Below are 232,532 nucleotides of genomic sequence, written 5' to 3'. Positions count from 1 at the left end.
TTTGTGAATGTCCATTCATCAATTTCATCATTTCATCACTCATACCCATCTTCGCAAATTAGCCAAGAGGCACAAAACGCGAAGTAAAATAAACTAAATCAAATCAAGTACCAAATATTGTCCGTTTGTTTCCTATAGAAATGGAGAAATAAAATGTTTTCCTACATAATGAAACATACCTTGTGCATAATGATAAAATGCAATTGTGAGTAACAGTTTTGTATGTTTAATTATTTTTTCATAGTTTCATAGGGAAAGACTAAGTATCACAGAATTGTGGAAATGATTGTTACAGTAAATTTCAACCTTAGGCAAAGTAATTACCACTGTTTGGGGTTCAGAAAAGTGCAATTTATTGGTGAAAAAAGATAACAACTACCTTACGCAAGCATCCACGCTTCCTATCGACAAGGCAGTTTTTGTTAAAAAATAAAATAAAAAATGTATCGCAGAATAATTTAAATGATTGTGAAAGTAAATGTAAACCTTTCTGAAAGTAATTAGCTCTGATAATACTTCCAACAACTACACGTGAAAATAAGTTTTAAAAGGCACTTTTCACAAATATCCACATTTTGCATTGGCAAGACATTCTACAGACTATTCCCATAGACACTTCTAAAATAACTATGGAAGCATTTAGCAACATTATTTTAATGTTAAGAGCCCTTAACACGTTGACTGCCACAGTAGGAAAAAAAAGTCCCTGGAGCCACGATGTTTTATCACAAGAATTGTAATAAAAACGTTGAAAGCAATATGTGTCAGCAATAAGAATAAGCGTCAAATTTGCTCCTGCAACGTAATTAGAAGATGTTACAAATCTTAAGAACAGATGAAGACGAGAAAATGCAAGTTTATGATTAGTGGTAATGAATGTACACTTCGCAACATCTTATTTGACCGCCCCGAAAGAATTCTAAGTCCCGAAATCGTAAACTTAGCAACATTGCACTTCGGCTCCAGGTGAGAGTAGCCAACTTTGAGTAGGTCCTTCCACTAGACGAAAAACGCTGCGGTGAGCGGTTTTCAATTTCGCACTTTCCATGAACTTAGAAACTATAAACCGCTATTATAATACACAATCAAACAGAAATAATAAATTTGAAGAAGAACGTTGAGGAATTTTTACGATTCTGCTTGCTCGACTTGAAATTTGGGGGGTTTGAAACACTGAATAGAGTTTTTCTCCACCTGGAGAAAATCGCCATCAAGTTTGTGCAGAAAGAAGCAAATTTGTGAGGATTTTATGCGACATTCTATTTACAATACCTTGCATAATATTGAACAGTTCTCAATAACATATATTTTACGCGACTTGTCGAGAAAATGTGCTTGAAACACAGGAAGGTGGAGTCTTCATAAACGTCAACATGTTTTTAAGTGTATAACGTCATGAAGTTGACGTAGAGCAGTTGGTTAGGCGCTGCTTTCCTTATTTTTCATCATGCGTGAAAGGTCGCGGGTTCAAATCCCACCCTCTCCTCTTTCCTCTCTTCTCTTTTTTTTTGTTTGCTGAACAGATACAGTTCATATTAGAATATTTTAAAAATGAATCCGATGCATACTTGAGGGACGTCCCTTCTGCGCATATTTCCCCTTAGAAGTTGGAGATTTCCAGGACTTAAAGTTAAAACTTTCCTTTTTAGTTATTGTTCATATGTTGTGTTAACACACACACATCATGATTAATTCACAAATCACATATATGTATTCAGGATGTAAAATGTAATGTTATTTAAGTTATGTATTGTTTGTTCTTCACTGACACCTAAAATATTGATTATTTGATTTCGATATACTAAAAAAAGATATACAGTTATGTTAAGTAGTGATGTAGTGCAGTACTGTAACGAAGGAGAGCGTTTAATGAGTTCAAATTGCTAAGATTGGTAATTTTATGTCCGTAACTTCGTAATGGTCCTCCTCCGTAGTCGAGCGGGTTAAGGCGTTCACTCGTCTTGAGATCGTTCGCTGCGGGACGGCGTAGGTTCGAATCCGGCTCTGGTCGGAATTTATTCGGCCTACGTATAGGGCCGGTGGCAACCCACCATCGTGAGGAAATTGCGAAGCTCCGAATGAGTGAGCGTAACCCGGTCAAGAAGACCTACAACAACGGCTGGGGGTTCGTCGGGCTGATCACCCGTCACCCCACTACTGGTCTAAGACCTCCACGCTATAACAGGTGACAGAGGAACAGTGTGGGAGGGAGACCAGCAGTCGGTAGGTAAGCCCTGGCCCTTCATGGGCTGTCGCGCTATGGGTTATTATAACTTCGTAATGACTGTTGTCAATCCCCTCTTCACCATCTTACCATGCGTCTAAAAATAATAGCAAATCGCCAATTAACATAAGTAAATGGTTATTGTGACGGAGGCCGATTCGATAAGAAACTACTAATAAGTATTTATATAGTGAGTGACAAACAAAAAATTCAAAACCTCACAACGATCGTTAATTCCTAACTGTTTGTGTCTAAAATGTTTGTCGTAGTTGAACAGAAAGTACGAGTATCAGATATAACAAACTTTCCGCACTAACTTTGCAATATTCGAAACCACCATTACAGACTTAGCTCTATGTAACTTGATTCTGCGCATTCCAAGTGGCATGTGACTTCCTCCTATCATCGAAATAACTTTCTTTCCTTTCGTGAAATACAGAGATAAATGTTAACTTCTTAGCACGGTGGATAAACTTTACACTCAACGATATACTCCTGAAAAAAATCCTGCCTAGGTGGAGAATCGCACCTACGCCCTACCTCGTAAGAATCAAGCACGCTACCTCTTCTCCAGGTAGCTCATTTTAAAATTTGATACCGGTTTGAAGAAACCAATTCACACATAATGTCATATCTATAATATTCTCATGGCAATTTTCATGAGGAAACGAATTCAGATAAAATCGAGAAACGCTGAAAGGGAAAAATGATGAACATGTCTATCGGCGTTTTGTCATATTTTGTAAATTGTGTAAAAATTCCGTGTTTTGAACAAGCAATCGTTTAGTTACGAAGTATTTTGTAGTTTGTTTAAAGTAGGAACAGGAGAGCGAAAAGGAGTCATTTGAACCAGACCCCGTTTGACAAGAAACTTCAGCTTTTTTCCGAAGACTATGAAAAGAGAGAGGAACGTATAAAATATAAAACATGTGTGAAATTAAAACAATGGAAACCTTGAAAGATAATACTAACGAACTTCAAACTATGAAAAACATATTTTCGTGGTGGAAAACTCCAAGTTATTTTCGAAATATGAACTTGATTTTTTTTTCTTTATTTATGAAGTGGAGATGGGACGATACGATCCCTCAGCAAGAAAATTTTAAGTAAGCTACCTTCAACTAATTAGTTTCCGGAAGTTGATGAAAAATCAACTTTTTTTCTGACCCTTAAAAACAATGCTAAACCTGATATCATGTCCGTTTCCCTTCGGTTAGATCCGAAAAAAACTTTCTTTTTTACATTTTTTTTGCATTTTTCGGCCTTTTTTGGCATTTAGTTTATTTGTCAGTATTTTTAACAGTCGTTGTTGCATTTTTACTTATTTTTGAGGTTTATTTTTCTCCTCTCCTGTTGTTTCGTGCATTTTAAATGCATTTACTAGTAAAACTTACATATTTTAGATTTCTTGACATGGTTCTTAACTGAAATGTTTGACAATGGATTAAAATACTTTGTGTGAAGATCTAATTTGAGGTTCTTTTTCTGGACACTATTATCGCTTTAATCTGTAGTTTTAAAGTAAAATTAGTCACAATATTAAATGCAATTACACTCTGGTATACGCGAAGCAGAACTGTATTTTCGGATTCTGGCCGACTACAGTATCATAGAAGGCCCACTCTGAAAGGAGATGAATTGGTTGATTTGGTGTTTTAAGTCAACTTTATGCATAGTAAGGCTAATCGGGACTGGATCTACAGTTTAAAGTGGGATCCGAACCGAGTGCATAAAATAACGTGAACCGTGTGGTGTAGGGGCATCGTTTGTTTATGGAATGGAAGGTCATGGGTTCAAACCTACTTCTTTGCAAAATCTTTTTCGGGAAGTAAACGGCTTTGGACGAGAATGCTTATCTACGTTTCTTGGATATTTCCGTTGATATTTATGCGATTTATATGCAGCATTTCCGGATGGAGAAATTTGACATGTAAGTTCTTAATATGTGTTAACGTATAACAGCTGAATGAAAGGAAAAGTATTTCCTAAAATGCTGCCAATCACTGAAATATTATAAACATTAGTAGAAGCATTACTTGAGGCATGCACAGTGGCGACGATTATGGAGAGTGGAGGGGCAAATGACCCAGCACTATGCTAAACATTATCTACCAAGGGAAAGAAACTGTCCTTGCCCTCCACCCTCTCCCCACCTTGCCCCATCAGTTTTGAAACAAAATCGCCGCCACTGAGCATGCATCGCATAAATATTTACAGTAATATCATATAATATTATATTACGTTATTAGAACACTTCGTACTCGGTAAATAAAAAGTAAAAAATAATAAGGAAAGGGTGGGATTTGAATAGGGTAACCAGACATACTCTTTTTAAGAGTATTATACTCTTTTAGAGGTTCATATACTCTATACTCTTTTCAATTTGCAAAAATCCCCAAATATACTCTTTTTTTCCTTGCAATTTAATTTCATTCATTATTTTACGCGTAAAAATGCGTTAAAATCCACAGAAAGAAAAGAAACAATGATGGGTAAGTGGAGGTCAGTGTACAAGATTTAGTACAGGCTGGGTCAATTTTAAAAGTGATTGTGTGTTATTAAAACTTAGCCTATTGGCGAGAGAAAAAAATTACACTCCTGGTGTCAACACTCGAACAAGTAATGAAAGTGAAATTCAATGTCGACATGACCTGTGAAGAGTTTGGACTGGCAATAAAGTATGATTTAAACATACTCAAGAAAGCAAAATTATCCTAGAAGAATGAATGATGGTGCCCATTGGTGAGTAAGTATTTATAATTAGCTGATTACATTAGACCCATAAGTAATTTGAATCTGTAGAGTGTAGGCCTATTTTATAGGGGCTATAATAGAAGCAATAACAAATAGCCACCCTTATTTTCGTTTTGTTTTTGTGTTTTGTGCATGCGCACCTTCAACCTATAGACTATACTCTTTTTGGTCAACAAATATCTGGTCACCCAAGATTTGAACCTACGATGTTTCGATCTTGACGAAAACAGTAAAAAAATGAAAGTGCTGTCATCTAACCAACTACTCCAGGTGATTGCTAACATAAATCTCAGTAAAACACGTTAATCTCAGTTCAAGCAACATTGTGCCGGAGTTTCGAACCATTTTTCGCCAAGAACCAAGGAAAAGACACACTTTGCAGAATCGTTTGGTGTTGTGCAAGGTATCATTACTAAACATTTTGCATAAATTAATCATAAATTTATTCTTGCATTCAAATGTGACCGCAATTCTTTCCAGTTGGATGAGAACCTGTTCAGTGTTTCACAATGCACATACATTTTCCTATTTTCAAATTCAGAACGAAGAATCTTGAAATATTTTCAACATTCGTATTTCTACTTAACATTTTTTTGTCTACTCATATATTTTATTATTGCTTTAGGGTATCTTTACTTTATGGAATGTGAACGAATGAAAAAAAATCACAAGAGCGTTTTCATTCAGGAAGAAGAAATGTTGCAAAGTTGGCTACTCTTAGTTGGCTCTGAAGCGCTATGCTGCCAAATTTACGAATTCTGGACTTTGAAATTTTTCAGGGCGGTCAAATAAGATGTTGCGAAGTGTACAAGTAATTTAGAACCTTCTTTTTAGAAAGCATTTAGCGATATTATTTTAATGTTAACAGAAGCTAACGTAACTAGAAGAGCATTTAGGTTTATTATTAGAAGAATGCTGAGGGACCTAATCTTAAAACATTTTTGTGAAAGTAATCGCTAAAACTTCACAGTATGTGTTACAGACGTAATTGCATACATAGCATGATGAAATCACGATAAAACAAAGACCGAGTCTGCTGCCAAGCGCATGTCTCCTTTGAGGTACAGCAGAAAAAGAACGTGGCAGCAGACACTACTTTTTAATTATTTTATGGGCGTGAGTCACATGCAACTGAAACAGCAGTAGAATCATTAGTCCTATTCGGCGGGCCAGACAACTTCAAGTCGGATTGAATATCTTGCACGTTTATCGTTCGGCGGAAGGGTGTGGACGTCACGTCTTAGAGAGTGAAAGCATCCGGTCATTCAGACTGCTTGAGCAAGTTAAGGAGAAGGTGACTTGTTACGTCTTCACAAGATCTTGCAAGATGCCGGCGTCCGTGGAGGTATATAGGCAATTTGGGATAATGTTATTGCGGGGATGGTTATAGTTATACATGGTGATGTCTGACAACATTATTTGTACTCAAGATAAATAAATGATCTTTGAAAATGATGAAATATTGGTTTAAAGTTAGAGAAATTTATTGTTTATATGAAGACCACGTTCACTGAATATCTCGTCTCCTTCAAAGAACGAAGAGCGTGACTTCGACACAAGATTTGAACAATACAATCAATTTATTTTAAGAGGGAACAAGAACAATTCCCCCTAGGTCGTCCTCTCTGAGACAGCTGTTGATCACTGTTGCCAGCTTTGCTCTTTTGGAGCCAGATCTGGTTCCTTCGTGCAGTCGTTTGGCTGTGAACTGTGGCACCCAACTCCTGCCCCTATATGATGCCACCAATGGCTCCGGCCCACAAAGACCAACTTTTGCCATGAGTGTACATTTTGCACGTCACGTGATATTGTTATATTGGCTGGGTCACCCACCCCCTCTTACCTCCCCAGTTTTTATAGTGACGTGGCTAAGGTGAAGAGGGCAATATTTTTATCCGGGAATCCTCTATTTTCGATATCATATGAGCATCAGTGGATTATTGAGATGGTTGATGCCGCCAGACCTAGGCGGAGAAAATTAAGAAATTATAGTTAATCAAAGATTTCGTTCAAAGAAGAAACAATGGTGCATCTCATCTTTCATCTTCTTCATTCGAGGTATGTCTTTGGTATTGATTCTCATCTTGCTCACTTCTCCATCTTGGGTTTCCTCCTCTTCCATATCGTATAAAGTTATTACGACCTCTGTAATTTCTCCATGAACTTCGATATTTTCCATCTGTCCTTCTCCCTTCTGCAGACTTGTGATTCCTCTCATAGTTATTGTCATGTACACACATTTCCTCCTCCCAACAACCAATCAAAACCCACCCCACAAAACCAAACCCCGCCCATTTTATGTCGTCACACCAATCAAAACACTCAAAACTCTTCCCTTGCAGTACCTTAACTACTTATATGGAGTTAGGAATTTCTTTCTTCTTCCTAATTTACACACACGTACATCTATATTTAGGTCTTCCTTCCGAATTTCTTCCTTCCTTTATCTATTCTTCGATCTTCACATTGGATTTAGAAGACTCCCTATCTATACACAGTTCTCCCTTTCACAGACACTCTTTAGCATTCGCATCATCTTCGTTTGACTTCAATTTCTTTGCTTTCTTTTCATTACGTTTCCCTTATCTTCTTCTTCAGCCGTCTCACATTCCTTTCCTTTAACAGTCGACCTTCCCAGTTTCCGGGAAACACGGCTCATATCAAAAAAGAAAAAAGAACAACGCCGACTCCTCAAAGAGACACCAGAACTCATATCTCAATTCCAAGAAAAACAGCTGTTACAAAGGGCCAGAGCAGTGGTAAAAATAAAACAAGTAAACGACTTGATAGATTACCTGATAACTGAAGACATATTGAGTAGAACCCAGAACTCGTGGGACAAAGAAAGGAACGACAGAGAAGGGAGACCTTATGGGAAGAGACAGCATATAGAAGAGGAGGGGTCGAAGTTTCGAAGACAGGAATTTGGTGTGAGACATGTGGAAATAAACAACCCACAACGAGATAGAGAAAGAAGAAACTCAGGAGGAAAGGAACTTACACGTCTTTAATCTTTTATCTCTCTTAAGATGCTCTATTTCTATAGGTTCTGTAACGCTCAACTCAAATTTTATCGGCAGATATCAGTCTTTTCTGTACATTATGTTCTTAATAACTGTATTCCTACGTTTCAATACCACATTTTTCGCTTCTTATGGTCTACTTCGGGGACATTCAAGCGTTCATCATCTTCACCTCATGTATCATTGACATATGCATTATAATTATCTTTCATTTTCACGTAGCATATGAAATGAAGCAATATAGCTAACGAGGAATTACTTTAACGACGAGAGAAGGTTTCCGGTAAGATTGCAGGAAGAAGATCGCCGAATCCCACAAGATAGAATGACAAAGAGATGAAATTATAGTAATATTTTCAAACTGGAAATAGAAGTAATCTATATGTAAATATTTGTAAAGAAGAAACTATAGGTATAGAAGTTAAATACAGGCCAAAAGATTATTCAGATAGCAGACTCACAAGCTCGCTTGAAGAGAGACAAGTATAAGATAAGATAAGATAAGATTTATTTCCATCCACTTGATCATATGAGTACAAATAGCACTATGATATGAGATAGGTCAATTACATGCATAATTTTGAGTACAAAGGAATTAACACATACTTAAGCATATTAAAAAGTATAAAGAGTATAAAATAAAATTACGTGTACGATTTTGAGTACAATGGAATTAACACATACTTATGCATATTAAAAAGTATAAGAGAGTAAGGAATAACATAGAAAATAGAAGAAAAATCAAAGGTTATGACTATTAGTGAACATAAAAATACAAGAAAAGTCAAAGGTTATGTCTATTAATGAAAAATATGATCTAAGTACTCCTCTGTGCTATAAAACAAATATTTCATAAGCAAGCTTTTTACTGTTATTTTAAATTTGGTTGGATTATGATTCTTGAATTCCTCTGGCAGCTTCTTATAGAGTTTTACACCTTGAAATCATAGACCACTATGTGTTTTGGTAGAAAGGTGGAGGGAGTTATGCATACGAGTGCTGTACTTGTGTATGTCCAGATTTTTTTAGAAGATTTTAGAATTTGTATGAATAAAGTACAACGTTTTAAATATGTAAAAACATGGAAGAGGTACTATTTGAAATTCATTGAAAATTTGTTTGGTTGGGTTTGAGAGGAATACATTCTTCATAATTTTTAATATGCGTTTTTGCCAAATAAAAATTTTCTGCATTTTGGGTGAACTGCCCCAGAAAGAGATACCATATGTGAGTACAGGTTGAATCTGTCCAATATATACTGTCCTTAAATCATTCAAAGTTAAAAACATTTCTCAAAATTCTCATCATGTAGCAGAGCCTGCTTAACTTTTGAGTTAAATTAGTAATATGCATGTCCCAAGACAGGTTTGTGTCTATCCATACTCCTAAGAATTTTATTGCATTGCATTCTTTGACAACTTCATTGTTAATAATCACATTTAAGTTTTTTATTTGTTTTGCTGGATTAAAATTTATTAGAAATGTTTTATTAACATTCAGGGAAAGCTTGTTGTTGTTTAGCCAGGTGTTTAGTTGTGTTGTTGTTATAAATGGAATTCTATTGAAGTTGCTCATATTCCAGACTTTTTACTATAATATTTGTATCATCCGCAAAAAGTATTGTTTGAGAGACTAATAAGGTTTCTGGAAGATCATTTATGTAGATTAAAATATAACTGGTCCTAGAATTGAGCCTTGCGGTACACCTGTATTGAGGAACAGTTGGTCTGATTTGATTTTGTTAATAGGATAAGATTAGTCATGGCGTTGGAAAGGAAACGTAATATCATAGGAACTGTTGATGGAAATATGAATCTCCAAGGAATAAGTTTCATTGTCAACTCAACCTTATCAAAAATATGGATGTGTAATGCCAATGGTGGAACAACGTTTTGAGAGAAGTAGGCTGGACATGATCTACGTTAACGAAAGAAGGGCGAGAAGAAGATTAATGCAAATGATTGATTCATTCATTCATTTGGTTACGTCCACTTTATGCACAGTAAGGCTAATCGGGACATAAAGTGGGATCCGAACCACTTGTACGCCCACCGGGCAAGCAAGGGAAGTGTTTTGAGTGTTTTGATTAGTGTGACGTCATAAAATGTGCGTGATTTGGTTTTGTGGGCAGGATTTTGATTGATTGTTGTGGAAGAGGAAATGTGTGTAACGGTTTTTGTGGTGACGGTTGGTTTTTTCGGCGTGACAGTTGTTTTTCTTGGAATTGAGATATGAGTTCCGGTGTCTGTTTGAGGAGTCGGCGTTGTTCTTTTTTCTTTTTTGATAAGAGCAGTGTTTCACGGAAACAGGGAAGATCGACTGTTAATGGAAAGGAACGTGAGACGGCTGAAGAAGGAGATAAGGGAAACGAAATGAAATTCTTGGAATTGCTGAGTGGTATGTTAGAATTCTGAAAACTGTGATATTGAAGTTTTGGCTGAGGTTAATTTGAAGGAACGTGAGACGGTTGATGAAGATAAGGGGAACGTTATGAAATTCTCGGAATTGATGAGATGGCGTAACGACTACTCGTGAACATAGAAAGAAAGTGTGAGGTCTGTGTCTCCTGCGTGGCTTTGTGTCGCTGTGTGGTAGTTAGTACGTGTTGATGAAAAAACAGAAAGAAAAAAAGATGTGGAGAGGAGTGATGTTAAAAAAGGAGAAAAAGAACACGTTTCTCGGAAAAGGTTGAAGTGTACAGTGTCCCAGGACAGGAAGAAGATAGGAGAGGCACGTGGGTGTTGGATGCTCAACGCGGGAACGATGCGTGCCGAATATATTTCGAAAATGCGTTGGGGAGATAGTATATAAAGGATAAAAGGTGTGTAGTACCATCCAGTTTATTAATGGTATCATGGATGCATATGTCTAATTGGACATATCGAAGAACAATGTAAAGCAGAGTGCCCAAACAATGGACATTTCGCCCATCTACAGATTCCAACAAGTTAATGACAGTAAGCATAAGGCGCGAGTTAACATGAATTGACTAATATGGAATGTGCCCAAACTACTACAAACACCAGCTCAAAGTCCAGACTTAAATCCCATTCAGCATTTATGGGCTATTTTGAAAAGGCGAATCCATAAAGCAGGCACCAAGTCCAAACAAGAGTTGAAAAATGTTGTGCAAGCATAGTGGAATAAAATAAGCTCTGAAACATGTCGGAAACTGGTTAATTCTATGAAGAACAGGTGTCAAGCAGTAATTAAAGCCCAAGGATACGCTTCAAAGTATTAGAACTGTCAGTCAATTTGCTCTGAATATACTTTTTTCTTTTACATTATTAAGTGTACGAATAGAAAAGTTGTACGAAAAATGGCATGTTTCTCTTTCAGTTTAATTTAATTTATTATTGTCATTGGTTATACAGAATTTGGGTAAGATTTTATGTTCCTAATGATATTAGTTATTGAATTGTAACGAAACAATTTCGATAGAGTGTATTTACTGTCAGATATTAAAGCATATTCTTTGAAAATCCGGGTGTACGAATAAGAATGTTAAATACTGTATGCTCGTAGAGTGTGGGATACTCGAACAAGGTCAAACTTTTTCAATACTTAAAGATTTTAAACGTCTTCGCATAGCAATACGATTAGCTGGAGACATATGATAGAGCGCTCTTGAGTTGACGTAGCTTATTGCTAGACAGCGCATATTGTTAAAATATCTTCTATTTGCATATTTCTCATGCCGCCATTATGTTATTGATTAATTTCTTTGAAAAAATTGCCAATTACCTTATGACATTTGAGCACAACAGAGAGAGTAATTGGTGATATGGGAGTATGTGAACAGTATCTTCGATTCAGATAGATGTGTCGAATTGATACTAGGATAGTTTGCATTTTTTCGTAATAACAAATTAATTTTAGGTTTAAAAAAAATACTGTACACACACACACACACACACACACACAGCTTTCCAGATCCGAAGGTTCACATATATATAAACCAAGTTTATGTATATTAGAAATTCTTGCACAAAAAAAAGCATTAGTGGTACCGACCCTGCTAGCTGTAGTGTATACTGGAGGGCAAGTGACCTCGTTGGCACCTGACGTATTTCTGACGTTTTGTGAACATGCATACGTATATAAATTACAAGGGCTTTAGCATATTAGCTATTTGTCGATTGAGGTTTTACTGTCCTGCCAGTTGTAGTGTATACCGAAGTGTAAGTGACCTCCTTGGTGCCTCGCGACTTCTGACGCCTCGTGAACATACATATATAAATAGGGGGCTTCAGCGTATTAGCAATTTGTCGCATGACATCTTAATTGACTTGGCGTGCTTTATTTTATTACGCCTTTTGTGCAACTTTTGGCTAATTTACGAAGATGGGTATGATTGATGATATGGATGAATGCACACTCACAAATATCCATGCCCAAGGCAGGATTCGAACCCGGGAACCTGGGCATCGTAGCTCGATGTGCTAACCACTCCGTCACGGGGCCGGCATGACATCTTACTGTAATGCTAGGTGTGTAGTGTATAGGAAGGGCAAGAGGCCTGCTTGGTGCCTGGTGTATTTCTGACGCTCTGTAAACATACATATGTATATTTTTTTAGTATATCAAAATCAAATAATCAATATTTTAGGTGTCAGTAAAGAACAAACAATATATAACTTAAATAACATTAAATTTTGAATCCTGAATACATATATGTGATTTGTAAATTAATCATGATGTGTGTGTTAACACAACATATGAACAATAACTAAAAAGAAAAGTTTTAAATTTAAATCCTGGAAATCTCCAACTTCTAAGGGGAAATATGCGCAGAAGGGACGTCCCTCAAGTCTGCATCGGATTCATTTTTTAAATATTCTAATATCAACGGTATCTGTTCAGCAAAAAAAAAAAAAAAAGAAGAAAGGAGAGGGTGGGATTTGAACCCGCGACCTTTCAGGCTTGATTAAAAATATAGATAGCAGAGCCTAACCAACTGTTCTACGTTAACTTAATGAATTTATACCCTTAAAAACATGTTGAAGTTTATGAAGACTCCCATCTTTCTGTGTTTCAAGCACATTTTCTCGACAAGTCGTGTAAAATATATGTTTTTGAGAACTGTTCGATATTATGCCAGGTATTGTAAATAAAATGTCGCATAAAATCCTCACAAATTTGCTTCTTTCTGCACAAACTTGATGGCAATTTCCTCTAGGTGGAGAAAAACTCTATTCAGTGTTTCAAACCCCCCAAATTTCAAGTCGAGCAAGCAGAATCGTAAATATCCTTCAAGGTTCTTTTTCCAATTTATTATATCTGTTTGATTGTGTATTATAATAGCTGTTTATTGTTTCTAAGTTCATGGAAAGTGTTAAATTGAAAACCTATCACCGCAGCGTTTATCGTCTAGTGAAAGGACCTACTCAAAGTTGGCTACTCTCACCTGGAGCTGAAGTGTAATGTTGCTAAGTTTACGATTTCGCGACTTAGAATTCTTTCGAGGCGGTCAAATAAGATGTTGCGAAGTGTACATACCTAACAAACACTCTAAATATGGTTTGAAAATTGTGATGGCATGTGATACAAACACTAGCTATACGTATGATAAATGGCATACCATATGTTGGCAAGAAGATGCAGACTGGCAGGTCACCAATCTCAGAATATTTTATAAAAGAAGTCACAACATCTATCCATGGAACCAACAGAAATGTAACAACAGACAACTGGTTTACCAGTGTTCAGTTGGCTAAGGACCTTCTGAAGCCTCCATACAAGATGATAATTGTTGGTACAATACGACTGAACAGAAAAGGTGTCCCAAGTCATACACTTGCCAACAAAGAGAAAAGGCCCATAAACAGTACAATATTCTTATTTGACCGAGAAAAGACGTTGGTTTCTTTCAAGCCAAAGAAGAATAAAACTGTTAACATGCTTTCTACGATGCATGACACTGCAGAGCTGAACCCTACCACCCACAAGCCTGTTATCATACATACCTACAATGACACAAAAGGTGCAGTGGACACCCTGGACCAAATGTGTAACAACATGTCGTGTAGTTGAAAGACTCGGCGCTGGCAGTTGTGTATGTTCTATGGCATTATGAACATATGCTTTATAAATTCATATGTCACATACTGCCTGAACAGCTTACAACTCCACACATGCAAACCTGCTTGCAAATACCTTCACTTTCGGCGAAACCTTTGTGTGATGATTTCCGAGAATCTGGGAATACCTGTAAACGCCAGTGCGCGACCGCCTCCAGGGACAAGGAGAATTTGTTTCTATTGTCCATCAGCCAAGAGGAGGATGGCGACAAGCTCGTGCAACCACTGCCACAATGCAATGTGTGCTGAACACAGAGCAATGTCTTGTATTCACTGTGTTCAAAGCTAGACTTTTGAGACTTGTAAAAGTACCATAAGTGCATAATTCAAGTTTTCCAACTTTTAACTAGAAAAGTGTAGCATTTTCAGTGATCTACCTAATTGTTTTTTTTAAGTAGAAATTTACTGTAACAGGTTAGTCTTACTTCATTCTTGTACTTTTAGGTACTATAGTTGTTAAATTATAATAATAACCCATAGCTCTACAGCCCGAGGAGGGCCTTGGCTTACCTACCGACTGCTGGTCTCCCTCCCACACTGTTCCTCCGTCACCTGTTGTAGCGTGGAGATCTTAGACCAGTATTGGAGTGTCGGGGGATCAGCCCGACGAGCCCCCAGCCGTTGCAGGTCTTCTCGATCGGGTTACGCTCACTCACTCGGAGCTCCCCAATTTCCTCACGATGGTGGGTTGCCACCGGCCCTATACGTAGGCCGAATAAATTCCGACCAGAGCCGGATTCGAACCTACGCCGTCCCGCAGCGAGCGATCTCAAGACGAGTGAACGCCTTAACCCGCTCGACTACGACGGGTTGATCACCCGTCACCCAAACACTGGTCTAAGACCTCCACAGGTGACAGCGGAACAGTGTGGGAGGGAGACCAGCAGTCGGTAGGTAAGCCAAGGCCCGCCAAGGTGCTGTAGAGCTGTGGGGTTATATGGTTATATCGTTTTGGTCTGTGTTTTAAGTATGTGTAATATTGGACTGTGCTTAAGTAAGTGTAGTGTTATGTATTTGCTTGTACGTGTGTAAGGGCAAAAATATGTATGTGTGTGTGTGAGTGTGTGTGCCCGTATCTATAGGTTAGATTACCTTTCTTATATGTAATTTTTCTTTGTATTATTTATTTCTCTGTAATTTTTATGTTTTTTTTCTTTCTTTTTTCAATATTTTAATTATTTCATATTCAATATTTTTTTTGTAAGCATGGTCAAGTGGAAAAAAGGCTCCACAGTCTTAACTTCGCCATGTAAAAGAAGACGAAATAAATAAATAAATTATACTCTGGTGTACGCGAAGCAGAACTGTATTTTTGGATGCTGGCCGACTTCAGTATCGTAGAAGGCCCACTCTGAATGGAGATGTATTGGTTGATTTGGTGTTTTAAGTCAACTTTATGCACAGTAAAGCTAATCGGGACTGGACCTACAGTTTAAAGTGGGATCCGAACCACTGTGCAATGAGCCTCCATCTGATATAAGACGCGAACACCTTGATTACAACATGCTGTTTAAGAACATGTATTTATGATATATAAATTCTTAACGTGTGTTAACATAGCTTTTGACAGCTAAATGAAAAGAAAGGTCTTGCCAAACATCCTGCCAATCATAGAAAAATCAAGAAGATGAGTAGAAACATTTCCGAGGTATGCATCGCATAAGTGTTTACAGTACTACATAAATAACAATAAAAAATAGAATCAGGAGTGGGTGAGATTTGAACCTACGATGTTTCGTTCTTGACGAAAAAGCAAAACGAGACGACTGCTTAACCAACTGCTCCAGGGCATTGCTAACGTGAAAGCCTGTAAAACAAGTTTGATCTAAGTTGAAACAACATTTTGCCGGAGTTCCGAACCTTGTTTCGCCACAGATCAGGGAAAAGATGCACTTTGTAGAATCGTCCGGTATTGTGCAATTTATCATTACTGTAATTTTGCCTAAAATCGAGAGAAATTTGCTTCATTGCATTGATATGTGATTTCAATTCTCTCCAGGTGGTGGAGAACGAGTTCAGTGTTTCCAACTGCACATAAATTCTCCTATTTTCTATTTCAGAACGAATAGTCTTTAAAAAAATCAACATTTCTATTTCCAATTTACGATTTTTGTTTAATTGCATAATATATTACTGGTTTAGGGTTTCTAACTTCATGGAATGTGAAAGAATGAAAGAAATTCACGAGCGTTTTCGTTTAGAAAGAAAAACTGTTGCTAAGTTGGATACTATTTGTGGACTCTGAAGCGCTATGTTGCCAAATTTACGAATTCAGGACTTTGAAATTTTTTCAGGGCGGTCAATTAAGATGTTGGGAAGAGTACAACCTCACCTTCAGTTTGCTTCACTAAAGGTTTTCTATTTCTAGCATTGCACCACTCTATACTATTCAATTTTCTCTGTTTGTATCACTGGCATTAAACAGATTTTTCTCCAGATAACACTGATGAACAAATTCAAACTTTTTTTTGCTCCTTTGAACGAAAATAGGCGATTATTTATAATTCGACCCCGCTGAATCCAAATCTGAAAGTAGAAATGCTGTATCACCTATCGTTTTTCCTGGAATTTCATTTTTTGTTTTTAATAAAAAATTTATTCCCTTTGTAATAATACATCGAAATTTGAAATTATTTTTGTTTGTTTGCTCATGAAATAAGATTTAAATATTGAAGTGAATAACTATGAAATATAAAAAAATTAAAATATATGTATAGGACTGATTTTGACTCTTCAGTGAAGAAATTTCATGCAAAAAAACGGAAAAAAACACATTTTCACTCGCATTTTGAAAATTTCTTTCTTGAACTCTGCCGTTTGTAACTGCCACCAGAAACCTCTTCCTTGAGGTTCCAACAGTAGTCTACTAACATGTTCTGTACCGATTTTCCTGCAAATCGTTTCTCCATGACAGAAATATCCTGCTGAAATCTCTCGCCGCATTCGTCACTAACCGTGCCCAAGTTAAGGGGAAATAAGTCCAAATGCGAATGTTAGAAAGTGAATTTTCAAGGACATATTGCACCCCATGCGCTGATAACACTTCAACAAGTTCTTAACAAGTTCCTTGTAGTTGTCAGCTTTCACATTTCCAAGAAAATTACAGCATACTTGTCTGAAAGCTAACCATGCTCATTTCTCTTTTTCTGTTAGCAATTCCACAAAGTTGTCATCATGAATGATCTCACGGATTTGCGGCCCAATAAATATGCCTTCTTTTAACTTACTATCACTGAGTTTAGGAAATTTTTTCTCAAGTACCCAAAACCCTCACAGTGTTTATCCAAAGCCTTAACAAAATTTTTCATCAGCCCTAACTTTATATGCAACGGTTGTAACAAAATCTTGTCTTTCTTAAGTAGAGGGTGATTCCTAAATCTCTTCTCTCCAGGAATTAAGTTTTTTTCGTATGGGCCAATCCACAATGTTGTAATGTTTATCTTCTGCCCAGCTGTCCCATTCGCAAAGAAAGAAACAAAATTTTGTAAACCCAGATTGCATGCCTAACAGTATACCAATCATTTTGAGGTCTTTGCTTATCTGCCAACCATATTTTTCATAATTTATCACTTTTAATATTGTATGTTTCCCTCATGGTGGAAGAATAGGCAAGGGGTACTGATGGGTATATATTCACATTATGCAACAATACTACTTTTAAACTATTCTTAGATGAATCTAAATATAGTCTCCACTCGTTTGGGTTGTGACTCCTTCCAAGTTCTTGCGGAAGGCCTTCTACATCATTGCAGTAAGTTAACTCATTACTAACAGAAAAAAAATGTGTCCGTGATTGTTGGCGTTTCCGATATGACACCTTAACACCATCTTGTAATAAATTCCACCCTCTGAGACGAGAACCTAATAATTCCGCTTGAACTTTAGAAAGGTTGAGGTTTCTGACTAGACCATTTAGTTCGGATTGGGAAATAAAGTGAGGTATATTTGGATCAGGAAAATTTTGATCGGTGTTTGAATATGAGGGTCCAGGTTCGTCATCTGGAGAAGCACTGCTTGGTTCTGTTTCATCCACTGTCCATTCTTTAGGAGGCTTAGGAATTGGTATAAAATCATGACTCATAGGTTTCTTGGCTGAAGGAACATCAGGATAAAATGTAGAATGTTTTGATTTAGAACTATATCCCACTATGTTTGTTAAACAGAAGTAACAATCCGTAGTATGATCTTTCTGTTCTGTCCATATTACAGGGTTTCTGAAGGGCATTGATTTGTGAGTGCCATTAAGCCACCCACGTAAAGTTCGCGAACAATTACAACAAATTTTACCTGGTGCCCAGCTTTCTACCTCCTCTACTTTACTTCCAAAATAAATACAACTCATATGCTTTTTTCACTATAGGAGTGATCGTATTTCTCTGTGACTTCGGAGTAAATTCCCCGCAAACATAACAAAAGAAGTTTGGGTTATTCACACATTTGGGTGACATGGCAAACTCATTAATTGAATTATAATATATTTCTTTAAAAAAGACAATTATGAATGCTCTTATCGTTTTGTTAAAATACAACTTACACTTCACTTCACTATACACAATATTACATTCACAATTTCACGAACATACACAAACATAAAATACAGCTACTCGCGAAGTTATCGGAAAGGAAGTTAATACTAGACTAACCCACAAAAGAACAAATTTTAACAGAGAAACAGGAAATTTCTCTACTGCCAGATGTTTCCTCCACTAAATATTAAGTGCCAGTCATAAACACACAACGTCGCTGAAAAGTTCCTATCCATTTGCTAGGAACCAAACGTTAAGCCGGATGCGGAGCAGGGTGCGGAGAACTGAAACCATAAAACTATAAAATGTGGGTGTTCTGCAAAAAAATTAGGTGATACAGGAAAACGGATGCGATATTCGTTATCAGCACATCTGAATACATAAAGATCACTTAGTTTTATTTAAAGGAGTATTTCATTGTTTATCAGTGTAATTAACATTTACATTGTATCTTCCACGGTAGAGTTAAATCTTATGGTTATCTTGATTTTCTGACCAATTAATACTTATAATCTTAAAATTAAACCTTGCTGTGACATTCCCATCTTCTTACAAACCAAACATGTTATAATTTTAGAAAAAATCCAAGTAACCTTTCTTTAATTGCTTGGCACCGTTTTACTTGGTGTAAAATGTATTCCTTGAACTCAATTTGTTGAACAATGCCATAAGACGTTGTGTACTGTATTCTGAGTGCAATTGGCATTAAAATCATAACATTGCTCCATAATGTTTTCTCTCCCTAAAATGATAGAATATATTTTTAAAAAATCTGAATTCAGAGATCACAGACAGAAAAAAAATGAGTGTGCATCTGGGTCACTGTGCATGGCTTTACAGAATAGAAACTGTGTGCCATAAGCCAGTGGTTCCCAAAGTGTGCACTGCGGCACCATGGGGCACAGGGCGGATTAAGAATAAATTGGGCCTGATGCGCTTACATACTATGATTAACATATATTTTAATGTTTTTCTTGGTTTTTTTATTATTATTTTTGTGATTATGATAATGTACCGTGAAATAATTATGAGAGGTGTGCTAGTGCTGCTTACTTATATTGCTGTTTTTCGAGCCTTAGCAAGCGCAAATTCTTCGATCGTATCAGTGAAGATCAATGCTCATAAGCGCCAGCATGTTTAGCCGTTCCTGCCCCATTGAAGACCGCAGCTCTCCTTTGACTATTCCCAACTTTGAGAAGCTCCGTTCGCCGGAGGCATTGGACACCATCATGCACAGATAGATGCGCAACGCAATCTCGACGTTTGGAAATGTCTGAGAAAGATTCAACGATGACAGAAGCCTGTACATAGTAAGCTCTGCTGATTCATTCACAGTCACCGGTTTCTAAGTGCGCATACCGAGAGAAATCCTAATGTTTTACAAATATCGTCATATGCCTTCATCCGCTTTTCCAGTTCAGCTAACAGACTGTCAATCATGACCAGATACATCTGAGTTTTGAACGTTTCCCTTTGGCTGAGATCTGCTACGTTTGCAGCTCCTTCATCAGGCATTCGCTCTCGCTTACGGCCTCGACGCCACTCATCTTTGCATTCGCCGTGTTGAACCTTTTCGGTCCCCATCTGCTCATACACGTCAAATCTATCCCGTGCAAACTGAACATGGAATGGCTGCGCAGGTCACCTGACCCCCCCTTCTTTGATTTCTATCTGTGGAGCCATCTCAAGCAGATGGTGTATGTTGAGAAACTCCGCGATATAAGGCACCTACAAGAATGCATTGAACACGTGTGTGACCACATTTCACCAGACACTCTCCTGCATGTGCAGTCGGAGTGGATACAGCATCTAATGCTGTGCATAGGATGTTATGGCCAGCACATAGAACACGTGCTGTAGCATGCCGTTGGTAGGTGATTTTCAAACATTTAGTGTTCATAACTTGCAAACGATACAAGATATCAAAGAAACAATTACAATTCTGAATTTCTGAGCTCACGCTAGTGTAATTTGATCAGTGTTTGGAAGTAACTGGGTCATTCCATGCCAAATCAAAAAAAAAAAAGTGTCATTTCTGACCCGATCATCTCGAATTTTCTGAAATCTACTATTTGGTAGTTGTCATGAAGATATGAAATCCTGAGAAATTGTAGCTTCCTGTATGACGTAGTTATGGAGTTTTGGGGGCTTGAAAATACAAAAAATTGTTGATTTTTAGTCTGCGCCAGAGGCTTTTATGGATAATTGCTCTTACCCTAATTGACATAGAGAGCTGGTTGTAGTCTTGTTTGAAAGGACATGAAATAAGCTTTCCAATGGTGTATCACATCATTATATTTAGAATAAAATCTTTTCAAGGTCATCCACTTTGACTTTGAACCTTGAACTTTTGAAGATGCATATCTGGGACTTCCTTGGAACTGAAATATATTGTTAACACAAGGTTACACTATAACATAACCAAATTTGAAGTTGAGACGATTATGGGATAATTAAAGAGAAACAATTTAATTAGTATCGGTGTATTTTTTCAGCCGGTCATTTCTATTTGGAGTTTGCAACACTGCACTATTGCATTGCAGACTTGCTAATGTGCAATACTTCTGCAACTAGAAAGTGCGTGCAGGAGTCTTGTTTGAAACAAGTGTGGTAGAATGTTGAATAGATAGTGTGTTTAGTGTGACAATTTTAATTTGAGAGAACTTTTTCTTTTTAAAATAAGATACCTTGATCACCAGCATCATGGCATATCCAGATTAGAAAGCCTTGATGATTTTGAGATCCGTGGAAACCTTGACAGTCCATATTTTGAAATTAATAAGTATCACCTGGAAATTAACACCAAAGCAGGAACAAACAGTGGATATCCACAGACAGATCAACACTTGAAACATCAATGAAGCCTGCAGAATTCATAGAAATTCTAGTCAAAAAAATGCGCACCTGATCGGAAATTCTTTCATACCAGCAAGCTTAATTTCTCAAGCATTTAAAAGAAACATTTCTTGATAGGCACTACATTGTACAGAGTGATCACCAAGTCCCATTACCCCTATGTATTACATAGATGTTAATGAATTGTTGTTTCTTATTGTTGCAGGATCTACATCTAAATCATGGCTGATGATGATGATCATGATGATCGCCATGGTACATGGTGGAGAATCATACTCTGATATGAAAACGATTGTGTACACACAGACACTCTAGACTAAACCATAACGAATAGTCACACTACCTCCGAGTTGTCCTCTGTCATGATCTCACATTAACACAATGCGACCATCTATGACGATGTGGACGTGCGATATGGGGTAATGGGACTTTGTGATCACTCTGTACTTTGTGATTCTGTAGAAAATTACTCCTGTGCTGCAAGATGCCTCACAAGGTTTTCACTGGAATAATGGTCAAGCAACAACAATACATCCATTCACTATTTATTATTTTTATTATTATTTATTATTATTATGGAAATCCCAATTCTTTGACAGTTATAACTGAAAATTTGGTTACCATATCAGATAGCATGATACAGCATTAGTTCACTTACTCCAGAAAGTACTTATTACATTTTTGAAGGATAAATTTCGTTCTGACAACTGGGCAAAGATATTTTACTTTTCTGATGGAGCAGCAGCACACTACAAAAATCGCAAAAATTTCATCAATGTTGCCTACCATGAGGATGATTTTTCTATGTTGTGTGGCCGATTTCCATTCCAGGAATCCAAAAGGTCCATGCAGTCATAGACGTAGCTACTGGGTGTGCCTAGGCTGCTTTATCAAAGAGAATTAAAGATAGATATTTCAATAAGATAGAAAATAAGCAGCAGTTTGTAAGAAGTTGAAAATGTCATTACTTGGTACAAACGTGTGCATTATCGCTGATGAAACGAGTGTTTGTAGTTTTTCGATTTTTTGATGTCATTGGAGAAGGAAGATATTTACTGCATTCTACTCTGTACTGCAGCTCCTTTCTTCTATACATGTCACAAACTGCATGTGTGAGAGAGAGCTTTCTCCAAGCTTTCCCAGGTTAAAACTAAATTAAGAGCAACTCAGAAGCAGGATAGATTGGAAGCCCTGCTCTTGCTATTTGTGGAACAGGAAGAAGCTTAGTCTATTGATGTAAATGAAGTTATTGATGAGTTTAAGAACATTGTACCTTTTGACAGACGTCTCTTGTTATAGATGACGTGTATTTTGATGTATTTGTTTGTAACATTTATGAACATTTTGTGTGTGTGTAATTTCTATTCAATTTGATTTTTTCTACTACATATATTCAGAAATTTTAAACACTGTCATTTAGTGAATTTATATTCCTTTACAAATACCAGTGCAGTTAAAGAGCCAAGTGATTGTGTTACAAAATATGCTATTAAAAAGGTAAAAGACCTCGTTTTTTTCTTTGTGCACACCCAAATATAAAGTTCTAGCTACGCCTATGCATGCAGTACTTCCTTTTACAAAAGATGTCATACATATGAAACGCTCTTCTGCATGTGATGAATTTATAGAACATAATTTCATTATATGTTCAAATGGCTTAGAATTTACAGATATTACTGGATATTTTACTTGTGAATATAACAACTGGTGGCTAGTGTGTGTTCAGAAATTGTCTGAAGACACCGGTGATTGACAGATTAACTTTCTTCAACCTCATGGACCATCAGGATCATTTTTATGTCCCCATTTGGTCCAACTGGACATTTGTTGGGTCCCAACGTGCAATGTTCTAACAAAAGTGAACCCTTTCACTGCTATAAGAAGAACGTACATTTTAACAACGGACGAAAGCCAGCTTGCCATGCAAGGACTGATTGAATGAATACTGAAGAACAACCTGTGAACTATGGTGCATGTAAGTTATTTCTCAGGAAACAAACATTCTTGTCCATTTTTCACTACTGTAGATAATCATATTATTCTTAAATGCAAATAACAACAGTGTTGCAAACTACCACTAGAAATGACCGGCTGAAAAAAATACACTTACTAATTAAATTGTTTCTCATTAATTATCCCATAATCGTCCCAACTTCAAATTCGGTTGTGTTATAGTGTAACCTTGTGTTAACAATATATTTCAGTTCCAAGGAAATCCCAGATATGCATTTTCATGTCCTTTCAAACAAGACTACAACCAGCTCTCTACAATTTCTCAGGATTTCATATCTTTATGAAGACTACCAAATAGTAGAGTTTCAGAAAATTCTGAGATGGTCGGGTTGTGGACTTTGTTGATTTGGCATGGCATAACCCTAGTTACTTGTTTTGAAGAAATGTAACTGTAACAAGCTACTTTTAAAACCAAGTAGTTAACTGTAACTGTAACAGACTTACTTTTTTTCAATAGAAGTAAAGTTTGAACATTTACTTTTACAGTTACTTCATGACACTTAAGTTGCTATATAAGTGTCGTAAATTATTGGTGATTTAGGACTTAAAGTGAACCAGAACCATCGATAAACTACTAGTTTCTGCTGCGATACAAATGTCCATCCTTTGTTACATTAATTCCTGCAAACAATAGAAAAGGAAAAGAGAAAGTTGTTGAACTACATATTTCTCCTGTCCGTGGCCAGTTGGTAGGCACTGGGTCCCAGGCATTTCAGAGTGACAGGTTTATCACATGCTTCATCTTCCGTTTGGTAGTCTTCAATTCTAAAGCGATATGCATACCTCAGAAGAGGGTGGATTTCCCAGAAGCAGGAAGATGACATTAGGAAGAGGATTCTTTCCTACTGCTGTCAGTTTGCCATTGTCAGTTGTGTGCTGTGAAGTGTGTCTAGTTTCTGTAGTTTGTTCATCTGTGGCCTCATAATTGTTCCCCTTGTGTAAGCAGCACTTTAGTTTTTATTATTTTATTTATCACAATTAGTAATTGATTTGTGTAATTTGTTTGCAAGAAAATTTCCAGTGGAAAGTAACTAACTGTAACTGAGCTACTTTTTAAAATGAGTAACTGTAACTGCAACTCTGTTACTTTTTAAAGCAAGTAACTTAAACTAGTTACCTATTAAAAAGTAACTTTTCGAACACTGAATTTGATATTCTACATGCCCCCTTCCCATTTGAAATTTCAAACCTGTGTTCAACAACCTCTACTACCATCTCCCATTACCAGATTTCACATTTTCCTGTCAGGTTTAAAAATAAAAGGGTGTCCAAAGACTTTTGACTCACCCTGTATTTTAGTAACAGTATTCTGCGATGGAAAGAGTTAAAATCTTGAACAAGATGCAAGCCGAACCTAACTCTCAAAATACTTAATCTTAATCCAACACGATAGGCAGGAAGATAAGAAGTTGTGTCTGTTCGTACAGAGAGGCTTTCTTGATGTTTTGAAAATTTATTTCTTACATAATATTAACAAGCAGGAAGCCTAATGAAAGATGTGAGGCTATTGGATTTCAGGGGTAAATTGATTCTTTGTTTCATTTTGTTATTGACTGTTCAATGTAAAGTTTTGGAGCAGATGAATGTCACTTCGCAGTCATTACATTGATATGCCTGCATATGATCTCTTACGGAACACTCGAAGTGGAGGGTGGGGTGGTATAACAAGTCAACCCCACATGGTCACGCCACTGCAACCTTCTTTTTGTCAAGATCTATAGGTACGGGGCTTTGCAAAGAACCTCACAAATTTGCAAAAACATTTCCAAACCTTTATTTGAGTCCAAAAATTATCAGAAGTTCTTTCAAACACACAGTCCGGGTGCGAAGTAAATAAAATGTTTTGACTGTTTTTGGAAGCTTACATTTCAGATCCGATTGATGCCACTCTCCCAACCTTGAGCAATTTAAGTAATTCAAGATGGTGTCCAATATGGAGGATTTTCCAGTTAATGACCTATATCTCAGTAACCAATGGTAGTAAACAGAAAATCTTTTTTTCAGTCTTGATCCTCATTACATGGACTACGAAAAAGATTCTGTTTTGTTTTTTGCTAATGTCAGCAGTTTTACCGTAATTTAAAAAATAATCCTTAAAATATGTAATTTTTCTAGCACTTTTTGAAATGTTTGCCTTGTAACTTTTGAATAAATTAAATGACAGGAAATTGTTTTGAATAAAAGTGGTAGCCCAATTCATAACCTAAGACTTAATGCATTTGAAGGAAAAATACACTATAAAATATGTCCCAAAATGGAGGATAGTGCCAAAAAAAAGTACATCTTTATCACAGGCCGGCGGCCAAGTACCAAATCATTGACTTTTTGATAAAAGCAAGAGATTTGGTAGGATTAATTGTTCTATCATTAAAGACATTTTCAGTCGAGTAGCCAATCAATATCTGCACCCTGACGGCTGCCATCTTGAATATAATCAGTCATATTATATATTTTTTTGATTTGATATATCTTGGGAATGGTGTTCCCTATCAACGTCTGGTTTTCTCGGAAATGTTCCAAATAGTGTAAACTTTCATAATCAATAAATATATTTTTGAAAAATAAGGAATAGAAGTTTTGCAGAAAAACTAAACATTTTATGAGAATAACTGAGAGTTGAAAGTCTCAATAATTCTCGAGCCAAACAATGATATTTTCTATTTTGTAAGATTACAATGTGTTTGTTAGAAACCTTTAGATGAACTGAACCCCTATTTTTTTTTAGATTTATAAATTTACCTTAAATAATATTTTAAGATAAGTACAATTTGCAAACAAGTCAACATAAATTCTGAAAGAAAAAAAAAGGGAGTCATTGAAATTTATACAGTATTAAATTGTTGTACAAAAAAAAAAAGCACATCTTTATTGTAATTCATGATATAAAACTAGTGAAAATTGTCTACCAAATTATTTTGATATGAATTACTCTTTGGATCTTTTCCTTCTTTTATCAGGTCTTCATATCCTTCATATTTAGATAAAGAGGGTGTCCACATGAGACATCCCTGATTTTAAATTACAATTGTGAGGAAACTCTTTGACATAAGACTCTTTCTGTTTGTGGCATTATGTAAACCAACTCAAAAAGGTGTTGCTTTTTTTTTAATTTAGTGCACTTCTAAATGGACTCCCTTCGTAACCCTCAAAATGTCTAGCGAATACGAGATCTCGACCCATGTGCGCACTAGCATGTCAGGGGTGATGGAGTTGATGGCATTTTTTCTCCTACGAAGGTCACATACAGGCGAAGTGTAGACCGTGTTTTACATACAAGAAGAAATTCAGAGGGAGTTATGTCCAGAGATCGAACTAGTCACCTGATTGGTTCATTGCTGTGGAAACATTCTGTCCAGAAACTCACGAACATCCAAACTCCAGTGCAGTGGTGCACCATCCTGCTGGAAGATCACATTTGGCTGCAGAGGACAAAGCTGGGGTACAGAAAATTGCTCAAGCATGTCTAAAAAACAATTCCCGGTTACTGCTTGCTCAATGAAGAAAAATGGTCAAAACCAATTTCAAATGCCTTGGTCCATCTGGCAACGGTACAATACGGTAAAGCATGGTCCCCCACATGCCTCGCATAAGCCCTTGTGAATTTGCCGTGCATTCCTTCCATGCGCAACCTTAAATTTGATGAGTGTTCTTCACGCATGAACATTGTTCAGGGTGGTTTTATACACACACTTCACTTTAATGTCTTCTAACTACCACACAACATTACTATTCAGCACCAACACCTACACATGATCCCGTAGTACAAGACTAAACAAGACCTGAACATCTTTTGTCCCAGCGACAACTGACAAGCGTATACCAACAGTGTTGCCACCACAAGAAAAATGGCCCTCGTATAATGTAAGCATTATAATTAATCAAAATCATTAAATCTTAATTTGTTAGTCAAGTGCTTACACCCCTTATGCTAAAATTACGCATTTTTGTATTCATAGATCAAGCCACTGCAATAGCAGTAACTGGGGGCCCATTAGAGTAGTCTGCCCCGGTTACACCCCTGTTCTGCAGGCATTTTTACAGAATGTTCTGCTAATTTTGTTGCACCGAGGGCAAATACACTGGATGCCAGAATAAGCTGTTGACATTTTAAATAGTACTGATCGTTCACTTGCATGCACAGTAAAATAAAGTATGCTGATGCACCAAAACATGCATCTATGTTCTGCTGCAACATGCAGGAAAGCCTGAATGCACAGTATTTAATATTTTTACAAAGACCCTTTATAAAGACACCCAAATGTCAACGTCACTTCCACCTAGCACAACCTGGACTGCATTGTTGCAGACTAATGAGGCTCTGACAACTAAGCTTATGCCCAGTATAATCTTCTGTGGGGATAGTGATGTGTGCTGTTCATTTGTGTTTGTGATTGTCATATTATCACCATTCATCCTCATATTTGCGATTAGCCAAGAGTGGCAGAAAAGCGAAGTAAAATAAATCAAATCAATCAATTTTACAAAAAATGCAATTTAAATTCGTAGTGCACATGCTAAATTAAGTCATTACGTGAAAATATATAATATTCATAAAATATTTTCTGTGATTTCATCACCATCAGCAACTGTTACTTATAAATGCAAATACACATGCACTTTCCAAATCTAGTCGTCATTTGTTTCAGTACAAAGCTTTCCAGATTTCACCAAATTTGACATCATTTCTGGTTCACTGGTAAATTCTGGAAAGTACAGAGGGTGTACAGCTTGGTGCTTATCATTTACATTCAATTCTCGGAAGTATTTGAATTGCTTGTATTCCACAAAGTAACACTGTTCTCAGCCATGTTTAGAAAATAATATATTTGTAAATTTAAAGATAAATATTAGCAATGATTCTTATAATGAAGGATATGTCTGAAAGTGAGTTAAACAAGAAAGGACTCCATTGGTAGCCTTGCATCAATGTCTAATAAATTAAAATATTAAATATTGCAGACTTCTGGAGCCTGAATGAAAATTCTTGAAGTCGGAAAAAATCGTTAGTTATTTTCATAGATTTTTGAGGTTCACATTAAGATACAGTCAACTCTCAATACAACAACCTTTTACACAATTCCTGGGAAAAGGGTCGATGTTTCAAAGGGGTCGTTATTGGAATTTGCACCAATTTTCAGCTTAAACGGAGCTCAAATGGACACAAGATTCCTGAGGACGGTAACACCATTTATCCTGGTAGTTAACCTGTTATGGACAGGACTCGTGTGAGAAGGAAAATAGAACATGAAAACGTTTTCACGAAAAAAAATTGATTTGATTTGATATAGTTTATTTTACTTCACGTTTTGTGCCTCTTGGCTAATTTGCGAAGATGGGGATGAGTGATGAAATGATAAAATTGATGAATGAACATTCACAAACGACCAAGCACAAGCGGGATTCGAACCCGGGACCCTTGGCATCGCAGCACGATGTGCTAACCACTCGGCCAGAGTTTTCACAAAAAAAAAAAAGGATTTAAAATAATGTTACTTTCTTTCAATTGTGCACAGTCATTGCTCTTCCAGGAAATTCTTACAATTCTAGTTCATGAGAAACCCGTTTGCACTGAGACCTATGGAAAGGAAAACAATCTCTCGCTTATTGCCAGCGAAACTCGAAGAATCTTGACACCAGTTACACTGGCGCCAGCAAAAATCGGGAGATAATCGGGCAGAATGAATGTTGGATTTTATACGGGTCTACTGGAGCATTGTCTGTTACAAGACTAACTGGTAAGATAAGATCTCTCGGAAGAAACAACACAACCTTTCTAGGCAGGGCTGTAAATTTCGTTCTGGTTTGGCTGTGTAAAATACATCGTAAAAAAATGTCAAGGTTTTTTTGCTTCAACCAACTTCATAGTCACCCCCTATCCATTCAAGGGAGCAGTCTAAACTCCTTCCTCGACTTGCATTGTAATCCAGTGTGAAAAAGGAAACACACAACTTGTGATCTGTTTGCAGTGCTCCCAATGCATATTCTAGGACACATTAAAAAAGTGTCGCAGTTGGTAATCATTCGGGTTTGGAATTGGATTTTACTTTAAACTGTATATTTAGTCCCGATTAGCCCATCAGCATAAAATGAACTCAAAACAAGATGAAGCCTGCTCATTTTCAGATATCAAAATGGAAGATCGTTATTTACTCTGACGTTAATCGACGATGACTTTTTGGCCTCACTCTGGATGAGTCATTTCTATCATCGGAAAGCGACAGCTTTGCAGATGCTAGACAAAACACTGGCGCCAGCTGCAGCATAAAAACAAGGAGATCGGCTGGAAGTTCGAGCAACAGGTGGTCAAAGAGAAAATCCTCAACATTTTAAGATAACGCAACTGTTGAAGGCAGAACGTTTATCAGCAGTGTGAAGAAGAAAGAAATGACCCTTGCTTTATGTTTTACTATGCAACAGACAATAACACGGGCAATATTTCCTATGCAGTAAATAGCATTAAAAAAAAAAATAGGACCTGAATTCTGCAATTATCACATTGCCCCTCTGATATTACCGTGCACACCAGTGGCGGACAATGAGCTGGGAAAGGGGGGTGTATATATATATATATATATATATATATATATATATATATAAACACAGGAATAGGATCAGAAAAGGTGCCAGAAGGGCGGATAAACACTAATGAAGAAGGAGACAGTAAACACTTACCACACGAAGAGAAATTATTCTATATTTCGCGATCTATGTCGCATTTTCAAGTTGAAGAAGAAAGATCGGCGTTACTAAACGAAGAGGCACAGAATACTGACCGTAGCGTCTCTACGGTCAGTGTTGCCAGAAACAGTTGATAGATGACGAGAAGTACTTTCACCAGTGTTTACTGTATGGTGGGTGGGTAATTTTGGGGAGGAGAGGAAAGGGTTACTGGTTGGCTAGGTTGAGTCCGGGGGGTATAGTGGCGTGCGTGCCTGTTATGTAGGCCCTTTCCCAGCGCCTGCGGAAAGATGTGTCAGAGCGGGGGGGTAAAAGATGCATAATAATTCTAGAGCTAATCACAGAGGTAACTTTCGATCGAACTCAAGAGGCCAGTTCAGAAGTAATGGTAACAAGAGGTTTCAACGTCGAGATCAGGCTAATCGCGACGATGCAAATACCTCAGCCTGCAAGTTTTGTGGTCGTTATAATCACGAGAGCGACAACTGCTTTTACAAGCCACAACGAGACAGTGTTTTAAACTAAAATCGTCTTCGACTTGCAGGAACGAAATCGAAGATAATACCAGATTAGATAAAGTTCCTATAATTGAGAGAAATGGCCTATACTTTATTAATAGTAGCATACAAGGAAAACAGGTAGATTTACTTATTGACGTGGGTTCCCAAATCTCAATTTATCCTTCCCATCTTCTCCCTACTGAAAGAAAAACATACAAAGTACAATCCACAATCCAAGGTGTGTCCGGATCGAAACTGAGTGTGTCTGAAATTGTCGTTCTTCCTATCATAATTGGAAAGCGTAAATATTCGCACCCATTTAGAATAGTAGATTCAACTAACGTCCCTCCCCTTTTAGGAAATGACTTTTTACGAACGCAGAGGTGCGAAATGTCGTTGAAAGACAACAATAACTCTTTGTCATTTAGGACGTACTCCTAATTATAGTATTTTAAAATCAAAGTACAAGACTCACCAGCTGTCGCATGACATATTTACCCAAATTGAGAATGCAAATGTGTATGAGGGAAAAGCTACCCTTTCAAACACAGTTCAGTTAAGTCCACGAACAGAAACTTATATCAATTTGAACATTACCACTACGACACCCAACACCCCTAAGCCTGTACTTTTTACCCCATCTGCTTCCCTTATGACCCAGCATGCAGTAGTCCTTCCCAATGATACAGTAAACACTCAGTCACCTGTAATTTCCCAAAGATAACCCTATAGAAAAGACTAATCATGACAAGAAAGATGATGATGATGATGATGATGACTTATTTTTTCATCAAGTATTTCATGCACAAGCAGCAGATTTTGATATTAGTTCAGAACAACGTAAAGACCCCTATTTCAGAGACATTATTGATGTATTAGAAAACAAAGATAAAGCTAGTCACCCTAAACTAGAAAAGCTTTCGTATTCTTATGTACTCAAAAATGGAGTCTTATACAGGACTAATAAAATCAAAACTGGTAATAGGGATAGACTTTGTATTCCTCATGCATTAAGAAATCAAGTTTTCGATCTTATTCATGCACACAAAATGAATGGAAGTCATCAAGGTGCACAAAAGACATATAATTTAATGCTTATGCGCTACTTTCTCCCCAATATGAAGAAATTTGTGTACGATAAGGTTAGACATTGCATCCCTTGTCAGATTTCAAAGAAACCACAAGGTTCTAAGCTGCATACGCTGCAAACATTTCAACCAGCCCAAAATCCTTTCCAACGAATTCATATTGACGTATGTGGTCCTTTAGTCTCTTCAAAAACGCACAAATACAAATATTTCCTATCGATAGTTGATAGTTGTACAAGGTATGTAATTACAGCTCCTTTGGCTAATCACGATGCACAAAACATAGCAACAGCCCTAGTTGAGAAAGTCTTTTAGTCCATGGCATCCCGGAAACGATCTATTTAGATCGTTCCACACCCAATTCAAGTTTACTCTTACGAGAGTTAGCTAATATTACAGGTGTACAACTAAAATATGTAGATACTTGTGCCCATTTCACGAATGGATTAGTTGAAAGTTCATTTAGTTACTTAAAGAAAGTTATGAGAGTCTTTGTGTTAGAAAAGAAAGCTTCATGGTGTGACTATTTAGCTAGCGCAGCGTTCAGCCACAACGTTACAATCCATTCTGGATCCCTCCAGAGCCCGTATTTTACTTTATTTGGCTACAACCCAAGGATCTTAGCTGACGCTGTCCTTCCTTCGAACCCCGACAATGTTTCCCAGACGAACGCACAGAGACTTGAACTCCTGACCTCCATACGTAAGACAGCACATGACAACTTGAACAAGCGTTACGAACAGCAGAAAAAGTACGTAGACCGCACTTCTAGGAAAATGCAGTACTCACCAGGACAACATGTATGGATTCTAGATGCCACTCCAACTCCAGGCGTGTCAAAAGCCTTTGCGTCCTCTTATAAGTATAAAGGAACTATTCTTCGCAAAGTTAACGAGAATTCCTACGAAGTAACTTACATCGCCGGCAGGAATAAACAAAAGACTGACACTATTACTATTTCTAGACTTAAAGCCCGCTACGACTAGTGCCATGATAACCCCACTAACATTCATTAACACGCCACTCCGTTGTCACTCGCTTTAGCCTCCTCGCTCCTCGTTGCGTACATTGCATCCCATGATCCAGCATTCTCTCACGCTCATCCACCCCCCCCCCCTCCTTCCACTTCTCGTGCACGCACTTCATTTCTGCGTTAGAACGAACTCATTTTTATTTTTAATACAACATGGTTATTTTTATTTTTAACAAGATCAGGATTACAGAATGCTATCTCAATCGTCGGAACATTTATAATACATCTCTTGCCTAATAATTAATTTTTTTACAGATATTTTAATGTTATTTTATAATTTGCGTTTAAACGCATAGTAATAGTCAGAACATATCACTTAGCTGATTTGACTAATAAGTACTTAGTGTGTTTATGATCCTAACTAGCAAATATTTTTTTTTCCCCATTTGCTGGTACATATACGCTCAAATGAAGAAAAAAGTACAAAGAAATAAAGAACGAATGAACTAAGATAGAACAAGATCAATGATCTAAAGAACAAATGAACTGCGTAGAACTTGCTTGAACTTTTGGCTTTTTGGCCATAGCAAATTTTTTTTTATTTACGCTCAGGTGTACCGCGAACTGCTTCTTTGAAAGCTGCAATACACTAAATATGTTAATAAAGCATATAATAAAATAGGCAAATGTTCCCACTCTCTCCTTTAATTTTATAGTTCAAATATTGATAGCATACAACATGGTATAGCTCATATCCCATGAAATTACAACCTACTCTATTTTTCAGTGAACTATTACACAAATCTATTACTTACTCTTTTTCACTTCTTTTTCAATTTTTTTTATTAGCAGCGAATCGAAGGCGCTTGAACCTTTGTCCACAATACACGTAAAATTCTTGCAATTGCTTTTAGAAACGACATTTACACATATTACAGAAGGAAATGTCTCGTAATCACTTAGTTCGTTCTATTATCGCTGAATTCTCCTTTCTTTTCTCATTTCATTTCCGGCTAAGCCGACTATTCTAATTCCCCCCCCCGTTGTGCCCCGGCGAACTTTCCTTACAACATGGAATTATTCCACCTATATAACTCTACATCATATAAGTAATAACGCCCCTTCGACGTCATTCAAATTAGATATTACCTCCCCTCCCCCCCCCAAAATAATTCACCAGTTTTAACTGAAAGTCCCTTTTCAATCGATTTTATAACCCGTCATCACTTATTGTAAAATCTGCTCCACTACCTTTTGCTTTTTCCTAATTTTTCCCTTTTTTGCGCTTGTTTCATTATCTCATCGCCACGGATGTTACTGGACCCATGATGACCACCGGCTTGTACCATCGAGCGACAGACCTAGGCTCATCGCAGAGACCAACAACGATCTTGTGGAGTTCCAGCACCAACAAGGACCCGTTCCCGTCTGGACCCATGGCTGATTTTTCGATCTTCCACGCCGCGACCCAGATGTGGAGCGCTTTACCCAGGACGTCTCTTGACCCAAATCGCCATCGCAAATTTGACTTCCAGACTCAACTTCGCTGACGTCACGGCGATCTTCATCGACAGGCCCCGCCCACTCCATGCATCCTGCTCTTGTTTACTGACGACACATGATACTTATTGTTATTTTTCATCGGCTCAAAGTGTTCCGGTGCTCAGCTACTTCAACTACAGTGAGGCACATGCTATTAATACAAACATATGTCATTTACAGTGCCAAAGTTAGTGCCCATGGGTACTACCCATCTTGGATTAGAGATACGTCTCTTTCTTTTGTGTTTTTTTTTATCGTCAGCTGCACAGCACGTCCAGCCTATGGCGGCATGCAGTTTACAGAGTTGCCATAGGTAACATACCTCAAGGCTCCGCCCAGCATTGTGTATGTTCCGCCGAGTGTACTTTGAACTCAGCAAACAGTGAATACCACCGCGTGTGGTTCCCGGCGTTTCCTCACACTGTGCTGACATGTGTGTTTTTTTTTATTGTACTGTCATCATTCAATCAAAACTAGTTCAGTGTCACACTCCATGTAATTATTTTTATCCATGCCTCAGAACTTAGTTATTTTGCTCATACTTTTTGAGTTTATAAGAGGCTATGACCTACAATTTATTTTTTTTATTATTCTACGTGTTTTTATATTTTTTTCTCAACGGTGTTTAGTGCCACGATTTGATATGACTCTTCTGGTGATTTCAATTTTTTTTTACGGTGATGTGATTCTTCTAGTGATTTACTGTATTGGTTCTACGAGTTTGATTTGTTAATAAATCCTAATTTTTAAATATAATCTACTCCGGACGAGGTAGTCGACCATCACAGAGTGGTTCGATTATTTCAACAAGGGGAATGTAGAGATATGGAGACCATTAAACCGAGAAAACCTCGTCATGTTAATATTCACACTTGTTTATTTCCTGAACTTGTCCGACCAGCGAGTGATCCCAAGAATGCGCTAACTTGTAACTTCCGTAAAACCAGGAACTGGAAAGGCAAACGCGTGGATCTAAACAGGATCTACCGCGTTTGAAAGGTTGCCGCGTTTGAAAGGTTTAACAACCTTTCGACGCCTAGAATGATAAAAGCAAGCTCCTACCCGGAGCTAGCTCTCTTTTGATTCTGACACTCATCGACGCTACATGGATAACTAGTCCGATTACTTTACAACACGTTACACTGCTAACTACGACGATGGAACACGGAGTTACCACTGCCTAGCATGCTACAAGGCGCAAGGGATCGCTTGGCTTGGTGAACTGAGGGTCGCTGGATAGAACCTTGGAACTGTCACGATTCGGTCTGCGAGAAGCATTAGGACAAGACAACACACACATCTACCAGGTATGAACAAGCGTGAATAACCTTTTTCACCAACTTTCCATATCTCTACCCTCCTACGGAGCAGGTTCAGCCATCAAACATTATTAAGCTCTACCTAAATGTTTAAATGAAACTTCCCTGTGACCTCAGAGCCCAGGTAAAACGGGCTTACAACAATATATACAAGTTTCTGAATTTTGGGAAGTGGGGAACGGAAGACATATTAAAATATAACGAACTTTAGTGAGTAGCTGCAACAAATTTTTACCTTCAACATTCTCCAGCATTAAAATCTGAACCCAATAAAAAAACATTCTTTTTTAATTAGTTCCTTTAATGAGAAATGTACAACTGTCCACAATGCTTTGAATCTGTACACAATACATGTAAGTCTTACATAATTACAATTTTTAAGATGGAAGTAAGAGATTTTTCTGTTCTATAGGAGGCAAAAAATTGTAATGAATTGAAGAATAGTTCATCATAGCATGCAACATTCCAGCAGAAAGAAGTGTCTTGTCATAATTTAATGTGATATTTGCCCATTGTCAATCACATAAATCAAATATGTGCTGTCTGTAATATTATTGAGCATTTGGGGGGGAAGTGGGTAGATATGCCACAAAGGAAAAAATATCCATCCATCCTACCATATTTGGTATGTTTAAAATATATTTTTCATTACAGACTATTAGTTTATCTGCACTGAAGTTATTCTAAGATGACAATAAAAACCCAATTAAAAATATTACAAGCCTGTGCACTGCAAATATGTACAACAAAACCTGCTCAAAAACCTTACCATAATTACAAAATCACTGCAGAGCATTTCACAGAATTTTCAGCTTACACTTGCAGATGAAAGTATTTTCTCCCTTTTTTACATTGAAAACACCCTTAAATCTAAGATCGATCTCCTCCATGCAGTTCTATTATAAATAAAAAAAGGAAATACAATTTTTCTGACAATTAGGTACAAGTTCATGTGCTTTATTTTTTTTAGTGCTCTGTGACTGTTCGACTGCACTCTATATTATGCAATACAACACGATCCAAGGTAACAAAGAATTTTTGGCATAACCAAGATTAGTTAGTTGACTCAGACCTGCACACAAGCCATAAGCCAGTTATGTAACACAAAAATACATACCATATGAACAAATATTAATAAAATACTACCCTCTTTCTTTTCAGATCATCATATAATGAACACCACCTCGCTGAACTGGTAGCAAAGAAACGTGACACAAGGGAGTGACACTCAGTCTTGAAATGAGCAACAAAAGTAGCGGCTGTCCATTTCCTACCTTTACACCTCCACACTACGGCCACTGTACAAATCACAATACCTGTGCTGGTGAATATGTACAAACTAGATTCATACATAGGAACAAACAAAGTGGATTGGAAAAGGGGACAGGGGGAGGGGCATTTTTGAAAGTCCTTGATGTATTGTGATGTTTGTAGAGGGTCTGCAGATAGTTTGAGTACGCAAGAAACTATGCTTCAGCCCCTACATGTATCACAGTGTGTCAGACTTATCATCTCCACGAGAGTCGTGGACTAACACGTTACTTTTTGTTTTTGTTTTTTTGCTACTACCAGAAAAACATGCTTAACAGTATACCCACCCATTATTATTGTAATGAACATACGTTATTTTCTTTTTAAATATGCAAGACTTGTCAACATAGAATTGAATATGAGCTATAATATTTTGGCTTTTAGATTAAACTTAATTTCACCTTTCCCCCTTTATTTTTGCAACAAAGCCAGGTAACTGATTTTTTTACTGAATCTGCAAATAATGAGCTAAATATACAGGCCCAGCCCACACACTGTATGCATGTTCTCTTGAGTAATACAATGTTAGCCGAAAGTGAATATATATATATGTATCTATTGTTTCTTATCATTTGTAGTCCACAATGAATTTAAGCCATCTCACAATGAGTCACGATGCCAGATCCACTTCTTATTTGTATGATCAAATCTGTGAGCCAACCACTGCTGCTCCAGAAGCTGGTAACGGCCTGGACTTAGATACAGAGGTTTTCCACGCCTGAAAATATTATATACAATATAAGAAGTGCATGAAAACAACAAGATTTGGAAAAAAGAAAATGAAATAGTCGAAAGAATCTAGTTTTGATACCCTTTTATGCAGAATTAACATGAAAAAAGGAAAAAAGTAATATTTATCTGATAGGTACAAGTTCATGTCCTACGTGTATCCAGGATTGTGAATTGCACTAGAATTAAGCAATACATGATCCTTGCTAAGGTATTAAATAAAGCTTGTGAACAGTTAACATTATGCCTTGTGCTTGAAAATAAATTTTATTTACTATTATAAGAAAAAATCACTAGGGCTGATCAGATTCTGATGTCAATGTATCATATTAACAGATATCAGTGATATCAGAAAGTGGATTCTATTTTATTCACCAAAACTGGTCGATACTTTTCCAGCATTTTGGTCTTTTGCAGGTGCCACAAAAATGGCACAACACTTTGGGGGAGTCTAATTATCCTCGAAATTGTGCAAAATTCCAAGTTTCCATTCATTTCTCACCAATATTGTATGAAAAACTTTATTTTGTAATTTCAGAGGAATGGATTTATATGTACCACAAAAGTAATAGATATGTAAATATATATTTAGTTATTTAAATCAAAGTATGGTATTAAATATAGCACTGCAATTGTAAAAAAAATAGCGATTTTCATTGAGCAAGAAGCTCAAGAGGCAAAATAAAAAGCATTAGGCTTAATGACATTCATTAAAATGCAGATTCAAACACAAAATGACCTGTATCTTTTGGTACCAAAACAATGGATTACCAAACTTTCTTTTTAGTGCTGAAACATGACTCTCTCCTCTTGTCCCTAAAGTCAGATTTATAGTAACTAAACCTGCATTCAATATTGCATGAAGTAATGGAAGTATATTTAAAATATGCAATGTATTTCATCAAGATTCAAAATAAGTAGAAAGTACAAAACAAACAGAATACAGACGAATTGAATGCTGTTTCTGCCTCACGCCTCACTCATCTCAAATTACACCAGTGTTGACAACTACCAAATATTACACAATATTTATCATGGGTTTCCTTTCTATACAAAGAAATTCAATAAACTGATGGTTTTTCGATAAAACTTAAGTAAAAAAAACAACGAAACTCTCTTCTGGGACCTGCAAATAGCAAAAACATTAAGTCCTAAATGCTATCAAACTTGAAATATTATTTTTATTAATATGATATATTATTAAAAAAAAAAGAACTGGCGCATTCTATTTCTCTGGTAATGACCTATTATTCCAAAGCCTAATATAATTTTAAACTTCAGGTCAGTTCTTTTGCTCTACTGTGAACAATAATTTTTACGAGGTTGGTATCAGTTTTCTGTTAAGTTTCGGAACATATTCAATTTGTGTGTGAAGAACGCATGGTTGAAGCGAGTGTTCTCTTTGTTTGGTGTGTTGCGAATTTACCAAAACAAACATGGGTAATTCAAATTGTGTGTACAGGAAGCTATAAGTAATAACAAGTATTTTATTATATGATTTTTATATCAATAACGTGACCAAGAATTTTGAATTTTGAAATAAGCATGATGTTGACAGAGGAGTTGTTATTTAAAATGCCCTTTCTTTCCTAGAAAAACTAAGGCAATGGGCTGTATAATTTATTAACCCCCACCCCTTCCCTTTTTGGAGTACTGCATAGCTTGTCCTCTTCTTAAGACTACGCTTTGCCACTGGTCGACATCCATCTGAAATCTCTGTATTCTAGTAAAATCCATAAACATGGCCACCTTTGTATGTTGACATGCTGGAAAAACTAGTTATATATGAAATAGATCACAATGCACAGATGTAGATTCTATCTTGGCTGACAATGTCACCAAAATCAACACGATATCAAAATATTTTCCACATGCAGTGGATATTTTTTTACACGTGCAAAGGATTAACTCTATCTAAAAGGTTTATGCTTAAAAATACAGTGAAATCTCAATTTTACATTTCTTAGGGAAACAAGCTGATAAAACTTAAAATGTGGGAATATGTAAATTCAGGGTACCACTGCATACAACATATTTGCAGTTTCTTTTAACAAACTTAGTTGCATTGAAAAGGTACAGTACAAACAGAAGCTGGACATCCAAAACAGTTGTAATATATTTTTTCTCTCTCTCTCAACTCTGTGGCAAAAAATGTTTTTAGGAGCAGCCTGCTCTCACATAGTAGACATGTAAATATTGCTAATATTCTACATTTTCCCTTACTACATCCAACTTATAAATGATACACTTACTTCAGTTCCCGATCTTCCTCTCCAAAGCTATCTAAGTAAACAGATCCCCATAAACATGCTCGTTTTCCTCGAATTACCACTATATAGGACGATGTTACCACTAAATACATGGCTGTTCCTGCTCCACAATCAATTGAGTGCTGAAGAACAAAAATAACATGAGATAATTAGGTAGGTGTATTATGTCAAAAATGAATAAACAATTTTCTTTGCATGTAAGCAACAAGAGTGGTTCCTTGAAATTCATTCAATAATGAATAATAATGTTCACAAATAACATGTTTTATATTTCATTTAATTAGTTGCTCCTAATGAAGTAAATTGATTGTTGCACTTAAAACTTCAAAATAGTAATATCACACATATTATGTAAACAAGCACTATGTTTCTTATATTGCTAAAATTTTCTGTACATCCTTAGAATAATTTATTCACATGTTTTACTTATTTTGAAAAAAATAATATCAAATTAAAATACTATTTTATGGTGAATCAACAACTTACATTTTGAGATTGCTACCACAAACCTGAAAGTGAAAAAGCCACATACCTGAACTGCTTCACACGTATTCTGTTGTTTGCAGCAGTTTTCCTTGAAACAAACCATAGTACCACACAACAGGCATATGCTTGCCTCCTTAGGCACAGAGTGACACTGTGGACACTGGCGTCGATGGTAATACTGAAAATAAATGTGAATTAAAACAGTTTTTTTTTGCCATGCCTTTCCACAGATTCACATTAATAATTAGCAGAACTGGTGTTCAAAAGTTAAACATAGTTATGCTAAGCGTTGACATGTAGGAAAGTAAATGTTACAATGGCACAAAATGTGGTAAGCACGAGCAGCAAGAGATTGCACATGCAACAACAAACAAAACAAGTAATGAACTAAAAATGGATATTGCAAAAATGATTGAAATCAGAACTGTGGGTACATGAAATGCAAACAACAATGACACATTATGAATATTATGAGGTTTTGTCAGCCCCTAAAGAATTTTTCAGCCTGCCTAAGTGGCGAGCAACAACTATTATTTATATATTTTTAAGATCTGTATATGCAACCTTATGCATTGGAGTGAAATAACATGCTACATGTGTTACTTGCATGTCACTCAGTTTGGGGTTGGGTTTTATTTAGACTGAGCAGTTTTCATAATTTATGATGTGTGCGACTTACACACTTTTATATAGATTAATTCATATGTTCAATAAATTAATCAAAAATACAAAACTTTTGTACTTAAATTTGAATTGTGCAGTTATTCAGGGTTGCTACGATTTTGTTTGTTATGAAATTCCTAACATTTCCAAGTTTGTTCCAGTCCAAAAATGAAATTTATTATCAAACCTTTCAATTACATCTATGAATTAGTATGAATATTCACTTCCACCACTTTTTTTTTTTAAAGCAAATTTCATTCTATGTGCACAAAAAACATGTGATAGTTCAAAGTCTAATGTAAAATTATAATTGGCATCACACGTGTCTGGTGATATAATCACTTATGTCTAGCCTTCAGGCTAAGCTAACAGAGGTACATTATTTCATCATAACACATCTCCACAATCTAAATACAACAGAAGACATTCATAAACAATATAATCTTCATAAGTAATACAAAATTGTTCACTTTCTAGAGGATTTGATATACAATTTCTTTATGCAACAAAAATTTCTCCAGATGCTGTGCACTTATAAATGTAAACAAAAAAAGCAGCATTTTCTATGACACTATATTTGCTTTCTGCACTATTCATGTAGTTACTACTATTATGCAGAATCAACAGATAACAGTCAGGCTAACAATCATTATGTAAAATTCTACTAGTGTTATAATCTTGCTAACAAAATTTATTTTCTTGTTACACCAAATGTAAATGTCAACAAGAGCTTTAAAATAATAGATAATAACCTCCTCTTCACCAAATTATGATCATATTGTCAACCTACTTTTGTTATCAATCAGTATAGCTGGACTACAACTTCTACTTTGATATTCTTTCCAACTATACCTACTATAAAAAGAGAAAATTTAATACATATATTATCTACGAGTCTATGTAGAACCGAAACTGGATGGAACCATAATTTTGTATAACTGAGAATGATAAGATGAGAAGAACATGTCTCTGAACTGAATCTTTTTGGGGAGTGGGATCACAAGAACCGAATCTCAAAAGTTGAAATTTTGCCACTTTTTCTATCGCAGACACCAAAATGCACATAAATTCCAGATGATCTGCAAAATTTCCTGTTTTCCAGATGCACAGCAACCCTGGTTATTGCTTGGAATTCACCTTCAACATGATGTAAAAGGACGGACCATGTTTTGATCATCTAGCACGTGACTGATAGTGTTCAAAAGAGTTGCTGCTTCCATGAACTAGGAATGTAGCATTAGGTCCACTCAATTTTTTAGTGTGCTTTATCCACACTTTAACTTATTACTTGTGAATTTGGTGCCTGCCACTTGTCCCTTCTGTGTAAATGTCTCTAACAGTCATGCACACACCTCATATCAATGTGTCACGTTTGCCATGAGGTTGTTCAAGATGTCTGCAGGTGCTAGGTCCTACACCTAATGAAGTGTGGAGGTCCAGAATTGTCCTTGGTAGAGGCTGATCACTAGATCCCAGATATTGGCCTGAATGTCTAATTTGACATATGCTTTCAGCACAGAACTATATTTCTGGGTAATTCAATCATTACATATAAATTCCATAGTGCCTATAATTGAACACTTTGACTGTTAGTGCCTACTTTGTTATTAGTGCTTGTAAATGACTAAAATGTTTCAAAAGGGGGAGGAAATAATACTTCCAACAGCAAAACGGGTGTTTTTTGCCTTTGTAGTTTAGTTTCCCCACAGGTGAATTCAAGTAGTAAGAAGGTGTCTCCTCCCCTCCTTTTGGTAACTGCAACTAAGCAATAAATATTCAATAAACAAGAGAATAAAAAGCAATTGCCCCCTTAACATAATTTTCAATGTGGCACCTAAAAAGAAGTTAATCCAAGCCCATCTGTCACTATTTTTGCTTCTGGCCCTGTGATTGAGTGCATAGAATGGTCAACAGTCAGTTTCGATACCAAGATTCCAGGTTCGAATCCTGACTGTTCCTTTAAGAAAGCCTCCATCATTATGAATGCAGAGCCACTGTTCTTATACAGTTACTGTTCAATTATTTGAGGATTGAACAGATAATTTTTCTGTTTTGAAAATGATTCAATGCTGTATAGATATTATTTCCATTCAAATTAAAAAAAAAAAATACATAATACTCACCCTACATTAAGAAATTACAGCTGTTAGTATTATGGAAGTTACAGCTGTTAGTATTATGGAAGTCTTACATTTTGGATGAGAATTTTAATTTGAGGCAATTTATTATACTTAATATTTTAAGTGAATGCCTATTATATGCCTTTTTATTTTTAGTGGATATTTTTCCACTTTGGTGCCTTTTTGGGCAAATTTTAGTGCTCTGACATCGGGGCTCTACTGATCATACATGAGTTCTACCAAATTTCCATCTAGAGATATTTTTATCTTCACTTTTGAGAAAACCTTCTATACGGTGTGTGCTGCGAGGATGTACATTATCATCCATGAATATGAACTCTAGGCCTCCTGCACTTCTGAAATGTTTCACATGAGGTTCTAATACCTTGCCCTTTTACCTGGAAAAGTTTAGCTCAATACATCCATTGATGGCTGCTCACACCACCAAACTGGTCACTTGCCATAATGTTCATGGGATGGGTCTATCCCATAACAATGTGCGGGACAAATCTGTTTACAAACTAAATCTGGACTCAGGATCAAGTGGCGATGCTCCTAATTACTGTAAATGGGCCTAACATTTTTTTTTAGGCTTGATCCGGGCATGCAATGATGGGTTTCTGGCACTTTAATGCAAGATACTGGTCTCTTTAAGAGGTGGTATTAAAACCATGGAGATGATGCTTCATGGCACATAGAAAGCCATGGAGACTTTGGCTCGTGTCTGCCCTGCTTTCACTGGTCTCATTATTCTACCTTGCAACAGAAAAACTAAATTGCACATTTGCATCATATGCACACTACTGTCTGCTCACCACCAACAAAGAATAGAGTCTTGCTCATGATGAGAGCAAGATAAGGACTGAGGCACTCAGGTGGTCTGATGCAATGTACTTCTTGCCCTTTGCAACATTTGACTATTTGATGTCCTCTGACTGTGCACAATGAGTAGTTGGAAATGTCTTGTTGCCTTACTAAATATTTATGCTGTATTCTTGCTTGTAAAAATTCCCTTTCTAAGTTTACCTGATTAAATTTAACTTTTGGACACCAGTGTACACATGCACTCTGGATTCTAATTCTAAAAATTCTAAAATTAAACATTTGTACATGCCTAGTCATATCATAAATTATGTTACAAAGTTTAGACAGGGATGGCAACACAGGTTGGCAAGGTAACCCTGCAATGTTGGATCAAACAATAACCAGTATCATTGTGTGTTTGGCTGTGGTAGCAGAAAGGTGAATTTCACTGCGAGTCGAATGGAGGGGGGGTGTATACGAGAACCGTGTGGCAGTAATCACACTGCACAAAGTTGGCAAATCACCATTGGACATTTTCAACACCCTGAAAAAGCTGAATATCAGCAGGATGTTCGTGCATCGGACCATCAACAGATACTGTGACAATTAAGGACCGCCCCAGGAAAGGTAGACCTCGCAGCATGAGGAGCTAGAAGCTTGTGAAAGCAGTGGCGGTGCGGATTCGACGAAATCCTGTCAGGAAACAAGCAGTGATGGCTTGAGAGCTGAACATTTCGAAAATGTCTATGTCACGTGTACTCCAAAGTGACCTAGGACTCCGTACTTATCGGCGAAGTACTGGTCACTTCCTCACTCCACAGCTTAAGGTCCAGAGGGAGCAGAAAACAAAAATACTACTTCAGCGTTACACAAATGGTGGCCACAGGAGGATCCTTTTCAAGGACGAAAAAATCTTCACGATTGAGGAGTCTTAACAATCGTCAAAACGACTGTGTTTATGCCTGACATCCCAGGAAGCTCGTGAAAACACGCCACGGATCCTCAGAGGCCATCATCCCGCCTCAGTGATGGTTTGGTGGGGGTTTCATAGGATGGCACAACTGACCTCCACTTCCGTGAACATGGTGTGAAAACATCTGCAAAAGTGTACCAAGTGACAGTGTTGGAGCCACTTGTGAAAACGTTACCCCGCACCATGTTCAACAATGAGCCGTGGAGCTTCCAGCACGACTCAGCACCGGCCTACAAGGCGAAGACCACACAGGAGTGGCTTCAGAGGAATGTGCCTGATTTCATTGCACTGGCTGATTGGCCCTCCAGCAGGTCCGATCTCAGCCAATTGGACTACAGGTTATGGCCCGTTTTGGAGGGCATGGTCTGTAGGAAGAGGCATCCAAGCCTTGCGAGTCTCAAGCATTCTCTTGTGAAGGCAGTGGCGGACTTTCCCCTCGAACGGTGCATGATGTGATCGATGACTGGCCTCCGAGACTTCGGGCCAGTGTGAAGGCCAGAGGTGGCCATTTTGAACAGTGATTGGTGCTCTGTATTGGCAAGACCTGTACCTTTGTAACATCCAAATATTAATACATTAGCTTGCTCACTGTGCCATGTAGTTCATTATTAACTTTGTAACAGAATTTTTTGATATGACTAGGTACAACCCAATCTACCTGAATTTTCTTTATTAGACATTATAAACATGTCTTTCAATCATAATTCCGCTGCCACAAAATTTTGGTGTTGAATGAATTAAAATTTGCATCATTGCCAGAATATTCAAATTGTATTGGTCAATATTCTGTACATTTCACAGGACACTCCAAAATTAACCAGAAATTCTAATCTGATATTTTCTAATACTAATTCTGATTAATACCTTAGTATTCACTCAATCTCAATGTAAAGACACATTGCATGAAGGCACATAGGGAACACTCAAATTCTGGTACATATGTATGATCAACATTGTAACATATCTATAGTCTAATGCTTATAACTAGTGAAAAGTATTTAAGATTTGCTAAATTAGAAGTTATTGGTATTGGCAGGAAAAGGTAGGTCACTGCAGGTCAGCAACAGAAATGGCTTCCATAACTGTGTCAGAAGGTGGTCGACATGGAATGCTTACATTGAAGCAATGTAACTGGTGTTTCCTCTGCCAATAAAGCCTGGTACGAAGTGTTGCCACTAGTTTTTATCCAGCCCTTGAACATTACAGAGAAACCCCGATTTTACGTTCCTGCATTATACGTTTTTCCCCCTTCATACGTTCATCCAGTCAGGCCCCGGCAAAAGGCCTTGTTAAGTTATACGACGTTCACCCCGATCTTACGTTCGCTCTAACTCCCGTTTCCCATGTTATATGTGGGAAACCTGTTCTGTTGACCATGTGACTTCTCCCTCCTTTTCCTTGCTTTCACAGTTGTTTCATTCACCACGTGACCTTGAACTTCCAGATGTTAGGCTTTCCTACGAGAGGAGGGAGGGAAGAGGCATGGTTCAGTGGAGGGGGGAGGCAAGGCACAACTTGCATTTGTCCCACCTTTCTTGACTGACACAAAGGGGAAACGGCACTTCTTACATTCCCCGTAAAGATACAATGGGTCAATTCTTCTACCTCAGGATCACACAACAAGCATACTGTTCCCAAACCGATTCTTGCTAAATGGTGCTTTCCTTAGAATTTGAAAAAAATGGAAGTTCGCCCTCCCTCTCCGAGTGGAAAATTAACAACAGGACTCTGATCACAATTCGCTTCTTTTCCCCCACAAATTTACGGAATCATTCTAGTTGACGGGAATGAAAAAGAAAAGCGAGAAGGAGGTTTGTTTGTGAAAACTTTTCCTTTCTTCTTGTGTGCAGCATTGGAATGGAAAATAAATAATTGAAGGGTTTGCCAACCTCCGCTTCCGCTATCCGATACTCAATAAGAACTGCACTTCTTCTTTAATAGGAAGTATTTTAGATTTTTAAGGAAATACGATTGGATCTAGTCTATATTTCACTGTGAATTATTTTTAATCCAAAGTTCTTTCACAAATGCCATGCTTTTTGGTTATCAGAATGAAGCTGAAAATGAATAAGCTAAAGTGATTATTTTTTCTATGGGCAGACGAGCGATTTTTTACTCACCGACGGAAAATTATTAATGTCAAATCAATTGTTTTGAGGATGGGGAGGGGTGGGGGGGGGCAACGTTCAGACACATGTATTATTCTGCGTGGGACAGAGAACGGTTTCTTGCATGCAGATTATGTGACTCGCGTGTTGTACAGTGACTGAGTCGGGAAAAATGAGTGGATAAACAAGGGGTGTGGCAATATTCTCTGGGAACAGTAAAATTTAGGGCACATCTGAATACCATTAAAATGCTTATTTGGGTGAAAAGACCTTATATTTATTTACTTTTTCTCATTTGCTGGGGAGCCGTGGTCGCCTAGTCGGTAGGGCATCATCCAACTGCAACAATGGAAACCCAGCTTCGATTCCCGGGGTGGGTGATCTAAGATGCCTCATAAAGCAGCTCTGGAGTTCACCTAGCCTCAAATAAATGGGTACCTTGGGATACAGCGCCTTGAATAACGTAGTGTGGAAAACGGCACAGTTCTGCGTGCTCTGGCTGGTTCCACTCGAAAATGATCTGCTAGAGGCGCTGGTGTTGAACCCGGTGCTTGGTATTCGTCTGCTTATAATGGAAGTAAATGGAGTTTTCGCTGCAACGTCTGATTCTTTTACATGAAGCATTTCTATGAATGTGACAGTGGTCGCGAAGATATTAACGAGCATTCTAGACAGTCAACCACGTCCTGTTATCGTCATACTTTCATTAATAATACGGGAGAAAAAATATGCGTGGAATGCTCTTGGCAACTAAATTTTTGTGTATGAATTAGGTTCATTATTATTATCATCATTTCTTTTAAAGATATACACACTGAAGCATTTGTATTTTGGATATTTACTGTCTCTTTTCTTCCGCTTTAAACTAATCGCGGCGATGATGATAATGATGATTTCATGAAACGACAAGGGGAACCCCACAAAACTTTCTTAGTGCCATCGACATGAGTGTAAGGAAACTTTCAAACCAATGGGACAAGCGACATGGGATGTTCACACTGTCACACTAGTGACACACACTTTCAGACTGTAAAATAGCATTCATTGCACATGAGGGTCCAAACAGCAAACAACATGTTCATGGAAGGGTGCTCAGACCGAAGCGACGTGCTACAGGGGGAGTTCCCAACTAAGTGACAAGCGACATGGTGCCTTCAGTCTATTGGCAAGCGTTCGCTGCTAATTGTGCGAATAACAGATGGGCGACACGAAAAACTGCACATTACAACAGATCTAGGCAACACGATAAGCCACACGTGTCGCTTTGTCGCATGTGCGTCGCTCAAATTGGACCATTTTCTCAATAGCTTGCAACATGTTGCCGTGGTTTGTTGTTCGCGCATGCGCGATGCAACGAGTGTCTTGCTTTAGGGAGATTGCGCACCAAAGCGACAAGGGGCACGCGACACTTATCGCTTGAGGATTTCACCAACCGAACGCTGGCCTGTGTTTCCCGTCATGCCGCTACGATGTGAAATGTTGCTCTTGATTGGCTCCTTTCCAAGCAACATATGTCTCTTCGGTGTGAAAATTGCCTTGGACCGAAGGACATGTGTTGCTTTGGTGTAAAATCTCCTTGAGGAAACGGTGCAGTCAGAGCTTGTGTCCCTACGGTTCGAAAGACTGCATTGGTTACGGACTGCTCGCTTCCAAGCGACACTTGTGGTTTGTCGCCTCGGCATGAAATATCTCTCAGGATACTATTTATATTCTAACAACATAGAAAAATAAAACTCTAGTACACAATCCAACACCTGACGTTCGGAATCACTTTGCAATGTTTCTTCTTGTGTTACGCATGCTATTTATTTATTAATTTTATTTTACTTTTCTTTCCAAATTAATGTCATTTCGTGACTGCAAATCACTCCACAAATATAACTGTTTCCATCAATTCACGTACCGCCTTTCAAGACAAACAAATCTACATAATATATTCCAAAAACTAACAAAGCCGCATTACTTTCATAAGAAAATTAGCACCGACATTGATCGCACTGCCATCTATGTTTGTCATCCGTCTGGGGAACCAGTTTCTTGGGTCGTTTTCAACACTACGTTATTCAAGGTGCTGTACTTGGGACAACCCTGGAGGGTAAGGGCTAGTGTTGGGCGATATATCGTTGAAAAAATATCATGCAGGCGATATCAACTAGACGATATATCATCATGATATTTTGGCGATATATATATATGTCATATCGGCGATATAACGTCACGATATTTCGCAATATATCATCACGATATTTTAGCGATATATATATATATCGTGTCAGCAATATATTGTCACGATATTTTAGCGATATATATATCATGTCAGCAATATATTCACAATATTTTAGTGATATATATTGCGTCAGCAATATATCATCACGATATTTGACGATATATTGCTGATATCAGGATATGGAATAATATCAAATCGTATCATCCTGACAATATTTTCTTGACGATATATCATGATATCAAATTTCCGATATCATCCATCCTTAGTAAAGACTACCCAACCATGGTGCAAATATCAGGAAATATTAGGATAAGGAAAAATATCAAATCGTATCGTCCTGACGATATTTTCTTGACGATATATCATGATATCAAATGTGCAATATCATCCATCCTTAGTAAAGGGTACCCAACCATGGTGTAAATCACATCACCTACAAATTGGCTGATATCGAAGAATAGGGGGATAAAGGCAGCCAGAGCGTGGTGCTGATCACATCATCTCCCCCATGTTCCCACCATGAGCTCATTAAGGCGAAGAGGGACAATTACGCATCAGGCATGCATTTATTGCAATATCGTCGAAATGAGCAATGCTACTAAAAAGATCTCCGCCAGAAATGAAGAGTATGAATTTCTCCCCATGTGGCAAGTGGAAGCGGTTTCCTAAGTTGATTATTAAACCTTATACAATTTTTGAAAATTGATTGATTGATTGATTTAGTTTATTTTACTTCGCGTTTTGTGCCTCTTGGCTAATTTGCGAAGATGGGGATGAGTGATGAAATCGATGAATGGACATTCACAAACAACCAAGCCCGACCGGGATTCGAACCCGGAACCCTTGGCGTCGCAGCACGATGTGCTAACCACTCGGCCACAGGGTCGGGCACAATTTTTGAAAAATATGATGAATTAGTATTTACCGAAACCCATGTATTCCTTATGGGACATCAACTTCAAGTTACGGCTCATCAAATGGGAGTTTCGACTTTTCCTACTACTATGACATGGTTCAACGTGTCCTTTTTCCGTCCATGTACTTTTCTACGTCATCGGATGTTTGATATTCCCGAGAGAACAAATAAAATAATGGTCCCATAAGCCTAGTGCATTTCTCCTTGCCTCCTACGGCCATCCTGGCAGTGTTGCCAAACCTGATGTGCATAATATAGCTAAATTTCACCATTAATATAGCTAAAGAGGACTTTCAAGGAGCTATATTAACGAAGGCTGCATAAAGTGCCTACTAGGGTAATTTTAGTTGTCAGAGGGGTGGGGGTGCTGCTTAGTTTTCAGCACCTAGATTTGGCGGCATCACCCATCTCAATAATCCAATGATGTTAATATAAAATCGAAAATAAAGGGTTCCCGGATAAAATTGTCATCTTCATCTTAGCCACAGCGCTATATATAAAAATACATGGGGAGGAAAGAAGAGGTGGGTGACACAGCCTATAGCTATACGAATATCACGTCACATGCAAAATGTACATTTATGGCAAAAGTTGATATTTATGGGCCGGAGCCAGTGGTGGCATCATAGTGGGGAAAGGGCAGGTGCCACAGTTCACAGTCAAACGAGTGCACGAAAGAGCCAGATCTGGCTCCAAAAGAGCGAAGTTGGCAACAGTGATCAGCAGCTGCCCCAGCAAGAAAGACCTAGGGGAAATTGTCTCTCCTCGCCTTAATCCGCCACTGGTGTGCACAATTCAGTCAGTTTCTCTCTTTTTTTCTTTAATGCCTATATTTGAGTCGGAAATGTTGCTTGTATGTCAGTAGCAGTGATCTTCCCCTTCTTTCTGCAACTTGACCAGGAATGACTGAGCACACTTCTGATATGACTTGTTCAACAACTGCATTTGCCCCGCTGCAGCACCTGTTTGTCTTCACTTCCCCTCCCTCCTGTTATTGCCCATCAGAGTGGTGTCTGCGGGTAGCGAGCAGCTGGCAGCCAGCGCCAGTGTTTTGTCTCGCGACTCCAGAGCAAATACTGACTCATCCATTGTAAATGGAAGAAAAATTGCATTGTTTTCAATCTCGGCTCAGAAGGTTGTTTGCTTTTGAAGATTACGAAACATGAGCACCAGACACAAAGCGAAGAGTTAAAAGACAAGCTAATTTTTTTTCTTGTTTTGCTTTCAGATTTAATCTTGAACATACAGAAGAGTGCAGGAAGGAAATGCACACAATGCTAATAATAATATATTTGATACTTTTCTTGGGAACCATTCACGTGCTGAAAATAAATCGCGAAATATTAAACGTGGAGAGGAAGACAAAAAAAAAGACTGTTATTTACGGGAAAACTACTGGTGGAAGGGGTGTTTGCCCTCTGCAACACTGCTAAATCCAATGTAAATAACAATCAGTGACATGCCAAGGAGAGGGTTCAGTATGGCGACACTAATGTGAAATTCGGTTGAAATAAGCTCATCAGAAAATAAAGGAACGTTCTGAATTTAATGGTACTTTGGATGAAAGAAAAGGTAAGGAAAAAGAAAGTAATAATTAAAATGTATTACTGGCCAAATAATGACATATATGGAGAGTGCAAATGCCTTAATGGAAGAAATCTTGTGCTGCTAACTACTAGTTTGGTGGTCATGAATGTGCTTTGTATAAAAGTTACGTTAGTCACGGAAAAAGCATATTTTGAAGTTTTTTTAGAAAAAGTAAAGAAGGAATTAGCGAAACCACATATAAAAGTTTAAATGCCATTTCCCACAATTTTTAATTTTGTAATGTAATATTCTGCATCACCGAGAAAAGCTGTGCTGTTCTGGCGGAATTCGAGCATGCACCTCCTGTCACACGGGAGTATCAGCGGTATTTTTTGGGCGAGGAATAAAAGACAACAACTTCCTGAGCGCTGCAAATATGTGACATAATTCTGATCTCACTTTCTACTATTACTGAATAAACAAGGTGGTTAAAGAGTAAAAGCTTTGTGATGCTAAACACAGTGAAGGGAGAGGTGGCATGGGTTAGTGACTTATTGTTTACACAAGAGGATATTTTCCTCTTGGTCCACGTAGCAACAGGTGACTCATTGAATAGGTATGATGTAATTTCCTCTTGATCAGTATAGCAACAGCTTTATGACCTACAACTAAGAAAGCCATTTCTTGAACCTGGATTCTACTGTGAATTATATGCGAGATATAATTTATTGTCACTTTTCCCCCTCAAAAACCAAGTTGCACATTATACACGAATAAATACGGTATATATCTGATGCTTTCTTTGGTTTCTAATTTATTAGTACTATTTCTGAGTTCTTGCTTTGAACATCCAAAGTAAGTTAATAGGTCATTTTGTAAAAAATGTCATATCTTTTACAATTTTAAGGTAATGTTTGAGAATGTTAGGTTCATTACTTCCTAGTAATAAAATAGTGCACACAAGTGGCTTTCTGTTATTCCTTACAGCCAATGTTTCTTCCTAGTTTCCAAAGATTCTCTCTCAGAATAAATTGAGACCTTTCATAAAATTTAACATGGAAATGTCTACCTTGTCTTGAGACACTTTTAGGAAACTAAGTAGAACTGTTGACCTGCACAGTGGCCATGCCCTAAGGTGCAAGCTTTGGGCTCTGGCTACGGGATGCATACAGGTTTGAGTCTTCCGGGGAAAGTGTAGCAACTTTTCCAGAGATTTTGGCCTGTGTATGGGACCAGTGGCCACCCACCATCGTGAGGAAATTGGAAGCTACAAAGAAGTAGTATAACCCGGTCACAAAAACTACGACGACGACAATGGAGGTTCATCGTGCTGACCACACGTCACCCCATAACTGGTCATTCTGGTGGGAGCGAAACCGGCAGTCGATGACTAGGCATTGTCCCTAGTGGGCTGTTATGCCATGGGTTATTATAAGCAGAACTCTCAGCAATAAGGACTAAAAAAATACGTAATAACCAGTAAGTATATATGCTTGGGAGACATTTAACTGATACCAATAGAACTTCTGAACAGTTCAATACCTAATGCTGCAACATTTTCAAGTTGCTCCAGCTTCAATTCAATCTGACATTCGTGTTGTGGTGAATCGGGACTTCATCCTGTTTGCCACATCCTTCTCTCACCACCCTGTGTGTGACAAGAATCACGCTGCCTGATTTACATTGTTTTCTTAATAAATTTGTCTGGCTCCCAGAAGCTTGCTCTCGTCTGACTATTGCTGCCACCTACAATTTTTCGGCCCAGACTTTTCCTTATTCTGTGAGTAGTCCCAGTAGTTCTCTGTAGTCCCTGCAGTGCCTTCAATCATGCTACGTTGGGTCATACAACAGGCAACCTTCGAGACGCGTCACCTGCACGAGACATGGGCATGGCACAGATAAGTTCCCCGAACAGCTGGGATAGTAACGGGAAGGATAGCACAACTTCGCAATAAAATCAAGGTGGGCCAGTCAAATCAATACAGTTAAACCCCGAATTAATGTTTTTCAGTGGCCTGTAAATAAAAAACTTAAAATGTGGGAAACTTAAAAAGCAGGAATGCATAAGGGAGGGTTGAAACTCAAGTGTCAGTACGGAAGGACTACACAATCTACTTTTTAGGGGGTATATTGTGTAAAAAATTATTTAACAACGGGAAAAGTATGATAATGAATTTCTAAGGAAAAAAAGCAAGACGTGCTGTGAAAGTTAATGATGGATTAACGGGACCCACTTTCGAGGGTAGGGATGACTGCTTTTAACTGCCGCCTATTAGGTTCAGTTTATGCATCTGATTGTGTGAAATCTCCATGTACTCTGTAAACTGGTAATTAGTTGCTATTTTTAGAAGTCAGGGTAATTGGAGGGGAGGGAGGTGATCATTTATAGCTGGGTGCCAATCATCTTTATATACTGTAATCAAAGTGTCCTCAAGACGTGCAGAATGGTTGAGATTCCACTTTGGGCTGCATATGTATCCAGTCCCGATCAGCCCAACAGCATGAAGTGAACAAAACAAGTTTTGTCAAACTTACGCATGTTTAGACGTTATAATAAATTATTATCAGTGAAGCGTGCAGGATTTTCAAAAGGGGGGGATGGGATTATGTATACTTTTTATAGTAGTCAGTCCTCACTTTGCCATCTTTTCCTGCCTTTGACGTTTTTTTTCTTTTTTTTAGAAATACTGGCCAGAGGCTTATGAGCCCCATCAACTCTCTTTGGGCAAGTCACCGATTGTTATTTGCATTCATGTTAATCGACAATTTACTATTGTATTTAGAAGTCTTGCGGAGGGCAAACACCCCTTCCACCAATAGTTTTCCCATAAATAACGTGTTTTCTTTTTTTATTATTTCTTTTTTTGTCTTCCTGTCAACCTTTAATATTGCATGATCTATTTTCAGCAGGTGACTAGTTCTGATAATAAGCGGCGATATTATTCTTAGCATCATGTGCATTTCCTTCCTGAACTGCTCTGTTTGTTCAAGGTGTTTATCAGATGGAAGAACAAGAAAAAAAAATAGGTTGTCTTTTTCTTTACTCCTCGATTTGTATCTGGTGCTGGTGTCTCCCCTATCGAAGCAAAACAACCTTCCGAGGTAATATTCAAAACAATACAATTTTTCTTTCCTTTAAAGTGGATGAATTATAGCTCTGGTCGAGACAAAACATTGGTGCCTGTTGCCAGCTGTCTGTTGCTTGCAGACACCCCTCCGACCGGTTTGTAATGGGAGAAAGGGGAAGGGGGAGACAAACAGGTGGTGGAGCGGCGCCAATGCAGTTGAACAAGTCTTATCAGAAGTGTGCTCATTCCAGGCAAAGTCGCAGAAAGAAAGAGGGGGGGGGGAGAAGGATCACTGATTAGATGCTCTAGAAGGTAGTTTCCCATGCACTTTGCACCATGCTGCGACACATATTATATATATGTTGAATGTGGGAGATGTTGTGATCAGCACCATGGTCTGGCCGCCTTTACCCCACATATTCTTCGATTTTTGCCAATTTGAAGATGATATGATCAGGACCATGCTTGGGCAGCACCCTTGCTCTTTTGGTCCAAGTATGCATTTTAATGGCATTTAGATGTGCACCAAATTTGGCTGCTCTCAGAAAATATTGCCACACCTCTAATTTATTCACTCATTTTTCCTGGCCCCATCACTTTACAACATACGAGTCACGCAATATGCATAGAGAAAATATTCTCTGCCTCACGTAGAAGAATCATTTATCCCAACTTTGAACCCCCCTCCCACAATTGATTTTACATGAATATTTTTCCATCAGTGAGTAAAATATCACCCTATCTGCCCATAGAACAAATGATTACTTATACTTGTGCATTTTCAGCTTCACCTGATAACCAAATGATATAGCGTCCGTGAAGAAACTTCAGATTAAAAATAATCGAACTAGATCCAATCATATTTCCTTAGGAATCTAAGTTAATTTCCACTGAAGAAAAAGTGGTTATCCGGTATGGTAAATCCTTAATTTTTTCCATTTTCAAAATTGAGAACAACAGGAAAGGAAAAGTTTTTAAAAACAAGTCCCCTTTTTTTTCGTTCCTGTCAACTAGGAAGGATTCCGTAAATGTGTGGGCAAAGAAGCAAATGGTGATCGAGTCCCGTTGTCAATTTTCCACTTGTATTTTTGTGGAGGGGAAGGGCGAACAAAGACACCTCAGTCACACACATTGTGTCCAAACTCTAGGGAAGGCAGCATTTAGAGAGAATCGGTTTGGCAACAGTGTGCTTGCTTGTTGTTTGAACCTGCAGAAGGATTGGTCCATTCCATCTTCACGGACAATGCAAGTGCCATTTTCCCTTCCTGTACCTCAAGGGAGGTATGACAAATGCAACTTGTGCACCTCCTCCCGGGAATCATGCCTCTTTTCTCCCTCTTCTAGCACAAAAACCTAACTTCTGGAAGTTCAAGGTCTGGTTTGTTAAGTAATAAAAAGAAAAAAAGAAAAAAATACCAAAAGGTTTAAAAATCTTAATTTTTGTTGCAAACTAAGTAATTCAAGAAATTGGTTGGCCCTCTTAATTTTTGAGTTTGTGTAGATCCTATGACTATTCTGGATAGATATATAATTATATGAAAATTGGGTTTCTATTCGCAGCATCATTTTTGCATAACTAGTCGGGAGAGGCACTAGACGATGCCAAGAGACACTCCCAACCAGTTATCACAATATGCTACTTGCTGGCTGGATATAAAGGGCTAAGAGTTATATCCTCTGGATTTTTTTTTAGTTCTGTAGAATAGTGATTAGTGGAGGAAGTCCATCCACCCTATTTGCAGCTTCCTGGATATTTCCTTACTGCGAATATTAGAATGCCCGAATAAGAATATTACTCTCCAATAATTCAAATTTCAAGTGTCAAGTTAATATGTCATTCAAGGTGTGGAGATATTTTGGGTTCTTTATTTCTAGTTTTGGAATTATAATTAGGTACTTCCACTAAGAACTACTACTGGAGTGTAGCATCTGAGCCTATATAAACATATACACACACACACAAACACACACACACACACACACAAAAGCACGCATGTGCATAGAGGCAGGCAGGAAGGCAGAATACACAACTAAATTTAATGCATGCAATGATTCTATACCAAATGAGTTTACCTGGAAAATCTTATCGTACAAGTCTGGTAATCGAAGTAGTCTTGGCTGCTGCCACCTGATGTGCTGATCTACGAGATTCCTAGCTGCTACTTGACTCCTATTCACAAACACTACAAATTCTTCACACCAATTTTTCACTATTACATCCGGTTGTTCCATCCAATTCAACGCCACGGCTGCATTGAACTTTTGCCAATCCATTCCTTCGGTCACCAACTCTAGGTAATACACCAAACGCACGAACTCACTTTGTTCGGTCCGTATTTCAGGCAGCTCCTCCTTGTACAAGTGATGCCTCAAAAGAGCTGCTATCCTGAGGAAAGGCAAGCAAAGCTGCTGAATCTCAGTCTCCATGTCACGCTTGTTCTGATGCTGCATTCTCCGTTCTACGTCAAGATCCCCATAGTCCCCATCCTCCAGATACAGTTGACTGTGCTCCAGGAGTTCCACAACTGTTCCTAAAGTGCTCTCGAGCGTAGTGAAGTTTTTCATTTGCTGACTCTGCTCTCTCCAGAAGACCCGCCTCTCTTCAGGCATCTTGCAACTTATCTGCGCAACCACTTGGAAATACAGCAAGTTGTAGAGCACCTTTATGACACATGTGAAGTATGCTAAAATTAAACATGAATGAATATATGTAATTAGTTTGTATTAAAAATCATATTCGAAAAGTAATATGATTATATTAAAATAAGCACTGCATTTACTCTTACAAGAGTGAAGTTTTGATTACACAGAGTTTGGTGTATCGGCGTTGCGAATTTGGATGTTTTCTGCAGAAACACAAAACTCTAAGGAATCATTACTAAAACCACGTTTACTGCATCCATCATGAAGAATGATGTTTATTAAACTTCTATTTGGTAGAGGCAGTACCGTATTTCATGCCTATTTGGTTGGGAATGGGATTATTTGCAGTGGTTTGCATTTAAATGTGCATTGTAATAAACTGGATTGTCTTTTATAGAAATAATAATATAGCGGATACAAAATTGTTTACATTGTTCCAAACTATAGCATAAAACAACATGAGATTTTATGTGTTCCTCATGATTTTAAGGTGCATCTTAGTCTACAAAAGTTTTTACAAAAATGCAAATGATATCTTAAAGAAAAATAAATGTGTAATAATTTAGTTTTAAATCACTACTTTCTTATTTCTTTTATATTAGATATCATTAATTTTATTTTTAATATCAATACTTTTTTTACTGCCAATTATTTCAACTGTATAAGAATGAAGCACAACATAACAGTTCTTGTGTATTATGTATATTTATGTATATTGCATGTCAATGTGATTCATTTGGTGGACAACTTTTGTCAGCAGAAAAAAAATATTTATATTGAAAAACAAATTTTCTTCTGTGCAGATTTCACACACTCAAGACATGCGTCTAAAATTATGTTACAATGTCATTCATAATACAGTGAAATCTCGATTTTACGTTTTTCAGAGGAACAAAAACTTCAAATGCAGGAAAATGTAAAATCGAGGAAAATTTTATAATGTTTTGCTGTGTTGGGACCACGAAGACTGAATGTATAATGCGAGGAAAATGTAAAATAAGGGAACATAAAATCGGGGTTCCACTGTAGTATGTTTCTGACTTCTGTGTATAAAACAGTAAGAAATAAACATTATATACTATTTTCAAAAAATAAATTAGTAATTCAAAAGATAAAATGCATACTTTGCTCCAGAGTGAGAGGCATCAGCAGCACGAACTGTGTGAGGAGCGCAGCCGGATCCCTGAGCAGAAAGGGGACATCTCTCTCGTATGGTGTTAATGCCATGGTGCCTCCTTCTCCTCTGACACCTGCCACCTGCTGCCACACTTGCCACGCTGGCCAATGTGTTAACATTCTAGCATGCATTGCCAGCACATGTAACAAAGGAACTGAAAGAGGGGCAGAAACGTTAATGGAACAAGATTACAATCTACAAAGTAATAATTAATTGCCTGAAAGAATTGTACAATGTCCACTTAGAAGTAATACACTACTTGCTTTAAAGATAATTGTGTTTTCTCTTTTAGGTGCACACCAAATGGCAAAGGTCACCTCCAATAATCATTATAATCAATGTGTATTCTCAAGATAATCTGAAGTCACTCTAAATTGTAATGTGGAAGATACTCAAACTATTGTGCAAGTTTTGAATAATTCCAAGTTTTTCTGATAAACATTACCATTTACATATTATTTTACCTTTTCAGACTCTTTTATACAATCTGTAACAAAAATGTTAATAAAGTAAGATCATAAACAGGATTCCAACACTAAAGATACCAATTTGCATAATGTATGCATAAAATATAACTGAAAAGAATTTCAGAAAGATATTATGCTATGTATATAGTATTAGTAAGGTCATGTATTACTATGTTTTTTGTTCCCTGAAACCTAAATTATAAGAACAGATCTTTTTTAATATTATATTTTTGGCAATTCTGATAAAGTATTATCTGATGATAATAACCTACTGATCCAATATAAAACTGCAAATGTTCCATGTAAATGCTGGTTAATTAACCTTTTGTTATTAATGTATGCAACCAGATGACTACAATAGGTTTTGTCCTGGAAAATTAAACTGCATATTTACAAAACAATCACAGAAAAATTATATCTTTTTAGTTTTACTAACGAGAGTAACGAGAAAGGAAGGAAGATATCACTACCTCACTTTTCATTCAACTTCTGTGTCAATAGTTTCATTTTACCTGTCATCATGTAAATGCTCCTTAGTTTTAAATTTCTTCTTTTTAAAATATAGAATTCTAGAATACCTTGTATTTGACATTCAGTTCTGCTATCAACTTCCATAGTAATAGGTGCACATGTGTAAAACAACAGTGTATATGCAACATATGGAGTTGCAAAAAAGAATTTCCTTTTCTTTTAATAAAAATGGAAATTTTGGCTTTTTCTGCATTTGCAGCTAACCTATTTCACTTGCAGTGTCAGTTGAGAGTTTAGATGTGGTAATCCCATGCTTTGGGAAAACTAGCGAAATAGTTTTACATGGTGTAGCAGCAGCCCACGCTTCTAGTTACTAGTTTGTTTTCCCATACGTACAAATGCGAGTGTGCCTACGCATGTAGTTTAGCTGTCTTGTAATCAAGGGGTAACAGGTTTGATCCTTAGTGGAGACTTATTGCTAATGGTTCGAATTCAATTTTAAACCTGTAGGTGCAGTCCTCATTAGTCTATCTGAGCATTAAATGGACTTAAAACACACCACACTTTTACATGTGTGCCTCTTATGTCAAATTTAAAGGCTGATGTCATAAAATATGAAACAAATGTTAATGTCAAATATGAAATGTTTCCGACAATTAAAAACTACTATTCATAATATGTATGCAGAAGTACACTTATTACATGAATGTGTATACAGGGTGTATCATAAGTAGTAGCGCAAACTGACACAGTTGAACAGTTGAAAGTACACGATAATAGAAGCAAAAAAGTCTCAGTAAACATGGGTCTGCAAACGGGCAGTTTTCGAGATACTGTATTAACATGTGTATAATGCACGTGCGTGTATAATGTGCACCCGGGTTTTTGATGGGGAAAAGTGACAAAAAATGTTATCTCATGTATAATGCGCAGTATAATCCAGGTTCAAGAAATAACATTATATTACAAAGTGAAAAATTGTGGAAAATAGCCTTTAAACTTTTATGCGTGGTTTTGCTCATTTTCTTTTTACTTTTTCTAAAACAAAACTTCAAAATATATACTTCTTCCATGACTGACATAACATTTATAAGAGGCCCATTCAGGACTGTCAAACTAGCAGTTAGCAGAACAAGATTTCTTTCATTAAGGCATTTACACACTACATATGTGTCATATTATTTGGCCAGTAATACATTTTAAATATTATATTCTTTCTCCTTATCTTTTCTTTCATCCAAAGTATTACAAAAATCAGAACGTTCCTTCATTTTGTGATGAGCTTATTTCAACTGCATTCACATTAGTATCGCCACCATGAATGTAATACTGTTGCCATATTCAGAAACTACAGAATTCAAGCTTTACAATGATATATAACATGATAGGGTTCCGTAAACATGAAAAAAAATGTTCCATACATAATACACAAAAAAGTTTTGGGTGCAAAAATTTGGGAAAAAAGTGCACATTATACATGAGTAAATACGGTAATTGCGAATGTGTGGGTGCAAGCTGCCACTGATTTCATTGTTTGTAAATGTCGTCCTAGCTGGTAAAATGCTAATAATACAGTAAGAAAAGTTACTGGAGATCTCATTGTTTCTATTGAACATGCTACTTACTTTAAAAAACGTTAGTATGTTTTCCTTGTATGTACACATTACTTGCATTGTAGAATTATTTTCTTGTAGTTTACAGTTATTACAAGCTTAAGAAAACAGTTTTTCGTTGTGACGTTTCAGGAGAACACACTCTCCCTTCATCGGACATTTATTTATATTTTGACTAAAGATACAGTTATAAAAAAGGTTAGCAATTTTTTAAACAAAAAGAATACATTATATAATGGATGTTGTGAATGTTACATTGTTGTAATATAGCAACCTACTGTGAAAAGAAGCCGTCTGTTTTATTCTCATTTCAGATAAAAAAAAATTGATCACATTATTTCTTATTTAAAATTATGAATCCCAAATATAATCAGGTAATTCAAAGTCATTATTGTTTTCACAAAGTTTCTTGATGTTTTCTGTTACATTAAATTTTAAAGATGGTGTCTTACTCCATTTGTGAAAAAGAAAACTCCATACTGGATATGAGTGTATGTTACCATTTTCATTAATTTATTGCAGTGTTCTTTTGCAATGAACAAAGCTTCCCAGACATTCAAATCTATGTTTCCTGTCAATCTTTTTAAAACTCTTCTGTTTTTAATCAAATGTTTCTCTAGGATGATGTGAGCTGACAAACCTGTTCTTGGGTTTAGATTTATAATGTCTAAATCGTGTTCGTACCATCTTATTGCCATTTTCCTTGCTGTTTGTCCTACATGATCCTTTGAACATGAACAACTTATATTATATATTCCTGTGGTTTCCACATCTGGTAAAGAGTTTCTCATTTTGAATTCATTAAATGTACATTCTAAACTTCTTGGTGATCTAAAAACAATTTTGAAATTAAATCTTCTAAAAATTTTTGCAATTTTATGTGAGAATCCCTTATGGAATGGAATGAACACAAATTTCTTTTCAACATATTTTTCATCTTTGTCTGTATTTCTCTTTTCCTTTAGTTTTCTTGCGTAGTATGTTGCATGTTACAATTACTGTACACTCATACCTGTTAAAGGAGGTGTTCAAAGTGTTGTCCTTGCATCTGGATGCAATACTGTACTCGATTCCGCATTGAGTTTCGAATTGTTTCAAACACTACTGGGTCATTTCGGAATTGGTCACAAGCATGTACAATTCTCTGTACTGATTACAACGCCACCTCTCGGCAATGTTCTGTTTTGTAAACAAAGACCAAACCTCGGGACGTGCAAGGAGTAAAACACACTGTGTTTACAAAATGCAATCACAGGGTGGCTACTCTACGACCATGATAAAATTCAAGTATATTCCCGTTTTCCAAGGCGAAATTTCCAAAAATTCAAGGGTATAATTAGATGTTTTCTCTATTTCAACATTATGTACTATTGCCTCTCACCTCCCACACACACAAATATATTAACAATATAAAGGATCTGTGCGATTCCAATGTATCCAAAAAATCTAATTCAATTCAATTAAACGGTATATATATATTTGAAATATTTAATTTAAGGTGCAGAGTTTGCATTTGTCATTTTACACACAGAGACAACATTCATCTACAAACACAAGTCACAAATGTCAAGGAATATGCAAATCTACTAAAAAAAAATGTTTATCGTATGAGAATTTCAAACTCAAATTTACGTAATCAGCTTCAAAATATCTTATCTTGCAATAATTTTCCATATGTCAGATAGATTGTTCTACAAAGGACACTAACAAATCAAATGAACTGAGATAATTCTGTTTATTCTCCACACAGATTTATTCACTTTCCTCCATAAACATAAAAGCTAAACTGTGAATAACTTGTTTCAGGGTATTTATAAATATGTATAAATTCAATTGAATTTGGATTTATAAAAGTTGCAATTTTTCACATCTACGGGGAGAAAATCACGCAGGATTCACGTATAATTCCTGGAGACAATAATTCACACATAATTTCCAGTGAGTAGCCACCCTGAATCAGTGACAGCTTCTAACCACACATTCACACACATTATTAGCATTTTACCAACTTAGACGACGTTTACAAATAATGAAGTCGGTGGCGGCTTGTAACTACACACACACAACTATCTCGAAAATGGCTCGTTTGCAGACCCTGGTTTACAGAGACTTTTCTGCTTCTATTATCGTGTACTTTCAACTGTGTCAGTTTGCACTATTTCTCATGATACACCCTGTATACCCAGTTTAATACTAAGACCAGTATGATACTACAAGGGAGATAGACTTAATTTAGGCTGTAGAACCCTAAGCTACTTATAATTACGAACATTGTTGGAAAATGGCTGTCTTTTAGTGGATGTTCATATGTCAAATTCAAACAGTGATAATTATATTATCCTGCGATTTTGCACACGGAGTGAATACTTTGCTAAAATTTCTACACATTTCATCTCATGTGTGCTAAATCGCAAGATAATTTACATCTCTACAATGGAAGAAACTAGGCATCATCGATGACAACAGTGCTTCAAAGGCAACAGATCACATTGTGGTAGCACTGACAGACCAAAACAGCAACAGCAAAAAAGCAGGTGAAGCAAGGGTCGACTCGGTAGCTCAGTTGGTAGAGCAATGGCATGGTATGCCAGAGACCAGGTTTGAGTCCTGGTTGAGCCTGTATTTTTTGCCAAAATTTCTATATATTATTAGATTATATTTAGAAAACTACTCTAGTTATGTGAATGTGCACGTACTATGTAGTTATATTTAATAAGTGTACCGAATTGTGAAGATAACACACAGACTGATTTTTTGTAAATACTATTTATGTAGATGAAAGCTGCCAACTAATGTATTTTTACTGATTTGAAACACTTTTGAGGGGAAAAAGGCCAGGTTTTTTCCTTACCACTTCCAACTGTAACAACATATAATAGTTTCCTTACCAATGCATGATCTCTTTGGAGTAAGGGCAGCAGCGCTTTCAGACACTGGCATACAAAGTGAACCTCCACGCTGTACTATCTCAACCTCAAGATTAGTGCGTGCAATTGAACAAACAAACAAGAATAAACTTTGAGGGCTTGGCATAGAGCTCTTCTGTTTGTATTTGAGGTAAGTGATGCTTGTCATATCCTCCATGGATTTGCCCATTGCTTCTGCAAGATTTGACGAGGTCTGGAAAAATAAAGTTATAAAGTCTCACATTTTAACTTTTACGTAACAGATGACAGAAGGATTCAACAATAAGAAATAACCACCTAGCATGCTGCAAGACTTTTGTTTCAAGTTGAGTCTACTATGTACCAATGACTCAATTTCTTCCTACAAAATCCTAGCTTCAAGCTAACAAGCTACCAGTTCATTTCCTATCTATGCATTTACACACTTTTGTGGAATGTAAATATTGTTTTGCAACTAGTGTGACTAGTCTAACCCTATTATAATTAATAGGGCTGAGCTGATTCATACCACTTTAAACCTATATCAATGCTTGAAACAATCTATTTATAATATTTTTTTAAAAAAATATGCAAGAATTAAATTGGAACATTAAAATAGGTATAATTTAATCAAAAACTTCAATTTTTCATGACATAAAGTAAAGTAAAGTAAAGTGTTCCCCTGTGCTTAGCATCACGCCATGAAGGCGTATAGGGGTGTGGGGGTAACACTCCACACTTTCTTGATCTGGTCGTAAGTGGGGGTGATGTGATCCGCACCATGCCCCTGACTGCCTTTACCCCCCAGGTTTCCCGAGGTACCCATGTTATTCGACGCTGGGTGGGCGCCGGGGCCGCTTCCATCGATAGAAAAGTTCCCGGATTTGAACAGGCCGGGGATCGAACCCGGGACCTTTAGCATGGTAGTCAGACGCATTACCGACTGAGCCACTGCGGCCATGAAAATATTGTTGGAAAATAAATAAAAACTTTTAATTTTGCATAATTTTCAGGATTTAACTCAAAATATTACAAGCATTTGTGTGTAGCCCTCCCCTCCCCTTCCCCAAATACCCAAATTTCAGGAAAATATCAACCAGTATCGGTGAATCAGTTCTAACATACATTAGTATCAGCTTAGACCTAAGAAAAAAAAGGACTGATCGCCATTTAAAATTTCAAGTTACAATGCATATTTACCCTAAAAATAACACCGAAATTCAATAATACAATAAAATGAACTTTATACAGGGTTATTAAAAAAGAACTCTACAATATAGTGGAAAAGTAATCAATTAAAATTTCATCCTAACTGTAGTCACTCAGGAAGATCTTATGCTCATGGTTATGTTTATACTTTGGAGTTTTGTAAAGAATAGGTGTTTTCCCCCTGCTCCCTGCAACCTCCGAGGACTTATGAGAATGCATAACTGAGACATCACCAAAGACAATCATGAAAATATAGAGAAAGTATAGGCTAAATTTGACTATTGCCTTAATGTATGCAGGGTTACACCTAGAGTACACTTTGAAAACTTTTGTCATTGTAAGTTCTATGGTCCGTAAGCTTCCATTGGATACCTCTTTCATTTTAATAATTATGAACTTCTATTACAATAAACATGAAGAGTTGTCAACATCACATTATTGAATAACCCTTTATTTACCTAAACACTTACATTTGATGAAGGGTTTTCTTTCAGAAGATTCGTTAATTCAGCAACAATTGTTGCCATACTATTGGGTCTTGATCTTGCTACAACTGCACACTCTCCAAGCTGGGGTGACAGAGGAAGTACAGAGTTGGCTAACTGTCGACACAATGGACACCAATATTCTCCCCTAAAGAAAACATAATTGAAGCCCATTAAAAAGATGTAACAGATATATATAAAAAAATATTGTAGAAAGCACTTGTCTTACATGGTATGTATTCAATTAACTTAGCAAAAATATATGGTCAATGTTTCGAAGGGCAAAAATTACAAAGTAGATTTATCATCATTTAATATGTGGGTCCAGGCAATAGGGAAAAATCATGCTACATTGTCATATTAACATAAATACAAAATTTTCCTCATTTTAACACAGTCTGGCCCCACTATGATTCCAACCTGATACAACTATCACCAAATTAATTTTTAGAAATGATCCACATTCAATATAAAATCTACCTTAGAGAACCATATTTTCAGAGTCAGTTTTGAAATAATAATCATATGAAAAGTTGCATTCAATATTATTCTTAAAATCCTGTTGAAATTTGCCAGTAATGAACATGATAATTTTCTTTTCAACCTTCTTTAATTTATGTACCATATCTCACTATTGCAATTAAGCTTGCAAAATATACATATACATATACTCTATTCATCTATCAAGTTTAGTGACTCGCTGTCATAAAATCACAAACTGTCAAATATAAATACTTTTTTTGTTTTGCAATTAACATGTAATTAACATTTACTTATGTAGGAAGTTAATATTTATAGCATAAACATGGTTAAAGTTAAAGGTATTACTTTAAAAAAAATCTAAATTTTCAAATTAATATTTGACGTAAGCGAGTTACTAAAGATATATCCGCGAAACTTACTTCTAAATGTTCTATTAATTTCGGTGGCCACTGCCACCATCCACTTGGGAACTCGATGCTTCACTGTTAGGTTGACTTCCGGTTCTTGTTGTTGTTTCCTCGACTACCGCTGGTGTAGCCATTTCGTCTGCTGCACGCGATGGGTTTGAGCTGTTGAGCGGACGCAAAAAAAAACCAACCCACTACCAGACTAGCAAGGCACCTCAAGTTCAACAAACACAGGATACAAAAAGTTTCAGTTAGGCATGTATCACACACCCTAATCAACACCAAAATCAAAGAGACACATGACATTATGCACTTTCCGCACAAGCTGAATAGTGACAGCTGTCAGGCTCATCATGTTTGGCTTCCGTTATTACAACAGCTCAAACCCATCGTGCGCAGCAGGCGAAATGGCTACACCAGCACCCGTAGCGGTACTCGAGGAAACAACAACAGGAACCGGAAGTCAACCTAACAGTGAAGCATCGAGTTCCCAAATTAATAGAACATTTACAAGTAAGTTTCGCGGATATATTTTTAGTAACTCGCTTACATCTTATATTATAAATCGCGTTGTTTATTCCCCTCTACATGAATTTCAAATTAAGTTAATAAATAAATGGTTTGTAATAGTTGTCACTGTAAGTTGAAAACGGCCCAACCAACTGCTTTGATTGTCATCTTAACTACATGTAATTGCATAGTTTATGTAATATGATTCTCTTCTTTTACAACAAACTTTTCAAAACTTTCATACCTATCAACTGCAAGATTTTGCTGACGTTGCTGACTCCGTAAAGAATGCAAATATGACTTGAGACAGTCCAAATGAAGGTGATGACCACATGTTTGGACATGAACTCCACCTTCCCAACCTAAATTTACAGACAGAAGCCAGGAGACCTGAAAGAAAAATTTCAAGTTTGGAATATATAAATAGAATACTAAATTAAACTTAAAAATATTTAATTCTTTCTTAATATGTGGTCAATAGTTATGATGGCATAGGCATGGACACATATTTATAGTGAATAAAATATTAATGTTTCAGTACAAAAAGTAGGCACATTTTGGGATCAAAAGCAGTGTAAAATGGCATTTTGGTGTCAAAGTGCTGAAAAAAATCCTAAACTTGACTTAAAAACTATACTCATTACACACAAAAAAAAAACCACTTCTTTTTTAAAAGCATCATAGTATTAAATTCGTTCTTGTGTATAATAAAGTTTATTTTTGCTTGCCAAAATATTTACACCAGAATTATTCAATTTTCTGTAATTTTGCACAACTCACAGATAATTCAAGACTTCAGAAAGTGTTGTGTCGATAAAAATCTCTATAAATTTTGTTTTAAGAGTTTATTTTGCATCATTTCGTGACAAAACATGGAAGGAAAATCTACCTGGCACCTTTCAAAAACATGAAAAATGAACATTACAGCATGTAATCTCTCTCACATTTAGTGTGTCTATCAAAAATAGTACAGTGAAACCCCGATATTACGTTCCCACATTATATGTTTTCCCGCTTAATACATTTATCCAGTCAGGCCCTGGCAAAAGGGCATGTTAAATAATAGGACGTTCACCTCAATTTTATGTTCGCTCTAACTCCCGTTTCCCGCTTTATACGTTTTCCGAGCCGTGGCGATGTCTTGAAATTAGGCAGAAACCTGTTTTGTTGACTACGCGACTTCTCCCTCCTATTTCTTGCTTCTGCAGCGGTTTCATTCACGACGCAACCTTGAACTTCCAGATGTTAGGCTTTCGTGCAAGAGGAGGGAGCGAAGAGGCATGGTCAGTGGAAGGTGGCAGGGGGGGGGGTACAACTTGCATTTGTCATACCTCCCTTGAGGGACAGGAAGGGAAAACGGCACTTCTTGCATTCCCCCTGAAGATGAAATGGGCCGATCCTTCTGCCGCAGGTTCAGACAACAAGCGCACTGTTGCCATACCGATTCTTTCTAAATGCTGCCTTCCCTAGAGTTTGGACACAATGTGTGATTGAGGTGTCTTTGTTTGCCCTTCCCCTCCACAAAAACGCAAGTGGAAAATTGACAACGAGACTCGATCACTACTCGCATCTTTGCCCACACATTTACGAATCCTTCCTAGTTGACGGGAACAAAAAAAAAAAAAAGAGGGGGACTTGTTTTGTAAAAACTTTTCCTTTCTTCTTGTTTGCAATGTTGAAAATGGGAAAAAAATAAGGATTTGCCATACTGGATAACTAATGCACTTTTTTTTCAATGGAAATTCGTTTAGATTCCTAAGAAAATATGATTGGATGTAGTTTGATAATTTTTAACCCTAAGTTTTTCCAATGAACACTATATCATCTGGTTATCAGAATGAAACTGAAAACGCACAAGCTAAAGTGATCATTTTTTTCTATGGGCAGATAGGACAATATTTTACTCACTGACTGAAAAATATTTGTGTCAAAAATCAATTGTATGGGGGGAGGGGGGAACGAGGTTGGGATAAATGATTCTTTTATGTGAGGCAGAGAATGTTTTCTCTATGCACATTGCGTGACTCGTATGTTAAAAAGTGATGGTGCCAGGAAAAATGCATGAATAAACAAGGGGTGCGGCAATATTTTGTGAGAGCAGCCAAATTTAATGCACATCTAAATGCCATTAAAATACGTATTTGGGCCAAAAGAGTAAGGGGGCTGCCCAAGCAGGGTGCTGATCACGTCACCTTCAAATTGGCCCCCTCCCCAAAATATATGTGCGGTAAAGGCAGCCGGAGCATGGTGCTGATCACATCATCTCCCACATATCCCTATATACACTATCTGGCCATTCGTCACCGGACACCTGGAACGAGTACTTTAATCCGGTTTCAGGCGTCCGTCAGTATCGTGTGGGGCCACCCTTCGCAGCAAGTACAGCCACAACCCTCTGAGGAAGACTGTCCACCAAATTGCGATAGGTTTCGACGGGAATCCTGCTCCATTCCTCTTGCAAAGCGGCGAACAACTCTTTAGTGTTTTTTGGGGGGTGTGGCCTGGCTCTCAACCGGCGCTCCAACTCGTCCCAAAGATGCTCATTCAGGTTGAGATCAGGACTTTGGGCGGGCCAATCAAGTTTTTGCACACCCATATCCTCGAACCACGTGTTGATCACACCTGCCGTATGACATGGGGCATTGTCGTGCTGAAACAGATAAGGACCACTACCGAATTGTGCCCACAATGTCGGTAGCGCAGAATTGTCCAGGATCGTTAGGTATGCATCTGCATTCATGTTTCCACGCACTAACACAAGGGGACCAAGACCATACCAGGAGAAGCATGACCACACCATGATGCTTCCACATGCCTTTGGTGGGGTGTCCGGTGACGAATGGCCAGATAGTGTATATATATGTGCATGGTGCAAATTTCATGGGAAACTTTACCTTCACCTTTTTCTCATTTGCAGGTAAGGGGGGGGGGGGCGTTTGCTTTCTCATGCTCCCTATGGTATCAGCAGAGCTATGCAGTAATTGAAGGATTCAGCCCCTTTATCATTCTTTAGTGAAGCTTTGACATGACAACATGGGAGCAGTAATCCTTCTCCCCTCCCTCCTCCTTCCTTCCTTCTTTCTTCCTGCAACTTGGCCGAGAATAAGCACACCCACCACCTGTTTGTTGGGTCTCCCCCTTCCCCTCCCTTCCCTTCCAATACAAACTGGTGGGATGGGTGTCTGCGAGCAACGGGCAGCTGGCAACCAAATGTTTCGTCAGAGGTATGACTCATCCACTCTGAAGGGAAGAAAATGGCATTGTTTTGAATCTCCTCTTCGAAGGTTGTCTTGTTTTGACGATTAGGAAACACGAGTATGACACAAAGCGAGGAGTTAGAAAATGAAAAGCATTTTTTTCTCTCTTTTCTTGTTCTGCCTTCTGAAATACACCTTGAACACACAGAGCAGTGCAGGAAGAAAATGCACATGAAAAAAAGAAGGTAAAGTGTTCCCCTGTGCATAGCACCACGCCATGAAGGCGTATAGGGGGTGTGGGGGGATAACGCCACACACTTTCTTGATCCGGTCGTGAGTGGGGGTGATGTGATCAGCATCATGCCCCTGACTGCCTTTACCCCCCAGGGTTTCCCCCAGGTACCCATTGTTATTCGACGCTGGGTAGGTGCCGGGGCCGCTTCCACCGTTAGAAAAGTTCCCGGATTTGAACCGGCCGGGGATCGAACCCAGATGCGTTACCGACTGAGCCACCGTGGCCATGATGCTAAGAATAATATAATCACCGCTTTTCTTTGGAACCATTCACGTGATGAAAATAAATCACGCAATATTAAACATTCGGGAAAAAAAAACTTGTTATTTACGGGGAAACTATTGATGAAAGGGGTGTTTGCCCTCCGCAAGACTTCCTAATCCAACAATAAATCGTCAATTAGCATGGATGTAGATAATCAGTGGCGTGCCCAAAGGAGGATGATGGGGATCATAAGCCAGTATTTCTAAAAAAAAAAAAAGAAGACACGTCAAGGCAGGAAAAGATGGCAACATGAGGGCTGACTACTATAAAAAGTATACGTAACCCCATTCCCCCTTTCGAAAAACCTGCGCGCGTCTCTGATAATTTATTGTGATCTCTAATAATGCGTAAGTTTTACAAAGCTTGTTTTGTTCACTTCATACTGTTGGGCTGATCGGGACTGGATACATATGCAGCTCAAAGTGGAATCTGAACCATTCTGCAGGTCTTGAGGACACTTTGATTACAGTATATAAAGATGCTTGGCATCCAGCTATAAATGATCACCCTCCAATTACACGGGACTTCTAAAAATAGCAACTAATTACCAATTTACAGAGAGAGATCTCACAGGATCAGATGCATAAACTGCACCTAATAGGTGGCAGTTAGAAGCAGTCATCCACCGTTCCTACCTTCGAAAGTGGATCCCGTTAATCCGTTATTGCCTTTCACAGCACGTCTTGCTTTTGTCCTTAGAAATTCATCATCATACTTATATCCTGTTGTTAAATAATTTGTGACACAATATACCCCCTAAAAAGTTGATTGTGTTCTTACTGACACTTGAGTTTCACCCCTCCCTTACGTTTTCATATTTTTTAAGTTTCCCGGATTTTACGTTTTATATTTACGGGCCCCTGAAAAATGTAAAATCGGGGTTTGACTATATATGCATGTCTCTAGGCATAGGGCAGTTTAATTAGCAAGATGTAGCATTGGCTGAGGGAGGAAAACAATTTACTATAAACAGGTGTGGTTAGTTTTGTTTCTCTTTCTCAAAGAATCATGCTCTTGGAGAGAAATTTGGTATATCCTTCCCAAAAAAGATCAATTAGAAGGAAATTTAAATTTGACAACAATAAACTAAAGTGAATGAGACAATTCTAAAATGTAGTCCTGTTAGGGTCCTACAACTGTGTGAAGTTGTGTAGATAATTGTTCAATAGATAGTTATAGTTCATTAAAAAAATAAATTAAAATGATGTAATGTAATGGACATCGACTCAAATATCATCGATGCCAGTAAGTACCCTAGTCTAGAAGGATGCTAGGTAACTTGGCATGACTGCAGGTATGTAGCAGTGTTGCGTTTTGGAATTTTCCTGTTCACTTCCAGTTTAATGTGAGACCTGCAGGGCAAAGGAATTTGATTATCGCATACCTTTACGTGAAATGAACAAAAGAGACAAAACTGAAATATCATCAGTAGTATGTGACATGTTAATTGCGGTCACATAGTGCTGGTACATCATGGACCAACTGTCAAAATTAGCTTACAGGCTGTATTCTAAGAGATAATTGATTTTCAATGAAAATCAAGGAATAAATAGTATCAAAGTGGTAGGTAAATGGCAGCTACAGAACTCAAGGTGCAGGAATGAAAGTAGCATATAATTAAAATAGAATAGTGAGACATAACTTAAAAACAATTAAAACCTTGTAACAGCTTTCAATATAAGGTTTCATTTCATATGTTCAAAGGCACTTGTGGACATTGCGCAACGATGCCAGGGGTCCCCAGTTCAAATCTCGGCTTGGCATGGATGTTTATGTGTGTCATCAATTTCATCATGTCACCCCTCATCCCCATCTTCGCAAATTAACCAAAAGTGGCACAAAAAGCTAAGTAAAATAAAGCAAATCAAAGGCACTTGTAAATATAAAGAATACATATTTAGGATGAAAGATGATTTCACTATACAATATTTCATTACTTCATACATACACTGTCAAACTGTCTGTCAACCTCTTCAATCCGACGATCAAATTCACTAGCTAAGCTATCATCTCTTCGCAGATTTTGCTTTTCTTCATCATTGGTTGGAAGAATTGGATTTTCTGACGATTTTCTTTTGTGTCCCAACACACTTGAAGCCTATAAAACAAATATAACATTTTGAGTAAAACTTACACTGCTCCTAAAAGATTATGGCTAATTGTTAAACATATCTTGAACTTCATTGTCCTCTGCTACAAATTGGAAAAATATAATCTTTGTAACACCTGCAGGTACTAGGTGCTTTCTACCATAGACACTGGCATAGATTTACAAATAGGGGCAGTGGGAACCAAAAGAGAGATACTATTAAACTAATCACATACTGGAAAACTGTTCAATTGAATTAATATTTCTAGTTCATTGTTTCACTGAGCCATATGTTTATGGTGAATAAAACATCAAGAACTTGGTACAAACACTGGTCACATTTTGGAATCAAAAGTGGCATTTGTGAAAATGGTTAATATAATCCTAAATTTGATTTTAAAACTATACTTATTGCACATAATAAACATTTCCTCTTCACTAGCACACTTATGTAGTTGTAAGAGTACAGTGAAATCTCGATTTTACATTTTTCAGGGTACCAAACTGAAAATGTAGGGCAACATAAAATTGGGAGAAATTTTAAAACATTCAACAAACAAGACTGAATGTACAATTGGGGAAAATATAAAATCCCAGAACATACAATTGATGTTCCATTGTATTAAGTTTGCAGACCCTTTCATTAGGGGAGCCAAAGCGTTCATGAAAGTTCAATCAGAGAAAGAAAAACCTCATTTCATTTCACTGTTTGGCATGGAACAAGGGCATATGTAGTGTGTATCCTGACCTGCCGAAAATCACTAGAAGAATTCAAACTTCTGTGGTACCAACGTTCTTTGCCCTTCCTTTTTTCTCCTCTCTGTGGTTCGGAGAGTAAAACATGGTTTCATGCAGCAGATTCAAAACAATTACACATAGTTTATTCATTTCAGACAGTGATGGTCGTTAGGGGGCAGCGGTTAACCCACTCACTTTTTGTCAAGAAAAATAAATTGTTTTACCCACTTGGCACCCAATTGCCTCTACTGATTTCCTAATATGGGCAATTTATTCTGCAAACACGTAGAAGTAACGTAACTAATGAATAAAATGTGTAGGAGTGCTAATAACAAGAAATTTGCTAGATAACGAATTTTGGTAATTCAACTGCATAAAGGGGTGTAAGGGGTGACCTTCCATGTAGTACACCCAAATGTCAACCTCACTTCCACGTTAGTACACCCTGGACTGAAGACTAACGAGGCTCTGGCGACTGGCCTCATGGCCAGTATAATTTTGTTTGTATTGTCCTGTTCTTTTGTCCTTACGTGTGCTGAGTGCCCCTTTACAGCCTCAGCTTTTAACGAAAGTCAGAACATTTTAATATTTTATGATTTTAGTTCTGCAACGTTCGAGTTGCTATTTGTAACGATAAGGGGCTGGCCCCCGTATAATGTGACGGGAGCAAAATAGCCTAAGTGCTGATGCTCCCAAAATTTTAAATTCAATTCAATTCAATTCAATTCAATTCAACTGCATAAAATTCACCCCCTCTGTAATTGCTTGGATCTTTGTCGGCTAGAGAAATACTTATAATTTTTAATATTGTTTAATAATGGTGATACAATTTCTCTACACTAAATTTCCGATAGTATTAGGGGGGAAACCCCTCTGGCAACCGGTGTAAGACTAGCCTAAACATACTTACATTTTCCAAGTGTGTAAGTTTTTCTTCTCTATTAATCCTGTGACTGTCTCATGTTACATGAACATGTGTGAACAGATAAAAATAATACTAATACAATGAAAGTGCAAGATGGAACATTACATACAGTACAAATGTTACTATTTCAATAACAACAACAATCAGAAGCAATAACTTCAAGGTGTATAAAAAAATAAAAACAAACCTGTACAAGAACAACAAGACCCATTGGTTTTTCATCAGTGCTTGGTGTTGTTTGGTTACAGATAACACAGTCATACTCCTTTTTGCTTGCAATCATGCTTTCTTCATCATTTTGGTCTAAACTGTGTTTACCATCTTCCTCTGCGTAACAAAGAAAAAACATCAATTAGTCTGCTAGGCAGTTCAAGTTTATTAAAAGTTGAAATTATGAAATTATGAATAATAATAATAATAATAATAATAATAACTTTGGAATGCTTCCAAACATTTTACTACCCAAGGCTTTAATTATGAAAATTATCAATTATGAAAACAATAATCAAAATAAATATTTGAGAAAAAAAATGTCTATTGCCACGGAAACAGTAGAAGCAGACTGCGAGTTGAATCTCAACATATCGATCAGGCACATTGCATCAATCATGCTCTAATCTAACATAAAAAAGAAAACTAAAGGAGTATTTAATGCAGAACTTCTATATATATTCATTACAGACCTGTAAATTAATGACCATTTCTTACAGGGGAAAAAGTGCTTTGCAAAAGCCAAGTATTTTAAAATTGTTTATTTGTTTTGTACGAGAGCAAAATCGAAAAGACTTTGCCCCTATTTTTTTTTCAGCTGAAATATTAGTGATATTGAGAAACCAAAATATATATTCAATGTAATAGGTTTTTCTTGGAATGACCCAGCATTAACTCTCGGCTTCTACGTACCATGGTGCTGCTGTCAGTTTGCAAAGTACTCAACACGTTCACGTCGTATGAGCAGCGAAGTGTTATTAGTTTTCTATGGAGAAAGGAACGAACGCCCACCGAGATCTATAGGGAAATGTAGCCGGCATATGGGGACAAGTGTTTCGCTTTGAGAAGTGTGTGGTGGTGGTGTTGTGAGTTCGAAAATGGCCGAGAAGACCTTCATAACAATGAGCGGTCAGGGCATCCTCGCTCACAATGGAAAACATTGCTCACGGTCTTCTGGGATCGCAGAGGACTACTCCTACTGGATTTCATGCCATGAGGAGACACCATCAATCAATGCTGACAGTTATTGTGGCACACTCATGTCTGCAAGGTGCCAATCACAAAAAAGCACCAAGGGGTTCTCGATGTGGACCATGTGGTTATACTCCACGATAATGCCAGGCCTCATGTGGCAAACAGGACCATCGACAGACTTCAGTCATTCCAAGGAAGATTGTGGAGCATGCACTGTATAGTACAGACCTCGCCCCCAGTGATTTCCATGTGTTCAGTCTACTGAAGAAGTTCCTGGCAGGATACAGGTGCATTTGCGACGACAAAACTAAGACCGTTGTCCGGTGGGGGTTCCACTATTAACTGGGCAAATTCTACAACAGCAGCACTCGAAACTAGTGGTGTGATGGGACAAATGCCTGAACCGTTGTGGTGACTATGTGAAGAAGTAGTGCAAGGTACATAGAACAATTCCTACATTTTGATTTCCCTGCTTGTTTATTATTTTAGCTGAAAAAAAAATGGGGCAAAGGCTTTTCAATTTGCCCTTGTACTTAAATAAGCTGTTTGGGAGTAAAACATGAGAGCACACAAAAGTATGGAACTGAGAAAAATGCAAGTAAAAGTTTGTCCATCGTGTTATAGCTTATGGGTTACTCTGATGATTTGTTGAATCACTGTTCCTGTTCAAACACAGTGTGAGATTAAGTTGATCATGATGGTTGAACAAAATTTGCATCAAGATTTCGGAAACATCTGGAAGCAGGGTTTTCACATCTTCATTCCTCTGAAAGTAGGATCCAGACATGTGTTCCTTAAAAGGTGCATTATTGTGAATAATGAACACTTTACTGCATACAAGACCTAGCCTGATAGCCTCCCATAAATACGGAAGCGTTTCACAATAGGCATTCGCCATTAACAGTGCAACCATGTTTCAGGTATTCCACTGGTAAGAAGCCACACAAGTTCCAGAAAACAGAATCCAGAACTTTTTCTGGCATTGCATTTTACTGCATTGCTTCAAAGCTATGACACCATTTTGCTACAAGCTGCATTGACATCACACCTTCACGATAAACTTCCACCAGTTAGCTATGGATCTGGGCAGCCAAAACCTATTTGGCTCACAACAAATCACAATCCTCACTTCCACTCTTGCCCAATTTTCCAAATGTACAACCACTTTCAACAGATTCTGAACAGTCAATGTGTAGCTAGATATCTGTACACACACATATTTACCTGACTCTTATTACAACTACATCAAAATTTATGGCCGTTATCACTTTTTTTCTAATCACCCCACATATATGCAATGTTGAGTACATGGAACAAATAAGAATTATAAAGTAGTTTCAGGACTTTAGATGTGTAATATCTAACTACATCTAAAGTCTACAACAATATTTTTTTTTCTTTCCAAAACAGACAGCTCAGAAATTAATATTCAGCAAAAACACACACAAAACTCACCTGTCTCCATAGCTTTTTCCATAAACTGTTTCTGTTTGGTCGCAAACTCCGCCATTAGCTTCTGCTGTCTCTCTTTGGCTTTTCTCCTCCTTTCTTCTCTTTCCCTAGCTTCCCTCTCCTTCTTCTCCTCTTCGCCTTCTTCTTGTTTCTTAGGCCACAATTTGTTCTTAGTTTCCACTATGCACTCTTTACACAATGGATCAAGAGCTCCAATTTTGTTCAAGAGTTTCTCGACAAAGAAAGGCCCATCCCCTATTCTACAGTCACTGCTACTTTCACCTTCCTCCAAATTAAAGCTGTCTGGGATACCAGAGAGGTGAGAGTGAAGCTTCAGCAGCAGAGATATTATGCTATCGTTCACTTCTACTGTTGGCGGATTGGCACCGTAACGTGCTGGCTTTGCAGGACAGTTGCTTACCTAGTAAGAAAAAGCCAATGCTATTAGTAAAAAGTATATTCAAATTTATTTAGTGATAAATAATTCACCATGGTTAAAAGTAGATTTAATTATTACAAGTGATTTAGAGACTTCTTCTGTATATGCACATCACACTACGACGTCAGGGCACGGGTGTTCTTTGCGAGTGTTGCTTCATCAATTTCATCATATCACTCACCCTTCTCTTTGCAATTAGCCAAAAGTGGCAGAAAAGAGTAAAATAAACAAAATAAATCAATCCTCTTGTATCTACCGACACAGATTGACATTGAAGTTTTGGTTACACCAGCACTTTAGCTATTTGATCCCATCATATTATATTGTGTCAAGCCCTTACCATAACTAAAATTAACACGTATCTATGAGGAACAAATCTTTTCAGTGTGTTTCAGCACAGGACAACACTCAGCCCTACAGAGGATTATACTACTGACTTGTGGTACACACACCATAGCTTTGCTGGCCTCTACAAATGTAATTTACCTGAGTGTGCTACATGGAAATGAGGTTGACATTTGGGTGCTTACGGGACATTAACCCCTTACACCCCTACACAGTAGGGATGGAACTGTACAATTTGCACTCTTATCAATGGATACAGGAATGTCAGTTAATTAGTAAAATTGCAGATAATTTTACCAATTAATTTGGTGCAATTTTAATGGATATAAAGGTATACATAATTTACATACCCCAGTTTTATAAATAAAACATCTAAATACACAGTTCTTTTCACAAGGTAAAACTTATTTTAATTAAAGAGGTGGCTGAACCACAAATGCCAACAGAGTACTGATTAATGTGTCTCATCCCTAGTTATGCATATCAAACGAGTGAAATGTTGAGACTATGGTTTTCACTCATTCTCATTTTGCTAAACCAAATTCCTTGACTGTCCCATGTTTTTCAGTATAATCCTGGCAAACCTATAAACCAGTGGTTCTCAACATGTTTCAGTCCAGGAGCCACCTTGAAGGATATTACACTTCATTGGACCCATGAGCATGGGTGCCGGCAGAATTACTTGTAAGGTTGTGCACCAAGTTTATAATCATGTTTTTGCTAACATCAAGTACTTTTAGAAGCCCTCTTTTACACTTGCTTAAACAAATTACACATACTTCATTCTAGAAAAGTAAATATGTAATTAAAAAGACTAATTTACTCTAGTCTAACAACTAACTGATGATGTTAACCCATCCGCTTACCATTTAAATGCCAATTTTTTTGCCATGAAATACCATTTAAATTTGGCTATCTCCCGTGAAGGTTGCACAGCAAGACAAGATGTCAAATATTGTTTAAACTATCCAAGCAATTTACGTGAAAATTTTATATATTGAAGTGGAAGTATAGTAATAAGTATGCACATATGCAGTTTACTTGAAAGATAATTAGAAACTCACCAAATAAATTTGATCACACACATCGTTGCATTCCATTTCCATTCCTCAACCTTTTATATTTTTCCTGCCACAGCCACCTCTTCCTCACTTTCACTACATTCTTCAATTTCACTAACATAAAATGAACCCCCGTGCTCATCTCCCCTTCCAAAATCCACATTTTCCTTTTCATCGCTATGGAAAAGCAACTTATCAATCGCAGAATCATCTACAACATTCTTATGCAACATGTTTGCAAGACGTAACAAATGAAGGTTTGTTTACATGAGAAATTACTGAACAAAACATGCTTCAATGGTATGAAAAACTTAGCAGCACAAACATACACGTCATAGATTTGAAAGATCATACAACCTCTGCCATCTATTGAATGAAAAAGGAACTACATGATGAAAATCGGGAACCCGTCGATTCGACGACTAGGTATGGGAAGGGAACGTCCAGTCAGGCCGTCGATTCGACGACTAGGTAAGCGGATGGGTTAATGATGCCAGTTGACACCTCTCGGCAACTGCACGCGCATGTACGCACACTAGACCATTGCAAAAAAAAAAAATTTTCGAAAGTTTCTTGTGCACCCCTGCCATATTGTTACTATTATTGAAACATAATCGCCTGCAAATTTTCAGGTCTGTAGGCCATGTTTTGACCCCTGCCCACCTCAAAAATAGTTGTCTGATCTGTTGTTTGTAATTGTATATACTTTGTTCATTTTACGGACATTAACAACATGGCAACAAGTTGTAACCTATTATATTTTTCTTTTATAAGTTGTAACCAAGGCAGATATGAGTGTAAATATGGGAACAGAACCACCTCATGAAGCAGTTCCTTCAATTTCATCCACACCAAACCGCCCGGTACTTAGAAAGGATGATAGAGAAGTGTTTGAAGCGTGGCTCTTAAGTAATTTACTGCAAGATTTGACCCCGAAAATAGGATCTCAACTGCCCACCAATGGGGATGTGCTTCGCTACTTTGTTTTTCTCAATCGTGGACCCATGCAGGAAGATAAAAGGGATGATGTTATAAAATTCGTTATCCTGAAGGCAGAAAAGTTTTGGGAGCTTTCTGGCATTCCAGTGACGCCTGTCAGAGCGTTCCAAAGTAAAACTCAATAAATTAATTGTGCAATACGAAAATCTTCGGAAACACAAAACAAGGAAGAACTTCCCAGCTGAGAGTGAAAGCTTTCTCAAATCTCTTCTTCTACTCTTTGACATAGCACATGACAATGCTATTTCTATTATAGAACATGACAGATGTAGGACTAGGAAAATGATTCTGGAAGATGTGCAATTCTTAGAAGATCAAAGATCATGTCGAAAAATGGAGTTAGGTGTTTTTGATAAGACATACTTTGCAAAAGTTATGAGGAAATTATCTCATAACGAAAAAGAAATTGAGCGTGCTCTGAGGGAGAAGCGTCGCCAAGAAGAAGCTTCAACCAAGACAAACATAAACACAAGTACTAGTCTAGAATTTGATAAAGTTGGTAGCCTTGATTCAAGTGATTTGGATGGCTTTGATGCTGAACCTGATGCAATTGAAGATCCTGAGTTTGTATTTCCTTCAACTAGCAGTGGCGCAACAGGTACAGGTACAACACTTCGTAGAAAAAGTTCGTCAATTGCTTTAAATCTACCAAGAAATCCATTTACAAGCAAAATCATATCAACCATGGGAGACAGGCTTAATCTATCAGCTGGTCAACGAACAGCATTCATGGGAGCAATTCTTACAGAAGGTGGAGTTCCACTGAAAAAAGCAACTCTTTCAATTAAAAGCACTTGGACAGCAGGTAAGGAAGTTAGGAAATCATCAGCGCAAGCAATTAAGGCTACATTCACAGCACCGAAGCACTCAACACTACATTGGGATGGTAAGCTGGTTCCAGACTTCAAAAAAGAAAACAAAGAAAGACTAGTGATTTTGGTATCTGGTATGCCAGTCTGTGAAGAAGGCAAAGTTCTTGGTATCCCTGTAATTACAAACACAACAGGTGAAGAACAAGCAAGCGCTACGTTTGCCCTAGCAAACGAGTGGGACATTTCAGATAATGTGAGATCCCTTGTTTTTGACACTACAGCTTCAAACTCAGGATGGAAAATTGGAGCTTGTGTTAGGCTGGAAAATCTCTTTGACAAGAAGTTGTTTATGCTGGCTTGTCGGCATCACATATTTGAAAGAATTCCGAGTTCAGTTCACAAAGAAATGTTTGGTGCAACATCAGGTCCTGAAACACCAATATCATTCAATTCAGAGACTCTATTTGGTCAACTATTAACACAGAAGCTGGTTTTAACATCCTAGAAATCAAAGACAGGAGTTTGAAACTCTCTATGGAAAATTCTATACAATCACTGAAGAGAATACTTTCTACTCCAAATAGAAATAACTTGCTACCTCGCGCTGACTTTCGGGAGTGTGCTGAATTGATGTTGATACTTCTGGGTGAGACACTGGCTGAAACCAGGAGCAGCGCATCAAGCTCGATGGATGCCATCCATTTTGTATCCTGCAAAGATGTTTGTTTTCTGTGCTCAAGCAGGATATGACAAGGACATGATCAGTAAACTGGAAGCACTATGCAAATTTAATGCACTATTCTACGTTGAAAACTGGCTCTCTTCATCCATTGGTGCCGATGCAGTGTATAATGATCTCAAGCTATGGCATGACTTGAACAAGTATTGCAAGCATGATCCTCAAGTTGCAAATGCAGCCATAAAAGCCATGGAAAGGCACTTCTGGTACTTCACCGAAGAATGTGCTGTGTCCTCTCTATTTTCAAACAGACTTTCCTCTTCAGAACGGCAGCAGATTGCTCGAACATTGCTCCGAATTCCTCGACCAAAAGAGTTTGAAAGGGTCCATCCAACTTTTCCTATTCTTAGCCACAGTACAAAACTATCATCCCTTATTGGGCCTAAATCCTGGTTCTTGTTTCACAGTATGGGAATTGGCGGCGACTGGCTAAGAAAACCTGTTAGTGAATGGCATAATGATCCCAATTACCAAGAAGCTGAGACATATGTGCGGCATGTCAAAGTGGTGAATGATCTGTCGGAACGGGCTGTGAAACTAATCCAAGACTTCTCAACTAGTGTTACCAATGATGAAACACAAAAAACAGTTCTTATTGCAAGTGATCGAATATCACCGCAAAAAATACCCAACTTTCAAAAAGAGACATTAAAGAACTTAACAGCACTCTCCTCCATAAAACCATAAATCCAGTAAAGTGATTTCAAATGATTTCACTATCACCATACTTGTTAGTTACTATATATGGAGTTTGTCTTCTCTGTATAATAAACTGTCTTACATTGCAAACATTTTTGTCATGATTTTAGTGTAGGAAAACGATGATTAATAAACTAAATCAGTTAATCGTGTTGGGCGGGGGTCAAAACATCACCAAATGACCTAAAATTTGGTATGCATTCATATTTTGCCAGTAGAAACAACATAGGAGGGGTGCACCCTATAATTTTAAAAATATTTTTTTTCCATACCTACATGCAATGTCCTAACGCACACGCACAACACACGCGCGTGCGCGCGGTTGGAAATATCAAGCAACACCATGTGACACACAGATAATTAAGAACTCTTTGTTGCAACCGAAACTAAAACAACAGATATCCGATTCTCTTGAATTAAACATCAGAGATATGCCGGTAAATAAAATGTTAGAGCACGAATAACACAAACGTAGAGTTTAGACTACGTACAACATGGGTTGAATTTAAATTGTTAAAACAATATATCTTAGGAATTTAACCTTTTCAGTCCCAAGGCCATTTTCACTAGTAAGCCTCTCTGTCCCAAGCCGATTTTAAGCAAAATGCAGAGTTTCAATTAAATGAGTGTAGATCGGAGACTAATTGCCCTAGAGAGATGAGTGATATACCGTTGTACGCGGAATGAACCAGATTCAGACTATATGAAATTTATGCAAATTCAGCATATATGTGGTGGGGGGAGGGGGCTAACTCTCAAAATTCCAAAATTTCGGAAAAAAAAATTTGGTTCCCCCACCCTCCCCCCAAGAAAAAAGTACATGACAGTGTCGACATGCACATGGAAATGATCGCTGACATGTAAGGAACACAAAAATATTTGCATTATTATCATATGACCAATGTAACTTGAGTTGTACCCCCAAAAGGAATGGTTGGCATGCCACTGATTCAAGCTTCAAAATGCAGCAGTACCTTGAAATGACTTTAGCTCAGATACTATTTGCCCTGGAGATATGAACGATATACCGTTGTACGCAGAATGAATCACAGATTCAGGCGATATATAATTTATGCACATTCGGTGTACATATGGAGGGGGAAATCCCCTCAAAAATACTTTTCTTAAAAAAAATGGTTTCCCCCCGCCCCCACCCCAAAAAAAATGTCAAAATGCAAAATTTATGCCAGGAGGGGGAAGGGAGAAAACCCCCAAAAATTATTTTAAAAAATTGTCACCACCCAAAAAAATGTCCTCACACTTGGGCACAAAACGACACCTACGCACAACATTCACGGACGAAAAGCTAGAACGCAGTGATAAATGAGCGCCGATTCTTGCAGCTGCTTGAAATTCTATTTTTAGACAATGCAGGGTAACCCCTGTCGCAACTTGTGGACACTTGTGCTAAAAAAACAAAGGTTTCCTTCAGCACGCTTCGAAATTCCATTCTCACAACGCAGATTCAACAACCAGTCTTCCCCCTCCCCCACCCCCTGCTTGCACCCTCACGGAAAACTTTCATTGACATCGGATACTGATAAACAAGCTTCCTTCGAATGCAGTTCACAGGCGGGAGTGAAAAGCATTGCTTTAGAACAAGAAAGCCAGTCTTAATTTGTCGGCAAAACATTTCCCTTGAAAACAGACGCAAAAGAGAAGTCACTTTTCCCGCCTTTTCCCCTCCATGTTCATGAAGACAAAAAAAAAATTTCTGTTAAATACATGTGTTAGGAACAATATATAAAAAAAAATCGAAATTCTAGCCAAAAATACAAACGTTATAACGTAAAAACTACGACCTTGACACAGCCTCTCGATCGACATGCTTGGGACCGTGAGGCTTACTTTTGGGTATCTCGATCGAGATGCTTGGGACTGAAGAGGTTAAATGTAATAAGTTTAGGAGACAGTAAATAAATTTTCGAGCCCAACTTTGCAACCCACCAAATTCCCCTTCAGGGCACCACAGTGGGTTGGGCCCCATAGGTTGAGAAATGATGCTATAAACTATACAATTTTCCCAACTTTTTCCATGATCTTTTCATTTTTAAGCTCATTTCCCTGACTTTTCCAGGTTTTCCAGGAGCGAGAAACCTGTGAGACTCCTAGTGCCTCTTATTGTGTAGCATATTTTCAAATGTTCGAAACAAACACAAAAAAAACATAGGCAACCTGAATGTACAGCCCCCCCCTCTCCCACACACACACACACACTTACATTCTTGATCTTAGCCATAGTGGATGTGAGGTCATCAGCATCAGTGATCAGCCCAGGATTTTCGAAAGGAGAGAGGGGGTTACATATCCTTTTTTTTAGTAGTTAGTCCTCATTTTGCCACTTTTCCCCTTTGATTACAGGTTGTAAAACCCAAGTTTTATGCAGGGACTTTAACCAAAATATTTTACAGGGAATAAAACTTGGGTCTACAGCATGGCAGGCAGATGCCTTACCAACTGGAGCACTGCAGTTCCTAATGCTTTCTTTATATCATATCCTCTTTATTTCTTGTATCTTTCTCCATGTACTTAGTCTTTGGCGTGAGTGGTTCTGGGTTTGATCCCTGGTGAGAACTCCAAATTTAAGGGTTGACCCACCATCATGAGGACAATTAGGGAGCTACTTGATAGCAATGGTAGCCGACTCCAGTCTTGAAAGCCAGAAGACATCAAGGATGGGATTTGATATGCAATTAAAATCACTTCGGAAATTCTTGGTTCTCACACAGCTGTTGCACAGTTTATATACTTAAATCTACCACAGATTTTATCTTTTAATACTAATCAGTTCGAACAAACATGAAAAAATGTTGTACTTACACTGGGAACAATATCCTGCCGTCTCTTCCTGAGTAGTCCTTTATGTGCCCGTGACGTGGAAGGAACAACCTCTGTGCCTGCTGTAATGGCAGGGACTGGGTTAACTGGAGGCAATGCCGAGGCTGAGATGGCCAGATGTCCTCCTTCTGCCTCACTGCCTGCTGGCAAATTGGGAACAGTTATGGCCAGTTGATGGTATGCTGGAGAGGTAGCTACGGGCAAGTACGAAGGAGACGCATTGAAGGGAACGACTTCGGAGCTCGTAGAAGCAGGAGAAGGTGCGCTGGCTGGCACAACTTCATTGCCTGCTAACACAGCAGGGTGTTGAGGATTTGGAGGTAAAGCTGGTTGGCTGGACACAGAGGAACCTTGGCCAGAAAAAAACAACAATGTTTCAGGTTGAATGGTAGAAATATACACAGGAGAGAAGTGTCAAACAGACCATACATATATAAAACATTTTCCAAACTCATATGAGGGTTTTCAATGGAACTTTTAAAACTAACTATGTTTTAAATAACTGCCCTAAAAACAAAAGAACAGTGATCAATAGTGTTTAGATTTTCTTGATTTATCATTTCTAAGTAAGCCTGCTTTCAGTGTCCAAATTAATATTAAATTTTATTTTTAAAAAATTTAATGAACATAATGTGTTGATCTTACTGGTTATATAAATTCATAATTTTTTGTCACATTTTAATCTTAGGTTATATTTTGGCTAAAATGTGATATAAAATCGCATTAGTGCTGGTAATGAAAAGCTTTCTTTGCCTTCTTCCCTCCCCCCTTTTTTATTACAAATATCTTATCATTAATGATAAAGTGAAATGAGATAATGGGAGGTGTAAATTTTCATCTGTAACTAATTGTAACTTTTCTAAAGTAAACTTTGTAATTTTTAACAATTTCTGGTTATAGGTCATATTTTGATAATTTTTAAAGTTCATTAACCCATCCGCTTACCTAGTCGTCGAATCGACGGCCTGTCTGGACGTTCCCTTGCCGTACCTAGTCGTCGAATCGACGGGTTCCCGATTTTCAATCACGTAGTTTCTTTTTCATTCAATAGATGGCAGAGGTTGTATGATCTTTCAAATCTATGACATGTATGTTTGTGCTGCTAAGTTTTTCATACCATTTCAAGCGTGTTTTGGTCAGTAATTTCTCATGTAAACAAACCTTCATTTGTTATGTCTTGCAAACATGTTGTGTAAGATTGTTGTAGAAGATTCTGCGATTGAAAAGTTGATTTTCGATAGCGATTAAGAGGAAAATGTGGATTTTGGAAGTGGAGATAAACACGGGGGTTCATTTTGTGTTAGTGAAATTGAAGAATGTAGTGAAAGTGAGGAAGAGGTGGCTGTGGCAGGAAAAAAATAAAAGGTTGAGGAATGGAAATGGAATGCAAAGATGTGTGTGATCAAAATTATTTGGTGAGTTTCTAATTATCTTTCAAGTAAACTGCATATGTGCATACTTATTACTATACTTCCACTTCAATATATAAAATTTTCATGTAAATTGCTTGGATAGTTTTCACAGTATTTGACATCTTGTCTTGCTGTGCAACCTTCATGGGAGATAGCCAAATTTAAATGGTATTTCATGGCAAAAAATTTGGCATTTAAATGGTATGCGGATGGGTTAATTTATGGTCATAGAAATCATAGTTCTAGTAATTACCATTTTAAATTGAATATGTGTGTGTGAATCTAAGTGCATTATGGTGCTAGTGATGATCTTTTTCCATCATTCATTTGTAATAATTGCATTTTATTGTAGTACAGCCATGTATAATATGATAAACTGGCAGTATGAGAGACACAGTTATTGTTTGAAATTTCATCATTTCACATTTCAACATACTATATCATTTATTTATTCTGTAGTGCAGTGATGCTATTTTTCTAAAACTGCTTGAATAATACAACTTTTCATCAACCAGAAACAATGTGAGGAATGCAATTGTATAAGGTAGTAGACGTACTGTAGAGTATTCAACAATAGTATAATGGAACCACAAGCAAAAAAATCTGCACATGCCCGTGACTCCTGTGCACCGTACTCCCGCATGGAAGGGAAAGCTGCGCAGAGACTTTTCGTTGAAGGTTCTTTTCCTTGTGGTTGCTCTATATTGTTGAATCTTCTCAACAATAAAGTAATGAAATTACAAAATCTAACTCTAAACCATAAGTTACACTGAATGGTTTCATCAACCCTCTCTGGGACAATATTATATATTTGCCAATATTTTCATCCCATTAAGTTTTGAAGTTATTCATCATCATTGATAAAGGAAAATAAGTGGCCCAGTACTAGTAGAAAAAAACTTTCAAGAGAAATCTATCATCACCAATTTAAACTAAATAACTGAAAATAAAATCTTTAAACTAAAAAATGAAATCTTTAAACCACAGTCTATTCTATAATTTGTATTGCAATATTAAGACTGTCCATTGAAAAAAAATAATAAGTTTCAATATGAACAGAAACTGCCAGTCTGCAATCTAATTCATGTAATTAATTTCTTATGACAACATTGCAAAAATAACGCAATAACAATACCAACTAAAACGTATTCCATAAATTTAAAATTTTTGTAAGTTGCATTATTTAGACCAATTGATTTCCACTCCACCCACCAACAAGGTTCCAGACAATGTCACTTCATTACATTACAGACAATTATGTGCTTCAGAATCAAGTATGCACATCATAAAAAAGTTTCATAAATATTACATCACTCATGAAACAAGTGCCAGTGACCTATTACATCCCAAAATTACTTATGGAAAAGAAGTTTACTGTTTGTAATACACAGATGCAAATTACTAATACACAGATGCAAATTACTAACTGTGCAACTTACTTGTAAAAAGTTCATTAATTTTGGTGGCCACTGGCACTGAACTTGTTTCCGTGTGGATTGTGACAGAGTGTATCAAAATTAATATAACCTTTGTAAGTAAGTTGCATGTAAAAAGTTAGTAATTTGCTTCTGTGTATTTACTATATATACTACTGTGTCTATCATTCTCCAAAACATGATTACTGTTTGTACTAGAAACATTATCAAAGAATATGTACATTTTGTTGAAATCTAATACTTACTATTTTCTTGTAATTTACGGTTATTACAAGCATAAGAAAATAGTTTTTCTTTGTGACGTTTCAGGAGAACACACGCTCCTTTCATCAGACATTTATTTTCATTTTGACTAAAGATACAGTTATAACAATGGTTAGTAATTTTTTAAACAAAAAGAATCCATTATATAATGGATGTTGTCAATGTTATATTGTTATTACAATTACTTTGTATTTGATGGCAAAATCTATCAGCAAAGTAATGGTCTATCAATGGGAAACCCAGTATCCGGAATCATCTCCAGCATTTTCCTTCATTACATAGAATCTCCAATTGTTAATGTGATAGGTAAAAAAAAAAAGGTAAAGTTTTCCCCTGTGCATAGCACCACGCCATGAAGGCGTATAGGGGGTGTGGGGGTAACGCCCCACACTTTCTTGATCCGGTCGTGAGTGGGGGTGATGTGATCAGCATCCCGCCCCTGACCACCTTTACCCCCCAGGATGCGATAGGTGCGGATATCAAACTCTACATCAGATATGTAGATGATGTGCTAATTATTGCTAAAAATGAGAACACCATCATGGACGTATTTAAATTGTTAAATGAATCACATCGTCGCATAAAATTCACTTGCGAACCCATGAATAACAATGTAATTTCTTTCCTTGATCTGCAAATTAAGACAACTGACTCAACAATTCAAACATCAGTCCATAGAAAAAAATTAGCGGGTGAAAAATACATCCATGCCAATTCAGAACATTCGAGTATAACAATGGATAACATATTTTTAAATTTTTTCCTGAGAGCACAAAGACTATGTTCTAATAATGAGGATATCAAAAATGAAGAAGAAAGGCTTTTTAATATAGCAAAAGAAAATGGCTTTCACACTAACAGAATAAACCAAATCAAAAAACAAGTTGCAAGAAAACTAACGGTAAAGAGAAATACAGACAAAGATGAAAAATCTGTTGAAAAGAAATTTGTGTGCATTTCATTCCACAAGGGATTCTCACATAAAATTGCAAAAATTTTTAGAAGTTTTGATTTCAAAATTGTTTTTAAATCACCAAGAAGTTTGGAATGTACATTTAATGAATTCAAAATGAGAAACTCTCTACCAGATGTGGAAACCACAGGAATATATAATATAAGTTGTTCATGTTCAAAGGATTATGTGGGACAAACAGCAAGGAAAATGGCAATAAGATGGCACGAACACGATTTGGACATTATAAATCTAAACCCAAGAACAGGTTTGTCAAATCATATCATCTAAGAGAAACATTTTATTAAAAAGAGAAGGGTTTTAAAAAGATTAACGGGAAACACAGAGTTGAATGTCTGGGAAGCTTCGTTCATTGCAGAAGAACACTGGAATAAATTAAATAATGAAAATGGTAACATAGATCCAGTATGGAGTTTTCTTTTTCACAAATGGAGTAAGCCACCATCTTTAAAATTTAATGTAACAGAAAACATCAAGAGACTTTGTGAAAACAATGATGAATTTGAATTACCTGATGATATTTGGGATTCATAATTTTAAAAAATCTCAAATAAAAATAAAACAGACTGCTTTTTTCACAGTTAAGTTGCTATATTACAACAATGTAACATTGACAACATCCATTATATAATGGATTCTTTTTGTTTAAAAAATTACTAACCATTGTTATAACTGTATCTTTAGTCAAAATGAAAATAAATGTCTGATGAAAGGAGCGTGTGTTCTGAAACGTCACAAAGAAAAACTATTTTCTTATGCTTGTAATAACCGTAAACTACAAGAAAATAATTCTATAATGCAAGCAATGCGTATATACAAGAAAAACTAATACTTACTACTAGACGACACTACGGCCAATCCTCCCGTTGGAACTAAAGCTCCTGCAGTGTCCAGTACTAAAGCAAGTGCCTGATTTTCTTCACTGCTTCCATCTTCCAGCATGAGGACTGAGCTATTTTCGTCTGCTGTCTCACACAAGTCACCCTCCAATTCCGACTGCTCCCACTCCATCTCTCCTAATTAAAAGAAGAATTGCCAATCTTGAGGGATAGTACATATTCATCACAATTACTTTTCTGGAGCATACGTATTTTAGGAAGTCCACAAAATGTTGTGTGACACTTGTCACTCACTAAAATATCATGGAAATTATGCAAAATGCTCACTTTTCATTAGTTTTGAACCATCATTGTGTGGTTAAAACTCTACTTCATTATTATTGAGCCTCCTAGATGGTGTAGTGGTAATGTCATTACACAGTTATGATACCCGATGGAAGCACATAGTGGTTCGGATCCTAGTTTAAAACTGTAGGTCCAGTCCTGATTAGCCTTTCTGTGCATAACTTGAAACTTAAAAATAAATTAATCTACTTCATTATTATATTCTCATTATCTCATGTGTAAATCTATGTATATTTTAAGCAAAAGTCTGGCAGATTGAAATGGAATGCTTATAAATAACCTGAACAATTTTAAACTGTTACAATATGCAGTATGCGCATCAGTGTGAACAGTTAAAAGTGGTATCAGATTAGTCCAGTTGTATTTAGAGCGGAGCTGATACTTCATTCAACCACTATCTTTATTGATTCCCACAGACACCAATAGTGATACTTGAAAGTTGTAATAATTAAAAGTTTTCAAAACACTGATTAATGTTAGTGTGGAAGTATTCCACTCAAATTATATGCATCAATAATTTACTAAGGGTTTTGCTTTAAAATATTCAAGAATTACATCAGAATATTAAAATACACGTGTAATCATAAATAAAGTTTTTCATCCAAAACAGGTGCAAAACAAAAATAAACTAGATATTTTGCATAATTTCCAAGGTAATTAGGCTACACAAAAGTGTTGCAGTGAAAGATCAAATACAGGGAAAATATTGCCCAATGTCAGTAAAAAAAAAAATTCCAACCAATACTTTCCAATCCATAGTCACCATGCACCAAGTCATGAAGGCAGGACACACATCAGGTTCAGACCAACACATGCTCGATCTAGGCCATACTGGAGATTGTGTGATCAGCACCATGGTACACCTACTTTTACCCCTCCACATACCCATTGATCAAAGGCTGGGTAAGTCCCACATCTGCCCTATGCAGGGACATTTTTGGAAAAATTCCCACCTGAGATCACCTTATTTGCATAAAATTTTAAAAACTGCAGCTACTTTTACATTTATAGCAGATAAAATTGACCACTAACGCTGAAATTCTCAGAAAAAGGGAAAACTGATGAATAGAACAGTTTTTAACAAAAAAAAATAACAAAATTTGAATTTTACTCACCATCAGAACTATCAAAACTAAATCTTGGTTCTGGATTAAGTACAACCTTGTCTACCACAGTCCGCAAGTTTGAAGACAACCAATCTGATTCAAACCAATTGTTGAAGTCCATATCTCGACGGTCCCTGGATTCAGATTTGCATGCTTGGCATACCTGCAAAATTTAAAATAATTTCAAATATAAAATTACATACAAATATACAAATAAACATGTGTCAACTTCATGTTAAGGAAGGAAGGAAAAAAAGGGGGGAGATAAGTCCCTTCTCATATCAAAACAGTCTCCACTCAAACATGAACAATCCTAATTTTCATGAGATATATCAATTATAAGCAACAGAAAAATGTACATTTTAAAGGTGGGAGGGGGAAGTCAGATTTAACAGTAATCTATATGTATCAGCCAATATAACCATATTAATGTATATTCAAATACACACTGATACCATACTGAGTGTACAATTCTGGTATTTTGCTACGTTTTTACGTATACAGTGGAAACCAAATTTTACGTTCCCCCATTTTACATTATCCCACATTATACATTCAATGTTCATAGTCCCAATAGAGCAAAATGCTATAAAATTTTCCAGATTTTACAGTTTTCCACATTTTAAGTTCTTTCAACTTAATCCCCTGAAAACGTAAAATCGAGGTTCCACTGTGTACAGATATAATTCATACAGTACAAATTAATTCATACACCCTGATTTTGTAAATTTCTAAAAATGCAGTTTCATTTTTCTAGGATGAAATGCATTGTAGCTTGTGACATACAATACTTATTAGGGATTATTTAGTACAATATTCTGGCATTTTGTTACATTTTTTATGGATATAAACATATAATCTACATGTCTATTTTTTTTCAGTAAACATATTATGACAGATGATGTCATATAGCACGTTTAAGATGCTACATTTGTACAGTTGTGGAAAAATTTCAAGTAATCTGTGCACGTCCATTAGTTCTACTTACACATAATTCGAGAATTCACGAATTCGTTGTACTCAAAACATAGTTTACAACGAATATATACTCCCTTACGTAAGTAGACGTGTGGCTTGCAGAGCACGTAATAAATAAATAGTGGGCATAGAATCATAAAAAGGGAGGTTATCAAAAGAAGTAACAGTAAATTGGATAGGAACATATACGAAACGGCACTTATTTGTGCGGGAAACAAAAATAAACTGAACCGAGATGACGGCAATTTGGATGATGTATGGATTAGCTTTATTAAAAAGTGGGACAATATGAATGACAAAAATGCCCCGATAGGCTTCCATGTCACCTCGCAGATAAAGAAAGCAGCCGAAGTGGAATGCGAATTCTCCTTGGATTGATGACGGAAGAAAAAGGGGAGGGACCACTTGTGGGAGAGGAAGTACCCCACAACTCGGTAGCGTGGTGCCAGCTGCTCACACGCTTCACCTTGGCAAGGAACTAGGGCTTTCAACGGCCACTCAAGCTCACCGTGCTGATGATTTTAACTTGTTTTTTCGTGAGCTTTAGGTTTTTAACAAAGGTAGTTTTAAATCTGTATGTGTGGAGCACCATGAAGTGTTTTTAACCCCAACCTTTTACCTAATATCCTCACATGACACTTCTCCGACGTGGCTTGATGTTCCGAGCCTAAAATACAACCACCTGAAGAAGGAAGCAGTAAAGCTTCCGAAACGTAGTTTACAACGAATATATACTCACTTATGTAAGTAGACAAAATGTAATACTCTTACGTATTTTTGTTATCAGGTGCTAATAAACCACATTGTGCTTCAACAAGTAAAAATAAACTAGAACATATTGTAGGGCAAATATGTAAGATCTTATTCAAAAAACGTATTCATTGAAATGTGAGTTCTGTTTCAGCCAGATATATAAACAAGATATAAGTTACAGCTATTGACATATAATGAGCTATTAACTATATTTAAATCAGAAGTATATCTGATTGTGTGCTATTTTGTAACTGGACTGGATTCTGAATGAAATTTCATATTGCCGGTTCAAGGGTGTGTTAAAATTGTCATGATTCAGTTAAGGGTGCGTTCTTAACATGTTGGGTGACGTCGAAATAAGGCAATTTTGCATAGTATATTCAGGTGATAGTATTTGGCAAGTTTATCGGTTTGAGCAGGAGCGACCTGCTTGGTATACACGTATTGCAAACTAAATTAAAAGCCATTTGGTTTAATTTGATTAATTTTGGGGTTGCTATTCCTCTTCAGCTCAACTTAACCCACTTGCGCTTTCAGGCATTTCGGGTATGACACGGGTGACCTAATTTGCACGAATAAACAGTTAATAGGGAGGATTTTGGTTGAGTGTGTAAATCTAGATACATGGATGCGAAAGAGTGGATTGTTCATATCTCAGATTGGTTGCTGTAATCATAGGGGGTAATTCAGTTTGTAGAGTTCACCTCTCTTGGTGTGTCATAGTATAAATATGCAGCTTCTTTTGCATTGCAGTCATCTGGTAACATGCATTTATTAAGGAGGTCAATGAACCATTTAAGATCTGGAAGGACCATTTGCAATTTTAGATCAGATAGGTAGAATATCGGTTATTGGTATCAGTAAATTTTATATTGGTACTTTATATCAGCTAAAATTTCCTATCAGTCTATATGAGACATATTTGATTAAGATGCTAAATTTAGTGTATTTAAATTTTATTTACTCTGTGATGCATTTCCGACACTAGCGTGCCTCAAAATAATCCCTGACAACTGTAACTCTATATTAAAAGGCACATTTACAATGTGCTTTATGGCAAAATCATAACAGATATACAACGAAGCCTCACCTGGCCTGGTGCATCTGGTACATCAGAAAATGACACAGCCATCTCGAGAAGGTAGAGTGCGAGAGAAATGACATGCTCAGACACAGTCTGTGTGTGGACTGCCTTGTATAATATTACAAAGATTATTGCGTGGAATACTCGAGAGCGTAGCAGCTTGCGAGGATCTTCATACGCTGGATTGCAAGGAGAAGGCATTCGAAATGGTGGCCAAGGTGAACCACTGCCCTTAAACTTTCCAGACTGACGAACGCTGCAAGAAGATATATAGCATTAACATTTGTAAAACAAGTACCTTTCTTAAATATCCACATACTATACAGACTGTAATTCCTTATTAAAATATGACATTTGCATTTGTAATTTCCCCTAGTTGTTTTCAAACACTTCAGTAAGTGTGAATTAAATGAACATATACAAAATGGTTGAACATACAAAATGTAGAAGTTCTTAAAAGTGCAAGTCAATACAAAAATTTCAACTGTAGAGCTGCTACAACATACAAGGGCTTCTGACTTTTAACCACATTTACTTTTCAGGTATTTTAAAAATGCTAAAGCTCAGTTAAGAAAAATGATAGAACGCTGGGGTAAAAACATTGTTATCAGTACATTTCAATAATTATTGCAACTGTCTGCAAAGGTAAAAAAAAAAAGTCCCAAGTCATGAAACAACAATGGTCACTATTTTTAAACGAAGTCAAGTTTTAGAAAAATAATGCCTGTTTTGAACTACCCATGCATAGGTCTTACCATCAAAAATGTGAAAAATTTTAAACTGGTTAAGCAACCAGCGCTGGAACATTCGGTATGGATTGGCCCATATGGGTGTTCCACTTTATGTTCAGACAATTTCATCAGCTACCTACAGCTTAAAGTGGAAAGTGAACCACTGTGCAACATGCTGCAATGATGATGGAAAATGGGACCCATTGATTAAAAGGGGACAGTGTTTCCATTACATCATCAGGGAGGCTCTTGAAAAGTAAATTTACAAGTTACAGTAAATTTAAAGCTGTATTCTATGTAACACACCTGATTACAATGTTGTTTAACAGCACTTTGCAATACTGGATGCAGGACACAAGACCATTCATAATACATGCAATGTAACTTTATTTTCAGTACTCTCAAGGATGCTGCTTGTATGGCATGTACAAATCACGTACAATAGCATATTATTATTATTATTTGGTTAATGCAGAGCAGTCCTCCTCTGGCCTGGCATTCCTAAGGAACATCAAATGCTGGAAAAGACTGACTAAAAAAACAAGTCATATCCACCTCTTTAAAAAAAACTCCTGGGCAGCCCACTGAATACAGGGTTGCTGTTGATCCAAAAAATTACGAGCATGAACTAAGTACAAAATCTCATAGCAATGTAGAATTACTACTAACTGTAGTAACTTCAAGCTGGCTTGGAGAAGTGTAGCCTACACTGATGATATTGCGTGCACAGTTATAGTTACACACAGTTACCTATGTTGAATATTCAACCAACATAATGTTCTGCATCAATACAATTCTCATCTGAAACCAAAAAGAACTTACTAATCAGTGTAACGATCCATGGATGTTTGAAAATCTCTTCTATGAACAGCTCTGAGCAAAACATGGATTGGATCATACAACTCATCCCATACTTTGGGCTTAGGGACATACATTCCCTGTTGCATATTGCCACTGGCCTCAAAATTTGGTGCTTTGTAATCGGCAACCTGGAAAAACAATATATTTAATGTAACTACAATGTACTCACCCCTTCAGAACCCCAATTTAATGTTCTTCAACTTTATATTACTTACATTGTACATTTAAGGCTCAGCTGGACGTTTGGCAGATGCCAGAAAAACAGTTTTTGAAATTTCCACATCTTTCAAAAAAACACTATGATATATACATTTCTGAAAAATTACATCTCACTAGAGCATGAGTATGTTCTAGAGCATTCACGTGAATCTTTGTGTGGTTTTCTTTTGCTGCTGTATAGATAATTGCAACACTTTCATGGCTATGTAAGCCTATTAACCTATTGCGAATATTTACAGGGTGGCTCAATAAGTCACTTAACACCCCCAGTACAAGGCCACTGCAGCGTGCAACATGGAAATGGTGATGACCAATCGTTATCAGGCCAAGGGGGAACCACATTGACGCCACCCACACGGTCGGCGGCCATCTTGATGTCCGCCATCTTGAATTCAACTTCAGAATTTTAAATGGGAAGGGGGTCGTGCGACATATCAAAATGGGCTAGAATTTCACGAGAAATGCAATGGTGAACGTTTTTTCGACGTATCTTTAACCAGTAAAAAGTTATGACTGAATTCTTGTACCAATTTGCTCCTTTTCGAGGTGTTAGAAAAATGCCTTAAAATTTGTTTAGCGCTTCGGTAATGCATCGAGATCAAAGTGACGTCTATGAAGAGACGTTCGCATGCCATTGCACATTATTTTAATCGGATACATCCATGAAGAGCTGTGCATTATGAATGGTTGTCGCGAACAATTTACAGTGTGACGCTTCCATTGAATTAAAAGTACTTCACAGTGACAAGGCTAATGTTTATGTTCATAAGGACGTTTATAAACAGAATATGTGACCCTTGTCATCTGATAACTAACTTTGGACAAAAACTGGTTCATAACGTTCCCATAAGTGTTCTGGTGTTCTTCCCTATTGAAAAAACTCTGTAAAAAGTACCTTCTTCCATAAGCAAGGATGAAAAAAACTGTTTATTTAACAAATCCAAGTAGCCCTAAGCATTTAAGGTTCCGTTGATGGAAAATTGACTAACCAATCGTGTTCCACACAGCACGCCACACCATTAACTTACCAACACTAACCATTCAGCTTTGATCTGTCGAAAATGGGTTATCAGATAAAAATCATCGAATATTCTGTTTATGAACTTCCTTATGAACATAAACATTAGCCTTGTCACTGTGAAGGACTTTTAATTCTAATTCAATGGAAGCGTCACACTGTAAATTGTTCGCGACAACCATTCATAATGCACAGCTCTTCATGGATGTATCCGATTAAAATAATGTGCAATGGCATGCGAACGTCTCTTCATAGACGTCACTTTGATCTCGATGCATTACCGAAGCGCTAAACAAATTTTAAGGCATTTTTCTAACACCTCGAAAAGGAGCAAATTGGTACAAGAATTCAGTCATAACTTTTTACTGGTTAAAGATACGTCGAAAAAACCTTCACCATTGCATTTCTCGTGAAATTCTAGCCCATTTTGATATATCGCACGATCCCCTTCCCATTTAAAATTCTGAAGTTGAATTCAAGATGGCCGCCGACCATCAATGTGGTTCCCCCTTGGCCAGATAACGATTGGTCATCGCCAATTTCAAATTCCATGCCGCAGTGGCCTTGTACTGAGGGTGTTAAGTGACTTATTGAGTCAGCCTGTAGACAACAGTGAAAGCAAATCGCACGAAGATTCACATGAATGTTCTAGCAGGAATTATAAGCAAATGTAATTTGTCAGAATTTGGAATGTCATAACATTTTCTTTGAAAGTTGACGAAATTTCAAAAATGGCTTCACTCACATCGGGAAAAGGTTTAGCCAAGCCTTAAGCATTCCTGGTCATTCCAAGAGAGAAGCATGTTTAAAAAAAATCACATTTCTCATAACAAGCTACCTGTGTATGCCTTGAAAAAATAAAGTGTTCCAAAACATCCAACAAAAAAAAATTCTATTCACACTTCATGCAAAAACTTTGTTTCATGAAAGAAAAACCTTTTGTCATTTGAAGTAAATCTGACTTTTATTGAGGAACCTAAGCTGGATGTCTCCACTCATTAAATGCAACATAAGAAGTATACAGCACTGCACCTGTCTGACACACCAAAAAAACTTGTTACACACAAGTCATAAAGACATACTTAATAATAACACTGAATAAAAGAAAGTATGGAATATATGATGAACTGCAAGAGTATTAAGTGTCCATTTTTTTTAAATAACTTGTTATAAATTTGTATTTGTTTGTGCACTGGTGTTTTCTTTTCTCACTTTTCACAATACAAAAACTGAAATTCAATATTGGATGGAGATGATTATTTGTAAAGAATAAATTTATTTATATTGATGAAAAAATGGAAGTTGTCTTTTTACAATTTTCTTGATACAGATCACCAGACTAGTTTGCTAATTCAAATTTTAATGTTCAATGTTAGCAAAATAACACCCCGTTAAGAGATAGAAAAGATATAAAGGAGATAAATAATATTATTTACACACAAATCTTACACAATATATAATTTTAGCACTTTACTTACTTCTGAAAGAACAACCTCAAAATCCCTACTCTGTGATGTTCCACATCTTTCAGGCATCAATTCAATCAACTGACTGTGTGTTTTGTCACCCATGCAGAGGAGTGTTACCATTTCTAGTTGTGATAATGACACATCACTTAATCCTACAACAAGAAAATACTCATCATGAAACAATTAGTAACTCAAACCTTTAGAATTTTACACCCACATAAATCCTATTACATACATTTTGTTTTCAACAAGCATTTTTAAATACATCATTGCTGTGTAATTTGCATGTGCAGTCATACAACTATATGGCACATAATTATATTGGAATATACAATTTTTAATAAATAAACACATTATAGCTATGTAATTTGCAAGTTGCAGTCTGCAACCATAATTATATTTTATTTCATTATATCAAAAATTATTAGATTAACATATTTTACATAATTATATCCCAATTATCTAAAATTTTAATAAATAAAGTGGCATTATTAATGTTCCCCTATTTTATCATGTTTGTATTGCGAAACACATGTATTTGAAAGTTACTGTAATATCACACATTTTGTAAATGTGGTAAAATTTAATAAATTTCAACTTTAAAAATTATGAACTAAAAGAGAAAAATAAGTGTTAGTTACCTAAGTTTGTCCTGATGCTCATCAATGAAGCTAGAAATGTTAAGCAACTCTCCAACATGGGCATATCATGTTCACCTTCCAAGAATGTATTGGATGGATACGGTGCTAAACTCATCCATTCAAGTACGTGGAATCTGTAAAATTATAATAAAATAATAACAATAATAATTACACAGAAACTACAGTTCTTGGATATGTGTAAAGTTATACCATGCAATTAAATTGGGTCCATTCCATTTGCTTCAACAACAGAATATGATGTACTTTTCTTTCAAAGAAAGTAGAAACCAAAGTGGGGCAGGGAGGAGGGAGGCTATAACCCTCTCCCAACACCCATTGAACATCATGCCACCATGGTTTCTATCCAAAGAAAAACTATTCCTTATTAGTCGTCAGAATCCAGTACAACTGTTTTCTTTAAAGTGATTTTTAACATTTCACACAGTTAGTGTTCTGAAATGCATGCATGTATGCATACATACATACACACACATACACATATTTGATCACACATAATTACATATTTGATCACACATAATTCAAGTAAAAGTTCCACGTTTAACCCCCCCCCCCCCCGCCCCAACCACCAATGCCCATGGTTTAAAACTATACATGCTGTTCTTAAAAAAAATGACTTGTGAATTTAAAGGAATTCTGCTTTATGTTACTGAAACCATGCATAATCCTAGAACCTAAAAATAATTGATAATGCATAAAAAACTCAATTCTAAAAATATTTAAAATTAGTAAAAATTAATTATAATAAAAATACGGGATGGCTAATGCCAACTGTTCATAGTGCAGTTTTACAAGAAAAAAATATTCTACAAAAACTTACTTTTCTAGTACTGTTGTGATGAAAGTTTCTGGATGCAACTGTGTGGCACACACTTGCAACAGGTAGAGATCAGCATCAACCATAGAATTGCAGAAGTTACACTGGATGTAAGTCATCGCTTGTCCTTTAATTTGCAAACCATTCCTCACCCACATTCCACACAGGATCTCATAAAAAGCAACCTGCAATAAACACAAATTTATAATTACATAATGAATATGACCATGTGAATTTACTTTGTTCCCAACCAACATTTAACTAAAAATCTTGAGCTAAACTTGTGGATTGGCCAGAAATCAAACATGGGATCCTGTTGGATACCTTCCATAGCTACTGAATGAAGCAAATTATTTCTGTAGTTCCATTCTATTACACAGCCCTAATACCTCTCTAACGGTGTGCCCCTGCCCTTTTGGGGATAGACGCCTAAAAAATGCAAATGGGGTACCAAGAAAGTGCAAAATCGCAACTCATGCTTTCACCTAGTGACGTTGAAAGGTCGAGAGTTTTGTTTTCAATCTCCATAATATTAATCATTCATTGACAGTTATTATAGGTTCACCCTGTATACGAAATAATTAATTGGAAATATTTTTTTAAAAAGATATTTTGTTTTCCCGTAAAACCACAGCACTTAGTTTGGACGAAAAAACACTCCAGCTCCCGTTTTTGTTGGATGGCATTGGTCGTTTTGATTGATTTTTATTTAGCGTCGCTTTTCTGCCACTTTTGGCCAATCGCGACGACAAAGAGGAGTGATAATATGATGAAATTGGAGAACGAACGTTCAAAGAACCCCCAAGCCGGGATCCAAACATGGGATCCCTAGCGGCGCGCTGTGCTAACCACTCCAACAACGGAGATCAGCACACCTGTTCAAACTCCCCCTGCTGCCATAAAATGGCAAATGTCAGAACTGAATTTTCTCCCCTCGCCGCCAAAAAAGTACGTATTGAAAATATTCTTTTATTTTCTTAAACTCGCCCGCTTTTTATTGCCACATTCTACAAATCCTGTTATACTAATTATGCACCACGTACACTGCAAAAGGCGCCATGTACGGTGAGCATTCTTATTATGCACAGCTTGAACTGGCCTGTTGTAAAACTTTGGTGAATAAGAATACCGTTATGGAAACCCTGAAAGGGAAAAGGTCATCGACCTTCAAAGGAAAGGGATCCCGAAAATATCCTGTGTACGTTAGTTGCTGCATTTCGCCCTCAGATTTCTTTGAAATTGGTCCTTTCAAATCGTACACCTTGACATCAGAAATGTATGTATTTGAACCTCCCCCTTCCGATTAGAAATTCTGCATAACCGTCTGCGGCTGTTAATCTCAAAACACTTCTCCACAGCCAGTGATGTGCGTCTACGCGTAAAATACGATTGGCTACATTCTACGTGCAAACTATGTAATCTACGTCGATGGTGTAATAAACGTCGACAACATGGCGCTCGGCGTTCTTTGTGCAAGGCACGCGCATCGTTCTAGAACAGTGGTTTCCAACTTCAAAAGGTCCGAGGGCCAAAATTATATCCAGCAGTTGATAGGCGGGCCGCATTTTTTTTTGGGGGGGGGGATTAAAAATTTCAAAAATTGTAAGTACTGAACTGAAAATGTAGTACTTTCGCAGGACCTAAATTTCTAAAATGAGGCAATAAAACAATGGAATTACAAATCAAATTGTATAATTACAATTTATTTCACAAATACCCAATACTTATTGATGAATTGAAAGAAATTAAAGACACGCCATACAAACAAGAATCCTTCATAGTAAGTGTTCAATGTGAAAATTGAGCCCCATCTGCTTATTTTATTAAAGTTGTATTTGAATTTCTGTATTTGAAAGCCTCAGAAGGTGAAGCAGTGAAGAATCTGCCAGTCTGCTTCTGTAGCGGTTCTTGACTAACTTCATTGAATAAAATACGCTTTCACACGTGTATGTGATGCCGAAAATCGATGTCATTCTTTGCCCAAAACTACGAAGGTTTGGAAAGCGTTCCTTTGAAAGGTATTTGAAAAACTCGGCCCCTTTTCTTGCCTAGTTTGAAGGAACACACCGCCTTGCAAATCACGCAATTCAAGTTGGAGAGAAGCTATTTTAATTTTCAATCTTACGTTTTTTTGGAGATATTGCTCATTTCGATATTTGCACAAACTTTAACAATCATTCACAGTACAATCCGAGTTGGGACACTGGAAATCTCTTCGTACTTCGTGCGTAGTAAACAGATCTCTATAGCGCCGCTCTGCAGTTTGTTTCTGAACACAAAGAGTGAAGCCTTCCCAGAAGCAGTCGAGTTCATTCCACATAGCGAAGAGATGGAATGCATGGTGTGAAGAGAAAGTTATGTCACTTTAGATTCTTCTGATTATCATTATTGACTGCAAAATCAATTCTACCTGTGATATTGTCTTTCTTCACAGAGCATCCGTTCCTTCAGTAAAAAAAGAACGTGTTTTAATAAAAATAAATAAAATTAATGTATTTTGCAAACTGGCTTCGCGGGCCGCAGAAAAAAGCAACGGGGGCCGCATGCGGCCCGCGGGCCGCCAGTTGGAAACCCCTGTTCTAGAAGCAGCAACCAGCAAAAGGAGCTGGTAATTGAAAGCGTTGAGTATTCCACTGTCCAGAAATAACTGTTTTAGGTATTTATTTACGTTTAACCAATTCACTAGGTATTAATTGAACTGCAAAATTAACTTGTCGCGACACACCCCAAAAAATGCCATGTCCGTAGAATGACAAGTTTGTTTTATGTCTATTTCCACCATTTCACACGTGGACAAAAATGTTTTAAAGACACATGCACTTTCCTATGCAGTAACAAGACAAAAAATATTTTTAGCCTTCCCTTTTGTAAGTGTAAAAAATAATGTCAGTTTTCACTATACCTGCCATTTGTTTTTCTTCCGATAGTTCATTTTCCTCTCGTTATTGAAAATTTGATAACTTTGATTACGTCGGATGGTCTTAAGTTGGTTGTAGGCCCAGATTACAGACATGTTTGAAGAAAAAAGTACTTCGTCTTCCAAAAAGCACTGGGATTTCTTTTTTCCCTGTTTGCATTGTCTACAGTAAACTATAAGCCAATGTAATCTTCGTGTAGATTACGCGTAGACAACACATGTAGATGTAAACTTATAGTCTACGGCACATCACTGTCCACAGCCGAAGAAAAAAGGTTTCCCCTATACATTGCATTGTATTTGCGGTGGTATTTACACTTGCTATTCTAAGTTACCTTTGCATCTCTTTAGGCTAATCGCAAGGACGAAGATGAATGATGCAATTGATGAAGAAAGCCAACAAGCGTAAACACGTAACAGAACGAAGTAACACTCGCGTCGGTTCATCAATTTAATCTAATCACAAACCATCTTTATCGTCGCGATTAGACCCAAGTGTCAGAAAGGTGACGCAACATCAGAAAAATATAAATATAACAGAGTAATGTGATAATTATTTATGCTTACTTCTGCAAGAAAAAAATACACGATCGCCTGCTCCATACTGGCCAAAGAAAAAAGAATCGCACATTTCTCATAATAATGTTAAACTACAAGCACTGAAATCCATTTTATGCGCAAAAGCTAATGAGGACTGGACGAAAACTCTTCACGTGGGCACTATTCTCCATCCACTGCAAGAACGAAGTCAATCTAAACAAAACCACGTGACTTGAGAAATAGTTCTTTCATGTGTGCGAGTTCCGGCGTTATTATCCCATTGGTCGCAGCTGTGCCGCTGTAGCAGCTATATTGAATTGTATGGTTTTATCATCCACTATACGGCTGCCATTGGAATAAGAAATACGATTTCTCACAAGCAACGCGTATTTGTTTATACAATGACTTCGTTCTTTCATCGAACAGAGAACAGAATTTTTGAAGTCGCTAGTGTAGCGTTTGAGAGAATTATAAAGAATGGGCTTAAATCCTAACACGTTTTTGAACACGAGGAAAAGAATCATGAAGACATGAATTAAAATTAAAAGTGTACCAAAGATTTATATAATGTGAACAGAGCTATAGCAGGGCCATTTCAATGTCTGCACGGCCAAATTAATAACTCACGAACAACTATAATTAAAATTAAGTCCTTCGCAAACCAGCAACAGTAATATAGCATGTGAAATACGTGAGATGACAGTATTCGATAGACGCCATCGCAACATTATGACGTGCACCCGGTTGAAGTTCCGGTAAATACAAAACAGAATTTGCTATCGAATTGAACCTCACTTTCCTGGACACTACGAATTCTGGATATCCATCTAGTAGGCCATTAGGGCACAATGTACCTATTTTAAGGACTTTTTTTAAAGTTACTTTATACACAGAAAGGTTAATCGGGACTGGACCGACAGTTTTAAAGTAGGATCCGAACCACTATGTACCTCTACCCAGTATCGAACCCGGAACCCCTTGACTACAAGGCGACGACGCTACCGCTGCGCCATCGAGGGAGGCCACTTGTTTCGAAATGTTCTTACTTTACGTTGTTTTTCTGCAAATTTTGCCCGATCGCGGCGATGAAGAGGAATGGTGTTTATATGAAATTAATGACTTAAACACTCGGAAAAGAATACCCAAGTGAGTCGACCACTCAAAGCACCGGTCACGTAAGAGGCAGATTTAATCAATGGTCGGGTGGTGGCACACCACCTCTGCGGGGGTGGTTTATGTTCCCTTGCTGTTTACAAAACAAGTCCTCGACAGGGAAACGATCCAAAATGGATTTTACTTGCAAATTGAAATATAAACGAGCTATTACGTGTAATATTTGCTGTCGTTATTCCAGGGAAAAATTAATTCATTTTCAATGTTTCGATACACCAACACCTCTAAAATTGGGCGAAAAATTAAACTATCGATCTGGAAATAATTACGTAAAACGCTGGTATAACGAAAATAAAACGTTTTGCAGCTCTCTCTCTCCACATCCCTCTGTTATCTAATCTAATTGTAAGGATCCCGAGTTTTAGTCGTGCCTCCCCTATGGCGTCGTCGCATTTGAAATCAAGGGGTCCCGGGTTCGATACCGGTGGAGGCACATAGTGGTTCGGCTCCCATTTTAAACTGTAGGTCCAGTCAGTCCCGATTAGCCTTTCTGTGCATAAAGTGGAATTTTAATCAAACTCAACCAACCAAACTAGTTTTAGTAACTGCGTCTTATTGCGATGTCATCTCCGCAGTTTGGTTTGGAGTACCGGCCATTCATGCAACCTCTTCGTTGTGATTAACCTAGAGAGAGCGGAAAGTGGCGTTAAATCACCAATTTTGTCCGCTACGGACGGGAAAATCCCGGCTGTTCCCACAACATTCCCCACTTTAAAAGTGGTGTCGAACTCCAAAAAGTGTGTTTTAGACACGCTTTACGGTGCGACATGTCGCAGGACTAGAAAGTGGGCCCACTAACAATGGCACAATTTCGCAGGACCTCCGAGGAATTACTCGCCGCCTTGCTCCATTGAGTGTGACGTCATAAGGAAACCACGTGAGAACTCAGGAAGTATTGACCTCGCTGCTGGCGCTCTCGAGCACAGAGAATACCATCCATTCTGCAAGAACAGAGCAACGTACGTGGTACAGTGAGTGAGTGCTGGGCGGAACCGGTGATGCGTTGGAGTGCTTTCTTTGTGATTCTGCTGACTGCGAACGCAGCAGCGTTCGTGGAAGACCTGGTGGACGTGGTGCATGTTATAAAACTCGGCCGTGAAATCATTACGGAAATCCTGAAGACATGGCAGGTGCTGGACGAATCCGGAGTCGAATTACCAATGTCCGGCTCCAACTCCCTGCGGGACAAAGAGAAGATCATCCTCGCGAAAATTGACCTACTGGCGGTGAAGGTGGACCAAGTGGCGGACAACACGGCCGCGACCATGTCCACCGTGCAACGGATGATGAACAGTCTTCCGAAACTTCTCGCGTGGCGCCAAAAGATGGACACGCTCTCCGACCGCCTCCACTACATATTCGACATGCATTCCAACATGGTGTCGTATGCAAAGCATCAGGACGAACTCGAGAGGCACACGCTGGAAAATTTTGCGGAGTCCGTAACTTCACACGATGCCAGATCCATACGTGGGTCGATGCAAAAAATACATGCGATGATCGTGCCGAGGGACCTGGTCGACAAAGGAATTTTCATCCAGCTCACGAATACTTTTCAGGTGAGGTTTCATTTCCATTCCAATGGAATAATCCCAGCACGTAAGTTTTGGTTTTACGTCACTTCCCGTTCCCAATGCGATCAAGGTTAAGTCTCCCCTTCTCGTTGCCCACCACCGCACGCCTCAACCATGCACCAGAACACCTGTGCTTGCACACACATTTCCGTTATGAATCAACGGAAACGAATGTTGCCTTTGTTTATAACGCGTGTTTTATTTGTTTATAGCGCGTGTTTTATTCATATTACACGAATGCTTGTGCCATCGTGTGCATGTTACCAGTCTGCATTTGAAGCTGCTTTAAAAGAATACTGTGTTTATCGTCGCCTCACTAACAGTTTTAGTTTACAGTATTTGCCACATTCGTGTTCTTTTCGTCGAAAAAATGCTCTGTCGCATACTCCGCGATTTCGCTTTGTGATAAAACTTATCGAAGCAGTCACATCAGATGGGAGAAGGAAGAAAAACTTAAAAAACATAAAAATACTCTTAATAGCCCGAATATGTATTTATGTATGGTATTTTTGGGTATCAATTGTGGCTGCCACATCTGAAAACACCCACCCCTTTCTGCCTGCCTGTTCATTTTTCTTTGGCGTCGTTCCTAGCAGGTATTAATTTAGTTCCCTACGTGCTCCTTTCTTTCATAGATATTTTCTAATGCTTTCGGTAATATTCTAGTAAAGTGCTTCCGGCCATTATGCACTGGACGAATGAGCCTAAAGAACAAATTCCCAGAAAAATCATTTAATAGTGCAAGTAGAGAGTGCTGTAGGCAGAATGTTTCGCAAATATACAGTCATTAGGGTAGGGTGAAAATTATAGCAATTGTATAAATTTCGAAATTACACTGTGTTCCTTTGTTTACTTGTAATTATTATGCACTTTTGCTTTATTCTGACATTGGCATTTCACAAATGTGAGCTGAAATTGAAATGTGCAGTGTTTTTTGGCCCTAGTTACAGCATTTATTCAGAGGACCGCGAGTTTGATTCTCACCTCCACAGACAAGCGACCTGTGGGTTATCCACTGAAGCCCCTAATATTCTTGAAGTGCTCTAACCTATGAATATGCTGCATGCAAATTTATGTCTGTAGAAATTTCCTGGCAATCGTAGTTTGAAAATGCGGGGTAAAATACTACTCTGCTGATGGCCGGAATATTCACGAAAGGGTTAAGGGGCGAAACTAAAAATGTTTCGTATATTCTGATATTAGTTATAGTTTTCGCAAGTATTAATCTTGACATTACTTCAGAACCTGGCTAGAGATGGAAAGTGGGGATAGGGATGAATTCCCCAACTGGACTGCATGGAAAGGAAATACACGCAATCTAGCTACAACGGGGGAAAAGACGTTATTCTTGTATTGCATTAATTATTTTTAGTCGCTTTTGTGCAGCACTGCCGTGATTAATCTCGACGATGCGTATGATTAAGAAATGGTTTATGAAACAATGATAAATAAATGTATTTTCCCCCTTTAGTTCCCTGCTTCTGGCTTAACAAACTAAGCAAACTTGGGGCGGGGGGATCACTTTCTTCGCTCTTTGAGTTGCACATGTGTAGATAACTGTTGGAAGAAAAAATGTGGGCAACAGTAAAGTTACAATATAATTGTTTCCTTCATCATAATAGTACCAGAGTGCAAATCTCCATCACCATAGATGCCGATACAATTGCAGCAATATCTTTATTTCTACTTTATCCAATCACTTCACTTGTACTTCGCCACCTTGGCACGTTGAGTGATCGACTAGCGACAGAAATCCTGACTTTGGCATGGGAATTTATTTGTATGAGCCCTTTCATCAATTTCAGCTTTCTCCAAAGCACTATTCGTCAAGGTTCGCAAATTGCTCGTATTTTTTAAATTCGAGAAACATTGTTTCATGTACAAAAATATGATTTATGTTAACATTGTAACGCTATTAAATATAAAATATTCTGCGCTAAATCTTTATACTCAGTCAAGATTTAAATCTGCTATTTTTCTGTGTTTGATGCAACTCCTGTGATGTAGCGAATTGAATTCAATTGGGTCATGCTCGGTTTGAACGGCTATAATGAATTTTAGAAAATATTAATTAATCAGACTAATCTGATGCTTGAACCAATTATCCTTTTATTTTTCGTAGCTTTTCCATCACATAGAGACGACCAGGATAAATAACGATTAAATAAAATAGATGGAGGAACACCAACAAAGAAATATTCATGCCAATGTGGGACTCGTACCCGGAACCTTCGATGCAATGTCCCACCGAGATAGCTAAAGAAAGAGCTGTCAAGTTATCTGCAGTGTAAAGAGAGCGGTTATACTCTTACACACACACAAATTACAAACACAGCGGATAGGATTCGGATTGCATGGTAGAGCTAAGCTACCGATTTCGTTTTCTTTTTTTCTTTTCAAGTCCGCTTTATACACAGATAGGCTAATCGGGACTGGACCTACACTGTGGGATCCAAACCACTATGTGCAAGTACCGGGTATCGAACGCCGGACCCTTTGATTACAAAGCGACGACGTTATCACTACGCCATCTGAGAAGCCTGCTATTAATCTTATCTGCTGAAAAATCGACAAGGTTCTTTTCACTACATTTTTTTTACCAGAACTTGAAAAGCTCATGAGTTACCGTTAATTTTCGTAACTTTGGAAGTAAACTGACTTGACTATACGATTAAAAGCCATATTTCATATCCGTTTCTATGCTGTAATGGCTGGGATATTATGTAAAATAGCGTGCTCCTATGGTAAAGGAAAGCATTAATCAGTACACAGAAAATCAGTAACCGAGACGAAGAGCAGCTTTTACGTCATGCTCACAGGATGCACGTTGGAAAACGATGTCTACGATTAATAACGATGCATTCTGAGTTTCCTTCACCCTGCCATATGATATCACGAAGTTATGTCCATGTCGAGTCCAAAGTCCCTTCCATTAGCTCAAAGGTGATGACAATGCGAACGCACTATTAAACTACCAAGTGAATAAACATTCATCAGCGAATTCATTTGCAATCTTGTAGATGCCATACCTATATGGATATAAATAACACAAATGTAGCATGAGGTACTCGCATGTATGTGCTTTAGGCTCAACTTCAATTGGCTTCGTTTTAAAAAGAAAAAGCAATCACAAGCTCCTCCTATAGATGGCCCGACTCTAAAACAAACCATCTCCGTGGTGTACCAAGTTTGAGAGGGGGGCGGGGGTCTGCATTGTCTTCACCACACTGGCGTATTTGTGATTTTTAACGTGTGTGTTAATGGTAAATGCACTCCGTGATTGCATCTGCCATTTTTGCATGACGTCAGAAGACGAAGGCCAGGACTTGGCGAAAAAGGTTATTGCGATCCGTTAGAAAAGTGAAACCCTCGAAAAATTCTAGGCTTGAAAACCTCCCTCCCCCGAATATTAAATGCGCCATGGACCGAATTTCACTTGCGAAACGGACGCGTTAGCAATTAAGTTTTGTATTTGTGCCCAGTTACATACACTACAGAAAGGTGTTCTTAAGGTCGATTAGACGAACACGAATCGGAAACGCATTTTCAATAACGATTACGTTTAGGAAAACTGTATCATGTTAATCGCTTGTGCTGTTGTCAATATTTTTGTAACACTTTAGGCGCGCCGCTGACCATAACATTTGTTATATAATTCGAGAACAAAGCATGGTATTCGCATAAAAATTCATCTGGTTGCCGGAACCCCAAAGAACGGGATGCCTTCGAAATTTTAAAAAAATGGTGGAAAGTGGCTTTTTGACTTCAGTTCGAGGTTACTCAACCTTTCAAATCGTAAGTGCACGGACACGTTTCCAATTTGTTAGAACCCTGCCCCGGGGGAAGGTTTAAAACCAGTCATGAGCCAGTCAAGGATTTGCTGATTTAAAGCTTGTGCATTACACCTGGACAATGCTTTTACTTTGAATTATAATTTCTAATCATAATCAGAACTGTAGCAAGTCGCACGTAAAAGATTATAATAATAACAATACCATTTAGTAATCATACCCTGCAGGATAACGTATTAATTTCAGCGAAAAATGCAGGATCGACCAGGGTCTCTGGCATACTGTGCCATTTCTCTACAAACTGAGCTACCGAAATTTCCTCGTAGTACATCTCCTGTGTGTGCCAAACAATAAGATAATTTACATTTCTACGTTGGAAGAGACTATAATAGACACCGTAGACGTCAACTGTTTCAAAGGCAACAGATCCCGTTGCAGTAGCACTGACAGACCATCTCACCAGACACGTATCTAGAAATATATTTCGGGGGGGTCCGAACCAAGTTTCCCAGAAATAACAATAATAATGTTGAAATTAAAACAATTAAATTAAATATTAATTAAAATATGTAAATGTAATAATACTGCATTTTTATTATTACATGAATGCTTAAAAATATGGTATAAGAATATAAATATAACAGCATATATTTATCATCTAGTTTGCGTGTACTTAAGATCGCCAAATGTGTATAAAAACAAGGAAAATTAATGTCAAATAGATAAAGTATTGAATATTTATTGAATAATAAAAAAGGATGTTCCTGATTAATATTTTTTGCATATTTTCATAAGTAGTAGTGTGCATAAATCTTTGGTACTGTCCTTTAAAGCAGAATGATCCCAATATAATAATCCTTGTCTTCCAATTTCATTGTAAATAAATAATAATCTATAGGGTCTATAGTGGGTGGCCGCGGTGGCTCAGTCGGTAACGCGTCTGACTACCATGCTAAAGGTCCCGGGTTCGATCCCAGGCCGGTTCAAATCCGGGAACTTTTCTAACGGTGGAAGCGGCCCCGGCGCACACCCAGCGTCGAATAACATGGGTACCTGGGGGAAACCCTGGGGGGTAAAGGCGGCCAGGGGCGTGATGCTGATCACATCACCCTAACTCACGACCGGATCAAGAAAGTGTGGGGCGTTACCCCCACACCCCCTATACGCCTTCATGGCGTGGTGCTATGCACAGGGGAACACTTTACCTTTTTTTTTATAGGGTCTATAGTACAACAAATGCTAAACCATGGACCCCCTAAATACGTCCTTGAATCCCACGCAGGTAAAAATGAGGCGAAACCAGGGCTCGAGTCCTGATCAAGCGTGCAATTTTAGCTTAAATTTCTACGTAGTACATCTGTGTGTGTGTCAAACAGTGAGGATAATAGGTATTGCAGGATAAAAATCTCGTTCAATCACACTGGAATCTACGAGTTCTAATTTAAACCACTCGCCTATTTCTGTGCATACTCTCAACAATCACGTTTCAATTCTGAAAGACGGTCCTAAAGATGGAATCGAGATGAGACTTGGCACAGTCTCGGTTTGGTTTCGAGTTGTAAATGCCAACATATACAGCGTGTCAGCGCACAAGCTTTCTCAACGTCTATAGAGCATTATGACTTTTTTTGACGCCTCGTTTTGATGGTACAGTCATGTTCAAAAAATCTGTCGCATGAATTTTTTCTAAGTCCAACGTCTTACGAAATTATGTTGGTAGCTCTGAAACAAGGAAGTGTTGTGAAATATACGATCTTCCAATCAGAGTGAAGTTCGATTCGGCGGAGCAGGAGGCGTGACTCACGGTCATGTCCACAGGAAATTCAACCAATGCAGCATTTTCAAATATGAGATAACATCCCCATTGGTTAAATATTGTTTCAATAACGCGAATCGGCAGAAAGATTGCGCAAAAGTTTACTTTGTCGCTTTAATTGACTTTAATCGTTTCAAATTAGTATTAAATTGTCCCAAATATAGTTCACGAACTTAATATATGTATTCATGTATGTGTTTGACAATCATATATATCACTCCTTAGAACAATTTTCACATTGTTTTCACTACGTGAGATGACATTTCATTTACATTTACGATAAAATAGTGGTTTGGGTGTAATAACAGTTTTCATTAATTAATTTAGAGATGTATTTTTATTTATTGAGTTAATGATTAGGTTAATTCGTTATTTTTCGCGAAAAGAGGGATCCACAGCTGAAAGAAAATACACAAATTGCATGATTGAGGTCAAGAGTTCGTTTTAACATCACTTTTTGCACACATAGGCTAATCACGACTCGGGATACATTTAAATTGGAATGTGAAACATTATGCGACCTGACTGGAACTCGGAAAAGGACACACTGATTACAAGACGTCGATACATTACCGCTATGGTCTGGCGAACGCCAATAATAATGAGGGGGTTGTGGGAGTGAGAGAGGGGTGACGGAGAGTAGAAAATAAATAGTAATTTTGGGGGTATTTAGTGTTATATTTATACACATACAAACCTAAGAAAATATTTATTTTGATACATGTGTGTGGGAGGGGGGGGCGAAGGGAGAAAAGAGAGGAACAGAAAGATATTGGGAGAGATGGGACGAAGAGGTGATTATAGAAAATGTTTTATTTGACGTTCAGTAATAAAAACAATCAAATCAATAATGATTATCTTATAAATACCATATTTATTGTAAATTTGTTTTAGAAATGGGGGCGGGGAGCTGTTTGTTTAAGTACAGTGCAGGATAACAAGTGGAGACACATAGTGGTTCGTATCTCACTTTAAACTGTAGGTCCAGGCCCGATTAGCCTATCTGTGCATAAAGTGGACTTAGAATTCAGTAGGAAAATAACGTCGATCTAGTATTTTTGATTTTAGATGCGTTGAGACCACTAAAATTACCATTTCTTATAATAAGAAACCTGTCCTCATCTTACCATTTTGAAAGAGAGAGAGTTAATTGTATAATCTTTCGTTGTTAATTTCAAAGAAGACTAATTCAAATAGTAACAATGGGGACGAATAAAGCTTACGAAAAGTTTTTGCCACCGTGGGGATTTGAACCTACGACCATTAGAGTGACAACCCATTGCGATAACCACTACCCCACGAGTTCGTTCCTTCATAGGGCATGATTATAAGTTAAGACCACTTTGTTCAATGTGCATTAGAAATATAATCCCCACCCGCCTCTTTATAAACAACACACCAAAACGCTCCTTTGTAGCAAATGAAATAAAGGTGGTATGAATGTCACAAAACATTTAAGCAAAATCCACTATATTTACGACGCAATCGTTTTACATGGAGAGGCTACAGCTTCGAAAATTGAGGTTGTGGTTTGATTCTAGTTGTAGGATACCCCATAGGTATTGATAAGCCAAGGCTCTAGTGTGCACTAGATTGGTTCATTTGTAGTGACGTGCTCAGGAATTTGTAAAGAGGTATGTGAATTTAAAAATGTGTTAATGATTAGTTTTTAAACAGTGAACTCATATTTTAATATCTCTCTGTCAATCTCACTATCTGACTTAGGAACTTATTAGTATTGCAGGAGTCATACTGAAAAGAAATTTCACGTGACAATAACGAGAAATTAGATTTACGGAAGGAATATTTTTCATATTTTAAAACCTCGAAGGGCCTTGGGCTATCTCCTGACTGTCAATCTCCCTTCCACAATCCTACCTATAGTTGTGGAGATCTTCAACTGGCAACGAGGTGACGTTGGTCAGCACGTCGAACCCTCAGCCGTTATAGAAGATATATGAAACCGGGTTACACCAGTCAATCGTAGCTCCCCAATTTCCTCACGATGGTGGGTTGCCGCCGGTCCTATACACATAGCAGGCCGAGAACCCAGGACAACTCGAATCCATGCCGTCCCGCTGCAGTTGGAGTCCAAAACTCAGTGTTAGACCGCACTGCTACGGAGGAGGAGAGTTTTCATATTTTATTTCTTATAAATGTCGACAATACATTAAATCTATTACGCACCAAAAATTAGTGGAAAAAATAGCCGGTTCTATAAGAGATTCGAACCTTCGATCTTCACTCAACTAGGCCGCTATTTTTAACAATTTCCCATTTTCTCACTCAATAACCTTCGTCGAACGTTAACGTTTATCTTAAGAGTCGTTAGCAATCTTGTAAACCTTATTAACCTATCTGCTGTCTATCACAAATTTATTTTACAACCTGGAGTAGATTTTGATGTCTGCAATTTAGAACTTGACTTTCGTGGTAAGTAATTCTCTACCGTCTACTATAATAAATAAATCAAAGTCTACATATCTCATATTTTGTAAATGCGAAATGTCATTGTTAAATGTTACAAACGATTTCTCATTCGACCGTTAGTTCCATATATAGCCACAGCATTCTGGAAACCAGCGTGAAACGTGTTTCCCACATTTACAAGGTCAGGTGAACCCTTATCAGTTGTATTAGATGTCTGTGAACATGTTACTTCATACGTCATGGTCCTGTGGTGGATTTCTTCCCCTTCCCCTTTTACCTTGAACGGTAGTAATCCCCGACTGGGCACGACGAATCAATCACAGAAAAGCAGACTGTCTAGTAAATCTCATGGCATGTATTATTTCGAGCTCCTAGGTTTTGGAAAGTGAAATAAAAAAGTATGTAACATAAATTCATGAAAGTGTTCAGTAGGAAATCATTGATTTTGAGTAGATTTCCGAGAGACACAGTAGAGTACTACAATTGATAACAGTAGATTCTGTCTATTGTAAACAGTAGAAATTACGTACGTTTATAACGACGATGAGAATGAAACAGAGGTAAAAATAATGATAATGAAATGAAGAAGCGACCTGGAGCAAACATGAACGTAGAATGTCTGGCAGGGAGACGCAAGAGTTGATCAAGCGATTGTAGCGTCAAATTTAGCTTAGAGCTCGTAATTGATATTTCTACATGAGCTCAACATACAAGTTACATACAATGAGAGTATTGAATTGAGTTTACGTCTCACGTGATATGAGTCGAAACTATTGTTGCACATTGAACTGTGAAGTGGATCAATATTCAATTCGATTAGTTAGTGAATGGTGATATGCTGAGATTTTGTAACGAGATGTGCCGAATGGCTGAAAGTATAACAAATTATGGACACATTGATTTGAGTTAATACATTTGAACAATCTTATAACGTGCGATTTTGCATGAAATTTTATTACTTGAATCTACATCACTTCATTGCAAAAGCTACAAGGCATTTTATGGGGTGTAAAATTCCGTGTTCGATTCAACGTTCGGTTAACCCTGCGATTTTTATTCTTTATTAAACCTAAAAATTATTTATTGAATTTCACTTATTACGAAAATTCGTATATTATTTGCTTTGCGAAATGTAGAGAAATATATTGTTTTTCATGCTTTTTACAAGAATACAACTATGCATGGTGAACAAAAAATAATGTAAAATAAATACTATTCACAAAATGTCAATAGTATTTATTTGTTTTGTTTCTTGATAATTTTTCCTAAAATAAAAATGTATAACTCTCGCTGAACATGACATTTCGTCGAATATAACACATGGATAAATTTTATGCAAATATTTGTAAAATGATGAGAAATTCAAAAACATATTCTGAGAAATTATTTTCAAAAATAACATTGAAACATCATTAGAAAGGAGTGTTATTTTTCTAAAATATATATAACATTTTTATTTCTTTAAATTATTAATTAAATACAATACTTAGTTGCTCTATATAATAATAATAGGGGTAATCGAACAGAAGTCAAACCTATAATCTTCGGCGTGTGATACTGATAGCCTATCACCGATCCACTTTACCATCTTAAAAAAAAATTGAAGTTTCTTTCTCGGAAATTACTGGCTAATGCACGCAGGAACCTTGCCATACCATTATCTACCACTAAAAGCAGCCACGTCACAACCTCAATTTTCGAAGCTGTAACCTCTCCATGTAAAACGATTGCGTCGTAAATATAGTAGATATAGTAGATTAGTTCCAGATATAGCCACAGCATTCTCTTCAGTACTACATGTAATATTGCATGTAGTGTTTGAATTTGATTTGAATTTATGGGTGTATCAGCACTTAGGCTATTTTGCACCTGTCACTTTATACAGGGTCCAGCTCCTTAGCAGAACAAAAATAACATAAGTAACGTCCTGTTGTAATTAAAATATTAAAATATTCTGAATTCGGTTAAAAGCTGAGGCTGTAAAGAGGCACTCAGCACCCACAAGCACCAAACACAGGACAACACAGAAAATTATACTGGCCATGGGGCCAGTCACCAGAGCCTCGTTCGTCTGCAAAACTGAAGTCCTGGGTGTACTACGTGGAAGCAACAATTGGGTGTACATACTTCGTGGAAGGTCATCCCTTACACCCTTGTAGTGTGTTTAGCTAAGCATGTCAGCTGTAAATATAGCTTTTTATTCCTCCTCACTAACAATTTGTTTTTATATCTATTTAAAATCTAAACCAACCTCACTTCCATGTAGTACACACTGAACTGCATTTTGCAGACTAACGAGGCTCTGGTGACTGGACCTACTGTTAGTATAATCTTCGTAGGACTGTGTGCGTGTTGTCCTGTGTTTTGTCCTTGTTTGTGCTGACTGTCCCTTTACAGTCTCAGCTTTTAACCCAGGTAAGGATATTTTAGTTTTCACACGCTTTTATTTTTGTCATGATAAGGGGCTGGGCCCCGTATAGGGTGACGGGGTCCAGCCCCGTGCATCAAAACCCGAAGTTTTGATGCACACAAATTGTAATTCAAATTTAAAAAATCTTAACGTAGATGTTTCAAAACACCTATTGATCTACTGAAACCAGTACAGTAGAGAAACTGCAAGTGAAATTAATTTATTCAGTATAGCGTATAATATGTTAAGCTTAATATTTTGGCTGTAAATATGAATTTCATTCCCCCTTATTATTTCTTGCATTTATATCTTTTTGAAAATATGAACACAGTAGATGTTTCAAAACACCTTTTGATCTACTGAAAACAGTAGACAAAAAGTTTCAGAGGAGTAAGTAGAAAGGAGACATGAAATAATACCCAAAGAAGTCAACCATTATGAATTTATGTTACATACTTTTTTATTTCACTTTCCAAAACCTAGGAGCTCGAAATAATACATGCCATGAGATTTACTAGACAGTCTGCTTTTCTGTGATTGATTCGTCGTGCCCAGTCGGGGATTACTACCGTTCAAGGTAAAAGGGGAAGGGGAAGAAATCCACCACAGGACCATGACGTATGAAGTAACATGTTCACAGACATCTAATACAACTGATAAGGGTTCACCTGACCTTGTAAATGTGGGAAACACGTTTCACGCTGGTTTCCAGAATGCTGTGGCTATATATGGAACTAACGGTCGAATGAGAAATCGTTTGTAACATTTAACAATGACATTTCGCATTTACAAAATATGAGATATGTAGACTTTGATTTATTTATTATAGTAGACGGTAGAGAATTACTTACCACGAAAGTCAAGTTCTAAATTGCAGACATCAAAATCTACTCCAGGTTGTAAAATAAATTTGTGATAGACAGCAGATAGGTTAATAAGGTTTACAAGATTGCTAACGACTCTTAAGATAAACGTTAACGTTCGACGAAGGTTATTGAGTGAGAAAATGGGAAATTGTTAAAAATAGCGGCCTAGTTGAGTGAAGATCGAAGGTTCGAATCTCTTATAGAACCGGCTATTTTTTCCACTAATTTTTGGTGCGTAATAGATTTAATGTATTGTCGACATTTATAAGAAATAAAATATGAAAACTCTCCTCCTCCGTAGCAGTGCGGTCTAACACTGAGTTTTGGACTCCAACTGCAGCGGGACGGCATGGATTCGAGTTGTCCTGGGTTCTCGGCCTGCTATGTGTATAGGACCGGCGGCAACCCACCATCGTGAGGAAATTGGGGAGCTACGATTGACTGGTGTAACCCGGTTTCATATATCTTCTATAACGGCTGAGGGTTCGACGTGCTGACCAACGTCACCTCGTTGCCAGTTGAAGATCTCCACAACTATAGGTAGGATTGTGGAAGGGAGATTGACAGTCAGGAGATAGCCCAAGGCCCTTCGAGGTTTTAAAATATGAAAAATATTCCTTCCGTAAATCTAATTTCTCGTTATTGTCACGTGAAATTTCTTTTCAGTATGACTCCTGCAATACTAATAAGTTCCTAAGTCAGATAGTGAGATTGACAGAGAGATATTAAAATATGAGTTCACTGTTTAAAAACTAATCATTAACACATTTTTAAATTCACATACCTCTTTACAAATTCCTGAGCACGTCACTACAAATGAACCAATCTAGTGCACACTAGAGCCTTGGCTTATCAATACCTATGGGGTATCCTACAACTAGAATCAAACCACAACCTCAATTTTCGAAGCTGTAGCCTCTCCATGTAAAACGATTGCGTCGTAAATATAGTGGATTTTGCTTAAATGTTTTGTGACATTCATACCACCTTTATTTCATTTGCTACAAAGGAGCGTTTTGGTGTGTTGTTTATAAAGAGGCGGGTGGGGATTATATTTCTAATGCACATTGAACAAAGTGGTCTTAACTTATAATCATGCCCTATGAAGGAACGAACTCGTGGGGTAGTGGTTATCGCAATGGGTTGTCACTCTAATGGTCGTAGGTTCAAATCCCCACGGTGGCAAAAACTTTTCGTAAGCTTTATTCGTCCCCATTGTTACTATTTGAATTAGTCTTCTTTGAAATTAACAACGAAAGATTATACAATTAACTCTCTCTCTTTCAAAATGGTAAGATGAGGACAGGTTTCTTATTATAAGAAATGGTAATTTTAGTGGTCTCAACGCATCTAAAATCAAAAATACTAGATCGACGTTATTTTCCTACTGAATTCTAAGTCCACTTTATGCACAGATAGGCTAATCGGGCCTGGACCTACAGTTTAAAGTGAGATACGAACCACTATGTGTCTCCACTTGTTATCCTGCACTGTACTTAAACAAACAGCTCCCCGCCCCCATTTCTAAAACAAATTTACAATAAATATGGTATTTATAAGATAATCATTATTGATTTGATTGTTTTTATTACTGAACGTCAAATAAAACATTTTCTATAATCACCTCTTCGTCCCATCTCTCCCAATATCTTTCTGTTCCTCTCTTTTCTCCCTTCGCCCCCCCCTCCCACACACATGTATCAAAATAAATATTTTCTTAGGTTTGTATGTGTATAAATATAACACTAAATACCCCCAAAATTACTATTTATTTTCTACTCTCCGTCACCCCTCTCTCACTCCCACAACCCCCTCATTATTATTGGCGTTCGCCAGACCATAGCGGTAATGTATCGACGTCTTGTAATCAGTGTGTCCTTTTCCGAGTTCCAGTCAGGTCGCATAATGTTTCACATTCCAATTTAAATGTATCCCGAGTCGTGATTAGCCTATGTGTGCAAAAAGTGATGTTAAAACGAACTCTTGACCTCAATCATGCAATTTGTGTATTTTCTTTCAGCTGTGGATCCCTCTTTTCGCGAAAAATAACGAATTAACCTAATCATTAACTCAATAAATAAAAATACATCTCTAAATTAATTAATGAAAACTGTTATTACACCCAAACCACTATTTTATCGTAAATGTAAATGAAATGTCATCTCACGTAGTGAAAACAATGTGAAAATTGTTCTAAGGAGTGATATATATGATTGTCAAACACATACATGAATACATATATTAAGTTCGTGAACTATATTTGGGACAATTTAATACTAATTTGAAACGATTAAAGTCAATTAAAGCGACAAAGTAAACTTTTGCGCAATCTTTCTGCCGATTCGCGTTATTGAAACAATATTTAACCAATGGGGATGTTATCTCATATTTGAAAATGCTGCATTGGTTGAATTTCCTGTGGACATGACCGTGAGTCACGCCTCCTGCTCCGCCGAATCGAACTTCACTCTGATTGGAAGATCGTATATTTCACAACACTTCCTTGTTTCAGAGCTACCAACATAATTTCGTAAGACGTTGGACTTAGAAAAAATCCATGCGACAGATTTTTTGAACATGACTGTACAAACCCTCGAAAAACGAGATTTTATCCTGTATATACGTGCAACCACGCAGCACACAGGCCCGTAGTTGTAACTAACGGACTGACTTTATAATTAATATAAACAAATATATGGTATATCTATAATCGGATAGATATCTTTCTGGCATGTCTGTCATTTAACAAGTAATTTTGGTTTCGAAAATTTTTCGAATGTCATACCAAAGTCTACAACGCGACCGAGTGGTCTCTGTACCTATCCCCAGGATTAAAGGGAGAAGAAACAAACATATTTGGTTGTATTATTATTATTTTCAAGTTTAGTCCAAGGAATATCGTGTATAAATTATATAAATAAATAAAGTCTAGATGAATTAGAGTTTAGACAAGACAAGAAATCAACCTTTGAAAGTTTTTTTTCGAGTAAAGGTAACAGTCTTGCGTGACAATTTTAACGAAAATAGAAAGTTTACATTTTATATTTAAATACGAGATTAATTGTAATTTAAATTGAATTCATGGTATTTCTAGATAATCGTATGGGGAAAAGAACCCACTTACAGTCAATGCATGCAACGTTTCAAGAGTTATATCTAGAATAAAGCAACAAATGAATTAACTAAGATATTTTTAAAAGTAGCTTCCTGAACACTGGAGGCGATATTCTTGCACGGCTTACTAACTAAATTAGCTCCAATTTTGAAAATAATCATCGGTTTCTATTCTACGAACAATTCGGAGACCTAGCAACCTCTTTTTTTTTTTTCTTTTCAAATAACGATTCCCACATCTTGTTCACCTGACAATGTAAAGCCATTGTGTTTTGTTCCATTACTTTCTTCTATGGCGAATGTAAAGAATATTCTTTAAAATATTCTAATAATTTTTATTTTATTTTCATTTTTCATCCCCTACGGATGAATTTTGTGTGTGTTTATGGGAACAAATTGGTGTACAGCCGACAGTAAATTGTCCATCACTGTTTACATTCTGTATTGAATGTTAAAAGCAAAAACATTCTCTCTGCTTCGCTGGTGTTTTTCTTTCACAATTCTCGAACTTCACATTCCGTAGAAAACTAATGTGTGGAACGATTTGCCTCGTTTCATTTGCCGCACGTTTGCCTTCATGAAGCGCAATACTGATGAACTTTTTTTTTATTGACTTTAACGTTGTGTGCTCGATACTTCTCATATTCACAAAAAAGAACGAAACATGTCCTAAATATTTTTTTTCTTGCATTGCGCTGTACAAAGAAGCGAATTGCATGTATACTAAGTAATGCTGTGATATGTAGCATGTGAAAAGACCGGTAGCATAGAAGGCGAATTCCCCAACGATTGAAAGCATCCTTTGTTCACCCCCCACCCTCACACAAAAAGAAGCAGCAGTAGCCTACGCCCAAGGTCGAGTAAGACCTACATATCTATTTCCGGCAGCTATAAAACTTCCTTTATACAACAAAGTTTATACAACGAATATATTGTGGTTATTCAGAAGTGAATGATACTAACAAAACTTTGACGCAAATAAAAGCAAGCCAACCAAAGTCGGCGTTTTCCAGCAAGGCGCTGTGCAAATGAACCTGCCACTTCCTTTCGTTAATTTCACAATAGCAACAATTTTGCAACCTCTTTCGGGAGAGATTAAATCTGTCTCCGTTCAAATTATCAGGTTGCTGCGAACGGGAGAGAAACGTTCTTTGGACACGATGTCACGAATTTTTAGTGTATGTACGGTCACGTACCTGCCAATCCGCAACAGCTTTGCCAACATACTTTAATCGTAAGGTGGAGTCTGTCGTATATCAACTTCCAGACATTTTCTTTGACCCAAATAGTACTGTATATCACATTATTGGGCCTCCCCGATGGCGCAGTGGTAGCGTCGTTGCCTTGTAATCAAGGGGTCCCGGGTTCGATACCCGGTGGAGGCACAAGTGGTTCGGATCCCACTTTCAACTGTAGGTCCAGTCCCGATTAGCCTTCCTGTGCATTAAGTGGACTTAAAACACCAAATCAATGCAAATCAATCCAATCACATTATTACACACCTCTTCAAATTCTTTTCTCAATTCCCCCACCCTAAAAAAATCCACCATGAGCAGAATATTTACATGCACTATGTTAACATTTCGCCAAATAGTACTGCTCTCAATATCTTAACTCGCTCATAAAATATACGATCTGCAAAGATCCAGTCGGTAGGAAGTCGGACTAACACGCACCCAATCTCATCAAAGGTTGTTTTCTTTACGTACCTATTCTACCTCGTACGTTAATCGCGACGATGAGGATCAACGTAGTACAAGCATGCCTCTCGCAGGACTCGACCCTACGACCTGTAACCATGCAGTGTGTTACACCTATCACTCCCCCATGGAGGTCTGTGCAATGGCCGAGATCGAGAATATGTGGGAGCCCTACTTCCATCCCCCCCCCCCCATGATGCGATGCTCAAGAGGATATCGTTACATTTTGCTTTGCTTACAAAAACTATTTATGTATTTAAACAGCATACCAAACTTATTGCAGTGGTATAGTATCCTTTGCAGCGTCGGCCTTCTTGAGTTTTGTCTGAATACGATCTGCTAGTTACGCAATTACGTAAGCATTTATATTTGTTTGAATTCGAGAGCCAAAACATCGGTGGAACAATCAGAAAAACCGTAGAAGTAACTCCGTAGTTTTACTCGTAGCTCCGATGTATCTAAGTCCGTTAATACAGTTCAAAACAAGTGTGTTACGGCATGACACACCAATGCAATTAAACCTCTTATCAGCAAAGGGTCAGGCCAAGAAGATTCATTCCTCTGATATCTCGGGACGAGAAGTGCAGACTCTTAACGGCTCGATGCCTTGGGGAAAGGAGAATTGTTTACTCTCATACAACTCCTGGCATACAAACTTATTCGAACTCCCCCGCGTGTAGCTACTTAGGTATATTTATAGAGATTTAATTTAGAGAATCTTGTTGACACCAGTATATTTTTCTAGGGGGGGAGGGAGAAAGAGAGAGAGGGGGTATGTCTTTCCTTACAATAAAATATTAGTTTTATTCTCATCCATGCATTGCACACCGTTAGGAAAAAACACTGGTTGAAGCCTTCTACAACAAAGAATTATTATTAACATTTAATTTTAACGTACTGCACTAATTGAAACAAAACTATGCTCGCCACAAATAATGATAATTCTGAGATTAGTTAGCGGCTAAGGGGATAAGAGTTAAATAAAAATGAAATAGATCCAATATAAAAGTGCAAACAGAAAGTGCACTTAAAGAATAAGATATACAAATGAAAATCTGTTTCCTGATAAAAATGCAAGGTTTTATTCCCTGCTTTTACACGATTGCAGATTGTGTGTGAAAATGAGTTTTTAGGACCAGAATGCACAGAAGGGGGAGATTATAGAAAGTCTCCCCTTGGACTTTACTTTCCTCAACAAAATTGATCAATATACACAATTCACTCCATTTTCTTATAATTGCATTCAGAATGTTTGTTTCAAGTTCACCCCCCAAATAAAAATGTCGGCATTCGCCCACTATTATGGAAGTTTCGATAAGATTGAAGCAACGTTACATATCAGATTACACCTCTCTGTGGTGCTATATTAATTACAACTTAAGTATGTATTGTAAGGAACACAAGTGAATTCATTCCCCATGTGCCTCGGTTGGAAATTCCATGCCTGTACCGTTACGCAACCATAAATATAACGGGCGTTAAAAAAACACACACACACACAAAGGGCAAGCTATAACCTTGAAAATTGCATGTGCCAGTTATGTAAGTATTTGGGTTCTGAAACAATAGCAATGACGTTAACGATCGTCCGGAATCATTCCGCAAAAGAGGATCGCTTGGACTTTCGTCTGTCTGCATGATTCACCCAGTACACAGGAAATTGGGAGGCGGAGACCGGATTAACTAGATGCTCGGTGATCACAAGATAAATGAACACAATTACACCCTGGGTATTTTCTTATTTAAGCTAGTGAGATTCAGGTACGGGAAAAACAAACATGAGCAAACAGGACAGTAACGTCGTCAGATAAATAAAAAAACAATCAGGGCAAGAATATTTTACGAGGATAGTGGCATTAATTGTATTCTAAATATCACATGTAAAATGCCGATAAAAGTTCATTCTAGTACCGTGTTTTTCTTGTCCGTTGGAGAGAGTACAAATGCTGGAGGTGTCCGCCCCTTATCCACTGAAGAAGGATAAGGCACAGGGCTTGGGGCAAAACCAACTCGAACGTGTTTAGCTATTCAATATTATGATCCATTAATTTTAATGGGTAGAATGAAATTTCTTCCTTGGTGTTTCCTAGTTGAACGATACATAGTTGTGACAGCCCTACTTCTTTCTCGTAGCGTTCAACTGGCCCAGTACCTCTTAAAAAATAAATACGACCTTGAATTGATAAGGCATCCATCCACCTATCTACTACGGCCGAGGCGAGGCGAGCTGGACAGACATTCTTCACGTGACCAAAAAAAAATGATGCGGTTACTTTGCCATGGATTCTAATAATAAAACATTTAGACAACTCTTCTCTTCCGTCTGTATACTTACGACGCAAGACAAGCGAAAGCAAATTTCTGGACATTCTTTTGTTTTTAACTTTATGAGAAGTTTCCACTTCTACAGGGTAAGCATGTAGGTCTACAAAAATATTCAGTGATCCTCCACATGCATTTCTATGAAAAAAAAATCCATATTCCACCCACCAATTCAAACACACATTTCCCCATCGGCTATTTCCTATCTTTGTATCTAACTGGCCTTAAAAAATCGAACTTGTTACTCTGGAAAAATATAAAAAATAAAGGCTTTACTTAGAAATTAAATATTATAAAATTCATAGTTTGTTTTCCTGTTGTTCAGCATTCGTTACACAAACTTCACATATAATGGTTTGGAAAGTTTCCTTCGTTAGTTGAATTATTTTCTATCTAATATTAATTTGATCTGGTTTGCACGCTAATTTAATTATACCATCGTGAATGTTCTCAGGCTTTCCCCTTTCTGTTTAAGACTCCTGCTGTGTTCCACTTCGCTAACTTTTTCCCACCATATTTTCTGCTTACGTTCTATCAGTATTTAAAGATTTGCCGAAATACGTATTTACTCTGAAATATTTCCCGTTTACTTGATGTTTCCGTGTTACACGGGCTCCGGGACAGCCGAATGGCTAGCGAGTGCCCCAAAGTTCGATCGGCGTTGCGAGTTCCAAAATTTAGGTGTTATACCAGCATCAGAACCACCATTGGAAGCTTCTTGAAAATAAATAGTGGGCTTCGATCGAGCCGAATAACAGTGGCGATGGGTCACAAAGAAAAGTTGCATGGCAGGTTGTGCCTCAAAAGTGCTACTGTGTTGCGTTGTTCTTTCATTTCATATTACACCAATCCCCTAAATTAGTCCATATAACTGCATCTTGCATTTGGAGGTATCTTCACATAAATTATAATATAAAACGTCCGTACATGTTTCTTCACATTTACGAAGAAAGTGAATGCGATTAGTTCTCAAAATGAGGTAGCGATCAAAATTTACAACGAATTTTCCTTTCGGAAAGAGTGAGCTTGATAACATATCTTCAGGGCACGTTTGTGAACCATATATACATAATAAGTCCTTCAGACTACCAACACATCTGTAAAAAGCCATAAAGCCATTCAAAACAGTTAAGCGATGAGGTTATTTTTACCTGAAGTTCCACTAGGGAAATTGAGTTTGAGTTTTTACTTGACGTCCACTTCTTGACAGTAAGGCTAATCGGGACTGAATCTACAGTTTAAAGTGAGATCCGAACCAGTATGTGCCTCCACCGGGTATCGAACCCGCGACCCCTTGTTTACCACTACACCATTGGGGATATCCCTAGAGGAATTGATCCCATGGCAATAAATGTGCAATAAGACACATCGTCCACCATTTAATAATACGTCATCGGTCCCTATATCATGTAGTTGAAAAGCTGGTCCATTTCATCCACGAATTCCGAGATTTATCAAAGCGACCATAATCGGAATAAAAGCTTCGCATTTTATTATTTGCTTTGTAAAAAACTCTAAATATTTCCGAAATTATAATAATTTCCATAAAGCGTGAACGAGAAGTACGTGCATAATATGACTCATTTTTGTGGTATCTTTGGCGTCATGATTTTCCGCACTATTTGTATAACTCGGGATGTCTGTGCTTTCACTCTATTGTAATCTATTTCCTGGAACTGTCATGCACTCCTAAAAGGGCATATTTGATGCATGAACAACAGCAATGACTCCAAACGTATGGAATAAAATTGGAATGTCTACTTAAATATTGCCGAAACCCACCACGATGCCATGCTGTAACTCAAATCTCCAAGGTCCCCTCCTATGTTTGGGAATCTCATAAGATGTACCAAAAGATTTCCGTATCATGCTGTAGAACGGTGATATAACAAGGGTGTATATTTGTGAGCTACTACCTCCCATTTAAAAAATGCTCCGTGCATATTCAGCTACAGGAAAATCAAAACGCTAAGATACTCCTTAGGTGGCAATGGAAAACATGAGATAATTGTTATTGATTTAGTTTATTTTACTTCGCGTTTTTGTGCCTCTTGGCTAATTTGCGAAGATGGGGGTGAGTGATGAAATTGATGAATGGGCATTATCAAATAACCAAGCCCGAGCGGGATTCGAACCCGGGACCCTTGGCCTCGCAGCGCGATGTGCAAAACATGAGAAGTTCTGTAGCATATCCAAGATATTATTTCTATTTCGGTTATTTTATATCACTTTCTTTTTTCCTCTTGCGTCCTCCAAGAATTTCGTAATATGGTATGATACTGCTTTCTTTCCTTGTCGGTAGCTTTACTTGTAAGTTCGTACCTACACAACATCGACTCTGGTGAAGGAGGATGCAACTTTCAGCACCAATCTCTTTCGGCACCCCAATGAGGAAAAAAAAACATGACAGCGAAATTCAGTTTCAAAATAATTTTTCTGTTGAACGAACGAAATTTATCACATACAAACAATAAAGAAAAAAATGCCTATGGTTTGTTTGCTCAAAATGTTTGTGGGCACATATTTTTTTGGGAACAGACAATTCGTCGACAAAACTACAATACATGATCTGAGAAAGGTTTTGTGTCAGTGTTAATACAAATTCGTTAGTTACACCAGAGGTTTGAAAATGAAAATAAGCTACATTTTTCAATACGGTGTAATAAAATTAATACAATACATTTTTCAGTTATTTCTACAAACTACTAGCAAGTTGCGGTTTGGTTATTCACGTGCCAAGTTGACGTCCTAATGTCCCAATTTGAATACGCCATTTCAAAAATTTGATCTGCTTTTTTTGTGAGAGAGCTTTGTTTTAAGTACACTTTATGCACGGATGGGCTAATCGGGACTCGATCTACAATTTAAAGTGGAATCCGAACAACTATAGGCCTCCAACGGGCATCAAACCTGGTACCCCTTGTTACAAGGTAACGACGTTACCACTACGCCATCAGGAAGACCGCTTTTGTTTTTAAAAACCAAACAAACTATGCGAGTTTGTCATCAGAAATAAGAAAAACCTTTCCTTTTTGAACTGTGTATTGTGGCAGCGTGGAGTGCATTTGTATTGGGTAAATTTGCGCCACACGGCTATGATAAACTGATGAAATAGGAAAAAAATCGAACAGCTGAGCGCTCAAGATATACCTAGTCACCTGGCAGGCGTCGATTAGGTGTCCGCCGACTTTTCGCCACTTTTGCCTCCGCGCTATGCTAAACCTTATCTACAAAGGAAAATATGCTGTCTTTGCTCCCCCAGGTTTGGCTCTTTGCCCCCCCCCTTTTTGGAACCCAATCGCCGCCACTGCTTGCAGGCATGCTTAAACGACAGTATGAACAATTAAATAATCTAAATAAACGTCAAAATCAAATTGAACTGCACACAGTGGAACTATGTTATCATGGCGAGTCACTGTTGTATCTACAGAAACACAATTTCGCAAGCGCCGAAACGGTGGTTGTTTTGGAAAGCGCTAACACGTAAGTTCCCACATTCCGTTCGCAAGTCAGCTGTGGCGGAGTGACCTTTCTCCCGAGGTCTTCCGACCTTGGTAAACACAGCCGGGAACCATCACCAATGGAAAAGCGCCGAGGCATGCGCAGTAGAACGAGGGCATGTACGTCATGCAGTGAAAATGAGTTAGTTTAGTTTAGTAGCTGGCTGATCGGAGCGTAACCCTTGGTCCCGAGTTCTCTGTACGCGGGTACGCTATGGGGGCTCTCGTCCTGTTCTTGCTTGCTACGTTAGCAACTATCGGAAGTGGTAACTGTGCCGACGTGAATGCTCTCAGACTGAAACTTTGGGAGGTTGTTGCCGACCTGTGGGACGACATAGAAGACGCTCGATGGCACGAACTGGTGAAAGATTCTGCTGATAAGGAAATTCTGAGGGGCCTTGCGGACGTGAGCGAGAAATTGGACGTGGGGACGAGGGCGGCAGTTCCGGAAAAAATCCTGTTGGAAGAGCTGTGGTCATGGGCCGTTATGGAAAAGGAAATGAGAACTGTGGATGGCTTGTTCCAGTGGCTCCGGCGATATCAGCAACAAGCAGACGTCAACTCCCGCACTCTCTCCGATCTCGCGGAGACGATTCTGACCGACTCTACCGTAAACACTGACACAGCACTGAAGCGAATTCACGAGCTGGCAGTTTCGGAAGACGGAGGAATATTTACTCAAGTGGGGCAAAAAATAAAGGTAAAGCACAATATGCAATGTTGTATCTGTGGGGAGGGGTGCAAGAAATTAAAATCAACGTTAAGAGTTACTTGAAAAACAAAAGCATGCCAGTCTCGGTCACTGTTTTTGTCTCCACCAAGCTGATAACGCCAGACTTGAGACAGTTTCTGATAAAACGTTGATGTCCTCAAGAAATCGCACAGAAAAGGGAGAAGAAAAATTGACAAATAGTTCACTGTTCAAATATATAACACTTTTAAATGTAGCATTGTACAGAAGCTGATTAGCAATTTCATGGCGGTGAATGACTTCTTTATATCTGTCGTCCACAAATTCATTGATCGCAGGGGTGCTCACAGGGGGATTTTTCCCTTCAAATAATATAAAATTCAACATTTATATATTTTTCCAAAATATGTAAAAATTTTACACCTTAAATGCACCATATTTAATCCATTAGATGAAGAAAAAGTGTTTAAGGGTATTATCGAAGGGAGGGGGTGGGAGAAATATCAACCTCCAAAATATTAGGCCTTATTTTACACGTGGGTTCTGGGGGGGGGGGAGTTCTGAATAAAACGTTGGGGGACAGTATCCAACTCTAGGTCTTAGATTATGGCGGGTATTTTAGTTAGAGGGCAATTGAGCATTTATATTGAGGGTGGTATCCAATTCTTGTGTATTACTATTGTCTTGGACTGTTGCAGAAATTCTTGTGTGGAGACAGAGATTTAATTTTTTGGAGGAGGAATTATCCACTCTTCAATATTGACTTCGAAATTATGTTGAGGGATTGAGTATTAAATTTAAAGGGGGAGATAGGAAGCTTTTGATAAAGTGTTAAATCTTAGGTTGTCAAGGGATTTCTTTAGTGGAGAGAGTTCGAATTTTGGAGACTGTATTTAGCGATGTTTCAACCCCGAACGTGCCATAAGATAAGCTGGAAAAGACTAATTATCTCGAAATCCTAAGAAAAAGTTGACACCCCATTAAATTAATATTCTTGAAAGCCTGCAGAGATATGGATGTGAAAATTTTCTTGCTCGCAATGATGTTTTTCTAGAATACGTGTTTGTTTGGTATTTTACTGACGTGAATGTGAAGTTTTATACTATAGGTGCATTACAAGACACAATCGATATTCTCGATATTCATTAATAACATCACTTATATAATATAATGTCAAATATAATGCTTAGTGTTGGTATACTGCTTAATTTAAAGCAGGTGCATCATTTGGAACAAAAATATATCGAATCTGCATTTCTAACTTCTTGTCACAGGAAAATTTTACCTTAACAAGTTAAATTTGCACTGAAGATAAAATCCATGTAATTATTGTTATGGGTTACTAAAATAATTGTATTTACCCCAAGAAAACTGATTGGGGGGGGGGGTTGAAAGAGAAACCATATTATATTATCACCCTGGGCTTCACTTTCTGGGGATTACTATATGGTTTGAGTCCACGAATAATATAATTTGGGGGGACGCATGCCATGATTTGGGGGGGGGGATTGTGCTATTGGCCTTGGGGGGTCAATTGATCGTATTTTATTAGTTGTAGAAGTCTCAGAGATTGGTAATCACTTAATTTTAGATGTCTACAGTTGACATTTCTTCTTCCTCTTGCAGATCTGGATAACAAAAGCTCGTTCTGTGACTACAAAAATTGATCACTCCATCCACGATATGGTCTTCTTTTTTTTTTGCCTATTTCTGATATTTAAACATATGAAATGTCGATTTGTTACATAGATGTTCTGGGAGACCAATCATACCATCCCTACTTTAATCAACTCATAAAATACCAAAAAGACATCACACTTATGTGATTTCTAATGTTTCGGTGTTCCCCTAATACTATTTAACAGTTGATTTTTGTTATTTACTATCACTTTTCTACCACCTTTCGCCTATCGTGATAAAGAGGATGAAATTTATGATGGGGGAACTCACAAAGAATGCCAGGCCAGGGTTTGAACCTGGGATCCTTGGTGCCATAGCATGCAGTACTAACCACTCCACCACTGAGGTCGGCCTTAATTATTATTAATTCAAAGGTTTTTCCAAACAACAGATTTATCTTTAAACAGCTAAAATGCTTTAAATTGTGCAATTGTTCCTTTATGCATTGAGTCAAAAAAAATATTGTTATTGTCTTTACAGGATTCTGGAATAAACCAATGCAACCTAAACCAGTCACCAAACCAACTGCTGTATAATTTATACAACCTGGTAGCCCTCGCCGACTTAAAAGGCTATGCTATGATGCAATTTTCATGGATGCTCCTTAGGCTGTACAACAAAGGTAAATAGAAGCTTAGAATGTAATAAGAGAGATGAATAAAATATAATTTTGTAAAGTTCTATTCACTTTCTACCATAGTCTTTACTTAAAGAGCTCCCCTAAACTCAAATTCTTTAAAACACTTGCCTCTGGTAGCAAGGGATCCCAGATTGGATTCCCAGTGGAGCCTCAACAATTTCTGAGCTAACCTATCATCATGAGGGTACAGGGGGACTACTTCATAGAAATTGAAATTGTGCCACAATTTCAGCAGCGTACCCACAACACAGTAAGAAAAAATAAACATTTTTTTAGTCTTCCCCGAACATGAAAATTCAATAATTATCGCTCCGAAAGCATTTCCACTGCAAAAATTTCCGCATGAGCACGCTGCTGCCTATCTCGTGTAGCCTGCCTGGCCTTCCTGAAGGCAGTCCCAAAACATCCAATTATGGCTTCGGGCCTGTTCGCACCCACCCGATCCACGTTTCTACACATTTCCGCCACAAACGCTGTTGATTCTGTTTCGTACCCTAGAAATTCGGAAGGCAAACCCCATTGGCTCAGATCAATCCCGACCACATGTTTGGATCTGCCCACGCTCAGCCCCTCCCTCGCTTCTTTCCCTGTTCTAAGCATCCTGGGTACCCAAAATTTCGACAGCGTTTGCAGTAGTCAACATATATTTTTTTCTGGAATGTTTAGCTTACTGTCATTTAGCAAGTCACACGTAGATAGATCACTGTATTGAGTTGCAATAAATATATACATTATAAAAAAATATTGCAAATACAGGAATCGGAGAGGTGGGCAAGAATATATCGTGGTGGTTAATATACACGTAAACTATCAGATATAAAATATTTATATGAGGTTAAAGTTACACTAGCAAGTTGTTTTTTTCATATAGGAAGGTGAGAAGGAGAATGGACTGACCAACTGAGGATTGTGTCTTGCGTGACCCCTCCTTTGGCATCGTCACTATGTCTAAGGGAAAATATGTGAACAATTTGCAAGTTTCACTCAATTCTCAAAGTCGAGAATATCTGTTTATCTCCTTTCGAGATCAACATTTTATTTCATTGAGTTGTTGTGTTAAGTTGCACTTTATGCAGAGATAGGCTGATTGGGACTGGACCTACAGTTTAAAGTTGTATTTCAGCCATTGGGTTGATGAGGATGGGTGTTGACTGCTGACCAAATGATATGAATGAATAAAAAGGAAAAAAAAACATAAGTAAACACAATGCTTGCAATGGGATTCGAATGAGCCCCCCCCCTCCCTCTCCCCAGATGTAATTGGATGTTATATTGTGATTAACATAATTTATTTTAGCTTTTCAAGTGTGCTGACGTATTTTCCACGTGTGCTTAATTATCTCCCTTGTACAAAATGGTTCCTGGACTGGCAACTCCGGTTCATTCGTCCACAAGAACGTGCGTTGGGGATAGCCATGGGAGTTTGACTTTTGTTTTCTTCTGCCGTGTTAAATTTGCAGTGAGTCTTTCGTTCATATTATTTGCATTGCAGGATCTCTATTGTTTGTCAGTGCAGTGAAGTGATAGAATGGGGGGGGGGAGTTATTGATGACATTCTGGAGGTGATTTTTGGCATTTACGAAAAAGTGCAAGGATGGTAAGCAGCATATTAGGCATTTTCAAAACAAAAAACTCTGCAGAGTGGCTGACAGTAGAAAAACCGTGAAACTTTATTGTTGGCCTTGTTCGCTGGTTTCCTCTGAGAAAGGTTTTGTTAAATAGTAGACGATACTGAAATTTATCACATGCTATTTAAAAGCACGAAAAATGATTGAACGGGAACGAACTGTCACAATGTTCATAGTGCTGCATGAAGGAATTAATTGAAGTTGAATTGTTGGACTCTGCATACATACTATCAGAATATATTTGCAAATATGAAATATCATACATATATTTTACCTCTGTATATTTGAATAATGATACAAAAATGAGAATTTTCCCATTATAAATTGTGGAAAGAAGTAATTTTCTGAATAACAGTAATTTTCTGATGGCCCAAAGTGAGGGGGGGGGGGTCTGGCACCCATAACCCCCTTCTGTTTGCCGCTGTTGCATACCCTAGTCTAAATGTCACCACACGCCACTGCACCATTTAGTTTCTTTCAAACCGTAAATTCCCTATTTTCCTGTTGCTACGCTAAGTCAAACTTCAATGAAAGTACATCTGTACACGAGTTCATTGCATCTACTTTAGTTGCTAACCTGAAAACACTGAAAAATGCTTTGAATATTATGCCACGCCAAAAAAAAACCTTTTGATATGCAACTCTCAACGCTCCAGCATATTTCCTACCTATACCTTAAGTTTATAATTTATTCCATTCACTGCAAAGATCAAAAGTATTCTTGTAAAATCTAAATTTGCAAGATTATCCTATTTTTGTTTTATAATTGAAGTATATTTACTATTTACACACAAGGAGAAAAGTAGCATACTGACATGGATGTCCACATCATTGTTTCCAGGGAGGGCCAAGCAACATTTTTTTTTCAAAAGGAGAGGGGCAAAGGAGGCATATTTTCCCCATAACAGTATTGCTTTCCCTCCTGCGATGGCCTTATAACTGACAAATTATGGTTACTAAAATGAAATTATGAGTGAAATATATAATTTTAATTTGGTGTGACCATTCCCCCCCCCCCTTCCTCCGGATGCCATGCATATAGATGATGAATCCACGAAATTCGAAATATGACGTGATTGATATTTGTTATTTAGCATCACTTTTCTGACACTTTTGGATAACATCACTTTTCTGACACTTTTGGATAATTGCAATGATGAAGATGACCGATGATTTGATGAAGGGACTCTCACAAAGAACACCCACGTCCTGGCTGGGATTCAAACCTGAGACCCCTGGCATTGTAGCATGCTGAGAAAATCACTCTGCCATGGAGCTCGGCAAAAAATTTGAAACAATGAAATTTCTTATTTATTGATTTGATTATTTGATATCGCTTTTCTGTCTATTTTAGATAATTGCAATAATGAAAGCAATAACATGGTGGCATTGTATGTTATTAATTTAAAATCAAATTACTGACATCACAAGACCCATTTTTCAAATCATCTAAAGAAAGTCACAATGCAGAAAAAAATCACTTCTTGGTAGTATTACAAATTATTACTGATTAGCTGGTTAGTCACACTTCCTAACCCCAAAATTGATAAAATATTTAGGTATCTCACAATAATGTATGAACCATACTATTACATTACTCTCTTGTTTACAGGAAACTTCACCCTCGAAGCAAATCTTTTGAAGGAGAAAATTGAGGCCCAAACAAAAGAAAAAGCACAGGCAGCCAGATATGCCCTACAACAAGCAAACAAGGCATTATGGAAATGCGATCCACAAGGACACATGGAAAATGAAACTTTTGTGCAACTAACAGAACTTCTCCAAGGACATGTGCAGAATGAGGTTGATTTGAATAATGAAAACACATGCCGGGAAAATTGTGCCTACTACACATATGCTAAGGTTCATGGTTGTTACCACAGCTTATATTGTTCAAAGCAAAAACCTTGCAATGGTAGATTATTTAATTGTAAATACATCGATTCAGACTCCTGGATTTGTCAGTCACCATCTTCAACACGTCGATATGACTGGATAGAGTATGAAAATGGCCGTATTTTGGGAAACAAGGGTACATGCACTCGCGGATCCACAAAAGTGGACAGTTGGTGGAGATGGTTATTCTGGCACTGTTCGTACTGCTTTTGCATCTGTGACGACAAGGGTACCACATCGGATCGCTACTTCAACTTGAGAGAAGTGACGGCGAATTTTGATGACAACAAAATTGTAACTGGTATACGATTTGTGAAGGTTAATAAAATCATTCACATACAAGTTCAGCAAGCTGAAGCTCTGCCTTATGGAACCGTCAACAAGACAACAATCGGCTGGAAACCTGTTGACAATTATCACACCACGGATACAGGAGTGTACAATGGAGAAGATTACCATACAATGACGTGGGAACAACGTTCTTTAGATCTTGATGATCTCTTTGTACCCAACGGTCATGTATTGACAGGAATTCGCTTCAGACGATTAGGTACTCACATTAATCCTGAAATATTGGCAACTCCAATTAACTACACAACAGGTGCACTTAATCCAGGTGGAAGCGTATGGATTGGAAATGATAACACAGATGCAGCTATTTCACATCCAAGAACACAAGTGTTTATGTCATCGCCTGATATCCCAACAAAATCGGCCGCATCAAATTTCCCAGATTCAAAGACTGATCAGTTTATACAATTTACCCACTCAGATATGGATAAAGATGTGGCTCAAACAACAGTTCCATTTCTGGATGCTCAACCTGTAGTTCCAAGTCCCCCAACATGGTTGGCTGGGGCAGGAGTGTTCCATAAAGGAACCAGAGGCTATGGAGGATTTGTAGCTCTTAAAATTTTCACTTATGATTTCTCCCCATACTTAAATGCTTCTTTTCCTAAGGAATAATTGCATGTTAGATCTGCAGTGTGCATTTGTGTGTGCGCAGGTATGTACTTTTCTGGGAGAGTGAATGGCTGAAACCTACTTTTTTAACAGTCAGACATGTCCATCAGTGGCATGATAGCTTTCATAAAGATGTGTGTGCGTGAAATTGAACTTGATATATTCTGGTTTGTTTTTAAAAACAGAACGTAGTGTTATGTAACCAAAGCCAAACTACATTGTCTTTCAAGACCTATGTCTCTGGCCATCAGTTAATGGAATTCAGCTTGTGTATGTTTAAATATATCATTATCCCTGATGCAGTTTTCTAATGTTACAAGTCTTAAGTTTTCCAGTAAAGAACAGTACTTTTAAAATGCAATCATTGTGTTTCAGCATTTTGCAGCTATATTGTTTTAGTATATCACTATTTTACTGCAATTTTTCCTAGTAAATTACATTGTATAAGAAAATGTATCAATACTGGTAATATGTCAAAGACTTATGTCATGTAAGTGTACTCAGATTGTACTGAGAGACTGTTACTTCACGAAGTGTACTTGCTAATTCTTTTTTATAATAAAATGATGAACATGAAATGTCTGTGCTACTTATAATCTGAAGCAAGAATTGTAAAACTATATTTCCAAGTACTTTTAGACTCAGCTTTTTGGTTGTATTCAACTGATAAATTTCCTAAATTTAATATTATTTCTGCATTTGAATTATAGAGAAAAGAAATTACAAATCTAATGTATCCCATATTTTACATAATGTTCTACACTGTGTTTACTGTAACTTATCGAAGGTCTTGGTCTGGATACACAGCTTTGCAGCAGAGATACGCATTGGAATAGTCCTGAATATTCAACTCCCCCCGATAAATGCAAGTTGTAAATAGTGCAAGAAGTTAATAATCTGGATCGTATATATTTCTACAACTGTTATCTTAATTTGTTTCTGGTGTAGTAAGTTCCACAAAAGCTAAATATCAGTCTTTTTCTTTAAAAAAAAAACTGCATATCTCCAAATTTTGAAATAAGTGTCTTTTTTCCTCATATGAAAGATAATTAGAATGCATGAAGAAGAAAATTAAAACTCAAATTGCAGTGAATGAGAGTTGGGACACTTTGAGCACTTTTCTATAAACGTTCCCCCAAAATATCTCCTTTTTCTTTGTTTTGAAACATTATTACTTTTGTCGTATCTGCACCAATTGTTGAAAAATCATACTGGGGTAAACTTGAACCACAAAAAAAGTTAATATTTTGGATGCCAACTCATATAGAATTTACTTTTATTGGAAGAGGAAAAAATATTCAAATAGTTTAAATTTGAATGCAAATTTATTAAGCCTCTGTCTCAGCAATCAGTCAAGACAATGGAAAACTACCATAAACATGGTGTCTCAAGAAGATGGCAATTCAATTTAAAACGAGATTTTTTAAAATTGCGCAAGTTTGAAAAGTGTGCGCCTGAAAAGTTCCCGCTCAGAGAGGCTCCAGTCTTCTCTCTCTCCCTTCTAAAGGCTGAATGGGGCAGACAGTCACAGAAAATCAGTTCAACCATAAAATGACTTGAAAGTCATCCTTAGTGTAAATACAACAATGCTGACTCATGCGAAGCAGTATGCAAGTGTCATGGTTCTCACATCTTTTTTACTTTAGCCTCCTTGGAATGAACTAGTTAAGTTTTAGGTATGGTCATTTTTCACCCTTCAAAGTATACAAGGAAAATCCACTTATCTCAAACCCTTACATTTTAAAAGTGCAAGTTGTAAAGAGGCCTGCACACGGCATGTAAAAAGTAAGGTAGGTAAAATTCCCCAATCATATAGCACAGTACCATGAAGGTATGTATATTTATTAGGGGGTGTGGGGATGGGACCTCACACATTCTCAATCTTGGCAATTTTGAAGGTGATGTGATCAGTACCATGCTACACAGCATATACAACACATTAAAAAGGTAAGGAGGCACTAACAACTTCTTCAAACAGTGTAAGAGGAAAGTTCTTCTCAAAAAACTAAAAACATTTGTTTAAACACTGCCATCATATCCTAACATGGATGATAAAGAGTTGGGTAGATTAAAAGTTTGTCTGAGGAAAGTAAAATGCACATTCGATAAATATATGCTGAACACTTAAAATAACTACATACATGACACACTGGAGGGTTCAGCCCTTGCAGTAAATGACCATGGATAATATGGATGTGCCCAATCTGAAGCCAAGTTAAAATGACTTCTTCTCGATGGAAGAGATGGTACGAGGAATGCCATGCACCAGTGGTGGACTTCCCTGTTACCTCATCCCTTTGGGTTTAGGTAACATATACATGGTAAAATACATTATTCGGGGATTGCATGCAACTATGAAAGAACAAGCATGCAGGGAAAATAACTGATTAAAATGTATTCTACCATCCCTCCCCTCCTCCATAATCATAATGAATTCTTCCATGAACAGCAAGGTAGCACACACGTTGTTCTATTGTTAGTTGTGGTGCTACCGTGAAGAAACATGGATTTTTCAAGAGCAGGGTACTAACATTAAATTTTGTCAGCATTTGGGAAAAATACCAGAGACTTGCACTATACCATGGACAGTGTCTGGTGAGTCTACAAGGGCACCCTCAAAAGTGTTAAGAGTGGCATTGGCAGTTTAAAGAGGGCCATGAATCTGTTGCTGATAATGAGTGCTCTGGTCAGCCCGTGAGTGAAACAAGGACAGAGGAAAACATTAAGCGCGTGGAGCAGTGTGTTTGAGGTAATGACATTAAACAATTTAGGAAATTACTAACTTATGTGACTACCTGCCAGCGCATTTTCACTGCAGATCTTAACAATGCATCACATGAGCACATTGGTGTCCCTTGTCACAACCCAGAACCAAAAGGAGAAACAGATGGGGATATTGGGCAAGTTAATAAAAAAAAAATGGGTAGTGATTGTAATTTGTTGGATATTCCTTCAAAGTGTGCTTCTTCAACATGGAAGTCACTGTTTTTTTTAAAAAAAAAAAAGAAAATACAACAGGATCGAAGCAAAAAAAAAGTCATGCTTGTGGTTTCCTTGAGTCTGGAATTCATTCTGGAGGGCAGAAGAGTAAACAAGGAGCTCTATGTGAATGTTTTACATCGTTTGCAGAGTCCATCCACCATAAGAGGCCTGAGATGTGGCAAAGTGGACAATGGTACCTTTTCCATTATAATGCACCTGTCCTCTGGTGCATACTTGGTGCCGATTTATTCATGGCCACACATGGAATGTCTGTGCTGGGAGATCTCGCCTATTCACTGGACTTAGTTCCCTGTGACTTCTACCTTTTCCCCCATATAAAAACCTATCTAAAGGGACATCGTATCAGAAACTTTGGTGAAAGCAGCATCTCAAGAGGCATCATGGGAGGTTGCAAACAGCTTTACCATCATTGGCAAAAGTGTATGGTCCTCCAATGTGATTACTTTGAAGGTGGTTTCGCATGGGTGTTTTGAAGATATCACGGTAAGGAAATATGAGCAGAGTCCCTGAACATTTGAATGTACCTCGTATAATACTTAGGATTTGTCACCATTGCCAACTACTACTGCATTACATCATATTTAAGACATTTTCAATGGTAATCACAAGGTGTCTTGGGTAAGGGTATACATGGTGTATAAGACACACTTTTTATGTTGTCTAAATTTTACTTCAAACAAAAACAGTTTCATCTCCCTCCGCCCCCAAAGGAAACCAACTTCAACTCTCTGTGATAAATAGTTGTCCTGCGATTTTTATACACAATTGAAAAATACGTCGTTTAAAACTTCCAGTAGTCTGCTAAAGATTAACGCTTATCTTCCCATTTCCCTGATATTAGTGTTCCTTCCCAGCATGTTTTCGGCATGAAATTTGAAATTCTGCTGTAAATAAAAAATATTTTCTTCCGAAGTATGAATGGTACAGCTGCAAATCATACCTCTTGTACATAGCGAAATAATGCAATTGTGGGGAATAGTTCTGTTGTTTAATGATTTTTTTTCATAGGGAAATACTAAGTATCACAGAATTGTGGAAATGGCTGTTAAAATAAATTTCAACCTTCGTGAAAGTAATTACCACTGTTTGGAGTTCGGAAAAGTGCAATTTATTGGTGAAAAAAAGACAAAAACTACCTTACACAAGCATCCACGCTTCCTATCAGCAATGCATTTTTAGTTCAAAAAATAAAGAAAAAATATCGCAGAAGAATTTAGATTATTGTGAAAGTAAACTTGAACCTTTCTGAAAGTAATTAGCTCTGTTTGTATTTCCGACAAGTCCTATTTATCGGTGAAATGAAGATTTACGCAAACATATCCATTTTCCATTGACACGACTGCCACAATACAAAATAAAATTTCCTGGGGCCACAATGTTTTATCACAAGAATATAATAAAATCATTGAAAGCAATATGTTTCTTGATTAAGTTGGTGTTTTAAGTTTACTTTATGCACAGTAAGGCTAATCTGGACTGAACATACAGTTTAAAGTGGGATCCGAACCACTATGAGCCTCCTCCAGGTATCGAACCTGGGACCCCTTGATTACAAGGCAATGACTCAACCTCTGCACCATCGGGGGAGGCCCCAAATGGTTTCTTGATGATTTGATGAAAAATTATAATTTTTAATTATTTTATGAACGTGTGTCACATGCAACTCATACAGTGCTAGAATAAATTATTAAGTTGCACATCACAGCATATTTATTGGTTTCTTTTTCAAGCATTATAATTTTTTCTGAGTATTGTTATTGTGTTTTCTGAGCATTGTCATTGTTTTTTTCTCTGAGCACAGAGTCTTTTGTTATTTGTAACATGACTCGGCCATATACTCTTGTATTGATATCGTTCAAGGAGCTGGCCAGCAATAATTCAAGGCTAAATGCACAATCAGAAAAACTTGAAAACAGTTCATGCGTGAAAATGTTTTTTTTTTTTTTGTTTACTGGTCAGATTTAAAGTGAAATGTAAAGGCAAAAATAGATATAAATGATGTTAATGTACATCTATTAACCTATGCTTTCTATATTGTTTGTATTAATTGTAATAGTAACAGCATCATTGAATAAGATTTTCACAAACCACCTGCAAAATTTTATCCACGGGGCCACTCTTGACATAACATGTATGTTAAAGCATTGTAGCGCGAGTTGCCGGTGCACCAAAAGGCTCCCAAGGTAAACAGACGTGCGAGTTAAATACAACTCACGTGGCAGCTAACATGTTAAAACCTGCCTAACCTAACTACTGATGATTTGCCAATTGGAAACTACAAAGTAGCTCACCACTCGGTAAATGGACCGATGCAGAAAACCCCCTCACACCCCACACATATGATCTAGATGGCAGCAGCAGTGCATAACTAAGGCGAAAGTAAACGAAGGGCTGCTGGCAATAAGAATATTATGTAGGAGTATCCGGAAATGAAAAACCATTCTCAAGCAAACACGTAGAATTAATCCTAAAACTCCGAAGTATGAGTTAAGAGACAAAAAATAGAAATCTAATCCTGTAAAAAATGTGTGTGAAGTATGATGAAATCGCAATTAAACAAAAGGAACTTGGACCCAATTGCACATTGCTGTAAATAAAAATTATTTTCTTGGAAATTATGAATAGTAGAGTTGCGAATCATACCTTGTTTTGTTGAAAAGATTCTCTCTGGCTATACACCAGGTGAGTTGTGGAAAGGATTCCAAGCTTTTAAGAGCTAACATAACTCATTTTCAGGGCAGAAGTAAATCATAGTTCGTCAAAAAGAACTATTTCAAATATCTCGTTTTGTTCAAAACATATTAAGGCTACAAGTGTGTGTGTCATAAAACCCAGTTGTGCATTATAAATTAGAAGAAGAAAGTGAAAAATGTTTATCTTTTTTCCTTCTTTGAATGTTGGCTTTGGTTGATGCATACTTGTCAATATGTAAATTTAACATTTGTCATTCCAGCAGGCAATGTCAAACTCCCTTGCACAAAACAAGAGATAAGTAAGTCCTTTGATGTGAAGGAGAAGGATATGATTTGTCATCTTGCATTCACAGTGCTGCAGCACTGAATGCCAAGAGTAACTAGTTCGTCAAACAAAGGAGGAAATGAGAAATAGTTGTCCATAAACAATTTATGACCAACACCTTCTCCATCGTGTCAACGACTAATGGTCCTGCACTAGCTGAAATACATAGAGGCACATATTTTTGGTAAATAAAAAAAGCAAAATTTCGGTACAAAAACAGAGCCAATTTCAGGTTCAAAAGCGGAAAATAAAATAAAATTTCAGTGTTAGAGCAGTGAAAAACCCGATTAAAAGTGGTATATATAATGACATTTCAGTTTTAACATTGTGAATATAATCGTAAATTTGATTTTAAAACTGCATTTATTACACAAAATAAACATATCCCTTCTAATAGCACATTTATGTAATTACCAGAGTATTAAATTTGTTCCTGTATAAAGGGGTCCATTTTTGCTTCTCAAATATTTACAGCAGAATTAATCAATTTTCAGTGAATTTCTTAATTCACAGAATAATTCAAATTTCAGAAAGTGTTGCATCTGTAAATAAATTCTAAATTTCATGTTTAAGAGTCTATTTTGAATTTTGCCGTTCATTTCGCATCATTTTGTGAATACAGGGTAGAAAATGTACCTCACAGCTTTCAGAAACATGAAACATGAACATTGCAGCATGTTATTTCACATTTCACATTTTCGAAAAACACGAAATACACATGGCTCTAGAAATACATGTACAACCTCACCTTTAGTTTGCTTCAACAAAATTTAATTTCTAGCATTGCACCACTCCATACTACTCAATATTCTCTGTATAACTATCATTAAACAGATTTTTCTCCAGATAATTAATATTTACATTGCTATCTTCCAAGGTAGGGTTACATCTTGTGGTTATCTTCATTTTCTGACTAATTAATACTTCTAAATCTTAAAATTAAACCTTGCTGTGACATTCTTATCTACTTACAAACCAAACCACATGTTAGAATAAAAAAAAATCCAAGAAATCCTTCTTTAACTGCTTGGCACCCCTTTTACTTGGTGTAAAATGTATTCCTTGAACTCAATTGGCCAACTTATGCATATTCAATACAAAAGCAAACAACTGGCCAATTAAATGTTCGAGGCAACATCACTTTCGAACATTCTTCTTGCATTAGTTTTTCTTGTATGTAGAATAATTTTCTTGTAGTTTACAACATCCATTATATAACGGATTCTTTTTGTTTAAAAAATTGCTAACCATTGTTATAACTGTATCTTTAGTCAAACTATAAATAAATGTCTGATGAAGGGAGCGTGTGTTCTCCTGAAATATCACAACGAAAAACTGTTTTCTTATGCTTGTAATAACCGTAAACTACAAGAAAATAATTCTTGTTGTAGGGTGAGTAAACCACCACTGTAATCCCACCGCAAGGGGTAACTCTGAAAACTGACCAATGTGCAGATAATTTTTCCCACACAAACTGTCTGTGCTTTACAATAAAGGTATGGACTGCCTTGCAACAACTCTTATGCCAAATTGTAGACTACAAATTTTCATGCTAAAACCCAAAATATTAGCTGTCAACATGACTGCAGCTTTCTTTATGGCCGTCCACATGCTTAGTTTTCACCAATGTTTGTTTTGCCTCATGTGGAAGATGGTGTTACACCTTCTTTTACTGCACCAAGATGGAAAATGAAGTAAAAAAAACTGAACTTAAGAGCATACATATTTGTGCAGTTTTCCATGAATGCATAGGCAAGTCTTTTCACATGGATGCTTCCCTCTGTCTTTTCTGCACCTGTCGTTCAGTTTTCTTTCGATACTAGTGGCAAAATACTTTTTATGGTGTTCAAAATTTGTCCTTGATCAATTTGTTTTTGTATAACGTTGACAGATATTTGGAAGTATTCATGTTACTTTCTGATGGGGTTAATTGAACTCTACCAGAGCTTTTCATGCTTGTGGTGGTCAAAATCAATCGGTAGGGGCATGCATATTTAGTTTTTGACGAAAACATGAAATGTGAAATAACACAATGTTAATTTTTCATGTTTTTGAAAGTTGTTGTGAGGTGCATCTTGCTACCATATTTTGTCATGAAATGATGGAAATGAACTGCAAAATGCGAAATAAACTCTTTAAACACAAAATTTAGGGTTTATTTACCGACATGACACCTTCTGAGGTCTGAATTATCTTGCAAGGTTATGCAATTCACGGAAAATTAATTTATTCTCCTGTAAATATTTGAGAAGCAAACATGGACTCCTTTCCACAGGAATAAACTTAATACTCTGAGAACTATATAAGAAGTTATATTAGAAGTGAAATATTACTTTCGTGTAATAAGTATAGTTTTTACATCAAATTTAGGCTTTTAGTCACCATTTAACACCAAAACGTCATTTTATATACAGCTTTTGATCCTGAAAATTGCCCAGTTTTTGTACCAAAAATCTTGATCTTTTTTATTCATCATAAATATGTGGCTCCATCAATGGGTATTTATCCTCATGTGGTACATGAAGGCAGCTCTTATGTTTATTATTATTAGGCAAGACAATGTTTTTTTAATAACATCAACAAATGTGTATGGAAATGAAAACACCCCTTTTCAACATGTTTTACTACACAAACCCTCATTTTGGCATTTCTGGTCTGACATTATTTTTTATGACCTCCTGTAGAAAATGGAGAGGAAACTTTTGGTCTGTTCTAGACATTGATTGTTTTCATGATTTTCTCGATGATATCTGAAAGTCTACTTCTGCAGACATAGCAAGTAGATATCTACCCAATTATTTGTAGATACATCACATAATATTTTATTTACAGTTGTTCCAAAGTTAACCTATTTGATTTGATTTGATTTGATTTGGTGTTTTAAGTCCACTTATTCACAGTAGGGACTGGACCTACAGTTTAAAGTGGGATCCGAACCACTACGTGCTTCCACCAGGTATCGAGCCCAGGACCCATTGACTACAAGGCGATGATGCTACCACTGCGCCATCGGGGAGGAACCGAAGTTAACCTATTAATGGCAATTGTGCATCTGTGTTACAAGATTGCATATATTTAGAAGAAAATTCCATGTTTCAAAAATTCATAGCATAAAAAAGGGGGTCAAACAGAAAAACTTTATCAAGAAAAGTTGTTTATCTTACTACCTTAGTGTACCAACTATATTTATACTGTGCTTGTGTTTTCAGTTTAGACAGTGACATGCTGTGTATGTTCTTTATGTTACTTATTTCAAGACTCAAGATGAGGCTGAGACAATGCCAAGATTCGTCTTGATACATTTGCTTGAAGAGAATTAGCCGAAGTAAATAACTCACTTTGTTCTTGGGCTGGGGACGATGTTTCCAATAAAGCATTAGGGTTATTCTTATATGGTTTTTGACTGACCAACTGGCAGACTCCAATAAATGATTGTATGCTTCAAAGTAGATAAAACTGTGCTGAAAACTGAAACATGCAGATACACCAGAACTGCAACATCTTGTCTGGAATGTTTTGGAACTATGCAGGCAAAACATACAAATTGTTGTGTGTGGACCATACATTAGAAACCACACATTTCCAGATATGGATGGCTAACACGGACACAGTTTAGAAATTGAATAGCTCTGCACAAAAACACTTCATAAACATACCGTAGCATTTATGGATTGAACCATAGAAAAAGACAACTGAACAGAAATTGAAAAATTAGAATGTCATGATATATACAGAAAAAGCTAACAAGTCAACAAGCATTAAAATTAAATTTTAAATATTCACTTACCTGCACACGGAGTGGATGCATCATCATCAAATGAAGAAGGTCCCTAGATGGAAGAACATCCTTCAAAGCAAGCCCTTGATGTTTAATAGCTTGACACATGAAGACAGAAAAATAACGATGCAGTGGAAGATGAAATGATACTTGAAATGAATCACTCTGTAACAAAAGAAAAGGACTGGTCAGTAGAATCATGATCATGATTTTAAACTTTAAATCTATTTTTATTCATCTATTGTGTCCAGATATAATTTCTCAGATTAAAATCAAATTAAACTCATCTAATTTAATATAGTAAAAGTATGTGCAGCAATGAATTCCCCATGTGTGTAAATGGGAGAAGAGTTTCTGGTCTCAAGCACACATACGATTATCATGCTACCAACTATAATTAGATACACATGAAGAGCCTCATTGGAGAACAAGTGTGCTATCATCACCAAACCAGCCATCTCAGGCTTCCATTATCTACTTTAGTCTGTATTCGTTAGCAGGGTTCCCACTCATTTTGCAAAACCAAATTCCTTGACTTTCCTAGGTTTTCTGGGTACTTTTATAATAAGTTAATCTAATTGCCAGCTGTCCTGGTGCTGAGTTAATATACAGGGTGCGACAATGAATAAGACAAAATAATACATAATACGAGGGGCATATCAATGATTTACACTTTCAAATGACCCACATCCCTTGGTTGAACATTGGGCTTGTTGTGGCAGTCACAGGTAGATAATACAGGGTTTTTTACTCTCTTTCAGTCCCTGATTTCCACTTATAAAAAACAAACTATTGGTCATAATGCAATGAAATTTGCTACACGTGGTTCTTTTGAAAAGAGGGCATGAGTACCATAGAGATTTACAGACGATAGTCAGAGGGGTATAGTGGGTATGGTGCACTGGAACCCCCTCTTGGGAATAGTGGCTGTTGTTTCCCCGACTGGTATGCAGATGCAGGTTATCATGTTGCCCTGGCTGCATCCTTTGAATGGCATGATGCAATCTGTAGCAGGGTTGCTACGATTTTTTTATTACGAAATTCCTTGACATTTCCAGGTTTCGCAGTCCAAAAATTAAATTTTTCCAGGCATGTTTATCATCATGATTTTTGCTTTTGAATCTTGTGTTTTTCAATTAAACATGTTTCCAAAGTTCGTTTCCAACACGTAGGTGATTCTACAAGTGAAAATAAACACAGAAGTTCATGTGACGAAATGCCAAAAAACTGCACCCATTCGGATTTATTGAAGTGTGAAAATTATGTTGACAAGGAAATAGTGGCACCATATGATCGCGGCAAAGGACGTTCCACAAAGAAATGCGGCATGCTCTATTCAAAAATACATGGGTGTGAAGTTGATGTGCAAGGGATTCAAGCGGATGGATCTGTTGAAATCATGGGGGGTAGGGAAGGATTTTATGGCGTGATTAGCATGGGCGACACAGGCGATGTAATGTGGGTGATGTTTTTGGTCGTGATGTTGTGGTGTCGATATTTGTACGTACCCACATGCAGAAAGGCCGAAGTGTGACCTTGACTTTGGCGTTTCCCGCTAGGGGCACTAACACAGTAGTTTTCTTCTGGCAGGAAAGCAGTGTTCGCTGCCATTCGTGCTTCACATACTGCGGTATCAGCGTCACCGCGCATCAGGTTACCATCACACATTTGCAGTTGAATACGTACGAGTGGAAGGACGTGAACTTATCGATTTGGGCAAACCTTGCAATAGGCACTGCTAGGTTTTATCGATAGGCATGGCCCATCGTGTACAGTGCACTAAGTGTTCGTCATCTACGGGTCGGCAGTAACCAGCAATAGGGATAGCTGCATACACCACAGAGGAGCTGGCAGACATGCATCTCATTTATGGCGAGACAGGAAGTAATAGCCATGCAGCACAGCATATGTATGGGGGAACGTTTTCCAAACAGGAGGCTGCTGTCGCACACCTTCTTTCAAAGAGTGCATACTCAACTTCAGGAAACAGGATTAGTGCTACCACCCTGTCGAGAAATTGGAAGACCACGAAGTGTGTGCACAGATCAGTTTCAGGAGGAGGTGTTAAATGCTGTCAGGGATCATCCTGACACCAGTACGGACGCTATAGCCAGTGCCCACAACAACTCCCATGTTAATGTGAGGCACATCCTGTCTGAAGAGGGGATGTACCCTTTCTAACTCCAAAAGGTACTACAAGACCTTTTACCTCGGGACTTTGGCCCATGTGTGGTGTTTTGCCAATGTTTTTGCATCAGATGGAAACTATCCCGAATTTTGTGAACAGGGTGTTGTGGACCAATAAAGCAATGTTCACTAGAATGGGTATGTTCAATAGTAAAAACAGTCACGTTTGGGATTTTGCAAATCCACATGCAATTCTCGTGGCACACCATCAGCACAGGTTTGCAGTTAATGTGTGGTGTGGAATAGTGCATGACCAATTGATTGGGCCATACATTTTCTCCGTTTGTCTGTGTGGTGGCACATAACATGAATTTCTTCGTGATGTTTTGACTGAACTGTTGGAGGACGTGCCCTTGGCACTGAGGCAAGGACTATGGTTCCAACACGATTGTGTACCATCACATTTTGAGCAAAATGTGCATTACTTCCTCAATGGCTTGTTACATAATCGGTGTATTGGTAGGCGGCAGCAAGATCGCTGGAAATAACTCCCCTGGACTTCTTTCTATGGGGAGAGATGAAATGCCTCGTATAAATAACACCTGACACCGTGGAGTTGTTTGCTCGCACTAGACAATCATTGATTTGGCATTGTTATCTCTGTGTGGAAGTTAATGGCAGACAGTTTGAAAATCGTCTGTGATGTGGTTTGCTCGGCACCTCCACTCTGCACACAGTGAACATGTCGACACATATGTAACCTAGCGCAGCACCACCACCATCTTTGATTTTCTACGTAATGGTGATGTCCACTATGAATATTCGCTTTCTTCATGGTTGTCAGTCTCCACATATCACTTTCCGTGGATAACACATCTCGCTAAACCCTTCCCTACCCCCATGACTTCAACAGACCCATTCACTTCCTTTGGGGAATCCCTTGCACATCAACTTCACACATCTGCCATGTGTTTTTTGAATAGAGCATGCTGCATTTCTTTATGGAACGCCCTTCGCCGCCGTCATATGGTTGGCTGTTGAGCCACTATTTCCTTGTAAACATAATTTTCGCACTTTTCCCACTTCAATAAATCCAAATGGATGCAGGTTCCGGCATGTCATCACATGAACTTATGTGTTTATTTTCACTTGTAGAATCACCTCCTACGCGTTGGAAACAACCTTTAGAAACACCCTGTAAACTCCAGTAATTATTATATTCACTTTAACAATTTTTTTTTTTTTCATTCTACACACACAACATGTGAAAATGTAAAATTACAATTAACATCAAATGTATTGGGTGCTACAAGCATGTGCATTTAGCCTTCAGACTAAGGTAACAGAGGTACATTAATTCACCGTAACAGATCTCCACAATATAAAAAACAACAGAAAAATTTCATAAACTACATAATCTTCATAAACCATACACAATCGTTCATTTTCTGGTGGATTTATACTGTCGCAGAAAATGCTGCATCTTCTGCTTAGATTTATAAGTACACAGCATCTGGAGAAATTGTTGTTGCATATAGGAATTCTATAGGAAATGCCAACAAAATAATAGACTGTAACCTCATCTTCACCAACCTTTCCGATAATTATGATCATATGATCAATGTATTTTAGTTATCAATCAGATACAATCTGGACTGGAAGTTTTACTTTGATATTCTTTCTAATAACTAGTATTATAAAAGTGAAACTTTATAACAGAAATTTGAAGGAACAAAGACTGAGAAAATGCACCTAAATTCCAGACAATCTGCAAAATTCCCCAATTTTTCCCTGACAAGCCAAATTCCGTTTTCCAGGTTTTCCAGATGCGTAGCACCCACCCCTGTGTAGAGAATTGCCACATGCTGTGTTGTTAATGGAGGTCTCCGGTTTGAGTCAGTCGATGAGGATGATGCCCTGACTGTCCCATGAAACTATGGCCGTGTACTTGGAAGCCGAGGATGCTGTTCGACATGTCTTCAGTGTTGAGTTACCCTGATGCTTCCATCGCATTGATTGAACTTTCATCTGTCGCTCATGGTATTGGAACCATTGCCAAGATGGAGTTCTGGTTGCTGCCAAATTCACCATACTCCCCTGACTATGGTCTTTGAAGCTCTGTAGTACTTACGCCTAGTGGCATACGCATAGGAGAGCTGTAGCTTACAGCCCCCACCCCCTCAAATTTTTAGAAAATAAAAAATTCAAATGAAAGAAGTAAAGAAATCATGAAATGACCCCTTAAAATGACCCCGATAACCATTTCTGTTCTTAAATAACTTTTAAAACAAAGGTTTAAAATAGTAATTGGAGCACATATCTCATAAAAAAGGAAAAACAACAACAGGGTATTATCGAAATTGATTTACAGGCAATGTATTCTATGATCCTAGCAAATATTCCATCTCACTCTGTTCAGTAAAGGTTAGATTCATGACACTGAACGCACTTTCACATTCAGCTGTAGATATTTGTACAATTTCAATTGAACTCGCATTATTCTTGAGTGAGGTGGAAATGGGTTTAGGATTATCTTTGTAGATGTGAAAATCTTTAACCCCTTCTCTGTGTAATATTCTGGCAAAATGCTTTCAGTTCTGTGTATTTTTTTCTGAGTTTGCGTAGTAATATTTTTAAGTAGCTACTGCTTCAGCACAATTCATCCCAGTATCATGGTTCATACGTCTTTCTCTTCAGAATAGAACAGGCTTTCAAATGATACGACGAGGATAATTCGGGAAATTTCCCTCCTAAAAATCTCTTTTGGTAATTTTGGGGCCCTCTGGACTGGCCCTGGATATAGGTACCAGATTATAATCTACCTTGAAAAATACTATGGTCTATATGTAATGTGTCCGTCAAGTTTCATTCCAATACCTTCAATAGGTATGAGGGATGAGGGAAAAATTATTTTGCAATCCTGTTTGACGATACTATTAGAAACTCTCAAACTCAAAAACCAACAATAAATCACCAACAGTGCAAATAACGCAACACCAAAAAAAAATTACATAAAGCAACTGACTAAAAGCAGCACACAAACGAACTCACGTTTGCACTTTGTCAGCATAACACAAAAACAGTTTACTTTTTTTCTGAACTACTACTTCTTTTTCTTCTTTGTCGGCACTGAAAATCGTGACTAAATAAAAGGTCGTTGTTTCTTCAATAGCAAAACATTTGTTTCACCAACAAAAAAAGTATTATTCCCTTCAACACAGGTTACGTCAGTCAGAGATGTTCGTGTGCGTAAAGCTATAGTGACCAAGGGCATAATATTACGTCGAACACAGGGAAGAGGTTAACTACTGATGCACACATGCTAAAGTTCACCTGTCACGTCACCACAAAACACACGTTCTTAATCATCTAATGTGTGTGCATTTAATAAGACGACATGTGAAAAAAAGACAAGTCTTCAAACCAGCTACGTATTCATATTGTCCACCAGAGATTGAAAAAAAAATGCTTTCAAACATGTGGTTTTCCTCTAACTCCTGAACTACCATCCTCCTACACGGTGAATCAATCATTTTCAAGGTTTCAAAAGTAGCCATGTCATATTCTTGCTTTGCTTTGAAAGCTGAAGGATTTCAGTTTTACATATACAATGATAGTACGCGTACTTGTAGAGCATCGTAAAGTATAGCAAATTCCATTATAAATAACTACTTTGTCAAATATTTTATCAATTCTTCAAACTTTGAGTTCTCACGAGTAGATTGGGGATGCAACAAAATGCTCTAGATCGTAACAAAATGCTCTAGATCTCAACAAGCACTCAAGACTAAACAACGACCCAGTTTTATTATTAGATAGAAAAGTAGTTGTGAAACACAGTGTCTTAGAAAATACCTAATATATGGCATCTAAAAAGAGATACTGCCAGGGTTGGCAACTTTTCAAAAACATTGGGTGGGCTCACGCACTTGAATTATAACTTCACAAAAAATTCTTCCCTTCCATGTATTATGATTTTAATGCCCACTAACAATGCATCCTAACTTCTTTTAACCAGTTATTATTTTAATAATCACTCCACCACGAATAATAATAATAATAGGATGACAAATTATTGGGTGGGCTCAGGCCACGCAGGCCCTTATAAGTTGGCGTTATTGTACAGAGTTACTATAAATTGAGACAAAATTTTTGTATATAGCTATGGGGCTGTAAACTTAATTGAACTGAACTGGAACACTATAAGTACGATATATTAAATAATATAGTTTACATTTCCAGCAGGTTGGAAATGATGATCCCTGATTGAGATGTGTAGTTCATAACCAGATTTTTGATGGTTCAAAATAGAGGGGAATCCCTCCTATCAATCGTAACCTACATTGAAATGAATTGATTCATGCTTGTTAGCTACTTTCACATGACAAACTTCTGATTTTCTCTTCCATCACATTCAAACTATCCCAAACTATATGTTTAGAAATTATGTTTCTAAAATAATGATATATTCTAAAAAATAAAGAAACAATTTATTTATGTCAACTTTCCATTAAGATACAGGAAATCCGTGTGTGCTATTCTAAAATGTTCAGCCCCCATTCCCCTAAAAAATCCTGCACACACCAGTGCTTACGCCCTCTTTCCAAAAGAACCACATCGTTCAGCGCTGTCCTTACTGATTGCCTTCCATGTTGTCAGTGCACACACTGAGAGCAATGTAGGAAATGAGCTGTGGATCACATGGATTTATTTCCGTCCATTGCTGTACCATGACAAGTCCAATGAGATGTGGGGCATTCGAAAGTGAAAATCATTATGATACACTTCGTACATAACAAAATGTATATAATTAACACAAAATGTACTACTTTATTCATGAAGAAGAAATACCAAAAGAAAATACAAACACAATCCTTACATTTTGATTTATTTGAAAATAACATTACTATGATGACCTTCATTTCGTTCCACACGCTCTGTCAGTCTTTGGATAGGAATCTGAACCACCTCTTCCCAGATCCAATCTTTAAGTTCATTGAGGGTGTGTGGGGGTTGGTTGGAAGACTCTTGCTTTCAAATACCCTCACAGAAAATAATCCCACACGGACAAATCTGGTGATCTGGTGGGCCAAGGAATATCCCCCGTTGTTTTTGTATTAATTTTTTAAAGCAAATGGTCGTTATGGTCTGTTCTACGACTCCATAATAACTGAATGGTAAAGCAGAAGTTGCAAGATAGTGGTAGTCGCGTGTTACCTCTGATGCAACAACTATCTATATCCAGCATTGCCAAATTGCCTTAATTCATTGATGCACTCTATACTAATAAATTAACATCAGGTCTTCAATTTTGCTAGTTTCTAAAACAAAATTGCATTGATTCAACATTGTTGAAAATAAATCATGGAAAATAAAATGCACTAAACATTCTCAATTAATAATTTTAAAAAAACTGAGATGAAAAAGTGAACTATTAAGTTTTCCATCCTGACCAAATGAAAGGAGAAAAACAAACTCCAGACTTTTCCAGGATTTTCAGGTAAGTAAAAAGGAACCCTGATTACACTTTGACCATAAGAGAAAAGCATGACTAGAATCTCTCATAGTTTGGCATGGTAATCACATTTACAGTTTTGTGTAAGGCTTGACATGGTAAATGCAGTTAAAACAATTGGTAAGCATAGCAGTGATATGTTACCATCTCCATCCTAGACAATATTACAGGGTGTCCCACGAACGGCGCAACTGGGAATTAAGAGTGGCGTTACTTTGTAACCGAAACCTGTACATACATAAGTCATACACCAAATGTTAACCCTGTCCAAGTAGATATTTTTAAACATAGACACAACAAACGGGGTGCAGTGTTGTTCATGCAGTGTTGCCAAATGTAAGTGAAAGTGTAAATTTATTTTTCCACAAAGCATGGAAAATTGCATGTCAAACATTCGTATGGAAATTTGGACGTCAATTTCCACCTTGGGTAGGTGGACTATTTCGCCATCTATAGTTCAGAGAAGAAAACCGATCGTTTTCGCGTATAGCCAATCCTGAAATGCCTCGTAAAGGCGTACCGGTCCAAATGGGTGTTTTAAAAAAATTATGAGCTACAGTGGCATCACTGTTGATGTTTGAAGGCAACAAAAGGTGTGTTTAGTGATGGTCTATGACATGGAAATACTGGAAACAGGAAAAAAAGAAAATGAAAATTATGGTGAAAAAAGTGTTACTTACCCACTCCTGGCAACCATGCAATGCGATAAGAGCGCCCACCGAACGAGAACAAAGAATCAGTTAGTTGTGTACTCAGAACTGTTTGAGCCGTGCATTTCGCATTGTTCGTAGGGGAAGATTAGAATTGTTCTGTGAAATGAAGTACTCTTTGGAAGAGAGGGTGTTCATTGTGGAACATTATTTTTGTTCAAAATCGTACGTTAGTGTAAAAACTGTTTCACGAGAAATATCCGAATAACGGTGTTCCAGAAAATTCGACGATATATCAACTTGTTTCCAGATTTCGTGAAACAGGATCAGTTAATGACAAACCCTACCACAGACAACCACCAGTTTTGACACAAGGTGTGCTGCAGGATGTGGAGCAGAGAATATCACAATCTCCCAGGAAATCTGTTCGTAAACTTGCTGCAGTCAGGTGTATCAAAAACAACAACTCACCGAGCGTTAAAACAATTACACCTACGTGCATATAAGGTACAGGCTGTGCAAGAACTGAAGGAAGCAGACAAAGGTGCACATGTAAGATACTGCAAGTGGTTTAGAAATTTTATTAGAGACAATGGTGTGAATATTTTGGATAAGGTTTTTTTCACGGATGAAGCATGGTTCCACTTAAATGGATATGTCAACAGTCAAAATTCTCGACACTGGTCTAGTAACAATCCCCATTTGTTACATGAACAATCACTTCATCCACAAAAGATCGGTGTGTGGTGTGCGATTTCGCGGAGAAAAATAATCGGTCCATTCTTTTTCAACACAACAGTTGACGGAATAGTTTATCGTGACCTTATCACAGTTTATTTCTCTGTTGGAACGTGATGAACATGATTGTTGGTTTCAACAACACTCCGCAACATGTCACACATCTAATGAAACTTTAGACATGTTGGCAGAGTTTTTTGGCGATCACATTATAAGCAAAAACTTATGGCCCAGTCGCTCCCCGGATCTGACATCTCCAGAATTTTTTCTGTGGGTTTATTTGACACAAACAGTTTACATTAATAACCCAAGAACACTTGATGATCTAAAAATAAACATTTGCACAGCCATTAACAATATAAGCCAATCAACCTTGCATAAAGTTGCTTCCAACATGATAAAACATGTTGATGAATGCCTCAGGGAAAATGGTTGTCATTTTCAACATCTTTTGTAAAGCTACACTGCCTGTTACGCGCATTGCATGGTTGCCAGGAGTAGGTAAGTAACACTTTTTTCACCATAATTTTAATTTTCTTTTTTTCCTGTTTCCAGTATTTCCATGTCATAGACCATCACTAAACACACCTTTTGTTGCCTTCAAACATCAACAGTGTTGCCACTGTACCTCATATTTTTTTTTAAAACACCCATTTGGACCGGTACGCCTTTACGAGGCATGTCAGGATTGGCTATACGCGAAAACGATCGGTTTTCTTCTCTGAACTATAGATGGCGAAATAGTCCACCTACCCAAGGTGGAAATTGACGTCCAAATTTCCGTATGAATGTTTGACATGCAATTTTCCATGCTTCGTGGAAAAATAAATTTACACTTTCACTTACATTTGGCAACACTGCATGAACAACACTGCACCCCATTTGTTGTTTCAATCTTTAAAAATATCTACTTGGATAGGGCTAACATTTGGTGTATGATTTATGTATGTACAGGTTTCGGTTACAAAGTAACGAAAATCTTAATTCCCAGTTGTGCCGTTCGTGGGACACCCTGTATAACATGCGTTAATGAAGGCAGTGATTCTTCGAAATTAATCAGACAATCAACAAGAGCAACGAGGAATTAACAATTAAATAATATTAATAATAATAATAATCTGAAATAAAAATAAAACAGACTGCTTCTTTTCACAGTTAAGTTGCTATATTACAACAATGTAACATTGACAACATCCATTATATAAGGGATTCTTTTTGTTTAAAAAATTAGTAACCATTGTTATAACTGTATCTTTAGTCAAAATGTAAATAAATGTCTGATGAAAGGAGCGTGTGTTCTCCTGAAACGTCACAAAGAAAAAAACTGTTTTCTTATGCTTGTAATAACCGTAAACTACAGGAAAATAAGAGGAACGACGAAATACGAACTTTATTTACATAATGTAATGTCTGTATCTCCTCCTTCCATCCCAAGAAGTGAATGTTGAATTGACAACTCTTCTGTCATTTGCTTCTATTGCATGCAATTCTATTGATGGGAAACTCTGCCAACCAAGGATATTAGAGATGTACACATTAAATTACTGAGAAACCACGGCAATATTGAGATACAAGAAATAAACTAACCAATGGAATTTACATAAGAAACTATCAAAAAATCAGTTTACTGAAGTGCTATCAATAATAGCGATGTCCTTTTGCCAGCCTCCTCTCGTTTTCCATACATCAACAGGCAAATACCCAAACAAAAATAAGAGGATAAAGCCACTTACCATGTCCGGATGATTGAAATTAACAGCCTCCAGCCAATCTTCCAAAGCAGTCAAACAATTAGAAAGAACCTGTCTTGTAAGGTGGACCGTACTTTCATCACTCAAATGTGACACCATGGACCACATAGGATAAGCACTGGCCTCAAGTTCTGCTGAGAAAGCAGCATAGTATGTATTTGGTTCAAACTCTATATGCTGGTTCAACTCCCGCTGATTGACATTCATTCCTGCAAAAAATAAGCATCACATTGCATTTCTTAAGAAAGTATCAACATTGAAGAAATGAAAGGATAGATTCTGCCATGCAACAACTGAATACTTTCAGAAATACTCTACTTAAAAAAAATATATATATATTTTTTCCTGATAACTCAATATGTTGAGTTGCTTGAGTGCAAGTTTTTAACAATAAGCAAATAAGAAATAACTTCCATCATTCCAAGAGTAATTCAAATAACTGACCTTTATGACTCATCCATGGTGTAAATCTAGGTAGGACCCAGAGAAAAATTATGATTTCCAGATTTCTTTTTAATGATAACACCATTAAGCCTGGTTTCCATGATAACCAAAAACTCAATATGCTCACCAAGGCAGAATTTATTTTATTTTAAAACAAACTAAACGTTACGTTTCAGCCTTCTAGCAAGGTCTTCTTCAAACTCTGTACCAAATACAAATAAAAAAAGGTACAAAACGACACACACACACACTTGTATTTAATTTTAGTATTGCTTCATACATTAGTAGTTCCATGTAACTATTCCCTAAATATCTCCAATGCATGACATTATGTGCTGCATTACCACAGGCCTCATATTCAGTATTATTGGTAAAAAAGTAAGAGGGGTAAGACTTTTAAGGCAAAAAGTAAGAAAAGCAGGACTTGTTACATACAATTTTAGTCTTTTTTTCAGACTTTTTTTTTTCACTGGTAGTCAGTTTTTCAAATGTAAAAATTGTCAATACAAGGTGAGAAAGTTTATTCACTACATGTTTACAAAAATTTGAATTCTTACGATGTTTTGCTTAATATTGCATGCATTGTCGTAAGACAGCATTTGGCTTAGATGCCAGTATTGCCCACCAACCCAATCATGGACACAACCATCCACCTTCATAATGTTTCTGTCTGCATTTGGTTACTTACCATTGCTTTTGTGCCTCTAGATTTATCAAAACATAGAACAAATGGTGATTAGGTGAAATAGATGATAAAACCAAGGCAATGAAACATTTATGGTTGTCTGTAACTTGAACCCACAGTTTCTGTGGGTCAAGCACCTCAAGCACTCACCCACCAAGCCAAATATTCAATCTGAAAGAGGAAATCTTTAAAAAGTGCTCCCCTGTGGTTTGCACCATGCCATGAAGCCGTATAAGGGGTGTGGGGTTAGGGCCCCACACTTTCTTGATCTCGGCCGAGCTGCGGGCGATGTGATCAGCACCATGCCTGTGGCCACCTTTACCCCCACCCCCCCAGAGTTTCCACCAGGTACCCACTTTATATGATGCTGGGTGAGTGCCGGAGCCACTTGAACAGGTTGAAAAAGTCCCGATTCTCCCCCACCAGGGATCAAACCCAGGTCTCTCGCATGGTAGTCAGATGCCCTAACAACTGAGCTACAGTGGCTTATCTGTATGTCTAAAATAATAACTGAAAAGTAGAATGAACGTGATCCTTGTATTAGTTATGCACAGATAATAAAAATGTTGACATACCTTGAAACATAGACAGGAAAGCAAACCACATCACTAGCAGATTGTCATCACCCATAAATTTAAGAGCTACTGGTTTGTGGGAGAGTACATTATTTAAATCAGAAACTAATGGCCAATAGCAGTGTTCCTTCATGACATGCCGTCCACAATCAACAACATAATGAAAATTTTTGTCCGGATCTGAAAAAAAAATTAGAAAATTAAATAAATGTAACCTTTGAAAAACAAATCAACGAAAAGCAGCAAGTTCCATATGCAGGCATACACAGAACTTACAATTTTATTTTATTAATTTATATGTAAAAAGATGGCAGAGGCAATAATGATACCATGTATCAGTACCAATGTCAGAAAATATAATTTCAAAATGATTCAATGATACCAGTCAACACTTTTCCCACACATTCTGCAAAATAACAACAATTTCGAGTATCCTAAGGCCCAGTGCACATATTCAGGATTATGACAAAATGAATTTGCTACAAACCTGCACTTGCATATAGCTTATGGAATAAGATTTCCCTGCTTGTGTACAAAGGTCCATATGGGACTATGTAAATGCCGGTTTACAGTAAAATTTCACAAGTGGAGTAAATATTATGAAAATTATGGAAAATTTGCCATATTTGGCACTGCTATTTATGGAAAAGGTGAATTTACTAATTAAATGACATCTAGTTTAATGTTCTGGTTATCTTATACTTGCAGTATTGAATGTTTTCACGTAAAACACTTGTAAATTGATATGGAATAGGTCCAACAGAATACTTACATAAATTGGCAATCATTAGTATTGCGGGTTTAGACACATGCAGGCTACATTTTTTAAACTCAAATTGAACAAAAAATGATGTCCAGCTTATAATCAAGATAACTGAAGGTTATACATGTTTTAAGGAATAAAAAGGGTTGTAGCAAATTAACCTTTAGATGCTGGGAGCTTCTCCATACGTAAAGTTACTTGCACTGGGAGTTTTCCAAATGTGTGCTTTTCTATGATATGTCTACTCGTCTTGAGATCGTTTGCTGCGGGACGGCGTAGGTTCGAATCCGGCTCTCGTCGGAATTTATTCGGCCTACATATAGGGCCGGTGGCAACCCACCATCGTGAGGAAATTGGGAAGCTTCGAATGAGTAAGCGTAATCCGGTCCCGGAAACCTACTATAATGGCTGAGTATACGTTGGGCTGACCCCCCCCCCCCCCCCCGACTATTCCAATACTGGTTGCAGATCTCCACGCTTAGAGGTGACGCAGGAAAGCGTGGGAGGGAGACCAGGAGTCTGTAGGTAAACCAAGGCCCTTCAGGGCTGTTGCGCAAAGGATTATTATACATAATGTAATGTATGCGACATCATGACCAAGAAACCAACTGCAAAACTGCATCCAAGTAAATGCATTACTGTAGATAGGTAAGTTATACACAGGCCAATAAAAGGTTTTACACCTATGGTTTGCATTAAGAGACTTACACTGTCACATTTGTATTGCTACTACACAGTTTATTGGGACTGGAACACTTTTGGAAAGTGTCCGAACTTTAAAATGTAACAATGTATATCTTATCTAGACAGACATTTGCTAAGTTGCAATTCTTTGCAAGATAATACTTTTGAATTATATGAATCAAGATTATCACACAGTATTTTGAGTTTCTGTTCCTATCCACATATTTGCAGTACTGCCAATAATGAATTCACAACTACCAAACTAAGTTGGAATTTCACACTACATGTCATCAACATATTAAAAAAAAATTGGCAAAACCACAACTTGTACTTTGTGCTGTTGCAATATTTATTACTCTGCAGCTACAGTGACACAAGGATCTTGTATCCTAGATGGAACACACAGGAAAGGAGATCATAACTGACACAGTTTAATTCCAGCAACTTCTGCATGCTGGGTAGTTTTTTCTCCAACAACACTGGAACTTTTTTTCCGTTTGAAGTTGACTGCAATGAAACAGGGCCACTTGGTACTTTGAATCGGCAATGGCAGTTGCAGTAACCAAAGTATAAGTAGTAACTAATTCAAACATCTTCTAGCTACTACTTGAACTAAATTACTTAAATAGTTATGTTCTCCTGGAATACTACATCAAAAATTGTGTTCATATGCTTGTAACAACTGTAAACTACAAGAGAAATAATTCTACAAGAAAAACTAAATAACCACCATATGCTAAGAAGTAGGAAATCAAATTGAGCAAATTGAAAATTTGATGAAAACAAAGTAGCATCTTACCATGTAGTGTGTTTTGGATCAGGATCTTGCTCATCATATATTTCAAACTGATCACCATAACATGTAGAAGATTTAGTTTGTCTGCCATCCTAAATGCCAAGCTCTCGTTAGAAAATAACTGTACACTAACATGGACAACGCGATTTGACAACGTATCTGGATCTGAGGAACGTTCCAGCATCATAGATATTCTGCTGTAGTGCAGAACAAAGGCCTGAGTCAATGCTTCCTGAAAAGGGACATAAAGTATTAGCATTTTCTCTTAAAAAATAAATACTGTACATAAAAATATTTGAGTGGTCTTTTTGAGAAGAGAAGAGTTGTTATATAAAAAGTATTTACAGTGGAAACCCTATTTTATGATCCTGGATTATACATTCAACCTTGATGATTCCAACATAGCACAATGTTATAAAATTTTCCTCTATTATACACTTTCCCACATTTTAAGTTTTTTCAGCATGGTCCCCTGAAAAATGTAAAATTGAGGTTCCACTGTGTGTGTGTATATATAAGGGAAGGAATAGATTAATCAAAACTCAACCTGTATCAACATCGGTGTATTGGTAAATTACACAATACTTGAGTGCAAAATTGTGCCCTCTCTTTTAAATGATTATACGCAGTAGTATAATTTTTGTATCCTATTTTTGGAAAGCACATGCCTAAATGTAGTAATCCTCTTTTTAAGACCGAAACTAATTCACTTACATGTGTTCTTACTTCAATAAACAAAGTGAAGTAACCATTTAGATCCTAGATGCAACATTTTTGTAATTTTCTACCAGATTGGTAGAATATCAGTTATTGATACTGGTAAATTTTATGAGTTTCATATACATCTCTCTCTCTCTCCCTCTCTCTCTCTCTCTCACACACACACACACAAAAGATAGAGATATTAGGGATGAACCAATATGAAAATGAAGCCAACTCTAATACAAGTGCCAATATAAAATAAACTGATAACCAATATTCGACCAAACTTGAAACATTTCTTGAGGAACTTGAAGCAATTCATTAACATTCCTAATAATTTCATGAATGCAACCAAGTTAGTGCAATGAGTTTAGCTTTGAACAAGGAACTGTGTATTTACTCATTTAGTTTACAAATTAAGGCATGTATAATTGTGTTTGTAAACATAAAAAGGATAATTATGGATATTACAGTGGAATCTCGGGTTTTATGTTTTTCAGGGGACCAAGTTGAAAGAAGTTAACCTGCGGGTGAGCGCCATGCTCACTTTAAATTTTAGTGAAGTGTCATTTTAACAGTATTTAAAATATTGGCCTCTGGTGCTCTCTAGCAGACTTTTAGAGTTTCACGAACGACCTGATCACATTTATATGAAATGACGTCAACGGCATTATTATTTATTTATTTATTGCAATTTCCAGTACAGAAGAAGCCATTTTAAACTGGAAAGACACAACAGTAAAAACAGCACCCTAGTGTTAAAAAGAACACACGAAACAAGATAAAATAAACAAAATATAAACATAAATATAATATAATAAACATAAACAAGTCAAGACAGAACCAAGGTAAACAGATTAATTTCACAATGCATTACTTATGTACAATTTTTTCTAAGTTTGTGATAAAAGACGAATATGAACTGAAAATATCTACTTGGTTTGAGATGATATTGGATTGGTTCGGTAGGCTATGGAATAATTAACGTTGTATGAGTGATAGTCTGGGAGTTGCAGTGTGGAATCTCCTTGCTCCGTGTTTTATGTCTGAGCACTCTGAGGGAAAGTTCGTGGAGTGGGATGCTACATCTGAGGTTTCCATTTATAATCTTGTGTAGTAATTTCATATCTGCAACGTATCTACATGATTCTGAAGTATTTATGTTTAAGTTTACAAGCATATCTTTCTTAGGTAGGTGTCTCAGGGCCAGCACTCCATATCGAACGATGGAGAGGAAAAGTCTGAGAACACGCTCGATCTTGGAGATATGAGAAGGGGCAGCCATGTTCCAGATGGGTGAACAGTATTCTAGAATGGGGGACACAAAAGTTTTGAAGTAAATGGAAAGTGCTTTAGGGTTCTGGATTTCGGTGAATCGTAAAAAATCATCGCACGAAAATGTTCACAAGTTAATTCCATTTTATTGTTGTCGCGCAATCTCCAAGGCAACATAAACAACACAAATGAAGCTATTGACAAAACATTTGAAGTACGTTATGGTCAATAATGCCAGATGATTCCGTGCAAACGTCAAATCGTGCCTAACTTCAATCAGTGTTGCCAAGGCTCAAAATATAAATAGTGACCCTCGTAACCACCCTTTATTCTGGCAAGTGTACTCTATTAATTTCATTTCTTGCAGCTATTCATAAATGCACGTGATTCATATATACTCCCTGTACCTGAGACTGGTGTAATCAGAACATAGGCTTTGAATGCCAGATAACCTACGGCAACTGTTCTAGGTGACTACCATGACATCTTGACACATAGATATGATGCAATACTTTGCAAAATATTTGTTTTACATGTGGAATGCCAGTAAGACTTAAAAAGACGATGTGAATTTGGAAATTTTCTGTCAAATGAAGGAACAGACATAATTTTAAAATGAATGGAAAAGTAGTTTTAAGATACGATTGCAACATAACTTTCATTTAAATTAAGGCAACTTTGGTAACGTATTGAAGACATTTCTCATTTTCTAACATCAGATTACTTGCAAGATTTCATGCTGAATACTCCTCAGTATGTGTATTATACACAACAGTGAATGCCTTATCCAAACTGTAAGATAACTGACAAATGTATAGAGTCTGCACTTTGGTGTAAAGCAATGCTTAGTATACTGCCTCAGAATCATATATAAGCAAGAAAAGCATTTGAATATGGCTCACTTAATGTCATTTTTCGGCCACTATTGGCTAATCATTATGTGGATGAAATTGATGAATGGACACTCGCAAAGAAGCACCCCACACCCAGGCCAGAACTCAAACTTGGGACCATCGATGGTGAGAGCTGACATAATCAATCATTCAAGTTTTTAAATTCCACAAAATTTCAGGAGAGATACACACAAATGCTTATAACTATAATTGTGCAAAGAGTTACTTAAAAGGTGCAGTCAAATGAAAATGGGTCACCACTGTTACAATCAAAAACGTCTCATGGAAAATCTCATTATGTACACCTTTACTTACGCCTTTATTCTTCGCCATATATCCTTCTGTTACATATCCATTGACATTGATTGATTAATTTGGTGTTTTAAGTCCACTTTGTGCACAGTAAGGTTAATAGGGACTGGACCTACAGTTCATAGTGAGATCCGATCCACTATGTGCCTCCACCACGCATCGAACTTGGGACCCATTGATTACATGGCAACGACGCTACCACTGGGCCATCGGGGAGGCCTTATATATATCCACTGACAACTGCCCCCCGTTGCCTTTTGCCTCATCACAGAGAAATGCACTTATCAGGACTTCACTCTACGAGCACACTATTTAGCATAGCGCTAAAACACACCGCCGCAGTTTATCACGCAGAGGTCCCTACACATACAGCACTCACTCTCTCTGCATCTTTATGCATCCATCTGGCTCAGTAAAAAAAACTGCCTCAATCCATCGGGCCTCGGGCCTTGTATCGGAATATCTGAGTGTCTCCAACTGTCAAGAGCATCTGAGTGCCCATAACAAGTCGGAACCTGGTATAAATACCACCAACAAACTGGCCTGCCCCCAATCACCGGGGTGAAGGCCCTATTGTTACCTTTCAAATGGATAAGCCATTGAGGGAAAACAAACCGTTGGCTTACCCGGCTCCCGGACAAAAAGCAACCTAGGCAAGAGCATTTACAAATATCCAAACTTTTACATAAACTGCATATTTCAATTTTCGAGTTTTGTGCGTATACACCACACTTGGAACTCAAGGCTTGCAAAAGTTTGTAAGGCTGCTGTTTACAAACCATACTGGCATCTCTGGGGGAATAAACAAAGCATAGCGACAACTCGCACATACACACTTGTTTATTTATTGTGCAGAAAGTGAGGCTAGTGATACGTGTATTCATCTAACATCAGAATGGAGACTAGTAAAGAGCAGAGAGGTTGAGGGTGCTGGAAGAAGAGATATTCATTGTTGCATGTCTGTTGTGTATGGTGAATACTAGATGTCACGCTCACACATGCTGGAGTGGCGTAAGAGATTCTGAGACGGACGCATGTGATACTTCTCCATGATGATGTCCGGCCACACACTTCTAATCTGGCTAGAGAAAACCATAAGGGATTTGGTTGGGAAACACTTCAACATCCTCCCTACAGCCCAAATCTTTCCCCTTGCAGTTTTCGCATCTTTGGCTACCAGAAGACAAGACATTTGTGGACAAGATTTCAGTTGGACGAGGATGAACGTAACTGGATAATGATGTCGATCCATCAGCAGCCGAAAAGCTTCTACAAGAATATAATTGAACATCTTACCTCCCAGTGAGATAAATGTGTTAACAGTTATGGAGATTTTGAGGTAATACATTTTCACTGAAACTTTTTGGTTGGCTGACACGTTTTCATTTGACTGCCCCTTATACTTGTTGAGCCTGTGTCAATGTGTTTGCAACTTACTGAAATTATAATTCTACATGTTAGATATAGAACACCATAACTTAGGTGAATTAATTTTACACTTACTTTATAATCAGGATCTGGTAACATGTTCAACAATAAGCACACAACCTTTTGAGGAAATTCAAATTTTACTGTCCAGAACACAAGTTCTTCAAGAAATGATCTATGGACCAATTGTTCTTGCAAGGATGGACAGTCTGAAACATAAAAGAAATGATATAGTTTTATAAAAGCACAAGAACAAAATATCAATAAATTAGCATTTTGTATGATTGATTGGTACTGTGATTCACTAGTTTAAATATTAAATGCAAAGTAACATAATGCAATGCAAATTTTTGTTTGACAAAATTATTAAATTGACACTGTTGAAGACTAACTTATAATTATAAATGATTCAAAAATCTTTGAAGTATGCAAAACTACTAAGTGCCTCGTAACTCAATCAGATTTGAAAGTATGAACAGAAAATTTCTGAAACATCACCATTTGTAATTCATTGAATAATGTGCTGTTTATGTTCATAAATGATGAACAAAGACATATTCAATAAATATGTAAAAAATTGTAAAAAGGTGCCTTATTTTAATTACTATAGACATCACTTATAAAGAGTTTTGGTACCTATGCAAGATCCACCCGTATCACTTGTGGCACTATGGATCTTGCATAAAGAAAAAATAAAAAAAAGGGAAAAAAATGAATTTTTTTCTTCTTTTTACTTTACGCAAGATCCTTAGTGCCACAAGTGATAAAAGGGTAAGTTTCATTTTCTTTCATAGGTAAATTCACAGGTATGTGATCATTTTGCTTCAAGGCTTGTGTGCCTTCAGGTATGACTGAAAGCAACTTTAGTCTTCATCCATCACCCTTCTTTTCAATGTAGTTTGTATTTCTTTATGTTTGTATTACATTCATTTTTCAGGTTACATACAACTTACTCACTTGATAAACAATAAATAAAATAAAATATTTATTTTTACTTACATTCAGTGAGTATATGTTGAGTAATTGACAACGTTTCAGGGACCACTGTCCCCTTCCTCAGGTTGGTTTATCGGCTTCACGGTTGCCCACGAAGCTTCGTCAATAGCAATGGAAAGGATTAGGTTTACTTGGATAGGATAAAATATTGGGATTCCATTACAACTGACCTGTTCTATTTGAAAAAAAACACTATATAAAATTTCCCCCTATTAAAATCTATTAAAACCCCACTGTTACACTTATTAAAAGAGAATCCCTCCGACCATTTGCCTCTCACATGTTAACAGTCAATGCCTTCCTTGCGAATGCACGAGGTCATGAGCGAGTTAGATCTCCCCTCCTCTCTTATTTTCCTCAGCATTAAGTCATTCAAAAGTGAAATCGCATAAGACTGTAGCTTCGCGCTCTATGTCTGGGGTAACCTTGAATCAGATTTCCTCATATTCCCGCTTTTCCCATTTTTTCAGCATTACTATCGAGAGTTCGGCAATGTTGCCATCTTCCCTATTAAGTTTATTTTCTCTAATCCTACATATAAATGATGCCTCATATACATTTCTTCTAAGTAGTTTACCTTCCTCTCTAAGGACTTCCCGATCCTCAATTTCATGCTCTTCTTCCAATATGTGCTCAGATAACCCAGTTCTGGGATTCCTTTCCCTGATATCCTTACCGTGTTCTTTCCAACGTATACCCATACTTCTGCCAGTTTGTCCAACATATTCTTTTTTTGCATTGGCATTTAATCTTATATGTCACTTTCTTCCCTTCTTCGTTTTCCTCCTTCTTTTTTATAGCTCGTGAAGTATTTCTCCAAGCTCCTGGGTGCTTTCATCCCACATTTAATGCCAAATTCTTTCAATTTTCTTTTTATCTTCTCAGACACTCCCCTGAAGTAGGGAATAGCCACATACTTATATTTCATTATCCCTTCATTTTTGTTACTAACATTACTATTTTCCTTACTTTCTTCTTTATAACATATCCTTCTTGCTTTGTGTAAATTCATCCTCATTTCCTCATTTTTATACCAATTCCTTCTACCTACGTTCAATCTATTTCCCTTTTCAAACTCTCTTTACTGTTACATAATCTAATAGCACGTATGAAGAAGTTTAGGAAGACATATATTTAATCCTAATGGCATGGGTGGATTCCTTACTGGTGTACATTTTTCCTGCTGAAGGCTTATGGAAAATGCCTGTTCCTATTTCTGTACCTATTTTGCGAATCTCTAAGTCTAGGAAGCTAATTTTATTATGCTTCATATTTTCCCTAATGAATTTAATTCTTGCTTCTTGATTCCCTAGATTTTTATATAGACTGACCAAACTTCCTTCTTTCCCGATAACCAAAATGTCATCCACATATCTCCCGTAAAATTTAACCTTACTCTCTAATGTGCTCAATGCTGCGTTCTCAATGAAGTGAATAAAAATGCTTGATATTATCCCTGATATGGGGTTCTCCATGGCTAGTCCTTCTGTTTGCATATTTTTTTTTTCGTTACAATAGAAATAATTATACCCCGCAACTAATCGGACGTATTCCCAAGCAGTTATCACATCAATTCCATTACCCATAATCCACCTATGTAAACAATCGGCGGCTTTTTCCCTTGGCACAACAGTGGGGTACAGATTAACTATGTCAAAGTTTGCAATTTCATCTTCATTATCAATCTCAATATTCTCGATTTCCCTTCTTACTTCCACTGCATTCAGAACACTACAAGTCGTGTTTTTCTTTACTTTTTTAATTCTCCTAACAAGAATTTTTGCTAAGCCATATCCAGGGTGTGAGTCGGTATGATTGGCCTTAGTGGAACCCCTTTCTTGTGCATTTTGGGTATTCCAAATGCCACTGGGATAGTCCCCTTTTTGCATTTCTCAATTAGTATCTTTTCTCAATCCTACTTAATGTTATGCTAATTTTAATTTCCTTTTTTGTATCCCTTCTTATTTTGTTGATAGGGTCTTTATGTACCTCCTTATAGTCAGTATTTAAAAAACATTCCTCTAATTTACTCTTATACTCTTCCATATGCAATACAACCATTTTGTTCTCCTTATCGGATCGGATTATAAATACGTCATTTCCCTTACCCATTTTCTAACGTTATTCAACCTCTTTATAAATCTCTTATTCTTCTCTCCCTCCTTCCTATTGAACCCCTTTTTATTTCTTTTGAATGACGTAATGCTAAGGGGAATAAGAGAGGGGGAGATCTAACTCGCTCGCGACCTCATGCATTCGCAAGGATGGGATTGACTTAACATGTGAGCGGCAAATGGCAGGAGGGATTCTCTTTTAATAAGTGTAACAGTGGGGTTTTAATAGATTTTAATAGGGGGAAATTTTATATAGTGTTTTATAAAATAGAACAGGTCAGTTGTAATGGAATCCCAATATTTTATCCTATCCATGTAAACCCAATCCTTGCCATTGCTATTAACGAAGCTTCGTGGGCAACCGTGAAGCCAAGATAAACAGAAAGGGACAGTGGTCCCGGAAACATTGTCAACTACTCAACATATACTCACTGAATGTAAGTAATTACATAGCTCCTCAATATGATTGAAAAACAGATGCCACATTTGAATTCAGAACACTACAATTGACAAAGATCAAGCATTCTAGTTAAAAAAAAAAAAAGGTTTCAAACTGCATACCAGTGTCACCACTATTTCAGAGAACTTAACAAGGTTGTAATGAAAAGTGAAATTCCAACAGATACATCTGTAAGTGAAAGGAACTGCTTGTTTTGCATAATTATCATGTTCATTTGTGGTGCAGCGACTATACTTGTTTCACAAGAGTAAAATATCTGTGCAAGACAAAATTTATTTCAATAAACACTTGTAGACATTTATTATCACAATGGGGACAACTGCTTTAAGTTCCCTTTATTATCCTAAATGGAAAATGTTTGAATTTTATATGCTTAGAACATGTATAGAGTTACATTAAATGTCAAGTAGCACATACGTTTTAAAATAAAAATATTAAATCTCATTCACGATAAAGAAGGCCCACAAAATACAATTAACTAGAGATCCACCTCCATATGTAGTAGGCATGTCTATTTCATTTTTTCTTATTTTATGTTGCTTTACTGGCACCTTCGCTAATCTTGGTGAGAATAAATGGTGATTAGATGAAGTTGATGAAGGGACACTCACAAAAGAACACCATGTTCAAGCTGAGATTCAATCCTGAAACTTAAGGCGAGGCTGTAAGTAGAACTGATTCTTGGCCAATTTATTACTAATTTACATACCTCTATATTCATCTGGAGGCTCTGGGTTTGGCAACGATTTCACAGCCTCTTCATATATCATTTTACTTTGCTGCATGTATGCTGCATACCCAGGTTCTTCCAGAAAGCACTCTGTTAAATTTCGATAAATCTACAAGAAAAACGAAATTAGATTCAGCTTTCTCATATTCTAAAAAGGAAAAAATTACACAGAAATCTTGAAATGGAGGATGGGTGAAGATAGTGTTTGTGAAATTGCTCTGCTTTAGAAACTGTTCATGCACTAGAATTCAGAAACCAGAAAAAATATACTACCACAACACTAAGCAGATTCTCAGGATAAAACGCACAATATAAAATATCAAAAAGGTACGGTAAAAAGGTATTGAGTTGAAGACAATTAAAACTGAAACAACAGTCAAACAAGAATAAAACAATACAGTATCAATTATACCCTTCAATGACAAATACCATACGCATGTGTGTATAATGCGCACCCTGGTTTTTGATGGGGAAAAGTGACAAAAAATTATGTCTTACATAAGGCACAGTACAATCCAGGTTCAAGAAATGGCTTTCTTATTTTCAGCAACCCACACCACCTCCCCATCTCCCTCCACTGTGTTTAGCATCCCAAAGCTTTCACTCTCTAACTACCTTGTTTATTCTGTAATAGTAGAAAGCGAGATCAAAATTACCTTATGGATTTGCGGTGCTCAAGAAGTTATTTTCTATTATTTGTTGCCCAAACAATACCACTGATAAGCATCCCATGTGATGGGAGGTGCATGCTCGAATTCCGCCAGAACGTGACTGCTTTTCTTGGTGTCGCAGAACATTACATTGCAAAGTGAAAAATCGTTGGAAATGGTATTTAAACTTTTATACATGGTTTTACTCAATCCTTTTTTACTTTTTACAAAATAAACTTCAAAAAATATATACTTTTTCCGTGATTAACGTAACATTCATATGAAGCACATTCAGAACCCTCAAACTAGCAGTTAGCAGGACAAGATTTCTTTTATGAAGACATTTACACACTCCACATCATATTATTTGGCCAGTACCACATTTTAATTATTATTTTCTTTTGCCTTATCTTTTCTTTCATCCAAAGTACAATAAAAATCAGAAAATCTTTCATTTTGTGATGAGCTTTTTCAACCTCATTGCACATTAATGGAACCATCTGGAATGGTATACTGTTGCCATATTTAGAAACTGCAGAATTTAAGCTTTACAACGATATATAACATGATAGGGTTCTATAAACATGAAAAATCAATGCAATTGTCACAAAATCATGGAATGACCTTGTACGGTTTCATGTTGGCCATACGAATTATTCCGTACATAATACGCACCACAGTTTTTGGGGGCAAAAATTTTGGAAAAAAGTGTGCATTACACATGAGTAAATACGGTATACTCCACATTATCCATCTTGTACTATCCTCATTATATTTATAAAAATAAATGCATGTGTGCTAATAGCAATAAATATTACCAAAAAAAAATAAGAATTGATGAATTATAATACCGTATTTACTCATGTATAATGCACACTTTTTCCAAAATTTTTGCCCCCAAAAACTGTGGTGCATATTATACACAGAATAATTCAGACAGCAAACATGAAACCGTGCAGGGTCATTACATGATTTTGGGACACTTGCATTGATTTTTCATGTTTACGGAACCCTATCATGTTATATCTCGTTGTAAAGATTGAATGCTGCAGTTTCTGAATATGGAAACAGCATTCCATACAAGATAACGACACTAATGTGAAATGCGGTTGAAATAAGTTCATCAAAAAATGAAGAAACGTTCTGATTTTTATGGTACTTTGGATGAAGAAAACATAAGGAAAAACATAATAAAAATTAAAATGTATTACTCGTCAAATAATATGACATACATGGAGTGTGTAAATTCCTTAATGGAAGAAATCTTGTGCTGCTAACTGCTATTTGGAAGGTCGTGAATGTGCCTCGTATAAATATGTGCCTCATATAAATGTTACATTAGTCAAGGAAAGAGAAAGTATATATTTTGAAAAAGAAGGAATGAGCAATTGAATAGGTATGACGTCATATTTTGAAAAAGAAGGAATGAGCAATTGAATAGGTATGACGTCATTCGCACTTGATAAGCATAGCAACAGATTTACAACCTACAACTAAGAAAGCCATTTCTTGAAACTGGATTGTACTGCGCATTATATACGAGATATAATTTTTTGTCACTTTTACCCATCCAAAACCAGAGTGTGCACTATACACACGTAAATACGGTAGTTGACACTAACAATAAAATTGGAAATAAGTTACTAGAGAAGATAGAGAATTGCGCATGAAAAACTCAATAGTATTTGCATTTGTATTTTAGTTATTTTGTGTTACATTTCTGCAAATTTTGGCTAATTGTGATAATAAGATGAAACTGATGAAGGGACACTCACAAAGAACACCAATGCCCAGGCCAGGACTCAAACTCAGAAACTTGCATAGAAAGATCAAAAGTCAACCATTTAACACACCTGGCAAGCAGGAAAAAAATCAACAGTGTGGCAAAGGATATCCACATTTGGTTTGCTCGTTTGGCATAATTTAAGATGCAATTAATCGTAAAGTTTTCACTTTAGGGAGATAAACAATACAAAGTATTAAGTACCAAAAACAATCTAAATAATGTAACATTAAATGCAATTACTGTGGAAAGAAAAGTACAGTGAAAATTACGAAATCCTTGAACTCTGTCCACCCCCTAACTGATTGCATTAGAAAATTAACAACATGCAAAAGCTCCATCTACTTTGAGCACTTCATAATTAAACTGGGAACATCCATCTGGGTTCCCACATGAACTCTCAATGTATTTTTCCCTGAGATTTCGACGAGTATTTCAGAATTCTCAATTCTTTTCCAGAGTACTTAATACACAGTACATTACTATTTTGAATTGATTATGCAATGGCCTCCTCCATTTCCCCATCATAGCCATAACAGTCTCGCCTATTCTTCTTCTTATTATTATTATTATTATTAGAGATGGTTTTGGCCAATGTAAGCATACCAGTATATCGTTTATTTTACAATCTGATATACAGTATATCCATACAGTCATGGTGCGGTTTCAGACTGTGACAATATCTAAACAAATCAAAAAAAGGATGATTATTACACTGCATTCAAAAGTAATTGAAATATTTCAGAAGCCTAGCGAAGCAAAGACTTACGATGCGCGTGCAGGTAATTACGTGACGGTGAAGCAAATCATGCCATTCCGTCTGTCAAGATGTGGACGGTGCAGAGGAAAGTTCAATGCGTCCTTTGGCTTGCGAAATTTGAATCCATGATGCATGTTCGTCGTGAATATCGCTGTGCGTACATTGAAGAGACACCACATGAATATAGCATTCGCCGGTGGGATTGCCGGCTTAAGGAAAGTGGCAGTTTATTAGATGCAAAACGTTCCAGGAGGCAATCGATTAGTGAAGAGTCTGTTGAAGCTGTATGTGAAAGCTACCTAAGGAGCCCCAAGAAATTGGTATGTGTCTGTGCTCGAAATCTAGGTCTGAAGAAGAAACCGTTCAAAAGTTTTTAAGAAATGTCTCCGTTTTACGGGTTACAAACTGCACTTGTTACATGCAATCCACCCAACCGATAAACCCAAACAATTTGATTTTGCTGTGCAGAAGCTTGGTGAAATAGACAATGATGAACTGTTCTTGCAGAAGATTGTGTTTAGTGATGAGGCAAGATTCCATGTGTGTGCATGTTCATCGACATCACATCAGAATATGGGTTAATGAACAACCTCATGCCTACATGGAGCATGAATGTAACAGTCCTAAGGTGAATGTGTGGTGTGCCCTCACATAAAGTTATAGGCCCATTTTTCTTTGCGGAGCCTACAGTGATATCAAACATTTTTCTTTGAGGAGCCTACAGTGACATCAAACATTTTTCTTTGCGGAGCCTACAGTGACATCAAACAACTACCTTGACATGTTGGAATCGTGTGTAGTGCCACAAATTCAAGATGAAGGTGAAGATGTCATCTTTCAACAAGATGGTGCTTCACACTATGGCAAAATTGTTCGTGAGTTTCAGGATAAGACATTTCCACAGCGTGGATAGGAAGGGGTGGATGAAAGACATGGCCACCATGAATGCCGGACCTCACGCCTTTAGAATTTTATTTCTGGGACTACGTCTAACAATGTGTGTATCGTAATCGTGTCAACGACATTCATCATTTGAAAGAGTGAATCAGAGAAGCTGTCCAGTCTGTTACACCTCAGTCTGTTACACCTGATGTTCTGAGTCGTGTGTGGCAAGAATTGGAATATCAATTAGATGTGTGTAAAGCAACAAACGGAAGCCACATCGAACTGCACTAAACATGTAAGGAAACTCTTTGAGATACTCTTCAATACAGTGTAATAATCATCCTTTGTTTTTGTTTCGTTTAGATATTGTAGGACTCTGAAATGCCACCATGACTTTACGGACATACTGTATATATAAATAGCCTGCAATTTAGGGCAATATAATGCCACTTTAAATTATTTTTATTTAGCAGAACATATAATTCATATGTCATTGTTTTGAAAAGTAAATATAAATGAGCAGTTTGTTTTTTAAAGGTAAAATAAGCACACCAGACAAAAAATTAGACAATTCCAGGAGAACACGGAATGGTTATCTCACACCCCCACAGTGGCAGTTGTGGCTCCTGACAAGCGTGTGTTTCCAGTGTGCAGGATGGGTCGGAAGAAAGATGTTAGTGAGTGGCATTGCATTTGGGCATTCAAAAGGACACAAGTGTTCAGGAAGTGGCGGAATTCACTGGTGTTTCACACAGTACAGTGAAACGTGTTTATAGGCAGTGGAAGCAAATACAGTCCACAGGAAACAGGCATGCGAACAGTGATAGACATTAAAGTGCTCACAAACAGAGACCACTGCTCACAACTACACACAAAAAAGCATGCCATCAATGGACTAAACACCGCAAAACCTGGACAGTAGACGACTGGAAATGGGCCATCTGATCTGATGAGTCCCATTTCTGCCTCCACAGTAATGATGCCCCACAGAGTGAACCGCCGAATGCATGAAGCCTTCCATGAGGACTGTCAAGTCAAGCAGAGAAATAGACATCCACGGAATCTCAGTTCATGACTGAGTGCTTGCACTCAATGTGGCCCACATCCACAGACTTGTAGAGTCCATGCCACAGTGAATTGCTGTTGTCATTTGCTCCAACGGGGGGGACAATCAACTATTAGGTATGATTTCCTTTCGGGGTCTACTTCATTGCCTGACGTGCTTACATTGCAGACACTTTTTACATAGATTAATAAAGGAGGTGAATGAAACATTCATGTTCTTTAAGTAGCATTTGTAATTTTATATTGGTTCAGTAGAATATTGATTACTAGTATCAGCAAATTATATATCGGTCGTTTATTGGTATTGGCAAAAATTTTATATCAATACACTTTCTGATACCAATAACAAAACTAGTTTAAGAATAAAGTGGCATCTCCGTGCATATAATTAAGGACTAAGGCTACAGGTTTTTGTGGGAATTTAATATTTTTTCAAACCATATTGCAGTACATAATATATAAAACCAACATATTCACACTTTTGACAAACAGAAGTTTAGAAATTTACACAATACCAATTAATCTGTAATGCAAAATAAACATATAGCTAAAGCCTGTATCTTCAAAGTAGATTGTGTAAAGTACAGGTTTATGAAGGTGTAATAATTAACATATATTAGTTGTAATTATTATTATCAACAGTTATAGGAGCATACAGGTATTCTAGTGCCTCAGACATACTTCACTGGGGCTTGTTTGTCAATCAAATAATTTTACCTGAAATTTTTATCAATTTTAATTTATTAACACACCTCCCCCAAGATTTGCAGGTTCTCTAGGTGTGTGGGAACCCTGATCCCTTTACATCTGGCAACTTCAGTACACACAATCCATTCTTTATGCACAGCCAGCTGTGAATGAACGTCTCATGACAGACAATGAAACTACATGTATTTCTATTACCTAATCATGTTCTCATGCTTTGTAATAATTTTAAAGCTGCTGAAACTATTTAATTTGGACTATGTTCACTAATAAATTCTCCTTGCTATACAGTTACACATTTGCATTAATTTAGATATATTTTTCAGGAATTGAAAATATAAAAATGATGTAAATTGGGAATGTTTGTTAGTACTTTATGAAGAAAATAGTCTGTTTTATTGGTTTCTAAGCAAGTAATGCACATTACAATCACTTTTCTGAATGTTGGACATGAGTCTGTAACACTTGAGCAATTGATTGATGTGGATATTTTAATCCCTTCCTGCCACTTTTGGCTAATTTCAATCACAAGGATGAAAATGAAACTGATGAAAGGACAATTACAAACATACATGGAGAGGACCAATCCCACCGAGGATTGAGGATTATACTGGCTGAGACAGAACCTCATTAGTCCAGGGTGCTGTACATGGAAGTGAGAGAGAGTGCAACACTGTTTTGGTTTCCCTGTTTGATTTAGTACATTTTACTTTGATTTTCTGCCACTTTTGGATAATTGTGAAGATAAGGATGAATGGGCATAAGATGAGAGAGATGAAGGGACAATCACAAATACATACTGACAAAATACAACATAGTCCCATAGAGGTTTGTATGTGCCATGGGTCCAGACGCCAGAGCCTCATTAGTCTGCAAATTGCAGTCCAGGGTCTACTATGTGGAAGTGAGGTTGACATTTGGGTGCCTTGGAAAAGGGTTACCCTTACACCCCTGTTTTGGTTTGTGCAACTGTATCAGAAGCACACAAACTAAAGTAGATGTTTGAAACTTAAATCTTCAATAAATCTGCAAAATAAAATCAACTACCACTATTTGTCATAGTGATTTTTTTTTTTAAGTACAATCAGGAACTACAGACATCATGTATATCACTCCAAACTTCTGGTAAACAAACCTGTGGATTGGTTAATGCGCCTGTCATAACACCCCTCATAGCTGCACCCATTGCACTGAATTCATGAAGCATGGTAAGATATGCATCTGCCTCTGGAGCACCTGATTTGCTGTAATACAAAATATGTAACAATTAGGAATTCACTTTTATCAATTATATTCCAAATATTCAAAAATGTAAGAGAAAAACAAACTAAAAAGCAATCATGACCCAATAAATACATAAATGAAAAGACTTCTAGGGTGCCAAATTAAAATAGCATGCACATTTAAAAAATTTAAAAAAAAAACTTATCATTATTAGGTTTTGCAGAGAAATGAGGGAAAACTCAGAAATGTGTTGAAGAGGTTTTCTCTGGATATCAACAAGGTGATTTCCGGACAGTGGCGTGCATTCTGGGTACGCAAGGTACACACTGCGTACCCACAGCATCATAAGAAAAAATAATAATTTTCCCCACCTTCTCGGAGCATGAAAATTCAACTATTGTCTCTCCGAAACCCCTTCCACTGCCAGAAATTCTATCTTCCGTACGAGAACGCTGCTGCCTTGCCCGAGTAGCCTGGCCCTCCAGGCAGTCCCGACCGTCTGCCGGATGATCCCGATTGTGCCTTCGGTGTTGCCCGGACCTAACCCATCCACCGTGGCTTCTGCCGATTTCCACGAGCAAAAGCTGCTGCCTCTGTTGGGTACCCTAGAAATTCGGAGGGCAAACCCCATTGGCTCCGATCAGCCCCCACCATATGTTTGGGTCTTCCCGCACTCATCCCACGCTGCATTTTTTTGTTCAAAGCACATGGTTCTAAGAAGCCAGGGTACCTAAGATTTTGGCAGCATCTGCAGTGTTGGTAGTAGTCAACATATATTTTTCTCTAATGTTTAGTTTACTAACATTGGACAGACACGCTTAGATAAATTAATCCCTGTGCTTTGGTTGCAATAACAATGCGTTATATAAAATGATTACTGACATACAAATCGGAGCGGAAGGCAAGAAAATGTTTATCGGGAGGTGAGGGAAATGGAGTGATCGACTGAGCATTGCGTTTTACCTGAAACCCTTTTCGGTGTCGTCATGTCAATGTGTCAGAGGGAAATTATATGGACAATTTGCATGTTTCACACCATTCTCAGTATCTGTCTTTCTCATTCTAGAGATCAAAATTGTATTCGTGTCACTTTGCATTTCAGCTTATGATAAGGATGGGTGTTGACTGTTGACCCGACGATATAAATGAACGAAAGAAAAACAAACAATGCTTACTATGGGATTCAAATGTACCCCCGCTCCCTTAAGTTGCAAAGTTATGTAAATTGACATTATATTGTGCCCAACATAAGGGTGCAAAATCATATTGGTGGTGGGGAGGGGGAATATCTCAATCTACGTGCACATATTTTACATATATACATAATATAATTATGATATACATATTTATAATGTCATTCAATATAAAAAAATATGAATTTCTAAATATTTAAAAATGCATTTTTAATAAATACATAGAAAGAAATCAATTTGTTACTATTATATACATCAGATATTTATAAAGTAGCAAACTAATTAATTTACTAACGGGTTAAAGATGTCAATAAATTACAAAATAGTTGGAATCGGTTTATTATGCAATAGTTGAAATAAAATGGCTTTTGTTTAGTTTTTGCTTTCTATTAACATCATATTTATATTTGTCTTGCATTCTTGTTTTACTTCTATTGTGCATATTTTGCTATTGGTGTAGATCTGTTAAAGATCTCTTGAAGAGATAGTGTATGTTTTCAATATTATCCTTCATCTTTCATTGTTATAACAAAAACTCTCCCCCCCCCCCCCGGGGAAATTTTGGTGTGGGGATTTTTGAGGCCAAGATTATTGGTGGGGGGAAATCCGTCCCTTCCCCCTCAGGACTTCGAACCCTGCCCAACATTTATTTGAGCTTTTGAAGTGTGTTGGGATTAATACCTTTCTATTCTGATGCATTTTCTACGAGAGTCCATAATTTCTTCATTCTACAAAATATCTCGTCGACTGACAACCCTGATCCATTCATCTACAAATGTGAGTGGCTATTTCGAGGAAGGAGACACTTGTTACCGCGAGAGGTTGACGTTTTTTGTTTCTTCCGTCTTGCGTGTGAAATTTGCAGTGTTTCGTTCTTATTATTGTTTTGTCAGTGCGGTGAAGAGGTGAAATACAAATAATATGGAATCGGGAGTTGTTGATGACGTTCTGGAGAGGGGTTTTTCGTCATATAGTTATGAAAAGAAAGTGGAAATAATCCGAAATGGGAGGCCTGTTCCTGAATTGGAGGACTTGTCTCAGGCAGGAGTTACGAAGGATGGTAAGCAGTATATTAGGCATTTTCAGGAAAAAACTTATAGCTCTACAGAGTGGTTGACTGGATGTATGAAAACGGTAAAACTTTATTGTTGGCCTTGTTTGTTGTTCTCATCCGAGAAAGGTGTATGGAATAGTAGAGGGTATTGCGATTTATCAAATCTATCACATGCTATTCGAAAGCATGAAAAATCATTGTGTCATATAAGGTCAAGTTTAGATTTTAAAACTTTTGGAAACATCAGAATCGAGCTACAACTTGATCAACAGAAAAGAGACGACGTGTTACGTCATAACGAAAACGTGAAACGTAATTGTGAGATTCTGAAAAGATTTATAGATGTCGTATGCTTTCTGGGCAAGCAAGAACTTCCTTTCCGTGGCCATTCAGAAGGACACGGTTCCAGTAATGCGGGCAATTATGTGGAATTGGTGCGTCTTCTCTCGCAATATGATTCATTATTAGCCTCTCATTTAGAAACCGCAACAATATTTTCAGGTATGTCCAACAGAATACAAAATGATCTGATACATGCAGTCTCTGAAGTAACGTGGCATTCCATTATGAAAGAAGTTGGCGATTCCTCGTTTGCAGCCATTATGATTGATGAGACGTCCGATGTGTCAACACATTCATAATTATCAGCCATTGTGCGAATAATAAGCCCCAGTAAAGGAGCAGTTGAAAGGTTTTTGGGCTTCACGGACTGCAGTTCTGATAAGACGGCACAAAGCATTTCCTCCATTGTAATGGGTTACATTAACAAATTCAATATGAAGGACAAAATAGTGTGTCAAACCTACGACGGAGCAGCAGTCATGGCTTCCCATTTAAATGGAGTCCAAGCACAAATCAGAGAACAACTACCATCTGCTATATTTGTTCACTGCCTAGCACATTCGCTGAACTTAGTTTTGTCTCAAAGTGTCGCAAATATTAAAGGAATGTAGATTATTTTTCCTTACGCTTGATGGATTGGCTGCATTCTTTAATAATCATCTAAGCGCACTGAACTTTTGGAGACAATTGTACATCGCTGATTGCCACATGTTGCACCAACGAGGTGGAATTACCATTCTCGGCTAGTTCACGTTGTCCTTGAAAACATTGAAAGTCTTTCGGAATTGTTTCAGAGCATTCTGTCAGATCCCAAAAGGTGGGACAATGAAACCATATCTGCAGCAAAGGGATTTGAGCGAGACCTGAATGATTTTGATTTCCTGTTTTTACTAGTAACATTTTCTGATCTTTTCGCCCATACTGACTGATGTGTTACACAATATATTACAGAGCAAATGTTATGATATTACCTTCTGTTTGAACCATGTCCAGAGCACAAAAGAGACAATTGAACGGAAGAGGGAGGAATTTCTGAACTTATGTAATAGTACAGAGGCTTTAGCTGGAGGAGCACCTACAAAACGTCGCCACCTTTCCACAGATACGAGGGGCGATGCAAAACAACACTACAGTCAAATTTTTAACGAAATTATAGACAACATTTCTACCCAGCTGAGAGAAAGATTTGGTAACTTCCATCGTCTTAAGTTTGTGGAATTGCTGAACCCAGACAAGTTTCCACAATATTCGCGAACTTTTCCGGAAGAAGCACTCCTGTCACTGAAGACAACATATGGGCAATATTTTGATTTTCCGAGGCTCAAGAACGAGCTACAAGTAGCATATTCTTCACCTCAATTCCAGCAAAAGCACCGTCACGAAAGCTATGAAATTATTAGAAATAGTGGTTTAGGTGTGTGTATACAGGAATTCAGGAAACTTATGGAACTGGTTCTAGTCATTCCTTCTACAACAGCTTCTGTGGAAAGGTCATTTTCCACCCTAAAGCGTGTGAAAACATATTGCAGGAACACCATGAACCAGGAGAGGCTATCACAACTTTCATTACTTACAATTGAAAAGGAGCTGTTGTATGAACTAAAACTTAAACCATCCTTCTACGATCAAGTGATAGAAGAGTTTTTGAAGAAGGAAAGAAGAATGGATTTCGTTTTCAAGTAAATGAAGTAACCGGTGAACCTCATAAGGCAATCAGAAAAAACACGGATAATTGAAACGTACAGGTGAGCATTTTATTTCTCAAAATGCATTTCAAATATGTAGTCAAAATTACATTTTTTCATATACAGGGTGAGATACAGACAATTTTTTCAAAACATGTGTGTATTTCTTCCATAACCCTTAATTAAGATATTACTTATTTAAACATTTGACTGTCCTTTTGTTCCCGTTCAATGTGCATCGCGCTGCATGAAGAAACTAATCAAGGTTGAATTGTTGGACTGCACGTTTTTTGAGAATATAGTTGCGAAGCAGGTATATAAAATATCATACAAATGTTTTATCGTGTTACATCTGAATCTCTCCGGTAGCGGTTTAAGGTTATATCTTTATATAAAAAAATCCTGAATTAGATCCCATTTCAATTCAACTCATTTCAATCAGCTTTAGTGTGCATAAAGGAAGCTTAACTTCTGCTTCCTTTAACATATCAAAAAATGCGGCAGAATATTTTTTTCTTCATATGAATGCATTTGATACAGCCACTAGTATTGTTTTCAAAGTTTGGTAAATTATCCACTAAGGATTTCACTTACGTATTTCTCTTGCGTACCCTAGTCTAAATGTCACCGCACGCCACTGTTTCCGGATATGCTTTCGAGAGCTAACATCACTCTCATCTTCAGGGATTGAAGTGGATTCAATCGAAAGCTCTCAAAAGCGTATTTAGAAATTACCTGGTTGATATCCCGAGAAAAACCTCATTACCATTCGCAGCCAGGAAAGCTTCAAGAATTATTTCAACAATGTGTTATTTGCTTATTCAATACTCAATTGTTTTTGCTTCGGTTGATTTTAGTGTGCAAAGGTGAAAATATATAATTTATAATAATTGCCCTGCACGTCCAATTAGAACAACAGCTTAAAAAGCTCACTGTTTATGTAATATAACTATCAAAAAGTAAAAGTAAAGTGTTCCCCTGTGCTTAGCACCACGCCATGAAGGCGTATAGGGGGTGTGGGGGTAACGCCCCACACTTTCTTGATCCGGTCATGAGTGGGGGTGATGTGATCAGCATCATGCCCCTGACTGCCTTTACGCCCAAGGGTTTCCCCCAGGTACCCATGTTATTTGACGCTGGGTGGGTGCCGGGGCTGCTTCCATCATTAGAAAAGTTCCCGGATTTGAATCGGCCAGGGATCGAACCTGGGACCTTTAGCATGGTAGTCAGATGCGTTACCGACTGAGCCACCGTGGCCACGAAATATAACTATCAACACAACTAATTTCCACACAAAACCCTCTATCGTAAACAAAAATAGAATTTTCTATTTAAACTCTTACATCTGCATGAAGAACCATACTACAAACAAAAGTCTGCATATGTACTATTTGTCCAGAAAGTAAATGCTCGGTGGATGTGGCCAAATCTGGAACTAACGCCTGTATGAGAAATTATTTGCAACATGTAACAATGCCACTTCGCATTTACAATACATGAGATTTGTCACATTAGATCAGACTGGAGAGAATAAGTTACCACAGAAGTCTACTTCCGAGTTGCAGACCTCAAGTCTATTCCAGGTTGTAAAAATAAACTAGTAAGAAACAGCAGGTATGTTAACGAAGTTTGCAAGATTGCTGATGACTCTTAAGACAAAATTTCAACTTGGTTTGATTGAGTGATGAAGTGGGAAAGTGGTAAAGAGCTGGACCAGTTGTCTGAAGGTTGCAGGTTCAAATCTCTTGTAGAATAGACTTTTTTATTTAGTAGAATTGTTGCTTTTGGACATTTATAAGATGGAGAATATGAAAACTCTTCTTCTGATAAATATAATTACTTGTCGATATCACTTGGGATGTGTTTTTCCACATAACTTCTCAAATACTCAATTACTTCCTACATGAGGAAATAAGGTGAACAAAGAAATATTCGTGGCCCAACTGTGAGGTAAAATAGAGGTTGATTATTTTTTTAAAAAAAAAGTCATGAAAGCCCTACATAGAATAGAATGGTCTTTATTTAAGCAGGCGTGTTTCGGCCTCGTATGCCATTCTTACAACCAACCCTTGTCAAATATACAATAAATGAATAAAAACATAAGAGAAAAAAAAACACATTGATCATGATAATACAATAATGCTAGGTATGCACTGTGTGATGTGTAAGTGCAGGTGCAATTGTTTACATATGAAGGTTAATGTAGTTGTTGGGACAATAGTAAGTTCTTTAGTTGTTTCTTAAAACTTTAATGGCAAATAATGTTAGTCAATGGTGCAGGCAGTTTGTTCCATTCCCTTATCCCTGTAACAATGAAGGACTTGTTATAGGTGGCGGTTTTATGTTTGGGGATTTTTAGATTGTGTTTCTTGCGATTATTATCTTCGACCGAAGTTCTACGAGAGCAGATCTTATCGAATAAGTATTTTGGGGGGCCACTCTTAAGTATTTTGTGCATCAGAGTGAGTGTTAAGTTTTTTCTTCTATTGTTAATGTTTAGCCAAGAACGTTTCTTTAAGTAGGGGGATACATGTTCTTTTTTTTCTTTTTCTTTTTTTAGGTTAAATATGAAACGAAACGTATACAACAGCTCTGAATTTTTTGAAGTTTATAGTTTAGGCCCTGGGAGATATTACTGTACACTGGGGAGCAATAGTCTAGTGTAGATAGAACGAGTGCTTGCATAAGGTGATCTTTACCATTAGCGTCCAGAGTATGTTTTAAATTATACAAAGATGTAAGTTTCCCCATACAGCTTTTCACAATACATTCTACTTGTGCCTTCCAATTTAAGTGTCTATCGAACATAATCCCCAAGTATTTGCTTGTATCCACTTCGCTTAGCGGTATACTGCCGAGAGTTGGAGAAGAAGGTGCATTATTGTGAAGTTTTTTAAGTGTACCATGAGTTCCTATGATCATGAAGCAACATTTTGTTGGATTTAATTGAAGGGACTTATTCCGTGACCAATTTCTTATAGCATCAAGGTCGAATTGGAGTTTGGTCATCGCATTATCAATTTTTTTTGTATTACACTGAATATAGATTTGACAATCGTCAGCATACTGATGGTATTGGCAATTTTGGACAGCACGGTCGAAATCAGCTACATAAATCATATATAGTAGTGGACCTAATATACTTCCTTGAGGGATGCCTTGTTGAACAGCTAACCATTTAGAGTACGTCACTTCTGGTTCCCGATATTTCACACGTTGTTTCCTGTTGCCTAAATATGAACGAAACCAATTTAACGCGTTTCCGGTAACATCATAGTGATACAGTTTGGCCAATAACAATTCATGATTGATCGAGTCGAACACTCTTGAATAGTCCAACAAGACTAACAGTGTAACTTTATTTTCATCTATTCCTTTACTTATATTGTCTACGATATCTACCAGCGCAGTGCAAGTACTATGCATTGAAAGTGTGGTAGGAAACCTTGAATATGTGGAAGTATTTGTTCATAAATTACTTTTTCAAGTATTTTGGACATTGTGGATAGAATGCTAATGGGCCTTAGATCTTTAATTTCTGTGGATTTTTTAGCTATAGGTGTTACTTTGCATTTTTTCCATTCTTCAGGGAACCAACCTTTGGAAAGGGAAAGATTAACAACGTGCGTAAGAGTTACTAAGCAAAAGCGGATGCAATGTTGCAAAACAGTTAGGTTTATTCCATCATAACCGCACGCATTTGATTTCATTTTGTTTATTATTTTACGTACTTGCTCGCTACTTACTGGGGTAAAAATGAACGGGTCATTGTTGGGTTGCTGGAGATAAGTGTTAATTTCATCAATCACCACTGCATTGCTATCTGAGGGTGCATTTGGGTTAACAAAAAACTCGTTTACTGCATTAGGCTGAAATGTATCTGATGAGGGTGCATTACTCTTTTTATTTGGTAAAAGTCCCTGGCTTCTGAGGTTAGACCATAAGTTCTTAGCATTTTTTATATTCATATTTACCGTTTTGTTATAGTTTAAATTTTGTGTTTCTGACTGCTTTTTTGGCTCTGTTTCTAAAGCATTTGTATGATAGGAGGGTGTCTGGGTCTCCTCCATTTACGTACCTCAGATGAAAGTAGTTGCGCAACTTCCAGAATTCCCTTACTCGATTTGAAATCCAGGGGGTGGAAGGTTTGTTTACACAAATTTTTCGTTGGGGGGCATGCTTATCTATTAACCTGATAATGTTATCATTCAAGGCCTCCACCGCTGCATCTGTGTCGTCGTTTCTTTCGATTTTACACCATTCCACATTTTCCGCATCTTTTCAAAACTTGTCCAAGTCGATGGTTTTGAAATTTCTAATTTTGATAAATTTTTGAAACTGTTTTGGTGTGTACAGGTCAAATATGGAGTATGTTCTATGGTGATCTGTAATTCAAGTAACTCGCTCTGCCCAATTTGCTTTACAATTAAATCTTGTTGACGACTCTGTCACTCTGGTTGGTTTGGTAATTAATTGTTTCCCCATGAACTTCCTTGATTATACTCTGAAGGAGTAGAGTGCTGCTTTCGTTATTTCTTAACATGTTGATATTCCAGTTGCCCAATGCAATGAAGTAATCGTAATTTAAGTATAGATGTTGGAGGATATCAGCTACGTGGCTGATGTGAGTATAGCTGACAGTAGGGAGTTTATATGTTACCAAAATTCCCATCTTTTTCATATCAATAGTTAATTCGATTACAAGGGACTCTACTCCGATATCATTGTTAACAAACCAGTCTAAAAATTTCCATTTAAGCAATTTAGATATGTATAGGCATACACCACCTCTAGATATGTTTAATCTATCTTGTCGATCTAATGTGTAATTTTCGATGTCTATCATATTACTAATGTTCGGTTTTAGCCAGCTTTCAGTAATGGCTATCAGGTGAAAGTTTAAGTCCGATATTATTTGTTTAAATTCGTCTATGGAGTTTAGTAAACCTTGAATATTTAGATGACATAATTTAAAGCCATTTTCAGATTTATTTATTTCAGCTTCGAGCTGTTCCTTTATATTGTAATTGCTGTGGTGGATATTAATGGGCAACTCCTCAAAGTAACTGGAGTGAATTCTGATTGGGAGTGGCGTTACTGAACCATTGACTACATTGGTAGGGTCATTTATATTTATTGTTTCCTCCACTGTTGGTCACGGAGTATATATACTGTCCCGAGTGTGAATTACATAAGGCAATAGCAATGGAAATGTGCATACGTATAACACTTAATTTTAAAAAACAGGTGCTAGTTTTCATAGTGACTTATTACCTACAATAAAAACATTTAAAATATTAAAAATAAAAAGTAAAGAAAAGTATAAAAGTTAATAAAAAAATAAAAATGTAAAAAAAGAGTATAAAATGAGAGTACTAGCACAAAAGAAAAAATAATGAAAGTACAAAGGAGACTGGCTGTAGAAACTGCAGTTCTAATATTCATAACTTAACACAGTTCATGTAGTCATCATTGGAACGTGGTTTGCATATTATTCACCATTGTAACACAGTTTGCGTATTATTCAACACTAACGTGGTTTGCGTATTATTCAACACTAACGTGGTATGCATAAATTTTCTCTGGTAACACCATTTGAAGTCTATGGACAGTTAAGTTCATTTTTACATCTAGTGACTGGCAAGATGATCACAGATATAAGATGACAAATACTACAACAATAAAACCGAGGAGAAATTTGGACTTTATATATGAGTGTAGCACATGAACTACAATGCAAGAGGCATGTAAGAAATCTACCTGATTTTATTACAATAATTTACCAATGGTGAATTTTCCATTTTTAAACATGTATTTTGTAAGTTTCTTTTACACACCTGCATTTTTTAATTTAAAGTTTCTCATAATGCAGTGACAAAGAAAATCTTATATATTTACTTTTAAAGTGAAATTTTAATAATTTTTGTACTCCGTGGAGGAATGATAGGTATATATTACACTGTTAAGAAGAAGACAACTTGCACGTTGTCAGGATATATTCTGTTTTGTTGATTGGTAATATGTCAATGTGAATGAATGATGAATGCACGGATTGTGTAAAATGTTGTTTGTGGTTAATAAAACTATATGCATAAATAACAAAGCCATTACACACATCACTCTACATAGTTCACCATAATATTTCAACTCTCATCAAAACTTACAAGAAAAGAATGACAAAATAGTATTAATGAGTAAAAAAAAAAGTTTTAAAATGTGTATCTCATTTCAACATGCACAAACATTAATTTTATCTGTAATAAAATAATAATTACATTAATTCATAATGAATAATTTTAGTTCTGGCACATTATCTCTTGTACCCAGTCATACTTTTGAAAAAGAATGAAGTGAGGTGTTAAGCCAGTCACAGATTTTCTTTATATCAAATACAAAGGTGCCAAAATTAAAACAAAACACTTAAGTGATTTTAGTCAAATACTTTAACCCTTTATAGCCTGAATTTTTGTTAGGGACAAAATGGCAGTTTGAAACATTTATGTGTATGGTACGACTTTCATTGGCAGGATTTACAACAAAAAATCATCTGACATTGTAATAATATTAATTACAACTAATGGGACATGAAAATCCTGACAGGCCACCAACGTTTTGTGTATAATCAGATAAATTATGTATATTATATGGTGTTTAGTTATGAAATATATATACTCCCTTCAACATTTACATGCAAAACATCTACACCCTACCTGTTACACAATTTATAATATATTCCTGAGAAGACAAATATATAAATCAAAAGACAAATGAGCAAGAAAGAGTAATCATTCTTGACCTCTCAACAGTGGCATGCCCTGGATTTTGGTAAGGGAGTAAGATTTTTAAAAAAATACTAGGCCAAAGGTCAGAGGGAGGGGTGTTATTACCCCTGCCAACACCCCCTTGGGCATGCCACTACCTTCTATTCATTGTTGTTATGCTCAAAATGGTGTCTCTACATCAAAGATATTTTCTGCCAGTCACCCATCAATAGCCTCATCAATATCGATATTTGTGCCATAGCCCTGCAACACCAAAAAGAGCTGTCTAGAACATTGGGGTGTGCAAGGAGAGGGGTTGGTGGGAGTCATAGCCCCCATTTGGCCCAGTATTCGTAAAAAAATGACGTCAAAATTAGGAAAAATGGCAAAATGAGGGCTAACTGAAAAAGTGTATACACCACCAGTTTTGAAAATCTAGGGCACACCACTAGTTTAGAAGTACGGAATATATATAAATATTTTTTCGAGCAAAGTAGACACCAGAAACCTGTTCGAACTGCACAGTCCCAAGTGATGTTTTGCTCATAAAACAACTTTCCGATCACATTTGGACAAAATTATTTTATAACCATATTTATGTGAGCTAAGAATAAGTTTTAAAAAATTCTGGGGTACTTACAGTTATTCTAATATCTAATTTTCATAAGCCTAAGACCGCTGCACTTTTATTAGGTCAATATGGCTGCATTACTGACACTTAGGTCTAAGAAATTGCTTAGTGCTCCCTTGCATATACTTCCAGCAGCGCCTGCAGTTTGTTGTGAGTAGTAAACACTACACATTACAGGGACACACAAGTCCCACAGAGACAGAAACTGAATGTGTCATGTAGCAATCATTTGTAGGATGTGGGACTTGAAAGTCCCGTCAGTCGATAAAGGGTTAAAATTAGTCACATGTATCTTATTTCCGTTGTTGAAAATTTCAGATCTACATCAATCCTTCTTCAGTGATGAAACACTTTTCAGCAAGACATTGTAAAATGTTAAAATTCTTCACATTGCTATGTTAATCCATAGGGTATGAAATATCACCAAAAGAACATTCTTAATGAAACTGAACTACAACAATTCTGGATTAATCAGCATGTTTATTCATAACACATGACTTAATTTTGCTGAAACTGTACAATTATGGTTAAATACATTCATTTTTCACTAGATCAATAACAGAATTTAATTCCCTGTAGATAACCTCTGTGCTAAAACACCTGTAGTAGTAATTTCACTAAACAAATAAATCTACCTCTACATGTACATGGACTAATGTGGAAATAGCAAATCTCTCATAAATAATGTAGTTCATTCAGCTTCTACTTTGCCCAATATGCTAGAACAGCACCTGAAGAGCAAGGTATACAGAAGTAATGAATGAAATTAAATTTGCAAGATTGAAGTGGCTTGGACACATCTGTCAAATGCCAGAGAGCTAAGTACGTGAGAAGATGACATTGACAACACAAGACTGGCAGATTGTTTATGAGATGGACAGTGTTAGGAGCTGGAGAAGGTAAGTCTCGTACAGGGAATTGCAGGAGGCCAAGGTCCATAGTGACTGCAATGGGTCTTGCCTTTTATAACTTCATACTCGAAATCCACTTTACAAAACTAAGGTACATGAATTACACCATTATATTCATAAAAATGATAACATTATATGCATAAAAATAGTAACAAAATAGCAGGATTTTCACTAAGTTACATGCTGTATCAGCTAACAGCAACTCACATGTTCCATTACTATAACAAATAAAACTCACACTAAACTTACAAACTACTACCCCGTCCCCCTTTTCCTCTGCATTAGCAGACTTACCTCTGTTCTCGTAAATGCTGAATAAGTCTTAAAATTATCCGAGGCATCATTGCATCAGCTACGCACATCAGATCTGATGGTGCAGTTGGTTTATTTACTTGCGCCTTGGGTCCATGTCGATGGCAGAACCTAAAAATAGCAACATAAATATGAAGTAGATACAAGCAAATATAGCATTAAGAAATAAATACAGTGTAATATATAGACTTTTTTGTAGGAGGTGAAGCCTCAAATGCTGAATGCATGTATACACTTCAACACAAAATTTATTGCTGCACCCTGCTAATAATGTAAGCCTTATCAGAGTAATTTTAGTCTACTAATAAATATGTAAAGTGAATACAACAAATAAATTTATTTTTGTAAGAAAAGCACCACATGTTAGTGTGGTATTAAAACAGGTCACACACCAGTATTACACCCACCAGACACCTAGTAACCAAAGGTTGCTGGATATCATTGATCTGGTTCACTGTGGGTCTCGAACATTTTAGCCTATCTGTGCAATGAAAGTAAAATTAAACCCGAAAGGAATCTGATTCATTTCATCATGCTACGATTTTAGTTCCTTTACACAGCAAATTATTATATGTTATTATATGGTGTTTGCTACAACTCTGTGATGACTGGGTGTGATGTCATTGGGATGCTGTTTTGTCAATGCACTTGTGTGCATGTTCAAAGGGCCTTGTGTAGGAGCCATATCAAGGATTTTTGCATCTTACTTTATCTATTTCTTTTTATTATGTTCAATTTTGTATACATTCAGCATAGTCTTTCTCAAATCAGAACATAACCTGCTACAATCTGTCCACACACTAACTAAACAACAGAATCCTCATTTTCATTTTGCACCCACTTCTATATATTCTATGGCCCATATCGGTGGTGACATGACCAGTAGACAACCAAGCATGATCAAGTCCCAACATACCTGTCACGTGGTGTTTCCCAATGCAATAGCATTAGATTTCCCACCGCAAGGGGCAACTTTTAAAACTGTGACAACAGTTATGACACAAAATTGTGACATGTCCGTACATCAACATAATATCAATATTTTGGAGAATACGTCAATATATTACACATGCATTTCAGAGGATAAGGTAAGGAATAACCGGAATAAGGAAATCATGCATTGTTAAAGAAAATCTAGCCATCCTGGTTCCAAAGTTCAACTGCCGTTGTCACTGCCGTAATGGCAGGTGCGAGCCTAGAAGCTTCACGTGACCGCAGCAATGCCGTCTATTAGATGGGATTCGGCTCCTAGATCAGATGGCAGCTAGGAGCATTCCCTTTATCTGATTTCTTAGTCCAGTTATTCATTACCTTATCCTCAGTAAGGTATGGGTAACATATCAAGGTATATTCTTTGAAATAACATCTTTACATTGATGCATGATACACATTACAATTTTTGTTTCATAACTGCTGTCACAATCTTAAGTTTCCCCTTGTGATGGGAAATCCAATGCTATTGCATAAGAAACAAAACACGACTGGTTTGTTTGAATTCAATGTGACATCACACTGATATGGTCAATCACCCTGTCAAAGGATGGTTCAGCAAGACATGAGACCTATGGCTGTCCTCATTAATTTTTGCTCACAAGCCGATGTAAAAAACTGACAGTATTGGCACAAAGAAGGCAGAGTTAGGCAGCATGAACTCTAATGCACATAAAACGACTACACCATACCCAGTTTCTTTCATCACTGATGTATCCCCACAGTCACATGCTCCACCAGCTTGGCTCCGAAACATGTTGAAGTCATGGCCTTCATGGTTGCCCTTCTGGAAACATTCTGCACACAAGGACATGCAGGGAGATATTCCACATGTCCGACATCTATATGCAACAAAATTTGCAGTCCACACCAAGCCACATGTTGTTGCATTATCATATCTTCGAACTGTAAAACAGAAACAATAAATCTTGTATATTATTATTATTATTAATAATAATAATGCATATCCAAACTCTCATAAAATTCACAACCTAAATATATAAATATTTGTTCTAGCATTTACACATTTTTTTCCAGAGAAAATTAGTTGCTTTAAAAAGTACTAGTACCAGAACTAGAAGGGAATATGTAAGATTTTTTCTCTCCAAGTGTCATTGTAGTCAGCACTAGCTGAAATCATAACCTCTACAAGTTTCCAATTCTTGACTCAAATCAAAAGAAGTAAATGACAATTGTGTGTAAATTTCATGGCCAAAATTTCTCCCTTTTAGCATAATAAAAATATTAATACATATTTCACCCTATAGTTCATGCAAAATAAACAATTCATTAAAGGCTTTTTAATAATCCACATGTAATACAGTGTGCATGTTTATGTAATGATCTCAAATTGTGCAATGGCCCATTCCCTGGTCCTCCATTGGGTTCCTCTTTGGGTGGCAAGGGATAGTGGGAAGCCCAGAGACATGGTGGTTTGTGGGAAAATAAAATACCCCAGGTGGACTACAACCAGTACTGTTGCGCTGCAGTTAATAGAGGAACCTAAAAGGCTTATGGGAGGAACACCCTAAAAATTCCAAGTTTCTCAGATGTTTTAAAATAAAATTCCAGCCATTTTGTAGTGTTTCAACTTTTTTTGACTGTTTACAATATATATATTTCATAGTGGAAATATGAAAATACAGTTAAAAGATAAATCAACTTTTAATTTTTAAACATACAAACCTGTTGTAGCAAATTATTCTTTACAAATATCATAAATATATATATATATATAACAATCATTTAATATTTCCACACTTTTCCAGGTTTTTAAAAATTTTAACGAAATTCACTGACTTCATTTTTCCATGATTTCCAGAAGTGGTTTAAGATCCTGGGGAAATGTAAACCTTATCAGAATTTTAAAAAAAGCCGTGCTATACATTGCAATTCTCATCATTGAACGAAAGGACGCAGGTTAAGGTGAAAAGTTCCATGAACTTTCTTCACAATAAAAATCAACACCTCTTTCTGGCTTGTATCTGAAGCCAAGTGCCCATTTGGGCTTGAAGGTGAAAGTCTTTAGGACATTCATCCAAGCTGAGCAGACTGCGCTTGAATTTAGAACAACAGCTGTAATGACCTTTGGCAGATTTCCAAATTAAGACATTCTCTCCTGTCCTAGTCAAAACTGAAAGCAAGGAGGAGGGAAACAAATAGTTGAGCAAGAGAAGGGAAAGATAAATATAATACTTATTGGTTGTTTAACACAAAACACTATTAATATGATTTCAAATGACGATAACCTTAAGTAGTTGATATATGCTTCCGAAAATGGTAGAAAAGTGTAAAATGTGAAAAGAGAACTGTAAATGGATTTATCAGCAACATCCATTGCAAGTAGGAAAATGAATCTAACTGGAATACAGTTTTGGCACTGCATTTTCTTTATGATTTCAAAAATTGAATATACAATAGATAGTTACAAAAATAACTATTCATTTAGTACTGAACACTTTTTTTGTGCAATTTCACATAAATGAAGATATACAATTCTTCAGTGATATTAGGGTACTACAAAAAGAGTTTGTCCAGAAATTAAATGCAGTTCAAATGGAGAATGTTTGCATATGCTGTTACTTGAGCATTTTTTAAGAACAAGTTTATAACTATTCTTCAAATAAATTTGTGATACTAATGTATTAATAGTGAGTACATAATCCTCTACTCCACATTTTTGAAATACAATATATAGAAATTCTATATCAAGTGGATTTTAAAATTTCAGGGAATTTTGTGTGAGAAACTGTATTACATCAATGCATAGGCTGGCTTATGGCCTGTGGTGGAACAGATTGGTTGAACGTGAAGTGCAAACTATAAAGACTCATCTAAAGAAAGTCTGTATTGCCATTCAACATTAATATCACAAAAGTTTGTGTATTTATCCACCATAATGGGTCACATTATCCCAACAGACCAATCTACATGTGCAAACCATTTTATGTCGAATTTCAAATTCCGTAGCTCTGCAAACATCCAAACAATACTTTTCTCTCTTCTCATGTGTACATCAACATGGTACGAGTATTGGTCACTATAGCTGCAGTTATCCTTTCTTGTAGACGACACATCCCCCACCCCCAAACACACACACACACAAAATCAATGGGTGCAACGGCAGGACTGTGGTGACCACGGAGTCGGCTCTCCTATTCAAATCCACCTGTTAGAAAACAGCAAGTCAATTTCTGCACAAGCAAGAGCACTTAATGATTAACATTTCTGCTCCAGGAGTGCCAATTAACGATGCACTCATACGAGAGGTGCCAACTTAAGATAAATTTTGGGGTCATAAAGAATACTTTATGTATGTAAAATATACATAAAATGTGTCCTCCTACCTGAATTTTTCTTTGGGGGAGGGGGCAGTAAGTGGCTTGCACCACCAAAATCAGTGCCTGTGATTCATACATAAAACATAACTTTTTGATTTCGTAAGTATGATTGAGAAAAAGTATGCTTCCATCTCACTTATTTCGCACATTATTATTATTATTTTAATCTTGCTGTTCTTTGGTAGAAACCCTATTCATTTACTCAAAAGCATTGGTAGAGGGAATTGACAAATCAAAAATATTAGTGGAATTAAGACATTGAAATTTTAGTGGCTGAAATTTGATGTTTCAATACAATGTAATGGTTTGATGTATCCCTTAGGGTGTTGCAAGAGACAAATGAGAAAATCTAAACGGAAATATGGTAATTACATGTCATTCCATTTTTATTACTACTTTCGTATAGGTGAAACACCTAGAAATCATTTATTTTACACTTTTTTACATTGCTAACGTAGCGGAACATTTCTTTAGGTGTAATAATGAATTTCTAACGAAAATAATGTCTATTTCTACATTTCCGAGTACTTACTGTTCTTCATTATTTCGATTCTGTAACACACGATATGGCGACAGCATACTGGTTCATTGCACGTTGTGCCAATGTTTTGTCGATTTGGAGTGTGCATGCAGTGTTGCAACCTTGTTCACCGAAAAATTCCTACTTTCATGCCCGGATTTGAAATTATGCTAATACCTCGCAAACCATTGACGTTAGCCCCACAAACCATTTCCCGTAATGTTAGCTTAGGTTAGGCAAGCATAGTTTAAAAAAAATTTAAAAAATTAAAAATACTCTACACACGATGTTATAGTGAAAACACGAGGTTTGAAACACTTACTGGGGGTTACATCATGTAACACATGGAACATTGTGCTCACGTGAAGAAAGCAAATGGCGGCAGCAGCAATAACATGTTGGAGAGATATTTTAGCAGATAAACACAGGATTTCGCATTAAAAAGGATCAAAACTACATTCCCGAACTTCAACAACGCTCAAGAAAATGATTTGCGTAAGTACTTTCTTGTGTAAATAGTAAGAAATCAGTTTCCGCTATACGAAAGTGTTACCCCATTTTTCTCTCTTTGCACTATCTACAAAAATACAAACCAAGCCACTAACACATTCTATTAACTTTTGTTCATTCATTCATTGTTCTGCCCAACGGGCAGGATTTTCATGGCAACATCCATGCACTTACATCTTGCACCTTATGCTTCATGCCAGCATAGGAGCCATTTAATTCATATCATCAATCAGCTGATTTCTCCTTCATTCACGGACCCTTTCCCCACAAACCATGCCTTCCAGTGCATCTTTTAGGAGGCAGTTCCAGCATCCAAACCAATTTCATTTTCTTTACTAAATCACTTTCAGCACTGGTCTCTTCTCCAAAGCTTTCTATCATTATTCTTACTTTGTCTTTACTTTTTTTGCTATACACACACTTTTAGATGCTTTATATCACTCCTTCATACCATCCATACATTGCTATGCTCCACACAATAAATCTCTAGTACCTTGTCCAAAGGTCCACAAATAAACACCTCTTCTATTAAAGCTTCCTTCACCATTGCTATTCTCAACTTGACTTCCTGACTGCAGCTCATGGCACTGTTTGTGATAGAGTACAGTTGTCTGAAGCTGACATGTTACATTATTTCATCTTGAATTCTTATATTAAGTTTCCCATTGCCTTTGCCTTGTTCACATTTATGTTCATTCCACACCGGTCACAGTGGGTATTTAAGCCTTCTAACATAGTGTACACCAATATTTCACCCTCCTGCTTCCCCAAACATCCTTATATTCCTGTCCGAATTTCACTCCCCTAATTTATTAAATTCTCACAAACTCATGGCTTAACGCATTGCTTTCCAAACTACACTAATTTTCTTCAGTATCTCTACAAAAGTTTCACTATCAATTCACTAAATGACTTCTCCAGATTACCAAATTCTATGAACACTTCCTTTTCTTTCCCTATGTATCTTTAACAAATTGTTTGCAATAATCCAACTGTATCTCCTGTAAATTTTCTCCTTCTTGAAACCAAACTAATCTTCTTCTGTCTCAACAGTTTCTCTTCACTGCTGGTTATATATGTAGCATCCTATTTTGCTAAACATTATTACAACTCATCTTAAGCTGATATTCAAATTTAAATGCAGGTTTCACTGCAGTTTCTAAATTGTAAAATTATAAATTTCAAATCACGAAAAATGATTACGCCGTGTTTATCATTTCAGTTATTTTTACTTGTGATGATGAAAATGGAAGAGCAAAAACATAAGGGAAAATATGTGCCTGATCCAAGATTTGAATTGGGAACCTTGGCTTCACAATCCAATTCACCAACTGTTATACTAGAAAAGCTGTCATGTATATTTGCATGTATACATGCTCTTCATCAATTCAAAAGATTAATTTCTTGCTAGTGAACTGAATTGAAATGAAACTGAACACTTCTTACCAACAAAATAAAGGGGGGTACAACATATTCGGCTGAAGAACTCACTTGATTTTGTTAGGTTAGACATTTTCGCAGAAGCAATGAGACAACCTCTGTTGAAATTTACTTTTAGCACATTAATTCCTCTGGTATCAATTTAATAGTTGTTTCTCCTAAATATTTCACATTTGTTTTTGCTTCTATCATATAAACTAGTGTTATGTTTGTAGCATTTTAAACTGGTTATGTATTATGCTTTCCATACTTTCCAAAGTACAAACACACCATTGTGCTAAAAGCATTATAAATTCTCCCTTTCAGATTCTATTTCTATTTTACTGCCTCAAGTTTCAACTTACCCTAATTTCAATTATCAGGCTTGCTATTGAAAGTAAATTACTAACAACTTCATCCCTACAGTCAGCATGGAATACAGTTTGCATTCTTTGATATTAGGACTAGATTAGTTTGAATAGCATCTTGTCTTGCATTGTATGAAGCACCATACAACCCTGCCCACTCGTTTCATTAACATTTATGCATCTGAAACTTTTAAGAATGAATCAAATTCTTGTTAGATGGTAGCTTGAAATGTACCAAGTAAATTTTACTATTAACATCCATTCTTGCATGGCAAATTGTTTACAAATTTAATTCCAGGATTCTGTAAGTAGAGATAGCAATATTTTTGGCAATTTTAGGATTCCCATTCAAATAACAAGCAACTGTTAAAACAGAAAATCAGGTTCACCTTGTGATCAGGGTAAACAGTTGTCATGGTCTTAAAATAAATACATATATTTGTGGAAAGACCAGCTGTAACTTATAAAAAGTAGTTTTCAGAAACCCATATTTAATCTACTGAGCTGATTCATAAACTAAATCTTCGTTGAGTAAAGCGAAAACAAACACTTGTAACACATCCCATCTAAATAGCAATATATTTCTCCAACTGACATTTAACGATAGTTATTTTAAATAGGTCATAATTAATTACAAGCAATAATCGCACTTAGTCCATTCTAAATATAAAGCCAAAATATAACAAACATAAAATCTTAAAATTATTCTACCCCCTTGACCTTGCTTAAAACTAACTATAGCTAACATGTTTACTACGTCCTTATTTAGATATCGTACCGGTAACAGAAAATTCATCTGGAGTTCTTCCTCCTGCCATCAACCACCTACACCAGTCAATTGTGTCCCATTCATCTATAGTCTTTTCCGGATTTAAAAGTAAATCCAAAAGTTCATTCAAATGCTTAGGTGACGCAGTTGTTGCACATTCTGCATGAACGTAGGCAGCTGCACCACGTTTACCCTTCTTCATTAGCACATGGGCTCCGATGGAAGTCATGTTTACGAAGTCTTAGCTAATTTTTAAAACGAACCTTTAAAACTATAATTCATTTTTACGGTGTAGATTGCTTGAAACAAGAGCAGTTCTAACACTCACGGCAGTCCTTGATCACTAACTGCATTAATTGTCTGTGTCCGCAGGAAAACCACAAATTTGCAATTTCCTCACTCGACATTTCATAATTAGCGTGACTCCTTCTTGTACATACTTTATCCTCGTAATACAACGAGGAAAGTAAATATTAACTCGTCATCAAGTCATCATGAAAGTAAATCTGGCGAAATATACAAATAAAAACTCACTTCAAGCGTAACTAACTCAACCAACTAACTCTGATCAAGGACTAATGAACTAAGACACAAAGAGATGGCACCACAAGACGAGGGGATAACAAACAAGCAACGACGTGCAATTCACACTTTATCCTTGATGATTTCACACAACCTTTTCACTCATGCTGATGTCATAGTAATAATTCAAATTGCACCACAGAGCAAAGAAAAATTGAAAGTTCGTATTAAAATAATCATAATTACATTGAACAAATACCATTTATATAAGTTGTGAAAATTTTAGAAAAAAACTTCATGTCCTCGCTTGGCCCGAATATTCATTTTTGTATTTAGTTGTATATTGTATACAAATATACAACTTGCTTGCTGTGTTGCTGCTAGTGAATTGCTACGATTTTTTTAGCATGCTGGGCATAAATAGCTACATGTTAAGCAATAAAAAAACTTTGTTGAGTTGTTGTCGAAAAAAAAATTCCATCAATTCTTTATAAACCATTGCCATTTTGAAAAAAGTGTCTTCTTTATTTTTCAGTGCACGATAGAGGGTGATTCATAAGTTCAAGCCCCCTTGCCGTTCCTATCCAGTTGAAAGCATTAATGTAGGTTGCAGTGAATTTGCATCTTTGTCAGGGACTTCGGAACGGTGGGCAACATGCCCCCCCCCCCCCCACTCATCAACAAGAAGGGACATTATGGTATTTTTGGACCCCATTCGCGCCCTAAATAATAAGACTATATTTTTCTAACTTAAGCCCCTATCACACGGAACTAGATTTCTAGTAGGAATGCCTTCCCGAAAAGTCGGGACCGGGATCGGGAAAAAAAATTCCCGTCCCGATCTCGACTTCGGGAAATGACTTCCCGACTTTTCGGGATCCTGAGCAGTCGGGAAATACTGAATGGTCGTTTTAAAAAGTCGTTAATTCTCGATGTTTTCCGCATTGTAAGTGTCTGGAACTTATCGGAAATTGTTAGTTTTCATTCCAGAAATGCTAAAACAATCACGTTAGGTAAAAATGAGGTGTAGAATTCGAGATTTCAAGAGCTTGGGAAAATTTCGAACGTTTCCAGTCCCGAATGTCGGATTTAAAAAAAAATTGCCGTCCCGACCCCAAAAAAAATGGCCGAGTCTGATGCCACGCACGTGTCAGCAGTAAGAATAAGGGTCAAATTTGCTCCTGCCACGTAATTCGTCTGCTAAGAGGATGTTACAAGTCTTAAGAACAGATGAAGACGATAAAAATGCAAGTTCGTGATTAGTGGGAATGAATGTACAGGTAATTTAGAACTTTTTTCTTTAGAAAGCATTTAGTGATATTATTTTAATGCTAACAGAACCTAACCTAACTACGAGAGCATTTAGGTTTACTATTAGAAGAATGCTAAGGGACCTAATCTTAAAACATTTTTGTGAAAGTAATCGCTACAGCTTCACAGTATGTGTTACAGACGTAATTGCATACATAAAATGATGAAATCACGATAAAACAAAGACCGAGTCTGCTGCCAGGCGCATCTGCTTTGAGGTTCCAGCAGAAAAAGAACGTGGCAGCAGACACCGCACCCTCCCCCCCCCTAGATTCTGTGGAACAGCCAATCAGAGCAAAGTTTGGCCATGTGAAGATAATCTGTGATTTGAAAAAACGGTTCGGTTCATCTAAAGTCCTTAACTAACATTTCGTAACGTTACCAAATATGAGCGCTATTCACCGGATGTTTACATTTCTGTGCTTCCTTGGAGCTGGCGGGGATTGCACTTCCGGTTTTGAAAAGAATAACATTGAATTCAAAGGTTTAAAGGTAGTGTCTTCGGAAAAGGCCACAATATTTGTGTTGATTTCGGTTTCAACATGAGATAGGGAACAAACAATTGTTCTCAGGTATCTATGCATCGTTTTCAGACAGACCCGATATGGAAAGATAAGTGTATTTAAGCAGTAAAGCGAAAAGATTGGACACAAACACGAGAGATTAGGCTCTGCAGTCGGCACTTCATCAAATCAAATTAAAATATTTGACGTGTTTCGAAAATTATAATTGGGTAACGCACATGTGTTGATTAAATTTAAAAGTTGGAACTATTTATAATCATATTAGGACGCATTTGCCTTTTGGTTGTTGAAAAGCGCTCTCTCCATGATCGTCGGTAGGTTAGTCAACCCCTCCTTCCACCCTCCTCCCTGGAAATTGGCATCCTTAATTTGAAGTTGCAAAAAGCAGAAAGTTTGTTATTTTTATTGTTAATAACAGAAAAAAGTTCACTTGGTTAGTATTCGAACAGAGTAATCAATGTAAAATTTGAATTAGATCGAAAAAATAAGTGAACAATACAGTAACCAGGATATTTTATTTCATATTCTACCATTTAATTCAAAGAATAAATGGTTCCACAGTTTTCAGAATTCAAAAAATTATAATTTTAGATGAGCTTACACAATATATGTAGACTTTGTGAGTATTTTTTTCTAACTTCTAAATTCCTTTCTTGAACGACACTTGCAAAAGTTAATAACAAAATACAATAACTGTGCATTTCAGTATTGTAACTATGAAATGTAAGTCTTAATGGAAAATACGTAGTTGTGCTGATATTCACTCAGCTTGTGGATCTAATAGCTTGATAATAATAAACAACAACAAAAGTAATAAAATTTATTTAATTAGGTATATATTATTAGTGTATAACAATAATTTTAACCCTAGTAATTATTATTATTTATTTTACTCTTGTGATCGAAGTATTTCAATATTTATAATTAATGTAAGCTTCATTTCAACTTGGAGAAGTATTTTCAAAACCAACTGATGGTGGAAGATCAACATTGCCTTGGAAAATATTAGTATCGTCCCTTATATCTGCATCCAAGGAATCCCGGAAATTGCCAATCTTTTCTAGGTACCTTTGTTTCTCTATATTACTCAAAAATTTCAATTGATCCATTTTGTTTCCGATCTTTTATAAGAAAATAAGGTCGGTGACTATCTGTATTCCACTTGTTTACATTGGAAAATTCGCCAAACCGGAAGTTCTTTTCCCACCATCAATGATCGATCATTTTTTGTTTACTCAGGAATAACCCCCATACAATACTATTGTATGGTTCGAGAATTACTAAGACATTTAACTCGGAGTTATTCGCATAAAGAATTATAGTGAGTTTTTCTACAAGACCACTATTTTTATTTTTCAAAAATATATTTATTGACATATTATAAAAGTTTGGAGCATTTCTGCAAAATCCTGAAGTTGAAAGGTACCACCGTTTCCGAGATATATCATTGATATATCAAATTAAAAATATCCAATAAGGCGGACTCTTTTCATGGTGGCCATCAGCACGCAGATGACGATTGGCTACTCGACTGAACATGTCTTAAGTGGTATAACAATTGATTCTACCAAGTCTCATGCTTTTATCGAAAAGTCAATGATTCGGGACTTGACCGCCAGTCTGTGTTAAATACACTTTTTTGGTGCTGTCCTCCATTTGGAGACACATTTTATGGCGTATCTTTCATTAAAATATATGAAAACTGATATCGTTTTAAAGCTTATAAATTAGGCTACAACTTTTATTCGAAACATTTTTTTTGTCATTTAATTTTTTCAAAAGTTACAAGGCAAAATCTTCAGATAGTATTAGAAAAAAAAACACTTTTTGAAGATTATTTTTTTAAATTTCGGCAAAACCACCGACATTATAGAAAATTAAACAAAATATCTTTTGTAGCCCATCTAATGAGGATTAAGACTAAAAAAAGATTATCTGCATACGACCATTGGTTACGGAGACATAGGTCAATAATAATAATAATAATAATAAATTTTCTTTATTCAGCGGGCGAGGTTCAGCCAAGGGCTGCTCTGCCACCTAACCCTTGTCAATATGAGAATACATATGAGATGATTATAAACTTATGGAGCAGTAAGCTAAACGTAAAATAATAATAATAATAAAAATAAAAAATGAAGAAAGAAAAAAAAATACATAGGAATTAGTTGCAAAAAAAAGTGTAATTAGAAATAAAAAAGACAATAGTAATAATAATACAATAATACAATTCCATATAGTGAGTGACTTGATACCTTCAGTATGTGTAACTGAGAGTTCGGGGGGCCGCTGGGGGGGGGAGCGCCGCGAGGAGGGTCGGGGACTTTTAGGATTTTGCACTACTAGTAGTGTTCTAACAACTGACCAAAATTCAACTTTTACGGAATTATTCCCGACATTGGCCCTTTTCCGTCCTTCATGACTGGGTTATCATGTATGAATAATGCAAACCCGCGTTAAAAAGCTTTTTCGGTACGCATTGATTACCATTTCTTTTTTCGAGCTAATCTCTAGTTCATACTTTTCCTTTTTTAATAAAAGCACAAAGCAGTAATTCTCCTACAACATTCTTCAAATTGCTCGTCCACCTTTAAGCCGGCTTTAGATGAAAGGATTTCCATTTAGATTCTTGCTAGCATAAATGCTACGTAAATGCTTCCAGAAACCTTATAACAAATAGTACTTCATAATTTTACACCAAAGCATTTCATTTCATGGATCATTTCGGTTAGCTGTTCCAATTACAATGTATAATACATACAACACGAAAGGCACGTCGAGTTGCACCGTCTATGGTGAGTGCACGGTGTTTACAATATAAAAAGCTAAAACATTCTTCCATACGTGTACAGTAAACGTTGTAAAGTATGTATTTTGTCAGCGCCATTCTTCTCTACCTAAAACCATTTAATACGAAGCGATATTCCTCTCGGTTGAATAATTATTGTATTTTAAAAGTGTGAAGTGATACGTTGTTTACATCTCACGCAGCCGCCATTATGAGAACAAAAGACTATCGACAAGTACGGTGAAACAAGTATCGTGTGAGGCGAAAACTAGCAAATGGGTAGCCAATCCAGCGTCAACTAGAGCATTCCTACTGGGAATCCAGTTCCGTGTGATAGGGGCTTTATTTTTGATTTTGAAGAAATATTGAGAAAATATTTTTGCACTCGTTAAATGAACCTGGACTCAAGTTTCTGCTAACAGCAAGAACAGGAACTACGTGACTGACAGATCCCTAAGCAGATTACGAATGGCAGTTTGGTCTCTTCAAATAAAGTGGAACGTGAATTGTCTCCCCCTTCCCCCTAGGAATTTGCTACTTCTGTTTCGAGTTTCACCAGGTTCTGTACAGGTGTGATCGCTTGTAATAATACTCCGAGGAGGGGGCAGAGGTCGGTGCACTCAGTTCACTACCTGCATTTCCTAAATACAGTAGATACTACCTGACACATTTCTGCGAAACAGGTGCTGTGGAGGAACCAAATGTCCTTTGACGAATTCCTGGCCTCCCTCTCTCTGCATGCCTCGTGCCCTCAACCTCTTTGGCGGGAGAATATGAAGGTTAAGTACAAGCAGATGCGCGTTTCGCACGCTTTGGCTGGAACTTTTCAGTTGAAGTTTGGTGATGGGTTGGCCAATTACGGTCAGTTATCTATGGTGAATCGCCCCGGGTGCATCGAAACACTGCGTCCGTCGACCACCACGTCGTATCATTAATTTTGATTACGAAAAGGTGGTTGCAGGCGAAGAGTCGAAGAACCAGATGACTTTTTTGAGGTAAGCAGTAAGCAGTAGAATAAAATGTTCCTTGATCATGAGAGGAAGCGATTGTAGTAAAACCGCCAAAATAACAAAACTTAACAAGTTATTCGATTTCCGGGGAAGCACACACATGATTGCTTCATTCATGATTATCATCATCGTATCCTAGCCATTGCGCAAACTTCAGTCACACGCAGGGGCGCCGACTTGTCAAAATTATTGGGGGGGCTCTGATCACTAAAATAAATGAATGAATGACTCACTCCCTCCCTTTTTTAAAAATAAATATTACGTCTTCGTATACCTGTTTTTAAGCAGCTATTATATTCCTCATGCAAATGAAATGTAACATGAAAAACGTTTAGAAAATGTTTAAGACTTTTTATGTCTTTTGTGTCTGTTCATTTGTTTTTTAGATAACAATTAACATTTTTATTGAAAAGTATGTATTTACATTAAGAGACCAACCTAACAGTTTTATGCCGGCCTCTGTAGCCGAGCGTGTTGGGTGGTCATCTCAACTCGCTTTGATCCAGAGGTCTCGGCTTCGATTCCCGGCGAGGGCATGGGTGTGTTTCAATGTCCGCAACAGACATGTGATGGGTTACAAATAACCTTAGTGTTGACATAACCATAAAAATAACGAATATTTACAATATTTAACAGTTTTATTGAATTATTTACATAAATGCTAACACAAATCACAGGAAAATAGTTTACTTTTTTGTTCTTGCTACAATATTTAACTTTTTAAATATAATTTTGCAATAAAAAAAATAGGATGTACACTAAGATATAAAGTGACATACGCAACAAAAACATATGAACATGATTTAAAAATAAAGCAAAAGTTGCTCTACGCAGTGGGTTATTTTTTTATGAACTCATTAACGAGCGGCCTCAGGATCAAATTATCAAGCCCAGTTTGATGTATGTGGAGTACCGCTGAGCTGCTTAGTCTCTTCTGCCTCATTGTAGATCTCAAATATGTCTTTAGTCTGCGAATAGCACTGAATGACCTTTCGGCTGTGGTTGTCGTCAGTGGCACAGCGCGGAGGACCATCATGAATTTGGCAACTTCAGGCAGAAGCTCCTGGAGGGTGCTGTCTTCCAAAAGAAACTTCCTTATGTCACGCATGGTAGTTAGAACCACTTTCTTCTGTTTGGCGATATCACCAAGCATGGACATGTGTATACCGCGTTTGCTATAAGGAGAGCCTATCGGCATCCAAATCTTGGCGAAAGAATTCTCGCGTTTGCTGAAAGTTTGTTGTGCAACTGTTCACAGTTGAGATGCATTCTTTCTCTACGGCTGTTATTTTTTGTAGTCCTGTAGATTCGTGTCCTTGTTTAACACATGATTTTGCTGTGTCACACATGTCAGTGTATATTGATTTATAATACTATTTTGGAGTGTAGAACTTGTGATGTTTGGCAGCATCAGGATTTTCAAGTCTCTTAGGGACGTGACGTTGCCGGGGCAATTCTGGCTCATCAACTAGGCTCGGTTTGCCCTCTGTGCATTTCAGTCAGAACTGCTCAAAACACATTCGCCTTTCTTGAAAGATGTCAGTCAAGTATTTTAGTTTTGATTCCACTTCTGTAGCACCAATGCGTGGAGACTGAATCTTACAGTTTACCTCTTCTATTGGACCCATTACATGGTAGTAGAGGGAGAGAAAAAAAAATGTCTTGAAGTGAAGCACATTTTGATGCTGCGTCAGTAGAATCTTCTTCAGAAAATTTCTCAAGAAAATTGAAAAGGTTTTAATAGTTCCTTAAGATCTGTTGCACACCGGAGGCTCTCAACGTCCACCGACGAGGCCAAAGTGGTCGCAGTCCAGTATGGCCAGCCTTCTCATTCACATCAATAATACCATTAAATATTTGCATTCTTTTAGGGGATTTCCAAACAGTCTTTAACAAGTCGTTGGCTAAATTCATTATGTCATTGATTAATATATGTATAATAGTAAATAATAATTATATACACTATGTGGAAGAAAGTCATTGGACACCCCGGTTTCAACTCTGAAACGAACTCCTCATGGAAAAGAGAGTACAGACGGGTATATATACGGCAGCAGGAGGCTTCTCAGATCATTCGCTGATAAAATGAAGGACAGGAAAGAGCTCAGCATGTTTGAAAGAGGGATCATGGTAGGCTGCTCCATAGGAGGCATGAGTATACGTAGCATAGCTGATGCCCGACAGGTCCCTAAATCAACTGTAGCCTTTGTTATCAAGAAGTGGAAGGAAAAGGGACACTGCAGCAATGCACCACCAAGTGGAAGACCCACGAAATTGGACGACCGGGACAGGAGAGTGCTGAAGAGGGAGATTCGAAAAAACAGGAGCCGTCCGATGCATTCGATTGCAGAAGAGTTTCAAAGTGCGACCAATTTGACTGTTTCGACGAAGACACTTCGCAAGGAGGCCCATGCGCTCGGTTATCAAGGTCGAGCCGCTTCCCACAAACCCCTGATAACAAAAAACAATAAGCGGCAGAGACTATGCTGGTGTAAAGAGCGGAGAAACTGGACGGTGGAGCAATGGCGGAAGGTCCTATGGAGCGATGAATCACGCTTCACACTGTTTCGATCAGATGGGAGAGTGTGGGTATGGCGATTACCTAGAGAACGTCTGTTACCCGAGTGTGTAGTGCCCACAGTGAAATATGGTGGTGGCGGCATCATGTTCTGGGGTTATTTCAGCTGGCATGGCGTGAGTCCACTGGTACCGGTGTATGGCCACATGACGTCTGCGTCCTACCGAGATATTCTCGACAAGTCCATGCTCCCCACATTGTGGAGTTTCCAAGGAAACGAAGAATGTGTGTTCCAGGACGATAATTCGACGTGTCATGTTTCCAGGACTACCACGGAGTAGTATGAAGAAAATAATGTCATCCGACTAAATTGGCCTGCTCAGACCCCTGACCTCAACCCTATCGAACATCTATGGGACGAACTGGAGCCCCAATTGAGGTCGCGATCGCCTTGTCCTTGTACAGTTCCAGGGTTGGTGACTGTACTGCAGGAGGAATGGCGGAATATCCCACTCGGTGTACTACAATACCTTGTGGCCAGTTTACCACGACGAGTGGCTGCTGTTATCGCTGCCAAAGGCGGACCGACCTCCTATTGATTGCAAGAAAACTGATGGTATCCGCTGACATGTGGTGTCCAATGACTTTCTTCCACATAGTGTACTTAGTATATAGTAATAAGTCATGTGTTTTGCTGTCTCCGATCATAGCACCACAATGTTGATGATTTAGCGGTCTCAGCCCCCCCCCCCCCAAAGTTGATGGTCTAGAACATTTCAAATGTGTATTTAAAGTTAAGTTCATGTGACACAATTCAGAGAACTTTACAAAAAAAGAAAAATTAAAATTAAAGTAAAAGTTCAACTACACGTATACCAAACGACATGTACAATATGGGAGGGACAGAATACTTAAAAGAAATTATTGTTTCATTCGAAGGTAAAGGCGTAGTGTAGTGGTTCTTCTACCTGGTTTAAGGAGCTAAAGGTTGTAGGGTAGTGGTTACCGTTCAGGATTGTCAATCTGATGGTCGTAGGTTCAAACCCTTCCGCTGGCAGAAAATTTTCGTAAGTTTTAGACATATCCCATTGTGTTCATTGTCCACGCCGTGTGAAACGGAATGATTCAGTTTGGAATTAACGATGGGGGGAGGGGAAATATTGAATTACAAAATCTCCATTTCAACGAACCGAGAAGTGGAGAAAAATTGAATAATTCTTATAAATATTAAAAATTACGTTCATTTTTTTAGTGGTGTAATCGCAGGTAAAATCAAAGATCTTACATGGAAGATTTTAATTTGCTCTGAACTCAGCCAAAAGGCATTTCGCACCGATCTAATATATTCTCCAATACATTTCAAAATGTTATTGAATGTTTCATGTCGATAATTTGACCAATGCATCCATTCTTGACGCTCAGACGATATTTTCTGCAACTACCTCTTCTCTCCAGTTCCTTCTCCTTCTTCTCTCCCCTTTTTCCGTTCTGCTTTTATCTCATATCGCCTTCCCTACATTTCTCGCATCTTATCTCCATCCCACTCTTCTCCACTCCTCTTATCTCCTTTCCTGTCTTAGATTTTCGGCTCCACTGCACTATTCTCTCTTTTTTCGTTCTTCTCTTTTTCTCTCCTTTACTCTACTCTCCACTTCCCTCTTCTCGTCTCCTCCTCTCCTCTCCTCTCGTTTTCCTTCTCTTTTCTCTTCTTTGTTCTTTTTTCCTCATCTCTCCTCGAATCTTTTTCCATTCTCCTCACTACATCTCCTCTCCTCGTCTATCCTATCTTTCTTCTCTCCTCTACTTTTCCTCTTCTCCTTTCGCTTTCTCTTTCTCCTCTCCTTTGTGACCTTTCGATTACTCTCACCTCTTTTCCTTTCTGTAGACTCATCAGCGATGAAATACTAGAAAACCTATTTTTCTCTTTCAGAAAGAATTTTGTTATTTGCGATATAATAGTGATATTTTTAATAATTTTATACAATAATACTTGTTTATATTTCTTTCGCGTGTTTTATAAATATCTATTGTGCATGTGGCAACCCTGAAATTGAGCCTAACTCTGCACGCAACCCACCAACGGCTTGTGTAAATTGAGTTGCCTAGTTTAAAATGTCGTTGTCCTAAAACTTTTGAGAGACACTGTACACACAAAACATATTTATGATCCATGATATGTGTGAAATATGCAAATAAGTGCGGAAGGATGTACTGTTACAATTGACCCCACTAATGGGGACAATTGTAACACTCATACGGGTCAATTGTAACACTCATAATAAATTAAAAGAATTGGTGAGTATAGTGGGCTATCATACATAAAATACAACATACATACATACGTACATACATACATACATACATTCATAAATGGTTCTCATATTATGAACAGACTAACCTACATTTTAGTCTGAGAGACAGTTTGGACACTCAAAATTAATTTTACCTTTAGTGCATCGAACATGAGCCCATTCATTGCAAGTAGCTAATGCACTGAACCTACTGCTCTTCAGGACGGCTGTTGCTGTAGCTGTCAAGGCAAACGAGACAATAACAATCTTCTTCTGATGATGATGATGATCCAACCGTGTTCTCTTTTTTCTGTACCAATAGTTTCCGTTTGACTTGTTTCTTTACATCGCCACCAGATGTCTTCATGGAGCGGTTTCTACTTTCTTGTTCTAACGCATCTTTCTCTGGTGTATCTGTTAACACTGCAGTTCTTCGTCTGTTTCTTCCTGCTTTTCGTTTTTTTTCGTTTTTTTTTTCAAAATCTGCCCTGTTAAAGGGGCAAACCAATTGAGGAGAACAATCTGATTGCGTAGGCGTAGCGTCATCCCCACTTGTCGCTGCACTGGTGGTTGCCGGAGTAGTCAGGCTGGCTGGAATTTCATTCAGCCTGTCTGCCACATCTGAAGGGGAAAAATCAGAATCATCGAAGATGTTTTTATTAAATGGCCCGATGCCTGTAGAAGAAAACCCCGACAAAATGTTTCTTGGGGTTGCAGCTTGCTGAAGTGCAAGTGCAACTACGAGGGAGAGTCCGAAAATAAGTTTCCCCTGGCAACTGTGGACAGAGATGGGAAGGAAAAGCAAAAAACGTAAATGAGAAAAGGAATAGCATACTTACTTTATTTTTCCACATAGGAACCCCGGACATTCAGACATTTGTCATACCGTTTGATAAGCTTCAAAAAAACCCTCTTGGAAAAAATGAGTGTCCTGTATACGGAAGAAGTGTTGCACGAAATGTGTCACCTCAGTATTGCATCCAAAGCCCCTTCCTCCGGGAGCCTTCTTCAAAGCCGGAAACAGCTGGAACTCACTCGGCGCGAGATCGGGACTGTACGGCGGATGGGTAAGGCGCTCCCAACCAAGGGTTGCAAGATGGTGTTGCGTAGCCCTCGCCGAGTGCGGTTTCGCATTGTCATCCAACAACAGCACGCTAAATGTGAGAAGGCCAGGCTGCCTGCGCCATATAGCCTGCTTCAATTTGGACAGGGTGTGACAGTAACGTGCAGCGTTGATGGTTCCTTGTTTCAAAAAGTCCAGCAACAATACACATATCTGCCGGGCTACGACTGAGAGGCACCTCCCCTCGTTTGGACGCACTACGCTCACGCCATCTGTTGGATCGCGGTCGTACTTCACCCACTGGTGTATGGGTGTCCGTTGTGTTCCAACACGGCCTGGTTTCCCCCATTGCTGTACGATATCCCTGGCAAAACTAGGGGAAACTTATTTTCGGACTTTCTCTCGTATCTTCGGAATATCATATATGGTCATCCCAGATCCTGGGTGGCTTTTCATCCAGGAGTCCATTGCCGAGTTCTAGTGTTGCTCACGGGACGGGACATGTCCCGTCTCGTCTCGTGTCTCGTCTCGAAAACGAGACGAGACACGAGACGGGACAAGCCTTTTGAAATTCGAGACGAGACGAGACGGAATGCCTTTCTCGTCTCGTCTCGAAACGGGACGGGACGGCTTTTGAAAAGTCTCGTCTCGTCTCGAATGTCTCGAAAAAATAAAAGCAAAATTTTTAATCAGTTGCAAATACTTGTTTGCTTGAAATAAAGTATTTCAATTAGAAACGTTGATAAGCGTGTATTAAGTCAAAATAAGAAGACTATTCTAGAGAGAGGCATGAATGAATACCTAAACTTATTTCCTATACTCTTTCGAAACACAGCGTTACTCCCCATTTTTTTAAAAAAAATATTCCAGGTTAATAACTTTATGTTATGACAGTACTCCAGATACTAATACAATTCTGAATAACATCAAGTAAAACGGCAGGTAGAGAAGGTGGAAGGAGGGGCCAAAAGATCGTGGAATGTCTGCGTCCGAGGTTTATCTTGTAAAAATAGTCTCAGCTCTATAGGTTGGAAAGATAAACGGACCGACGGATATGGTTTATTATTATTATTAAATTTTTACATCAAAGCGTGTACAGAAGTGATTGTTATTAGGAAGTAGGAAAAGCATTGTAGGAAACATGGCAGTACAAATTGATAAGGAGTTGTTGGGAAAGTTATTAAGGAGTCCAAGTTATAAGCAAGACTAAGAGAAGGAGATAATTAGGGACAAATAATCTTGCATTATCCCACTCCGAACAGCTGAGAGCTAAAGAGGAGGAGAAAATACGGGAAATATGGAAAGAAGTAATTTGGTGATTTTAGTGTTTACAGGGAACCACGACAAGATTTTACCACATGATTATTTGCACGGGTTGCGAAATTATTAGAATGTTATGGAAATTTCGGATGTCTTTGTTGAGAAAATTCTTGTTGTTTCCCTCAGGCATTCGGCAGGTGGTTGGATTCGATTTTTTTACGTCCGTTTGAAGATTATTTCCAATGTTTTTTTTTATTTCTTTATTTCTTATTTAAGGAGAATACTATTCCTTGGATTGTAATAACGAAATACTGAGACTGATATAGAATAGATTTCAAATGAAGGAAGTGCACTAAGTTCTGTATAATCGTCGTAGAAGGAAACTTTGTTCTATGAGGGGACTCCCCGATGGTACAGTGGTAGCATCGTCGCCTTGTAATCAAGGGGTCCCGGGTTCGATACCCGGTGAAGGCACATTGTGATTTGAACCCCACTTTCAACTGTGGGTCCAGTCCGGATTAGCCTTTCTGTAAATCAGATGAAGGAATGTTGTAGCTGTTCTTTTTATTCTGTAAATTTAGCCTTCAAGTTTATGAGCAAAATACATGTAGTATCTACTGTCTACATTTTCACTCGTTATTAAACACATTTCACAAAGTAGTTTTATCGAACTTCAGAGGGAAGCTGACAGCAATGTCAGGGTGGCGGGAGCTTGTTTACGACCAGGGTGTATTCCGAGACTATTTTTCGCCGTTCCCCACTGACAAAGGTTTCGCATTGAACAATGGACACCGTTGCTTCAGGGGGCAAACACCAAACATAGGGCGAGGTTGACCTGCAGTAGCGGGTACGTGCCATAAATCCAGGCCTAAAGTAGGAATGAAAGTTGATGCAAGGGAGGGGCAATAAAATTTCTGTAATTTGGTTTGCTTGCTGACAGGAAGTTTTGCAGGAAAAGCTTAAAAGGAAAACGGCAGACTTTGAATGAAAGAGGGATAGTGAACACAAGTTCTTTGTATTATTCGCCGACACACAAGCTTCCATTTCGAAGGTGAAGTTATCAGCAGCGAAGTTATTAGAGGGTTGGAAGCAGTGACGACGACAGAGGGGGCTGGGGGACGCCCCACGTCAGACGCTTCGCCCCTCCCACCCGGGCCCCCCAACTGAAGTTAATTGAATATCGAATAATAAGAGAGTTCATTTATAAGACTATGACGATTTTCACCTTTTCAAAGTGGTGTATCTGCATGATATCACTTTCCTGCTTATAAAACCAACTTGATTAACAAATATTAATTTGTTTCGTCCAAGATTCGAGCGCCGACCTGGGCATAGGTGATTTCTCATTCATTTATGTCCTGTAATAGCCGAGATTAACCTAAGTTTTAACCAGTCTTAAGAACTGGGAAAAAGTGTTGAATGTGGATGATTTTAAAACATCACGAATATTTTCAGGACCACAAGACATCATCTGTAGTACGGTCAAATGAATCTAATCGTGGTCGTTAGTGACAACGCTAATTATTAAAAGACATTCAAAATTGATTCAAGATTTGGTTGGTTGGTTGATTTGATGTTTTAAGTCCACTTTATGCACAGTAAGGCTAATCGGGACTGGACTTATAGTTTAAAGTGCCTCCACTGGGTATCGAACCCAGGACCAAAGGTGATCGAAGAAAACCCGACACTACATGTCAGTTGTTGTGGATTCATCGCGGTTTCTTACTATTCAGGGACTTGAATTTCGAGATGATGAGTCGAGGAAACCTTAACAAAGGGAATTTCTTCGATACTCTTGAAGTTAATGAGGGGATATTATTTGGAAATGTATTGAACGTGAACCTTAAAATGCAAATTACACTTAAAATTCGATTCAAAACATATCGCGGGCAGGTAAAAGAATGCTTATTAGGATTTGCCACTCTTCAATCATTGGATGCAGGTTCGCTCTTTCTCGTACATATCAAAATCGAAGAACTTCTTCCCAAGAACTCCATAGGTGCCAGTAATTGTGTAGAACAGACACGTTGGAGTGGTAGAGTAAGAGTAAGTATTGCCAGGGTCGGAATATTTCTTGAATTATGAGATAACTGTAACCTTTGTCTGATTTTTTTATCCTGTGATAACGTTTCCCTGAAAGGTGAAACACAAATTTTGCCCAAAACTCTTCAGCGTTACGAAGATGGTTGTCCTTAAAATATTTGAAAAGGGTTGCTCGAAACAGGATGCTGGATGCAAACTGCCTTATTTGGCTGTTTTTACTATTGAGAAGAAATGTCAAGTCCTGGACGTACCAAAGGTGGGCAATATGTTCTCAAAAGCACACAGAGCAGAATTCTCCTACAGGAGAATTGCACTTCACTAAGTGCCTCACATTGTTTCTAATACTTAAGAAGATTCATTTCTTCCAACGTCACGTTTATTTTGAAAGAAAATTAAACTCTTAGAAGCATTATTTTCATCATTTATATTATTATCTTATAACTTAAATATTTATATCAGTAGTTTCATCTCAAGAAAGACGATGAATTATAAAATTATGAATGTCTTTCAATACTGAAATAGGCCACTAGAGACAACGCAACTTACCAATAAAAAAGAATTAATGTCTTTATTAAAATGAATCATGTGGAGATAAACTCGTAATCAAGAAGTAAATTTAGGCAGTAAACGTCCACTCTAAATAAAAGACACACACAAAACATCATACATGAATATAATAATTATTATTATTATAATTATTATTATATAAGTATATATATATGTGTAGTGTTTTCGGGTGTTTTAATGTGACTGCCCCCTTACAATATTTTGTTACTAGCCTTCCCCTCCCCCCCCCAGTCAAATTTCCCTGGCGCCGTCACTGGTTGGAAGTAAATTTATTAGGACGAGGAAAGTAACATTAGCTGTTGACAGTGTTGCACCAAAGGACGTGATATGTGATATGTGCTACTGTTTGTATAAATGATAGGAAATTTAAGCAAAAATTTATAATTGTTGAGACTTGAGAGTTGTTTCCTTCATTTGATCGTAGGAAGAGGTTTTCTGAGACAGACTGGGATTATTTTACACATACATGGGAAAGGGTGGTTGTTTAAAGATAGAGACGTATTTTGAACATTTTTTAAAAGTTCAGATAAAACGAGAATTTAGCCTTACTGTTATGAAAAGAAATAGGGCAGTATGGGGAAATAATAACTTCACATTTTTCGCACCTGGTGGGATGCAACACAAGAGTATTGCAGGAAGTCTATGAACGAGGATGAAGAAGGATATGTGAAATTTGACTTACCTGCGGGTGAATTAGTTTATTCTAATATTCTTAAGGTTGATATTGTTTCTTTTTGTTTTCTTTAAGTCCACTTGATTCGGAAATAGGTTAAATCGCGAACCGACCTACAGTTTAAAGTGCGATCCGATCCACTTTGTGCCTCAATTGAGTATCGACGCGAGGACCCTTCATTACAAGACATCGACGTTATTACTACGCCATCGGGGAGGCACCCAATTTACACAAATATGTTGATTCCAATAACACGTTTTATGCATAATCTGATAATGATGCACTTTGGGTGCATCTAAACATATTTTTTTCAACTATAGCATGTCTAAAAGAATCATTGAAGTTGGGATTTTTATAACTTCAGGAGGCACGGCTCTGTAAACGTGCGATATAAAATTAATGCAGGTTTGCCTTCCATACGTGGTGGTTTTGTCACGTTTCTTCGCTTCGTAAAACATACACTTTTGCAGGAAAGGCTTCTTGCATCCTCCTGGGGCCTTGCTCTAGCTAAACAAAAAATATATTTGTTTAGCATAATCGAGGGTTACATATTCCTGTCGAACTTACTAGAAAACAAGGATTCTATTAGGATCATACTGCTTTGAATGACAGTATCAATGAAGTTTTATGTACGCTACTACTTATAATAATGAGCATAAAATATTAATCACGAACTTTATTTTTCGTCAACTGGATGTAACATCTTTTTTTGTTATTCAGCAAATATTCAATTCATCACCTTTTTTGACATTAATTTTCTTGCCAGGACAGCTGTTTTTATGCAGATTTTGACCATCTTAACTACACGTAAGCTAGATATTAGGAAAACTAAATATGCTGACCAAGGCAGTAATTTATTTTATTAAAAACATAAACTAAAACGTACTGCCTTGGTCAGCATATTTAGTTTTTCATAATCATGGAAACAAGGCTTAATGGTGTTATAACTAGATATTAGCTAATATTTGTGCTGTTATATTACTATTCTTCTACCATCTTTGTAACATGTCATGCAATAACAATAATAGAATTGACTAATTTACATATTCAAGTGAATAGACCTATGAAGTATATTAATGCATTAATTTAAACATGTTACTCGCCTGGCCCCCCCACACTTTACCTCCGCACTCGAGGTTCGGTGCAATTCGTACTCGGCTCTGATTTGTCTAGGGGTATCTTTCTTTGTACGACAGTGCACGTGGGTTGCTACAAGTCAACATAATTATATAATTAACTACAAGAGACAACGGATAACCTTTGCGAAACCTTTATGATCAGGGGGATAAATTACCTTGTCCAGCATGTGTGAAATTAAAAACGGAAATTTTGGATAATTTCTATAGTTTAATTAACGTAAAATTTAAAGTATATACATGTCGTATCCGAACGTTCATTTCTCTAATTATTTATCGGGCCAAAACTCTAATTTTTGATGTTGGAATCTCTATTGTTTGTACCTGGATGCTTTACATTTCATGAATTACATCTGAAGTACGCTTGTCACAAGGTAGACTCGCGTTACTCCAAGAAACGTCTTAACAGGCGCTAGGCCGCCCGACGTGTACATTTCTCAACCTCCACGGTGACAAGGCACTAGGCTGCCCGGCGCACCGTAATTACTTCAAAATAACATCCAGTACAAACTACCTTTTTACCTGTAAATCGGACACCAAGGCACTAGCTTGCCCGGCAATCCAATCTCTTACAGCATCCGTTTCGGGAGACCTGTCCTCCGGTCCTAGCTAACCGAAGCAAAAACAGCCTCTCCCTTCCAAGTCTCAGTTCCAACAGCCGACCTCCCCTACTCTCATCTGGGAGTTTATATACGTTTGGTTGGCGTCTGTTGCCAACCGCCCTTCTTTCAAAATTTTTAATCTTTAACAGCTAAACTGCCCGCCTTTCTTCTGAACGTTCGAAACACGAAGAAAGAACAGATAGCTACATGGTATTTATACATGGAATAATACGAATCTAAAAATGCATAATAAATTGATTTACACTAATCACACATATATATGTTTATACACTTGATTACCCAATTAATTAACATATTAATAAATATTACAATAAGAAAAAAAACACTGTTGCCCTGACTCGGGGGCAGGGTAACAAACATTTGCTTAATTGTTGTCGTTAATGTTATTATTATATTTTTTTCTGAAACACTTGGCTCAGACACCCTCCCCCGACATATATTTCTAGATGCGTGCCTGCCGAAGGATAAATTAGATCAAGCGGTGGTGGTACCGGACTTAGAGGCTAAAGGGAAAACAAAGAAGTATGTGCGTCATAAGCTGAGCATAAGAAACAACACAATATCACAAAGAAACACTTTTTGAAACTTATGTCATAGAAGATGTTTAACAATATTAAGAACAATAAATGCTTTCTATTTGTAATATACTAAATATTGAAATTTTAAATAGTCTTTTGTGTTCGTACTACACATTTAAAAACTTTTTTGTTGCTCCCCAGCACCAAGCTTAGAATTTAAAGAAAAAATGTACATTTTCATAGTGCACGGAAGTTCGACATTCAGAAAGAAAGAAGGTCTATTGGAAAACATTTCAAGACTTCCAAAAGGTATAGCAGCAATGAAAAAGAGCACTCACTTATACCGTGTTTGTTACAACCTGTCCGGCTTCCCGCGGTAGCTGATCGCTGCCTTTTCTAGCATAAACCAAGCTGTGTTGCTGCTGAAGACCGCCTGAACTCCGTGCTGGGGAAAGCCAAAGCCAGGCAGCAAATTAAAATACGCAACGTGGCAACAACGTTTGTAAGCTCCTCTCTTCTGGCTTCCATTCGCTCCTCGCTGCCCAGCAGACAATTTTTTCCTCGTTTCTCATTGGCACCGAAACTGTCGAGCGACCGCTAGCGCGGGAAACGGGACAGGTTCTAACAAACTTGGTATAAATGTACGATGGATAGACAGTTGTATGAAGCGAGAAAAACCACAAGGTAGATTTCATAAGATACCTAGCAATCAGTAACCAACAAACTGCATTTTTAATATTAATGTCCTCATGATTAACGAACCTTATTTATTCTCACTACGCAATGGGTAAAATATTTGGAGCTTTATCCCACTTTCCGGAAAAGTATTTCGTGTTTCTGCTACTTTTGACTTTTGTTGGCATGATATCCCAGATCACTTTTACGAGACGAGACGGGACAAAACGAGACGGGACGAGACGAGACGAGACAGAACCCTACGAGACGGGACACGAGACGGGACAAACGAATATTTTCGAGACGAGACAGCATTTTCACGAGACGGGACGGGACAGACCAAAGTCTCGTCTCGTCTCGTCTCGTGGGCAACACAGAGTTCATATACTTCTTGAATGGACCATACACTCTGACGTCGAGAGGTTGGAGGCGATGAGAACACGGAAGACACGGTTATGAGGATTGTATCCAGTTTTTGGATTCTTGTTTTCTCGTTTCTTTATTACAAAACCTGTAGAGAGAGACATGGCAAAGTCCGAAATCCTTAGCGGCACTCCTCACTGATTGATCATTGTCCATAACAGCAGAAACAGCAGCTTCCATCACTTCTTGGGATGTCCCTCGGTCCGTTCGTCTTTCACGATTACGCGTCATACTGAAACAAACAAATGTGTACATAATATGTATTGAAATTGTTGAAGGGAACTACAAAGGAAAACAATTTAGCAAACAACGTGAGTGTATATGGGGGCAATTGCAACATGTTACAACAGTCCCCGCTCGGTGTGTTACAATTGGCCCAGCAACGCCATATTGATAGAAAAGCGAAACTAATTTTAAACAAAAAAATAACTTCTACTTACTTTTACGTTAGCTGAAACAGGGGTTATCCAGGATTTTTCCTTTGGGGGTGTGTTGAAAAATTTGGGGGGGGTGTAAGTTTGAGTATGTTAAGTGCATATTTTGGACCGTTTTAAAAATGTTCGCCCTAATTCAATTTGTTCATGGATGTTTCTAGAGATTAACCCCGCTCTCCCTCTCCAACTACAGGAAAAGATGGAAAATAGATTAATGTTAACATTTCAGTTTAACGTTTCGAGTATTGCTTGCCTTCCGATAATGTTCAGTACTTGATTTAATCAATCGTTAGACAAAACACAAGGGATGACATTAAAAAAACCACAAAATTTTAACATATTATTACCAGGAATCATTTCATGCAATTCTTAAGATAGTTATAAAGAAATTAGGAACACTTGCGCAATATTTTAACTGTATTTGTATCGTTCTTGCCGTAGGTGTAACTGGGAGTTCATCTTGGGGGTGTTCAATTGAAATATCAGTGAGAATGCATTGCATGGGTGTGCGCGCACTTGCCTGTCTGAAGTTGTAGTAATAAATACAGATATAGTATGACTTAAATAAATTATGACACTGCCAGCGAAGCGAGCAAGAAAATTTTTAGAACTATTTCTTTGCATATTATTAGTTAAACATAGCGACAGTATCCCATGATGTTTACTCTTTACAATCTTGCTTTGCTCGTTCATTGAAGACTTCAATATGAAATTCCTTGACCGATTTCGTTCAAAAGCAATATCAAGTATCTATCAAACGTACATCCCAACTTCCCACTATATTTAACGTCTTCATGGCCATGCTCTAAATAGTATATCGAGTCTCATTACTTTATTTCGGTTTGTGAATCATCGTTTAAACAGAGATTTGAAAACACCAGCAGAATTTATAACTCACTCGCTACATAGAACCATGATAGAACTATTAAAATTATACATGCATATTTTCTAACAGTTAGAACAGGAGGGGGCAGGGGCATGTGGTGAGGTAAAGAGGACGCTGAACGAGCAAAGCAAGATTGTAAAGAGTAAACATCGTGGGATACTGTCGCTATGTTTAATTAATAATGCATAGGATATGCATTATACCTTTACAAAACTTTGGAAAATACGCTTGGCGCTTTTGAGAGTTTATCTTTCAAATACTAAATGAGAGAATCTAGGGAATTAGGAGTCACGTGCCTCTTTGCCTTAAAAGAAAGCGAAATAACATGTGCAAATAAACGCATGGCATGTTAACTGCAAAAGGAAGGCAAGGAATTTTCACTTCTAAATTGAGGCAATGCTTTATTTTCAATTATTTAAAAACCGAACAGCATTTATTTCACTATCCAACACAAAGAGCACAATGAACCAAACAAATTTTCTCCCTCCACATTTTCCAGCAGGCAGTGGCAAGCGCCGTCGTGCCCTCACTGGTGTGCCTATGGTCAGATATAAATTTGGGACTTAATGTAAATTAAATTTCTTTTATGTTTAATTCCTTACACTCAGGCCCGTAGCCAGGAATTCTTTTTAGAGGGGGGGGGGGGCAAAGTCAATCCTAGAGGGGGCAAATTTTTAATATATTGTGTCGCATTGGCAGATATAGCAGGGTACACAGAGACACTTGACACCTCCCCCCAAAAAGATAAGTAACAGAAAAGGGATGATATCTTGAAACTGCAACGGACAAAAAAATACTTCGAGCAACATCAAATGGCATTTTTTCGATAATGACCTTTCCAGATTGCCAAAGAATATAAAGTTTAACATAAATAGGCTAATAGGGACTGTATCTACTTGATATTTACAGGTTGATAATGTTAATAGACGATTAATGGTCCTCTCTGCAGAACTGATTAAGGGAACCCTTTATAAATCATGCTTCATAATGATTCCCTCTAGTTTCCCGTATGCAAGATTTTTCCGCACAAAGGAATCTAACGAGAATCCAATAACACCATTGTGTTGTGTTAAGAAAGAAAAATCGAATTAATTAAATAATAATGGTTACATATTATCTACACTTTGATGAATTGTGTAAAAATTTGTAATACATTTTTTTTGTAGCTACTTGCTAAAACATGGGTCCCTTAGTCCACCACGGACTCTATTTCCTTCAAAGGGGAGAGGCTTGCATCACTACAGACAATGTTTGCCTACTGGTTACGTTAACCATTTTGCAAAATATAGTGTGATTTGCATTATATTATAGTTGAAATACATATTTTGACACCTGACAAACAAATAGGAATACCTTGATTGATCAATGTCTTCTTGGATTACAGTGTCATCATTAACCCAGATAAGCCTCTTGTCCTATATAAAGGACACCGTGCCTTTTCTTACGTAGACACCTGTGGAAACAGTTTCCGCCTTTACGGATAGATGGCATTGGGCGCCTCCAGGACCACTCAGCAACCCAACATTGTTGAGTAGCAAGAACCCTGGAGGCGCTTGCTACCTGGTTGTTGAGAAGGAGCGACCGCGGCTTCACTCAACATAAAATTCTCTCGCTACCTGCGGTCAACTGTCGTCTGCAAGTCTGCTGTCTTCTGTTAGTTGCAACATGACGCGGCGGAACTAAAAGATGCGTGGAGTAAAATGTATTTGCAAGTTCGATTATGTAGCCCAAGCGCACCTTTAGGACGCGCATCCAATAGCCTTAAATAGTAATAACTTTTTCGCCACTATATTCTCGGAGAATGAGTGATGTGTCAACGGATAATTATGCACTGGCTTCAATTAAAAAAGTAATGAACCCAAATACTGTTCACAACATTAAGTTGTTTTTTTGGCTAAATCGAATGAGCATGCTCTTGCAAACATGTGTTCAGCTTGAGGTGGAGACCACTTTTTATCTCGCTACGTAAGTTTCGGGTTCGAGGTCCGGTATAGGCATGGATGTTATTTGATTGATTTGATTTATTTTACTGTGCATTTTTATCACTTTTGGCTAATCGCGAAGATGGGGATGAGTGATGATATGGTGAAGGAACAGTCACAAGGAACAGCATGCCCAGGCCGGGATTCGAACCCGGTACCCGGCGTCGTAGCGCGATGTTTAACCACTCCGGGATATTATTTGTGAATGTCCCTTCTTTTTGCAAGAAAAATTGGCATCAAGTATCGAGGCCATTTCCTGGGTGAAATACATACTTTTCAAGGGAGCGTGATATCAAGAAATGCACCGTGTGATATTTGAAAATCCATTGGAAGGAGGATGGTATTACAATAACTTAAACGATGATCATGCAGAGTTAATCATAAAGACAACTAAAAAATGTGGCATATTCATGTATAAACGTCAATTCGTACGTGTTTATTTATATTGCTTTAATTTACATTCTTTTCGCAGCTACGAAAGCACAATCAGCAATTGATAATTTAAACTATATCGAACATTATTGCGTGAAAACAACGTGAGAACACCGTTATACAATCTTGCACACATTTTACAACTTATACTCACTGTTCAACATTTCTGTTCGTAAGCCAACCTCCGTGGCTACAACGCCAGGGTCACGGGTTTGAAATCCCAGCCTGGGCGTTCTTTGTGAGTGTCCTTTCATCAATTTCATCATATAATCAATCATCCTCATCTTCACGATTAGCCAAAAGTAGCAGAAAAGCGACGATAAAAAACAAAATTCAAATCAAACTATTGTTCTTAAATCGTATTTATTATTGTCCTATTAACAATGGTTGATTTATTGATTTGTTTTATTTTACTTCATTTTCGTGCCACTTTTGACAATTTTGCGAAAATGGGAATGAATGATGATATGATGAAATTGATGAAAGGACACTCACAAGCATTCATTCCCAGGCCGGGAACCACACCACCACGGGTGCCGACCTATTAACAATGGCATGAAACTATTGAGGAATAATGATCCCATTTCAAAGCACATTCTCGAAACTAATCTTTCTTTCACTTATAGTGTAGCGTATGCGTATGTTATATGTGTTTTAACAAAGGTCACACACACACAAAAAGCGTTTCGGGTTCGATACCCGGTGTAGGCACATGGTGGTTCGGATTCCACTTTAAACTGTAGGCCCAGTCCAAATTAGCCTACTGTGCATAAAGTGGACTTAAAACACCAAACAAACAAACACACAAGAAGTAGAGTGTTGTGTCAAACTTGCACTCCTATACGAAAATAATCTTTAATTTAAACACATATATCCTTAAATAAAACTGGCCACAACCTTTCTACACTCAATGTCACTCCTCCATGGTTATTACGTATTATTTTGGAGAAATAAAATTGTAACCACAGAGAATTGTTGTAACCAAAGCTCTCAAATTAGGAATATAACATTTCCCCCAATTGTATCTCTATAGACAGTAGACACAGATCTAGATCTACTCATGTTTTACTTCGAGATTAACCACATACTTTAATTTGAAATAGCATCCATATATATATGTCATCACATCGATTCATAATCCATTAATAGTGAGACTGTATTCAACAGCCCAACACGACCTGCCATTTTCGCTGCAGACGCCACAAGGCAACGCAATGCGATTTTCAATTGTTTTCGGCTGGAACGTCGCTACTTCTCAACTCTGCATCCAGGAAAGGCCATAAAACTGTGTGACGTAGCAGGTCAACATTTGCTACCATGTTGAGCGATCCTGGAGGCGCCCATTATAGTTACCTTTTCACGAAGGTCTCTTCTTTGTGTTTGCACGTTATTTGCGTCATTCTTTGTTGTTGTGTGGAGTCCTGGCATTATTGAAGTCACGTGTAAGTTGAGCGGTGATGGAAGACAGCAGTTTTGGATTTGAAAGGTAATAATTTCAAGGAATTTTTATATTTTAAGTACTTTTAAGTGTGTTATTGTACCGAGGAAGGTACAAACCTATGAAAAATGACACATTGCATGTTGCAGTGCTTTGTTGCCACTTTCTTAGTACGTTAGTACAGCAGTGTCCTACATGTAGGTCACCAGGCCTATAGGGAATCCCCGTGTCATGCATAATAGTATTGTACGGTTCAATATTTTCAGGGGTCTCTCCCTAAAGGAAGTTCTGGAGTTGCTGAATAACGATGAGGACAGTTTTGCCAAAGGACCATCTTTTGATATTACACTATTTCCTCCAGATAATGCATGTGATGACGTAACAGATGAAGACTCCGGAGAGGAAGAATCACCTGTAATTGACAATATGCCAGGGAGTCAGTTGCGTGCAGAAGGCAAAAGCGTTGTCTTGCTGTATGCAGATGTGCTTCACAAATTTGGAAATTTTCCCTTTCAGCTCTTTTTCGACAATTATTTTACATCCATTGAGTTGCTTGAAGAACTGCAAGCAAGAGGTATTAGGGCTACAGGGACTCTTAGGAATGATCGAATACGTGACGCCCCGTTGCAATCAGCAAAGGAGTTCAAGAAAACTGCCAGAGGTACTGTTGACTTCGTAAAACTTGAAGACGAAGGAATACTGATTGCAAGGTGGAATGATAATAATGTGGTAACAATGGCTTCAAATTATTCCTCTGTACATCCGCTGCACAATGTAAGTCGCTATTCTCAGAAAGAAAAGAAGCGTGTGATTGTAAAGCAACCACACCTTATCCACACATACAATAAGTACATGGGAGGTGTGGATCGCGCGGACCAAAATATTGCTCTTTATAGAACCTCAGTAAGAGGGAAGAAATGGTATTTCAGCCTTCTCTCACATTTCCTTGACATGTCAGTACAAAATGCATGGCAATTGCATAGACATGATAACGGAAAACTGGACCACCTCACTTTCCGGAGAAGAATTGCCTGCTATATGTTGCAAAGAACTGAACGTACAGCAAAATCACAGGGAAGGCCATCACAGAGATTAAATATAGATACACGGTATGACCGTCTTGATCACTGGGTTGTTCAACAGGATAAGCAAACCAGATGCAGACAGTGTCATGCCAAAACTACTACCCGATGCATGAAATGTGATATAGGACTGCACGTGAAATGCTTTGTGCTCTACCATACAAAATAAGTCCTATGAAACAAACTACAGTGAAAATTTTATTCCCAATGTAGCAATAAACCTAAATTCAAAACCACAAATGTCTGTATATTTACTAATTTGTAGAACGAGATGTATCAATCATAGTGTATAAATACAAATGTGCATATCTTACTACATTTTTCACTTATATTCCAAACAGTGATTGTAATATGTCTACTGTAGTAAATAAGTATTGTGCAACCTATAGTGCCTGGTGACCATTACTGCCATGATTAACTTTAATAGAAACATTCACCTCCTTTGAGCCTGACGTTCTATATATAGGACATAGGATATAGCAACATTCACCTCCTTTTAAACCTGACGTCCTATATATAGGACATAGCACAACTTGTAGCATAATATATGTATTGCAGCATAATTCATAAAAATGTGTTCAATGACATCCAAACGTTACAATGTAATCTAATTTTGAGCAAAAACTCATTTTTTTTTTCACCAGCTTATCTGGGTTAATATTTCATAGAAAGAAATTGTTTTAATAGGGCGCAAATAATTTTACGGGGCGCCATGCATTCTCTTTAACATTTTTTTTTTTCATATAGATTGTTTGGCTCCCAGGGTCGACTCCCACCGCCCCACAGCTATGGCTCTGAACTTGGATTATAAGAATAGAAAAAATTGCGAGCGAGGCGAGCAAGAAAAGTTTACGAAATGTATTTTCATTTGTATCAAATTTGAAATCGAGAGGGGGACAATTCCCCTTGCAAGTGCCCTTGGCCGTCTCGAAGAAAAATGCAAAGTACTCGTAAAAACTAATTCCATCATGAGTATCCAATTGTCCTGCTATTCTTAGATTCTCCTAGTCTTGTTATTTTTTACTTCAATGTTTGCTTTCCCTAGAATGGACTTCGTCCAAGGTCATGAGGGTGGGGGGACAATGCCTCCTGCCACCCTGTGGTTGCGGCACTGTTTATGAGTGTCTCCTCATAAATTTCACGTCATCATTCATTGTTGTGATTAGCTATAAGTGGCAGAAAAGCAACGCTAAGTAACAAAAATCAAATATCCACTCCCTCTCTCTACCACATGAATCACTATTACCAAAAAAGGGAATTCCCCCCCCCCACCAATCCTGATACGACATTATACTGAATCCCGCACACCTTCATAAATCACAATATCAATACGTGTTTGTTATGTTGCTAGAGTAATTCTAAAGATTAGTGAGAATTCCAAGTGTTCTGTATTTTTCACAAGGGGGAAGGGGACAAAACAGGCTCTCAGGGGGGGGGGGGGCAGTTGCCCCTTGCCCCCCTCTAGCTACGGGCCTGCTTACACTTCGTTTGCTTCCTCTAAAAAGTTGAATAAAATTAAACATGTCATTATGTCAGGGAACCGACTAGATACAAAGAGAAAGACAATTTATACTAAAGCTATATCTTTGTAAACTGACAATAACTTTAATTTAATAGGGTGCCAGTAATTTCACAGGGCACCACGACGTTAACGCTTTTCAATTTTTATCTGTTTTGCTTTTTCGGCACCCCGTTTATACTTAGCGCCCAGGCAAGCACCCCACGTGGACCCTCCCCCTTTTACAACTCTCTTTCTAATAGTATATAATTTTTTTTACAAAGGTAAGAACTCTTGGAGCCACAAAAATTGTCATCAACTATAGACGTGAATGAATCACTTAGGTTCTTCATGAAATACTTGCCATTTTATATCGAATACTCGGTCAGTAAATTTTATATTGGTACTTTATGAATATCGGTTGGAAGAAATTATACCTACATATAGTGTCACTGATTTTCTACTCACCACTTTTGGATTCTTTCTGTCTGGTTTTTCATTTTCTCTATCTTCTTCAGACAGTTTTGCAGTGAAGTTTCAGACAATGTTATACACTAAACAGAATGACAACACACGAAGGGAGATGCTACACTGAGACTGACCTAAGGCCAAAGACTCCAAAATCACTCATCTCGCCAAGTTACAGAAAATAGTGTTGCTAATCATAGTAACAGAATTCACTACAAGGAGTCAAACCTGTATCTTTGAATTTCTTCCCTTACTTTTATCGTACGTTTTTAACATGAAAGAATCGAAAGGAAAATGCAACAAAATGTAAATTTAATTGACTCAGGGGTTGAATAATTGAATTTATGAATCTGTAACAGTTAAGAAATATATAAGGTATTCAAACGCTGAACTGTCAACACTGCGCGGAATGTGCTCCCTGGAAGGAGGGTGAGAGATCAGTTTGACATTTTCCAGATGGCAGTGTCCCTTCCCTAGAGCTGATCGAAGCCTTGTCAAGGGAGCTGCTGTTTCCAAGAAATGGTCATGCTGCACATTCCACCCTCCTTCCTTGATACTTTGGTTTTAGTTAATCGAAAGGTCCATTGGACTATGCTTCTTCAGCTACAAATGATTCCTTTCTGTTAATGTTGAAGTATTGTCATTCTATTGTTGATATAAACATCCATATTTACACCCCCCTACAGTTCCACTTTTCTGCTTGGGGGGGTGTTCGCCAAAATCTGGGAGGGTGTTGGGGGGGGTGTTAGGGGGTGTGTGGATAAATCACTGAGCTGAAACAGGATACAAATGCACGTGTGCTGATATGCTAACAATCACTTTCATGAGGCTCAAGACAATGAAAAATCTGAAAAGTTGGTTTTTTACGTTTGTGACACAAAAACACGTTTTCGCTGCTACACAGCCTAGATTGCAACTGACTGACTCTAATGGTCCTTCGTGGCTTTGTTCACTTTGTCTCTCCGGCTACTTCAGCCATCTGCCGGCATTCAAATCAATTAAAACAAACCCACAATCGCGACTGTAACAATTGACCCGTGTTACATTTGACCCCGGTCTCCCCTACTCTTAGAAATGGATTCTTTTATTATTCGATATTTCATTAACTTCAATTGGGGTGCGGACGGGAGGGGGGGAGTATCTGACTGGGGGCGCCCGCCCCCTGCCCCTCTCTGGCGTCGTAACTGGTAACGAGGTCACTGGCATGGGGTACTCTAGAACGGCGGTACTTATTCGTGGCCCACCTTGTAATAAAAATTTTACATGTGTTTTACAAATTTAATATTATCTTCCTTTCCAAAAGAATTCAAAGGAAATGTTTAGTCTATTCTTTGCTTTTTAATGTGTTGTGTACGTCCGGTGCAAGTTCCTTTGAAACTAGTACTTTTAACCTTTACCAAGGAGCTCTTTACACCCCCTCTTTAACTTTAAGGTAATGGTTTTAGATAAGAGAATTTTTCCTCATATACTTTGAAGGATGCAAAATGGTCATAGGTGCCGATGCACCCCAAATGTTTAATTAATTAATTAATTCTGAGCAGGGGTACCCATCCCCCCAAGACCCTGGACGCAGTCCCCCCAAAATTCGTTCATCATAATCCCCTCCCCATTTTTTAAAATAAATCTAATTTTAATTTGAACGCAATAGCCTGTCAAGTAGTCGACCCTTACATCTTAAAATGCTGTAAATTTTCGGCACGCAGAAAACAACACATTGATTGGCTGGATAGTTTGAAATGTCAGAAAGTAAATTATATATAAACAGTGTTTTTGGACGTGGAATAAATGTTAAAAAGAAAAACACAAATTAATGATAAATCTAACTGGGCACGTTACGTACGCAGGATATTTTTTTTGGGGGGGGCTGGAATTGTAAAGGTAGATGTTACATTCCTGCGTTCTGGGAGGAGGCAGAATACAGAATAAAATATTTCCTAAATATAATTTTGGTAATTGACAAAGATGACAATCGGGGGTCGTTTTAAGAGGAGTTTGTTTTTACCATTTTCCCTTTTCTCGAGTTCTTTACGTACTGCCTTAATTTGAAAAAAAAAAAATCAAATTTTCAGAAGGAGCTGCAGCACCATCAACTCCCCTCACCCATCCTGCGTACGCCACTGTGGCACCCTAAATATTCGTGCTGCAGTTGTTACCTTAACCAAAACTGGTTTGTTCGTGTGACTGATTCAGTTACTGTTTCATACATAGAGCCGTAGATAGTGAAAATAGAATTTGGCGATTCCTGCAACAAATTCTCATCCTATGGTTACTAGTAATTTCCTTGTGAAAATTTTCTGGATTTTATCTCAAGTACAAAATTCACTTCATGCGACAAGTTAGAAATGCGCATTTTACATTATATATTCGGGCCTCCCCCATGGCGCAGTGGTAGCGTCTTTGCCTTGTAATCAAGGGGTCCCGGGTTCGATACCCGGTGGAGGCACAAGTGGTTCGGATCCCACTTTAAACTGTAGGTCCAGTCCCGATTAGCCTTACTGTGCATAAAGTGGACTTAAAACAGCAACTCAAACATTATATATTTTTCTGTTCTATCGGGTTATTTGCAATGCGTTACTACGTAGTATATTTAGTTCATACAGGGAATTAGGCAATACAGTAGTATATCTGATAGAACAACATCGCTAAAATGGCGCACCTGCGGGAAAAAGTCCTGTGAATATGTTGGATCATGGTTCTAAGAGTAATAGGTTGGCTCATCCGGCGGACGACTTTCGTCCCTTCCAGCGCATTACGTCATCTGGTGAGGAAATGTCGCAGCCAGCGGGTAGAAAACACATAGCAGGGGTTCATTTTCATTGAATGAAGTCTTCCGGGGAAGGTTGAAAACCTTATTTACTGCTTAAAAGGACCGCTATTTCTTTGTGCACAAAATCAGTAAAAGTAGGAATGAATAGAGCCTAGGGGAGGGGCATACGGAAGAAAACCTGTAGCTAATTTCTGCAGTCGCTTTTTCCTCTGTACCTCAAGTTAACACATGTTGCATTGATCTTTGTAAGTGTTAATATTTTCGTATTTTCACCATGGCTGTTGCTTTTTTCTTTTATATTTCGCAAAGGCAAGTAACAGAAATGCTTTACCCGGTATTCGAACTTTCGTAACTTGCTAGACACTACTTGCGTTTACTGAATGATATATTGTCTGATGATACGTAAATTTAAAATGAAGCCTACATATTTAAATTCATAACACATTAAAACACATTCTAAGATCCTTCAGTGTCATTGTACTAATTTCAGTTAGTTTAATATACCCATATCAGTGGTTGTGAAAAATAGTAAAAATTAAGTTAAATATAGTAGCCTACATAGAGAGGTAGTCACGGTAGTCATCAAGATACAGTTCGTCGGGTGGAAAAATAATCAATGAAACAACAAAAATCTAAATTGAATATTTTATTAATGGAAGAATGTAAATATAAAATTTTATATAGTGCAGTTTTTTCTTTTTTGTAAATGATATTTCCAAAACGCCAAATGTTTAGTTATATTATTTCTAATGTAAGTTTTTACTGCATTTTTTTTTTTTAGTTCAACACAAATTTTATAAAATACACAAACAACATTACAGTACCACACGTACAAGCACAAGGGCTGACGTAATCCTTCTTAACATAGAATCAAACCCATAAGAACAGTGGCGCAGGAACGGGGAGTGGGGGTACATTGTACCCCCCTAAATCGAAGATTCTAGTTGTACTGTACCTCTTGTACCACCCCCCTCGGATACAAGATGCTACTGTTAAAATAACCTAGTATTTTCTAATTGCTCAATGCAAAAAGCGTAATATGTAAACATTATTTTTCTTAGACTACCACAGGAATTCAAACCGTTGTAAACTTATTCCACATGTACTACATTGTGCTTGCTACTAGTTAGTTGATTGATCTGTGTTTGGAAATCTTTTTAAATTCATGAAAATTATTTAAAATGTGTGTGGATCGATGGAATGAGCTAAAGTTTACTTTCAGAATATCACGCTGCAGACGAATTCCCTTCGTATAAGGGGGTACATGTTTTGTAAACAAGTGCTCGCGTCGATTCGAAAATATAAACTGCATCAGAAGAGTATATGACTGACTTCCTTTCATTTTGAATTTTTCAAATGGAATTTTCCGAAACGAAATACTTCATTTCTGCCTCGTCTTGTTTTCGAGACGCGACACGACAGACCAATTTCGGGGGTACAATGTACCTCACCGATTACACCCTGCAACACGATTTTTGTTCCTGTGTAGTGAGTTTTATTTTCTAAAGGCTTCTGACGGGAAACCATAGAAAATGCCTATTATTCCACTGAAACTTTGTTTTTGTGACCAGGACAGTGTTATTTTTGAATTTTACCTGTTTTCAATGAGAAAATATACGAATTTGTGTTTTTCATTTACATAAAGAAAAAGTCAAACACATATACATCAAAAGTGACATATATTTGCACTCTAGTTGTGAACAAAATTATTGCAAAAGATTTAAAAATGAGCAGTTTTCCGGGATTTACGATTATACTGTACATTACTTTCACGAATCAGCCCCCAAATATAGTCTCCCATCATGTTCTTGTTATACTGGCCTTGGTAGCGACGTTCGAAGTCCAATATATCTTGATGGAAACGCTCGCCTTGCTCCTCCGAGTACGCTCCCATGTTATCCTTAAATGTATGAAGGTGAGCATCGAGGACATGAATTTTCAGGGACATCCTGCAGCCCATTTTATCGTAGTTCACCAGAGTCTCAACCACTTCCACATAGCTTTCGGACTTACGATTGCCCAAAAAGCTCTTAACCACTAAGACAAAGCTGTTCCAAGCCGCTTTTTCATTCTCACTGAGCTTCTTGGGAAATCTTCGCATGCCAAAAGCTTCTTTATCTGTAAGCCGACGAAGACACCGGCTTTGATCTTTGCATCAGACAGGTTAGGAAAGAAGTCTTGAAGGAACTTGAAGGCTGCTGAATCCTTATCTAAAGCTTTGACAAATTGTTTGATCAGGCCCAATTTAATGTGGAGTGGAGGCATTAGCACCTTGTTGACGTTGTTTTTCCCACAGAGAACTCGGTCCTCTGTGGCCAGTACCTCGTGTTTCAGTGTGCTTTGGTGTCTCTGCTGTCCCATAGGCAAAGATAACAAGGAAACTTGGTAAAACCGCCTTGGAGACATATTAGAAATCCTATGATTTTGAAGTCTCCAATGACTTCCCACCCATACTCATCATATTTCAAGGTATCTAGAAATCACTTTATGCTGTTGTAATCCTCTTTGAGGTGGACTGAGTGAGCTAGTGGAAGAGACGGGTATGTATTTCCATTATGAAACAGACCGGTGACATTGTGGCAGAAGCAGAGTCCATCTTGACTTATGAAAAAGCTTGAAAAACTTTGATGACGCTTCCTCTGATCTGTTATTTGCACACTTTCATCTAATAAATTCCACTGCTTAAGCCTGGACGTCAAGAGTTCTGCATTGGACTTGGTGAGACCAAGATCTCTTTTTAAGTCGTTAAGATCATTTTGATTGGGGTAGTACGGGTTTCTCTAATCGGCTCGAAAATGGTAAGTATCAAGATCAATGTCTTCCTCGCTCTCTGACTTACTACTCTCGTCTGAAGAGGGCAGCTTTTTCTCCGGAGGAGTGGGCACGGGAAACTCAGGGAAATGTGGTACAGGGGCGATGGACGAAGGTATATCCGGATATATAATAGCTTGCGCATTCTTTCCAGCCCGACGTTTGGAAGGATCCACTATGCAAAAGTAGCAATTACTTGAGTGGTCAGTGGGTTCCCGCCAAATTCTTGGGATAGCGAACTTCATGGCTCTCTTTTCTCCTCTGTACCATCCTGCAAAAGACAAAAATAAACTAATGTGTATTTTCACAACATATTTCACATATGAGATATGTAGATATATATTTAATATGCACAAAATTATATACTTCTATTAAATTGTCAATCAGGTGCACAACTGCACCCAAACCTTGTGACTTAGGTGCACTACTTTTGGTTAGGTGCACAAGCAACTTACAAAACAGGATGTACAATTCAACATTAATGTGGATAAAAATAAAGTATATAGCAGTTTATTAAATGTTAAACACATTCGTGTAAAGTGTTAGTAAAAGTAATTTTTCAAAATACATTTGAATACTTATTTCCTCTTTTCTTGATAAAATGGCCACAGACAACAAAATTCGTCTGCCATATACTTGCAGCCTCTTGATACCATTGTAAACGTGTATCTAATTAGGCAGCTAGGACAACAATGAACCACTTCAAACTGCACGATTTGCACTATTGTTGCTGAAAGAATGCCAAGACCTGTCCATTTCAGTTATAGGGGAGACCAGTATATTGCTACAGCGCGCAATATGACACGTTATTTATCTTCTTTATTTGTAATGAGAAAAAACGTGTACTGGAAAAGGATAAATCTCAAAACATCATTGTGCTGGCTACAAAAACAAAGTTTATGAGGAATAATAGCCATTTTCTATACTTTTGGAACACAAGGAATTAGGAAATAACAATTATTACCCAGGAACAGAAAAAAAATATTTTTTTGTTACATTGTTATTTTTATACCTTTGTCAGAGGGTGTTCGGAAAACTCTACTTTAACCTACATATATTAAGAGATTTTTTAAACATGGATATGGTACTGAGACAAGAAAAGTATCAAATTTGGAGACGAGACTGAAATAAATCTCTGCAAAATCAAAACGAGACGATACTTGATGTCTGCGACGATCTCGTTCGAAACTTTGGTATCACATTTCAAGAATTTACTTAAAATAAATTTAAATTAGTGTCTCTTATTCAGACATACAAAGCGTATATCTTGTTCATATTCCAAATACGTCGGACCTTCCCGATGGCGCAGTTGTAGCGTCGTCACCTTGTAATCAAGGGGTCCCGGGTTCGATACCCGGTGGAGGCACATAATGGTTCGGATCCCACTTTGAACTGTAGGTCCAGTCCCGATTAGCCTTTCTGTTCATAAAGTGGACTTAAAACAACATATCAATCAATCAATCCAAATAAGTCGTTTATTTTGTTCACCGTAATTGAAAAGTTAATCCATTAGTGACAATTGCGAACCTGTGCTGCCCGGTTTCATCAATTCATGATAAAATGGTTCGCAGAGACGAACAAAATGTAAAGCAGAAAAACGTTATTAAGAAAAATTTTTGCTTTAATGACATATATACGCTGTGAAAGTTTGAGT

At 37.4% G+C, this 232,532-nt stretch overlaps 2 protein-coding genes across 4 annotated transcripts; one reads left to right on the top strand and one right to left on the bottom strand.

Annotated features, from left to right (window-relative positions):
• Positions 1-35,856: 35,856 nt before the first annotated feature.
• Positions 35,857-197,725, bottom strand: Ubr3 (Ubr3 ubiquitin ligase). 2 transcript variants are annotated; one of them, XM_083120461.1, is made up of 29 exons: positions 197,145-197,725; positions 190,901-191,114; positions 189,201-189,329; positions 176,241-176,349; positions 169,237-169,366; positions 165,033-165,166; positions 160,351-160,579; positions 158,105-158,284; positions 156,383-156,609; positions 145,629-145,784; positions 100,173-100,354; positions 99,335-99,468; positions 98,703-98,845; positions 95,949-96,115; positions 94,402-94,651; positions 91,590-91,743; positions 90,127-90,306; positions 85,188-85,555; positions 77,277-77,694; positions 74,824-74,963; positions 72,833-72,982; positions 67,373-67,518; positions 65,714-65,876; positions 64,038-64,269; positions 58,546-58,752; positions 56,852-57,462; positions 40,419-40,550; positions 39,869-40,008; positions 35,857-37,605 (listed from the first exon to the last, which is right to left on the bottom strand). In XM_083120461.1, the coding sequence occupies exons 1-29, from the start codon at positions 197,362-197,364 to the stop codon at positions 37,488-37,490; spliced, it is 5,763 nt and encodes a 1,920-aa protein (XP_082976587.1). In that variant the 5' UTR covers positions 197,365-197,725; the 3' UTR covers positions 35,857-37,487. The 2 variants fall into 2 exon arrangements, with proteins under 2 accessions (XP_082976587.1, XP_082976588.1); XM_083120462.1 differs by having other exon boundaries at positions 85,188-85,348.
• Positions 105,726-136,398, top strand: LOC145986442 (uncharacterized). 2 transcript variants are annotated; one of them, XM_083120459.1, is made up of 3 exons: positions 105,726-106,358; positions 131,174-131,315; positions 134,574-136,398. In XM_083120459.1, the coding sequence occupies exons 1-3, from the start codon at positions 105,798-105,800 to the stop codon at positions 135,821-135,823; spliced, it is 1,953 nt and encodes a 650-aa protein (XP_082976585.1). In that variant the 5' UTR covers positions 105,726-105,797; the 3' UTR covers positions 135,824-136,398. The 2 variants fall into 2 exon arrangements, with proteins under 2 accessions (XP_082976585.1, XP_082976586.1); XM_083120460.1 differs by lacking the exon at positions 105,726-106,358 and adding an exon at positions 128,458-129,022.
• Positions 197,726-232,532: the final 34,807 nt, after the last annotated feature.

Source organism: Lepisma saccharinum, chromosome 4 (genome assembly GCF_977018435.1).
Source record: "Lepisma saccharinum chromosome 4, izLepSacc3.1, whole genome shotgun sequence".
NCBI classification, from domain to species: Eukaryota; Metazoa; Arthropoda; class Insecta; order Zygentoma; family Lepismatidae; genus Lepisma; species Lepisma saccharinum.
The sequence above is the reverse complement of the archived record's forward strand: the minus strand, read 5'-3'. Positions and strand labels throughout refer to the sequence as shown.

What these genes read in the sequence shown, in the direction of transcription:
- LOC145986442 (XM_083120459.1), top strand. Translation starts at nt 105,798, where the DNA reads ATGCGTTGGAGTGCTTTCTTTGTGATTCTGCTGACTGCGAACGCAGCA. An exon ending in AGCTCACGAATACTTTTCAG is followed by an intron (nt 106,359 to 131,173) that starts GTGAGGTTTCAT and finishes TTGTCTTTACAG; the next exon opens with GATTCTGGAATAAACCAATG. An exon ending in CCTTAGGCTGTACAACAAAG is followed by an intron (nt 131,316 to 134,573) that starts GTAAATAGAAGC and finishes TCTTGTTTACAG; the next exon opens with GAAACTTCACCCTCGAAGCA.
- Ubr3 (XM_083120461.1), bottom strand. Translation starts at nt 197,364, where the DNA reads ATGACTTCCATCGGAGCCCATGTGCTAATGAAGAAGGGTAAACGTGGT. An exon ending in GTCTTGTTGTTCTTGTACAG is followed by an intron (nt 72,983 to 74,823) that starts GTTTGTTTTTAT and finishes TTTGTTTTATAG; the next exon opens with GCTTCAAGTGTGTTGGGACA. An exon ending in AAGAAAACCCTTCATCAAAT is followed by an intron (nt 64,270 to 65,713) that starts GTAAGTGTTTAG and finishes TTATTTTTCCAG; the next exon opens with ACCTCGTCAAATCTTGCAGA.